The sequence below is a fragment of the Falco cherrug genome, chromosome 1 (assembly GCF_023634085.1).
Source record: "Falco cherrug isolate bFalChe1 chromosome 1, bFalChe1.pri, whole genome shotgun sequence".
In the NCBI taxonomy this organism is placed as follows: domain Eukaryota; kingdom Metazoa; phylum Chordata; class Aves; order Falconiformes; family Falconidae; genus Falco; species Falco cherrug.
Window position 1 is genome coordinate 107,001,644 of NC_073697.1, and position 242,801 is coordinate 107,244,444.

At 46.2% G+C, this 242,801-nt stretch overlaps 16 protein-coding genes, 2 long non-coding RNA genes and 3 other non-coding genes across 26 annotated transcripts; 12 read left to right on the forward strand and 9 right to left on the reverse strand.

Annotated features, from left to right (window-relative positions):
* Positions 1-19,178: 19,178 nt before the first annotated feature.
* On the forward strand, positions 19,179-20,188 carry LOC102049533 (C-C motif chemokine 3-like). The gene is made up of 3 exons (XM_005439925.3): positions 19,179-19,275; positions 19,467-19,581; positions 19,730-20,188. The coding sequence occupies exons 1-3, from the start codon at positions 19,206-19,208 to the stop codon at positions 19,833-19,835; spliced, it is 291 nt and encodes a 96-aa protein (XP_005439982.1). The 5' UTR covers positions 19,179-19,205; the 3' UTR covers positions 19,836-20,188.
* Positions 20,189-21,126: 938 nt separating this feature from the next.
* Positions 21,127-22,343, forward strand: LOC102049358 (C-C motif chemokine 7-like). Its single transcript, XM_005439924.2, has 3 exons — positions 21,127-21,254; positions 21,650-21,767; positions 22,162-22,343. Exons 1-3 carry the CDS (start codon positions 21,176-21,178, stop codon positions 22,256-22,258), a joined length of 294 nt encoding a protein of 97 aa, XP_005439981.2. The 5' UTR covers positions 21,127-21,175; the 3' UTR covers positions 22,259-22,343.
* A 1,278-nt stretch (positions 22,344-23,621) lies between these two features.
* LOC102055941 (C-C motif chemokine 3-like) lies at positions 23,622-24,628 on the reverse strand. Its single transcript, XM_055722445.1, has 3 exons — positions 24,460-24,628; positions 24,115-24,223; positions 23,622-23,985 (listed from the first exon to the last, which is right to left on the reverse strand). The coding sequence occupies exons 1-3, from the start codon at positions 24,530-24,532 to the stop codon at positions 23,892-23,894; spliced, it is 276 nt and encodes a 91-aa protein (XP_055578420.1). The 5' UTR covers positions 24,533-24,628; the 3' UTR covers positions 23,622-23,891.
* A 10,762-nt stretch (positions 24,629-35,390) lies between these two features.
* LOC102055605 (merlin-like) lies at positions 35,391-60,599 on the reverse strand. Of its 2 annotated transcripts, XM_055700836.1 has the most exons (20): positions 60,166-60,599; positions 58,704-58,813; positions 56,795-57,043; positions 55,186-55,303; positions 53,286-53,411; positions 52,798-52,920; positions 49,074-49,157; positions 48,203-48,271; positions 47,929-48,011; positions 46,660-46,735; positions 46,074-46,211; positions 44,255-44,329; positions 43,370-43,483; positions 42,804-42,926; positions 42,022-42,239; positions 41,022-41,124; positions 40,232-40,359; positions 39,481-39,631; positions 38,603-38,812; positions 35,391-37,572 (listed from the first exon to the last, which is right to left on the reverse strand). In XM_055700836.1, the coding sequence occupies exons 3-20, from the start codon at positions 56,800-56,802 to the stop codon at positions 37,537-37,539; spliced, it is 1,983 nt and encodes a 660-aa protein (XP_055556811.1). In that variant the 5' UTR covers positions 56,803-57,043; positions 58,704-58,813; positions 60,166-60,599; the 3' UTR covers positions 35,391-37,536. The 2 variants fall into 2 exon arrangements, with proteins under 2 accessions (XP_055556811.1, XP_055556812.1); XM_055700837.1 differs by lacking the exon at positions 58,704-58,813.
* A 1,115-nt stretch (positions 60,600-61,714) lies between these two features.
* MRPS17 (mitochondrial ribosomal protein S17) lies at positions 61,715-65,066 on the forward strand. Of its 2 annotated transcripts, none has more exons than XM_014280502.3 (3): positions 61,715-61,763; positions 63,135-63,281; positions 64,583-65,066. In XM_014280502.3, exons 2-3 carry the CDS (start codon positions 63,159-63,161, stop codon positions 64,871-64,873), a joined length of 414 nt encoding a protein of 137 aa, XP_014135977.2. In that variant the 5' UTR covers positions 61,715-61,763; positions 63,135-63,158; the 3' UTR covers positions 64,874-65,066. The 2 variants fall into 2 exon arrangements, with proteins under 2 accessions (XP_014135977.2, XP_014135973.2); XM_014280498.3 differs by having other exon boundaries at positions 61,716-61,786.
* Positions 65,067-67,501: 2,435 nt separating this feature from the next.
* On the forward strand, positions 67,502-82,482 carry NIPSNAP2 (nipsnap homolog 2). Its single transcript, XM_055716355.1, has 10 exons — positions 67,502-67,653; positions 71,953-72,092; positions 72,171-72,216; positions 75,010-75,104; positions 77,059-77,129; positions 77,537-77,677; positions 78,107-78,138; positions 79,456-79,550; positions 80,402-80,485; positions 81,287-82,482. Exons 1-10 carry the CDS (start codon positions 67,568-67,570, stop codon positions 81,349-81,351), a joined length of 855 nt encoding a protein of 284 aa, XP_055572330.1. The 5' UTR covers positions 67,502-67,567; the 3' UTR covers positions 81,352-82,482.
* On the reverse strand, positions 69,665-80,395 carry LOC114016031 (uncharacterized). The gene is made up of 3 exons (XR_003560289.2): positions 80,192-80,395; positions 72,527-72,612; positions 69,665-71,107 (listed from the first exon to the last, which is right to left on the reverse strand). It is a non-coding gene; the product is annotated as an uncharacterized LOC114016031 (long non-coding RNA).
* Positions 82,483-86,551: 4,069 nt separating the features above from the next.
* On the reverse strand, positions 86,552-97,774 carry PSPH (phosphoserine phosphatase). The gene is made up of 6 exons (XM_005439788.4): positions 97,562-97,774; positions 91,521-92,682; positions 90,714-90,848; positions 88,954-89,099; positions 88,029-88,177; positions 86,552-86,738 (listed from the first exon to the last, which is right to left on the reverse strand). Exons 2-6 carry the CDS (start codon positions 91,739-91,741, stop codon positions 86,628-86,630), a joined length of 762 nt encoding a protein of 253 aa, XP_005439845.1. The 5' UTR covers positions 91,742-92,682; positions 97,562-97,774; the 3' UTR covers positions 86,552-86,627.
* Positions 97,775-101,711: 3,937 nt separating this feature from the next.
* On the forward strand, positions 101,712-109,435 carry CCT6A (chaperonin containing TCP1 subunit 6A). Its single transcript, XM_055716386.1, has 14 exons — positions 101,712-101,904; positions 102,161-102,224; positions 103,777-103,911; positions 104,517-104,690; positions 104,848-104,951; positions 105,652-105,762; positions 106,285-106,444; positions 106,698-106,780; positions 107,192-107,288; positions 107,693-107,840; positions 108,161-108,294; positions 108,406-108,508; positions 108,824-108,896; positions 109,075-109,435. The coding sequence occupies exons 1-14, from the start codon at positions 101,771-101,773 to the stop codon at positions 109,145-109,147; spliced, it is 1,593 nt and encodes a 530-aa protein (XP_055572361.1). The 5' UTR covers positions 101,712-101,770; the 3' UTR covers positions 109,148-109,435.
* On the forward strand, positions 104,262-104,393 carry LOC114016044 (small nucleolar RNA SNORA22). Its single transcript, XR_003560309.1, has one exon. It is a non-coding gene; the product is annotated as a small nucleolar RNA SNORA22 (small nucleolar RNA).
* LOC114016043 (small nucleolar RNA SNORA15) lies at positions 105,376-105,509 on the forward strand. The gene has a single exon (XR_003560308.1). It is a non-coding gene; the product is annotated as a small nucleolar RNA SNORA15 (small nucleolar RNA).
* A 934-nt stretch (positions 109,436-110,369) lies between the features above and the next one.
* On the forward strand, positions 110,370-115,715 carry SUMF2 (sulfatase modifying factor 2). 2 transcript variants are annotated; one of them, XM_055716401.1, is made up of 9 exons: positions 110,373-110,537; positions 111,354-111,510; positions 112,232-112,346; positions 112,941-112,985; positions 113,194-113,344; positions 113,875-113,930; positions 114,349-114,433; positions 114,963-115,128; positions 115,499-115,715. In XM_055716401.1, exons 1-9 carry the CDS (start codon positions 110,453-110,455, stop codon positions 115,602-115,604), a joined length of 966 nt encoding a protein of 321 aa, XP_055572376.1. In that variant the 5' UTR covers positions 110,373-110,452; the 3' UTR covers positions 115,605-115,715. The 2 variants fall into 2 exon arrangements, with proteins under 2 accessions (XP_055572382.1, XP_055572376.1); XM_055716407.1 differs by lacking the exon at positions 112,232-112,346 and having other exon boundaries at positions 110,370-110,537; positions 112,883-112,985.
* A 773-nt stretch (positions 115,716-116,488) lies between these two features.
* Positions 116,489-124,546, reverse strand: PHKG1 (phosphorylase kinase catalytic subunit gamma 1). The gene is made up of 10 exons (XM_055716394.1): positions 124,379-124,546; positions 121,637-121,770; positions 121,180-121,355; positions 120,816-120,870; positions 120,132-120,197; positions 119,777-119,940; positions 119,099-119,189; positions 118,025-118,178; positions 117,815-117,940; positions 116,489-116,803 (listed from the first exon to the last, which is right to left on the reverse strand). Exons 2-10 carry the CDS (start codon positions 121,717-121,719, stop codon positions 116,552-116,554), a joined length of 1,167 nt encoding a protein of 388 aa, XP_055572369.1. The 5' UTR covers positions 121,720-121,770; positions 124,379-124,546; the 3' UTR covers positions 116,489-116,551.
* A 1,894-nt stretch (positions 124,547-126,440) lies between these two features.
* Positions 126,441-129,012, reverse strand: CHCHD2 (coiled-coil-helix-coiled-coil-helix domain containing 2). Its single transcript, XM_055716414.1, has 4 exons — positions 128,829-129,012; positions 128,075-128,321; positions 127,297-127,456; positions 126,441-126,763 (listed from the first exon to the last, which is right to left on the reverse strand). Exons 1-4 carry the CDS (start codon positions 128,876-128,878, stop codon positions 126,753-126,755), a joined length of 468 nt encoding a protein of 155 aa, XP_055572389.1. The 5' UTR covers positions 128,879-129,012; the 3' UTR covers positions 126,441-126,752.
* A 3,568-nt stretch (positions 129,013-132,580) lies between these two features.
* On the forward strand, positions 132,581-149,655 carry VKORC1L1 (vitamin K epoxide reductase complex subunit 1 like 1). The gene is made up of 3 exons (XM_055716440.1): positions 132,581-132,807; positions 144,680-144,789; positions 145,494-149,655. The coding sequence occupies exons 1-3, from the start codon at positions 132,614-132,616 to the stop codon at positions 145,718-145,720; spliced, it is 531 nt and encodes a 176-aa protein (XP_055572415.1). The 5' UTR covers positions 132,581-132,613; the 3' UTR covers positions 145,721-149,655.
* Positions 149,656-151,919: 2,264 nt separating this feature from the next.
* On the reverse strand, positions 151,920-163,726 carry GUSB (glucuronidase beta). The gene is made up of 12 exons (XM_055716428.1): positions 163,486-163,726; positions 161,628-161,816; positions 160,996-161,177; positions 160,340-160,482; positions 159,638-159,825; positions 158,598-158,750; positions 157,736-157,914; positions 157,176-157,322; positions 155,935-156,019; positions 154,187-154,363; positions 153,418-153,553; positions 151,920-152,146 (listed from the first exon to the last, which is right to left on the reverse strand). Exons 1-12 carry the CDS (start codon positions 163,717-163,719, stop codon positions 151,989-151,991), a joined length of 1,971 nt encoding a protein of 656 aa, XP_055572403.1. The 5' UTR covers positions 163,720-163,726; the 3' UTR covers positions 151,920-151,988.
* Positions 163,727-165,482: 1,756 nt separating this feature from the next.
* LOC114016015 (argininosuccinate lyase-like) lies at positions 165,483-174,777 on the reverse strand. The gene is made up of 17 exons (XM_055700449.1): positions 174,660-174,777; positions 174,500-174,562; positions 172,218-172,412; positions 171,163-171,246; positions 170,780-170,836; positions 170,425-170,522; positions 169,731-169,808; positions 169,245-169,322; positions 169,048-169,100; positions 168,617-168,679; positions 168,284-168,398; positions 167,524-167,608; positions 167,290-167,349; positions 166,928-167,011; positions 166,585-166,665; positions 166,231-166,337; positions 165,483-165,723 (listed from the first exon to the last, which is right to left on the reverse strand). Exons 2-17 carry the CDS (start codon positions 174,509-174,511, stop codon positions 165,573-165,575), a joined length of 1,401 nt encoding a protein of 466 aa, XP_055556424.1. The 5' UTR covers positions 174,512-174,562; positions 174,660-174,777; the 3' UTR covers positions 165,483-165,572.
* A 4,311-nt stretch (positions 174,778-179,088) lies between these two features.
* Positions 179,089-187,712, reverse strand: LOC114018120 (argininosuccinate lyase). Its single transcript, XM_055700457.1, has 17 exons — positions 187,573-187,712; positions 187,410-187,472; positions 185,892-186,086; positions 184,837-184,920; positions 184,454-184,510; positions 184,098-184,195; positions 183,404-183,481; positions 182,918-182,995; positions 182,721-182,773; positions 182,290-182,352; positions 181,957-182,071; positions 181,197-181,281; positions 180,963-181,022; positions 180,601-180,684; positions 180,318-180,398; positions 179,837-179,943; positions 179,089-179,329 (listed from the first exon to the last, which is right to left on the reverse strand). Exons 2-17 carry the CDS (start codon positions 187,419-187,421, stop codon positions 179,179-179,181), a joined length of 1,401 nt encoding a protein of 466 aa, XP_055556432.1. The 5' UTR covers positions 187,422-187,472; positions 187,573-187,712; the 3' UTR covers positions 179,089-179,178.
* On the forward strand, positions 184,481-187,398 carry LOC129735089 (uncharacterized). Of its 2 annotated transcripts, none has more exons than XR_008730555.1 (3): positions 184,481-184,614; positions 186,560-186,632; positions 187,204-187,398. It is a non-coding gene; the product is annotated as an uncharacterized LOC129735089 (long non-coding RNA). The 2 variants fall into 2 exon arrangements; XR_008730557.1 differs by having other exon boundaries at positions 187,278-187,398.
* Positions 187,713-192,033: 4,321 nt separating the features above from the next.
* TRNAG-GCC (transfer RNA glycine (anticodon GCC)) lies at positions 192,034-192,104 on the forward strand. The gene has a single exon. It is a non-coding gene; the product is annotated as a tRNA-Gly (tRNA).
* Positions 192,105-192,143: 39 nt separating this feature from the next.
* On the forward strand, positions 192,144-225,718 carry CRCP (CGRP receptor component). 2 transcript variants are annotated; one of them, XM_055696336.1, is made up of 6 exons: positions 192,144-192,294; positions 195,804-195,840; positions 199,232-199,330; positions 202,521-202,615; positions 216,142-216,199; positions 224,557-225,718. In XM_055696336.1, exons 1-6 carry the CDS (start codon positions 192,287-192,289, stop codon positions 224,698-224,700), a joined length of 441 nt encoding a protein of 146 aa, XP_055552311.1. In that variant the 5' UTR covers positions 192,144-192,286; the 3' UTR covers positions 224,701-225,718. The 2 variants fall into 2 exon arrangements, with proteins under 2 accessions (XP_055552311.1, XP_055552308.1); XM_055696333.1 differs by having other exon boundaries at positions 192,151-192,365.
* Positions 225,719-242,801: the final 17,083 nt, after the last annotated feature.

The following is a 242,801-nucleotide window of genomic DNA, read 5'->3' on the forward strand; positions in this document are numbered from 1 at the left end:
CAAGTCAACATTATAAAAGTTGTTTGGGCTCAGCACAGGGCAATGGGGGAATCAAATGGCCCCATGAGCCAGAAACCTTGTGGACTCAGCAGTTCAGAGGGGAACATCTCATAGACCAGCGGGGATCTTTTTTCCCCTTTCCTTCCAAAAATTTTTACCCCATGGTGAATTTTCTCCATTTTTATTTTTTGCTGTATTTCCAAGGAAAAAAAAAAAAAAAAGAGGCAAACACCAAAACTTGGTCTTCCCTCACAGAGCAGGACCAACGGTGTAAATCCTTGTGGCTGGGTGCCGAGCTGTGCTTCGTGTCCATGTGAGAGCATCCGCTGCACACCGAAACACCCCGTATCAAAACAGAGCATCCCAGCATCCTCACAGAAAATTGATGAACACCACGTTTCTCCAGCACTGGGAATTCAAAGCACCTAATTACAGCAGCTTGTTAGGAGGGGGCGGTTATCTTGGCAGCCAGGGAGGCCAGCAATAGCATTTCTTTTCTTGCTTTGCTGTTTGCTTTTTTTTTTTTTTTTCTGCCCCAAAAATAATAAAAAAAAAAACGTGGAGATTCGGGGGAGGATTTAGCCACTTGGATGAGTTCAAAAGCAGCTCCTCTGAAACTGGCAGTGGGCTGATGGCAGCAGCACTGAGGCCACAAGCACCTGGTGCTGGGTGCTGTTAGATGCAGAGAGCAGGACAGTGAGGACCAGCCCATCATCTTGTTGTTATTTTGGAGGGGTCGAGGAGATTTGCAGCACCTAAATCAAATACCAAACACCCCTGGGGCCAGTGAGGCATTTGCAGATGCTGGGAAACCAAAGGCAACAGGTTCTGCATTAAGCAAAAGCACGTTTTGCATCCTGACCTTGGGATTTCAGTGACGGCCAGCTCCTGACCTGCCAGTTGCCAAAGCCCCCACGGTGCCTGGGGGTCCAGGAGAGCTGACAGGAAAATTCAGAGCACCAGTGGATTCGATGCCCAGGACACAGACCCTACAGCCCCTATGGATATACATCCCTGAGCCGAGGGTGAGCCTTGCCCTGGCCCTGCTCCCTCCCACAAAGCTCATCAGGGTTTGCAGCTGGGTTCTCCTCTGAGCCCGAAGGGAGGGTTGGGTTCTCCTGGGGGCAAGGAGAGATCTTCATCATCTCCAAACAGTTCTGAAGCTACAGCCATTTACTTCTAGACCTGGAGTGGGCTGGAGGGCAGCGAGGACGCGGGGAGGAGGAGGGTGGGTGTCTGCAAGCCCCTGCCTGCAAAGGGACCCCGCTCTTGGAGGAGTTATTGCCACCCTCCATCCAGGCTTCACCAACACCTATACATACGTAAAAAACATAAAAAACCACAGAATCCCTTTTTTTCCAGCCTCGCTCCATGTACTGTGCTGTTTGGGACCTTGCAGGGGTGCAGGCGAGTGCGTGGTGACCATGTCCCCAGGATGGGTCCCCAGGGAGAGACCACCCCGACTCACCTTGCCATCCCCATCTCTGCCCCCTTCCCTGCCTCTCCGGCCAAGACAGAAAGACAGACAGGGAAAAGCACTTAAGATGAGGAGAAAAGCCCATTTGCTCTGGTTTCCCAGTCGTCCCCTCGCTTGGCTCGGCTCAGGCAGTTTGATTTTCCGGAGGCTTTCAGGCCTCCCCAGTCCCTAATCAGATAAGGGGCGGTGGGTGGGGGGGAGGATCCTGGGCTGTGCAGCCCTTAATGGTGCTGCAGGATGAGCTCACTGCCGGGCACAGCGTTCCTGCAGCCCCGGCATGGCCCTGGTGTCTCCTCCATCACACCAAATCCCTCCTGGACAAGCCCCATCCAGTGCATGCTGCATGGGGCAGGGTCCGAGCCACTTTCTCCCCCCACCTCCATCTCCCCAGCCGGGATGCTCTGGGCTTGAGCCAATCCTGGCCAGTTTGGGGGCAATAGGGGGGCTGGGCTGGAGCCAGGTTGATTTGCAGGGTGAAGGGTAAGGTACAAGAACATCCCAGGTGGTCCCAAATCAGGCAAGATGTGTTCAGTGGTGCATACTGACCTGCAGGTCCTGCTGTCCTCCAAGGGCAGAGGGACCTGCCTGCCGGGGGGTGGGGGGCTGTCCCCCGAGCATGGGCTTGGTAAGAGCCAGACTCACCGCTGGCACGAGGCTGAGAACTGGCAGTGGCCAAGCAGGGTGAGATCCCACCAGTTCTCTGAGGCTGGGGTGCTTACCAGGGGGGCATGAACATGGCCAGTTAGATGAGAGCAAAGGTGGATCTAACTGGATCTGGTCGCTGGGACGGTCAGTGGCTATCTGTCCAGCAGCCATCCCTCTGTGTATATGCTCTCCCTGTCCCTCCACCTATCTATCCATCCCTGCATCCATCCCTCTGTGACCTCTCTCTGTTCACCCATGCCTCTACACCCTCTCCCTGCCCATTCACCCCCATCCCTCCATTCCCCACGTATCCCTCTATCCCTCCAACCCTCATCCCTCCACCCCTTCTTCCCTCCCTCCACCCATCCCACACCCCTTCTCTCTGCCTCCTCCCCCACATGCTCCTCATCTCAGGTCCCCTCTCTCCCCATGGCCACTGTGACCTTTCCGGGTGAGGACCCCCGCACTGGCAGCTCCGCATCCCCCGCAGCCGGACCCCTCCGCCACCTGCCCTGGCATGGCGTGGCCACAGACAGGGACCGTTGCCAGCCAAGCGGCGAGAAGCCCCGGCAGTGAGCAGGGCTGCCCTTTCCCCTTGGCTGGACCTGTCACAACAACACTCATCGGGGACAGAGATGGCGGCGGGGGGAGGCGCTGGGAGAAGGGCTGAGAGCAGCTGAGCATCCCGCCGCCTGCCTTGTTTTCGGAGGCACCGCAGTGTGTTGGGCTGGGTTTGCTCCTGGGCATGGGGTGGTGGCACTCCAGGGTCCCACCAGCACAAGTATCTCCTACAGGATACCCATCACACCCCACTGCACCCCAGAAAGCAACCAAGCATCTCCAAAATGTCAGACCCCAGCAGCAAGAGGGGGGTTTCTCCCATGCCCCCTCCACGCCTCCTCTCCCAGGACATGGTTCAACACCAGCACACACCTCCCGGGGGGATCTCCCTCCAGAGATGGCAACTGAGTGCTGGAGCAGCTAATTGCAAGGAAGGAGTCATCAGACACAGCCCTAATTGCCCCCGAGGCTCATGAGCAGCTGTCAGGGCCCCACTGCAGGCAGATGGGGCACCAGCCCACCCTGGCAAGCAGCAAGCTCCCCTGCCCACCACCCTCAGGAGGTGAAACCAGAGCCTGGCTTTTATCCTGGAGCTTGGAGCCCCATCCCCAGTGCCTACCCGGCTGGCATGTCCAGTGGGATAATGACGCAACAGCTGCTAATTCATCTGGGTCAGCCCCAGTGTTGCCTAACGGCCACCCCAGTAATGGCTGGGGTCTGCTGGGGGCACGGGATCCCATCTGGAGCAGGGCCCAGAGAAGCCCTTTCCTTCCTGCCATTAGTAGCTCCCAGCTGGGATTTGGGCTGCTCCCATCCCTCATGGAAGAGAAGAACCCCCTGGAAGACCATTTAGGACTATGAATTTTTCAGGAGCTTCTTAAGCAGGGAACATTTTCCCATCTGGTTTTGTGCAAAGTGCATTAACCCCTTCAGCAGCACCCAAGTGGGGCTGGAGGTGGCAGATCCCAGGTGAGAATGGGCTGCTGTGATTTGGGGGGGGGGGGGGAATGCAGGGGGAAGGCAAGAAGTAGGAGCAGGGGTTGGGTTCATCTCCTTGCTTTGTTCTCTGAGGCTGACAGCAACCTGCTGCCCGCACCAGAAGGACTGTCGTCGTGGCTAGCATGGGCTTGAGCTGGCAGGGAGTGGACAGCAGCATCCCTGGAAGCAGCAGAAATTGGGTCTCATTCAAAACACACCTAAAACCAGCAGGAAAACCCCTCATTTTGCACCTGGGCATTTGCAGGATGCAAAAACCTGGCAGGAAACCCACACAAAAGGCTTTGCCTGCATCCCCCATCACCTGCACTGAGCCTCTGGGGCCACAGGCAATACTGTATCCGATGGGAAGAAGCCACCAGCCAGGGCTGGGAGGCATCAGGGAAAACAACATTTGAACTACATGTATTGCTGGAGTCTGGAATAATTATAGTGCCAGGGTCAAAAGAGCCTCCTTCAACGTCATTTCTCTGTTCAATATGCAGCAGCTGTTTAAAATAAAATAAAGACCCTAGAAAGTCCAGATGGGGAAGGGGAAGGATGGGGAATGGTCAGGAGAGACAGAGGATTTTCCAGCAGGATAGCTGCTGGGCTGTCTTGGGGGCAGGCAGGGAAAGGATCACAATTTTGTGGTAAACGCCAGTGTTTAAGGCTTCTAGCAACAATTTCTATCAGAGTCCAGCAGTTTTTTGAACAAAACACTCTCGACCTTGATGGTATCTGGCCAAAGATGATTCAGTATTTGGCTACAGGTGGTCACATCTCAATTAAAGCCCCTGACGTCCTTGGTGATGTGCCTGATGCATCCTTTACATCAACCCTGCTAACAGGGGTGGATGTGGGGATGTTTTTTTCTGACGTCTTCGGCCCTTTTTGGTCCTTCTCGTGGGGGGGAGAATCTGTCTGATGGATGATCGTGTCCTTTTTCAGCCTCACCTTCCTCTCCCAGAGCCGGGCATGGAGAGCAAGGGTCCCCCGTTCACATGGGGGCTGCCAGCATGAGGGCTGCATTTCCCCAACCTGGGATTATGCTTTGCAAAGTCAAACAGCCCTTGAGGGCTCTGCAAGAGGTGGCCAAAAGGGCTGAGTCCCTGTCACCGACTTGCAGGGTGTCCTTCATCACCTCCCTTCACCTTGCCCCCACTTGCCTCTGCACGCAGGTCAAAATGGTTTTGCATTTCAGGTCATTTCCAGAAGACCACAAAAGGGCAGCAAAGAGGGGGCTGAGCCCTGCCACCATGTCCCGGGGCTGGGGGGTCCCACCACAGCTCTCCACCAGTTCCCCTACCCCCTGGGGCTTTCCCTTCTCCCACTTCCCTGCTTGTTCCCCCCAGCCCTGCTCCCTGCCCTGCCTGAAGGTGAATTTTGGAGGAACAGCACTGGTTTAGGGTTTCTTGAGAGCCAGGACTCCACAAATCACTGGGATTTGTTACAAACCACCCTGATCAACATGTCCCCTCCAAGACACCCCCCCAGGCAACCAGGCTGTTTGATCCCATGGGAAAGCAATTCCCCAGCCTCTTGAAGGGCAGATGCCCAAGTCCCCCTCCATTGTGGGCCACAGGTGGTACGAGGGGCTGAACTCCATTTGCAGGCTTCTCTCTGCCCTTCCCCTGGCATCCTCCAGGGTTTCGGCCCCACTCCCAGCTCTGATTTAATTTTACTACCACAGCATCCTTTTAATGCAGATCTCAGCCCTGAGGAGAGCTGGGCTCATCCTCTGAAGGGTGCCCGTAGGCTGCAGCACAAGGGGACCCCATGCTGGCCCATGGGATGCCGTAGCACTGACGCTGCAGAAATTCCCATCAGGCATTGTCCTAGCACACACAAATCTCTCCCAAAAGAAGCAGGCAGCAAGAAAAATGACTATGCAAGGACTAGGCAAGGGAAGGCAGCGAGTTTCTGCTTGGCTGTGCAGGGAGGGGTCTGCGGTGCACAAACAGCGTCCGTTCCCGTCTCTCCATACCAGTGACATTGAAGAGAGTTGCAAAGTAAATCCATTTTCTTCACCCAGAATGGGCGGGGGGGAAGTAAAGAAGATATTTCCAGCCTTGAAAGATTTATGTTCCCCCTCCAGAAGCTGGCAAGACCAGGCGGGCTCCACGGAGGCGCCCAGTGCTGGCCCCAAGCAGCCCTCCCAGGGCAAGGCGAGGCAGGGATGCTCCCCAGCAGGGGGGTTTCCATGGGAAAAGCCATGTCGGTGGGCGTGTGAACACCTGCCCAACCCTGCCCCATCCATTAGTGATCTTAATTAATTACTCTCCCCTTGCACTACCTGCTCTTAGTCATATGCCTCTGAGACCCCTGCCCAGCAAGGGTTGCAGCTGAGCAGAGGGGCACCCAAACAAGCCCCCCCACCCAGTGCACAGCTGGGATTTGAGTGCTGGGTCCCTGCAGATGTGCTGGTCCTGAGTAAACCCAGAGGAAAATCCTTCCCACCCCCAAAGCGGAGCCCAACGAGGGCAGAAAGGACCCGATAGCCCTGCCAGCCCCCATCCTCCTTACAGACTGTAGCCCCCCAAGACGGGGACCAGCCCAGCCCAAGGTGGGCAAGCACCCCCTAAGGCCCCGTGTCTCTAATAACAATTAAAGGTGGACCCTGATGGATGCTGGCCCTGGGCCCGAGGTTTGCCTCCCTGCCCTGGTGAGCCCTGCTTCCCCCAGGACTGCAGGGCTTGCTGTCTCCCCATCTGCCTCCCCAGAGCTCTCTGGAAAACACGCCGGCGCCGGTGTTATCAGCCCGGCCGCAAGCCAGATCTGCCAGAGTGTTAGTGCCATCCCAGGAGCCCGCCGTCTATTTTTAATCCCACTAAAAAGCAGGCAATTTGTCACTTAAGTCTCCATCCCAGACTCCCACTTACCCAGGCGGGAAGTGAGCGGCAGGTCTGGCAGCATCCCCTGCATGAGCAGCCCCAAAACCTTGCTACAGGGAGGATGCTTTTCCGTTCAGGGTCTGCAGCAGCCCGCTGGTCCCGGTCCATAAGGCTGGGCTGGGAGCCTGGGGCCAGAAATGGACCCTGTCCTAGTCCTTATTCATTCCTTATTCCTTATGCCGTATGCCTTGTGCCTGATGCCTTACACTTTATTTCTTACTTCTTTACTCCTTATTCCCTATTCCTCATTCCTCATTCCTTATTCATTTCCTTATTCCTCCATGATTCCGTCTGACCATAATTTGGGGAGGGGGCAGAAGCAGTAGTTTCCAACCATCCCAAAGCGGATTTCTCCTGTCCCCTTTCTAAAACTGCCAGAAACTTGGGAAAAAATCCCATTTCCCATCACTCCTGCCATCAGCCCATCTCAGAGGGGCAGCGTGGGCCCCCCAAAAGCTGCTGCTTGAACCCTGATGCTCATACCAGGGCTCTGCACTTTATCTGTTGGCAGATAATTTCGTTATTAACAAAATCTCCATATTTAATGGGGGCGGGGGGGTGTTTGCTGGGGGAGTCCCAACTCACATCTCTGAGCCCCACAGCATCACCCAGGTCTCCCCGCCTGCGCCCCACCCCTGTGGGTCCTTTGCATCCCAGTGGGATCCAACAGCTCCAGCACACCAAGACCAAAATCCTGCAGTTTATAAATCAAACACCCCCCCAAACAGCAAACCCAATCTGATCACAGCACAGCCTGCCCAGATGGGCGATGGCAGATAACGGCCCGGTGCCGCAAAAAAGGGAAAGCTCTCCAGGAGGAATATTAAACCTCATGGCAGGGTGGACTAGAGGTTTATCAGCGGCTTTTGATGGTAATAGATTCTTGTAACAACCCAACTTTATTACTGGAAACAATGTGAGGATGCAAAGTGGCTTTAAGGCTTGTTAAAAGCATTTTCTGCCCACTTTAACTCCCTCCTCCCTTCACCAGCACTTCATCTGGGGATGCCAAAGGGTCTGAGTAGGGGATGGGGAGGTGAAGAAATCCTGGCCCAGCCCAGTAAAACCACTGCTTCAGCAGAGTGGGATGCACTGATGAAGGCACATGTCCCCAAGGAGCAGGCGTGCACCCGGGTGGCACAGGGACAGGATAGGTGCGTCCCACCAGGGCAGCCTGCAGACCCTGCCAGCCATGGGGAATACACTCTGACAAATAATTGAATTCCCTTTCCTCTTGACCGAATCTCGGGTTACGTGCTTGACAGGTGATATTTGTACCTCTTTTAGGGAGTAAACTGCAGTGTTAGCGTTAAATCAATGTCTCAGATCAGCCCTCCAGCCATCCCCGAGGGATGCTCCATCCCGAAGCATCCTCAGACTCTCCTCACCCTTGTGGTGGAGGGGGGAAGAGGAGGGTCAAGGGCAGCACTGCAGAGCGGGGCAATAGCCAAAATGCTGGAAAGTGGGGGTGGGGCTAGAAAAAGGGCCAGACAAACCAGGCAAGGGCCAAGCTGGGGCTATGAAAGCAGCGGGCGTGTGGCAGCAGGGTCGCTCCCCCAGCCACACACCTCTCCATGACGGTGCCTGGCTTCTGGCCCTGGGTTTGGGCAGAAACACGAAAGAAACCCCCCCTCTGGGACCGCGAGGTTGGATGCTTTGAACCACCCGCATGGGGTTCTTTTTCTGGTTTTTTGGCCAAAGCTGCTGGAGCTTGACCTTGAACCAGTGTCTCATTTCCCTTTGCCAGCCCAAAACCACCTTTTTTTTAGCAAAATAAAAATAGTAGCCAGATGAGTGCTGTTCTTCTCCAGCACTGGAACCAAAGGCAGCTTTAGTGGCACTCCAAACACCCTGAATCACCTCCACCACCCTGCCACCACCTCAGGCTGACAGCTGAGCTTGAGGGGGGACTTGCTGGTGCCATGTGGGGACACCCACCCCTTGCTGGGGACACCCAGGTGGGAGGGGAGCCTGGGGAGGAAAGCAAACCACCCAGACCCTTCCCATCACCACTGCCCTGCCAAATCCATGCCTTTAATGCTTCAGACACCCTGCTGGGAGCCTAATCATGGTGGGGGTAGCATCAAGGACCCCCTTTGGTGTGTCCCAAGTGGCTCCTTGAGCCACAGGGAGCCATGGTCCAAGTCTGGCTCTGACATAACAGCATCACATAAATAATATTGAATTATTTCCCCGCCATTTCTGGGAATTGCTAGTTCAGGCTCTTAGGCAGCTCGCACTCACAGCTCCTAATCTTATTCACCTGTCATTTACCCTGCAGAGCATGAAGCAGGCAGCCTCTCCAGGCACACAGACATGAGGGTCTCACATTGTTAATAAGAGAGAATAATTATTATTAATCAGGGGTGCTGCAAACTGCGTACCAGGACCCTGCAGATGTGCAGGGTTGGGGTGAAGCAAAGGGGAAAATGGGTCTTTCCACCCCAAAATAGCTCAAGGGAGGAAAAGGAAGGGGAAAAGCAGAAGCCAAACTTTGTTGGGCATGGGGATTAATCTGCTGCCCAGTTTATAAACATCATTCCCCAGATACCCATCTAAGCAACAAATACCTGCCTGGCACCTCGGAGCTGCCGTGTCTCCAGGAGGTAGCACCAGGGGTGAAATGTTCTCACGATCCCCAGGATTCCTGGGCCTGAAAGATAGATCTGGTGACACCAAAAACTTCTTCCAAACTTGATTGAACTTTGCCAAGTTGCTCATCCAAAGTAGATAAGAAGGGAGAAAATCTGAAGGTTGGGTTTTGCATTGGCAGAGAGAGATGCTCTGCCTTGCAATCACTTCTCTTTGAAGTGGCCTTCAGGGATGCTGGAAATATCCTGAAATCCAAGCAACCCCCACCAAAGTGTTTCCTTTCAGCCCCAAAAAAGTTATCATTTAATTAAATCCAAACCAAAATGCTTTGATTAGAGCCCAAAACAGAAGTGTCTTTTTTTTTTTTTTTTTCCTTTTTAAACCTTCCTATTAACAAAAAATCCCAAAGGCCACGGCGGGGGGAGTTCCCACCAGGTTCTAGGCAGAACAGGGATGAAGCAGCATCAGGGATGGATGTGGTACCCAGCTGGCCATCATCCCCTGCAGGCAGATCAAGGCGAGGTCTGTAAGTGAAATCCTATTTGCCACGTTATACATTTCGCTAAATTTCCATTATTTTTTTGCTGAAAAGTTTCTAAAGAAAGACCCAGGTCTTATCACACCCATCCATCTCCCCCCAAGCAGGGTTGGTGACCCTCTGCGGGCAGAGCCCTGCTCACACTGCCGGCAAACCCGGGCTGCAGCTCCATTGAAAATAGCGCAGAGGGTGCTGACACCAATTTTGCAACTTCTCCTGACCTCAACTCCTGTTTTTTTCCTATTGATATGATTTTTTTCCTGGCTCATTTCAAGCCTGAGATCCCCAGATGCTCCCTGACATCTGCTAAAATCCCTGAAACCGGAGCCCAAAGGAGCTCGGAGGCTTCGAAACCACAAATGATGCTATTTTCAGGTCATGATGGGATCAGGAAGGGTTTTCCCTGCCCTGGGCTCGATGCCTCGAAGCAGTGTGTTTGCAGCAGCCCTGGGGGACCAGCAGCATCCTCCAGGTGAGTTTTCCACTGGCTTTTTTATATGGGGGCAGCACGGCCCCATCACGGGCTGTGGCTCATGGCTGTCAGGAGTCACTCCAAACCATGGTGCATGTACCCAACGAACACGGGCTTGCGTTTGCAGGTGGGAGAAAAGCTCCCAAAAAGAGGTTTGTAGGTGAAACCCAAATTGTCCCAAACAGCTGGGCTGGCCCATCCCAGAGGGGACTGGTGGCCGGGGTGCTCTGTGCCTCGTCAGCCAGAGATGCAGAGGCTGGGAGAAAGAGGAGGCACAGGCACCCAGCACGTCTTGCCGTGCCCAGCCCACAGACCTGCCACCTCCTCTGCTTGCCTTCTCATCCTGCTAATTTCAATCACAGAAAACTCCATCTGGGTAAAACAGAAAAACAGCAATTCTTTTTTTTTTTCTTTTTCTTTTTCTTTTTCTTTTTCTTTTTCTTTTTCTTTTTCTTTTTCTTTTTCTTTTTTTTTTTTGTTGCATATTGAGTGTGTAGTGGATGTAAACTATGTTATCTGGATGGCTTGCTGGCTTAGCACAGCCTCCGTTTTACCGTACTAATGACTTTTTACACTCCAGGTAAAATCAGAACAAGACAAGAAGGTTTTAGAAAGCTCATTCTGACAAATTCCTCACTGTAATTACTGGAGCAGAAAGAACTCATCAGCAGTACATGCCGTTGCTCCGGGCGCTAAAAGTCTCGAGTGGTGAATGGCCCAGATATGGAAACTGCAGCCGCCGCATCGCCGCGCGGCACAGGGCTCGGCAGGTCCCCGCGCCGAGGCGGCCAGTGGAGCCCATCACGGCTTCCCCTGCCGACGGGCTCCTCGCCAGACAAGGAGCAATTTTATACATGAGTGATCCAGCATAATCCCTGTACTCCTGGGGCCAGGGACCACCGTGGGGTGACAGCACTGCTGCGGGGGGTGCGGGGGTGTCAGGTCCCATGCTGGTTGGGCTTGGCTTTGTTGGTGATTAAAGACACCGGGTTTGGTTTTGGAAGGCTGGTTTTCTTCTCTGGGTACCCCTTGGGCTCTGCTTTGCTGGGGGAGATGGAGCGTGAGGATCCCCTGTGCCCACTCCCAGCCTGGCTGGCTCCCACTGTTCGCCCAGGCTCCAGCTCTGCCCTGGCTGGTGCAGTGGGGAGAAAAGGCATCAAGGGCTTTTGCTTCAAATACATCCAAAAAAAAAAAGGGGGGGGAAATTAAGCCCCCTCCCCGGTTGGTGGGAAAGCATCTAGCAAAGCAGTTTGCTGGCTGCACGCTACCAGCAGGTGTGAAATACCCCCCAACCCCATTTTGCAGCCTCCACAGCTTCCCAGCATCCACAGCTCAGGAGATGCCAGAGGACCAGGCTGGCCACAAAACCCTGCTTAGGAGAGTAAAGCCACCAGGATGACCAGGGCTGCAAGAGGACATGGCACCATGGCTCTCCAGCCAGCCGGCATGGGCTGTAGGGACCAGAGCTGGCATGGGGAGGGGGGACGAGGCGATGAGGAGCCCTCCCAGCCCCCAGCCCCGAATCCTCACCTCCAAGGCCTGGGCCAGACCAAATGCCCAGACCCAGATCCAGGCACAAGGAAGAGGCTGGGAAGAACTTCTGAGACATTTGGGGGCTGCAAACGTGCCTGTCCCACATTCCCCAGGTCCTGCCTGGATCGCAGCAGACAAGGAAAATCCATCACGCTTGGCTTTTACTGCCCTCTCCAGTCCCCCTCCAGCTAAGGCAGCTCCCAGAGAGGGAAGTAACCTCAAAGCGTGGGAGAGGGGGGCCAAAAGCCCAGGGCTGAGTTGTGATGGGACCCCCCAGCTCTCCCCCCTAGCCCCAGGGATAGTCACGGTCAGCTCTCCCCAGCCTCACCCTCTCCCAGCGCCCACCCCCGTGCCAGGGACCATGGATGAGCCTCCTGCGAGGGGTAGGAGCTGTGTGGTGGGGCTGGGGGCTGCTGAGGTGTGTGTCCCCCCCCCATGGGACAATGGCACACGGAGTGCCCCTCCTGCCTGCCACCCCCCAGCCATTGCAGTCACTTAAAAGGATTAGTCATTAGGGATTAATAGTGGATTAGACAGTTGGGCGCATATGGCTTAGACACTGAGGGCGAAGCATTAGCACATAGCTGAGCAGCATTTGGGGGGGGGGGGGGAGCTGGGGGGGCAAGCAGGCACCTTTCTGCCCCACTGGCTCCAGCCCAGAGGCTTTCACAGGCACCGGGGCAGGAGGGGGATTTCAAACCTAGAGGAGGGTGAGCATGGACTGAAAGTTGGATGGATCCAGGACAGGGGGAGGTCACCTCCGGTGCCCCCCGCCAGGGCCAGCTGCTGTGCTGAGGCCCCACAGACCACCTCAGGCTGAGCAGCCCCCAGCAGCACTGCGCTGCCCAAAAGCCCCCCCAGCTTGGCTCTGAGTGTCCTCTGGGAAAGCTTGGATGCTGACCCACTCCCTGAGGGAGCCCCCAGCTCCACTTGCTGCCCTTGGCAGCCAATTCACAAGAAGGGGGTGGGGGGTGGGGGGGAGTGTGCATGGTGCTGGTGGGCAAGATGCTCTTCCTGGAGCATCCTGAATCTCTGAAAGGACCATTTTTCAGCTTCAGTTGGATGGCTGTTTCAGAAACACAGCGCCTGGGTCATGCACAAGTTATCCTTCCCCTTTCCCACCAAGCCCCACAGCGGGGGGCTAGGAAAGAAGATCCTTTCCTTTGGGGGGGGGTCCTTCCCTTTCTTTGGGGTCCCCGTGCCCTGATCTTGGCATGGAGTTTGGCTGCAGGCAGCGCTGTGCCCCCACCACCACTGCGAGCCCCCACGCACCCACAGAGCGGGGCTGGAGCAAATACAGAGGATGGATCCCTTTGCTCTTAATCTCTCTCTATCTGCTAATTAAATATTGATGGTAGTTAAATATTCATAGAACATTTTGGCTCAGAGTTTTTATCTGTCTTCAGGCATACGTGAGGTCTTTGATGTGTTATTTTTCTGGTCACCCAAGGTCCCAGAAGCCTCCAGACTCGCAAACACTCTTTTGAGGTTTTTTTCCTCCCCCCCACCCCCCTTTCCACGTGTGGCTGGTAGAGGCTTTTGATTCTTTCATTCCCAGCTTCTTTTCCCTCTGTATCTTCTTTCTTATATTTTTTTCCCAGCACGGAGCATCTCATCTCCCCCCGAGGGATGCCAGCCCCAGGAAAGCTGCTCCCCATCCCCTGCACACCAAAGAGGAGGGGGAGCATGGCCAGCAGCAGCGATGGGAGTGCTGTGAGATGTGGGGCTGGGGCTGGTCCCCCTCCACCTTCCTCTTCCAGGCTCCTAGATTTCACCCCAGATGATTCCCATGGGGCTGGGGGTGTCTGAGAGCCTCGTGGTGCCTCCAAAGGGGAAGGACCTGAGGCCATGGGGCTGGCTGAGACCTGCTGCTCTCTGTGCATCTCCATGGGACGGGAGAAGCCCCGGTGGGTGCGTGCCACGGGGGAGCCTTCTCCGTGCCCTGGGAGCCCCCCCCAGGCTGGGGACCCCAAGGTAATGGAGGAGCACCATGGCCCGGCCAGGCCATGCGGTGGGATGGCACCAGCGGCCGTTCCTTGAGCAGCACTGACATCTTGTGCCAAACGGAGGGAAAACAGCAGCCAAAGCTTGGAGGGGTGCAGACCCCCCTCCACTGCTGCGCCTCAGGCTGGCACCCCAAACCCTGCCCCCCCTCCCCGGGATGCCCAGCCCAGCAGAGCCAGGGCAGCCCTCCAGCAGCACCAAAGGGCTCCCACGGGCCAGCACCTCACCTGGCTAGTGGTCCAGCCACTGCCATGAGCCCCAAATGAGCCCCGGGGTCCCAAAAATGGCAAGGGCCAGCAGGACCCAGCCCTCACCCCAGCACCGCACAGCCGCTGCTCATCCCATCACCGGTGCCACATCCAGTGCGTCTCAATTTTAATTTTTCCCACAGCAAACTCAGCAGGAAGGGGGGAAGGAATGTCTTTCCCACAGCCGACCCAGGAAATACTTGCAAACGTATTTCACAGAAATTTCAAAAAGTGGCTGGTGCCAAGGGGAAAGGATGGCTGTGCTGGGGCTGCTGCGTGGCCGTGGTGGTCCCCGCTCCCCCAGCCTGAAGTGGTGCTGGGTGGGAAGGATGCGCAAGGTAGACACTCAAGGCAAGTGAATTAATCATCTGCTGGGTGTCTTTTCCTCCCTGGGCAGGTGGTTTCAGAAAATATGTGTGAAAACTGACAGTGACTAACACTGCGAAAGCAGATTGTAGCTGCTGATAGCTGCAGCCTGGGGAAAACCACCGTGTGGACCTGGGGCTGGGTAGCAGGGGGATTCAGGGTGGGGCAGCAGAGCCCCCCACGTCCCAGTGATGCTGATCCCTGTTGCCCATGGCCACCTCCCCTCATGCCACCAACAGTGCCCAGCCTTGGGTCTTGTGCCTGGAGAAAATCCAGAAAGCCCAGAATGTTCCTAGTGTGAAGTTTTTAATTATTTTTGACTCCAGCTCCTGGGTGCAGTGGATTTTATGAGCATCTTGCTCTTTTGGGGGGTTCTTCTCTTTTTTTTTTCACCATTAAATGCTGCTTCTTGCCTTTTGGGTTGCTGGGAAATCATGAGGCATGTGCAACATGCAGAAATTAAGGTGCAGATAAGGAGGCGAGGCAGACAGTGCTTTGGGTTTATTTTCGTTATAAGCTCTGGGTTTTCAAAGGCCAGGGTTGGGGAGCCGGGGGAAGAGATCACTCAGCTCGAGCAGCCTAGCACTGATCATAATCAAGCAGAGAAGTCTCATGTGAAATCAGCTTTTCGGCCAGGGCTGGTCCTTGTGCAGAGGCAGCCGGGATGCTGGGGCCAAAGCACGGAAATGAGTCAGGCAGCACATGGGGGGATGCAGCATCAGGGGGAGAGTTCAGCCCAGGACAGCTGAGGGACGATCAAATGCCAGGGGACGAGCCGCCCGAACGCACAACACGGGTACCGCAAAGCCCCTTCCCTCGGGTCACATGCTTAGGGACCGTCATCCCGGGGGAAAGCTTTTCACCGTTGGGATCAGCTCTGCCACGAGTGCTGTGAGGCCCCCACCCACCGCTTTGGGCTGAAAACCTTTCCTTTTGGGGCTGCTTTCCCCATTATGGGGCTGGCAGGACATGGGTGACCCGCATCCCACAGCCTGGCAGCTGGGAAAGGGGGGATGCGCCGGCACAGCTGGAGCTGGGAGCAGAGCACAGACTCCAAAATCAAGACAGGGCTCCAAAACCCCGGAGATCCACAACAAAGCCACATGATGCCATTTGTTTTGCTGGGTTCCCAGTTCCAAAAGCTGGTAATCATCGCTGCCAGCCTTTCCCCATGCCCGGGCTGGGTGGCTGAAGGCAAGACAGACTGGTCCAAGCCTGGCAGCGTGTCTGTAGCTTCCTCCAGCAATACCCGCGGCATGCACACCATTGCATGGTTGATGTGTCTGATATCGGGGCTTAGCCATGACTTTCCCGGTGAAATCTCCCCTGGACAAAGATGGCAGCATCCGTTCCATCTTATTTCTGTACATTTGCATGTTCCAACAGCAGGAGATGGGCCCATCCCCACAGCCTCAGGGCAGCCTCAGAGGCTGCACTACCTGCTCCCACCCCAGTGAGCAGCTTTGGGGGTGAGATGCAGATCACTGCTGGGGTTTCCAGCCTTGGACAAAAAAAACCCAAAAAAACCCAACAACAACAACAAAAACCAACAACCTCCACTGCTTTTTGGGGAAGGTGATGGCATCTGGGCAGGAGCCAGCTGGGCCCTGCAGGGGTGTGGGTGGCGTGGGAGGGATGACTATGAGCCACCTCTTCCTGGGGACAGGCGAGGGTAGACCCATCTCACTATAACCCATCATCGCAAGCAGCTGGGGAAGTCCCGGGTAGCCAGCGCTGGGCAAGGACCTTAAAAAAGGAAACAGCACACGCTGGGTGTGCCTTTAGTGGTTGTCTCACCATCAGCCCTGACAAGGTAATGGAAAAGCTGATCCCACCGACGGAGAGATTTTAAAGGGAGAAGAATAAATCAAACAAATCCTTATAGAAAACAGACCTGACCTGGCAAAGCTGCTTTGATCATGTTCGTGGCTTTGGCTGCCCCAGCTGCAGCAGCCATCCTGTCCCGCAGGCGCTGCACTTAGATCTTCCTCCCCCGGGGTTATTGATCAGCTGAAATGAGAAGCACTGCAGCGTCAATAAAGCATCTGCAAACGTGGCTGGCAAAGCAACCCTTACCCAGGGACAAGTGGCATTGCCAGGGGGGCTGAGCACAGGGCATCCCGGTGTGCCTGGCAGCCGGCTCTGGCAGCACCAGCGATGTGGAGCTCTCAGACAGGGCTGGGGCTGAGCACGGAGCGTGATGGAGCAGACACACTCCCAGCAGCAGCAACAGCTTCCCCAGGAGCTGCTTGTGCTTTGCGATGAAGCTGTGGGGAGCAATGCTCACCTGGGGCAGCCATGAGGTGGCTGTGGGGTGGCCAGGGCTGCTGCAGCCACTGCTGTCCCCCAGGGCCGGTGGGATCGGGGCATCTCCACCCTCACCCGCCCAGTGGTGGGAGATTTGGAGCCCCTGCAAATTCTCTTGAGGGGACCATGAAAGTTCAGCCCCCCATGGGGTCCAAAACGCCTTTGCCAGCCCCAAGATTTGCCACCTTCCCCTGCACTTCTTGGCAGCAGGAGCAGGATCTGTCCTGTACGTTTTGCAGGTGCCAACACTTCCCACTCTCACCGTGGGGCTCAGCCTTTCTCCACCCCCACCCCCCCAGTGCTCCCACCACCCCTGGAAATGCTGCCTCATCTCTTCATCCCTCCATGCGTGGGAGGGATGGAGGGATGAGGCAGCATTTCCTGGGGTCCCCCACCTTTAACCCCCATATTTCCGAGAGGGACTTCCCCAGCCGAGGGATTTCCCCAGCCATGGGATCTCCTAGCGAGGAAAATGATAAATGCCAGTGCCAAGAGAGCTCACACCATGGCCTGGGAGAGGGGACAGGCAGAGATGGAGGCTGGTGGCATATCCCCCTTGCCATGTCCTGCAGCCAAGCCCAGAGCCGGAGCTGTGAGCACTGGCCAGAAACAGGGGAAGAAAGGGAGGAAAAAGGTGTTTTTCAGCCCAGCCCATGAGGCCACCCCAGAGCAGAAATTGGATCTGATCTCACAGCAGTGGGTCTGCCCGTGTCCAGTGCCCTTCTCTGTGTCAAACTGGAGGGGCAGATGAGCTGGAGGGGAGTGAAGACCAGTTTCTCCTAAATTCAAGAGCTGCTGGAGCACTTGGTTTTGCCCCTGGCCCCTGTAAGCCCCCATGGACAGCCTTGGTGCTGGTGCCAGGTCTGTGCAACCCAGGAAAGCCCCATCCTGGCTGGTGTGGGGAGGGGGACATTCCTCCTGAGACACAGGCAAGCCCCTAGGACCTGGGGGTGCTCAGGGGCTGCCAGCTCCAGGGTCCCAACCAGGACTAAAAATCCCCCATGTTCCAAAATCCCTTGCCCACAGGATCTGCTTGTCCTGTGGGGCAGATGCGGGGGCTCAGGACAGAGGGATGCTGCAGGTGCTGGGAACGTCATCCCTGGACTTCCACAGCCTGAAGCATCACGTTGCCTGGAAGTCTTTAAAAAGGGCCTTTCCCAGCCCAACAAATCCTCTTTTGTTTTCCTTGTGCTTCTGTTTCATTTTCTTGTTGCAGGGAATATTTTCTACCCTTAGAGGACCACAGTTACCCCAGCTGAGCCAGGAACTCCTCAGTGCATGGGGGTAACAAGGGGGATAAGAGGGAAAGGATGGATCCAGGAAGGGAAAGGCGAGCCAGGCAGCTGTGCTGGACCAGGACCAGAGCCATCTGCTTTCCCCTGCTCCCCAGGGTCTCCCCAAGGAGAGATTAAACGGGAGTTGGGGTGATGACGGAAAGGTGCTCTGCTCCACCAGCCAGGCATGGAAACACAAACCCCCCTGTCCACAGCCACCAGCCCTGGGGCATCACCCAGACCCACTTGCTGCACCCTGCAAATGGCTTTGGGGAACACATGGGGTGACATGCTTAGTCCCACGGTGGAGGTGGGCCCCATTCCCATCAGGGCAGGTCCCTGCCTGGACCAGCCCTCCCCTGTGGCCTCCCCACCCAGGTCCCCACGGCAGGGCTACACTGCAGCCCAGGTGGCCAAAAGGCTGGCAGGGTGCCACCAGTGTCCCCAGTCCCGCACTGGCGGGACGTGACCGCCTGTACATCCAGGCTGCTGGGGATGCGCATCTGCATCTCCCCGCTGCTTCCCACCACCCACCAGCTGCTGGCAGCTGGGATGTGCCCTGGGATTTGCTGGGGCTGGGGGGAGCGGGGGTTTTGGACAGCTGTGGCCAGGCAAAATCAACTTGGGGAAGGCCCAAAGTGCCCTCTGCCTTTCCCAGCTCAGCATGGCCAGGAACGTGAGCTGCAGTTTCAGCACGGGGGGAGGGAAGCAGTGTCATCTACATGGCCTCTCTCAGCCCTAATGGGCCCCGAACACCCCCAAAAATAACACAGAGCCTCACACGTGCCTGATGCAACCAAACAGAAGCTGTTTTTCTGTGGATTTTTTGAGGACGAGGGGCAGTATTTGGCCATTTGTCCCTTGGGATGGGATGCAAAGCGATAGGATGAAAACTGCAGTGCAGGGGGAGAACATGGACTGTCAGGAGTGTGCACTGGGGACCCTGCAGGGTGCTGAGCCTGGCCCTGGTCCCATCCAAGGGAGGTCCCCAGACCCTCTTACCTGCCCTGGGGCTCCTGCCATGGGGGGACAGGAGTGTGGAGCCAAACTTTGGGAGCAACCTGGCCACCAGCTGGTGGCAGGAATGCAGAAAATATTCCAAGCCCCTTCTCGCTTCCCAGGGCTGTGCTGGGAGGCAATGAGTATTGCTCACCCTCTGTGCTTTGGGACATGGCAGAGGACCAAGTTCTTCCCCTATCTACGCAACCACTGGCCCTGGGGGAAGCCAGCCCCTCCGCTCCCCCCCATAAAAGCAGCCTGGGGGCCCTGACCACAGCAGACGGCAGCTCTGCCCCAGTGCCACCGAGCAGCCCTCCAGCATGGTGAAGGTGGCCAGGGTGGTCTGTGCCCTCCTTCTCGCGGCACTGTGTTGCCAGAGCCTGGCTCAGAGTGAGCACTGCCACCCGCTCTGTCCCCGTGGGCTGGGGCATGGGGACGGCCCCCAGGGCCACCAAGATGGGTTTGCTTCATGCATGGTGTGCAGGGGGTCTCCCCTCATAGAGCCCCCGTGCCCACAGTGGGAGGGCTGAGATGGGAGGTGGGGATCTCCAGGCTAAGCGGAGTTTGCGCTGTCCCCCCAGGAGCCCCGGCTGTGCCAGAGAAATGCTGCTTCAACTTCCAGATGAGAAGGATCAAGAGGGACAACATCGTTGCCTGCTACCCCACCAGCCCCGAGTGCCCACACCAGGCTGTGATGTGAGTACCCTAAACCCAGCCCCTCTAGACCCTGTGCCTTGCTTTGGTGGGTCCAACCCTCATCCTCTGTGCCTCCGAGCCCCTCGGAAACTCAACGCTCGGGTACCCATGCCACTACCCTGATAACCCCATCTCTTCTCTACCCCAGCTTCAGGGTGAGGAACGGGAAGGAGATCTGTGCCCAGGCGAGCAGGCCTTGGGTGAAGAGGTACCAGCAGAGCCTCCAAGTCAGCTCCTTCTCCATCCCCAGTTAGCAGGGCTGCCAGAGGCAGCACAGAGAGTCCCCTCCACAGGAGGCAGGACACGGCAAAGGCAACTCCTTTGCAGAGGTGGCTGCAGGGACACCACCTTTGGATACAGCAGCTCATTGAGGACCTCCTCCCCATCACGCTGTCACCATCACCATCTCCCCAAAGGCAAAGGGCCTTTGCCATCCCTGGCATCCCACCAAGAGGGGATGTGCCAACCCTATGGGGTGCTGGGGTCCCGACCCGCTGCCAGCCCCCGCGCTCCCAGCCCAGCGTGCCGGCAGCTGCCCGTGCCCCTCGCAGGCAGCAGCAGCCTGGCGGGGAGGCTGCGCTCGCCGGCCCAGCGGCAGCAGAGGGGTTAAGGGGGAGCAGCGCCACGGGTTATGTTTTGTATAACGCACTGAACAGAATTAAACATGGTCTCACATGTGCAAATATGCGGCTGTGCAAGTGTCTGGGGAGCGGGCAGATGCTGCTGGCAGCTTTCCTGCCCATGTGTTAAACCACTTCTGTAAGGGCTGGGGTCAGTAAGGGGCTGGGAAGAGCCAAAGCCCCAAGGATGTCTCCATGAAGCAGTCCAGGGGAGTGTGGGGCCAAACCATGTCCATGCGGGATGTGGGGAAGCTACGAATGAGAGAGGCAAGAGGTGGGCACAGCCCACCGGGAGAGGGCTTCCCATCCGCCTCATCAGCCATGCTAATGAGCAAAGACCCCTTGGTGCAAAGTCTAGCAGAGCTTCCCCCGAGGGATGCCTGGTCAGGTCCTACTGTCAGCCCACGCTCCCGGGATGCCACAAGGAGATGTGACAGGCACTGCCACTCTGACAGGCACCGTGATGGGCACAGTCACTGCGATGGGCGGCAGCAATGGGTCTCAGGGTGGACTGGGGTGAGCCTGGCCGCCGCTGAGCCACTCGCTTTGGTGCAAAATTGCAAGAGAGGCATTGCAGCCCAGCTGACAACAGGTGGAGAAAATAAACTCAGCGGGGGCTTCTGCTGGCGCAAGCATCATCCTGTGTGGTTTGCTGGCAGCAACAACCAAACCCAATATAGACTGCTGGCCCCGACACATCACCAGTGGTGCAGAGCTGGTGGGTGCTCACCACACTTTCCAGCAGCCCTCAGGTACCACAGGGGCTGGAGGAGCCAGGAGAAGGAATTTCCATTCACTGGTTGCCCTTTATCAATATCTCTGGGCGGTTCTTTCCCCAGGGAGAGTCCAGTGCTGTCATGGAAAGCTTGGCTGGGGGGTATATCACACCGAGGTGCAGGCATAAGAGGCAGGTAGTTCTCAGTGGCCCTGACTCAGTGAGAGCTGCCCGGTGCTGCAGCTGACCAAACCAGGGGATGGACATGAAGGTCTTCTCCTTGGCTGTGCTCACCCTGCTGCTGGCGACGCTCTGGACTGGGAGCCAGGGCATCTCCTGTAAGTACCAGTGCCGAGCCTCTCCCTACAGCTGCCCACTTGGCGTCCCCAGCTCCCTCCCTGGCAGGGGTTTGGGGAGGGATGTGAGAGCTTCGGCTCCTGTTTCTGCCAGGGGTTTGGGGGGCTGAGGGGCAGCACAAGCTGCCCAAGCACAGGGCTGCCCTGTTCTTGTTAAAATAACCCAAAATAGGCTTGGGGATGGTTCATCACCCCAGCTGGGGAGCTCAGTAATAACTCCCCGCAGACAGGGGAACTGGGGGCTCCTGCCCTGGGGCAAAGCAGCACCACAGGGGATGACGGGGGGAGGGGGGGGGGTTGTAGCAGAAGGGAGCAGGAGACTCCCCAGGGGAACACCTACCACCAAGGGAGAGCACCAACCCCTCTCACCTCCCCAGTCCGCAGCTCCTATGGCAAGTGCTGCTACAGGGACATGTTCGTCAAAAAGGAAATCCCTGCCGCCTTCATCAAAGACTACAAGAAGACACCTTCCCACTGCCCCCGCAGGGCTATGCGGTGAGTACCCCCAGCCCCAACCCAGCCTTCCTCCCTGGCACCCCTCTTTCCACCCTTGGCACTCACCCACCTTCCCTCCCAGTTGTCCTGCCTTTGGGGATCCCCCAAAACAAGCCACTCCCAACAAGCAGCACGGATAGGGGAGCCCTACTCTGGCTCATCACACGTACCTCTCTCCTCACTGCTTTATCCAAAATAGCTCCAAAGTCCCCCGTTTCAGCTGCCAGCCAGAAAAATGGGGAGGAAGGCAAGGTTTCTGAGATTGCTAAAAATCAGCACCTTCAGGGAATGCCGGAGGCTGGATGCAGCAGGCTTCCCCAGGCTACTGGGGGAACCCCAGGGCATGGCCGTATCCTGCACCCCCCAGCTAACGCAGCCCCTCTCTCTCCCTCAGTGTCGAGGTGGTGGAGCGGAGGAATGTCTGTGTGGACCCAGAAGAGACCTGGTTCCAGAACTTCCTGCAGCAGGAGTCATCAGGCAGTACCTCCTGAAGCTGCCTTCCCCACGAGCTGTGTTTATTCACATCCTGCAATTATCCCTGTATTCACATCTCATTAATTTATGGAGCTGGCTCCATCCTCTTCCCTGCCATCGCCCCCTCCACACTATCGCACGTACTGTACGCGACGGGTTTAATAAAACACCTTGTTCTGACCTGCCGCTGGAGTGAGATGATGTAAATCCTGCGGGAGAAAACAGGGGTCCCAGCAGGGCTCAGCATCCCCCTGGGGACCCAGGAATTGTGCGGGAGCTCCTGGGAGGGCAGGGGAACCCAAAGGGCCAAGGCCAATGCCCCCCAGCTCCCCACCAGGATGAAGCAGCCCCTGCCCGGGTGTAGGGTTTAAGGATGCCCTGGGCAGCTGCCTGCCTGGTGGGATGAGGATTGAGGCGGGGATAAAGGCAGGCACAGGCGAGCAGTGGGAGACGGGTTGGGTTGGGGGGGGGGGGGGGGGGGGGGGTGCGGTTTGGGGCCTTGGGTTGTTTTTTCCCCAGATGGATCAATAGGTTAAAGAGGGGTGGCTGCAGAAGGAGAGGTGCCAGGAGGTTTAGCACTGGCCTTCAGCCCCTGCCAGGCCCCCAGAGATGGGCACCCATGGGGATGACCCTGCTTGTGCCAGGGGGCTCCAGGTTTCCAGGAATCACCTTGTCCCACGGGGAAAATCTTCCCGCAGCCCCTAGAGCCTGTCCACTCACTGCAGTGGCAACGAAGATGGCAAACAAAGGAAACTGGACCACACCAGACTTGTCACTCGTGTCAATAATTCCCTTAAAGACAAGAAGTTGACACTGCAGATGCTTTCAGGGAGGCTTCCAGGAGCACAGGGGCTTCGCACTCCGGCTGGTCCCCACAGGGGCAGCCAAATGGAATCTGAAAGTTGCAGCCCCGTGGCCGGCGCTTCCCTTTTCTGCGGTTTCCTTGCCTTCTCCAGCTCAGCAAATCTGGGCGATCCGGACATAATTTCCCTGGTATGATGCGCTCATTTTCTTTCCTTGAGACCCTGCGCCCACCCAGCGGCCAGGGACAAAAGGAGGGCATGGCCAGAGGGGCCGAGCATCGTGCAGAGAAGAGCCCCGCAGCCCCCCAGCTCCAGCCCCACTTATTCCCAAATAAGAGCTGGCACTGGCAGCCCCAGGTGAGATGCTGGTGTCACTCTGTGGGGATGTGCTGGGTGGCACTGGAGCTTAACCTGGGCTGGGGGGGGTCAAAGCGCCATGGGAGCTGCCGTGGGGCCGAGGCCACCCCATCCAGAGGAGAGCAGTGAATCCAGGGTGTGGGGAGGGCAAGGGAGCCCCCATGGGTCCCTCCTCCCATGTCATGGCTCCAGCAGAGACTTCAGAGACACCCAAAGGGGCTGATAGCACAAATACTTTATTTCAGCATCAGAACTCCTGATTCTTCATTAACAGACATAAGGATATAGCTGAAATTATACACTTTTTAAAATTATTATATGGATATAATTTAAATTATTTTTGTATTTTCCCTTTTCTTAGCAAAAAATACTTAGTTTAACTTAAATAAGTTAAATAGAATAAATTTTCCTGTTGAAGAAGGGTGCAGTTCACACACTTTTGCGTGCCAGGGGCAGCATCAGGGGCACGGCAGGTGGCAGTCGGGAAGTGTCAGTTCTTCTGCGCCTGGAAGTGACTCAAGTGCGCCTGCACCCAGGGTGCCTGGGGGTCCACACACAGCTCCTTCTTCTTCTTGGTGACCAGGCTGTCAGGAGAAAACCTGTGTTGGGGTGTTTGCCCGGAGCAGCAGGGTGCTGGCACTGGGTCCTGCCAGCAGCAAGCTGGGTGTCTCCAACCACGTCCCGTCCCCCCCTCGGCAGCAGTGGGTACTCACATCACCCCCGGCTGGGTGCAGCTGCTGCTGGTGATGTAGGCAGAGGCGATGAGGCTCCGCGGGACCGGGCGATGCTGGTAGCTGAAGCAGCAGGCGGTGGGGACACCATCTGTGAGGGCAGAGGGACAGACGGACACCATGGTGAGACCCTGGGCTGCAGTACAGGCTCTGGCCCTGCCAGCACTTGGGGCTCCCCAAGGATTTGCCATCTCCCATCTCCCCCCTTGTGTCATATTCCCTGGCGGTGGCACCCCCGGAGACCCCTGGCCCCATGCCTGAGTCCCACGGGGGTCCCCGAGCAATGGCTGGCCCAGCCCCGGGGAGACGCGGCCACGCCGGACTCACCGAGATGCGCCTGGGACGGGGAGCAGGTGGCCACGAGGAGGAGGGCGACCAGGGCGGCTGCGGGGACCTTCATGGTGCTGCGGGGACTGAGGGAGCCAGGAGCGGGGCTGGAGCTGGGGGGCTGCGAGGCTCTTCTCTGCACGATGCTCGGCCCCTCTGGCCATGCCCTCCTTTTATCCCTGGCCGCTGGGCAGGGGCAGGGTTTCAAGGAAAGAAAATGAGCGCATCATACCGGGGAAATTATGTCAGGATCGCCCAGATTTGCTGAGCTGGAGAAGGCAAGGAAACCGCAGAAAAGGGAAGCGCCAGCCACGGGGCTGCGACTTTCAGATTCCATTTGGCTGCCCCCCGGGACCAGCCGGAGTGCAAAGCCCCTCGACACCCACCCTGCTGCTGCTGCAAGGACCCCGCTGGCCACGAGCCAGGCTGGGGCACGGAGCCCCATGGCCAGAGCCCTGACAGCAGCCCCAAGCAGGCAGCCGTGGAGCATCGCCTGCCAGCTCCAGGCAGGGATTTGCTTTGCAATGGCCCCAGCAGCATCACCGCGCTGGGGGGCTGCAGGGCTGCTCTGCGGATGGACAGCCCAGCCCGGCTCAGATGCCAGGGCATGGCCACCCCCAGCCACCGCCGCTCTCGCTGGTACAAAACCGCTGCCAGGAGTCAAATCCCAACTGGTCCCTAGTTTTGCCGCAAATACCACTTCTCACCCTGCTCCACACCAGTCGCAGCTGTTAGCTCTGTAACGATGCATTGCACTGACATTCATCTCCACTGATAGCACTGCTTCTTGGTTGGACACATAGGAAAGATCATGTAGGAGCAAGGTTGTGTTGAGTTAGCATCCCTGTGGGTCTCACATTTGTCCCTTTTTGCTGGTAATATGGTCAAAACCACTATTCTCATGCCAGAAAGGTCACAGAGATGTGGAGGAGCAGATGGCCTGTAAGGACGGGACTCTGTCACCCTACTCCAGCGCTGGAGCAGTGGGGCTCAGGCTGCAGCCTAGCCTGCCACCCTCCCCATCCCCCCGATGAACAGGGATTCTACACCTTTCTAAGGAATTTAGTTTTGGCTGCAGTCTGCAGCCTCTTGGCAGTCAAGTTGTTGCAATTACTGCTTGCCCATTTCTTCTCAAGCAGGATAATTTCATCCAATTTAAGCTCTCTCTACTGGCTTAGCCCCAAAAAAGTAAATACACCCATGTCAGGAGACAGGGCACGATGAGTACGAGCTGGAGGGAGGAGAAGGTTCTGTGGGTGCCCACTGAGGTCAGCTCATTGCAGCCTTGCAGATGAAACCTCGAAGAGATCGTACCATGACTGAAAAGGGGAAGCATTTGCAATTCCAGAGGGTAATTCCCAAATGCCCCCACTGGTGCACACCCAGAAAGAAAGAGCTGCCAAACTTACCACTTCCCTCGTTTGTCTTTTTCTTTTTCCAGCCTTGCCCTGACGCTGCCCTGTGATGCTGCAAAAGTTTTGCTGCTCAGCTCCCAGTTACCATGCAACCCACCCCAGCCTCCCGCAGCCTGCCTCCTGACCTTTGCTCGGGCATGACTAATTCCTGCCAGCCTGGTAGAAGGGAAAATTCTTACTCACTGAGACCCTCAGCAATGGCTGTGCCCATCCTCACTGCACGGCAGGGGTGATGCTCCCCGTTCACGCACAGGCATAAACCTCATGGTGGCTTTTGCCCAGGAAACTTCCCCCTGCCAACAGGTCCCTGTCTGAAGGATGCATCTCCCTGAGCCAGCACTCGTTTGGAAGGAGGTGTAGGATTAGGAGAAAAGGTCATGATTGTTTCTTTTAGAAAAGATGGAGGTGAGAACAGGAGTAAATCATCTCACTGGAGACCTCCAGGAAGGGCTAGGCAGCCCTGATCCGGCCTCAGGGCAGTGGTATGAACGGAAACCATCTCGCCAGCTCTCCAGCTGCCTACTTTCAGCTTTTTCTGTTTAAGCTGTTCTGTGCCTGAGGCTACAAATGAATAAATCCTTTGTAATTAACGGTGACCAAGGTCTTTACCTGGGGCATTTGAGAAGGGCTTGGAGGAGAGGTAGTATGCTGTAAATGTTCCTGCTCCTCAAACATCACTGGATACACAAAAGCAGAAGGAAAAGGCTCAACTCCTCAGAGGACTGAAGATCTGCATGACTTTTTCTGTTCATGCCATGTCAGAGTCATTATGAGGTTTCTCTTAACCTCAAAGCATCCTCTGTGTGCAGAGAATCCCGAGCTCAGGGGTCAGCCCGCAGAAGCCTTTGGGGATTTTATGAACCCCTCTGCCTGTAAACCCTCATGTCTCCCATGAAGACCTGCCCCAGACCCTCACCCTCGAACCACCCCCTTCGGGCACCTTGTCTGCCCTCAGCACAGCCAGTTTTGCTTTGTTTAACCAAGAGGAGTGTGAGGAAGGACACCAGCATGCAACAGGCTGTTAGAAGGAAGGCAACCAGCAACTGCTCCCTGGGTCAACTGTAGAAACAAGATGCTGAGCTACCCAAACCCCAGGGTGGGATACTTCTGGGAAGAGTGGCCCCAAGCCAGGGTTGAACTAGGCTTGGGCAGGAAAACTGAGTCACAGGGCTCACAGCCAGGGATCAGCAATGGCAGTGGGCAACGCTGGCTTGGTGGGAGCCCCTTCGCCTGCCCAAGCAGAGAGAAAAGGAGTGGGATAGGCAAGAGAGTAGCAACGGCAACAACAAATACCAAGATGGTGATAAGGAATATCCCCCGCACAGCAAATATTAGGAACTGAGATCAGCGCATTGACCAGTAAAAGTGTGATGAACCGTAGGCATTGGCTTTAGCAGTACCAGAAGAAAGGTTGTCATCCGGTGGGAACCACAGAACATCTCGCAATTGCAAAGATTATTTCTGATGGAAACAGTGAAAATATTTCCTCTTTGCTGCAGAAATGGTTGGCCAAGCTCTCAGTTCTCCATTTAGATGAGAGCCGGATGGGACTTCTTACTGGACAGTGATGAAATACTTCCATTTTAACTGGAATCAAGGCTATTTCAATGAATTGCACAAAACTGCAGCTCAGCAAAAGTAGAAAGTTTGTGTTTAAACATGTTTAAGGAATTAAATACAAGGAACTGATGTAAAGGGAGAGTGAAGAAATTAAATATTGTTTCAGTTCTTCTACCATGGAAGGCCTCCATAAACAGATTACTTTCTAATCCAGCAGGAAACAAGAGAAATTTGGGTCTCAGGGGTGGACACAGACAGACAGGACACAGGATAGGGAGGAAACATAGGAGACCAGTAAATCCATCTTTACAAATACAAATTTGAAAAACAGAAGAAAATAAAAGCTCATTAGTTAAGAAGGGGACCAGGGGACCAAAGATGCCACCTCTTTTTGGCTTGTCTGCATAGACAAAACAAGAGGTTATGGTTAAGTACTCAACACAATCAAAATTTAGTGCACACAGGTGAGAGAAGGGAAAAGAGAACAAATAAGTAAGGAAGAGGTAGATAAGGCAGGTGTAGTCAAACAAAAAGGCCCCAAAGATCCCTCTAACTTCTGCCTGAACCGGGCTGTGGCCATCTCTGAAGCACTGGTGATTAGCAGGACAAACTCACATGGAGTAGAAAAAGCACCAGAAAGCCAGTGATGAGCAAACATGGCACTTGTCTTGCATAATCAGATGGTTTTGGCACTACCTTGCATGTGCTCTTTAGGAAAACAAAGGAATTAAAGTCTAAACCACACATTATCCCCAGGGGCTGCAAGCATGGTTAAAAGACCAGAGGGGCTATCATTAGTGGCCTGAGGGCAGGCAGCTGGCAGGGCAGGGGGGACAAGTCAAGGCATGGCAACACATGAAGAGCTGCACTGAGAGAGCAGCCAGAAGCAGCAGGAACAGCGTGCAGTCAAAGCAGACCCCCAGATTTGCTCAGTACTGGGGTGAGGACCTTGCCTCTTAGGGCTTCACATTTCAAGAAATAAGTGATAGGAGGAGAGCAAGAAAAGAGCAGCAATAAAGTCCTGCGCCCAGACAGGGCAGCCAGCCGATGTCATGGGATTCATTTAGACTAGGAGAAGAGGAAGGATGACCTCAGCCACTGTAACAGGACAATATTGTGTCTGGTCCCCAAGCCTGCAAAAGCTGGGACACAACTGCCTCAGCCTGCAGGTGCCTTTAGGAAAGCCTCCCCAGCTCCGCAGAGTTTACCCTGTGGATAAATCCCTGCTAGCTGACAGAAGCGGGCTGTATTTCTGACACCAAGTCAGGCCAGAGGGGTGGGCTCTGCATCTCTTTGAGGAGAGACTGCCAGACGTGTGGGTCCCTGCACTTCACAGCACTCAAGGGATCACAGCAGCCCTTCTGCCTTCACCACGCACCAGCATAAGAGAGAAGGAAACCACAGGCAGAAAGTAATGAAAAACTGCCAACACCACGATTCCATGCAAGTGTAGAGAAAACCACATGGCATTATGCAACATCCGTCTGGAAGCGACACTCATCATTGATAAAAATTATGCAAAGGGCTCCCGTGACTAGAGGTTACAAGAAAAACACAGATCAGCCACCAGTCTCACCCTGCAGTGAGCTGTCACTGACCCTTGCATATTGAGAGTAATTCAGCATTCAAAGTGGAATTTCTAAACCAGTCCCCACTGCTAGCTTTTTAAGACAAATTCCTGAATGTCCTTTCCTCCTCAGAGGATCCCGTGCTATGCTATGCACAAAGACCACAGCTCAGGGCAGGGATTTTTCCATAGTCCTGCATCAAAGACAGACCTGTTCTCTCCCCAGCTTGAGTGACTTCTACAGGAGACCAGAAGAGTGGCAAGAGCAAAAATAACCTCTCCGCAGGCAGGACATTGCAGCACGCCTGTGTGCACACATGACAAAAATCCACAAAGGGATTAGTTAGGTCCAACAAAAGCAGGGTAACTTGACTCTGCAGGCACCTGTGTCTGACACCCCTCCAGCCACCCAGCACAGCACCGCCAAACCACAGGGACACCGGGAGCTGGTTACCCCCTCAGTTCCATGTCTGAGCTCAGAGACCACCCCAGGGGATGTATTTCACCCAGTGATGGCTGCAGCCTCAAGTTCTCTCACCTTCTCCCTGACTCCCCATATTGACTCCAAGTCCCCAGCCTCAAGCATCCCTTGGTCCTTAAGGCAAGCAGATACGCTTCTTTAAACAAAACCAGGGAAAGGAAATGTTATGTGAGGGGAGCAAACATTTACATAAGAAAAAGTACCCTGCTTCACCTAAAAGTAAATACATCTCTCTACAAGTAGGAGGATTCAGAGCACAAAGCACAGCGAAACAGCCAGGTTAGAAGCTCACTTGCCAGCTCAGAAGCTCACTTGCCAGCTCACTGACACCTTCTCACCACACTGTGAGCCCAGATTTGCTCTGCCATAGTCTAGCCCCCTCAACACCTCCCCCAGCTCTCGCATTGTGCTTATCCCCCATCCTGCTGTTTGTCTCCTGTGCCTCATGACTTGCACCTGCAGCCCTGTTCTCACACCTGTGCTTAAGAGAACAGCCCTGGGGCTAATTCGCCAGGGCTGGGTTTGGTTTTGCAGGAGCACACGGGCTCTGGTCTCCCAGGTGTACTGACCTACGGCTCTTCTGTGCAAATTGGCAGAGCCACTGGCTCTTGGCCTCTGCAGAGATCTGTGCCTGCCCGCCGGAGCGCATCGTCGGGACTTTAAAAAGAAGTTGTCTGACTGCAAGAAGTGATTTCAGTTTTGAGCTTGCAGACAGCAACTACCATTGCATTGCCTCCTGCACCCAGACAGCAGATTGCACAAGTCCCATTTCCATGAAAACAAGCTAAAAATAAAAAATTATCTAAACTTACATAGCTGGGGTTATCTCATAGCAATTGCTTGTCTGTCTTCTCCACTTTTTGCCCTTGATGAGACCTTCTGGAAGACAGTTTCACATGTTATATGCCTTGTGTCAAAATATTTCTCTCTGGTGCAGAGTTTCTCTCTATAAATGGGTTTAACCACGTAACTGTCCTTTTCTTCTTCTGCATGAAAGGATAAATAATCAATATTGAATGTTTATTTTTAAGCTCCCTTCATCTATTTGCCCCACTCTTCAGTCTTTCATCTCCAAGTCACTAAATGCTTTCATCACCTGGCTCAAAGTCTTCTGTGTTGGCTCTATCCTTCTCCGAGTCAAAATGATCACAGCTGAACATGGCATTCAGAGATCATCCTGCTGGTTTCCACAACACCAGGGTATTTGGATAATTCATTTCTGTCCCATACTTCACACACACCAATATTCTACTTAATCCTTAGACTTGCAGCACCAAAGATCAACTCCAGAACATAAGGAAATGTTAAGTCTCATTTTCTAAAGAAAATGGTATCTAGGGGACGTGAATGTCATCAAAGAGGAATGGAACAGAGACTTCCAAGTTACACGGGCCAAATACTCAGGACCCAAATATCTTTAAAATCTGGCCATAAACTCAAAAACATTACCACAGCTCTTTCTCTTTCCCAAGTAGCTGTAGTTCATTTGACCTTAGACACAGAAGTTAGCATTTCAAATGACTCCTGAGCGAATGTCATCTGCTAGCATGTTGTTCCATCCACTAACTCTGTGACACCCGTCTTCTCCAGCCCTGATTAGTGGAAATAGTTTTGTATTTTGCAGACATATGCCTCCCACTGAACTCCCCTCTCCAGATCCTTGGGCATCACATAAGATATAACATATTTGCAATATATCATACAGTGTGGGTCCTGACGCACACCAACACTAACATAATAGCTTCCTTTTATAAGTTCACAGATCTTTGCGACAAAGGAAATGCAGTAGATCTCACTTGTCTGGGCTCCAGTAAGACATTTGAAATGGTGCCACACAGTAAATTATTAGCTAAGCTAGAGAAGATGTGACTGGCATATGAAATGTGAAGTGGGTAAGGAGTCACCTGAAAGGGGCACGGTAATTGCTTCAGCTGAAAGATGATGTGTTAGATTGAAGGGGGTTTACCAGTACAGTTCCTTGAGTTTCTGCCTCAAAAATTATTCTGCTTAACATTTACATTAATGATCTTGGCACAAAAAGCAGGAGAATGCAAAGAAAACCTGCTGATGAGGCAAAACGGGATGCTATCATCAATCTAGAAGAGCCCAGGATATCACACAGAAAGATTATAATGACCTTGAGGACTGGAGCAATGGAGAAGGGATTTGATTCAGCAGTGCAGACTGCACGATCATGCTGTTGGGGACAAGGGACAGCAGGAGCAGCCGCTCTGGTTTGGGAGGCTGTAAGACGGAAATGTCTGGGGCAGGGGAAGACCCATGCTACAAATCACAAGACCGTGACAAGACCCTGGTGTTACACATCATGAAGAGTCAAATGCAAAGAGCTTGGGTTGAAGGGTTAGGAAAATGAGGGACTGATCTGTGTGAATGCATCAAAGCCAACACCAGGGATAGAAAAGAGGTGCAGTGGACACTGCTGGTATAAGGACATATAGCTAGAAACCAGCTGGGAATACAAATAGATGGGAAATTAGATTTCCACATAAAAGTAGTACGTTTCTCATGCAGGTTTTTGACCAAAGCAGGGCAGATAAAAAAATCACCACCACTCCAATGGATATCAGTCCTACTGTGCAGCCAGCACGCTTGAGAAGCCAGCCAGATTAGAGGCATGCTCTTCCTTCTGATTTTGAACAAGTTTGGTTTACAGGGGCGGTTTAGAGCCCTATTTTAAAAGATGTCACTAACTACAACTTTGTTTTGGAATCAAATGTTCTACAAGGCTGTACAAATACTATCTGCCCAGGTGGATGGCAGCTGCCTGCTCTCATTCTCAGGACAAATGCTAGACTCCCCTGTTCCCCTCCAGGACTGGAGGGGTGGCAGCGGCTTTGGGGGTTTGATACGTGATTAACTGCTTCACTGTGAAACCCCTCTGGCCTGCTGAGCTCAACCACTCAGTCTGGAATCACTGAATAATAACAGCCTTTCCTACAAAATTCCTCCAGATTATCCTTTCTGGACATAACAGCTCCCCTTTCCTGCCCTGAAGGAGCAGGGCTGAGGCAGCCTCTCACAGTGTAGACACTCCTATCTCCTCAACTCCTTGCTGCTTCTGTTCTCCAGGAGTGAATTTAGTTTTGCACTTGCAGCCTTTTACTCTTCACACGCCCTGTATTTACCCATCCCATCTCACTGTCCTTGCTGCCACATCCCAGGAACAGTTACCTTCACTGCAGCGCCAAAGCACATCAGATCTCCTTTAGGATCATCAGGGGTTTAGATTTCTCTCTTTTTGGTTTCCTCTGCATACCTGGCTCTGATCACTTTGTACAAGTCCCCTCAGAGTTTCCCCAGCTGCCTCTGCTGAGTTGAAAGAATTTTGTAACACTATTTTAAATATTCAGGCTTTTTCTATTTACTTCCTCTTTCTCTAGAATCTCCCTTCTGAATTTACTGGCACAAGACTATTTCTGGGCTCAGCTTGTATCCCTTTCCTCTTGCTCCTTTCAACAACCGGACACAGGACTGAGTCACACTGTAGGCAGGATTATTTAATGGTCCCTCCAGATCTCTCGCTTCTATCCCCCACCCGTCTGCAAAGCCCAGCACCCACAGCATCCCCCCAGCCACAAAGCTGTCCCTGGACAGTATCTTCCACTTTTCAGCTGAAGGGGATTGATTTTTTTCCATCTGTAAATTCCCCAGTGAGAGCACAGAGGTTTATGGCCCAGCAGGTAACAAGCTGTCACATCTTGGCTTTCCTTTTAGGACCAAACCTGGAGTAATGGCAACCATTAGCCCTTTACTATCCTTGTAAGAGACAGCTCCTTCCCGCAGGCTCCCCACCCTAACCCTGCTGGGTGTAATTCAGCATGACAAAGCCTTCTCCTCCCAGGACTCCTGATTTAAAGTGCTCTTTGGTGTGAAAACTACTTTCTACCCCAGTCTAAATGCCTCAGTGCAGTCCCAGGGGTGGGCTTCCCCCTGTGCCTCCAAAAAGCTGACCCTATCCCCAAAAATACCTTGCAGGAAGACAGAGGAACCCAAAGTGCAGAGAACCAGAAATAACACCACACAGCCGAGTCTTGCATCTGGGCCTGTCTTTTGTCCATAGAACTGTGTGAAAACAGTTTGACCTGGGGGTTTTGCCACCAAGGACTGACCACAGCTGTCCCCATACCAGGACTGTGTCTCCACCATACTCCCCATCACCCAGAGCAGCAGGCTAGGAGCACAAGTGACAACAGCAGATGAAAGGTGCTAGCCTAGTGCCCCACACACACTCCTAAAGTTTGGGCACAAGTACCAGGGATGCTCTGGGAAGGCCACAAGAAGTTGGCAGCCGCGTCCAGCAACAGAGAACAAACACCTTGGGTACAAGAGAACAGGCTCAGAATGCATGAGGCTCCAGAGAAGTGAGGTGACACCACAAAGAGATGCAGGGACGGCAGCCTGCTTACCAGGAAGAGGAGGAAGAAGCTTGCTTGTGCATAGCTCTGCACCAGCAGTCTGTGAAGGCAGCATGCAAACTCATCTTGCTGCCGGTGACTGGACTCTTTAACAGCAGCAGCGCAGGGAGAAAAAGGTCAAGAGCAGATGACTCGGGGATCAGCCACATGCCCTGTAGTGCCCACCTTCCAGGGCCAGGGGCAACCCGGATGCAGGCTAGGTGAGTACGAACCAGCTGGTCTCTAAGAGCCAGGTCCCTGGAGCAACATGCTGTCTCTAAAGGCCTAAACAGCATTTGCTGGCTCCCACAGCTCAGATCAGGAGCACCCCGCTGAGCAAGAACCAAGCAAGCAGTTTCCCAATCTAAGGTTTTTATGAGGGCAGAGAAAGCCCCTTGGGATTAAAACAAGTGGTTTTTCAGAGAAACATGGAAAACAGGGCTAGGGCGAGTCATCAGCTTCCACACAGAAGATCAGCATTCACTGTGTCACTCCAGGAACAGACTGCTTTGCTCTCTAGGTGATCTATTAGCACTTCCTCACTGCTGCATTATTTTTTTCTTCCATTTTTTGCTGTAGTTTGAGACCAGAACATTGCATCTCCTCCAACAGGAAAACAAAGAATGAATTTGTTCTTTCCTCCTTGCAGTGACCCTTGAGACTGTTCTCAGGCCTCTCCCACCCTCTTTAGACTACCCACCACAATTCCTCCATTCTCTGCAAATTTAACAGGCCTATGCTTGTTTCAAATAGCATTAAGGAATATAACACATAGCACCACCAGACACGCAGGGTCCCACATGCTTCTGGCAGTCATGGATGAAATCCACTCAGGAGGCCTTTTGCACAGTCTGATGACAATGATGTGTCAGAACTATTATAGGATTTTCTTTTTGGTAATATGGGGAGTTAGCTCATACCCATGGGACAAAGTTGTTAATGCAATAATCCCTTCTCAGAGTATAGTGCTTGTATATTTTGAATCCCCATCAAAAATTATGTCAGGTTAAACCGCAGGAAGAGAACGGAAGCAAGTTCAGGCTAGTGTGGGAACATACAAATTGGCAGAGATTTTGCATGGAGCAATGCAGGGTTATCCAAGCCAGGTCTTTCTGAGCCAGTGCAGAGCAGAGCTGTGCAGCATCACAGCATCGCAGCACCATCTGCTGACTACTGCCTGCAGGTCCACAGGTCTTCACCATTATCAGCTGTATGTTGGGCTTCAAGTGTTCAAAAAACGGCAACAGCATCATTAGATAAATACCTCACTCTTTAGGGTGACAAATCTTGCCATTACGGATTAGGACAAGGTATCTATGTTCTCTTCCCTGCTTTGGGGGATACCAGGGCTCACACTTCTCATTCTTCAACTGAAAGACACATCCTCCTCACACATCTGTAGCTGCCTGTTTTAAGAAGTGGTCAATACTGCATGTGACTATGAGCACCAGAAGCACCAACACAGAAATTTTAATTGCCGCAAATATTTATTTAGGCTTTAAGTAAACTGATGCCCAGGTGGCACTTCTCTTCACAGTGCCCTCCCAGCAACAGCATCTGACTCCATCTGTGGTTGTGCAGATATTTCTCCAGCAGATCCCTGCTTCTCTTACCCCAGCTAATCTTTCAAACACCCATACAAGTATGCAGGAAGATAGCGTTGCGCATGAGCAATGCACAGCGAGAATACCTGTGAGCCAGCAGGCTGAGGACAGCTTGGGCAGATAGGCTTCATTTTTAAGCTGGCAGCAGTGTGACCCTGTCCTTTTGTTCACTGTGATACACAGGACCAAGCCCACAGAAATTAACCTGCATTTGGAGCAGTTCTCTTCCTCTATGTCCTAGACCATGATGCAGCTCAGACACAAAAGCAAAAGGAAGCCCCAGCACACGTGACAGAATGAGGGTACAAGCTTAGTTATCTGCAGCAAGATACACACCAAAAAGATGCAACAGGAAAAGAAGAACCAGTGAAATCCCAGCACTCCTCCCCACCCCCAAATCCAAGAATGCCGCATCCAGAATTGTTCTGCACTGTTTTCCTCTAGCACTATTTCCTGTCTCATCACTGTCTAAGTCCTGGTCAGTGCCACCTACATAACCCCTTGGCACCTTGGCTACATCTGCCTTTTCAGTCTGATACCTCTGACAGCTTCTCCATCTCACACACAAGGCTCTTCCCAGACAGATCAGAAACTATCCATGCAATTGCCAACAGCCTGCAAACATCTCATATCAGAGCTGTAAAGAGAATTAATGCACCCCACCCACCCACCTAAGGCAGTAATTTATCTCAAGGCTGAGAAAACAAGACAACCGAACACCACCGCAGATCGCCATTATGTGCATCTTCCTGTGTAAGTGTCATGACTGGTAAAAGTCTGAGAACAGAGCTGGCTACAGATGCTATCCCCCACCGTGCTCTCAGTCTGTCAGAGTTGTGGACAGAGGAGATTTGTGTGTTTGTTCTTAGAACTTGCCTTGTTATTGTTGTAATATTGACCCAACATTCAGTTCAAAGCTGTTACTAGCAAGTAGAAATTGAAGCTTTTTATTGAATGGTGGTTTTTTGAAGCTTGGCTTTTAGAACAACACATTTAACATTAATGTTAATTTTTACATCACATGTCACATGCTCAGCTGTGCTGCTACTGTCGCTACACCTGCATATTATCTGCTTCCCCAGAAGTACTCAGAACAAAGATTTATGGTGAAACAGACATTTAAACACACACAAAACGCAAGTAGGTTTTACTAATGAGGCAGACATTTTGCTGCATGCACCCCTCCATCAGAAACAAGTCCAGCTTTAGCAGATACCGATAGCATCTTTTGTCTTTGTCTAATTTGTAAGCTGTGTTACACAGAACGGGAAACAAGTTAATGTATGCAAAGTTTGCTGGAACAGCAAAAGCAACAGAAAGTGCTTGGCCCTAGTCAGAAGCTGTAGAGAGAACAGAAGCTTTGCATTCCAAACAAAGGATTCCCCCAGGAATGAGAGGTATTTGAAGATGTCCACTCCTACATCTGGAATTAAAAGCTGACATTTCTCATAGAGAAATGCAGATCAATTAAGTGAACTAAGAAATGTTTGGGGAAGCCAAGGAAAAAATATTTGGAAGGCAAACACTAAAATGTTGAGCAACTCTATGGGAGTCTTGTCCTACGGATCGGACCAAAAACATGATCAGTCTATTGTGTAGGTAAACACCAAGTTAATGTACAATATTTTTTTTCCCTCATCCCAAACATCTCCTGGAAACTTGCTGCCTAGCATCCTTTCTACAAGAGTACAGTACCATACTGCTAAGTCAGTAGGTAAAAACACCTGGGGGAAGAAGGTTTAGCGAAGTCTGAAGTGTTTCTTCAAAAGTGCATAAGTAGTAAACAACACTCCTCTGGGTTTGTATGTTTACCATTGTACCCAAAGACACTAGCCCTTTTATACTGGCAGTTTTAGCTCTCCCAGCTTACATTATCTACTTGGAAGCTGAATGACACCGCTCTAACTACAGTAGCATGTCTCTTGTGCTGATGCCTGTCAGCAGAGCTGTGCAAGTGTCCTCATATAGGTGCATTTTGCAGCAGCCAAAAAGATGGCCACCAGGATTTACCAGTCTGGTAAGGAAACAAGAGGCTTCAAATGTAGATCACATCCGAGTCATGCTGCTGAACCTACAGGTAAATCAAATAGGAAAAATTAGTTCTGCCCTGAACTACTTAAAACCAAGTAGCTTGCTTTGGTCCGGTTCTTCCTTTACCTCCAGCTCTGGAGCCCTTTGCAAGATACCCTGCAATAGCTTTTTCTTTCTTCTTGAAACAAGCATATTTGCCTCATCTCTGCTGTTTGGATTAGGTTAGTTTTAAAAGTTGCTTCTGTTACTTGCATTAGAAAAAGCTGCTTCCTCATCTGTTGCTACATTCAGCTGTGTGCCTTCTAGTTCTAAGCACACAACCCTGAAGATTCAGGGCTTGAATGTTACACGAGAGTCTCTAACCAATCCTAAGCACCCTCAGCTTTGTTCATGTAAAACAGCAGCAAATATATCAAGCTTGCTTTATTCCAAATACCTTGCACAATTAGCATTGCCTAGAGAAAGCCGATTTTCTTCCCACTGTTCAAGACCGCATGCCCTTACAGTTCTTCTCAAATGCATACTAGACTCTCCATGGTAGTGAAATTTAAAAGCAGGTTGGTGGGCGTTTTTTCATAAGACCCAGCTCATTAGCTCTTCAGGACTCTTTGACAGGGAATACATCAGCAGAGCACCAAACTGTAGGAAGTCTAGGCATTTATTGGTATCTTACTCCCTGCCCCTTAAAACCAGAAGACAGGCACAGTATGTTTTAAGCTCTCTGTAGCTGGGAGCATATTCTCATTTTCAAAATTGGCTGATAAAAGTAAAATTTAACACAGATCCTCCTGCTGCATACAGGTATCTCAATTTCATTTACCAAGGCTTACAGCTTTGCATTCCAGCTTAGATCATAAGTGAGAAAAAACAGGTGGCCTCAAGTTATAAACTGTCCTGAAGTGTGCCAGCGCAGAGTCCCCAAACTCATGCAACAGCCACGCACTGACTTGTCATCAGAGAGGCTGTGACAGAGCTGGACAGAACAGGTCCTTAAAGCCAACCACTCTTTACCTCTCTGAAACGCACAACTTTTAGTCAACATTTGGAAATTTACTTAGAAATCCGATTACCTTTACAATCTGTTTTCTGGTTCCTGTGCCCACACTGTTGGCAACCAAGGAATCTGCTTGAAAAGATGATTTTTCCACTGGCACTGTGTGTTGAATTTTGTTGGTACAAGGCCAACTGCTTGTAGTATTTAATGAGTAAGCAGGGAAAGGTCTTTGAAGATTTATATCCAATGATTCTCCAGTTTCGAAGGCTTTCATCCATGGTGACGTCTTTAAAAGAAAAGAACACACGGAAATTTAATGCCTTCTCTATATCAACACTCATCAAGCCAAAGAGAACGTCAGAAGCATAGTCAGAAAATAAAGGCCATCTTCCCCTAATAATTTTTCCAAGCCACTCTCCTCTCTGTAAAACTATTGACTCAGAGCCATCTTTGCCACACATGGAACAACCTGGAGAGACAAAGCCAGCCCTATTCTGGCACTGGCTAAGGAAGAGGCTGCCACGTTTATATAAATAACAAGAAACTTACAACAAAAATCTGGGTTTAGTTCCTCACTGCCTTAAAAAAATACACCAAGACAACCACAAAGCACATAAATGAAAATGTTTTGCAAACTATGATGAACCACACTTAAATGTGTTATTAAATTACAGCAATTTAGTTTGCTCTAAGACCTTAAGCCCTTACTATGATTTCATAATCCGTAAAATAAGATGATTATTGTTTGCTTATGGTACGGGTATCCCACCCAGAAAAAACTCGTTAGATTTTGTTTTGACATGAATTTTCCTTGTCTGTGTTCACACTTTTAATATTTTGCTATCAAGGGTACTAAAGCATGTGCCTTGAGCTGAAATACAGCAACTACCTTTGGCACACCCACACTGTTCTCTTTTATGGTCCATGTTGAAAAAAAAAGAGGCAGGTACATACATTTCCTAAGGAGCGATCCAAGGATCCCAGTACTTCATTCCAATGACAGTAAAGCCCAGACTGTTTTTCTTCCAATTTCAAAGCATGAATTTCAGACTTCAGTTCCTTCAGTCGATCTTCAAATTTTCTGCTTTTTTCTAAGTAGTCTAGCCTGTAGTCCACAGATTGGAGATAAAAAGCTTATTGGCATGACACAGCGCAAGAATAGTTATGTATGGAAGGAGGAGAGAGGAAAGTCTTCACTTCATTCTGGTTTTTTGATAGACAAAATTAAGTATGGCACATGTCAGCCTGACTCCCCTGACCCAGTGAGGAGGGGGTTTGCTTCCACCCTTCAGGGTTCACACACGACTTTTTTTTTATCAAGCATTTCCTGCCAGACCAAGAGAGGAAAAACCTCTCGATGTATTAGATCAAAGCAATACTATACTTTAACACTAGAGGGAAACTTCTGTCTGCTAACACACTGTTACTCCAGCAAAGTGTACCCCTGACAATGCCCTCCCAGGACAGAAGGGTTCTGGGACTTGTCATGGTTTGATGCCACCAGAACACTCTTCCTCTAAACAGCTAATCTTACAAAGACATAATCCACACCAGCTCAGTAAAAGGCCTCCAGCCATATGTACAAGTAGGAGGCCATCCTGAGTTATTAACAGGATGAAACTGATTCCCAGAGGTTTTTTTCCTTCCTTTCTGTACTTTCCATGATTAACATTTTCATTTATTTACACCATTAGCATACTGATACCTCTCTCTCTCTATCTCAAAGGACAGTCTCTTGAGGTCAATGTCCTTCAAATCCAGCTTTATGGATCCTTTGTCAAAGTTGACATCTCTGGTGTCAGTTGGGGAGTACTGCGGGTACTTGACCACATGCTGAAGGAGGGAACACAAGCACTGTCAGTAAGATTTGATTTCGGGTTTCTCCCCCCAGCTTCTGCAAAAATGCCATGCTGAGCATTTTATAAGTTACCCATGGATTCTCAGACACACAGACACTCCTGCAGCCCTTCCCTTCTACCTGAGTAGCCCCAGATGAACTGCTGAAGTCCACAACCCACAGATCCAAGGGCAGAGGAGCATCCTGGCTGCAATAATCCTATTTCAGCAAAGAATGGAAACACATCCACAGCAAGACTGGAGCAGGAGAGGGAGCTGGGGCACACAGCCTTAGTACTGCCTTCTTGCTGAAGACAGCTCCTTCTGCTTTGCCTGAAGACACTCATGGGCAATTTACATGCCAGGACAACACAGCACAACCATCACCACAAAGTACTGTCTGAGATGGCAGAGAGAGCATTCATGCCTAATACTGACTAAGTCCCAACATCAGTCCTGTTTTTAACTTTTGTCTTGTCTTTCTCATCCTCACTGCCCTGAACAAATACAACCTCCACCCTATTTAAGCACCAGTTGATCCTATAGGTGTTCACCCCCTAGCTGGATATAGATATGCCACTACTCAACTTGATGTGGGCTATAAAAATGGAATCAAAATCTCTGAAGATTAAGTGGTGGCTAGTAAAGCAGAAACTTACAGGGTAATTAAGCCTCGTTATGTCTAAGAGTTTCTGCTTCGCTTTCCGTTCAGCCTCTCTGGCTTCATGCAGATCTTGTTTCAGATGCTCTGCTTCCTTGGCTCTGTAAGACAAATATCCTGACGTAAATGATTGATTATTTCCACAGTAGAAGCAACACATGGATTTCAGAGCTACACACTTCACTAGCTTCCAGAGAATGACATCCATTACTGTGATTCCTTTACCCAGAGACTTGTGGTAGGATGGTCATGTGGAGAACTAACTGGACACAGCATGACACATGCTTTCAAAGACAATCCTGTACAAACTGGCTGAATTAACATGTTTTTCCTACTCCTGATTTCCTTGGGCTCAGTTACGACCTGCTGATACAGATTCTCCAAGCTGTCAGAAATCCTCCCTGAGGTGGGGAAAGCTGCAACATATCTACTCTTTATTTTGGCAAGCTTTTTGGCAGTATCCTAAAACAATCAGAAGGCCCTTAATAGTAAGGTTAAACATCCCCAGTTAACACTGGTCTGCTCTGCATCTTCAGGCAGCACAGTGTTATGGAACAAGCAAACACTTCTAGAGTAGCTTGTATTCCACACGAGTTTACCTGATTTACACTTCTCAAAGATCTGAAAGGGATACAAGAGATCATCACTTGGCACTAATGAATGAAAACAGCCTCATAACTCACAGGGTATACAGACTGGTAAATTTAGATAGATAGTAGCCAGTGTTCTTTTGATAATGCTAAATAGGAAATGCTTCTGCATTCTGGATCTTTAATACTAAACTTCTCTAAAGCCTTGCATCTAATTATCTGTAAAATCTTTGACCTGCATCACAACCACCGGTACCAGGTGAAACAAGATGCAAGAAGTCTTAGCCATTCTGAAGTGTTGCTTCAGGAACAATCCCTCCTTCCTGGGCTTAGCTTTGAGAAAAGCAGCATTCTTTCGACCCAGGCATCCCAGTAGAGACCACACAACCCCACTGAAGCATATCTAACCTCCGGTCAGACTCCTTCACCAGCTTCACTGCTATCAGCTCTGCCTCTCGCATCTTTTGCTCCATCAGGCGTTTCTCCTCCTTGGTTTTCAGGGCTGTGATCTCCAGCCTCTGTCGCTCTTGCTCAGCTTCTGCAGCATTCTGGGCCAGCAATTTTGCCTCTTCTTCTGCAATCTGAGCTTTCTCAGCCAGCAACTCTGCTGCTTCCTGGGATCGGAGCTAAGAAACAATTTATGTTAGTTACCCTGCCTAGCATCTACAAAATCACCACTGCACACAGTCAGGAAGAGGACATCTTTTCCCAAAAGATCAAGTGATAACAATATTTTTCCTTAAAATAAAAATTATAGTAAACAACTGTAGGGTCTGGTGCTCCTCCTCTGCTTCAGTATTGCCTGACTTCCTGCCTCTCACATTTACAAAGCAAGACGACACATTTGCTTAAGGCTGGAGAAAGACTAACCAAAAATTGAAGCTGGCCCCTTCAGTTGCCAGTGCACCATGCCCCTTTCTGCCAATTTCAGCTCCAAGGTTGCTTGCTTCCTTTCTTCCCTCTTTGCCTGAAGAAATCACTGTGAACCAAATACAGGGAACAAATGGCTCATGGCAAATTGAGATTATGGCAGATCAGAGTTTTCCCAGGTATTCCAGCATGCCCTCTCCACCAGCCGTCAAAAAATCTCCAGCCTTGTATCTCACAGGAACCATAAGAAAAGAAAAAAATGCTTCCAAACCAAGAAAGCCTGTCAAGCACAAGACTATTCAGACTAATGTGCTACTCACCAGCGCCTCATTGGCCTGCCTGGCTTCATCTTCCAGCTGGAAAAGACGCCTTTCCAGCTCTTCTTTGGCTCGCTCAGCTTCTTCTCGGAGTTGCTTCTCCCTGGCCAGCCTTTGATTCTCCATCTGGAAATAGAATGAGCAATACCATGTTGTGGGTTTGCAGCAGAATCTCATCTGGGCCTGAGGCAGCACAGCAAATTAATCTAATGAAGAACGGACTGCTCACTAGCTGGTGGACTGATACTCACCAGAGATGCAATGCTGAAGCTGCTTGCACCCTGCAGCACTCAACCCCTCAAACAGGTAATACTGGCTGTTTCAGACTGCTGGAAGAGCACTTGGATCATTCTGTTATGTACCCCAAATCTTTGCAATCACCTGTTCAGTTTCACAAACATCACTTACATCCTCAGATGCTGTACACACACTACAGCTGTTCCCACATTCAATCCTGCTGCACTTGCTCACCTCCCACACTCACATATTGATGCAATGCATGGACAGCAAGGGCACCAGCTGGAATAATAATCAGTGTTTTTAACAATAGAGAAGCAGAAAGAATTTACCTTTTTTCTAGCTTTTTCTTCCCTGGCTTGTGCTTTCATTTGCTGGATCTCTATTGAGTCCACTTTTCTTCTCCTCATAAATAGGTCATGGTTTCCAATGCACAACTGCAAAATCTGGATAGGAAAAGCAGAGCAAATGCGATCTTGATATACTTGTGCTCCAGCCAGAAGGGCAAAGAGCCCCACACTGACCTCACAGGACAAAAGCTGACAATTCTAACTTCAGCACAAATGCTGGCAGTTGCTTCCCTCCCATGAAAATCAGCACCCAGGGCAGGCTCACGCCCAGGTACGTAATAGTTCAGAAAAGTTCATAACAGGATGAGGAGCTGTCCTTCATGGGCCTCCAGTTCCATTTTCCCAAATATGAACAGGCAACAGATCTAGGCCAAGAGTATACAAGACATAGCTGTGGGAATCATCACCTGTGTTGGCCCCTCCACAAACTCACTGAGAAGTGACCCAGCCCCTGTGGTTGTGCTAGGAAGCAATCAGTGATGATACAATTAGCCAGCTGATTAGGTTTCTTCCTTGTTGCTTCTCCCAGAAAAGGAGAGGCAGTAGCTGATTAAGAACCCACAGCTGCCAGATAGGCAGATGCTGCAGTGGCTTTGTACCTCTCCATACACTACATCCTCCCCTTCCAGTAGCTGGATTTCCCTTTGTGATTTGGGCCTTCCTTCACATCTTGCTTTCCAGCCATCATCTCCCCTGCCCAGAGAGGACAAGTGTATGTACCATGACTTCCCAGACAGAACAATCCTCAGGAAAACACATGCTGAAACACAGTGCTCCCTAGCCTCTCCACAGTTTTTACACACAACATTTGTCACTCAGATATCAATATTACCAAGCTGTTTTAAAGAAAGGAAACAGGACTCTTACCAATTTGTTCACTTTGAGCTGAGAGGAAAAGAACTTGAAGACTTCTGCTTTTTTGTCAAGAGGTTTAATAGTTAACTACACAAGCAAAAGAAAAAAAGAAAGGAAACAGTGAGAAGAAAAACAAAGCTGAAACTATTAATACTAATGCAAACTTTAGCCCATCTCCCCTTCTTTTCAGGGAAGCAGTGATTTATGCCACAAACGTGGGGAGAGTAATGCAAAAATGTTTTGCTCAAAAGAATCAGAACCAGGGTTGCTGTTACACAAGTTCCTCATCTGCTTCTGTAGCAGGCTATGTTAGAAGATAAAGCCTCCTACAGATCCACCCCGGTGCTGGTTTGGATGGCAGTTTTCATAACACCACCACCTGTGCACCGCATACTATACCAGGAACACTGGAACAAGCACTGGTTATCAGGAAACAGAATACATTACTAATCCCCAGAAGCAGTCATTCTTAAAGTCAAGGAGATGTCAAACACCTCTCTGAATACCAATCACTGCAGATGTAAACAAAATGTATCAAGGGCCTGAAGGACTTGTTCTTCTGACCATCAGTCCTGTCTTCTCACATTTTCAGCCCTATCTCCCAAACCGTTTCCAGACAACATGAAGGGCTTTCATGCTTCCAGGTCAGTACACCCTGTTTCACTTTGTAAGCTGTGCTTGATTCAGCTGCATAACAAAGTATGGCTCCATTCTTTAAGATCCTGTTTTCTGTGACTCATGGGTTAGCAGCACTCTATTCCTATACCTCATTTGCAATGCAATGTATAATTTCAGGCCAAGTCACCAAGATCATAATGTCCTACAGCTTGCTTCACCCTGTAGGTAATAACTGGTTGAATGTGTTGCCTTGTGAGGAGCAGGGATGTGAATGTGTCACCAAATACAGTGGAGCTTTAATATAGAGCTGCCGAATTTCCCAGCAATAGGGAGTTAAAGCAGTTTATTCACAGACCAGAAGGGAAGTTTAGTGTTATGCAAGAACCAAAAACTTTTTGGAGGTGGAACTCCTGTAGGCTGCCCTGCCTGAGTTAATGTCTGCACATCTAACTCCGGACAGCAAATCTCATCCTCAGTGTTTTTTCAATAGGCCCACAGAAAATGGAAAAGGCTGTGCTGTCCTTTGGCTGACAAATTCCAAGCATTCCAGTATCAACGTAGTTTTTCTGGTTTCGTTTTTCTGATTATAGCCTTCCATGCAGCCTCATGATTTGCAATGAGACTGAATTTCAGCCCCTTCCCACTGTACTTTCTACAAGTAAAAGATGGACTCTGAAATCACAGTGAAATTGCAATGGCAGGGTTGTGCTGAAGGCTGAAATCATGTACTGACAAACCAGCAGAAATCAGGCAGAAAAACGTGCATATCTCCCTGCATGTCTCCTCCTGTCACAGTGCTTCAGACCTCATCTACAAGGACAGCTTCTGCATGTGAAAATGACATAAAGTTTTATGGATCATCTAATTCCTGCTGAGTTAACCAAAGAAGCTAGTCATGGTGGCATTCATAATATCTATCTTTTTCAGAGATCAACACACTTGTTTTGCAAAGGACAAGCAGCAGGGAAGGAACCAGAACAGAGGGCTCCACAATGCTGGAGAGCTCACAGCAGCCTCTGTCTCCTAGGGGAACCAAGGTTATGCAGCACATCTGAAAGGCAGGTCTGTTATTTTTAGTTTCGTAACAAAGCTCCCTATGATTTTCCCCTTCTCCCCCAAATTATTTAAACAGAGACAGCTTTCAGCCTGTTCCAAGAATCCCAGCCCACACCCATGTCTGTATAAAAAGAATAATATATCAAAGCCATCATACCTCTTTCTCACTATAGGAAATGTTTCTGATAGCACTCCACTCAAACGACTTATTTGGAGAGAACCTGTTATTAATGCTGTAGATATGAATACCTTTGGCATCAACTCCAAGTAGGAGATCTGTATGGTTTTTATTTTGCTAAAAAACAATAGATATCAGTAAATGCCATTTATGGTGACAAACAACCACAGACAAGAACCATACCTATTCTAATGCACTGATATTTATCTGTATTTTTAGGAAATAGATGTTCCCAGAAAATATTACAAATGTTGTCGCTGCTAGCTAATAAAACCAGTCTTCTAGGTTGACTAGAGCAGCTCAAACTTTTAGTCTATTTCTCCTTCCTATTACATACCCAGAGCTACTCAAGACATTTGTCAGATTGTAAAACATTAATCTTTACCGTTTTATTCACCTACTCATTTAGCAGGCAAGTAAACCAAGTCAGGACAATCAGTACACAGCCCACCATCAGCAGAGAAAAGCAGAAGTCAGGAGTCCCAGTTCCAGACTCCCTGGAGGATTTTAAAAGGGCAGTACCATCATCTACAGCTATTGAAAACTGCTAAAATAAAGCACTTACAGCAATTGGAAAATAATTGACACCATACATTTCCAAGTCTTGGGCAATTTTCAGGTAGTTCATCTCAGCTTCATCCCTAAAGAATAAGGCCATGATTACACTTGGACATTCCTTTCCAACCTTTCTCTCTTAGCTGACTACATTTCCCACTTAGAAAAGAACAGACAATCTGGTCCTTTGTATTTTCTCTAATTTTGCCATCTTCCTCTCAACAGGAAAAAGATAATAAAGCCAGCATCTTTACAGATTAAAGACAGTACAGCTGTACCTATTTTGAATCACGTTTAGTGTAATTTTATTAAAAGTCTTATCCTTGCATTAGTTTTGCCACTCCATCATTATTATGTCTTGGAAATCTACCCTACCATTGTTTTCCATGACATGAAGATATTTCCTTCAGGAAATAGTGTTCGTTGAGAAATGAGTACTGAACAAGTTCTAAACAGTTTCAGGCAGAGGCCAAAGAAGGGTGAGAATCTCTCCACCCACAGTTCTTCTCCCTTCAAGATAATGCCTCAATAAGTCTTGAGGAGAACAGTAAAAATAGTGCAGAGGTACCTACAACAGTCAAAGAGAAACTGAACCGAAAGGCTGTCTCTGGGTGCCAACAGCTCCTGCTTTTTGTTTAATTGAGTTTCCAGGCATGCTGAATGTCCACATGGACTACCATCAAAACTCAGTCCTGGAACTATGATGCTGTGTCTTTACTGTTTTGGTTCCTTGATAAGTATGCTGATACTCTTGAGCCATGATTTTCATAAGGTATAAAATATGTTGGATTCATTCTTTTTATTCTAGGGGGAGACTGGTGTGATATGGCTCCAGAAAGGCAGCGGCTGTGTATGGCAGACACACCAGCAACCCCAGATAGATAACAGCCTTAAAAGAAAAGGCTAAACTCTCCGGGCTAACTGCAAATTCAACACAACTCAGACTTTCTGGAGGAATTTCTCTCTGCTAGTATGCATGGACTCTGCTGAGACAGGACTCCTGTTTTAGATACACTAGGTCATGAAGTTCTGCAACAGCCCTCAGCTCCTCTGTTCACTTCAAAGCAAGTCCAGTTTAAAAGCACTTTGAGCCCTACACAAGACTTTTTACCCCACATGAGTGGGTGTTTTTATCCTTGGTTACAGCTTAACCTATTAACATCACAGCATGGAAACCAATTATTTCTTTGCTCGCTCTCTAGAAGCCAAATTTCACTGAAGAGAGCAAATAACCAGTTACTGAAATGTACAGGATTTCCAAAAAATGAAATTTCAATACCTGGCAATACCCCTATGTTCAGCATACCAAGCAGTAATCTTTTCTTCCCACATCTCGGCTGTCAGCTGATACTGCCTGAGGACCTACACAAAAAGGAAGGAGGTTTTTTGTCCTTTGAAGATATAAATATATGTGCTGCCTCTCTCAAGCAATCACAGCTCATTTTGCCAAGTTCAGGGCAAACTGTTTCTAATGCTCTGGTTAATCCCACAGCAATATCCATGTTGCAAAGAGTATACTCAAAGATTTGGTTTTATACAGAATAAAGACTTACCCTTTTGGGTAAAAGTTCATCATGGGCTAGAAAGCCTGGCTCATGAAAGCTTGGATCATAGTCACCATACTGTCCCAAGAAAAGAAAAGAAACTTCAGTTTTTTGGATGCAGAACACTAAAGAACTTGTTTCTGTAGTTTGATGCGATTGCTTGAGACAGATTTTGTTCTGGTTCTCCTGCATACAGAGTAACACATAACAGACAGGCTCCCCTCATCTGAACTGTCCATGGAAGTTACTTCCAGCCTTTGTGCTATGCACATGGCTCCAATACAGCCAACTACGGCAGCCTATAACCATCAGCCCTCAGCAACCCCAGGTATGAAGGAATCTCCCATGACTTCATACCCTCCTCCAAACTACAGGCTACATTCAGGTGTGTAAGCTCCCCTACTCCTATAGCCTACTGCATATAGGCTGGGCTGCTGCAGAGGGCCAGCCCTACTCAGAATTTGTGTTCACCTCCTGCCATTGTGTAAGTTTGGCTCTCAGTGGCAAAGTGAACTGTGTTCTGGGAGATATTAAAATACATCATGTCCTTCCATTGTGAGCTCTGGTATCAGCACCTGCTGTATCCAGGGACTTTTTTTTAAAACAACAGGAAATAATTCTAGCTGGAAGAAAGATTACATTAAAATGTTAGGTCCAAAGAAATTCCCTACATTGCAGAAGTATAATATATAAGCATAGAATATAACAACAAAATCCTTGGAATAATATCTAACGCCTATTTTTCTAGCTGCACCTGTACTCCCAGGATGATCTACTTTAATAGCAAATTTTAACACTGCTGTGTTTTGCATGCCACCATGTATATGTGTTGGTTAAAAAGAAAAAAATAAATAAAAAGAGAGCATTTCTATACACAAACCTTGGCCTGAACAGCATAAGAAGCCAGTAAAACTGTTGCTTCTGGAGAACAATAGATTTCCTCATCCAGTATTTGTTTCTTAACCTAAATCAAGAGAAAAGGGGAGTAAGTTAAAGAAGCTTTAAGTCAGGACTTATATCAGGCTCGAAATGAAATTAGGCATGCCTGGACTATAACTTGGCACCAAACCACCTTTATGAGTTAACAGCAACAATAAAATGGCATTCAGAAACACAGGAAGCCTTTACTTAGCATTACATTTAATGAAAAAAAACCAACCACAAACAACTTTTGAAAGGTAAAGTGTCTTAATTTTAAGTTCACAGAAATGCCAATTGGCTACCTCACACATTTATATAAAGGAGTTCTGAAAAAGAATCTGCTACAAAACATTAATTTTATTGTCTGCACTTCACTCCTTTTAACAGCTCTTTATCTTCCTGCTCTTGAAAAGTTAACTTTACATGTAAATCATCAAATTTTAAGTTGGAAGGGACCTCTGGAGGTCACCTGGTCAAAGCAGGTCCAACCAGACCATACAGCTCAGGGCTGTCCAGATGACTGATCTTGCCAAGGACAGAGACATACTGAAAATTGTAATAGCACATTCTAAAGCTTTCCAGAAAGAGAGAATAAAGGAGACCCCACAAAGAGAAGCTAATAGGGCACTTATTCAGCTACAGTGGTCCAAGCACAACAAAAACATAAGGGCTTAAAAATAAAAGCTCAGTATAAATGGTAAAGCATTTTAACATACTTTTTGTTTTAATAATCTATGGTGCTACCAAGATCAGAGGTGTAATAGTTTGTAAGATCTCGCTTGGTTTTAAACTAGTTGTGTAATTTTTACTTGAAAACTTAAGGAGGGAACAGGAAATTAATCTTCACAAATCTTCTTCTCAGGTGTAATGTACTTAGCCTACTAACAAGCACAAGACAAGAAAATTTTGCATTATCCACAGTCTTAAACATTTCCAAAAAGAAAAATTACTGGAGATAGCACTGGGCTATCTTTAGAAATACACTTTGGCACTGTACGTACTATGAACTGAAATGAACCACCATGAAAGTTTTTCTTTTAAATTTAGCCTCTGGTGAGCACAATATATGAACCTGAGTTATAGTACAGGGAAAATTCTTTCTGAGCTGTTAAAATGGAAAGAATGAAAAGACTGAAAAGACTTTTCTTCCAAATTGGAAAGCTCCAGCTTTCATACTCCATGGTGCAAATCATGTGTTTTAGAATTCAGAACAACTTAAGACAGATCCCCCATAAGTTCTGGGTTTTTTTTTCTGATCAGTTCTTACAAGAACATTTTGTTGTGCTACTTTATGAAGGAGTAAATTACCTAATCTATAAAAAGACAAGATTTAGCTTTAGTCATTTGCATTTATTCACACATTTTGCGAAAAGTTGTTATGCCACATTAATTTGTAAAGGTCTGAATAGTCAGTAGAGCTGAAGTCTGTAGGCATCCAGATGTCTGTACATGTTTTCCCTATTAGCATCCAGGTGTGATCTTAAATTCTTATAGTCAGGAAACTTTGCAAGTTCAAATTTGTTTCAGTCTTGTTTTTCTACTTTGGAATGAGAAGAATTTGTTAATTGCATATCTGCTAGTCAAGGCAGGTTCAAGGAGAGAAGTGAAAAAAAAATCAGGATTAAAAGACGAGGAAAAGACTTCTGCCCCTCTCATTCCTTTCCAAAATTAGCTTCAGAAACAAATTGCCAAGCGGTTAAGGGTTCTGGATGAAGTTTAGTTAGTATATTAACCCTCAGAACAGCATTTTCCCATTACTTCATTAATACATACTCCTCAGGGAACAAGGGTATTTACTGTGTTTATTTACAGATGCAGACTGAATTTATGCCATACACCCAGTCTACATGCACAGACACATAGTGCTGAAAGCTACCAGAACACAGCAACACCAGAACGTTGGCTGTAACTTGCAGAGGACTCTACAGCAACTCAGGAGAGAAGCTGGATGTCACACCTACTGGAACAAACAGCTGACCAACAAGTGATCATTCCAAACTCAATGCCTGTATACCTACTGCTGCAGCTTCGGCGCACAGCATGAGTTTTCCTGGTTGATGCATCTTTATTTAGATAACTAAGCACTGCACTCCAAAATTTGGCCCTTTATCTACTTTTCAATGTACCTAAAAGAACCCTAACAATTTCTGGAACAAAAAAAAAGTGGCAAATAAAGCTGTCTCTGCAAAGCTACTACCATCAATACACATGGGTTTTATTACTTTTACTGGTTTCCATCTCATGGAAATTTTAAAATCGGTAAGAATCACCGTGGCATACAGACCAAGCTGTCCATGCAGCTAACATCTCTGCTTTTGAGCACAGTACTTCTGTCCTGCAGCTCCTCAGTAGCTGCCCCTATGGCAGAGCTCAAATGGGCTCTGTTCCCTATAATGAAGATTTGCCAGGGCTGGGATATTTTCTGCTACCCTGAGTAGTAGGCACCCGCTTCAATGTGGTAGGGAAGACAACAAATTGGCTAATTTGACTGCAAGAAGTCAGCTTGTACAAGTCTGGACATTTCAGAAGAAATACCAAGGGAACAGCACTTCTCATCACAGGCTATCAGACAATATGATGATGCCTCCAGACTTTGTCTTTAAAAGGATCACTGTGGTGAACCTCCTGTTTGCTGTGTACACTGCTCCACTCCTTTTCAAACTTGCTAGATGTACAAACCTGTATTTCAGAATGGCTATCAAATTCTATGATCTTTTTCCCTACAATCCAAAAATGAAGATTTAAGAAGGACAGATTAGGGAGTTATTGTTTTCTAGTGACTGTGCCTTCTACAGTCACACACAACAAGATCTCCCAGTAACCACCTGGACTATTTTTAGGAACTCACAAATTTTAGTTTCAGGGATAGGCTGCAGTTACAGGTCTTGTTCCATCTGCAGCTGATCGGAGTGAAAAAGCTTATTGTCCCCAACTGCTTATCACCATTCCTTCCCTCTTCTCCACCTTCACAGCAGCCACCATTAATTGCTTGTGTAGTCACTCCCCCACACAGTGCATACATCTAATAACAGGTGTCTTATTCTGCTCATTTTGAAAGAATTAGGTTAAGGAATGGTTACACAAGAGGATACACCAGCAAGTCTGAGATGAAGATGACAAGGAGCTGTTGGGACTCTCTTCATCCAACTTGGCTGCAGCCAGAGCAGGCCAGATGACAGTTCAAGATAACTTCTTGAAACTGACAAAAATGATGGCTTCACTTTATGCTTCTCAGCACTGACCAGTTGGGGCAAAAGCCTCAGTTCTTCAAGCAGTGCCAGCCTTCCATGGATTTTTAACACATACTGTAGGAGCAAAACAAGTCTGGAATATGTAGACATGGAATTAACACCCAAACTGCCAGGTGTAGAAGTAATTTTACATGAAACTACATGTCTCAGCAATTTGACTCCCATTCCTAGCACAAACAGTAACTGAGAAGCCATCAAGAGAACAAAAATCTGCAGAAGGCAAACAACAGTCAGCTTACCAGTACACAAAACCACAGCAGTCAGGAGAAGTGTTTGTATTTCATAAAAAAAGATGAGATCTTTACAAAGACACCAATACAGCTGAAGCCAGCAGAATCATTCTGAGACTAACAGCGGCCAACAAGATCAAAGACAATACAAGAGGACTGGGGTAAATACAGAAGGAATTAATGGTTAAAAAATGTTCCTGACCTGAAGGAAGAATAAATGCTGAGTAATTTCCTGTAACAGTTCCTCTTCTACCTTCTCTGGGTAGAATTTAGCCAAAAAGTGAAAGCTAATGGGATCTTCTTTGGGGATTTCTTGATCTAAAACCTGTTCACAGATGAAATAAAATCAGCACCAAAAATGGTACGCAACTGTCTCAAAATAATACTCCAGAGAAAAATCAGAAAGCAGCTAAGAACCCACTTAAAGCAGCCTTTCTGTATTTCAGAAGGAAGGGCAATGCTGAGCTTTAATCTAATAGCCATCAGTGCATATAGTTGTGACTGGTATGTGATACTTTAGGTCAAACATGATAGAAGCAATCAGACCAAATAACACAATGAACTTTAGTCTAAAAAATTATAATCTAAAATTATGAGTCATCCCATAACACATTCCTTTAGCTCCTGTGCTTAAAAATAGTAGACCTTTTTACAAGTAGAAAATTGCTACACTTATTTTGTTTCCTATACCTTTTTGTCCATCTTTAACCAGGTGCACATTCCTTTTATTGTGTACTGCAAGCCAAAGAACCAAGTCTCCCTTAAACCAAGTGCTCGGCACACCAGGTCAAACAAGTCCTTTCCCTTCCACTTCATCTAAAAGAAAAAAAAGAAAATTAAGAACAGGTATGTCTTGAATGAATTTGCTACATTTTAGTCAAACTAGGCTACCATTTGCCTTTCTCCTATGAACTCTTATTTCAGCACTAGCTTTGCAATGAAATATGCCTACTGCTGTCTCCAGCAAACATGCAATAGTTACACTGTTTACCTCCTCTTCCTCTCCTCCAGAGAAAGATTCACAGAGCAGCTGCAGTCATTTAACCACAGCATCAAGCACTTCATGAGCACAGGGAATGAGGATTGCACTATTGATTTCCTAAGATACAGCAAGGCTGTATTAATAATTTATAAAAATCTTATTCAATAGTTATATAAATTGGAGAGACTGAGAGAAGGCCAGGGGAAATCAAAGGAGTATCACGGCAGAGTGCAGAAGTGCCAAACAATGAAAATAAATCCATCGTTCACATACCTCAGCTATTTCAGTGGCACCAAGCCAAGCCTTTATGCTACTCTGATTTAAATGAACAGGAGCCTGTCTTTAGAGTAATTTAGTAGCCTGGCTCCATAGAGAGCAACCTTTGATTAAAGGTCCCAAAATTCACACACGTATGATATATCCTTTTTTCATTGAAGAGGCTGTACATCAGTTTCTTTTTTTTGGCTAAATGTTAAAAAGATTTCATCAAATTGCATGGGTCAGCCGCTAAAAACTTAATGGCAAAAAAAACTTTTAGGCAATATTTGGATGGAAATCAGAAAATCATCCCAGCAAAAGAGCAGTGTTTGGGGAGAAGGGAGATCTAGCAAAGGAATACATTAAGCTGGTGTTAACAAGGACTCTGATCTTTAAATCAGATTTTCCAAATCCTTTATTTTGACAAATCAGCCTGCAAGTATTCTAGATCAGTAAATCACAGAAGTGCACTGCTTGTGACTAATCTATTCTGTCTATGAGGCACCTAATAAATTAAATACTAAATGCCCCCCAAAACATCCAAGTCTCATTAGACTCGCCAATCTGATTGGACTTCGGTTTTCTAACTCCTCTTGAAATAACTGTACATCTTTTTTTGCTTTTCCTGGATGAGTAGGAATTAATCAGGCACAGTTCTGTCTTCCCAGCAGTGCAGTCCAATTCATTTAGCAATTGATCACTTGCTGTATTTGCTTTCTTCCATATTTTTTCTGCAGTCATGATTTCCCTATCCAATTTACTAGATAGCAGTAACCAACAGAAGACAAGCAAGTTTTTTCATTTCATCATTTTTCTCTTCTGCCCAGAGATACAAAACAGAGATACAACAGTAAGAGGCAAACTGCAGCTTACAAATGGCAGATTTGAAGAGAATGTCCCAGATCAACTGAGCACTAAAGTATAATTTGAGAAATTATTTTATAAGCAACACCTTAGGACCAGTTCTGACCAGACTTCTTTACCCAGGCTGGCAGCATCTTAAGGAGTTATGCCATTTATGAAAAAAAAAAACGAAACAGTTTTGTGGAGAAGTAGGTATACTTACCGACAAGCCCTGCATCATGTGCTGGAACACTTACAAAGCAAGCAGGCCTACTGCTAATTTAGCTGTGTCAGTCAAATGGATTTAATGAAAACAGCTTCAAACTCTGAACGGTCAAATTTTTTTAACAGAAGAATGCATCTGAGACTAAGTAATACATTGTTTATAAAAATAACAGACCAGTTTTAAGACCATCCATGAATTTATAAACTGAGCTCTTCAAATTTGTGTCTTGCTAATACAAAGATCAGTCTCCATCTTTCTAGCATTCTGCTGAGGACTCTTACCTCACAGCTGAACTCCATTTCAGCATCCACCGTTACAATTTTGACTTTAAAAGTCTTTGGTTGTTTCTTCTTCAGGCCTCGAATGGACATATTTTTTAGTTTATGAGGATAGCCACACCTGAAATCAAACATGTGTTACATTTAGAGCTTGAAATTGAGTAACATTTTCTTGGCTAGATTCCAAAGCAGGATGAGTCCAAACTTGCAAAATAAAGTCACTTTTAAACGTGCATTTTTGTGGCCAAGAGAATAAGGATGTTGATACAAAAAATTTAGTTTGGCCTTTAAATTTAGTTTGTTCCTTAAAACAAATGGCTACAAAACAGCCTTACTATCTTTCCTCGGACCTCAGCAAACACTGGGTTCCTGTAGTACTAGGAAGAACATCATTCAGACCTTACATTGCAAGATCCAGGGGCCTGCCTCTCAGTACAGCTGAGGACATCTAGGGAAGCTCCAATCCAGCCCTTGTGCTCCACACAATCACCCACATCCATGCAATTCAGCAGTCTCTTGCAACAAAACTCTGCAATGGATGAATGTTTACAGTTTCCTAAAAGTAATACCTGGCTTTTGAATAATGCCAACAGAAATATGACATGCCTCGTATCTTTTACATATTCAAGCAAAAGTCTGTTTCTCAAAGGTCTCTGCAGCATGTACCAACACCAAAAGCATCAGTGGAAGCTCTGCTTATAAAACACAGTGGAATGCCACATCACACAGCAAAATCTCAGGATATCAAATCCAACTCAATTCTTTTCTACCAGTTATGGCTCCTTGAGCAACTAACCTATTGAGTTTCTTTACAGCATGAGATCTTAACTCCAAGATGATACAAATGCCAAGAATACATGCAGTGAAATTACACCGAATTTCCCACGTGCTCTTGGGCATTCTAAACTCACAATGATAAAAGTTATTTAGAAAAGAAATTTTCCCAGTGGAGTTCTTGTGAAACATTTAATTTTACAGAAACCTACAGAAAATTCCTTCACAAATCTTCTACTCTAAATACAGCTGACTGCATGCCATCAAGAAAATTGATGAGACATGCTAGTTCACAGCCACAAGGGTTTTGTGAACGCCATTCAAACCGAATGTTGAAAGTTGGGGTTAAATGATAGTGTGAATCTGCACTATGCAGTTCTCTGATGTTTATTTCTGAGCACAGGACATCAGCCTGTAAAGTTATTTTCCTTTTACTTTACAAAATTAACAGCTCAAACTTGTACAACCTAGTTAGTGTCTGTGAACTATATAGGTCAAGAAGAGACCGAGGCATTCTTGGTTTCCTACAGTATAAGACTATTACAGTGTGGCAGACTTCCAATCTCTCCTTAAGGAATTCCAAAATAAAGTTCTAGTCTAAACTGAAAAGTTCCATTTGCCTGTATCTTCCAGGATTTTATAAAATATCTTGTCCCTTTATTTGCTTCTGCTGAGCTCTAAATCGGTTTGCAAATTACTGATTTTTTTCCATCTACTTTGCACATGCCCCTCATCCAGAAATTTCAAGTAGTATTTAGCTACTTGAGGTAAATGTATACGGAAGTTTTTCTTTTCAAATTGTAGGGAAGTTGAGGCAAAGAACAGATGAGTTAGTTACCAAATCATATGGACATCAGTGGCAGAGTTGAAAACAAGTACTTGAGGCAACTCCAAGTGGGGAAGAAAAGCTCAGGAGGAAATTTATCTTTCTGACACCACTGAGATCAGCTGAGTCCTTCTCTCTCTCCAGTTGGCTCTTGTAAAGCTTCTGCTGAAGTCTTGTTCAGTTTGAGGCAACACACTTCAGGAAAGATAACAGGCTAACTGGAAAGAATCCAAAGGAGAGCTCAAAGGGCTAGAAAATAATCTGTGGCAAAATGAAAGTATGGGTTAGTACAGAGAAGGGACAAGTGTGGCGAAACATTATTATGCCTGCTCTTCATAACCACAATGGTCAGAACAAGAAGTAATGAACTTAAATTGCAGACCGGTTACACTCTAAGAAAAAAATCACTAACAATAAGAATATTATGATGCTGGAAAAGCACAGGGTGGAATTTCTGTTTTTCTGAACTTCTATGCAAAACGGTGTACAGTATCTGCTCCTTCCTCAAGGCTAGAGGGAACTACACGCCCTCAAAGCACGCTCCCCAAACTGGCCCTTCTGCTGGTACCTGCCACCAGCCCTAGGAAAGGCCAGTTCACACTACCAACAACAAGTGCAAGCCATAGTAGGCATATCCAGAGCCCAAATCCCATCACCCCCAGGCACCACCTCATCCTCAGGGAAGACTTTAAAGAGGAGTGAAAAACAGATCTTGCCAGAGTGAGCTTCCTTTATAATTCAGGCAACACCTCACTGCACTCCGAGTAGAGCTCAAGTCCTTTCTGCTTAGCATAGAAAAGTGTTCTCAATTAAGGGGAAAGGAATCTCTAAAAACCAAAACCAACCATAGTACTGTGGTGTAATACAACCACAGTAATATTGACAAGGAAAGCATCATGTGAAGGCATCCAAAACAGCAGTAATTATTCCAGTATTTTTTTTATTTCTAATCTGCAAGCTGCAACACAGCTAACAGCAAAATTATATTTTTGTGTTGCATTCCAAAGGTCTTTCCTGTCCAGTTTTCTTCAAAACCAGAGATTTACTGTAAATAATTGTACCATTGGACACAGCTGTTAAAGCATGAAAAGTACAAACTACTATACAATGCTGGAAACAACCCCTTCTATTAGTTCTAGAAGAAACGCCAATGGCTGAAGACAACGGAGAAAAAAGCTTCATAATTCATTTTTAATATGTAATTTGAAACAGCCAATTGAATTAAACAGGAACTTGGAATTAGGGCCAGTTCAGAACATTCTCAAAGAGTTTCATATGGAAAATGCTGAACAGATAAAATTCAACAACTGCAGAAGAATGTACTAATTTTCTCAAAATATGACAAAAATACCAGAGCGCTTAATTTTGACTTTGAAGTTTGTTCTTTTTTCTTGTATAACCTGGTTGAAATGACAATATAGTTTATTCAACATTTCCAATAGCATTTTTTTCCTTTCCAGAATTTTTATTCCACGGAAAAGTACATTCTGACTCAGTGAAGAGACATTTTTGAATATCAAATTTTCCCAAGAAATGTAAACTGCATTTTAATCAATAGCACTGGTAAAGAAATAGAAAAGGTTTTAATACTGAATAGCATAAATGCATGTCAGATACTGACAACATAAGCAAAAGCACTTAACAGTCAAGTTTTTAGAAAAATAACTTTTTCAAATAAGAGAAATCTTGCCGAATAAGACAATCTGGGTTTGCAATCTTTCATTTAAACGCAAAAGCAACCCACTCTCCAGATCCCTGCTAATCACATTTAACTGTGAATCATGTGCAACGTGTTTAAAGATAAGAGTTTCTGTCATGAGGTCCAGTGATTTATTTCAGCAGTTGCCACTGCTGTTGTGGATCTAACCTAAAGACCCAGAAGTAGCAAAATGTGATAGATCAGAGCATGTCATAACCTTACCAACTAACACACTAATGCAAAATAGGGTGGGGTGATGAAAGATTCCTGTCCAGTCAGACTCTCAGAACAGATAGTTCAGAAGTTGCGAATGTCCACAGCTTCACCTGCACCTTCGGAAAATTAACAGAAAGATGATAAAAATTTTGCTTGATGAGGGCAACAGAAATTGTGATGAGGAATATAATCTGCAGGAACTAAACAGTCCTGATTCTGCCTTTCAGTGTGTTCATGTCCATCATGAAAGAACCAACATCCAGCAGCTCTGACTGGATTGCAGTCTTCTCCCTTCTTGACAATGAGAAACTAGTGCCTGAGCAAAACGTGGGGGTGCAAGGGAAACCAGCAACAGCAAGCAATAGCAAGAAGAACTGGCAAGGCGACTCTTGCAAGGACTGATGCTTATCTATATCACAGCACTAGATTGGCCATCATGTTACACTACTGCACAGCACATTTTATCCAAATGGGAGATAACCCATATACCAGCCACTTACGGTATTAACTGAAAATTTCAAAGAGAAAAAATATTAAATCAGCATTTCCCAAAAAAAGCTCAATAAATCAACCAGAATTTAGTACATTAGACAAAGAGAAATATCTCAAGCAACAAGTTTCAACTAACCTTCCCAAGGGTGAGAGTACAATTTACTTTTGGTTTAGCATTTCGAAGGTAAAGGGTAGTTTGCAGGGCTCTCTCCACAGGATAAAGATTTCCCTTCACACAGCACTTGCTTTCAGTGACAACTGTGCATGATCTATTACCATCCAATCACACTTTGGTCAGCTACACTCAAGTGAAAAAGCATCTGTTTTCACACACAAAAAAACAGTAGCACTTTTTAAGGTGAGACTTCCCGAGTCTCAACAGCTGACAGGCTAGGAATTAATAGCAATTGTGACACTGCTCGCTTATACCCCCCCGCCAGAAAAAGTCTGCCCTTAAGGATCAGCACATGCACAGGAGCAGAAACTGTACCATCTACTAGCAAAGTCCTTACAAGAGCTGGAAACATAAAACCCTCAGGAGCACAGTGTAGTTTAAAGAAGCAAGGTTTGGGAAGTACTTTGTGAGCCACCAACAGAAGATGCTTGAAGCATCAACTGCAGATGTACATTAACATAGATACTACTACAATTTGAAAGTCCCCTGTCATTGCTGAAATACATACTGCAACTCTTAATCACAAATTCCCCTGACTCATTATGCTTCTCCTGGTTCCTGAATTTCTATACTTAAGCTCAGAAATTAATGCAAGCAATGTGAATGTTAACAATACAGGAAAGCATTGTGGGCTTTTTACAGTTGTTGACTCACACTTCTGCCTGTGCTCCCTGCCCTGCCCAAGTAACAATTTAAGCAAAGAATTCACTGTTTTAAAATGGGTCAGCAATACAAAGGTTTTTCTTACCTCTCAATGTAAAAAGAAGCTATCTAAAGTCACCAGACGGAATCAAGACTTACCTCACAGATCATTTTCCAAATGAATAAGAAAAAAATAATTCTTTTTAATGCAAAATTCCGTATTTTCCAGCAGACATCAATATCCAGCCCTCACAAGTTCTGCCACTGAAAATAAAATCCAAGAACAACTTTTATACTTGATCCCCTTTCCTTTGTTTCCTATGAACTGCAGCATGTTAGCGCCCTCTGAAAAATCAAAGAATTGCTTTCCCAGGTGATATGTAAGGCTCTTAACTATTTCCTGCCTGTGCCAGCAAGACTCCTCCCAACTTCTCTCCACTTTAATTCAAACAGCAAGGCACTAAAATAAGAGAAGCCCATGAATCTTGACTTGGGTATCTGTATGAGCAGATGGACTTCCAAATAACTCCTTTGATAGCATCTGACCAAACTATCCCAACAGTGTCTCCAGCCATACAAGGAATAGCCTGTTCTCACCATACCCAGCCACCTTAAAAAGGGAAGCTGCACAGTGATGTCCCATTAAGTAAACACAATCCCCTACCTGCCCTCTTCCTGTGGTGAGAGATGATGGGACAATAATGCCTACAGAGAACAAGCCTGAAAAGTGGGCAGCAGCCAAAATACTTGGCAACAAGAAAAAAAATGAACACATATAAATTATAAATAAAAAATAAAAATAATAATAAAAACCCCATCATCAGCCTGAAGTCACCACAAGAACAGAGACCACAAGCTCAATGAGCTGCCAGGAGCACACTACCCCAAGGGCAATGGCATAGTCAAGGCTTTTTGTCATTATTCCATTTGCAAGTTGGGCATTTGGGGTTTTCCACACCCCCCCCAATTGTCCATTTTTTATACAGATTTACAGAAAATTCAATTTCTACCACGATGTGGACAAGCAAGGACAACAGGCCAGCTCTCCCTTTGTGCATGTTACAATTATCCCAGGTCTACATGGAAATGCCTACAAGATTTGCCTCATTTACCTAACTTTGCAGCAGATCAAAGAGTGCACCAATTTGCGTGCAGACCTCCGTGCCATGCAGCCACAGAAGAGCCCACTGCAGTCAGCACCATCCCCTGAAACACGGTGTAAAATGGCACCTCAGCCACCACCCCTGCCACCTCACCTCCTCACAGCACCTGCAGAATGTGGCCTGCTGCGGGCTCTTTCCAGCCTGACAGCACAACACCGCTGCGAAACGTGGCACCCTAGCAGGCCTTTACACCAAAAATCAGGCTGGATCCAGCTGTGCAAGCCCATAGGGACTAGGGGTCTCCCCACAGGCAGGGGCTCCCTGAGGAGATGAGGTCCACACCCACAGCCAGCACCTGACTGCAGGCCCAGGTAGAGCCCCCTGCCGCCCACAGTCTGGGAAAAGCAGAAAAACCTCATCTCCATCAGTTTTAGCCTCCTACTACGCGCTAAGGCAGCCTCACAGGCAACTCACACGAAGCACCCACCACAACCACCCCCCCCGCCTGCATCTAAGGAGAGCGCGGCTGCTGCCTGCGCCTTTAAACCTGCCGGGAGGCTCCGCCCTCCCCGCCGCTGGCCCCGCCCCGCTGCCGCGCGGCTCTTCCGGCTGCCGCCCCGCCCCTTCCGCCCCCGTTTCGTTAAGGCCCCTGAGGTGCGGTGGTGGTGTTGCTGACGGTGAGGGGGGCCAGGCGGCGGGATGGTGGGGCTTGGGGTCTGCCTGGAGTTGCGGTCTGGGTGGTGGTGGAGGTTCTGAGCTGAGACCCGGTGCTCGCGGGGCAGGGCTTTGCCCCTCAGCTCTCTTGGCGGGCAGGTTGTTGAGGCTGGGCCTGGTGCGGAGGGCTGTGGAGACGTGGAGGGCGGGCGGAAGCCTTCGGATCTGTTCGACCTTACTGGCTTTATCCTTTTAGTCGCTGGGGGAGACGTCCAGCCTAGCTGTCTGGCTCTTATCTTTCTGGTAGCTCCCTTGTGCTTGGTGGGTTTTGCCTATTCTGTACACTCTCGTCTCTCCCTGACGTGGGCCCTGTGTGGATGTTGGTGCTCGGTGTGTTTTACCGGAGGGACTCTTGTACTGACTTCCTTCTCCAGCCTTGTGGCTCACACAGCCGAGTCAAGGGTGGTAAAAGCAACCCCAGACATTGCTGCTTGAAGCATTTCATCCTGTGGATGTGTCTCTGCATCCCTAAACTTCTGTTTCGATGTGTTGCAACATCAAAGCAAGTGTCATTTAGCCTTATGAGATGAAGAAGCCTTAGGAGACTTCAACAGGTGTGTTTAACAGTACATAGGTGGGTAGGAGAGGAAAAGATTATTAATTTTAATGTTGGTTCAAGTCTTCTAATGTTTAGCTATCTATTTTGCCCATGATTCTTGCAAGAGTGGTGTAAAAAGCTTTCCCTAATTAAACAAAGCAAATGAGGTGGTGGAGTATAATTACTTACAGGAAAGAGCTAACTCAAAAGTGATCACGCTTACTGTGGGTTACCCAACTGTTTGATATGTCATTCATCCTTTGAGAAGCTTATTACTACTCTTGGGTTTCATCAGCTCAGCTAATAATGAGATACAGAGAAGTAAATTACTTTCTGAACAAAAGTTAGAGGCCCCTCCCTGTTTGGATTAACTCTGGTTATATACAGACCTGATTAACAGGTCTCCAGCAAAAACAGGTGCTGGAGTGAGTTAAATTCATAGTAACTCCCACAGCTAGTTATTTCTGTATTGTATGTGTGACGATAGGTATGATTCAAAGAAACTTTGTGGGATAAGGTCTCATCCTTGCACTATTATGTCCATTTTTACTGCCATCCTGAAGTAACTTTTCCTGGTAATGGGAGCGTGTTAGTTTAAAACAAGGCTGAGGCAGTGCAGTATATGGAATTTTGAACTACTTGTTTCTACCCTGTATTTCCAACAAAATGACCTGATTAAGCTGTTAGTCTGAAATGGAAATCATTATTTTGGTATTGATCAGAAACCGGTTATGTTTTTTGTTAAAATAACATATCTGCTTCCTTGTTGCCAGGCACTGGATGACCATAACTAAACAATGTCTGTACCACGTGGAGCTGTCCATGCAAAATGGATAGTAGGGAAAGTAATAGGAACCAAAATGCAGAAAACTGCTAAAGTGAGAGTGACAAGGCTTGTGCTAGATCCTTACCTACTAAAGGTAAAAGCTGGTTAATGGTTTGTCCTGCATGGTAACTTTTGTACTGTGTGGAGGAATGTTTTATTGATTTGGTTCTTAGAATTTTTGATAGCTTTTTATAATGCAAATTCTTAAGGAACTTGCATAACAATTAGGCTGTGGGGGTGACTGTCAAGAAGATGAAAAGCAGTGTGTTGTGAGGACACTTACTTACAAATTATCTGCTAAATGTGTTTCTTTGAAGTGCTTTGTTAATGCACTTATTTGATCTCAGTTGAGAAGGTAAGTTTTTGTTGTTTCACACTTAGATTTCATTTTTCATATTGATTTGTAATATTTTTGCTTTGGAGACTTGACATATTAGTCACTTCTACAGTGAATTTTGTAGCAGTTTTCCTGTATGCATAATTGTACGTGTTCTTAGTATTTGTGATCTGCTGTACAAGCTCTGTATTTATCACTTCTTGTCAATGTATTTCAACCAGGAAGGTTAAAAGTAGTATTTTTTTCCATTTTTAGATAGGGAAACTGGTATATGTGGGTGAAATAGCTTGCCTTTTGTGACCAGAAGGTTAAGGATAGTGTTAGGATTAGATAATGGGTCTTGTGGATTCCAGTCCAATATCTTATCCGTAAAAGATCCTGTTAATTCTTTCTCAAAAGAAAGATTCTGATTTCTGCAGTTCAATAAGAATAAATACTGGATTTTTATATAAAAGAAAATTGAGCGAGAAAACTCTCAAATGGAAAACTTCAAAGTACTGATTTCAGGGCTGATGAACTTTAGACATAATAGGATGAATAAGAACTAAAATCAGTTCTTGAAGTGTGGACTGCACAGGAAAGTCATGCAGCTTGGAAGAGCCAAGGCTGCTGTCTTGCTCAAGCAGTGTTGATGAGGAGGAAAGGAAAGGCTAACACAGCAGAACTAGAGAGCAGAGAGGCCAGTGGCAAGTGGTGGTGCTAGGAAGGGGAATCTGTTAAGTGATGAGCTTGTTATTTTTTCCTGTATCCAAGTGTTCGCTATGAACAGCTCTTTGTACTTGGCTCTTTCTTCCCCATCTCCTTTTCTGCAGGCTCAGCTGGCAACAGCATCCTGATGAGGGAGATTGTCAGGGAATGGTCTTGCTGTGCTTTCTTTGGAAAGACAGTAGAGTGCACAGTTGCATTTCTCTTCATGATCCAAACTGAGTATTGTTAAAAAAAATACATTAGAGTTGACTTCTCCTTCATAAAATTTAGTTTGGTTTATATTAACTATACATTTGCCAGTTGCTTAATTTTGAAATCTAATGCCAAGGTTTCTTTTTTTCTTTCTGCAGTTCTTTAACAAACGAAAAACCTATTTTGCCCATGATCCATTGCAGCAGTGTGTTGTTGGAGACATTGTTCTTCTGAAAGCTTTGCCTGAGCGAAGGAGCAAACATGTGAAGCATGAACTGGCTGAAATTGTTTTCAAGGTTGGAAATGTTATAGATCCAATAACAGGAAAGCCCTGTGCAGGAACCAGATTCCTTGAAAATCTGTCAGATTCGGAAAATCTGACAGAGGCAGATACTACCTATCTAAGTGAAAAACTTCAGGAACTTAAAGTTCATTCAACAGACAAATAGTCGGCGAAAATACTTCAACAGAGAGCTTTCCAGCTTGTCCCTGTCAGGAATGTTTGTGGCCCTGCTGTTGTATGTTAAATGTTTCAGTGAAAGCTGTAGTAAAAAAAAAATAGTAAATGTAGTTGCTTATAAGAACAGATGTTACAGATTGATAGGCACCTCAAATCATTAAATGAAAACACAGGAAATGTGAGCTTAGTGTTAACACTTCATTTTGCTGCATGTAGTTTGGCCCCAAGCCTTGACAGTTTGAAAAGCCAGCTGCTCACTTGGAGTGACTCTTCTGTATTGAGAAACAAGAATAACCGTATAATGCTTAAGTTTGGGAGGGTCATTATATTATTTGATTGTTCTGTATTTCAGACAGTGGTTTGTAGGATTAGTTAAGAAAATGCTATTAAACCTTTTGAAAGGAAGTGCAGAATTTTACAACTAGCTACCTGCATGTGTCCTTATTTCCTCTTCCAGTTGTTCGCACCATACTGCACTGTCGTCTTAACTTCTGAAAACTTTATTAAAAACACAACCACTTGCCTTTATAATGGCACTAAGGTGAGAATAAAAACTCTGGGTAGCTTAGTGTGTGTTGTAGTTTAACCTATCCAAAGCAAGTATTTAGTTCTGGGAGAGATTGGTCTCTTTGAACTGCCAGCAAGAAATAGAAGCTGATGAGAGTACAAAGCAAAAAAAATAAAGGTGGTTAGATTTGGTCTCCTCAGAAAAGCTAATCAAAACAACATATTTTTGGAAGAGTACTGGTACTGGTTTGCTGCATACTTTAATACAAAACTAGAAGGCTGTATCAGTTAATGATTAAAGATCACTTTATCCTGCTGCAGCTCTGGGGATCTTGTGTCCTGTCTTCCAGGGCATAAAGCAAACTAAGAGTGCAGCTGTTATAGCAGCCCTGTGTTGCTGACTTTTCAGTCAGATCTAAAGGGACATCTGCCTCAAAACCCAGTGCTGTGGGGACAGCATTCCATGTCCCTGTATGGAGGGGAGAATGGTATATTGAAGTTATGAGAAACACTTGATGTGCCTACCTGTCATTGGTGTTTAAGATCAGAAGCTAAAAAAGGATGTATCTGGACAGAGTTCCTCTGACCTAAAACATCTTACTTCAAGGAAGTGAGCCATCCTACATTAGTAAGCTATCAGTTGGGTTCTCTGCCATTATAAGTAGTGTAACTTATTTGCCCTTTAACTTCACCTGCACAAAATCCGTTTCAGCTTCCTGTAAACTGCTAACAAAGTCTGACTGAACTCAGCAAATTATTTGGATCAGGAAGAATGAGAAATTTAAACTTTAAACTTCCGTGCTTCAAACAAAAAGTACAGCTCTTTGAATGCTAGTCCTCAAGTACTGTCCTGCACATCGGATCAAGGCACCTTGGTTCAAATGTCTCTGTGTAAATAATGTGAAAGTGGTCTCAGACTTTGAGGAAGTGTCTTAAACTTACGGCTGTGGGTTATTTTTGTTCATGTGTGTGTTGAAGTGGTTAAGGTTTATGTAAATTACTTTGTGGCTGGCCAGTCATTGAAGTGGAAGGAAACCTGGGCTCTGACTCCTGTTCCAGTGAATGTAGAATGTGACACTCCATCCCTAGCAGAGATTGAGAGAAATCACACCGAGGCTAGCACGTGGCCCTGGGCTGTAGGCAATAGACTTAAATTTTACCCAAGCAGGCAGTAAAGAAGCTTGACCAACAGTACTTGAGATATGAGTGTTCTAATAACTAGACATGTAATGTAAGAAGTAGAAAAAGTTTCCTGTTTGGTGAATGAGTTGCATCTGCATCTAATGGGGGGAGTCAATAGTCTTTCCCTGTATTTCCTGTGGTTTGTCTTGAGTAGCTGTGCAAATTTCTTGTTTATCACAATGCTTTTTTTTCAGTTTAAAAGTAGCCTCCGAGAGGGTCGCTGGAGAGCTCAGCATGCTGTCAGATCAAAGTGTGATTAAATATACATAGTCTGAAGTGTAACTTGTTCTGGAAAGAATGATGACAATTGCAGGTTAAACTGGTTTTTAAAGAGGCGCCACAAACATTGTACTTCACTGATGTTAAAGCACGTTGCAGGTGCTAGCCTCTGCTGCCTTCTCACACAGTGCTGATAGAAAAAAAAAAAATCATAAAATGCAATGGAAACTGCAATGATGCAATATGAATTTTATAGAATTTAGAATTCTGTATAGAAATATAGAATGTAGACAGGTAAGGCTTGCTCGTAACTTTTCTGTGTTCATTAGCTAGCTGCTTTCAGAACTGGCCTTTAACTATTAGCCTAATGAGAAATTTATTCATAAATTCAAGTTATTTAAAGATTTGGTGCTAGCACGCACCACCAGTTTGGCAGAATTGGACAGCTCACGAAGAAAACCTCACGGCCAGGTGTGGGCGGGGCGGGGCCTTGCAGGAGAACACACACACCTTCGCAGGTGACTCTCGGTGCTTTCCCAGGCGACCCCCAAACCCGGGGCTGGGTCACCCCCGAAACACAGCAGCCCGAAGTGTGAAGGGGCGCCCCGGCCGGGGGCAGCCGCGCATGCGCCCCGGCGCGGGCCCCGGGGGTGTGGCCTGAGGCCGCCCCCCCTCCCCCCAGGCGGTGCGCCCCTCGCGTCCGGCGGCGGCGCTGCAGCGCTCAGCTTACCCCCCCCCCCCCTCCCCGGCCCAGGAAGGAGGCGGCCGGAGCAAGATGGCGGCGCGAGTGCTGCTGCGGTGGAGCCTGGCGGGAGCCAGCGCCGTACCGCGTCTCCCGCCCGGCGGCGGCCTGGCCCTCAGGTGAGCCCTGAGGGGGTGAGGCGGGCGGGAGAGGGCCGCCGAGGGAGGCTGGAGACGGAGCCGGCGCCGCCCGCGCTTCCCCTCGTCCCGCCGCCTAGGCTCACCCCCCACCCCACCCCCCCTCCTTTTACTGACTGGAAATGGCGCCCACTCGCCCGGACAGCTGACGGGCCGGGCCCGCGGCCCTGCCGTAGGGCGGGGAGTGCGCCCCTCTCGGGGTGTCCCTCAAGGTCATGGGCCACAAGGCCAGCCCCTTCCCTTCCCTCCTGCAAGGCCGCCCCTGGGTGGGGGCGATGGCCGCGCCGCCCCCCGGCCTGCCCCGCCGGGGCCGGGTGCCCCCCAGCCGCCTGCCCCCCGGGCTCAGGCCGCACGGCCCCCCCACCGCGCAGGGGGGGGCACGGCCACCCTGCCCGCCTGTATTGCTGGGGGCGGGGTGTATGGAGGCTCTGCACCCACATATCCCCTCAGGGTCACAGCCTATAGCTGCCCCGCATCCCAGTTCCACCAAGCAACAGGGTGCGTGGCCACCCCTCCTCCCGTGCCCTCTGGTGTCGGGGGGCATGGCTGCTGGGTGCGCAGGGTGCCAGGCTGCGCCCCGGCCCGAGGTCCCTGTGCCCCCACCCCAGGCATCTCCCTGTCATCACCATGCACAGCTACACATGGGCTCCGGCATGTCCGTGCACCCCTTGGCTATCGGGGCACATGTGCTCATGCTTCTTTTAGGAGCTGGGGGGCTTGTGCACATACATACAGCCCCCAGGTGTCAGGGTACAGGCACAGGCACATCCATCAAGTTTAGGGGTGCAGGCATTTGCACGCCCCCGTGTTTGATGTCTGAAGGGTCAGGCACATGCGCAGCTGTTGGGTGGCAAGAGTGTACACACACACACAGACACACACACCCCCCCACCCACCCACCTCTCAGGGCACAGATGTGCACATGTGTGTCTTGGGTGTAGAAAGCAGACACGCATGCTCCCTGGGTGCTGGAGACACAGACACGTCCGAACTGGGAAAGATACACATGTTTTTTTCCTCCCTTCCTTGGATTCATGGAAAGCTGCTCTCTCAAGCGTCAGAATGGGCAGCTAAGGCATCACTTATGGTGCAAGGATGGTGCAAGACTAAGGCATCGCTGCAAACAACTGTTTAAAGCAGGAATGGGGAGAGTTGTGGAGACTGTTGTCAGATTTTATGTGCATGTTTTAGGTTGTGGGTTTTTTTTTTTTTATTTCAAATAAACATAGTTTAGACCACAGATCAAAACCTGTCAATTATAGACAAGTTCTTTTTCTTTCTTTTCCAGGCAGACATGGGTTACTACAAACTCTAAATATTTGACCTGATGTCTCCCACCCAGTTTATATTTTGTGCTAAAGCATAAGCTGAATGGGTTAGAAGTGTTTTCACCATCATTTTTAATCCAATAAAAGCAAGCTATGCAGTGTAATCCTTTTGTGTTCATAGTCCAGTCTTTGTAGCAAGAAAGCTAAGCCTATAGTTTACATTTCTAGGATAAGAACTTGCTAGCAAAGTCAATCAGTGCCTTAAAAGATTGAATGAAAACTCTCTTTAATCAGTATTGTTCCTGGAAAAAAAATTGTGAAAGTGTGATGGTAATTCCATATAGTGTGTCTGTATTCATTCTATGTGCATATTCACATTTTCATTAGTGATATTTGGATTTTGGAATAATTTGGATCTGATACCTGTTATACTTGGAGCATGTATTATAATGTTGTGGGGCATAATGTTAAGAAGTTAGTTAAAAGTAGATCTTTTGGATGATGGATTAGTTTTGAAGTAATTTGTGGTTGGTGCTCCTAACTGGCAGTCCAAATACATGAATTTAGTCTCTACGCTTCCAGAGCTAATCTTGGGTATGTATTGCCCACACAAGTGAACCAGTAACCAGCTCAGAGCTCCTTGATTTGTGGGTGTATAGAATGACACCAGTAGTGTATGACTTCTCTGAGGATATGGATTAAAAATAAAGCCCTAGGATCTCAGGTTGGGTGCACTTCAGCGGTTACCATTCTTTATTACAAGTGTATGTTGAGATGGATAGTCATGATTTGTTAGTCCTTGTTCATGAGGAACTTTACAATTGCTGGGTACAAGATTTTACATAAATGTAAAGTATTACTCATTTTACTGTATTGAAAATTAAATATACCTCTAGTTTCGGAGCAGTTTAACAATCAAGTCACAAGACTGTCCTAATGAGCAAAGGAATTTGCTTTTCAGTATTGTCTCCATAACTTCAGCTTACTCTTGCTGCTGATAGAGCTGGTTCACAAAAAAAGCATCATGATCATTTGTCTCTCTCATCTTCAAAATTTGCTGCAAGCAGTAATCCTTTTAGAAGAATGTTCTAAGTATTAGTTTACCAACTCCATTTAATGAAGGGGAAGAAATGGTCATATTTACATATCTGAGTTGAAAAAATGAGCGCTGCAAAACTGGGGCTGAGTTCTGTCTTGTAGAGCCAGTGAGCATTAGTGCTTACTTTAAGGGAGCTTTTTGAAACAGCTTGGATTTATTAGGTGAGATTTACCCCCTATCATCTGGGACAGTTTGTGCTTCTGTGGCACCTGATACAGGTGTGACATCACAACTGCAGTCACCTGTGCATCACCTCCTCTGGCTGAGATCAGAGATATGTCTGCTCCAGGCAACTTCGTACCCTCTGTTCTAGCAACAGCCTTATCGTGGAATGCCCTTTTCAGTGCTTGTACTCAGGAACAGCTGCTTAGCTTTCAGCACGGCAACATGGCTGTGTGTTCACCTAGGGCCAAAGAAGGCATCATTTTCAATACTCTGATAAGATATTTACTAATTAGTTCTTAACACTGACGGTCATCTCAGCTGCAGTTGTTCTTCTGGTTGTTATTGTTTCTCTACTATGAAATACTTTTCCTTTCCTCTACCCTGTTTCCACAGGGTGAACCAGTTCGTTATGTTATCGTCAGACATTGGGACTAAAAGATTGATTGTTAAAAAACACTGCTAGTGCGAACTACTTTTGTGTAATACTGGCAGACGTGTTCATGGAAGATATTATTCCCAAAGGAGGTTGAGATTTTCTTTCCCCATTTTTTTTCCTTGAATGCTTGTCACAAACTTTAATATCTGGAAGACAGCTTTATAGCTGAGGATTGATAGCTGTCTGCTGGATCTCTAGTCAGTAATTAAGGGTGAAAAGCTGACTTCTGAGGCAGGAAGAGGTTTAAATTTCCAATGCCCCATTTTTAGTATGTCAGAGAAATATTTTAGTACTTCAGCAGAAACCCCGTATCAAAAAGAAGCCAATTGAAGGAAGTGCTTCTTAAGAGAAAGAAGAAAAAACATTTAAGCTTGGGGTCCCCTGTCACACATTCTAGAGAATCAGTTAAATACATCAGCTTTCTTGTCCTTCTGCACAATTTTTGGTGATTGAGAGGTCTTCTGTCAGCTGGAAAAGAGAAGAATGATTCCTTTAACACATCATTTTTAAAAAGCACAGTTATCAATTGTAATGTTTTGTGTGCTCTGGTGTAAAGAGAAGCAGTATTATTTTGGAAGTGCACTTGCAGAAACTGCATGAAGATTAGATAGATGGTAAAATTCTTATCTTTCAAAGAAAGGGAAATGGTGAATGTTGGACAAAAAATGTGGATCTGTACCCCGTGTAGTACAGTTGCCGGAATTTGGACTTGAAATATTTGCAGGCTGTTTGTTTCCTTCCACTCATAATTTTTCCCAAATTAGACTTTTGTTGTATTTTTTCCTCTTGAAAGATGTGCTGTTAAACTTCTCCTGTTTTAGAGTTCTATTTAAGCAACGCAGGAACATATGGCAGTTACTTTCCTATTTACGCTGCACAGATTTTTCCTTATGCACGCTTTTTGTTCTTTTTCACTAGTCTGTGTACATCAGAACAGACCTAGCCTTGACCTAGCCTCATCAAAGACACTTGATGAAAAAGAAGATAAATAGGCAGCAAAAGCAGCCATACACTCATTCTCTGCCATGTGCACAAAGAATTGAATATTGTAAATATCCAATAAAGGATACTGTATGGTTAACTGTTAAACTCTGTATCTAGTAAAATGATTTGTGAGAGGGTGAATCTCAGTGGGGAAAGAACTCTTATACCTTGCTAGGAGGTGGCTCAGGGGAAAGTTTTAGTAACAGACGTATATGTAACTGTGTGTTATGATACCGTTTGCATTAAACTTGATTGCGCCTATCTTCCCTCCATTGTGGGCATTTTCAAGACACGCTCAGTGACAGTATAATGTACTTGTTAATGTGTAGGGGGCTGGTATCTTCAGCTAGCAGACCTCGTGAAGACAGTTGGTTAAAATCGCTATTTGTTCGCAAAGTCGATCCAAGGAAAGATGCTCACTCCAACCTTCTAGCCAAAAGAGAGACCAGCAGTCTGTATAAACTACAGAGTGAGTGATATTTTTATATTTAACATTACCATTTCTTTATTCTATTCCTGCATTTCTCACGTAATGTTGTTGTTTCAGTTCACAATGTAAAACCAGAATGTCTAGATGCCTACAACAAGCTTTGGTAAGTGTGCCTATTATGTTTTCACATTTTAGACATGTTGATTCGGTCACAAGCTGTTCTGAAAATTGGCAAATAACGTAATTATTTAGAGGGGAGGTGGAAAAAATTCTGGTTTTACTTTCAGGGTATGGTGTTAAATAGAACATACTATTCTTGTAGAGAGATGGCAAAAGATATGTCACTCAGTTCACCCCCTGCCTTCCCTCTTGGAGGTGTCATTCTTCTAAGCTGCTGATTAGGGTGATGCCTGTTGTGAAAACATCAGTGACGTTTGTTGGAACAGCCTCCCCCCTTCCCTTAGTTGTCTTACAATTGCTGGTCTGTGCGGGTAGATCCAGTACGCTAGCATGTCCCGCTCCAGCTGCCATGGAGGAATGTGTTCAGGGTGGTTATTGTCTGCATACAGGAAGGAAAGGGAGAGATCACCAGTAAGTAAAACTACATGCCAATATTAAATTGAAGTATAACTCTGAAGAGATTTTAAAAACCCGGGGTTGACTTCTCTGTATCCTTCTACAAAAGTAATGTTACTGATACCTACTCTTAAAGAGCTATGCAAATCCTTGGAAAGGATCTTTGCAAAGGGAGCACTGTTAGAGGTTTTCCAAAAAGTTACAGCTTTATAAAATGTATGAATTAGTAACTTTCTAAATTTGCTACTTTAAGGATGAAATTGCAGGAATGTTAGTCCTGTTCTGCCTATGTAATCCTCTGGAGCCAGAACAGCTGCCTTTTCAAGAACTGTATGTTTAAATTTGGAAATGTAGTGAGCCTCACATGTTTTAAAATGGCAGTGCTTTCTCACTGACAGTGATCATCTTGTCAGTTAAATAAAACATTCATAGCGTAACGATACCCTACTACAACCAATATTTTAAGTGTGGTATATTGGTGAGAACACCAGCTGGGTTGGCGGGTGGGTATGAAGTTCACAGCTCCCAGTTCATGTCCTCAGCTGTGCTACTGATTGGCTGTACAGCCATGAATGGGTCATCCAGCACCTTTGTGCCTTCAAGTGTTCAGTTTTGAAATGGGGCTAGATAACCCAAAACTGGTTTCCTGGCTATACAAACACAGAAATTCACTAGAATAATGTTCAATCATAAAGAAGCACAATTAGCATTCAACCAGCTTTCTGTTTAAAAGCTTAATATAAACATGTCCAATTATACAAGACAGGGAACCACTTCTCAGTGTTATCTCATGAGCTACCTAAACGTTGAGTGAAAGCAGCGGCTTTTATTTTAAAGGAGAGAGACAATAGCAAAAAAAGAAACTGCTGACAGCAATCAGATGGCATATGTGTGGTTAAATGTATCATTTTCAAACCAAAGCAGACTTAAGTTTTCCAGGGGAGGTGAAAACTTAAGAATGGAGTAATAAAAAAACCTAAGCCTCTCTGAACTTTCTTTCTTCCTCTCCCTAAATGAAAGATGAACAGGTTAATTCCTTATTCTGTATCAGATCAAAGTAAGGATTAGTCATCGTATATTAATAAAGAAATAATGTAATGAAGACAATAATGACAGTATTTCATGACTCACTGTGGTTAATGACACCTTCTGAAGAATTAGGAACAGGTATTTTTAAAAAAGAAAAAAGATGGTCTTCATAAGGTATTCTGTGGGCATTTTTTTCTATAATTTGCAGCAAAATCTATTTTAGAGTTGAATAATTTAACATTTCTGTTTAAAGCTGCCTTTCTAGGATGTCATTATGCTTTGGAAAATGGAACTGATGGTGAAACATCCTTGAAAACATCCTTGGAGAGTCATTCTATCATATTATTTACAATAGTGAGAAATCTTGAGGCACAAATTGGTAATAAGATTTGCTCAAGGTTGTCTAGAAAGTCAGTGGCAGAATCAAGAAGAAAACTTACCTAATGACTCTCAGCCCAAGACCAACCAACTTCCTATTATATGGTATTGTGCAGAGACTCATTGCCTATGAGCTAAACTGAGTAACAAGGGGTAATTACTCAGGGAAAAATATTAAAAAGTGAAGTTCAACCAGACTGATTGACTTATTCATCAAGTACAGTGCAAGGAAAGCTGTCTTAACCGAGTCAGCAATCGGTAAAACTTCATTTCCTAGTGCTAATGTAGGCCATTTTTCAAAATTTTTTTATAAAGTTTGAAAAAATGTTAGAAATACTGGAAATAGTCAAACAAATTTTTTGTTGGAGGTATTTTTAAGGCAGTTTAGCTGTATGCTCTAATGGGTAAGTTGTATCAAAGTAAGATCATTTTCTGAAATGGTAGAAAGCAGTAAGGCTGCATGCTATGAGGTACAGTCATTGTCTGATCTATCAAAATACTTGGTTTTATTCATTCAGCTCAACAGAATTAATAGCATTGTAACATGTACAGAAGACTGACCTTTCCTATTTTTGTGTATTTTGCCTCCCTTGATAAAAAGCTTTTCCTAAAGCAAATCACCCATGTAGTTAGGTTACGTTTTCTATAAGGGAGACATCCCAATATTTATTTTCCTAATGTGTTGGATAACCTTTTCAGGGATAGACATAATTTATTGCACCTAAAGAATTCTACCATGCTGTGTATTTGTCATACAGTCATAAGAAATGGTAACACATGCCTTAATTTTTCGTAGTAGTGTCGCTATCTTTCCCCTGTATAGCAGATTTTTGTATTTCAGCTTTCTCTTCTGAAAAGTAGAGCTTGTGAATTTTCATACCATAATGATAAACGTGTGGTGATTTGTTATACATATCAACTGTAGCCTCCCTGGAGGAAATGCAACATAGTGTCTGTATTCCTTGTTTTCAAGTCAAGAGGTGCTGCCAAAGATTCATGAAGAAAAACACTACCCATGTGCACTGGTGGGGACTTGGAACACGTGGTACGGAGAGCAAGATCAGGCTGGTAGGAGATAGAAGTACAACAGAATGTAAAACCATACAAGTGAAACGTGTGCTTGGCAGGTTTCTTCTCTTTAAATCATCTCTGTTGACAGTAAACCTTTAGCAATGTACACAGTGAGGGTGTGTGTGCATCAATTATCAGTAGTCATATTAACATTTACAGTGTTTGCTTTTTGTCTTGTGGAGTTTGGCAGTAAAACATTAATTCCTAAAATCTGTCCTATTGTTACTACACCTTCATGTTTTCTAGGTGGTAGATTTAACAGTTTGGGGAAATGCTTGTAAAATGTGGTCCTGTAATATTTTGTGGGCACAGATCCTATTCCTACATATTTGGTGTAAAGGCAAAGGCTTACAAAGACAGAGTTTATTTTGCATTGGCCAGTATAAAAGCTTTACTCAGACTCTCATACTGTAATGAAATGCAAATTATTCACGCCATCTGAAGAAATGTTGCATTGTAAACTCAATAAGCTGGGCCTTTACTGAAGGAAAGAAATATATTTCTGTTCATATTCATATAAGGGTACTGCCTAACTATGCAGATTGAAAATATATTGGAACTAGGAATTACTGAAGAGCTGTACAGAGGTTACTACACAGTCTAGTGCCGAGAGAAAACCTGAAAAATTGCCAGGGCTCTGGGAAATTGAGGGAATGGGAAGCCACAAATACAGTGGTGTACTGATATTTGTCACATAGCTCCATTGTGAGAGCTGTGATAGCTACTATCAGTGTCATTGCTTCATTACTGAAAATTATACTCACATACACATTAATTTTTCCTGCATTCACACCATATTGCAGTATTGACACTGAATAAATGCAAAGCAGTAACAGTAGATAAACCAAACAGTGTCTGAGAAACAATTCTAAAAGTTGAAGAGAAATTGGAGAATGAAGACAATGGAAGTGAGAATACCTTAGCCAAGTCTCATTGCTTGTGAAACATATTAACACAGACTGTATCTGTAATTGCATCTATAGCCTGCCTTGAAAATGCTGTTGCAACAGTTCTAGCAGTGCGATAAAGCAGATTATGGGGGTTTGACTTGTTCAGTACTTGTGCCCGTGCTGAGTTAATGGCTCATCAGTTAGAGGCTGTATCAAATTTGCCCTGGAGAAACGACAGCAGAAGCTGTGGTTGAATCTGCTATCATAGTGAAGTGCCTTAAATTAGTCTCTAGTTCGCTGTCCTGAAAAAGGCACAGGACTGCTTTAGAGGAGAGAAAACAGCTTTTGTGATTCTTTGAAGTGAAATATTGTTGCCTTGCTATATTAAGTGCTTGTAAATAAATCTTGTTATGATTTATTAAAGGGATTTATTATGATTCATTAAAGAGGGAATGCTTTGAAAAAATGCAGTTGTAGATACCTGTTCTGAAATTGTTTTTATGGGGAAAATCCTAACAAATGTAACAATTCTAGCATGTTCCGATATCTTACGCTTTTTTTAATGTAATGTTTACCTCAAAAGTAACATTTGCATCATTTTTCCTGTCTTACAGAAAGTGTGCTGCTCTTTGTGCTTGAGTAATTTACTGAATTAAAAAGTCTACCCCTCTATTGCTCTTAGATGAAATTGGTATAAACCACATTTTTTTAATTAAGTCATACTCTTAGATTGAATCTCGGTTTTAACTACAGTCATGCAGTCATCACATCTTACTAGCACGGCAACAAAAAGTCCATTCAGGAATTTCCCTGTTAGCTTCAAAGTAGATTGCAAAATTTTCCAAGAGAAGAACCCTTTTTAAAAAGCTGATGATTCCATTATTCTTAAAATGTTCAAATGTGTAGTGCTTTCTTTAATGAAAATCTATTTTTAAACCTGTTACCCGATTTCTATTTTTGTATAATTCTGTAGTGTGAGGAGCATTTTATACTGTGATATTCCATAAGATTTAGCACTGGTCTGTGACATCCCTGAAAAAACTTCCTTTTTTCTGTTTCAGTTCATCTGTGGAGATACGAGGGAGGCTATCCAGCTCTCAATGAGGTCATGAGCAAACTCCGTCAAAATAAGGTAGAATGCATTGGTTTTGTTAGAACTGGTTATTTTACTGAGAAGAGAACAGAGAATAGTGAGAGCAAAAAACTGCACATTTGAATATCTGCTTTTACTTCAATATCTCATTGCTTCCTGTACAAACTTTGAAACCTCTTTGGAAAAGGGTTTATTCTCGTATTCAGAAATACTGAGCTTCAATACCTGAATACTTTTGAAACATTTACACTTGGGACTGTGTAAATATGCCACTTGAATTTTTCAAATATGGCAGGAGAATTTAGATGCCTTTACAATTAAAAGGATTACAATGTCCCGAAACCCCAAGATAGCATTAAAAAAGAAAGTCTAAGCCACCATATGGTATAATGCTTTTGTTGTTGAAACATAATACAAAGTTTGACAGTGATCACATTGGTTTTTAGGAATTCACAGAGTTTCGCAAAGAAAGAGGTAACATGCTTCTCTCGCGCAAGAACCAACTCTTGTTGGAGTTCAGTTTCTGGAATGAACCTGTTCCCAGAGAGGGGCCTAATATTTATGAATTGAGATCCTATCAACTTAGAGTAAGTTTAAATTTTTCTTTTTGTTTTTTTTTTTTTAGCTCTATGCTGTTGTAAAATGTTCAAAGCATGTATATGCAATGTAGATGGAAAACAGACCTCATCTTAAAAATCTGGTTCTTATAAACGCTGATGTCTGAATCATTGTTGCTCTCAAAGTGTGGGGTCCAAAATGAAGGCAGGCTCCAACAAGATACTAATACCTGCAGGGCTGAAAACCCTGTTTTCATTTGAAGGAAACTTCAGGCAAATGACTGAGAAGTAATACAGTAGGTAAACGGAGTAATTACAGATTATTGTAATATGCTTATCACTTGCAGGAAGTTACTTTGTTAATACGTAGTGTTTTCCATACATAAATGTTGTGAAAACTGCCCAAGTAATCTAACTTTCCTTAAACTACAGTTGTAACAGTCTGTTTTATTTTTGTAGCCCGGAACAATGATTGAGTGGGGAAATTACTGGTAAGTGTTGCTTTAGCACTTGCATTCTCTTATTTGAGAGATGTATGTTTAAAAACCATAAAGTAGAGGTGGCAGAACGGTCCCAAAGCATTTCAATCACCAAGTTAATGGCCTGCTTCTGTACTTACGCAACTTTGCTCTTTGTAAAACTATACAAATGTAAAAAAAATTGGAAAATAGTTCTTTGACCCTTAATTTATCCTTTGAGGAAAGAAAGAGGAATTCTGTGTGCAAACAACATTGTGGCCTCTGTGGTTTGGCTTTCCTTCACATAACGCTCTCTGTTTGCTGTCCTGTATCAGAAACCATTTACATTGAGCAGAAAGAACTGCTTAGTGAAGGGTGGCAGTTAACTCCTTGAGACTATGTTGATCTTTCACAACTTCCCCAAGACCAGTAGAAGCTGACTTAGTTTAAATGGGTTAAATCTTGGGTCTTTTAATCTTTAAAAGTCAAGTTGCTTCTTGAAAAGCTATTGGGCAGCACATTTGTATTTTAATACATAGTTTAAAATAATTTGAAACAGTCTTCTTTTTAGTGCATGCTTCTGATTTTGTCTTATTTAAAGCCAGTGTAAGTTTCTTGCAATTTACATTCACTGTCCTTGCAGTTCTAATGGTTGATAGTTCAAAAATTTGGAGTATTTTCAATTATTTTGAGAAAGATGAGGACTCGGATTTTTAGACAGGTCATTGTCATTGATACGATTTATTTAATCACAGTAATTTGAATATAGTAAATCAAATTTAGAATTTTTATAAAATAGGCATATCTATAGTGGTAGCCAGTTTGTTTTGGCAGATTCAGCAGATTTATAGTTAAGAGCAACATTGGTTTTATTTACACAGCAAATGATGGAGTGTTGCATAGGACAGCTGCATAGCAAAGGTCTGTGTGAATAAGAAAGTTGTATTCCACTGCCGCAAAATCTGTGGTTAATGAGTGTGGCAACGACAATCTAGTTGAAACTCAAGGACTTAGTTTTAGAACAACCTGCTATAAAAATGGTGTGCCACTTTGCACTGTTCCAGCAATTATCTTTGTGCTGAATCTTTTGTTGGAGAGTGATTAATGCAGTCTAGTGAAACTGTAGCACTCCAATTTTAACTCATTCTAACAAGATACATAGGTGTATTTTAATTACTTAGTGCTGAAAATCAGTGTATTGCAGATTTTTTTCTTATTTTTAATTGCTGAATTGTACTGCAAATGCAAATGGCGTATCTTTCGGCTTCCTTTCAACTCTGTTTTCCTTTCAATTGTCACTTATTTCCTACCAGATCTGTCATTTTTAATGTCTGCTGTGCTCTTCTGTAGGGCTCGTGCAATTCGTTTCCGACAGGATAATAATGAAGCAGTTGGAGGATTTTTCTCACAAATTGGACAGCTGTATATGGTTCATCACCTTTGGGGTAAATTTATGTTCTCTGCTTTTTTCTCACTAACTCAGCCCCTAACAGACTGCTGATGTTGCCCAGGACACAAGGTTTTTACAAAAGGCAAAGGGAATGTCTTAAAAAGGGTTTGGGTTTTTTTTGTTTCACATCAACAGTGTTGATTTTCTTAATTTTTAGTGTAGGTGACTATTCTTCAAACAAGCAAGCATAAGTGAACATTTCATGTTTTGTTCTGTTTACATCAAAGTTCCTCATAGCCCTTTCTTACTAGGCATTGCTTGTTTGCTTTCAGTAACATAAGCATGCCAAGCCATGTCCTGCCATCTCTTTTCTCCATCCCCATTCATTCTGAAGTCAGATTTTTACAGTTTAGTTTCAAGCTTCACATATACCACACCTACAAAAAGGAAAGTCGAGCATTTGTTTACATTACTGCATCATGGTGGTTTGGATTTCTCTTCGTGTTAGTCTCCACAAATGCTTAGCTGCTTTTCACACATTAGGATTGTTTCTGCTTGAAGAAACTGTCTAATACTTATTTTAGAAAATATGAAGTATTATCTTAATATCTTGACAATTCAGAGTATTAATATTCCAGCATTAGGTATCTGACAGCATTTATGTAGAACTGCACCCATTTCCATTATCTGTCTTACCTGTGAGACATTCTCTGTCTTCCCCAGTTCCTTCTGTTAGCGTTGGTTTGGGAGCTTTTCCTTTTTACGGAGAAGATCTTCTGACTTCTTTCCTTCCCAGTGTTTTCATCCTCCTAATAACACACTAGAATACTTTCAAGGGAGTTATTCATGTGTAGAAGGGAAAGGAGTTAACTTCTAAGCTTTGTGCTTGCTGTTTTCCCTCGCCAGCTTACAAAGATCTCCAAACCAGAGAAGATATAAGGAATGCTGCGTGGCATAAACCTGGCTGGGATGAACTAGTCTATTACACAGGTAACCTATTAACTTGGTTGGAATGCTGGAGGTAGACTTTTGTGCATGCCATCATTTTTGTTCTTCAGTACTTTCAATGTTCAGTATTGTTCCATGATAAAAAGTTTTGCATCTCTGGTGTGCGTGCACCTGTGTGTCAGTTTTTCTACTGTAATGGAAAGAAGGGGCATTTTACTAAGCCATAAGGTGAATTTTGATTGTACAAACTCGGTAAAGTTGCCTAATTTCTAAAAAATTGCTACATTAACAGTACATTTTTGTACAAGCATCTCTCCTGTAGAAGAACAGATTTGTGTAAATGCTTAAGTTTGTGTCCAAAAAATCTAGTGAGCCAATAGTGAGATTTATAATAAATTATTGCCTCTGATATTTCATGAAATATGGGAGCCTTGTTAAATGCATTCCTTTGAAAAGGGAATTTAGACTTTGGAACTAGAAGCCAGGAGATCTTTGAGATCAAAGATAGCTTTCATAACAAAAGTCACAGAAGTATGCTAAGCATGTCAGATTTTGCTTCCATAGGGTACATTTCAAAGGAAGGATACCAGAAAAATGTAAGATAACTTTCATTATGGTGAAACGGAAATACTTGTCTTCAAAGGAGCAGGCAAATTACATTAAAAAATCACTTGTTCTCAACACTGCTATGCCTCAGTTACAGGAATGTTGGCGGTTACTGATGACTTGGCATGCACTAGCTAGGAGAGTAATGTGAAGACAATAATATCTGTTCAAAACGAGTGTGCAGAACTGCTCATGATCTCTGTTAGTGAAATTAAACCCTGTCTCAATTTTTTTCAGTGCCCCTTATTCAGGAAATGGAGTCCAGAATCATGATACCATTGAAGATTTCTCCGCTTCAGTAAAGTCACTGATTTACTTGTGCCTACATAGATAAAGTGACAAGTATTTGTCTTAAATTAATTTATGGTATACACTGTATATCATAGTCTGAAATATAAAAGTACTGTATTGAGCTTATAAAAGAGACCTCTTTTCTTCAGAATCTAATGACCTTTTGCTCTTGGGATTGTACCAGGAAAAAAAGAGAGATAGGACTCTAGTTAAAAGGTTGGTTAATTGAAATGAGTACAAAGACATCTGTGAGTTCCTCTGCGAGACAGCTGCTCAGGTTAAACGTGGCATACAGTATTTAATACCTTCTGCTACACAGGCGATGCCCAGTGTTCAGTAACAGCAGCAGGATGGAGCATTGCAGTTGCGGTGGCCTTCGTGTAGCATCAGGTGTTAAAAACAAACGTGGGAGTTCTGAAATGAGAAGCTGCAAAGCCCTCGGGCAGCTCTGAAATACACCTAGCTGTTCTAGCAGGCCTGAAATCAGTAAGTAGCTCTAAATTTGCAAATAGGCAGTCATTAATTGAGGATAATACTGTTTGTCAGGTGAGAGGTTATGGACAGAGAGTAGGGCATTCTGTTTTGCAAGGACTCTGAAGCCTGTTGTAACTAGTCGCGCATTTGTGTAGATCCCTACACCTGAAATTAAGTTTGTGAAGTGTGACCTATGGTTTTCAAAGAGATACTGACAAGACATCTGAACATTCTGCAGGGGATCAAGTTTGGTTCAAGACATTTGTTTCTACAAATAACTTGGAAGTCTAGGAAAAGGGGTTTAATTTAATAAGCAGTCATGACTTCAGACATATGCTTGGTCAGGTGTTTCACTACTTGTACAGTAGGTACTTAATGAATTGATGTGTGAAACTGGCGCATGTTGAGTCAATAGGATTGGCATAAAGCGGTGTACCATTATGTCCAGTTCTATTTTGGTTTCACTTTTAGACTAGAATGTATCAACACTTTTGGTGTCTGCAATGATGTGAACATCCTGTAAGTGAAATAATATCCTCTCTTTAAAGTGGCTACAAGAATCAGTGTAACATACAGAATGTACAAATCAGTTACTGAATGTCCAGTTTGTACATTTTAACGAGTTTTCAGGAAGAACATATGAGTCAATAAAATCCTTTTAATTTTCACATTTTACTGGCACCTTATATGTATTGCACCACCTGGGGTTTATCTCATCTTCCAGTGTTTATTATGGAAAATTTGAATAATTGCATAGATATTTCAGCTTAGTCAGCCAGTGTCACTTGTCTGTGTCAGGGACAGCATTGCCCAGTATTCTGCTCTCCCTCTCCAAAATGAATTTACAGTATCTCCATTACATCCCATTTTGCTAAGTGGTCAGAAGTGCTGTGGTGATAAATACAAAATATTTTTCCTTTTGATTTTTCTCCACAAATTACGCTTAATTTTTCAGGTCTGATCTCTTCTTTTCTTCTCATGTGAAATATGCTGCACTCTCGCCTTTGATTGCATTTCATCTTGAACAAAGTCAATATTTGATGTGATTCTTGTCTGGTTTTATATTTTCTTCCTGTTGTCAACTGATCACGGGATTTTACTGAGTAAAATACTGCACTATATTAGCTTAAAGTTCTCAGCTTGGCTTACTCAGCGGGCCATGTACGTTGTTTCAGCTGTTCCTTCTTGGAAATCAGTCACAAACAGCACTGTCATCTGGGGCTGTCATTTTTGCAGACCTTTGGGACTACTGTTTAGCTGCAAAAGTTAAAAAAGGATGACAGTATCAGCTTCCAGTCCTTGTTATTCCTCCTAGTATCCTCCCATATTTCTTGTAACTTACCCCTTGTCACCAGCAATCTCTGTCAGAGACAAAAGGCGAAAAACATTTTTGGAGTTAGAGGATTTTGGGGGTTCTTATGCCCGTACCTGCAGCCGGGAGCACTAGGAATTAAATTCAGTCCAGCAGAGCTCTTGTCTAAGGACGACAAAGTTCTGCATGCATAAGAAATCTAAGGAATAACTGGATGTTCTGCGAGGTGACATCATACAGCACAAGTCTCTTCAGTCTTTACACACTACCTAAGATCTGAATTCCCACTAGCGTTGTTGTAATGTATTATGAATGTCTCCTGTCATTCTGAGCTTCAAACTCAGGCTCTGGCTGTCATCAGAGAGAGATTAGTTCCTGTTAGTTACAGAGAACTGTGTGAACTCACCGGACATAGCGCAGCAGGTAAATAAGCAATGACAATCTTTTCTTGCTTCCCTTTGCCTGAGCCCTTCCTGAAGTTAGTTTTCCCCTGTTATGAACACTGTTGGCGATTTTCCCTCTTAATTTCATGGCCAAGTCTGCCTTCATCCTCTGACTAGCAGTACTTCAGCATCTCTTACAGCAGAATTTGTAGAGTTCCAAACTGGTCACTTCCCAGTGGCTGGAAAGTGAACGATGCCTGGAAGGGTCTCTGGTAATTACCAATTCTTGTTCCACTGTAACGAAGACACAATCAAAACTCAAGTTTGGTAGTCCTTTAGCCTTCCTAGAAAAGACTGCAAACTGTTCTTTAAAGAAGTCCCCTCATGCAAATTGAATATAGAAGTTAAAGTGATCCTGCCTCACTGAATAATCGTATTAAAATAAAAGGTTTGATGTGAAGCGGTGTGCCTCCCCACGCTCCTGGTCGGGAGACCGAGCTGAAGGCCAGGTATTACTTTGCCTGACACGTGCTACTCTCCACACTTTGCTCTACTGTGATGTGTGATATGTTCAGGTGAATCAGTAGCTTGGTTGTAACATGGAAATTTCCTTGGTGCTGCTTTGTTCCCTCCTATTTTTTCCCAGTATTTTACAGACGAAAGAGCTTAGCCACTCACTAAGTAAAGTAATCCTTTTGGTACCTCCTGGGCTAGAGGTCAGGCTTGATATTTGCCCACTGGAAGGGGGGTGATATGTGGTGTTTTTTTTTTCAAACCGGTCAGACCTAAAGAGCTCTTGTGAAATCATTGGCACGACGCTGTGTTTCCATAGCGCTCAAACTGGCAGAAGACACTGCTGTGAATGTTAACATCTCCGTGGGACCGAGCCTCCCGTGCGGGCCTCTGGCTGTGGCATTGGGGAATTTACGTATGCTGGAAGTGAGGCATGGCACGGCGTTGGTAGGATCAGGGCCTGTAGCTAGAGATGATTAGCTGGATTGTGGATTTTATATTTTTTTAGTGGCCTTTTAATTCACTAGCAAACTGCAGCAAACACACACAAACAGCAGAATCGCAGAGGAACACAACAAGAGCAGAAGGAGTTTATGCTTGTCCTTCTCGTGCCGTCTTGACTAAACAAAAGCATGATTGTATATGAGCTGCCCTCGGAGCTGGCTGAGATTTTTCTCAGGAAGAACTTGAAAGCGATCATCTTCAATACTCCCAGACGGGTTCTGGTGAGCAGCCTGCCAGCTATTGTCTGTCTCGGCTTCTGTGAAGTTTTTTAAACCCTGTATATGATATTCAGTATAGCTGTTTATATGTCTGCCTTTCTCTAAAAAGCCATCCGAAGTTTGTTTCTGGATTTGTTTTCTTTTAACCCTTCTACTTCCCTCGTATTTAAGTGTTCTGTTGTAACTTCAGGCAACTATTGCCTCAGGTTTTTTGCCAGAAGTGTTAAGACGGTGTCACCGAGTGCTGCCAGTCACCCTCGCTGGGGCTTTGTTAATGCCTCTTGCTCCTATATCCTTTCTGATGGTGTCACAGAATGGGCAGAACCAGTTATTTGTTTTAATTCTTGGTGATGCTTAAACAATTGGACAGGAGCTCTCTCACTGCACCTTGATTTAATGTTACTATATTAAGGAAATCTGGCGCAAGTGATGAAAAACTGTGATGCTCCTGTGTGATTATCAGTGCGAGATTTGGAAGGCAGGCACATCGCTCATTTCTCTTCCTATCTATGAAATACGTGGTGAGGTGAAAGAGAATTAGCACACAGCCTAATCTTCCGTTTCCAGAAAAATACCGGGACTGACTATTCCTAAGTACCCAGAAGATAAGAGCCTGCGTAGATTTTTTTTCCAAGACAAATCATGTCATTTTTTGTGTGGTGGTGTTACGTGGATGGAAGGAAGTGGCAGATGTGACATACATTTTAACGTTAGTAAAGCTTTTCACATTACCAGAGGTGATGCTTGTAAGTCAGGGAAATAACAGTACCGCGATGTGTCAGCAGAGCTGGTTAAAAAGACGCTCGGTTGAGTTGTCGGGAACTTGCTGACAAAAACGCAGCATGTATCAAGTGTCTTCTGTGTAAAGGCCCGCTTGGATCAGACGCTGCAGCCACACTAAACAAATCCTTACGGAACTGGGATTCCTTCGCTGAAGCTCGGAGAAGTACTAGGACAGGTTAGATTTATTTCTAGCACAGTTTGAGGGTGGTTGATCCACACTTGAGGCAGAGAGTAAGTTTCGCAGTATTTTTTTAATTGGTAGACTGGGGTTTTTTAAAGGTTGTAGGTTGATGGGGGTGGATTGTTCAGTAATTGTAACACTTAAGTAAACAGTGTGACTGCTTTACAAAATCACCATTTGGGAATTTAGTTTAAAGTATTTTAATGAAGTATGGGAACCACTGTATGAATCACCTTAAAATAGGCTTCTTGGACACAGATGAATATTGCATGTATCTCAGGTCTGCGTGCATCTCGTGTCTTTCAGACTGCGGGTTGGGTAACAGTGGTGTTGAGTAACAGGTGACATCTGGGGTTCTCCTATAGCCTTATTTTAATGAAATCACTGATACTTCGTAGTATCTCCTACCGATCTGTTCACTGTTTAACCTAGTCCTGAGATTCCTTGGAATGGAAAGTACTTACACTGTTTATCTTTTAGACTACATTATTGATAATTATTATTATTACTGATTAGACAAACTTCTCATTTGTGGCCCCCTTCCTTTGCCACCCAAAATAAATAGAGGTATGCACTTCAATGACTCTGAAATAATAGACGTGCGCTATTGACCAGGGGCCAATCCATTAATGTAGTTTTAACTTACTGCTAATTGTCTACTTTTTGTCTTCACTTGTGAGTGAATAATAACTGACTTCTTCCACCTTGGGAAAGACGCTTAAAAAATCTTACCGTTTTCATTACAAAAAAATTGAGAGGAATGGTGCTATTTGCAACACAAGTTTCAGGCCAGACAGGAAGGCACCCAACACCCAGAATCTATTAAAAAATCCAGAACACAACTTTGCAAACAAATAAATGTTTAATTGCATTGTATAATGGGTATATAGTTGTTAAATATATTACTTTACTGTATAATTTATCGTTCTTCCAGTTCCTTTAGCAGTTCATCAAAGTGAGTAATGTACCATTTAGCTTTCTCCTTTACTTGCTTTCTGATTACATTTCCTCCGAATCCAATGAAGCAGTCCTGCCAAAACAGAATGAATGGGCACATACGTTATTGCAGTCCCATGTAAGGAATGGAGCTTCTCAGCAATGAAGTTTGGATTTAAGACTGGATTTTTAAATTATGGTATTCCTCCCTGGCTCTTCCCCTGTTTTACTTTGCATGTTAAATTTTTCAACTTCATTAACAATTCTTTTTGCACCACTTTGGTTATCAGAGTTTTCAGGAAGTTGTCTCTCAGTGCCTCGTTAACTTCAAGATAGTTCAGATCTGAGATTTCTCTGAAAATCGGAGGTAAATGTGATGCAACATAGGGCCTTACGATTCAAGAACGAGTTAACATCCGAATGGCATGCAGCATCTCACAATTATCCCTATACTGTTTATCTTAACTCTGTTTACGTCATTTGATAGATACCCAAAAGTAAACATTAACCATATCTTCAATCATTAACCAGGAGCAATCATCATTTCTACATCTTAGAAAACCATCTGCAGTGAAAGTGCAGTGTTTAAAATTTCCACGGCTGCTTTTTTGCCTTTAGGTGGAAAGCATTAAGCAAATGCTAAGCTGCTTGGGTCATGCACATGTTTAACAGTAAAGGACCAGCCATCATAACTCACGTCAGCTGTAGCTGTCAGAGTTTGTTCCTGGGCATTTCCAGGCGCTGGGACATCTGTCCCTCAGATTGGTGACGGAGGTGTATTAGGGTGCTTTTATGTAGAGAAAGGTGCTGAAGGGGAGAAGGAATTAAGATCTCTCCTCTGTGAAATGACCGTTTATAGAAGTTGTCTTTCTCTTCATGTATTATTTCACCCTGTCAGGGCTGGTACCTTCAAAGGTATCATCACTGCACAGTGAGATGGACCCTCCTGCTCGGCCACTATCAGGTGAACGTGCACCAGATCTGTGCCAGACCTTCACACTAAGCACCATTACCCAGTGTTCAGAATCAGGCTCTTGGTCGGGTAAGACCTCTGCACAGAAGCAAGCGCTTACTGTGGTGATGTAAAGGGCAGATGTGATAATATATATCAGCTTGATTTGTGACAGGTTCCTAGACTGTCACAGTCCTGCTAGACCCAGCCAGCACCCTGGCTTAGAGGTTGACACCCTTACGGAGATTGTCTGAACTGAGAGAAATCAACCATGGCATTTCCAGGCTGAAACTACCTGCGCAGATCTCTTTCAGGCTGTGGGAAATGCTAAAGATCTCCCCTGAAGTCCTATAAAGAATTCAAACCGCACTTTTTTTGCCCCCAAAGGATTTGCTCAAAGGGAATTTAGAATTCCAGTTCTTGAATACTTACAGCAGGGGGACAGGCTTCCATGTCTGTAGCTCCATCTCCAATCATAACGACTTTCTTAAAGTGGAACTGTTCCTTCAGGTGAGTAATAACCTTTCCTTTCCCCCCTGATTCAGCTGTTGGTTGTGTTTCATCAAATCCTGCATATTCTCCTAGAACACAGTGGAAGGACAAAGTTAGACACAGAGCATATTTTTCTGTAAATGAAGAAAGATACATGCCTATGGTATTTACTTCAGAAAGCAGCTAATTACATTCAGTCTTGTATGCCTTACAATATCAGCATCCCAAAAACGTAATCAGAAGGCAAGTGTGAAAACTAGGATTTTACCCAAGTCTTCAGGGGGGTATTTTCCAAGACCTGAAATGCTAAGACAAAACCAGAAACCCTGTGTGGGTAGTGTTACAAATCCATTCCCAGTCACTCTTTTTACACCAGAATGATGACATTTCAAAAGCAGCATCCAGTATGATGTATAGACAGTGTATGGAACACTGAGTAACCTCACTAACTACAGTTCTGCTTGATTGCACTAGCTTAAAGTCCAGAGCAGCTCTGCTGAAGTGCATCGGTCTCCATACATACATCAAAGTCAAAGAAGTTTGCTGCTGAAAGCAGGTAAGCGTAATAAACTCTTTTAACTTGAAGGACAAGAGAAAACACAACTCTGCTGTTGGAAACTGTCATATGTTTTACCTTTGGCACAGCTTGCAATTAAAAAGTAACCACAGCTCTATTTCATATGGCTGGAAAGTGACCTGCACTCATGTTTTTGGTAAAGTCTTGTGATTTTCCTACTTGGAGCTAGCTGGATTGGTAACGAGGTCGTGTAGCCTGGACAGTATCTGTAAGCCCAGTATCTGTGACAGTTTGAACTAAAAAAGTGGCACTGATTAGCAGAGAAAAGAGGCTTAAGGGGAATCTCACCGTTAAAGTAAAACTTCAGCCTATTGGCAAAGACGTTTGCTGTTGGAATGTTCAGCTGCAAGGCCACGTGCTCCACAATGCTCTGAAACCCCCCGGACACCAGGAAGACCTGGACACCTCGTTGGTGAAGCCTGCTTACCAGCTCCCTGAGAAGAAAGAGCATCACTGAGTGTGAGTGCCTGGCAGCACCGAGGGATTCTGCTATAAATATATCTTTCCTAAACAAGGCTGCCCCGTACTTTGTGATATTCCAGTTTAGGCAGGATGTGTGCTGCTTTCCAGCTCCATCCATTTCTGCTGCCCAAAGATTTTCCTTCCTTCCCTGACAAGTTTGTGCATCCACCTTGCTTGAAAAGAGCTGAACAAAACCATCGTGTCTAGAGACAAACAGGTGTTTAGTTGCTCAGAAGCAAGCACTCCCTAGAAATGTTTTCTTTACACTTTCATACTGTTTGCATTAGTTCCCTCGAACAAGTGAGAGCAGATCCAGTTCATATTTTTTCTGAAGTAGAACAACAGCAAGAAGGTTAATCTATAATGCAGAAAAAAGTAGGAAATGTGAGGGAGAAAAAGCCACTGTGCCAAAATGAAAAGTGGGCTGAAAAGTGTGCAAAGTGCAAACATTTTCTAACTCAGAGTTGGTTCCCTGGACGCTGGACATCAATGCCATATTTAGAAGAGGGCACCAGCGACAGAAAAGGAATCAAAAGTTTTCAGAGCCAGTTAATGTCAATGGGGCTTGAAGGCAGTTAAAAGTTTTACAGGATTTGGCTCTAGAAGCCGGAAGATCAGCATGCAGCAGTGCTGAGCAGCAGAAGTGGTAGCAGTAACAGCAGAAATGCTAAATACTGAAAAGCAAAGTGGAGGCTTAAAGCAGGCTACACAGAAAAGGAGGAAGAAAGGGAAGGAATGAAAAGGAGGAAGAAAAAGGAAGGAATGAAAGGGAAAGTCATGTGATTCTAAACAAGGAAACAATGTTCTCTTTGTAGTTACATCTAGCTATGCCTTCTACAGAAAAAGCTGAGCATGTGCTTCATTTCAAGGAGAAAATACAAACACAGTATCATCTAAAACTACTGTATGTGCTAAAAATATTTTAGACTTGGAGCTATGTCCAGATTTTGAAGTAAAGAAGTTTGTTTCAATTGTTTGAAACAATTTCAGTAGGAAAAAACCCCACCTTTTCAGTTTAAATATTTAGTGCTTATTCCAAACCCAAAGAATAGATACATATATACCTATTTCCCCTTTGTGATTTTTTAATACTTCTTTTAGGGACTTCTGTGCAGAATGAGTAGCTCTGAACAATGGATCCCCTAAGCTGAGTCCAGGGTGTGACTGCACACAGAAGTGTAACAAAGAGGTAACAGAATTGCAAGAAGAGACCAAGCCAGTAGTTCACACCAGGTATTAAATCTTCCCCCAATTCCATCACCCATCAAAAACCAGATGTGATTGAACCAATTAGTCTTCATGCCCCTTTAATCCTCAGGCCAGAAATTGAGCTTGCCAGCCAAAATACCAGCAAATACCTAAGACTGTTTTATTTTTACATGGGTGCTTAGCCATTTGACGTGGTCTCAGGCCGTTATAAGCTCCTGGTATAAGCTTTATACACAAACACCACAGAAATGGAGCAGCAAGGCAATCTAAACCACCTCTGTGGTCTTACAGCCTCACTAATGTCATAGAATTTTGTTGATTTATGTCATATGCTTTTGGAAGACTTTTTTTGTTACATCATTTGAAAATCTTCTTACCTGATTCCTGGTGTTAGCTGAGGTGGGTTGTCAGATATTAATTTCTGCACTTGCTCATAGGAGGGACGTATGAGACCTAGTCGTGCCGTTAAAGCTGCTTTGAATGTCACAGTGCCACCCATAGCTCTGCGGGTCCTAAACGATGATCCAGAGAAAGCAGACTGGTGACGCTTAACAAGTTGAGGCTTCTCCCAAGAACAGTTAAGTTACAGAAGGACAACAACCAACAAGGTAAGAGACGTTCTAGGTTATACTGTATCTATGCACTGAAAGGATTGGTGGCAACCACTAGTAGAAGATTCTCCACAGGCTGGAGCTCTTGTGAGAACCAGTGAGGCAAAGGAAAACTGCTTCATGCCCTCTGTGAGTGCACCGGAGCCACTGGCACCGTATTCCTAAACCGTGGCACAGGTGCCGTTCCCTGAAATCAATAGAACTTCTGCTACAAGCTTCAATGGAAACATCAGCCTCAGAGAAGCGTTAAAAGTTGTCCCTTCTCCTCCGTCTCATAATAAGGTTTGTGCTTAGCCAGGTTTAATGATGAGGGCTGAATTTAAGTCTACTGAAGAAGTTAACATTAGAAAGTTTATGTCAGTATTGTTTTGTTGAGTAGCTCCATAATTCCAGAAAAAGGAAGTTAATTCGTTATGCATTAATTCCACTTACTATTCCTAAAACCCTTTTTAAACTAGCAATCTCCTATGAGAGTTGAATTAATCCTTATTTTAAATTCCTTGTCACAGATTAGCCTTATCCACCCTTATTTTTTACTACTATTCCTACGAAGTAAAGAGCAAATATACATACATCTCTGCAACGGCATCTCCAACTCCACAGAACTTTGCAAGCTCGTCAATGCCTTCTTCCCTGATGACTGTACTGTCCACATCAAAGCATACTGCATCAGCATTGCGGAAGATTTCTTTCATCTCCAAGAGGGACGCCATCCTTTTAGGAACCTTCTTACTGTGAGGGGACAAGATAAAGTCTTTCTCTGAGTGACAGTACTGCACCGTATCTTGAGCCATTGGTGCAACTGATCTGGTTCTTGCGAGTAGGGACGAGCACAGCCTGGTAGCCAGCTTTTATCAAAGAGGGAGCGGCGGTGGTGGTCTGGCTCGGTTGCTGATTTGCTCTCTGCTGTTGCTGCCTACTGATGTTCAATTTACGTTACAGGTGGGCTGTGGAGCTTTGGTCAGTTGCTGATTTGCTCTCTGCAGGCTCGGCCCATTGATGTTCACATGGGGTTCAAGGTTGTAATACTTGGCATTTGCTGAACCATCAGACTGCCAACTGCTGTGTGGGACTTGCAGTCCTCTGTCTCATCTTGCCCTCACCGCTCAAATGGATCTTGATTTCTCATCAGACCCAGTCTAGTGTGTCAAATTAGTTGCTCCAGGAGACAGCCCTTAAGGTATTTGCTTGATCGCCGTAGACATAACGATCTTAAACCTATCAGTGAGTGGCTGTCCCTAAATCATGAAGGTTTAGATCCTTTTCTATGTCCTGATTAATACAAAGTAAATATTTTCATCATCTATGAATGCACAGATTTGGGCATTAGCACTGGGAATTAAGTCTTTTATAAAATCCATTAAAGTCTTGGGCTTTGAGAACTTCACTCAACCCATCACATCATGATACAACTTCTTCCATAACAATGCCTGACAAAAGTTTAATTTCTTCCCTTTTATATCTGTCCACTTAAGTATGTTGAGCACTTCTCCTGTAGATCAGAAGCACGAGGTGTTAATCAAGTATTTACCCTACTCATCTTCTGCTTCACCCTTTCATAAGGGAATTCAGTGTGGACTTTACTATTTGTCAATCTGTACACTTAGACAGACTTTCTATCTATCCCACTTCCCAGATCTTTAGAAAAGTTTTTGTTTGGTTGTCTCTAATCTCTTTAGACATCTCTCCGGACACGTCTTGTGTAATTGATCTGGGTAGCAGATTCTGTCTTTTTCTGGGATAGGGGAAAAAATATCATCAAACAGCATGTTATATACCTTCATTATGTTATATACCTTTATCTTTTGTTTTCCTCTCACTAAGCTCATTTATTTTCCTCCTATATATCGTGGATTTTGATTGTCTTCCACACGCAAGTTCCCCCAAAACATGTATTTTTTTCTCTTTTTGGACAAACTGTGCACCCCCCCAATATATCCAGTGACGATGGAGAAGGTGATGGTTATGTACCTCGCTGTGGAACAGTACCGGAGCTGATCAGCACTGACGTAGCTCACTGCCAGACAGGAGCCATCAGGGACCACATGCAGTAAGCACCCATGCTGTTTCCTGGGGTGCCTGCTGTGTGCCCATAGTTCATGGTCAAAGCAGGAACAGGAACCTTCGGTTTTATTCCCATGACTAGTAACCATATGGTGAATACTGAGATTAAGAAGTTTTTATGAAAAAATGCCATAATCACTGAAAAAAATGCATAGCACACATAGTCATCTTTTTTTCTGCTAATAAATGAGAATACTCCAGTCCTTCATTGAAAGGTAAAAGTTTGTATAAATGAAGCCACCAAACCTAAGTGGTGAAACCTTTTGTGAACAGCTAAGAGCCATATTTGTAAGAGATAATCTCTGTTTAACAAACAGGTAGATATGAAATAGCAAGAAACAGAGCAAGCAAGTCACATGAAAGGCAATTCTAACCCAAGGCAGCCATGAAACAGTACTGTTTGAGTCGGTTGTTCTAGTTATTCTTGAGCTTTTTTGCATGAACACACTACTATAGTAGCCAAAGTGGGTTCATGGCTTTTGCACAAGGTCGAGAAAATGACACAGTAGCTTCCTCAGTGCTCATCTGCGTCACAGGTGTGAGCGAGAATGGGCAAGCAGGTATCCCCCAGCCCATGCTTCCCTCCTATGTGTTTGGTTTGTGTGGGAAGGTAGGACAGAGCCTGGACTCAGCCTCCCCCGTGTGCTGGAAAGCACAGTGAGTGGGTGTGCAGTAAAGAGGAAAAATTCCAGAAAAGGGCTTTTACAAACTCCAGCTCTGGGAAGGGCAGAAACAGGGGCTGAACCATACTTTGACAAGTCTCTGCTCTTGGTGCATCAGAGCTGTTCCATGCACAGACATATTGTAAAATTCTGGACTAGACTTAGAAACACCACCAAAGAATTATTTGCTGCAGTCAGCACGTGGTTTTTATATTTTTCTGTAAAGACTGCACTGTACATGTAAACAATACAGTTGCATGCCATCAGCACAGCACGTAAGAGAAACCTCTCTCTCTTCAGTGGCCACAGACATAAAAACCTCTGAGAGAGACTGGTTCTGAGCTAAGACTTGGCAGTGGGTAGACAGGTGACACGTGAATTCCAAGTTTACTTTGCGTTAGCCTTGACTTGACATTGGCTTCACAACACTATGTTTGTATTTTCAGTGGAAGATTTTGATTTTTCTGAGCAGGAGGGCTTTGACTTTAGGGCAGCCCTTGATAGCCATTGCTAGATGTATTTGTGCAGTGGAATTAAAAAAACCCACATCCACTAACATTTTTTAACTGGCAGAGCATTAATTTTTTCCAGCCTCCTGGAAGATCTAGAAAGCCCACCAAAAATTCAGCCATGGGTTTGGTGCCAATTTTAAAGATTTGCTCTACTGGGCAAACTTGTTGCATCACTGTGGTGTGACATTTGCGTCACATTGTTCCAACACTGATTCCTTATTATGCAAAGCCATCACATTGCCTCATGCTACCCTGAGTCTGCACTGCAACATTACCACATTATGACGCAATGTCACTGTGTGGGGACACCACGCTGTGATGTGACTTCTTGGTGAGAACCTGAAATGTGTTTTTGGATACATGTCTTCAAAATTTTAATCTCTGAGGAAAATGTTATTGCTAGAAATGCACGTTGGGAGCAGGAAGGAAGAGACATTAACTTTTCCTTCTCTCAGGTATCCATATTTCCTATATTCCTTTCCCTTCTGAATGCCTCTAACAGTGATGATACCACCCCTGTGGTGGACTTTGCACTTTGATGGACAAATAAGACAAATTAGAGGAAGAATTATGGATACCAGTTGTGGAGCCATGCTTGGCATTAACCCAGTCCTCTCTTTGTTCCATGCAGTAACTCTTCCAAAAGAGTTTCAAGACATGGTTTATAGTGCCTAAAAATGACAAGCTGGAAGGGAAGAACTGTGTTATGAAATGCAGAAACCATCAGTAGTTCCTGATCTCCCTTGGCCTGTGATCTGCTAAAATCTTTCCACTTTCTGCTATAGCTGGGCACCGAGTCTTGGAAACCAGATCTGGTTTTGGCTAATGTGTCACCACACATGTTGGAGAACTTGTGAAGAATTGTAAAGTAGGAAAACTCATACAGAAGCAAAGAGGAGAACCTATGAAGGAAGCTTCAGCTATTGCAAGGAGTCTTGCTGGTGGGAAAAGTGAATTTCAGGAGTTAAAGTTGGTTCACTTGGAGTAAAATAAGGTTTTTCTGCCCTTGTTGGCAGAGTTCCAAGGGTCAGCATCAGCTCCAGAGGCTGGCAAATGCCATTCCAAATGGTAACGTGCCAATTTTAGTAATTTGTGAAGTGTTTTTTTCCCAGCCCTAAGCGTAAATGAGAACATAAGGCAAGGCTATTACTGACTGAGCAGTGGGCAACAGGAGTGTGGGAAAATAAAAGCAGGAGAGGTTCTGCTCCTTCCCTTGTTTTCAAAGTTTTCGCTGGGCCATCCTAGCATGGCATCCATGAGGAAGCTGCCTGGAATCCACCTCCAGGTAAGCGTGCATAGCAAATCAGGACAGGCACAGCAGCTTGTCCACATGTAGGCGTCACTTGGAAACATGACAAAAAAGTCTGAAGCTGTGTAAAACCTTTCTATGGACAAATCTCTTAACAGCTGTAGTGAGGGAGCAGCAATTTTTTATTCCATAGTGGTATAGGCCTCTACAGTTGGCAGAGATTAATTACCCTGAAATACAGGGCATCTGATTGCTTAAATGTATCAATGTTTTAATGAGATGGTAAGAAAGAAGACATTTCCACAAATAGTGAGTTCTGTCTCCATAGGAAAAACATGAGTAGAAAATCTTTTGACTTTTCTGCCATTGAGTTTCAGGTAGGTAATCTATTCCTATAGATAGGTAATCTATTCCTCTCATTTGCATGCTGGAAAAGTCCAAGCAACAAACGTTTCAACATGTCTGATAATAAAATATTGTGGTGGAAAGCTGAAAAGAAGAAAATGGGGAAGAGAAGAAACAATGGGCAAAGACATGACTAGAGAAAATCTAAGAAAAGACTGACAGAGGGAGAGAATTAGGGTGAAACTTGAGATAAAGATGGAGAAAAATGAAATGACAAGTGGAATTCCCATGAGATCTCCTTGCTTCCAAACTATGAAGTACTTCATTAGGACATTTGGGGGGGAAATGGCATTTCCACAAGAAATAGCCCCATTTGTTAACACAGAGGGTAGAGTCACAGAAGCAAGCACAGGAATTATGTAAGACCACATGTCAAAGGAAAACAACTGAAATCTTTTTTGTTTGCTGACCCTTCAAAGAAGGGCACTTGCTGCACTGTGAAAAACTGAAACATCCGCAGTATCTGCTACATATAATGCAAAAGGAACAAGGAGATGGTACTCAGAACTCCAGGTGTTCTGAGGCTGGTATATTTTGATGAGATCTTGACATGATCTCAAAATCCTCATTGTGACTAGACTTCACTTGTTATCGTATTTCAGCTTTCAGAAGTGCTGCCACGCTGCTACTTCACATTATGTTCGCATTCACTGAAGTGAGAAAATTAAGATTAAGTGAATCTTAATGGAATATTACCTAAAATATCTTTTTTAAACAGATTACTTGGGAATATCCTAGTTTGCAAACAGTTTCTGGTGTTTTGATTTTTATTCACTTCTCTGTTTAACAAGGTGAGAGTGACCACTTCACTGAGATACATTCCTGCAGCAGAATAATATTGAACATGCAGTGAGCTTAACAGAAATGCAACAACATCAAGCTATTTCTGTTGCATTGCTGCTTGGAGTAAGGGATTTGGAGAAAATAGTTCTTGAAACTTTTCTCAGGACCGGTTCCCACTACAGGAGAAGATAAGAATGTTCACAGGAACGTTTCCATGGTATTAAACAAACCACTTAATCCTCATTGTTTCTAGTCCTGTGTCTGTAAAATGGGAGTAATATAGTGATACAGCTTTTCTGTGCTGAGGCTTAATTCTCAGTATTACTGTGTTTTGAAAGCTTTAGAGGAAAGAGGATACATTTAAGCAGATTAGTTATATTTAAGCAAATTGTGACTGTTTATATCCCTGCAAGTTCAACCCATCCATCTATAATTGTGAGTTTCTGTGGTTTTCAATGTGAGAACAGAAAGATTCAGTCCAACTCACTAAGTTTGCTTCACACTTCCTGGTTTTCTGTTCAGTTTTTAAAGGTAGTAACACAAACCTGTATTCAAATCAAGAGATGAATTGTTTGCATTTATACATGAATATCTGAACAGCAGTGCCTAACAGTGAATTTATTTAAGCGCCTCTTAAAAAGTAGTTGAAAAGGGGTAGCAGGATGGATGTTGACATACACCTCCCAGCTCTCCAATCCCCTCTTGCCTGTCCTGACAAAATGATGATCCCCCCCCACACATGATTGCATCATTCATTCATGCTGCTGTTATAAAACAGGCACCACACTGCTGCTGCATCTTGCAGGGCAGCACACACTCACAGCCCCAGCAGAAGATACTCTGCATTTCCTAGGCTAGAAAAATACAGTGTTATGGATCTGATACGCCAAACGCCAACCCCTTCCAAACTGAGAGAAAAAAACATTCCCGGTGACTTACAGTATTGCACTGGCCGTGGCTGTTGCTGCTGCTGCAAACCTCTTGGCTGCACAAGAAAAGAAGGGATCAGCTGAGACCTTCAGTCACATAAATACAACGGCATGGGCTGATCTGGAAGAAAGCCGCATTTTGGAAATCACTCTTTTATAATCTGCTGAGTAAGCCAGCCTGGATGTTTTTTTTTAAATGGTTGCACACATGTAACCAGAGAAGTCCAGCTGTTCACTGACAGGCGTAGGGAAGAGAGGTGTAACCTTGCTGCGTCGGGGGAGGAGCCGCTGGCCCAGCTTGGGGCGCTCCCAGCTCGAGTAGGCACGGCTTGGCAGGGAGCGGGCCCGCACCAGGCCGGGGGGCTCCTGCTCGCCCGGCAGCCAGCCTGTGCCACGGGCATGGAGCGCAGGACGGGTCCCGGCAAACTTGCCTCACTTCACACAGAGCGCCGGCACAGGAGGGCGAGGGCCAAGAGCCGCCCAGGGGGCTCTGACAAGCAGCAAGCAGGAGTTTCTCCTGGTGAAATCAGAGGCGAGGCAGGGATGCTGTTTTCTTTCACTGTGGATGAGATGAAAAGTTTTTGTGAGTTAAGATTGCAATATTGCATTTTGCCTTAAACTTAGTGCATCGGTGCGTGCGATGTTACACCAAAAATCAAATCAAAATTCATCAAAAGCTCTGAAGGCAAAATTTAAACTTCTGCTTATGATAAGGCTCTGTTTTGTTTCCCCAAATGCAATGTTGTCAAAAGCAACATGAAAATTGCAGAACTTGTCTTGCTCACGTTTTGGCATCCCACAGAAGAGCTTCCCTCAGATATTACTGTGGACACTGGTTAGGAGACTGCCAACCTGAACTGTGAAGCCTGTTGTTTGGTTCAAGGTCAAGAAAGGCTGATTTAGCTGGGTTAGCATCTTTCATTTGCTTGTGATAGGAGTCTTAAACTGCTGCCTGTCTTGAAAGACTGTTCTGCACCACTGGCTGCACCAGTCACATTCCATGCATGATTGGTTTTGCCATTCTGGCAGTATTACCCCTCAAAATCACATGCATTAATTAAAATCAATAGCCTTGTGTGCCTCTCCTCCCGTGCATGCCTTGAAGTTTTTTCAGAAGTTCTCAGTACATGACCATTTGTCAACATGAGCATCTATCAGTAACTTCTTACGTCAGGAAAAGATAGTACCAAGCCCTTTTGCTGCAAAACTGCTGATGTGGTTCACTGTTTGTTGGTTTTATCATGGCAGGGCAGTATGTTTTTAAAACAGATTTAGAAATAATTTCTGTGAATAAGGTTAAATGAAAACAGATCTTGATAAAGATGAAAGACAACTGCTTTTACTGAGAATCTCAGAGTTTTTTTGCCAAGATAAGCAGTGCATGATTTTACTAAGAGAATTGCTGCTGAATATTTCATGAAGGATACTTACTCCCTTTATTTGGCTTAGTTTAATGGATAAATTGGTTTTAATTTAGGTAAATATTTTTATTCTAATCTGGTGTAATTTGTTGTAAATCTACTGATTTCAAAGGACAACTTTGGCCTAGTAAGCATCTGGCCCTGTAGTTTTACTATGCATTAAAAACAAATATGCAGAACAGTTCAGCAACTACAGCTAAGACTGAAAAATGAAGAAAAGCTTGTCCTGATATCTGAAAAATGTGGCAAAATGGGGATTTAATGTGAAAATGCTAATAAGAAATGTTACTGTACCATAAAATAACTATCCTCAGACATGTGTTCCAGCAAAGAAACAAGAGAGGTCTGCCTGGAAGCTTAAAGAGGATGTTCAGGAGTGAAAAGCACAGCTCACATGGATACATGACTATTGATATAAGCACAGCACTAAAGTCTTGTACATGACAACAAAACTTCTCCATTTGTACAAAAAACAAGAGACCACCTACATGAAGGGCTAGAGTATCTTTGAAAATGGCTTTCTGTGTCGTCCTCCCCCTCAACCCCATCCAAAATTCAAACTACATCTTCCCAGAACAACTGCTTTGTTTTCCTACAGTAATAATTCCTCTCACAAACCTGAATCAGCGTCAGCAGCTAGCCCCATGCATCGCAGGTGTTCAGGATGGGTAATTCCTGCCTTTCCACGGGAGTCGCAGAACAGCAACAAGGAAAACATAAAATGCAACGTGCCTGCTGGTATGCTTACGGGTTTGACAAGGCTGCCCTCTACTGTGAACAGCACCGAGAGAGGACCAAGGCAAAAAAATTACAAACCAGAGAAGCAAGAACAGCAAACTATTTTTGTGTGACCTGGGGGCTACAGAATCCAGGAGAGAGCTGGGGATTCAGGTGTTTGAACCGGCCATTGCATCTAGGCACTTCAAATGTTAGCACTGCGGCCTTTCGGGGCTGGGTTGGTGTGGTTTGTTTTGTTAGGGTTTCAGCAGGCCGGTAGCATCCCAACAACAGTGAAGACTAAACATTAACAGAGTTCCAGAGTCAACTATGAAATGCCAACTGTAATTTCCTGCATTCTGCAATGTTTAATGTTTATTTCTAATGATTACAGTACCAGAACAGAAAGCCCAACCACTGTACTAAAGAGGCAGCATTACAGTACTTCGCAAGACATATGCACTGCTCAGTTAAACAAAAGGGCTCCAAACTGGTGTTATGTTCAAACACCAACTCCATCTAAAACATTTCAAAACCATAAGCCCATGTATATTAGCAGCTGACCCCTCCAGACCAAGTCAGACTAACGGACCATGCATGGGAGTCCTCCTGCACAGCATGGCGTTTTGCCCAGAAACCTGAGATCCTCACCCAAAGCAGATTCCCAGCAGGTGCCACTGCCTACAGCCAAAACTGGCAAGGCTGAGTCTGCCCTGACACTTGACACTCAGTGTTTCACCCAAGCTCCTCCAAAAACGCCTGTGCAACAAAATTGTACCCAACAGCAGGCTTAGACTTGCTGCTCAGCACTACTACTACTACTACGGTGGGTTGCCGAAGGCAGGGCTGCATCCAGAGCTCCCTCCTGGAAAAAGTGGGATGGAGTGGGAAAGGTTTACCCTGCGCCATTTTCATGCCTGGTGGATTAGCACTGGCGAATGCTGTCTTTCTTCTTTGTACCAAACGGGCTGCAGGAACACCAAATACCACTTGGCCTGGATCTCCCAGGCACACCTCTGCAGCCACAGGCCGTTATTATTCTGGGGGCAGGCACCCTCCTTTGGAAACTCTTTAAGTAACAAGAGGGTTGTCTCATGCCCAGTATTGCCAGTTGCTCAGATGTAGCAGATGGGTGTTTGGGGGTACAAGCCCAGATGGGGCAATGTGGGAGCCAAACTTGGTGCAGTGTGCCAGCAGTGTGTGTAAGGAACCATGGCAGAAACAATCTTCTCAGGCTTCTCTAAAGGGAAATTCCTCCATTTCAGAGCCCAAAGCCACCAAGATGCAAACGTTTCGTAGCCTGAAGGCCTGGGCCACATAGCCCAAAGACTTCCAGCACCCATCAAGGTTGTCTTTAACTTCCAAGGATAGTTCTGGGTTTCTTCCTCACGGGAACCCTCCGTGTGGCCTCGGGAGAGATTGTCCCAGTGCTCTGGAAGCCTTTTGAAGGGTTCGGGCCCAGGCAGGCCCTGGGCATGCAGGGCTGCACTGTGGTGGCTGTGCAGGCCCTGCCAGCCCATGGAGCAGCTTCTGCATTAAAACCGACTTCTGCTTAACCTCACCTCTGAATTTTTACCATGAAACCCTATGATTATTAATCCGGTCTGCTTAACTATTAATTCTATCGATCTAATGTTAAATCATCGGGTTTAATTATTTATTCTCACCGTTCTGCGAACCTGCCGGGGGGGGTGTCTGTCACATCGAGTGGGTGGGATTAAGGACCGAGCGACCCTGCCCGTTCAAAGGCCTCGTTCACTCACGTACCGCCCGGCCCCTCCGGCAGCCGCCTCCCCTCAGGCGGGCGCGCTCCCGCTGCCCACCGCCCGCCCCCACAGGCGCCAGCGCCATCCAATCGCTGCGCCCCAACGGTGCCCCCGCCGCGGGGCGGGAGCGGGCCGCCGGAGCGACAGGCGCCGCAGCCAATGGGAAGGCGAGCGGCGCGCCAGCGGGTCAATAGGCGTGCGCGCACCGCCGAGTGTTCTAGAAGGGGCGGGTGGAGAGGGGTAGTAGGCCCCGCCCCCCGGCTCGTCCCGCCCGGCGCGGCGCGGCCTGGCCCAGCGCGGAGCGGTGCGGCGGCAATGGCGGTGAAGGCGCTCAACCCCAAGGCGGAGGTAGCCCGTGCCCAGGCCGCGCTGGCGGTGAACATCAGCGCGGCCCGCGGGCTGCAGGACGTGCTGCGGACCAACCTGGGCCCCAAGGGCACCATGAAGATGTGAGGGAACCCCCCGCGCCTCCCCTCGGGGTCGGGGGGTGGGGCAGGCGCTTCAGTGCGCGGGCGGCCGTTACGGCCTGAGGAGACGCGCGAGGCGGGGGGGGCGCTCCGGGGGGCCGCCATGCGGCTGGGAACAAAGGCGGAGGCCGCCCGGCCGGGTGGGGCTGGCTGGGTGGGGAGGGAGCGGTGCGGGCCTAGGGCCGGCCACACGTGGCGGGGCCCGGGGGCCTGCTCACCCGCCTGGTGTCGCCCGCAGGCTGGTGTCGGGGGCGGGGGACATCAAGCTGACCAAAGATGGCAACGTGCTGCTGCAGGAAATGGTGAGCTGGTTCGTGCCCTGGCGGGGGTGGGCGCCTTGGGGGGCCGCGGGGGGGGGGGTTAGGGGGGCAGGAGTCTGCTGGCATGGCCTTGGAGTGCCTGAGGCTGAGGGACAGCCACGTCCCCTGCTGCCCCCACCCTGTGTTTCTGGGGTATTTGCCACAGTGCGTTGAGAGCACAATGCCCCTTGAGAGAGGGAGGTAGAGGAGTGCAGCTCGTAGATGGTGACTGAAGTTCGTGTGCTAATTTAGCAAATTACAAGGAAACGTGGGCTGTTGAAACAGTGATATTGGTGCTTCTGTCGCTTTCCGTTTTGCTTACAGAAAGCATACCTCCATATTTGCGTTGTACTGGAGCAGGCCTAAGAGCAGAGTTCCCCATGGGTGCATGGCTTGGGAAGTGTTTAAATCTGAGTGATGCTCACACCGCCTTCCCACCAAGTCTGGGGTTGTATCCCAGTATCCCCACTGTAGGGGTGACCATTACACGAGGGGGGTGGTACCGTCCCAACGCTTGCCACCATGGGGTCTTGTGCTGGGGGTCGGTAGCACGGCTGGGCCCACCGTGGGCCCTGGATCCTAGGGCTGTCTGACTGAAGTGTGTCCCCAGCCCCTGGCTGGACATGGCCTGTTGGCACATGTGGAGTTACTACACTCCACTAGGTGTTGTAATTCAGCATAAGGTATTGAAGTTAATATACACAGTGATCTGGGCAGACAGGAAAAAAAAATCATTAAATCTGTTCTTTCACACTAGACATAGTACTTCAAAGGAAATAATGATAAAAAGCTGAACGACAGTATAAATGGTTCCATCGGATTTTATCTCCCTCTAGTGCATTTACTAAGGATTGACCTTTTCAAATGCGAATACTGCTCTGTAGGTTCAGAGGCTTCAGCCTGTGTTGAAATACTCTTCAATCAGCTGTTGGAGATGCTAAGTGATGCATGTGTTCTTTATATTAAAAGGCTGACTTCTGTAAGTAAGCCCCGTGTGGTGGTTGTGAAGTTCAGCGAGGCAGGCATGATGCTTATAGCTAAAACACCACGTGTACTGCTTAGCAGAGGAACTGGCAAGGAACAGACTAATTGAATGTTCTTTAGTTTTGTAAGAATGAGTAAAATAAATTGCCAAAGGAATAGTGAACCAGTTAGGGGTCTGATAGCACTGATAATGCAGAGATTCTTAAATTAGTGCTAAACACGTAAGTTTCAGTACCAGCAGCAGTCTTGTTGTGATGCTGCGTCCTTTGCCTAAAGGAGAAAAGAGCTCTGTCAAGTTCATGAGTTGAGGACTAGTTTGGGTGTTAGTGCTTAACTTTCTTCTATATAGATGCATAATTGGAGGGGGGAAATGGTGTTACATGGATTAGTTAATTCAACTTTCTGTGGAAGTGATTGTTGGAGTTAATTGGTGTTATTTGTTGAAAGCTGCTGAATTGACCTGAATCATGAAAACATCACTGGTTCTTAAATACTTTGTTTAGCAGATTTCAGATTGCTTGCTTCCTGTACCGGTACAGTAAGACTTACTGCTCAGCTTATTTTTGTTTAGCAAATACAACACCCCACAGCCTCCTTGATAGCAAAAGTAGCAACAGCACAAGATGACATCACTGGAGATGGTACCACTTCAAATGTCTTGATCATTGGAGAACTCCTAAAGCAGGCAGACCTCTATATTTCTGAGGTATGTGAACAAGTTAAAAGCTTCATCTGAGACCATTCAGCTTGTTTTGTTTAATGCTTAATACTCAAAAGTCAAACATGAAAATGATCATAAATTTTTGCTTAAAATGAATACATCACAAAACTTGTAAAATGGGGAAAAGCTGGAGAAGAGGATTTAAAGACTTGTTCAAAATTAAAACCACTTGTTGTGGATACGGTAGCTATTAGTAGGGTTTTGTCTGATACCTCCTGTTAACTTCTGTCTGTTTTGTGTGAGGCGAAATGCTTCTTTTACTTGCATGTTAACAAGGAGATCCTCCATGGTAGTAGGTATTTTGGATATTGTAAATTGCAGAATAGGCATTCCTGTTGCACAGTGAACACCCAAGTGTGCTTTGTAGTTCCCTTGGTTTCAGTTCTGTGCTAGAATAATCTGTGCTTTTCCTCTGCATTGGAAGGATGTGCATTCCTTTTATATGTATTCAGAAGGACAGTACATTTTCTTGTCTCCGTAGGATGCATATTTCCTATGTTTTGATGTTACACAAAATGTTGAAACCAGAAGTTCTGCTTGTGAAAAAAGTACTGTTTTGTCTAATGATTTCCCTTCTTTCCTTGCATTAGGGTTTGCACCCTAGAATAGTAGCAGAAGGATTTGAGATTGCAAAGGAAAAAGCACTCGAAGTTTTGGAGCAGGTCAAAATAACCAAGGAAATGGACAGGGAGACCCTTATAGATGTTGCCAGAACATCCCTCCGTACTAAAGTTCACGCCGAGCTTGCTGACATCCTAACAGAGGTCAGTGTGTGTGTCTGTTCTGCCTCTGTGTGAAGAGGTCCAGGTTTCAAAGTGCTGCAATTGTTACTTGAGTGAAGGGTAAACAGAAAGATAGGAACTTGCACTTTGGAAGACTAATGGTCAATTGGGGCCTTTTTTTCCCCCTCCTCTATTCTAGGCTGTAGTAGATTCTGTTCTGACAGTCAGAAAACCAGATGAGCCTATTGACCTCCACATGGTAGAGATTATGGAGATGAAGCACAAATCAGAAACTGACACAACGTAAGTAATGAGTATCCTTGAGCTTCAATTTAATGGTTCCTGACGTTTGAGTAGTCCGTGGAGTTTTGTTTTATTTTTAGAACTTGGGTGTCCTAAAGCTACCACTGGAAAATTTGTTAGGGAAGGGGTGAAAGAAAGTCAGAAATACAGTTTTCAGCCATAAATTGTCTAGAAAGCAGAAGTTTCGCAGTCATTGAACTGAATTCTTTGAGAAGAGATTTTTGAGTAGCAGAGCAATGCTGACTTAGACTTTACATAACAATGTTCAATAAATACTGTTTTTCTTAATAATAGTGTCTGTGGTTTGATTATGCTTTAGGCTTGTGTCTCTGTTCCCTACAAGTGAAAAACAGGATGTGATAAATGGAAACTGGATTGTAGTCATGTAGTTGGATATTCCATAGGCTTTATATTTAGCTCTGTGGCATGGATGAATTCTGCGCTAGCTTTCCTCAGTAGCTAATGCAGTCAGACACTATGCCAGAATAAATTCCTTTTTCACACTGGTTGGTGTGCTTTCTATATGAGAATGGGCATGCCCTTGGAAGTGGGATACATAATGGTTTTTTGCTCCCAAGTGCACAGGCAGTTTGTGTTGGATTGGTTGCACTGTTGGTTCTCTGACTAGTCTGGACTTCCATGAAACGCATTATCTTCTGTTTGTGGATGTTGACACACCAAACGTTTTTTGTTCTTTCAGGCTGATCAGGGGGCTGGTTTTGGATCATGGTGCTCGTCATCCAGACATGAAGAAAAGAGTGGAAGATGCTTATGTTCTTACTTGCAATGTATCTCTAGAATATGAGAAAACGTAAGTACACAGCAACAAAGTGAGGAGCAGAGAATGCTCCCATCTTAAAAGACTTTTATTTAAGGTGAGCTTAAATAAGAGCTCCAAGGATTGCACAGTCTTCTAGAGCAAGGCAGGTAGTGTAGAAGGTGGAATAGAAGCGGTGATGCTCCTGTTTTTTTGGAAAATGGAAGCTGGTGGCTGAGAAAATCTTTCTGAGGGGCCGAGGATCGCAGTGGCTTTTGTTTTGTCTTGTTGAAGAAAGGCTGGAAGTCCTTTCTTGGACATAGTTTTATATTCTAGAGTGAACACATAACTGTACCTAAGAGCTCGCTCAGTTTCCAGTGCATGCCTTGTTTCTTGCAATGGAAAATCTGTGAACTAGGGAGCAGGATCAACTATATGTTGCATGCTGATTTGGCTGGGGTGGGGGACAACGACTGTTTTGTTTTCTTCAGAATGTTGCTGAAAGGCTTGATGCTTATGCTTAAGTTTATTTCTACAGCAAAGAGGATAACTTTTTGTATTTTGTTTCTCCTTCAGAGAGGTGAGCTCTGGATTCTTCTACAAAAGTGCTGAAGAGAGAGAGAAGCTAGTGAAAGCAGAAAGAAAGTTCATTGAAGACAGAGTGAACAAAATCATAGACTTGAAAAGAAGAGTGTGTAGCGATTCAGATAAAGGATTTATTGTGATCAACCAAAAGGTGAGGTGAAGGGTATAACTAACTAGAAAAATTATTTGAGATGCTGGCTTTCCTGGCAAGCCACCTGGAGTTCGACTCGCTTTGTGCAGTTCTTTAGACAGAAGTAGCTAAACTTATGCATATATTTCAAAATACATCTGCCTACAGTTCTTACTTGAGATCTTCTTTGAGCCCTGAGGAAGAACTTACTAGTACAGAGAGAAGGTGGTCTTAGCTTTTTTTTTACCCTGATGGTCACTTTATTTGTTTCTAGGGAATTGATCCGTTTTCCTTGGATGCACTTGCGAAAGAAGGAATAGTTGCTTTGCGAAGAGCTAAAAGGAGGAACATGGAAAGGTCAGTTACTGGGGAGAGAAGAGGGTAAGATAACTTGTTCTTCCAAAGTCAAGCCATGAGTCAAGTCTGGCTTGAGTCCACCTTTAAGGACTTGCACTGGAAAGTCCACTTCAATCTCTCCAGCTCTCACTGGTGTAACTTAAGGTAGTTTGTACAAACTGTAGCAATGTCAGTTGAGCACACTGGGTGATGTAGGAATTTGAACTATGTATATGCTTCGCATGCAGTCACCTTAGAGGAGACCTATTCTTGCAAGTTTCATTTTTGTGCAGAGCTCTTTCATGAACAGAAACAAACTGTTCCAAGCCAGCAAGTATGGCCTTCTGCACGCTGAGACACTGTTGTGGTGTTAGTGACTTCAGATGTTACTTAATGCAAAGCAAGTGCTGAGCTGTACATGTTCTCTCTCAGATTAACCCTTGCCTGTGGCGGTACTGCCATGAACTCTGTGGAAGATCTCACTCCTGACTGCCTGGGACATGCAGGCCTTGTCTATGAGTATACACTGGTAAGTACAACTCGGCTTTCGGCTGAAGGCAGGTTAAACATGCCTCGCTTGATGCCAGCTTTTCCTTTGATGTGCCTGTGGGTTTCTTAAGTATTTCAAGAGCTATACTGGAGCGTGAATAAAGGCTGGTGGCATCTCACATCCCATTGTCCCCTTCTGTGTGAACACCTACCTGGATATTGCTCTTGTCATAGTGTATTTGCCCATTATTTCCATATCATGCTTTTTAATATCTGTAAAATTGAGAAAATGGAAAGAAAGTTATGTTGCTTCTCGTAGCTTCTTGAAATGCTGTTAGTGCAGAACTGAATCTGAAACTGGCTGTTCAATTTTTAATTTTTAATTACGTGTATATGTTGACTAAGGAAAGGTATGATGTAAATTCATAACTTTGTTTTTTATAGGGCGAAGAGAAATACACCTTCATTGAGAAATGTGACAACCCCCGCTCTGTTACCCTGTTGATCAGGGGACCAAACAAGCATACGCTCACGCAGATCAAGGATGCAGTAAGAGATGGTCTGCGTGCCGTTAAAAACGCTATTGAGGATGGTAAGTCCCACCTTTGTTTAGTAACATCAAGGATCTTCTGTTGAAACTAGTCTCAAAACGTGTGAATTTTGTATTGGCTCCCTTGGTATCCAATGCAGTCTGGCACTGAGCTAGGTGCATTTCAGTGTGAAGTGCTTTTAGTTACTCTTCCTACACCTTGTATTTTACAAGCAGTTGGCAACTGTGTTGAGCAGTTAGGTGATCAGATACAAGCTGTCTTTCTGAGGATGAGGGAAGAGACCAAACTACACTAAAAATTAACTGTTTAAATTGAAATAGGTGCTTATTGTGAAGTCTCAGTATCGAATTTTCCCTTGCAGGATGCGTGGTTCCAGGAGCAGGTGCACTAGAGGTGGCAGTAGCTAATGCTCTTGTTAAGCATAAACCTAACGTAAAAGGAAGAGCCCAGCTTGGAGTTCAAGCTTTTGCTGATGCGCTGCTCATCATTCCAAAGGTATAATGACCTCCTGAGTAAAGTGGCTTTAAAGCCTGCGGAGGCCCATTGCTTTTCCTGCTGGAGGTCTCTTTTAACTAACAACATGAAATTATGTCTGTTCTGTCAAAGGTTCTTGCTCAGAACTCCGGTTACGATCCCCAGGAAACACTAGTGAAGGTTCAGACGGAACATGCCGAATCAGGGCAGCTCACTGGGGTTGATCTGAACACTGGTAAGAACTTTCTAAATTAATGGCATGGCGCTTTGTAAGAAACTTGTCATGGTTCGGCTCAATGGAGAATAAAGTTGTTGTGCGTGCTGAAAGCTATATGTCGTCTTTTAATAAAGAGCAGTGCAGAATGCCTTGGCAGGTGTCCTGTTGGGCTGTTGTGGCATGCTCTAGTACTTAAATGTTTTAAGTTTTTGTGAAGATAAAGGCCACGGTAGTGGTGTGTTAGATGCAGCAGTAATATCAGATATCGGAGAGTGGAAAGTGTTACTTTTATGTGGACTGGTTATTTAAAGTCTGTTTAACTTTCTTTGGTAGGTGAGCCAATGGTAGCTGCAGCAGCTGGAATCTGGGATAATTACAATGTCAAGAAGCAACTGCTTCATTCATGGTAAATATTCCGGTATTTTCACTTTAAAAAGTGGTGGGTGTCTGATCGTTGAAATGGATAGAATATTGTGGAATGGAGGGGTCCCGTGTAGAGGAAGCTGTCTAGAGAGGCAGAAATGAAGCTGAGTCTGAACTATGTCAAAACTGCTGTTCTAACACCACTTACTTAATATTTCTAGCACAGTGATCGCTAGCAACATTCTTCTGGTGGATGAAATCATGCGAGCTGGAATGTCCTCTCTTAAAGGCTGAGGTGGATCAGCTATTGTCGTTGGTGGTCGGCTCTGGCAGTGCCCTGTGAGATGTCTTCAGGGAATCCACCCCAAGGTGCTTTCCTTAGCTGGAATGGATTCTCCCAGTGATGGAGGTTACTTTGCTGTAACGAGCAGCCCCTTTTTGGTAAATGTGGTCACTCAAAATACTAGCAATTCATTCACATATTTGGCTCTAAAAATCAGTTATTTATTTTTGATTTCACTGGAGCATACAACTGAAGTTGCTTTCCTTTTTACCCAATAAACTGTTATGTTCTGTGCTTTACATGTGTCCGTTACTTAAAACTTTACCTCCCTTGGGCCAAGGTTTTGAAGGTTCTGCAATCCATTTGTAGTGTTGTAGCTGCTTACGAATTAAGCTGGGTGAGTTTACCTACTGCAGAGTGGTTTCAGCTGTTGCATGTTGTCATCCTTGTAACTGGCACATTTTTAATGATGCTGCTGTGGACTTGTAACTTGGGGACAACTCACAATGCAGCCGATCTAGGCAGAGCTGTGGCTGTGGGTCAAGCCCGTGTGGAGTGGTGGTGGGGCTTGTGGCAGGGGAGCTGGTTCCCTCTCGCCCTTTTAACCTGATTTAATGTGATTTGGGTTTCAGCAGGCAAGAGTCTCCTTCCCTGGTCACAGGTGGCTGGCTAAGTGGCTACAAAATAACCTTTTTATTATTTTCTTAAAAGAGAGCCCTTCAGCTGTGAGACCTTGCCTCAGGTCGCTGGGGGCTTGGTTGCCCCTGCAGTGGGCACTTACCCAGCCTTCACCTGTCCTGGTTTAGCTTTGCACCTGCCCTGTTCCCCACGGAGCCACGGCTGACCAACCAGTCTGCGTTGAGTAATTTTACACCAAGGGGGAAAGAGTCGTTTACAGCCCAGGGGGGCTGAGGGGGCCGCTGTGTAAGGGAGGGAGCAAACCTGGGCCCCCGTTAAGGGGAGCAAACGGGGGCTCCTGGGTGTGCCTGCCGGGGCTCTGGGACCCGTTAGAACACTGAGATAAGCGCGAGGCTTAACGCAGTGCCGCCTGCTGCCCGCGCCTCTGGGAGTTTCCGGGAAATGCCCCGCGGGCTGCCTGGGTGCCAAGGGCTTCCCAGGCCCCCGCCTCGGCACGGACTGCGAAAGTCTCTAATTAATTAGCCCTGAACCCCCGCGAGCGGCGCTGCCCCTCCGTGCCCACGCGAGGTGCTCCCAGCAGGAAGCGCTTCCGCCCGTCCGCAGCTGCTTCCGGGTCGGGGCGGCGCCTTCCGGCGGGGAGCGGCCCGTCTGAGGCCGGCGGCGCTGCATGCCCTGGCATGGCGGCCGCGGCGGTGGTGGGGCTGGCGCTGCTGGCCTGCTGCGGACCGCTGCGGGGGGGCCGCGGGGGGGAGGCCCCAGCGGGTGAGGCCTGCGGGGGGGAGGGCCCCGTGGGTGAGGGCCCTGTGGGTGAAGGCCCCGTGGGTGGGCCTACATGGGTGAAGGGCCCGTGGGTGAGGTGGGTGAGGCCCCTGTGGGTGAAGGCCCCGTGGGCGAGGCCTCTGTGCATGGGCCTACATGGGTGAAGGCCCCCGTGGGTGAGGCCTACATGGGTGTAGGGCCCCGTGGATGGGCCTACATGGGTGAAGGGCCCGTGGGTGAGGCCCCCGTGGATGGGCCTACATGGGTGAGGGGCCCCGTGGGTGAAGGCCCCGTGGATGTGCCTACGTGGGTGAGGGGCCCCGTGGGTGAAGGCCCCGTGGATGTGCCTACGTGGGTGAGGGGCCCTGTGGGTGATGGGCCCCCCTGGGTGAAGGCCCCCCTAGGTGAGGGGCCCCGTGGATGGGCCTACATGGGTGAAGGTCCCCATGGATGGGCCTACATGGGTGAGTAGGCCCTCGTGGGTGAGGCCTACATGGGTGAAGGTCCCCGTGGGTGAGGCCTGCATGGGTGAAGGGCCCGTGGATGGACCTACATGGGTGAAGACCCCTGTGGGTGAGGCCCCCATGGGGCAGCACCCACTAGCCCTCCCACAGGATCCCCATTTCTCCTCCCCGCATGGGGCCCCTCTGGAGCTGCAGCAAACCGTCAGCTGGCAGCCCTGCCGTGCTGCCTCGCCTGGCTGGAGCCCTGCTTTTCCCAAGGGAGACACTGAAAATGTGACAGGATGTTATAAACCTTGTTATCCAACAAAAACACGGACCCAACAGTGAAAGGCCTCACAGTTTTCTTACCTTTCAGCACCTGGGGAGGATGACAGCATGGTGCGGCTGCCAGGTGGGACCTTTCAGATGGGATCTGGCTCCCCAGAGAAGAGGAATGAAGAGGGGCCCGTCAGGGAGGTGACGGTGAAGCCATTTGCTGTTGACAAATACCCTGTCACCAACAGAGATTTCAGGTAAGCGCAGAGGTTTGGCACTGCTGCCTCGCAGGGGCTCGGGGAGCACCAGAGTGTGGGTGCTGGGTCTTGGGCTGGCTCCCGTGGCCCGAAAGCCAAGGCTTGGGTGCTCCCAGCCCTTTCATTAAAACAAAAAAAAAGCTTGTCAGTAATAAATCATCTCTGTGGGTGCAAGCTGAAGCAATTTACCAGCATAGCTTGCAAATTTTTCCCTTTTTATCTTTTTTTTTTTTTCCTCCTTTTTTTTTTCCTCCTTTCCCCCCTCCCCTTTTTCTCCTTTTCCCCTGTCCTTTTCATCTTTCCCCCCTGCAGCTTAGGCAATGGGGAAACAAATGGGACAGAAGCAGGGTGAGATTATTTGGTACATGGCATTTTTTTGCGTTTTGGGGATGTGTAACTAACGGCAGCCATAGGCTTTAGTGGCTTTGAAGGGATTTTTGATCTGTGCAATTGTCACATTTCATGGTAGATGAGAGCGCAGGGTGAGTTTACCTGCATAGGTAACGTAAAAACATTAGATCTGTGAACAGATGCAAATCAGACAGTTTTATCTGTTAAACCTACGACTGGAGCTGTGCTGGGAGGAGACGGGACTCTCCCACATGGGGTGTTTTTTTAGGTTTTGTATGTTTTGCCTTGCTCTGAACTTGGTGTGTGTGCAGACTGCTATATTTGGTGGTGTGACTCTTGAAGATGCCTGAGCATGTTATATTTATGCCAGGGAGTTTGTTAGAGAAAAGAAATACAAAACAGAAGCCGAAGCGTTTGGCTGGAGTTTTGTCTTTGAGGATTTCGTGTCTGAAGAGCTGAAAAAAAAAGTCACCCGAAAACTGGAGGTAAATCTAAATCCCACGGGGATGAGTTTCAGTGATGATGATGCAATGGTATTTCTGATCACATCCCTGTTTGACCTCTCTGTTTTAATTAAAGAAAAAAAAGTAGGAGGGGAGACCCTTGCTGGTATTGCTTTCCACTGAGTAACAGCTACCTCTCAGCGCAGAGCCTGGCCATTCTCAGTGAGTTTTCTTTAGTCTTGGGTTGTTTTGCTTTTGAAACTAACAGCAGGGTTGAGCCTGGGTTGATTTATGGTGCTCCTCTGCTTACATCTTCTCCAAACACTGCTAGGCTGGACTCACGAGATGCTCCAGTGAGCAGGGAGAGAGCAAAGTACGTTTCAAAGTACTTTATTAATCAAACCTTAAAATAGAAAAACTAAAGAGCATGGGCTTCTTGATCTGTTTTCACTTTTAAAAGCAGACGCCTCTACTCTGTTGGAAAGCACTATCAAAATGCCCATGATAACCCAGCTGAAACGGCAGTGTTTAACATTTCCAGACTAACAAGCGCTCTTTTTTACCCACGCTTGCTGTAGGATGGTGTTGGAGGGGTGTCACCAGTTTGGCTTTAATCTGGTGTCGTTTCTTTCCCAGTCTGCCCCTTGGTGGCTGCCCATTGAGAAGGCTTTTTGGCGACAGGTGAGTAAAAACCCGATGTGGCGAGTCCTCTCCATGCTGGCAGCATGCACATTAGTGTGTGCTGAGCCTGATCAACCAAAAATGGGGAAAAAAATAGCATCCCTGATCGCTGTACATTCCCTGCCTTGGTCGGTTCTATCCTTTATTCCCTTTTTAATTGAAAAGTTTATAAAATCAATTACAGTCTGTTTGATGCAATTCTTTCCAGCCCGCAGGCCCTGGCTCCACCATAAAGGACAGGCTGGATTACCCCGTGCTGCACGTCAGCTGGAATGACGCACGGGCGTTCTGCGCCTGGAAAGGGAAGAGGCTCCTGGCGGAGGAGGAGTGGGAGTTTGCTGCCAGGGGAGGACTGGAGCGTATGTACCACAAGCTCTGACCTTTTTTCCAAACCAAGGCATTGAGTAACGTTAGTTCTACCAGATCCAAACTTTCATCCAGCGCTGTTTTCAGAGGTTAATCTGGGGGGCTGAACCACTTTTTTGGCCTGGGAGTTGTATTAATAATCATAATTTAGGAAGGAGTGGCTTATCTGTGGTCTTAATGTGTCCTCCTAAGCAAAGCATTTCTGCCAGCTAAAAACATCATTTCTTGGGTTTGGGGCAAGGAGTGACCCACACATTGATGGTGGCATAAAGCAGCTGATGGGATCACTGCAGGACTCCCTGGCCTGACCGATGGTTTGTGAAGGGAAGCTGTTGCCAATTCCCTTCTCTCCTCTCCTCCTTGGCAGTGTCCGTAGGGATTAGACCGACAAGCCTCATTCATAGAACCCTCTCTGTGTCCCGAGCTGAGCAGAAAAGGACAGTCATAAAAGCCTGGTTAAAAATACACAAGTGCAGAGGCTGGAGTGACATGGGGGTAACGAGTGTTTTTTTCTCCTTGGCAGAAAGGATGTATCCCTGGGGAAACAAGTTTCAGGCAAACCGTACAAATCTGTGGCAGGTAAGATCCTAAAAGTCATCCCATTTACACTGAGCTCTTCTGAGAGCGCTGTTTAACTTGACCACAGAGTGTGCCTGGCTGCCCAAGCAGGCGGCCGTGGTTGTGGGAAGCAACGCAGGGTACCAAAATTCTGCACCCTTAGAGGGAGCAGCCTCAGCCCAGCTTCCCACGGAAACCAGGATTTCAGTGCTTCCAAGAATTCATACGTAACCAAAAATTCACATGTAAATTTGTTTGGAAAGGGAGTTTGGGAAGAACTGTAGATGGTTGATCTCCTCCCTCGGCCAGAAGGGCTGCATAGTTAATTTGCAGTGGAGAGTTATTTCCATTATTTGGGTGTAACACAGTCCTGTGAAGAGCAGGACTTCGTGTCATCGCCATGGTGACCCTTTGCTCGGAGTCATCTTTCTTCTCACAGGGCAATTTCCCAAGGGTTGACACAGCTGAAGACGGTTATCACGGTGTCTCGCCAGTGGCAGCGTTCCCTCCTCAGAACAGCTATGGTACGGAGCAGGCATCCCCACCCTGGTTTGGGAGATGGCATCGCATTCCTAAATTAACACTAATTATAAAATCCTGCAGCTGTGGCAGCGTTTCAGATATGATGTGGGATCACGTCAGCATCTCGATACGATAACTGAGCCCAGCAAAAGCATTGGTGGTTGTTACTGAAGTTGCCTGACGTGCACCTGGTGCGCTTCGATGCACCAAACCACCCCCTGCTCTGAATCAGAAGTCGGTTATCTTGCACTTCAGTGTGATTTACCCGACAGTCCCGAGCATATTGTTTTGAGGGCAGTGGATGCCATGCCCTCATGCAGGTGGGAAACGATGAGGTGTGTTAAAAGGTCCACTTGTAAACTGGGCTCAGTTGGAAATACAGTGAAGAGCTTCTGGTTCCCAGTCTCACCATTAAACCATGCTCTTGCAGCAGTGCTTTGAGCGTTGCGCCCCCTCCCACACACCAAAGTGCTTTTGCAGCCCTTGTAAATGTGCTCTTTCAATCCTGATGCAAACCCATGTGTGTCTCAGGGCTCTACGACCTGCTGGGCAACACCTGGGAGTGGACCGCATCGGAGTACCTGACTCCGGGGCTGTCATCAAGGCAGCGCGCTCAGAACATGCAGGTCCTGAGAGGTGCCTCGTGGATTGACACTGCAGACGGGTCTGCAAATCATAAAGCTTGTGTTACAACCAGGTAGGTCTGGGCAATGCCCAGGCGCTGTTTCGCAGTGTTTTCTTCTGCCTTGGGTTTATTTGGAAGGGGGTTTTAAAATTAAAAGACATTGGTTCGTTCCTACTCTATTTTTCTGAGAAGCAGTTTGGAAAACATACTACAGGTACTGCTAAAAATCTTCCTGCTACAAATACGTTCCAAATTGCTTCTCAAATCGTATATTTTCCACCAAGTATTTAGAATTAAATGCTTTTCTTGAAGGTATTCAAGGGAAGTGGAAGGCATTTCTTGTCTGTTATAGAGGGTTACATTAAAGGATGTCAGCGTTAACTAGGAAGGATCGCTAATTTTGGGTCTTTTTTTTTTTTTTTTTCCCCCCCTCCCCTGTGAGAATGGGGAACACGCCAGACTCGGCATCCGACAACCTCAGCTTCCGCTGCGCTGTCGACATCCCGCCTGCCACAGCCGAAAAAAGCCGGACCAAACCCGAGCTGTGAGCAGCTCACATGAGAGGACCTGAAGGCATTTTCTCCTGTGGAGATGAACCCCCAGCAGTCACTGTCATTAAAGCCAGACAGTTTTTTAAATTAAAATACTTTCAGCTAAAACTCCTTTCCGTGCTAGGGCATGTGGGCAGGAGCAGCGATTGGGAATGGCAGGCAGGGTGGGGTGTCTTTAATGTCCTTTTGATGCGGTAGATACTACAGCTCTCCTTTTGTGTCCATTTTAAATAAGCAGAGGGGTGAGTGTGGCACCGGGCCAGAGCTGCTCTGACCCCAGCCAAAGCCAGCAAACACCCGCAGCCCCGCCATGAGTGCCAGCATGGGGCTGCCATGAGGGGCAGCTGCCCGGGGGGAAATGATGGGGGCACGTCCCTATAAGGGGGACTTGTACATCGGTCCCCATCTCCTCGGGAAGTCCCAGCTTTGTACCACCTGCTGAGCCTTCCCAGAAGTGAAACAAGGCCCCTTTACCGACCCTTGAGCAGTGGCAAAATGATGTGTGTGCTCTTTTCCAAGTGCATAGGTGACACTAACAGTGACCCGCCTCTCCCAGGTGTTGCAACCAGCACAAAGGCCCTACAAACCAGCTGGGCATGAGCTCTGCCACCAAAACCTGGCTGGAGCAGCAGCCCCAAGCAAAGGGGTGGGTGAGGACTTTGCTCTGGGCACTGCTCATCCCTCCTCCACCAGTGACTGCCCCAAAGGGTCCCGCTCTGGTGCTGGGCTCACCCGGGACAGAGCCTTCCCTGTCGGGAGCTGCAGCTGTTGCGAGGTGGCTTCTGCCAACCACTCCCTTGCAGCGGGGCAAATCACAACTGTCTGCTGGGTTTGTGTTTGCACCTGACCTAAGGCCAGCGAAAGAAAAGAAAAATCACCAGTAGGTTTTCAAAGATTTTACTCGCCTTAAATCTGAGAAAACTCATCAGCTTACGCAGCAGTGATCAAAACAGCCCTTCCTCTGCTGCCAGGGTCAGCAAAATAGCCTTGCAGGTGTTCTCGAAGAGGGCAGCTCTGTTCTGCGCCTCCCCCTTCTTCACCCAGTGCCGGTAGGTCCTGAAGGCACAGGCGTCAATCAGCTTGCGGACAGGCTTCAGGGCGTACGGGTCTCGCACCACCAGCTCCCTGGTGACAGACTTGGCCAGCCGGTACTGGTAGTAAATCCGGACGGATGCCAGGACGGTCAGGCAGATCACCTGCGGCACGGGGGGAACAGGCTGGAATTCGTGGCCAGTGCTACAGTGGGACCAGATCAGCCCCAACGCACCCCACGCAGCTGCTGTCGGGGTGGAGGAGTCAGGAGGCAGCCCGGCTACTGGCATGGGTATTTAGTCCCGTGTAAGCAGTATGAGCCTTTTCCAAGTGTGCCCTTAACATCAAAACTGCGGGTCAGTCCTAAATGTGTCACCTAATGCCACTTGGGGTCTCTCTGTGCTGCCCTAACAACTGGCTATAGGGAAGGGAAAGGATTCCCCTATCAACTTTTGCATCATCTGATGCACCCATGTGATGTCAACCTCATCGATTTCCCCTTAGAAGTGATCTTTTTCTTTTTTCATAAAATCACAGAAGGGTTTGGGTTGGAAAGGACCTTAAGGACCACCTAGTCACAAACCCCTGCCACAGGCAAGGGACACCTTCCACCAACCCGGGCTGCTCCCAGCCCCATCCAGCCTGGCCCTGAACAATTCCAGGGATGGGGCACCCACATCTGCTCTGAGCAACCTGTGCCAGCGCCTCGCCACCCTTACAGTCAAGAACTTCTTCCTAATATCTAATCTAAATCTGCCCTCTGTCAGCTTAAAGCCATCACCCCTTGTCCTATGCCTGCATGCCCTTGTAAAAAGCCCCTCTCGTTTTCTTGTCGGCCCCTTTAGGTACTGGCAGGCTGCTGTAAGGTCTCCCCAGAGCCTTCTCTTCTCCTGACAGAACCACCTCAAGTCTTTTAATTTTTTTTTAGTGGGGTGGGAGGCAGGTTTTTCCCTTATTTAATTCCCTTCAGTGAAAAAGCCCTTGGGAAGTACCAGAAAGTAAGCACAACGGCACTCGGAGAAGGATCTCTACCCAGGCTGCCGCATCCTGCCGAAGCCCAGGTCCATCAGCCTTGCTAAACACCCAGTTTCTCTCAGCTCCAATGGGAAACCCATCCCACCGCTCGGCTCCCAGGCTCACGGTTGGGGCGCTGAGACACTCCACGCAAACCTCACCTTGAATTTCCGGAAGGGGCTGAAGTGCCGGACCTCCTCCACATCGTACTGCTGGAAGAAGGGGTGGGCCAGCGCCTCGCCAGCTGTGTACCGCTGCCGTGGGTCCACCACCAGAAACCGGGAGATCTGCAGGAGGGTGCCAGCTCAACCTGGGGTATCCCAGGTGTCTGCTAACCCCTTCCCAGCTTTCCCCCATCCCTAAGCACCTACCAAATCCTTGACGGTGTCCGAGCGGTCATCCCACTCTGGGGAACCGAATTGGTAATCCCCATTCATGATCATCCGTAGCATCAGCATCTGCTTGCGGTGCCAGAAGGGCGGCGAGCCGGCCAGCAGGGTGTACATGATCACCCCGGTGCTCCACCTGCGGGCAGCCCAGCCACACTCTCCAGCCCCAGCTGGCACCCGGCGGGCACCCGGCCGGATCTGCACCCCAGGGGTGGCTGGGTGCCTCCCCTAGACCGCGACATACTGGCCTACACATGGCTTTGCCTCTCTGGAAAACCAGGAGGAAACTGCCCTACAGGGTGTCTGATGAGGGAGGCTGAGCTCGCTGCTGAGGCTCATTAGCCCTGATGGATAATGAGGAGCAAGGGCTGGGGTTGGTGTTTTTGGGTTGAGCTGATGCAGAGCTGCTCCTGGGGTGCTGCAGGAAGGAGCTGTGAGTTGGAGGTATTTGCCTTTTTTTGTTTTTCTTGGGCTTTTTTAGGGGAAGGTGGGATACGGTGGTGCCAGTGAGGGTGGGTGTTCTGGGACTGTCTCAGCTTCAGACCTGAGCTCTGGGACTGTCTCAGCTTCAGACCTGAGCCTGAAGCCACCAGAGATGGTGGCAAAGTCCCTGCAGGGTTCTGACAGGCTTTCCTGAGCTGGCTGCTCTCTCAGGGCTGCCTTGGGTTCATGTCTTACTACTGAGTATATTTTAAAACCTCAGTCTCGGAGCTGATTTTTACAAACAGAAAGTGTTGCTTTCCCCCCCTCCCAGACAGGGCAAAGCAGGGAAACAGGGCTGTCCCTAGGCTGCTTTTCCCCCAGCTCTGTGCCAGAGCCCCCAGGTCACCAGGACAGCCCCTCCCAGCCCCTGAGGTTGTTTTTCAGCAATAAAATTCCTTCCTGGCACCTTCTCTGGGGGAGCAGTGGCTGGACTTTTCCAACGTGTGTTTGGTCATTTAATTCCTTTCAAACACTCAAGTGGGTCCCCCCATACGCACAGCTCTGTGTGTGCTCAAACTGCGTGTTTTGGGAGCAGCCTGAGGGGCAAGGTGGGAAGGCAGGTGTCACACTCACATGTCGACCTCCTTCCCGTAGCCTTGGTGCTCATCATCCATGGAGCACTGCAGGATCTCGGGGGCCAGGTAGCCAGGCGTGCCGCAGATCTCTGCAAAGACAGGGCAAAGCATCCCCCTGAGCCACCCTAGAGGACTTGCGCCATCCCTGCCCTTCCCCTCAAGCAGTCGCTGAGGGGGGACCTGGATCCCTTTGCAGTGCTGGTGCCTGCAGGGAGTAACTGCAACTTGCGTGCATCTCGCTGGTGACCTTCCTTGGTGAATTATAGTGGCCAAAAAGTGAGCGAAGATAGCGATGCGGATGCTGGTGGGAGGGGATGCCCGTGGCTCTTGGCAGGGTAGGAGTTGGGAAAAACCCTCAGTGTTTGTCAGTGAATGGATGGGGTGATGAGGATCAACCGGAGGGAAAAAAAAGTGGAAAGAATAGGATGGTTTCCCTAATGGGAAGCAACTTCTCTGTGGCAAGGAGCGTGGTGTGGAGGCTGTGCACAGGCAGAGTTGGGCTTGTGTGTGAGCCGGAGGCTACCCCAAGCCGACAGGCACCGATCTGCACCCACAGCAGCCAGACCAGCCCCAAGGAGACAGTGGGGTTGGAGAGTCTGCCGATCGCCGTGCACGCTGCGGCAATGGGGTGACCACAGGCCAGCCCAGCATCACCCTCACCTTGCCATCCTCCTACCTTTGAGCTTCTCGTTCTCATGCAGCTGGCAGGAGAAGCCAAAATCTGTCAGCTTAATGTTCATGTCATCATCCAGGAGGATGTTCTCTGGCTTCAGGTCTCGGTGGACAATGTTGATGGAGTGGAGGTACTCGATCACTTCCAGCAGCGCACGCATGATTTTCCTGGGGATGGGTGACAGCATCACTCCTAGCCCGAATGCCCACTGGCACCACAGTCCCGGAGATGGGGACAGGGACCACGCAGCTCAGGCTGCTATTTTTCCCATGAGTGCCATGCTGGCTGCAAGGACGTCCTTTGAACCCATGCTGCTTTTGCAAGGTGATTTTTTTCAACCATCTGCATCTGGCCTTACCTGGTTTCCTTCTCGCTCAAAGTGACTTTCTCGGTGAGGTAGTCAAAGAGCTCCCCTCTCTTCATCCTGCATGTGGGAGGAAAAACAGAGGCAGGCAGCCACTGAGCTGCAACAGCAAACCAGCCCCAAGCCCCTGGGGAGGACTGCCCAGGGTTGCTGCCTCTTAACAGCCCAGGGCACCCGTTGCTCAAAATAACAAGCCAACTTTTTAATAATAAGGGGTAAAAAATGCCTATGTATTGCTGCAAAATACCAGGTGAGAGGAGGAAAGGCTGTCCCCAGAGAGAGCATGTTTCAGATGGGACAGGGCTCTCCTGATGCCATCCCCCTCTGCTGATACCATCGTGCTGCCCCGGCGTCAGCAGTCGTGGCGTCATGCACACCCTGGTCCTGCCGAGCATATAAATAACCCGCTGGGACGCAGGATGGCTCCCACCAAAGGTTAAAGGGAAACCTGAGCAGTGCTGAGCCGCTGACGGAGGGGAAACGCTGCTGGCAGCAAGGCTGTGACGAGCTGGCTCGCAGCAATCCAGGCTTGTTTCTACCTTAAGCAAGAGCTGGTTGTCCCCCTACTTGGCCCTGTCTGAGCCATAAAAAGCTGGGGTGAGTGGTGGGCGGCCATCTGCAGGGCAGGGAACGGGCTTGGGGAGATGATGCTGGGGTGATGGACAAGCTGGTACTTACAGGTCAAACACCAAGAAGAAGAAGGTGCTGGATTCATAGCTGTCCTTCAGCTGGACTGCAATAAAACATGGGGGCTGTGAGCACAGCATATAGCATGTTCCTGTCTATTCATGGGCCAAAAATTGCTGATCTAATTGCATTAATGAGGAGTTGATCTTCACCAGTGTTTGGTTGGGTGACACCTGGGCACTGCTGGCATGCGCATGGAGGTAGAGCAAATGATGCTCCAAGCAGGTGCCCTGTGCCACATTAGGACCATCGGAGGGCTGATCCTCCAGGGATTTCACCCCAAAACCCCTTCCTGGGGACACCCAGAAGAATAAATGGAGCAGAAAATGCCCTGATGCTCAAGAGCCTGACTTACTGACGTTGGGGTGGCCTGATACTTTCCGGAGAATGTCAATCTCTTTAGTGGTGGCTTCTCGCAGTTCCTGCACCTCCTTGGGGGATATGTTACCTGCCGTGATGTCGATAATCTTCACGGCATACTCTTGCTGGGTGGTTTTGTGAATGCACCGACGGACGACGCTGCTCACCCCCCTGCCAGGGACAACACAGACAAGGTGGGACTCGCCATTTCCCCCCCCCCAGCCCACCTTCACAGCCATGCCATCAGCACCTGGGCTGGCTGGTGTTTTCATGCACCAGTGGGTCTGGCTGTTGGTTTAGGAGAGAAGATTTTGAGCTGATGCAAAGTGTTGCTCCATGCTATTTTTAACCCCATGCTGCTATGGGCCCTGGTCATATCAGTTTCCCAGGGACACTGTTCCTATTGGGTACTGGAGTACGTGAAATCACAGTTTGTTACAAACAAGCTTTACCTGCCCAAAACCTCCTTAGGCTCATATTTTTCATAAAACTCCTTGGATGAGTTCCAGTCTGGTAGGTCGTCTTCCTTGGTCATCTCTGGCTCCTATCTGGCAGCGCCCTGGGCTTGTCTGCTGGCAGAAAGGGGCTGCAAGAAGAAAAAGCGAGTATGGGCGCTCGCTGCACCCGGGGCAGGGACCCTCAGTCCCTTCCAGAGGAGAAAACATTGAGGAGGAGGATCCTGGACCGCACATCAAAGGGGCTATTGTGCTGGTTGGAAAAGCAAAGCTTTGCCCTCAGGACCCTGTGGAGATCCCCTTGAGAACAGCAGACATCCCACTGGATGCCCTGTAGCCTGGCTGTCCCCGGGAGCAGAAGCAAGCTGGCTGGGGCCGAGGCTTTGGGAAGCACCGCAGCGCCTCAAAACCTCGTCCCTTCCTGCAGAGCACCCACATCCAGCACACAGGGCACCATCCTCCAGCTCCTACCGTGTGCTGAGGGCTACGTCACCTTCTCCTGGTTCTTCCCACTTGGGAAAGCAACTGAATTAATTTTTTTGAGACGCCGCTGGGAGGGCTCGGTCAGGGAGAGCGCTGGGGGCGGGGGGGCAGTGGCTGAGCTGCGCCCTAAGCTCACGAAGGCACACAGCAGCAAGGCGATGCTGGCACAGCATGCCCAAAGGTAGGAGCACCCTCCAGAACCATCGCCCCACGCCACCACCACCCAACGGCCCCTCCAAAGCACTGAAACCTGCCTTGCCTTTTTTTTTTTTTTTTTCCTCTTCTTCTGCTTTTTTTCCTGATTATTTTTAAGACAACAAAGTTGTCTGGAACAGTCTGGCTGAGGATAGGAGGAAAAAAAGGAAAAGGAGAAGCACTAAGGTGGGAAAACAAGCGGTGCGGGGGGCTTGGCAGGTCAGGGTGCAGGCAGGGAGCCGGGTGCCTGGGGACAGCCGGTGCTGTGGGGTCAGCCAGGGCCGAGCCAGCCTCAGGACAACAGCTGAGCGAGCTTCCTTGGCCACACGGGTACAGCTGCCAGCAGCCTCCAGAACTCCTGAAGGGTGTTTGTCCCATTGCTTTTCTCCTTTTCTTGTGTTTGTTGGTTTGGGTTTTCTTGGCATGTGCTGCCACTGCTGGAAGAGGAGCAGCGTGACGGTATTTTGAAAGGGGGGTGGTGGGAATAATTAGTACTCCTGAACCCTAATTTTCCCCAGCATTTCCCTGTGAGCCCTGCAAACGGGACATCCTCAGCTAGTTCCCATGCCCGGCGTTGCTGAAATCTTGATTCTGTAGGTCCAGCTGCTCTGCAAACATACAGAGACCAAGCAGTTACCATGGAAAGCAGCTCTTAAAAGACTGGGCAGCAAAATTGTCGCTTTGGGGTGACAGTTTGTTGCTGGAGAGGGACAGTAGGTGGGCAGGAGAGCCCCGATACTGTGGTTTGCCTTTGCCCTTCTCTCCAAGGTGGCAATTGCTCTGCCAGGCAGGCTGGCATCTCTGTGTGCGTTTAAATCTTATTATCAATGCGCATCTCCCCTGATCTGGTTATGAGCGCTCGTGCTGTATTTCGGGTGCCTGCCTGCCTGCTGCTGGGGGGATGTCTAACAAGGGCTGGAGCATCTCCAAACGGCCATGAGTTTAATTTAATTTAATTTATAAAACTTTAGCTGCTGGAAACTATGCCAAACCAAGGCAGGGCTGAAGTTATAAATGAGAAGCAGGATCAGGTAGTAGGGAAAATAATTCCAAGGTGGGGAAGAACGGGCAACTTTGATTTTTATTTTTTTTTTCTGGGTTTGTTAGGGTTTTTTTTCTTTAAATCAAAGTCCTGGGGGCTGGTGTTGCAGGGAAGGGCTGGAGGCTGCGGAGCATCCCCAGGAGGAGCTGGGGGCCTGTGTGCCCACTTCTGGGAGCAAAGAGCCCAGGAGCTGGCTGAAACCATCCCGCCACTGCGCAAGCAGCCGAGGGCACTGACCGGATTTGTTATCAGAGCTGTATGGGCGCTGTGAGGGGGTGAGGTGGGGAAAGGGGGCGAGGGGGGGAAGGGGGTCGGGGGGAAAAGGGGGCAAGGGGGGGGAAAGGGGGAAAAGGGGGGGTTGGGGGGGGAAGAAGGGTTCGGGGGGAAACGGGGTGGGGGGGGAAAGGGGGGGAGAAGGGGGTCCGGGGTGTGGGGGGGGGGAAGGGGGGGAGAGGGGGTGTCGGGGGGGTGTGTGGGGGGAAGAAGGGTTCAGGGGAAACGGGGGTGGGGGGAAGGGGGGGTCGGAGGGAGCAGGGGGGGCCGGAGGAAACGGGGTGGGGGGGTGAAGAGGGGTCAGGAGAAGGGGGAAAGGGCGTCGGGAGAAAGAGGGGGGAGGAAAGAGGTCGGGTAAAGGCAGTGGGGGGAGGGAAGGGGGTCGGGGGAAGGGGGCCGGGGGCTCTGTCCTGAGGCAGAGCAGCAGCAGCGAGAAGGCCGGGCCCCGCAGCGTGCGGGGGGTCTCCCTCGGTAACTACCCAACAACGCGCAAATGGTCCCCGGGTCCGTCCCGCAGGCTCCAGCCGCTCGGCGCTCAGGCCAGCACGGGGGGGCCGCCGCCAACACCCCCACCGCCCCCGGCCCCGCGCAGCCCCGGCGAAGCCCCCCCGTCCCCCCGCGGAGCCCCCGGGGCGCTGGGCCGGGGCCGGGGGTGCGAGGTGCCCGGCAGCGCCCACCCCTCGCGCGCCGCCCGCCCCTCAGGCACCGCCCGCCCGGGCCGGGCCCCGCCAGCGCCGGGGCCTCACCTGGCTGCGGGGCGCCGCGTCCTGGGGCCGAGGCCTGGGCGCTGCCAGCTGCCGCCGCGGCTGCCCGGACTAAAATAAAGCGCGACGCGAGCTGGCAGCCGCGGCGGGCGGGCGGCGGGGTCGCTGCGGTGGGGGGGGCCCGCGCCCCCGCCCCGGGCAGGGCCGGCCACGGGAGCCGCCGGCGGCCGCGCTGGGGAGCGGAAGAGCCGCGCGGCCGGGCGGGGGGGGGGCGACACTTCCTCCGCCGCCGTTAACCCTTCCCTGCGCGGGGCGGCCGGCGCGGCGGGGGGGGCTCGTCCCGACCCCCCGTGGCCGGGTCCCTCCTCCCGCTTCGCCCGCCCGGGTGCCGCCGCTGCGAGTGCGTGTCGGCCCGGGGGGCCGCGGCCCCGGCCCGCACCGCGGTTCTGGCTTTCCGCAGCCCAGGCTGAGCCTCGCCAGCCAAAGCTTTGCGCTTGCAGATTATCGTAAAGATTTTACCGGCTCTTTCGATATTCTGTGTTCGTGTAACGGTTCGTTATAAGAGCATTTTGATTTTAAGGAGTTAACCTCCGTGTTAGAATTACGTTAGCACTAATTGCTACTTTCTTTTTAACTACGTACTAATTGCTGTGCTGCTTGTTATCCGAAGCTGTTATTTGAAGTCCCTATGCTATAGACCGTAATACCCTTAGTCCTTACTCTCCAGACCATAACCTGAGCACCCAGGTTCTATTGTGTATAGATGAGTTACGGGACAGCTTGGCAAGGCTGCCAACTTGGCAACAAAACTTACTTTTAAGGTGTCCTGAAGTGAACTTCCTTCATTATTAACACTAAAAATCACACCCACAGGTCAAGAAGACCCTTGCCCAGGTGAAGACCATTCCCCTGCGCACGCCTAGTAACAGAAAAGGATGACACAGCAAATACTACAATTATATGCAAATTACTAAGCAATCATTGTAACTGGGAGTGTACAACCTTGTACTTTTTAACAAAAAATTGTAATTTTGTGTATAAATGTATCGGTGCTTGGTTTGTGGAAATGCCACCGAGCACCCAGCGCTGCAATAAAGGAGCACCTGCTTCTTAATACTCCATTGGTGTTAAGAGGTTTGATTCCCGATTTCAGTGACAGTGCCACCAGGAAAGGCGGGTTTGTCCCCGTCCCCCATTCCCTTTCCCCATTTTGAACAGTCATTTGGCTCTTTGCACTTCCAGGAACCGCGGGTCAGAGCTGAAAGCCTTTAGGAACAGAATTCCCAACAGCATGAAAGTAAGTTTAGGAAAACCAGGTCATGCTTTGAAGATATGTTCACGAGGAATTTGTCTTGTGCAAGGTTACTGCAGGGCTGAAGTGCAGGAGCGTTTACTCCCCAGACTCCAGGGAATTCAGTGAGGAACGAGCTGCCTGCTCCCTCTGATGGAAGAGACAAGGGTTTGCATCAATAAATGCTTTATAAATAATTATTTTATTCTTTTTCCTTCGCATAGCGGCAGTTGTCACTTGCTCAAGCCAGGTGGGAGAAGGTCACACCACCCACAGTCAGCTGGATCATTTTCTCATGCTGCAGTCCACTGCTATCACAAGATAAGAGGAAGAAAAAAACCTCCAGCTTCTGCTTGTTACTGGGAACTGCGAGTCTGATGCAAGACTGGATTATCTTGTAAGCGCACAGCTGCTTGATAGTGCACCAGCTTGCTCAGGCAGTGGCCTGCCACCGCAACCCTCTCTGAGCAGAGGGAGGATAATTCTCAGAACCTCCTGAATGTGAATATAGAGCCTGTTTTTAGAAGTACAACAGGAGTCTGCTGGGGAACGGAGACCCACCGCATACAAAACAAGGCAGGTGCAGCCCTCCTCATCACTACGCGTTTTAGTCAGCAGAAGGTGCTTGTGGGGCTCAAATGCCCAAGCAGATGCCTGGCAAGCACAGCAAACTGCTGAGCTGCGAGTGCTACTGAACCACTGCAGCACAAGCCCATCAGACACCACTGCTGGCAGCACAGCTGGCAAGCCAACAGAAGCGTGCCAAAATCAGTTCTCGCCTGCCCCACCTTCAGACTCAAAAGTCCACTAAAGCAAGGTACTAGAGAGAGTTTATTTATAGACCATATCACTTACATTCAACACAACAATCAGCAAATGGGTTAGCCCAAATTAGTTTGTTCCACTTTGCTGTTTTATCTTCCATTTTGTGCTAAATTAATTTGTAGCTGTAAGTTGCATCACATCTGTAGCGGCTATGGCAGAAATCAAGCCATGATGAGGACGATAGTGTGAATATACGAACTAACAAGGTAGCAGACAGCTTTAGACTTTATTACTGAAGCTTCATTTTCATTCATAGGTCAGTTCTCCTAAGATGGTCTTCAGCAACCTTGTTCTGAAGGCTTAGGCTAAACCTGAAAGGCAAGAAGTCATCAGTTAATCGCAGCACATTTTGAATCTCTGAGCAGTAAGTGGTCTTCCTTGCTATAAAGGAGATTTAGGTTAGGGTGTTCCCTCCCCCCCTCGTCTATTTTCTGGGATGTGTTGAACTGCAGACTTCAGCAGTGCACCTGGGCACTGGTGTTCAGCAGTCTCCTTTCTCCCAGGTCAGGATGGTTTGCCTGTCATGCCAAGCAAGTGCTTGCTACAGGCTGATTCCCCAGGCACGCTGCCACCACGGTCCCAAATTGTCAGCTTCAGTCCACACACCAGCCCAAAAGCTCCAGGAATTCATCCTCTCTCCACCCCATCACCTCCAGCTACACATACAGGACTGAAACAGGAAGCCAAACACAACAGCAGCTTGCTTTAACTGGCTGCAGCATACATGCTCTGTATCAATCCCCATTCTTTACCAGATGGACTGGAAAAAAACCAGGACATCATTCCCACGATAGTTTTGCTGATTAGCTCATTTAGTAGTTGCATAGAAGCACTGTCTACTTACCATTAGCAAACCTGCACTGCTTCAGTACTTCACTGAAGCCCTCGCAGAGCTTGAGGTCAGTCTGGTTCTGCGCACACTCCAGGAATTGTTTCATTTCATACTGGCAAGGAGCAAACTGCTGCTGCTGCTGCTGGTAGGCAGGCTGAGCTGCCTGGGGCTCCTGAAATGGCAGACACCTCCCTAAGTGCCCTTTCAACACCTCCAGCCTATGAAGCCAAACCACCCCAGTACTGCTTGCTGGGTATTTCTTCCCGGCGTTCTAGTCAAAATATTGTTACTTTTTAAATGGAAAACAAATAATGGGCTGAAGTACAAAGTAAGTTTACAGCAGTGGCATGGCACATTCTGAACAGTTTTGTGAGTTACAAACAGGTGGGTAACTTTGGGTACACTCAGGTAACACTGGATAGCATCTGGGCAAGGTAACGGCATTATCTTAACATCTGAGCAGCACAAAAAGGTCTTGCAATAGGTCTTACCATCATTAGACTTGGAACAGAGGAGCCCTGCCCGAATCAAAGGAATACTACAGTAGAAAATAACACTGATACCCTACCACAAGCACGTATCACTCATGCATCCCTTTGAACTACTTTTAAGATACTCATGGTGATTACGGTAAGTTACCTTGGAGGTATGAGTCTCTAGTTACCTCAGTTTGGCCAGCTGCGACTTGGGTGGCCCTTTATGTCTACAGCAGCTACCTCAGCCTATACATAACTGACCTGCCAAATTAAATGCGCCTCATTAGCTGGTGTCCAGTTATGCTTTCTCTTACCTGGTAAGTAATATCAGGCCTGGCAGCTTCAGAGCTGTTTCCTCCACCAAATCCTCCTGTAAGCGCATGACCTATGGTATGGCCTACAGCAGAGCCTACAGCAACTCCAGCAGCGGTTGTAGCCATCTGTGCCATCAGACCAGGCTGCTTCGGTGCTGGAGCAGCCACAGCAGAAGCCGGTGCTGCTGCTGGGACAGGTGCCCGAGCAGCAGGTGCTGGTGCTGCAGCTCGCATTTGTGGCGCCCGACTGCAAGGACAGAAAGAGAAAGCTCACACCCCCGCTCCGAGCTTGCAGTGGGCACAGGCCGCCTGGATGCGGGGGGTAAGCACTTGCAGTTCCCCCTTGCTGCACCTTGTGCACCGAAGGCAAGAACTTAATGTTCTGGCGAGTGATTTCTGCGCCGCAGGGTCAGGTTTAGAGGCTTATTTTTGGCTGCTGTAAAGGCCAGCCGCACCCACACCCCAAAGGGCTGCGGGGCTTGGCGGAAGGAGAGATATAACGCGAGAGGGGCTGGCGGAACAAGGCCTTAAGGCGCAGGCACGGCGTGGCCAGGCCCTGCCGCCGAGCGAGCGCTGAGATCCACCTCCATCCCCCCAGAGGACCGAACCCCGCTCCGCTAACCGAGCTCGCAGCGCCCCAACCCCCCTCACCGCCACCCCCACCCCGCTGCGTGCCCCGGTCCCGACATGGCGGACGGGCCTCGGCCGCCCGCGGCCTGGGCGGGGAGGCGGGAAGGGGCCCGGCGGCCCTCACCTGGCGGGGGGCGCCACGCGGGACGTGCGGCTCCGGCCGCCCCTCGGCATGGCTGCGGCGAGCTGCGCGGAGGCGAGGGAGCTGCGGGAAGGAGGAAGAGGAGGAGGCAGAGGAGCGGGAAGAAGCACCCGGCCCCAAACACCCGCCGCCGCCTCTGAAGGTCACCCGCCGCGCGCGCTTGCGTCACTGCCGCCACGCCGCGCGGGGGGCGGGGCTGGCGCCGGCCCCGCCCCTTCCCCCGCCGCCTGAGGCACCGCCCCGCCACGGCCGCTCCTCCGGGCAGCAAGGAACGCTTAGCCCGGTGCAGCGCGGGCCGGCCCGGTGCCGATAGCGCTCTCCGGGGGAGCCCGGTGCGAGGGGCCGCCAAGGAGACCCCAGGAGGCCCTCAGCCGGCCCTCAGCCCTCCGCCGAGTGTCACCCGAAGGGCCGCGGGTGGCCACCAGCCGCCCGGAGCGCGGCGGGGGCGCCGCTGCCCCCTCAGCCCCCTGCGCACGGCTGGCCCGAGGCCATAGGGCTTGCGGTTTAGCCTTATAAATTATTCTGAGGAAATGTGGGTTTTAAAATTCGTTAAACACAGCAGCTCTAACGCGGGGTACATCATGACAGTGCCATGATCACCAGTCGCCCCAGCAAGGCTTGGCGCTGTCTCAGATGTCCTTGGGGATCTGCAGGCCTGAATCCCAGTTTGGAACGTGGTTGCATTTATTTAAAAAACAAACAAAAAAGGCTGGGAGGTTTGGAGACAGATGGTGAAAGACAGCTGGAAAAGACTGGTATTGCATAGCCTAGGTAGGGGAACACAACAGAAATGGCAAATAAAAGGCAGGTTGTCTACCGTGTAGTCGTGATACTAGACCCAGACCTGTCAAAATAAAGTGAACAGCACTGCACTTTGTTAAATGGAGGGAGTTCTTTAGGCAAGACCCAAATGATTTTTGGAATCTGCTGTGAGTTCTGGACCTTAGCAGAGCTTTAGAAAAGAATGAATCATTTCACGAGGATCAGGAGAAAGACAGAAGTTCTGTCGTGTACCTTGGACTATAATTAAAACATAGTCCCTAGAGTTTGCTGTCTAAGTCCAGGTATACCAGAGGTAAAACTGGTATACAGTTTGACAAAACCCCAAAGCCAGAGCTGCTGAGGAAGCAGCCAAAATGGAGAGAGGCCAAAACTGAGAGACCCAGGGAGGAGATGCGTGCAGAGACGAGCTCCTGCAGCAACGCCAACAGTCTGACCTTAGGTGGGTGCTTGTGTTCTGAACATGAGATATTGTTTGTATTTATCTCCTAATAATCTTGACATTAACAGCAACTGCTTTTCTGACTGAAGCTGTGATTTTGGATTACCGTTGCTATATAAATTCACAATGTTAACGCTTCCTTCATCAGACAATGGTTACACACGAGATGTCTTAAACAGCTGCCTCCCTTACAACTGAATAAACCATGAACAAGCAATTTTTTGTTACAATGATGGCTTTATGGTGAAGCGGTAATGTTGGAAGGTGGCAATCACATTTTGTGGAGGAATGTGTGTGTGTGTGTGTACTCTAAGAATAGGAAGTTAGATGCTTGCTTCTAATGGGAAATGAAGTTGTTAGAAATCTCCCTTTCTGTTGAGCCTAGTTTGAGAGTTCATTAACTAATTAGATCTGATCCTGTGTATGTTAGTTATCTGGACTCTTAATTTTTTTTCATGGAAAAAAACAAACAACTTGTGTGCTATGTTAACTCAGTAAGTAGGAATCAGATTTCAGCAGAATAGTTTTACCTCTGGTATACCTGGACTTAGGCAGCAAACTCTAGGGACTATATTTTAATTATAGTCCAAGGTACACGACAGAACTTCTGTCTTTCTCCTGATCCTCATGAAATGATTTGTTCTTTTCTAAAGCTCTGCTAAGGTCCAGAGCTCACAGCAGATTCCAAATCCGTGAAGCATTCTGAGTTCTGCACTCCAGACAGACAGACAGTAATTCACTTCAGATTTGGCACTTTCTCTCCTGCGGCTGGCCCAGGATGCCCACGGTAGCTTGCAGGGTAAGGCAGGACTGTGCAGAGCTGGCCGGGCAGGGCTGAGCTCAGCCCTGCTCCTCCGTCCGCTGCTGCCAGCCTGGGCGATGCTGCCAGGGCCCGACGTCCCGTGGTGTCCGTTCAGTGTGCAAAAAGGGAAAGCTTTGGCTAGACCTCATCTTGAGGGCGAAGCTATAAACCGATGAGATAGGGTGATTGTTTTCCCTGTGGCTTTAGGACGTCGGTTATTTTTTTGATTGCCCCCTTCTATCTTTCTATCTCCACTCCTTTCCCATTGTCCCTCTCCCCTTGTTCCCGCTGGCAGCTGAAGGCATAGCGTAGAAAGCAGGGGATTTTTAATTTAGTTTATACGCTAGCTAGAGTTCAAACAACTCATTTCTTAATGAATGTTTGAAAACTATTCATTAAAAAGTGTTGAGAAAATTTCCCTTTTTTTGCTGGCAGGGGGATTCTCGTTGCTTGAAGTCATTTTGCACCGCGTCGCTCTGAATTTGTTTTGTTTTGCAGAACAATGAAGGCACGGACGGGAGAACTGGCGGGCTGAATGCTGCCATTGTGTGCTGTCCTCCTGCCTTCCTTGGGAAAACTTGCAGAGTTTCGTTTCGTACTGACTCGCTCTCACATCTGCTAATGCCCAGCGATAAAGTGTGTGGAAGGAAACGGGGAAGGGGATCAAGCAGGTGGTGGCTGTCCTCAAAAGAAAGCAATAATGGTGGTTGTGGTGGGCGTTTGCAGTAAGCAAAGGTGTTTTGTTGTCAGCTGCTAGATAACTTTTGTGTTGGCAAACTAAAACTTAAACTTAAACTACAGCCAGACAGGTATCGATGCTGCTTTTGACAGAAACCAGAGACGTATGGAAGAAAGAAGACCCAGCTCTGATTGCCTTTGGTCGTACCCGTCTGATTCAGACTAGCGCTACAGACTTGCAGGTCTGCCAGCTATATTTAGAGGTGTGATACGAATGTGATCCTAGATCTGCAAAACAGGTGACAAAATTCCGTTGCTCAAGCGCAAAGCGTATTCTTCCAGAGGTGAGGCTGAGCGAGGCTTGAGGGAATCCATCGGCAGCTGCTGCAGAGCCAGACTATGGTGCGCACCATTAAAAACAAACTTTGAATGCACTTTTTGTATCACTTGTCCCAATTACATGTCCCAGAAAGTCTCTGGGTAAACTTTGGGAATGTTAACAGGCCCTCAGCAAGGGACCTCTGCACAGGAGGCACCGGGTGGGCTTCGTGTGCCTGCAGGCTCTGGAGGTTTGGCTCATTTTCTACAAAATCATGGAAAAAAACCTGGAGTGCTCACGGGGGCACCTGCCTGAGGCCAGCGCCGCCTCAGCGACTGCCAAGGGACACATCAGCCCTGAGGGTCACGTCAGCCGTGACTGGTTTCTCAGCGCTCCCTGGAACAGTCCAGATCTGAAGGGGAAAGAGGGGGGGAAAAACCTAATTTTCGTGCTGACATCAGTGAGGGCGGGGGGGGAATGACACACACACAGCCCGGGCCGTGCGCCGTGCGGTGCCGCCCGATGGCCGCCAGGCGGCGCCATGACCGCCCGCCGCGCCACGCCCCCCCCGCCCCGGCCTGACGTGACGTCGTCGCGGAGCGCCACGTCCGGCGCGGCCGGCGGGGCGGGGAGGGGCGGGGCAGGAGGGGCGCGCCCGCCCAGCGAGCCAATGGGGTGTGGGCGCGCGTGCGCGGCTGGCCGGCGCCGGGCGCGCGTCGCGGGCTGAGGCGGAGGGAGGGGGTAAGATGGCGGCGCCCGTCCTGCTGCGAGTGTCGGTGCCGCGCTGGGAGCGGGTGGCCCGCTCCGCCGTGTGCGCGGCCGGCATCCTGCTGTCCCTCTACGCCTGCCACCTGGAGCGGGAGAAGGGCCGCGACCTCCACTACCAGGCCTTGTGCGACCTCAGCGAGCGGGTCCGCTGCTCCGCCGCCATCACCTCCAGGTGAGGCGGGGATGGGACCCGCTGCCGCCGCCTCAGGCCGCCGCGGGGAGAGGGGGCTGCGGGCGCGGGGAGCGCCGTCTCCGGTACCTCGGGGGCGAAGGCGGGGGCTGCTGGGGGGCCGGGCCGGCCCTGTGAGGGGGGTGGGGGCTGCGGGCCGGGGCCGGGCCGGGGCTGGGGGCCGCAGGCGGGGGGAGCTGCGGGGCTCCCGGTTTAGGCAGCCCCTTCCCGGGGGGGTTGGTGTGGGAACGGCTTTTTGCCGGCATCGCTGCGGGGTGGAGGGTGAGGCACCCGCAATTTCTGTGTTGTAATCGGCGCAATTAGCGAGCGGCAGGCGGCTCGGCGTCAAATACCTGGTGGGGTAAAACGCTGCGGGTGTGATTCGTGGTTGAGGCCAACACAAACATGTGCGGCTGGAGGTGATTGGCTTTGGGTTGCTTTAATCGGAGTATCTGAATTGCATTTTTATTGTAATGTCACCTGGCAGCACGGAAGATTGCTTTCGTGACACAGAGGAAGCGCTTGATTCAAAAGACGTTTGTATGCCTCAGCAGCAAAAGCCCAGTCCAAATCCTGATCTATTTTACAGGCTCCCTGTCAGTAATTACTTTAGGGATTGTTTTCTAAAGGCCAGTGGTTCTTATTTCTGTTAGAGTCGATGTATAAATTTTAATTTGCTGCTGGCTTGACTTCTCACGTAACTGAAAGATGATAATGAAAAGATTTAACGTGCTGAATAGTTGCAAGTGCTACCAGTGTAAGACTGGTACAGGAAATACTTCGGGATGTAATTTGGCCAAGAAACTCCTAAATCCATATTCTCAAGTATTTAAACTAAAGAAATAACATGATTTGTCCAGCAATCTCAAAACTGTTATATATCTATGTATATGGGGGGGGGGGGGGAAGAGGCATAGCAAGTAAGGAGCTGGGAAGGGGGGATGGGTTTGGTTCTTCCACAGATGCGTGTATTAAATGCTTCCTTTTTTTAAATGAGAATTTTGTTATGATGTTAGTGCCTTCAGCTGAATGAGTACTTGTGGTTTTTTTTCATTTTGCCTCTCTGTGTCCTGCATAAAAGCTGTCACAGTTTGTATAAAGGTACCTGCTGTATTATCCTAAGGAGCCAATGGGCGAGAATGTGCCCATACTCTGTCAAAGAGGGAGGTGGTTAAATTGTTTAGGGTAAAACATACAGGGAACTCTTTATTGTTCAAATCACTTCCATTGTGTCAGAAGTGGGATTGTGGTATGTTACAGAGAGATGTGGGAGGTCTCAAAGGAGCCTCTTGTGATTGAGCGAGGGCTTTAACTCTGCCCTTCTGTCTGTCATCAGGTAATCTTTAGTTTGTGAAGGTGCTTGGTCATGTCTCTACTTGAGAAGTGACCTGAAATGAGAAGTTTCAGTCTAAACAGGAAGAAGGCTTCTATAAGCTTGCCAGATAACTTAAACTTGTAAACTAAAGCTATGCATAGGCTACTGAGATTAAACTATGTATCATCAGTAATCTGAATTTTACCACAGCTATAGAGATAAAAAGAGTATCAGAGATTTAAGCACCTAAGTAAGTGCTCCATAGTAGTCTGTTCTTGCATAGAAGTGGCCCATCATTAGCTTTTTATTGTTATTGCAAATGCTGCTATGGAGACAGGGAATTTGAATTAATAGTTTTAATGCATGTTTACTAAATGCTTTGAAGAGGTAAAGTAATTCCAATTATGTATTTGGGTATTTGTAATTATGGAATAATGCTTGGTAATTATAGTGTTCATTGATTATGCTGCAGCTGAAATGTTGAGTATGCCATAGTAAGACCTGTAAATACTTTACTGTAGGAATTCTGTGTAATATGATACAGTTAGGGATAAAGTCAACTAAAGTCTCCCTAGCACTTGCTAGGAGAATCATGCTTAAAGACTGAAGTATTGCAAATGTCAGGATAGCTTGTGATAATTAGAGCAGGTGGTAAAGAGAGTTTGTGGAAAAGGAGTGTGCAAGTTCTGTTCAGTCAGACCATATTTGGAGAAGAATGTGCTTTCAACGCTGTACAGGACACAGACGAAAAAGGAGTATTGCTTTAAAACTAAGACAAGAGGGCAACCTAAACTTTAAGTAAGAATAACATTGAAAGAAATTAGTCTTATTTTCCATGGTGCTACAGCTCCCCATCCATCGGTCATTCTCCCCCTGCTCCCCGCCGCAGCCCCACAATTGAATATTCCTTGTTACCATGTCACCAGTTTCCCTGAAACTTGATTTCTAAAAGGAACCTTTAACTACAATTTAGATTTCACCAGGATAGTAGAGCTTCAAATGTCTTTTTCCAGTGTTTTCACATGTAATACAGATTTAGCTTTCATAAGTTTCTTTTCTCATTGAACTATTACACTGGCAATCACAACTATTTGATTAGCTGATTAGCAGAGGTAACTCTACAGAGTTAAAAAAGTGACAGACTTATTTGTGGCTTTTTCTGGCTTCCTGAGTGTTCATTTGTTTGTGTGCCATTTTATTTAAGCTAGACTTGCCGATGCAGCTTGGAATCTAAGAGGCTTCACATTTTAGGTGTTTACTGTAACAGTGGACTGAACTTTACGAAGCACATCATGGTGTTGGGATTATTTTTAAGTGTATAGAATGACTGGAATAAACTAGTGTTTACCTCCCTGAGCTGAGTTACTTTGGAACGGAGTTCTGGTCTTTGGGCAAGACTTCCCCCCCCCCCCCCCATAAGATTGTTAGTATTTATTGCTATTAAGCCAAATCTGGTATTGGCACAACAGTGAGAAAGAAATGTTGTAAAGATTACCAGCATGCAGAGGGAGGAGCATAGAAAATCTTCTATCAGAGACTGAGTCATCCAGAAGATTATGCTGGAGACATACCTTCCCTAGTATCCCTTATTCAAAATAGTAATGGTCAGCATATTTCAAGCTTTTATTGTGGTGAAAAATTGTGATGTAGTTTAAAAAGAAAAACTACTAAGGACTGTATAGTAAGGGAAAGTATTAGGGAAATACCTAACGTTTTCATTTGGCAGTTGATGTAGATGTTTTAAATGAATTGCTGTCTTACATTTGAGAGTAAGTGGCAAGAATGGTTTTATTTGTAATTAAACTAGCTAATAGCAGTTCCTGAAAAATATTTTTGGTTTCAGAAAGGGAATTAAACTTATAGACAAGTTTCAAGTAACATGCGTAGTGGTATGGCTTGAAATAAAATGTGACATTTAAGTAGTAATGCAGAGACCCAGAGATTTTTGCTTTGTTCTTTTGCATGCCCTGGGAGATTTTCGGGTCTTCTGATGTGTTTCTGCTTTCTGTCTTGATTGATTTAAAGTTCCTGCAGAGCAGGCTAGTGAATGGCTCTTTTTGAAGGAAGTTTTGTAGCCTGGCATGTGTTCATGCTGTGATAGCTTTCATACAGACTTAAGATAGCTGTCAGGATTGGCCAAAGGGCACACATCACTGTATCTTTAGCAATAGTTGCAGCTGCGTAAGTGAAGAGGTTTGGAAATAGTCAATATTGATCTAGGTTAACATCTTTAGCTGAGTTACTGAGGAAGTTCTAGAGTCAAAATAGGATTTTAAGAATCTGTGTTCATCTGCGTATAACTTGATAGGTGACATATTTTAGGGATTCCCTGTTCTGAACTTTATGCTAGTGTGCAAGGTCTTGGATTGTCATCTTGAATTTGAGCCACTCTGAAAGGCCAGTTCTAAAAAGCTCTAATATGCATGTCTGCCTTCTGTCTTCTAGTGGATGCACCAAAATAATTATCTGGTAGTTCTTAAAAGTGTATATCTGTAAAATTTTGCATGTGTTGTGGACAGATCTGTACAGGCATGCAGTTGTCTTACTGGATTTACCAAGCATGGCCTGTGACAGCTGTAGCGTTGCTGTATTGTTCTGCTTACCTTCATAAATCATTTTAAGCAGTGGGTTTAGGTGTGTGTAAATGTGATGTTTGAATCGCTTAGTCTTGTGACATAGTACTTCAGTGCTGTGTTGTGTGAGTATAATTATGCTGGTGTAGAGCTTGTTCCTCTGCAGAGTGGGCGTGTGATTGTGCTATAAGATACTGCAGTTAAAACTTTGACCGGTGCTGGTTTTTTGGTGAAGGGCACCTTGCTAGCACTGTTGTTCTGGTGCATCTTTGCAGAGTGCAGGCTGGAACAGAGATCAAGTTGACAAGAACAACCCCATTATCTAAGGCAGTCGGACATGGAAGAAAATTCCTCTGACCTTCTCCCTAACTTGAGGTTTATATTGCAGGTTCTCATTCAGTTCTGTTGTGGGGCAGCTCCTGTAAACTTGATGTCTGTCAAGTTTGCTCAGTTCCAGGTTAAGAACATTATATAGCAGTTATCTTTCATATTAATGGTAAATTCCTGATGTCCCAGCATTATTTTTTTTTTTTTATTGCTGTACCTGCAAGCAAACATTCAGGTATGTTTGAGGTTGACAGCTGCAACTGTTAGTGACTGATGCAAGGTGAGAAATGGTAAAAGTAGCTTTATGTGAGTAGTGGGGAAAAGTCTTGTCTAGTCCCTTCTTGTGAACCAGTACACAGAAATGAGGCCCGTGTGCTTCTTTGAAATGTTACTAGTTTTTCAAGTCTTTGCTCTTCTTCTCTAGGCAGTAGTAGCTTTAACCTGAGGCAAGTTAGCTGTTTTTGTTAGGCATCTTCGATTCTGTACAGAAGAATGTAGAATTTTGATTACACTGCTGAAGGGCAGTATGTGGAGCTGATGGTAGTCATCCAACAGGAATTATATTTGTGGTTCTTAGCCTGCCAAAAGAGTTTACACGAAAACGTTGCCTCCTGAGACTCTGCTGTTACCTGTCCTGTAGTTTAAAATTGGTTGTTGTTCATTTCTGAAGATTGCAAACTGTTAGATAGCAGGTGTAACGGCGCTTCAGTTATTCCATAGCAAGGATTTATTGGTTTTGGTGTCCGAGGGAAGGTTTGAAGAGCTCTAGTTTGTTGATTGGGCAAGGGGAAATCCAGTGTAGACAGAATCCATCTAGTAGGTCAAGCACTTTTGCTTCGTCAGGATTTGGAGTGCTGCAGGTTCAAGATGATGGTGAGTTGGCGTAGCTGTAGCCAGGCGAGCATGATACAAGTTTTACAGCTAAGGATACTGAGCCAAAAAAGCACGAACAACTCAAGGCCAAGATAGGTTGTGTTATTCTGCTTTTTCAGTCTGGTTTCTAGGGAAAATTCTGCCTTTGTGTTGTGTATTAATAATTTATTTTTTAACTGTTCATTTTTTAATGGGAAAATTTAACCAAGGATACAAGTTAGTAAAGTTTTTCTTAGAAATGGACTCAGTGCCAAAGGAGAGGGGAGAGAGGCTCAAAGTAATACCTCTGCTGAAGGGGAAAAAAAAATCCTTCTGTGTGAGCTAAGGTTATCTGTCCCATGTGGTCTGCCAGCCCGACCAGGCAGCATGTGGGCAGATAGGACTCAGAACTGATAGATCATGGCTTGATTGGGGAGGCAGGGTGCAGAGGCCGGAGGGTGTGAGCTGGGAGGGACCTGGAGGTTATTCCCAGTGCTGGGGAAGGCAGGCATTCCGGGAACACTTGTAGAAAACCAGCTTGATTACTTCTAAAGCAAGTTGTTCCTAAAAGCAGCAGTAGATGATATTTAAGTGATTTTTTTTTTTTTTTTCCTCATCTTTTTCACAGATAATTAATAACTTAATACTTCAGGCTGATGTAATACGGAGGGACTAGGGCACATCTTCTATAAAATACAGCAGTACCCTAGCTACGTGGAGTCTTTATTTTTTTTTCCAGCCTTACAGTGTATACACTAGCACATGTATTTTTAGTTTTCATAAATATATTATTACTGGCTTGACTGGAATTTGCAGTAGGGCTGCGAGATATTTTGCCTGATGCAAAGTAAATTTCACAAAGTGCCTATAGCTCGAATTTGGGCTTCATCTATGATAGCTTAATAAAAGAGATTATGTAGGAGTGCAGTGCTGTTGGCTTGTAGCTTGAATAACCAGTATTTCTGTAAAAGCTGATATAAAATAAATAAACACTCTCTGCTCGAGATTTTGCAGATCTAGACACTGAGATTTTTTTTGGACTGTTTCTGAGGTGGAGCTGGAGGATGCATATATTTACCAATGGGAAAATTTAATCTTCCTTTCTCATGGTTTCTAATTGAAGGCTTTTACTTGATTTATTAAAACAGTGACAGTGGCCTAAATGACCTTGTAACCATGAACTAGGTTTAACCCAAAATCCTCTAGTGAAGCTATAAAGAAGCTGCAACAAAAGTTCCTTAACATTGCTAAGTATTAACATGCTCCAGATCTTTTTGACCTTTATATGAGCTTTTCAGTGAAGGCGATGTGTGAGCATAGGCCAGGTTTCGTCCCCTCCTGAGAAGTTCCATTCTGTACTGTAACTTATCTCAGAAGTCAGATGATATTTAAGGAAATGTGCTTATCACTTGTCAAGTGTAGGCTTTTTTTTTTTTTTTTAGAAAATGGTATTTATTGTTTCCTCATGGTTACAAAGTGGCAAATGGTGCTTGCTGTTGATAACAAAATAATGCATATGGGATGAAAAGTAACCCTGAAATGAGGGGCTTTAATCTGTACTACTCAGAAAACAAAACTTGAGTTCTTTTCTTGCAGTTCTCTGAAAATAGAAACTCTTACGCTGCTCACCCTTTTCATTGCAGCAAACCTAAAAATTGAGAGAGAAATGTGTTGGAAAACCTGCTGCTGCACAAATGCAGTGTGTTCTCTGATTTTGAATCATTCATGCCATTTAATAATCTGGTCTCCTGAAGGATTTGATAGCATTTTCAACTAGACATTTAGGAGTCCTGAATGTGAACTGGAAAGTGTAGAATCACAGAAGGGTTTGGGTTGGAAGGGACATTAAAGATCACCTAGTCCTAACCCCCTGCCACGGGCAGGGACCCCTTCCACCAGCCCAGGTTGCTCAAAGCCCCGTCCAGCCTGGCCTTGGGCACTGTCAGGGATGGAGCATCTGCAACTTCTCTGGGCAGTCTGTGCCAGTGCTTCACCACCCTCACAGTAAAGAATTTGTTCCTAATACATAATTAAATCTGCTCTCTTTCAGTTTAAAGCCATTTCCCCTTGTCCTGTTGCTAAAGGCCCTTGTAAAAAGCCCCTCCCCAGCTCTCTTGTAGCCCCCCTTTAGGTACTGGAAGGATGTGTGTGCTTAGTTGAAGGCATCTGCTACTTGCTGATGTCAGGGGCGTGCTAAAGCTAGCTGGGCTTGAGCTGATTTGGTATGGTTGTTTTCATGTTAAAATGAACATACAGTAGGTAGTTCTTCTCTTGACATGAGAACTAAGGATTGCCAAGTGAAATTGAGGTGATGCAGTTCTGGCATTCGGCACTGGAGCATGTTGTGGGGGTACGAAGTACATGTTCAGAAAACATCGAGGTACATTGAGGAAGGCTTCAAGGTAGGCTACGGAGCATGGTGGTCCAGGTGAAATCCCAGTTCAGAAGTTTTCTCAAGCTGATTCTTAACTTAATGATGATTGAGGTCAAGGAGACCATCTTGGGGAATGATCTCTTTGTAAAAACCCTTAAAAACATCTCCTGCAGGAACTGTTGGAATTGGGATGCTTGGCTAGAAAAAGGAGTGTAGCATTTCTTACAGAGAGTAGATGAGATAATAATCTGACTCCTTGGCTAAATACATACTTCTTGTTTGTTTGACTTGCTGTGTTTGGCAGGCTTAGAATGCTGTTGCTTTTTGAGCTAGTACTGATAACTCTTACAGCTTTTAACTTGTTAAACATGGAGGTTGTTTACTTGTCCTTTAAAATGACTGAGATACTAGTGTACTGCATGAGGTTGTCTTGGTTGCCTTTCTGCCAGCAGTATTGTCTCTGCTAAATGCGTTCATAATTGTGCAAAAGAGCTAATGATTTAACAGTATAAATTTTATTGGAGGCGTGTCTCTTGTGGATCAAAATGACCTCAGTTCTTGTCTTCCTGTTAAGAAGTGTCAAGTGCATGCAAATACTGGTTTAAACTTCTAAAAATGCAATACTTCTGAGCTTTGTTAAATATCACAAACCAAAAGGGACGCTTTAGAGGGTGGATGATAATTTTCAGTACCTCCTTTTGATAAAAGGGAATGTACGTTGGGCTAAAAGTCACTGTAGTATTCAATTTTAGATGTTAAGGAACTACGTGAACAATTCTAAACACTTTGTCTTGGATTGCTCGATTCACTATTCTGAAAACTTTTTCAAAGAACACGCAAAGTTGTACCTGCAAATGACAAGTAGAGAGGGGAATTTGAGTTACTTGAAACATACAGGAAGATGCCTTAAAGATTTATTTTAAAACTTCCTTGAGGTTAGTTCAGATTGCCTTTTTTTTTTTTTTTTTTTTTTGCCTTTTCAATAGGAGTGAAACTCGGGTGTGGCAAAAGTAGGCTTGCACATGTGTTTGTCAGAGTGCTCTGAATCATGCAGGGTGACTCCAGCATGACTCACAACAGAACACTTGACTGCTTCGGGGATGGGGAGCCACCAGTCGGTCCTAGGAAAAAAGTTGGTAATGTTGGACTGTGCTTTTATCCTGCTGTGCAAGCAACTTTTTGATTAGTGCAGTTCATTTTACTTAGTGTTCTGTATCCGAAGAGTTGGTTCAAGTTAACAACAGTTGTTGTAAATTATAAGAAAAGCAAGTTCCTGAAGAACTTTCGAGTACTTCATAGTCCTTTTTACTGATGTTTTATTTCTTAAGAGTTTATCCTATTATTAGGACGGCAGTCTTTCTTCTTGCTATTTGTTTGCCGTGTTTTTAAAGTTACTGTAACTCAGGTGTGATTTCCATGGTTTTGGTCTGAGAAGGAAGATTATCATCCTCAAGTCTTTTCCCTTCCTCCAATTTCTTGCAAAAGTACTTGGCTCATTGTGCTTTTTAGTGGGTTTTGGGACCTCCTTGATAGAATTAGGAGATAATTTAGCCTCTTCAGTAGAGAAATTAGATGGAAATAGAAATATACAAAGTCTAAATATTTTGCTTTTCAGTTTGATGCAGAAAACTTCCTCACACTTCAAACCCTATAAGGCTGGAAAAAGTGCTTCCTCTTAAACCGCAGGCTTCTTAGCTGTCCTGGGGTGTGTGGAATAAGGTGTGAGATCGGAGCTGTGTTCATTGGACTGAAATTTAATACTTGACGTCCTTAAAGCTGCTACAAGGCCAACAAGATACTTAATGAACTGTTGCATGTGGAAAAAGCTTTCACCGTGCTCTGACCTTCTTGCAGCTATGAACAGATCGCTTGGGGATACTGACTGCCGGGAAGGGCTTGAACTCATTATCTTTCCATTAACGACATTTTATTCACTTTTAGAATAACTGTAGGGTCAGATTCTGATTCTGTCTGTAGTATAAAGTTTCTGATGTTGTAAGCTTGAGTTCACTGTCAAACTTGATGGGATCACATGAGCATCCAGCTAGGGCAGGGAGCAGGTAGGAATTCAGCATCCTGCAGGTACTTTGGGCTGAGCTGATGTTGACCCACAGTACTGGGCACGCTTTGAGTTGCACTGTTTAGTGCCTTAGTAAGGGAAGCTTGAGCACGTTCAAATAGTTTAAAGTTGCCATATGAAGAACTCTCACTTGGAGACTAGAACAAGAAATTGCACCTGTGGATAGTAGGCTGAAGCATCTGTAAGTGTGGTAATAGAAGGAAATAAAAATGGACTATTAAACATAAAATGGTGATACCTTTAATATATTTGTCTGGCTCTTCAACGCTGCATTGGCTGGACAATGTGAGACTATTGTTCCATGTGCCATGCCCATCTTATCAAAGTAAGGCTAAAAAATAAACAGTTCTAGCTTAAAATCCAGATAACATTCAGTGTGTGGGAGGAAAGTCTCATCATAGCTGAAATTCTTTGGAACGTGGAGTATTTCTTTATAATGGTTGCTTATGTGTTGTTGTAAGGTGTTTAGTCTTTTTTTTTTTTTTTAATCCCTCCCTCTTGGAAGCGTGGCTCCCTTGGCTGTGAAGTGCTGCACTCACATCTCTGCAGCTGCTTTTCCAGATTGTTGGTAGCCATCCTTGATGCTACTTTGCCTGCGAACTGTATGCCAAGTGGGACTGTTTGCCTTCATATATACTGCAGGGAGGATGTCTCACCAGCCTTGTCCCCCACAGTTTGCACAGCCCCATTGCGCTGGGATGGCGGCAGGGAGCAAGGCAGTATAGCACTGCTCCTCCCAGCAATTAACTTGTGTCTTTCTGACCCTTCACAGCTCTGGGGTGCAAGGCGTTGTCCCCATGGTAAAGCTGGTCTTCTCTACTGGCTTGAAACTTTGTATTTGCACCCTCGTTTCACTTCAGTCATATATGAAATGTGAGAGCAAACTAGTTGACAGTATGTTTGTGTGTTTTATTGTTTATGCAGTAAACACGCTTTTTAGGAACTGGTGCCCAATTCTCTGCTCAGTTTCTTGGAGAGAAGAGCGCAAGACTTAGGCGTAATAGTTAATTGCTGACAATTACGAAGCTTGAATTAAAATGATTAATATGTTTTGAAAATACTGCACAAATGGCTGTGAGATTATGAAGTATTTTGGAGATGGTATTAAATTGTACTTACCATGGTACCTTTCTTGTGGGAGGAAACTGCTTGTAACGTGGTGGTAGCCTTTCCCTGGTCTCAAGATGTATGGTGAAGTCTATCAGCAACGTTCCCGAAGTGTACAGAGGGAAAATCTGTCCTGTGTCTTGGTTTAGTAGAACCATTGCCTCTGGTACAACGAGCTATTTGGAAACTGCGCTTCTCTTGGCATAAATGTAGCATGCTAGCATCTTCTGCTGCAACGGTAGTGAGGAATTGCACTTTTTTTTACGTAGATCTGTGACAGTTAACCTGATAATGTGAATGTAGCCTTACATTTATGTAGTACTTGACTTAATGCTTCAAAGACGTGCTAGGAAAATATCCTAACGCTCTCTTGTAAGTGAATTAAGCTGCCTCTTGAAGTAGTGTTAACGTCTCATATTTTCAAATGACACTAATAAATGTGGTCCTCACTTTGCTTTTACAGATAATGGTATGGTCTGCCTTAGGGCATCAAATGAATGGTTTCTAGCACAAACACATCTGCTAATTTAATCTTTTATCCCCCTTATTTTGCAGCAGCAGTTTTGTAAGGCTTGTGCTGCTTTCTAGCATCACTAAAAAGTCGGAAGTTCTTTTGTGGTGAAGGTGCTAGTTCCAAATGTCACGCTGTGCAAGGGCTCGAACAAACGCAGTCTGTGAATCTTGTTATGGTACCATCCCTAGCTTGCCTGTTTGACAGATCTGGGTTCCTCCTAAGGCGTTAGACGGGTCAGGAGCAGGCAGAGTGCAAACATACGTTGTCATTTGCTTGCTCTGATGCCAGTGAGGTAAGTGCTGGCAGAGGGTAACAACTAGTTACTAAGTTGCACCATTTTCCCCCTGCTGTATAGTGAGCATGTGTCCATGCGGTGGAGAGAACTGCTCAAGCTATCATTGGAGGGAGAAGTGTTTATTTGACAAAAGAGCTTTAAACTACAACCACAGGAAGCAGACATGGCACTTGGTGAAGCTGCAGCGGTGTGAACTTGGTACTTTCTGGTGTGTTGAATCACTTGAATCGGTAATGTGTGGGATAAAGTTGTACCTATGCACCCCCTGTTGTAAACTGCTTGGTTTTCCAAGATAACCTTGAACTTCAGATAGGACTGCAGTGGCCGTGTCAGAATATATGTGTGTATCTTTTCCCCCCTCAACAGTGATGAATGGAAAATACTGATGTACAGCAAGAGGTGCCCAAATACAAGTTAATTAGTTTCACTGTTTTACAGATGGGGTCGAGGATTCGGTCTGTTGGGTTCCATCTTTGGGAAGGACAGTGCAATAAATCAGTCAAACAGTGTTTTTGGACTTGTGTTTTATATACTACAAATGCTACTTGGTAAGTATAAATTCAGTTTAGAGCCTAAAGTATGTAAGAAGTCTGTGGTGATGAAAGTGGAGTGCATTATATACTGTGCAATCTGTAAGAGACCAAATGCATGTGATTTTAATATTTTTTTTTTTTTTAAGAACCAGTCTAGTGATACATCTGTCCAAAGGGCTTAAACCCCCAACTGATAACGAGCAATTGCATTTTCTCCTGCTGTGCTATTAATATAAGCATCAATACAGTTGCTGCATTTGTATTTTCACTTAAATATATTTAGCATTGGATTGTGTGATAGAAAAGATAGGAAATAAAAATGGAATTTATGAGTTTGGCAGGAGTAATAGAGATAGCAGGCAAAAAAGTACATGAAGTTTAATGTATATGTATATCTTTGTAACTATATGGTCTGCCATAAAGCTGTTAATACTGACAGACATAACCTGACCAACCTGTAACTTTCCCATAACTCAGGAATACAGAAGATGGTTAATACTACACACACTCTTATCAAAGGACTGTCGTACAGAACCTAGAAGCTCCCCTTCAAATAGCGATTTGTCAGCCATCTTGAACTCATGGTATTTTAAACAGACTTTTATGTAATACAAACTTGCTGAGTAGCCTTCAGTTTGAATTAGAGTGCTTAGGCTTTTTGCTTTGTGTGCAAGGGGGGAATGAGAGCAGCGGTAGTAACTTTCTCTCTCTTGTTGCAGGTATGACAGCAAGTGCAGTAGCAGCTCTAATCCTCATGACATCCTCCATAGTGTCTGTAGTAGGGTCATTGTACTTGGCATACATTCTGTACTTCGTGCTGAAGGAATTTTGCATTGTCTGCGTCATCACATATTTGCTGAACTTCATTCTCTTTATCATCAACTACAAACGTCTAGTTTATTTGAACGAGGCCTGGAAACGGCAACTTCAACCCAAACAGGAATAACGCCTGTTTGAACTTTTGACTGACAGTCTGAAGACCCAACTTCCATTAAATTTATTTTGCAGTAATTTTTTATTCTCCATATCAGACACTTTCCCCAAGAATCATAACTGAATTTTTAATTATAAATTTGAAGGGGCCCCAGATAATTTTTTTTTTCTGGTGTGTGTGCTAATCTTCAATTTAAATGTGGTTATGAAAGAAAGCTCTAATACAATGAAAGACAAGCTTTAACTTTACTTTGGAGGAGTTTTAGCCACAGCAAAACCTAGACACTCTCCCTCTTCCCCCTCTACTTGTGAAGTGGGTAACACTTGCTATAAAATACCCTGTATATAAATTCAGGTATAACAAGATGTGATCATAACATTAAATATTCTAGACTAGCATTACTATATTTAATGTTGCCATGTTTACAGTATGTGTATTACTTTTTTTTTTTTTTTTTTTTTTTTTTTAGCTGATGGACTTAGATTTGACTAGGAGTTATACTGTAAATAAAATCAGAAATATTGGTTTCATCCCTGGAGAACTCACTGTACAATCAGTTTTCTTAGCATAGGAGCTGTTAGAGTGTTCAGCTAATAGTCATCTGACGTGATGGAAGAAGTGACCTCTATAGAGAACGCCAAGTTGCTGCACTCACTGTTAGTGCTTTCACAAGAATGATGGTTGGGGTTTGTTCCATTTTTCTTTTTTTTTTTTCTTTTTTTTTTTTCCTTTTTTTTCCTTGTCTCCAGTAATGAAAATGGAATTAAAGCCGAAACCTGATGTTCATTAAACCACAACTTCATTGATTTCTGTACAGAATGAAAACAGCTTAATGTGGTTAATAGAAAGCTGCCACTGGGATACTATATGCAGACTGGGGGACTGGTGTATCAAAAAGTGTTCTTTGAAAGACTTAACTTCCATGCAGAGCTGTTTTGTTTTTAAACTGTGGTCAGCCAGCCAGTGTTACTAATGTTTGATGTTGTATGAATGCTGCAGTATAGAATTGCAATTTGCAGTTGAAACCGCCAACTGAGTGGGATAACCAAGCAGTGTGCTGAAGAAGCAGTGACTTAATTGATCTTCATCAGGATCTTTGGTTTGCGCTATATTGGGAAGTGAACTTTAGACCTGACACACGTAAGATCTTTTGGAAGGGCAATCTGTTTAGTGGGATAAGTAAGCAAATGTGCTTCTGAAAATGAAATGTGATACCATGCTATCATAGCTCTTTCTAATAACTAATTGGGAAAAAAAAACTTAAACTGCAGATTTAAACAAAGGAACAAAATTGTAAATGTTGTTTCTGCACTCAGTATTCTAAGGCTGAATGTTAAAAGTGCCTTCTGTCTTAAAATCTTAAACCAAATACTTTGTTTTGAACTTGGCAGGCAGAAGTGTCCTTGCTTTAAGAATGAACAAAGAAACAAAATTCCCCGCAAACTTGCTGGGGATAGGAGAGTATTAAGAGATCTGTTTTAGTTTTTAGACTGAGAAGTGGTAGCAGTATTGTTTCACTTATCTTAAAACAGTGTGACAGAAGGTTGATGATGTGATTTGGAAAAGTAAAATACTTCTGTTTCAGACTCTGTGACACCAAAATGTATAGGTTCAGCTATTTTCTGTAATTGGTGCTGTGCTGCTTTTTGCCCTTGTCAGCTTCTAAATATGAAGAATTCCAACTGCATACCCATTTATTTAAAGAGTTAAACTAATTTTGGGTTTTTTTCCTTAAACATGAATGTCAGAGAGACACTTACGTTGTATGGCTATGTGGATTATTATAAACACTAGGTTGCTGAGGATGAACTTGACTGTGAAACATGCAGTGTTTTGTAGAGACAATAGAAATTTTAGATTGACTTCACAAAATAGTATTTAAATTACTACTGAAGTAATTTTCTGGTTTGTATCAAGGATGTAGGTGGAAACGGCTTTTATGTATAGAGTTCTGTGGTATGAGTAACATCTGTTGCATGTAACACTAAATTACTTGTCCCTCTTGTCTAATGGTTTTAGACAACAATTCATTAAATGCGTTTTGTATTGACCAGAGTATAGTTAAAGCTTGTCTTGATGTTTAGTTCTGTCTCTCAAATGCCTTGAACTTTGATATGAGGGGAGTGAATGATGTTAAACTGGTCCCTCAAGGCTTTACTTTGTTCTTTTACAAGCCTTGAGGCAATATCACTGTTTAATGTCTTGTATAGATTTATTTTGATGCATTCCTGTGATCTACACTAAGGCATCTTTTTCATCCAAGGAAGAGATGAAAACGTGCTGCCTGAAATAGTTATAGTCTCAGTGCTAATATCTCAGAACAAGCAGCAACGGAGACAAGTATAATCGATGATTACTTGGTCCAATTTCTGGGTGTAGCGTACACCACAGAAAAGGAAGAAAAGCCCCATCAGCTGAAAGTATAGGTGTTGACTAACTTCACTGTGTCTTGTGCTTGTCTGTGTGGGCATAGTCTGTTAATTCAGTTTGTTTAGTAAAGTTGTTTAGGGCCAGATTTTCAGCAGTCGTGTCTGCAGTCCTTGTTTGTGTGCACATAGGGATCAAATGGATATTGAGTTTGGTCTCTGGAAGAATTTGCAGCTACACTTTGTGCACGAACTTGCAAACCTGATCCTTAATTGTGAACTCTCTTGTCTCGTGTGCTTTTCTTGCAGTTACTTTTTACTGGAAGTGATTTGCTAGAAACGGCCCTAAGTCTTCTATTTTCTCTCTTGTGCTTCAGAAATGCAGTTGGCCTGAATAAAGGGCAAAATAATCTTAGCAGTAGAAATTTGGACTTTTTTGCTTCCAGTTCTTTGACTCTTTCCTTGTTGCTCCCAATGATAGAAGCAGTGTATTTCTTCCAGTGAAATGGCTCAGGTTACAGTTAGTAATGTGATGGAAATCAGGCAAGTGCTTCACGCAGTGGCCCCCCTGCCTGTCCCCAGCCAAAGCACGTGTGGTGGCAAATACGTGGTTGATATTAATTTGACCCTTACAAATCCCAAGGCGCATTCTGAGAAATCTTGAGGATACAGGAATATGGGTAAAAGCTAGTAAATAATATCTGGTCTGGCAGTGGGACAGGGGGGCGTTACACAGATTGTGGTTTCAACACTCAAGAGAACGGAGTGGGGAAAAAATTGTCAGATACAAACAAGTGGTTCTGAATTTGGGCTTTTCCTCCCCTTCCCCTGCTTCCTCAGCTCTCAGAAGTTCGTAGGGAGGGGCAGATTGGAAAGGCAAAAGAACCTTATCCCAAAACCTGCTTAGGAATTAAACATTCCTGAAATCCTCTTACTGTAAGGTACTTGCTACTCTTAAGGCCAACAAAGCATTCGAGTCTTGTTTCGGAAATGAATGTTCTTGGAAGTTTCTTACTGTAAAGTGTTTGCAATGCTAAGGCCAACGAAACATTCCCTACCACCTCTGATACCTAGAGTGACAGCGAATCTCTTGTGAGGAGGTTTCTGCACACTGTGTAAGCGTTTGTCTTCTGCTGTACAGTCTCTCAGTTGTTCACAGGTGGGCGAGGCGCTTTCAGGCAGCACTCGATGCTCCGAAGTTACGTGAAGTCAAAGAGAGATCTAATTGCTTTGGTTCTGCCAATGTCGTTCAAATATGATCTAGACAAAACCGGTCCAGAAAAGATTAAGTATTCTGTTACCATAAAACTGTATTAAGCATGGCCTAAATATTAGGTGTTTGTTCTGTATAGTATGTTCCATCAACTATTTATTACTAGTGCTTTAAACTCCAAATTAAACATCCATGTAAATGGAGTCATCAGGCAGATGTTCCTTTTATCAGTATAGGTTGAGAGATTCTCTATTGGAGGTTTAGGATACAATTTTGCTAACAGGTAAAACCAGTGTAAATATGTACGAATTCTATTTGTTGCACATAACTTTTTGGTATAAAAAATAAATGTAGAAATTACCTGTGGACGTCTTGCTGCAATCATTCTTATGCTGCATTCATGCAGTCCAAACGTAAGAGCTTGAATTAACCCAATCAGAGGCCTTTTTGGACTCAGTCTGAGCCTTAGAAACTGTTTTTAAAGTCAGTACTGTAATTCTGTTTCTAGAGATGTACTAAGTTGTGATTATTTTTTTTTCAAGGACATTGTGCGTTAGCAGTAGAACGGTTAAAGCACTCGGGTCCCCAGAGATACCAGTGTATAGAATTTCTGCAGCTTCATCATGTCTTGCTGAACGTTATGTGCACATGGGTGTGTAAAGGTGGAGCAGCATTGATTTGAGGCTTTAACTGTTTACAGTTCTTTAAGAAACATGCAAAAAATCCTGTTAAGTATGTTATTTGTATCACTTCCTGCTTTCCTTGGTTCTATAGGTCTGCTTTAACTCCACTCTGACAAGATCACAAAGTATCTGGAGACTGCTGTATGTTTTCCTGGATTTGGGGAGGAGGGAGGGAGGGGGCTGTTGGGGAAGGGTTGGACAGGCGGCTGGGGTTTACCGTGGCACTGAGCTTTGAGAACAAGCAGGAACTAAGCCTCTGCGATGTCTGCTTGCCACACGTGTGGATATTAAACTTTGCATCTGTTGGACTGAATGAAAGTAATGGCTTTCTCTTCTGCAGCCTCAAGCCCTGTCCGTTACTGTAGGCATCTGAGCCCTGGTTTGTAATGAGTTAACGATGTCAGATCTGTAGCTGTATTTTGATGTGGCAGCCGTTGGCGTGCCATGTCTGTTGAAATGGGAAGAAAATGATTTTTTTAAAAAAAAAATTTACATTTAGAGATTGAGAAGTTGAAATTACTTTCAAACACTTGTAGTGGGCTTAAATATGGTACTGGCTTTTATACCATGGTACGCGTGAGCAAGTGTCTTTTTACTGTGGATAGATTTTTATATTCTGGGTTTTTAGTTACGTAGACCTAACATGGTACACAGAATATTGATAGTATGTTTCTTCTTTTCCCTTAAAGACTCAAGAAAATTGTTTTGAAGTTTGCGGTAAACATGTATGTCCTTATGCTGCATGTGGCAGTGTGGAAGGTGGTGTTGGTTTCTAATGTACCACACCTAAAGGAAGGAGGATTTGGCCACCACACAATGTAAGAGCAAATCTTTACTGCGAGGTGTTTTGGTCACTTTCTTGAGACACTAGCAGAAGAGCCAGTTGTGGGAAAAATAGTCACAGCAACAGTTTCACAGAGTATCTGTGAATTGGAATAATAAAAATACCTTATTGCACCAACTTCCAAAAGTCAGTAGGCAGCCTCTGACGTTGTCATTCTGCTACGAGTGATGCTGCTTTTGGGACAGCCCTGGGATGCTGCAATACGATGTTTGCAGACTTAGTGTTGAGCTCTTCTATGAGTGTTGGCATAATCTATTACAGTCTAAAGCCTGGCCTTTAGAGTCTTCTTAAGACTGGTGTGCAGCCTGAAAGGGATGCTACTCACTACATTACTGTCTAAATTAGTGTGTACACATCACCCTATCCCAGAATGCTTCAGGCCAGTATCAAGAGGGTTTAGAACAAACTTCCCCTCTAGAATACTATTCCTGTAGCACACAGCGACAGTTTAATATGAAGGAAGCCCTTCCATGCTGGAAGGTAAAACCGCATGTAAAGCGGCATTCTGATACTGTGAGTAAAATAAAAACAGTTTTAAACAAAGCTCAGTTGGGGTAGTACCTATCTATCCAACATATTCCACCTTGCTGCTGTAGTATGCATTCCATACTGTAACACTGGAGTATGTTGGGTATCCTTACAGAAGTTGTGGGTCATACACTTCCTGGATGCTGTGAATTCTTAGGATTTCTCAGCCAGCCACATACATTCTGTCCAGCAAGAGAAGCTATATAAATTGTGCTTTTTGGTGTTCCTGTGGACAATTTGCTGTGATCTGAGTAGTGTTAACTGGTAGGGGAGTATAACTGGAAAACCTCGAAGGGATGTGATGTTCGTTTAGAGTAACTTAGATTATTATCAGTTTTCAGCATTGATTTGTATCATGTAACACTTTTAATTTTTTTGCCATAAACGGATACCTCAGTCAGAATCTCTAACTAACTTCAGCTCCTTGAAACTGAATATTCATTTTACTACCTGGAAACAGGAAGCCTACAGCCATGGCTAAGCACAGGAAGCTAGTGTTTCTGATCTGCTTCGTATCATAGTAACCACTTCAGGTGGACTAGAAATTGCATTAGACTTGCAAGACTTGAGTCAGGCATAAATGTTACTTAAACAGAAATTTAATGAACAAGTTCTGCATAGTACCCAGCCACTACACCTTTTGATCTCACTTTAGAAAGAGAGCGTGGGATTTTATTATAGGAGGAAGACAGCTTGATTCATTCGCAATCTTCCAGTATCTTTCTCTAAGAACAAATGCAGCTGATTTGGGCTGTCGTTGGCGGGTAAATATTCCTTTCTTGTTTCCCAAAACACGCGTGGTCCCTGTAGAGAAGTTATAAAATAAAGCAAGTATATATAAAATGCTCTTATACCCCCTGCTGTGAGCTGTTACAGTGTATGTACTAAATCAGGTTAGGTGGAAGAGACCTATGCACTTTCTTCTACACAGTCAGGTACAACAGGGAACTTTGCAGATTTAACTTGCGTCATCTTGGCAAGATTAATTGATGTAACTGAGCAATATAGCTGCAAATCATTGTATTTACAACTGGTAAGTCGATGACAGTTCAGGTGTGCCCATTAACTTGATCAGTATTATATGTACAGAAGATATTCCTTCTGCCATTAGTTCCACCTTGAAATTAGATGGTGAAAATGTTGATTACTATTTGACTGTACTGTCCTTTAGTGGTGTCTGTATCCTTTTTGCCTATTTTAGTTTTCATAGGAAACTAGAAAAGATAATCACAACATGCAGAGAAACTGGAACTGTGTATGTGCATGTGAACTTGTCTACAGTTTTTTCCATCCTGCCATTTGAAACTGATACTACTTTTCTGACTGCTTCTCTGCAGTGACTCAGCTTTCTAATTCCTATATTGGTGCTCTACAGATTATTCTTAATGGTGTTCCTCTGCCTGAAATTAACACTGACTGTTCACCACCCTAACTCTCTGCAGGTGGCACATGCGTAACTGGTTCCTTACTAGGTCTCCTGAGTTGTAGTTCTTTAATTCCTGTGTGACTGTCTGCACTGTAGATTAAGTAATGCCCCATACTTGGCGAATGCACTTACATTTATTAATAGTGGATGGAGTGTCATGATAGACAGTTGTCTACCAGTGTGGCATCTGGTCCTCTATTGCTAAACCTCTACCAAGTTAATAATACATTGTTTAAGGTGCTCTGTTACTAAGGGCAGTTGTAGATGAAATATGAAGCAAGTGAGACATCCTTAACAGCTGACTGAAGCTCTGAATTGAGGATGACCAAGAAATAGAAGTAATCTGGGTCTGCTCACAAGCTTCCCTTGCATTCTGCCCTAGCGTGTGGTCTTGTGCTCTGGGTGGTGTCTTTGCAGGTGGGACATCTAGGAGCTCAAGCTGGAGGGAGAGGATGCATTAAGTATGGGCAGGAGCTTCCCTCTTGGCTCTGGTCGTGCTGGACTTTCTCACAGAAACCAGCTGTGCTCTACCTTGCTAAGCAGAGGGCCCTGTTGTTCTACCCTACAGCACGATATCCTTTGTGTATCATAAACCATGTCAAACTCGCAGGGAGGATGGGAAGTTGTTTAGAATATAAATATAGCTTACCTTGAGTAGTCATGAAATCAGCAAAATTCCATATGAGCTCCCCAATCACATACTCTTTCCTCTTTTTGTCAAAAACAGAATGGTACTCCCTTAGCATGGCTTTCTGATACTCCTCGCTGAACATAAGAGGTGGATCCTACAGCCAGGAAAAAGAGGTGGCCTTGAATGAAGGTGACAGTTAAGCTCAGCAAAGGCTCCATGTGTTAACTTTCTGTTTGCTGGGGACCTGCTTCCTGAACACGAGCTTTGCGACTGCTTGGTCTTTTCATTGCCGCTGCATTAACAATGGCTGTTTAGTGTCAATTAGCAAGTACTGACATCGCAAGGGGAAACACACATGAAATACAAACATAATGCCATGTATACTGGGGGAGAAGTTGGTGGTTTTGCTTGGTGATGGTGCTTTGTCACGTTGGGTACAGGAGTGCTGTGCCCTTCTGTGCAGGATAGCATCATGAAATGAACGTCCAGTCTCCAGTGTCGTTATCTACCAATTCAGCATTTGCTACAAATGCCAAAGTACAGATTTCAGAGTGCTCAGTGCTTTTAGTCAAAGCGAAAACTCTGTTTAGAATCTAACCTTCATTAGTCAGTGGCAAAGCTCGTTGATTTCGGTGGAGCAGGATTCCAGTCCTGGAGTCTTCTGGACACAAGCTAATGCATCTCAAAACTAGTCAGGCTCAGCGGTACCCATCCCTTCTCATGAAACTTTGCTGACCCTGTAAGAAAAGCAGTGCTTTTTTCCATCTAGGGCATCTATAACACTTACGCTGTGAAGTCCAGGAACTGAGTCTGCTCCATATTCGCTCTGGATAATGGGTTTTTGGTAGGTTTTATACCAGTTTTCAAACTGTGTTGTGAGTTGCAGTGGAATAACTTCCAGGTGGCCTGCGTCATGATACCAGGAGAAGTAGCTATTTACGCAAATTACATCCACATAAGGAGCCTACAGAAAAACAGGTTGACAGTGTTTTGTCACAGAGCTCAACCTAGAAAACCTTCATTCACGGAGCTAAATCCTCCTTTTGGGTAATTTCATGGAATCCAATTTTATTACACATAGAATAAAGTCTTTTCCGCCCATCACTCAAACCCTCCCAACATGACCTCTTGGCCAGAAGAAAAGCAGGATAAATTTAATAATCTAATAGCGTATTAATTTGGCCTTTTTCTTACAGACTTAGGAAGTCACAGCAAAGAATTAAGACAAGATCAACCCATTTCATCCTCAAGTTTGTTAGAAGTTTTTGAGTTTCCAAGATGTCTCTGGCTTGCTGGTACATTTAAGTGTACTTTTTGAGTATTGGAATGTGATTATCAAGTTAGTGGTCAAATATTTTGACTAGCAACTAAATTTGTGCATCAATGGTGCAATACTAAGACTAAGCATTCTGCAAGTTATATGCCATTTCTACCACATGGACAGTATGATAAAAGGGCACAAAGCCCGCTAAAGATAAAGTGATGTTGTATGTAACTTGTTCAATGTTCTCTTAACATGTTTTGTAATAAAAGAAAAAAAGTTAATATCGCATCAGTGTATGAGATCTGTTCTTTGGTTTTGTTTTCCTGTGTCTCCTTAAGCTAGTTAGAATACGTTTGTGGGGACGGGATGTCAGAATCAGTGTGCGTGTGCCTGATGCACCAGCACCAGCCAAGAGCAGATCCCTGCTGGACTCCTTCAGAACTGAGCCCACCAGGGTTTTTTTTCCTAGGGTGGGGAGGAACAGACCTTTCTGTTTCAAAGGGCCGTTCCTGCTAATTGTAGGAGAGCTTGAAAGAACTACAACGTGTAACCTGTACTGGGGCCACAGGGTAGTAGTATGTATCTACAAACTTACCTGCTAGAAGTGTTTATTTGTACAGTAGTGACAAGTATAAAGCCATGCTGAAAAATTAAAAATTACATAGGAACTACAAATTTATGTGTTAAAGATCCCTGGTTCATGCTATGGCCAGCTTCAGCACAGACAGCCAAGAAAAGTGCCTTTTGGCTATTTATACAGCTCTAGGACTTAATTGCGAAGCTAGAAGTGCTTTTAGATTATTCAGTGTTAACAGACATCTGCCAAAGACGATCTAGAGCAGTTTAAAGCAGGAATTAAAGCAAAGCTTCCTTCAGACTTCCCCAAGGGCTGTTGCCATTTTAAAGAGGTTTAAGCCTTGGTTTAATTGCAGGTGAAAATCCTGAGTGTTGGTAAACACAATCAATCAATGTAATAGCTAAGCATGACAATGTTAACAGAGTCCAGGGGTCTGATCCTGCCTACTTCGTGCAAGACAAAGAACTGTTCTCTCTTGCAGATACTTCTTTTTCAGCTGGACTACAACTACAGGATAAGGTGTTTTGTACTAAAACCAAAAAATGCAAGTTTTCTTCTTCCTTTCCCTGTTAAATATATCCAGTAAACTTGGGGAGGTAGAGGGGAAAGGACTGTAAAACAAATGACAAGAAGAGGAAATTTAATGTGTGGATTTTTTTTTTTAGAAAAGGAAAAGGCTAGAAAATAAACTTACACCACGATCAAGAGCGTAATTGGCATCTGTCACAAAGGTTACTGGTCTGGAGGGATCAAGAGCTTTAGTGTGAGCTATCACTGTCCTGTTTGTAAACAGTAAAGCAAGAGTTCAACAGATGGAGAAGCACAGCCCCATTTCCCCAAACTCTGTCTACCCCCAAAAGACAGCTGGAGCTGTTCTTGATTTAGCAGACAGTATTTTTAATAAAATACTGCAGGACACTTGGCGATAATCTGCTATAAAGTGCCTGCAATTCGAGCCAGTTCTGTAGGAGAGTAAGTATCATGGCAAAGAGACTACCCGTCACAAAGCTGGTTGCTATCCCACCTGAAAAAAGACCAGAGTGGAAGTATGGAAGTCTGTTGGTGCCAGCAACTTGGAACTTGGAGAAGGGACAGGGAGTTTGAATACAAAAATGTAGGAAGGGTAATGGGAAGTTTCTGAACAATTCTTGGGATGTGTTCCTGCAAAAGCACAAGGCCCTAGCCCTACGCTACAGCAGGCAGAGCAGTCAAAGGTTGGCTGCTTTTGAGGAAACCTTGACTGAAGGAGGTGAGGCAGAATGGGAGGATCAAGCTCTGCTGCTACCTCGACATGGCAGGAGGGTGGTAGATCATTCTGAAGAATGAAACTTCATAGTTGCTTCTTAATGCAGCTACAGGGGTGTCTAGGAGCAGTCTCCTACCCCATTACAGAGATGGCTCTTGGCTATCCAGAGCTTGAATCTCTCAAAATAAAATCAAGGGGTCTATAGGGACTCGAAACTGCCTTTAAGTGGGGTGTCACAATCCCCTGCAGAACAAACAACTAGCACTAACTGAAGAACATTTTCTTCAGAATTAAAGGTCAATTATTGTACAGCTTTGGTATAATTATAAAAAAAATTAGCACTCTTCGCTTGGTAACAGGGAATATCCTGTTTCCATCAGGATAATTTCCATCAAGCTTTTGCCTGACTGTTAGGTCAAGAAGAAATACTCAGACCAAATGCACTTCTACTAATTTTGCAGAGCCTTACTGGTTCAAAAACAACAGTTTGAAACTGTTGTGCGGTTCCAAGCATCAGTTCAACACACGCAGCGGTTACACTTTTAGTTTGCATCTGTGGGTACTGTTTCAGGGTTCCCCAAAAATGCTTGCCCTCTCTTTACTACTTCTCTGTGCCATCCCAAAAGAAGAAGATACATCATCTCGCCAAGATTCAAGCCTCAGCTCTCTGTACAAGCAAATGCACTTACTTAAAGTAGTAAGCTGCTGGGGGCAGCTCTGATGCCGGCTCGTTGGCTACCGACCACATCACAACTGACGGCCTGTTCTTATCTCTGCGGATCAGCTCCTCCATCACAACAAGATGATGCTGCAAGGACTTGTTCCCAAAGCTCTCCCTTAAAGATGGAAAGAAGCAAGACCTGGTGAGGTGAAGGTATAAAATCCATCCCCCTTTGCCTTTCCCAGTGAAACTCAAGGGAGTTTATACAGTTATACACAGGGGTGTGGAAGTACAGCTGAGCCTTGATACTGAATATGGCTTCTGCCCTATTTCCCCAAAGCCTGCTGCACAGTTCAGGGCCGTGGTTTGGGCTCATTAACGGAGCCAGACCAAATGACGCTGATGTCCATGTGGCAAAGCGCCCCCGGGTTGCCCAACCTCTGCTGGCACACGTGGCGCAATGGGCTGATTTCTAAACAGAGCAAAGTGCTTCCATTATCAGGGCAGCAGGCGCTGCGGGCCGGGAGGGGGGTGCTTTCCAAGCAGCTCAGGGAGGAACAAGGAAATGAGGGGAAGAAGGGGTCTTACGACATTTTAATGCCCACGCCGGGGCACTCGTCAATCACCACGATGCCGTAGGCATCGCACAGGTCCATGATCTCCTCGGCGTAGGGGTAGTGGCTGGTGCGGAAGGAGTTTGCCCCCAGCCAGCGCAGCAGGTTGAAGTCCTTCACAACCAGGGGCCAGTCCAGGCCTTTGCCACGGATCTGAGGGGGGCAGAGAGAAATGGCACCCAGTCACACTGCGGGCCCCTCACGCCTCGGCCGGCACCGCTGCTGCCTGAGCGTGCCAGCCCAGGGCACCCCTTCTGGCTGACAGCAGCACCCCTCCGGGCGGTGCTGTGCCTTTCCGAGGGGCGCTGGCAGGCCAGGAGCCTGGTGCTACGGGGCAGCGGGGGAATGGCGGCGGGGGGGGACGGCGGAGAGCAGCACTGCCGCCTGGGGGCTGCCCGGGCCGCCCGCTCCCGCCCTCTCGCGGGCTGAGGCGGGAAGCGGCGCGCGGCGGGCGCTGAGGCGGGAAGCGGCGCGCGGCGGGCAGGGCGGGAGGCTCTGGCGGGCTGCGGGGGTCAGACCCGCCGGCCGGGGGCTTCGCTCCCAGCCTTTCCCAGGGTGGGGAATGCCAGAGCCGCTCCTTCTGACTGGAAACCAAGGCTGGGAGAGCGTTTAGTGTCACCAGCGCACCGCGGGCTCGCCCGTGTGCCCCGAGAGGGATGTTATGGCTGTGGCAGGAGTGGGCATGGCATCCCCTTAATGCTAGTACAACTTCACCCCAGCCCTCCCGCCCAGCAGATGGGTGTGAGGTAAACGGCTCCTTTGAGCAGAGCAGGGAGGCGAGAGTGGGTGAAGCAAGGTGCCACGGGGCACCCACACCACAAGTGCTGCACACTTACGTCTGCATCCTCATGCTTGTTGACACCATGGAAGTAGAAGGGCCTGCCGTTGATGAGGAACTGCGTGCTGGTGACATGGACAGTGCGGATGCCGACCGGGAGCGTGTAAACATCCTCCAGCAAAGCCCCGTTTGCCTGTGCCTGCATTTTCACCTGGATTTCCAAGAGGGACATGCAAGTGACATGCTGGGCTTCACAAGGGCACCCCATCCTCCCCCCCGGTCTGCAAGGGCTATCTTGACTTCCCATCCATTTTCCCACCCTGCCCTGGCACATGGCCTGCTCCTCACTGCTGCTTCAGCTGCCTCTTGTGGCCCTCAGGGAAGGAGCAGAGTCTGACTAAACAGAAATCCAAGCTGGGGAAGTTGAAGGATGAAGAATGAACCCTGGATGACCCTTCTGGGGCTTGTTCACCCCAAGAGCTTCACCTTCTTTCCTCCTTACTCATCTGGACCATTTCACCCCTGCAGGCAAGGCAGTGGTACACCTCTTCTGCACTGCACCTTGATACCAGGCAATGACTGAAATGTCATCTTCTCACAGGAGGCACGTACCTGAGCCTCTGGAAACTCACAGCAGCTCATGTGCCCTAATTTCTACATCTAAATGTCACTACTCACCCTCAACTCACACAGAGTCTTCCAGGCTCATGCTACTGAAGCTGAACTCTCGTCTTGCAGAGTGACAAGAAAGCTCATTGCATGGCAAAGCACAGTGGCTTGTTCCTCAGCTTTCACAGTATCTCCTCCCCTGTACTGCCTGAAGCAGCCCTTTTGCAAAGGATGGATGGGGCACTAAATGCAAAGGGCAAGCATCTCAGCACACACGTGTGCTCCTCCTTCTCACTGACAGACCTTTCAGTTTAGCACCCAGAAAGCTGGCAAAGTTTGATTTGATTACCACGTAATTAGCAATGCCACTCTGGTCACGTGAGTAGGATCCATGGGAGAAGATGAGTATGGAAGATGGGACATATGGCAGTTCCTTAACGGTATTAGATAGAGGGAATGCACACAGGAAGGAAGAACTGTCCCTGTTACCTCTAAGAAGTAGCGGTATCCAGGATTCTCATGCATCAGGTAAGGCCACCAGAGATTTGGGTTCAGGACTTTTAGCTCTCCAGCTGGCCCATCGCCTGTAGCAACCACTTTCCCCTCTTGGTCATGTAAATTCAGGGACAAGGAATAGAGGGTGCTGCCAACAACTGACACCTGATATTGCACCATTGCTGGTTGAAAGGCAACAAAAAAACAATCAGATACTGCCATGAAAGGAAAACTACATGCACCAAATGTTGAAGGGTTTTCACATACAGCAGCATTAAAAAATGAGGGAGATATAGAGTGGCATAAATTGAATGTAAGAAGCCTTACATTCTCTCTGTCTCTAAGTCCACAAGTTTCCAGCAAGATTTGTAGATCACGCAACTCTGTTACTTAGAGATAATCCTGCTATAAGCGGCAGGAAAACTGCTGCTACTGAGAAATTCTACCTCAAGAAACACCTGATCATCCTTTCACTTGTCTCTTGCAAGTCTCTTGCAAGTAATTATTTTCTTCTTACTGCTTGTGAACTCTTTAGCATATTCGCGCAGCTGCTGAGCTATGCAATAGACCAGCTCAGGTTCAAAAGAAAGCCACTATGAAACAAATTCAATCAGATTTTTGCAGGAAATTTTCTCAGCTGCCCTTGTCATCTCCATTTGGAGCCTGAGGTAGCTGCTGTAGTTGTTCTGGACCTACCAACACTCTCTGATGAAGTAGTTGTCACAGTAATATCATCTATGTAGACGGAAGGGGTGGTATAAAGCACAACCGGGCGATGGATTCCAGCATAGTTAAAGAAATCAAACCTGATGTTCTGTACAAAATAGTTCTTGGGATACCTGAGTGAGCAAGACAGAAGAAATGGCTGCATTATGTTTCATTACACGAGAACTGAAGGCAGCATATGGATGTTAGCAGTTAAAAATAGTCATATAATAATAGATGGTAGCTGGTAAAATAGACTATACAACAGAACGAATCTATCTTTCGGTAGTGCTACTACTGCTACACTGAATGGGACTACCAGTCAGCAAACATCTAATGCACTGGATGGGTTTGATCCTTCAGGATAGCTGGTACTTGCAGTCACCAGCTAAATTCAAACTTATCAAATCTGCCATTGATTCAACATGGAAAATCACTTAATCTCAGTTCCCTGCATATAAAACAGATGCAGGTTCCTCCTAACACCAAAGCTTAAACTCCTCCCTGCTTGACTGATGAATTTCAGCATAAATACAATCCCACGCTTTTGTCAGTTGCTTGGAGGTTCTTATGAACCAGCAGTTGAATAAATTCCCATTCCCTCATCCCTGGGATAAGCTCAGCAGTACAGTGCTTTAGCAACTCACCTTGTTTTGTCATTCATGTACTGAATTGACCCTGGAGGCAGAGTATGGGGTGTCAGCGTGTTGTTGAGTGCGACAGTGATGCGGCAGGGGACCCCTGGGCTGCCCTGGATGATGCTACTTACATCTGCTTCAAAAGGAAGGTGGCCGCCTTCATGCTCCACAACTTGCACCCCGTTGACCCACTGCAAAAGAAGACACCCGTGAGCCCAAGAAGCAGGGTTATTGCCATTTTGTGGCAAGCATAGCAGGGAGAAGGGAAGGAGCCCAGCAAAAGGCAGCTGAGATTCCCAGTAACACTGAACCTTGTTCTAGGCTCTTACTCCTCAAGGGATCAATCTAGCAGCCCTTCCTTTGCTGGGAGCTAGGTCTGGGTCACATACAAGCAAGCATCACTGAAAGATACGGTTTTGGGCAGATCCTGTAGCAAGCAAATGTGTTAGTTACTAGTCCTGATATCGGAGGATCAGACAAGAGAGACCTGGGAAATACGGCCAAGTTCTGGGCTGAAGGAAAACGGACAATAGCAAACTGATATAAAATCTAGGCAGGGATTATTTGCTGAACAAGCCATGAGACAGATTTCAGTGCAGCATGATTTTGGAAACGCAGGGACAATTTCCTGTGCAACGTACCACAATGGAGTAGTAATGGGCACTACCAAATCGGAGCACCACTCTAGTGTTGAGGTCATCCTGAAGCCAGCGGAGAGGAAGCAGGACCTCTTTCTCATACCAAACCCAGCCGATGTAGTTCTCCAGGCTGGGGTCTTGAGTGATATCGTTGAAACTGGCAGGCACCGGCATGTCAATCACAGGGCCAGTCTGGCAGGAATAGCACAGAAAAGGAGGGAACAGGTAATATAGAAACAAGAAATTTTACTGTCTTGGCTATCCAGCCTACACTGCTGGAGGTGTCCCCTTCCACTGACAGCCTTACAATCCCTTTGCCAAGTGGAAATACTTGGCAAAAACCTGTTTAGAAGCTGGTGTGGTCTGTCACAGGCCCTATATGAGTCCTAATTAGTACTGGGCCCAGAAACCTGCCTGTTCCTACAGGAAGAAGCTGCTCTTACCTTTTCCCCTCCCAATGTATAACGAAATGCTTTCATTAATGGCTCTGGTACTGCAAAATCAGAGAAGTGAGAGTAAAAAAAGGAATGTCCAGGTCATTGTTTCAGCCTGGGACTTCCCACAAAGTGTAGTTTTCCCTGCACAGCTGTAGCTGTTGGGTGAGCCATGCTGGTGGTGCGGTGTCAGCTCACTGGCGCAGGGTGCTGCTTGTCAGGCTAAGGGCTGGAGTAGAAGGGTGGCAAGAGGCACAGATACTTTGGGCCAGATGCCCCAGGGAAGGTCTGTGGAGACTCTGTGGGATGAGTCCAGCCTTTCTCACTCCCTGGAAGCAACATAGATTCTTTAGGATTACAGCAGAGTCAATTCACTTGCTTATTTTTAATATATGGGTTATATGCAGGCAATGTTACACCTTTAACACTGAAGTAAGCGGATGCTATTGCAAAACAGAGCTGTTCATTTTTAGCACCTGCTGCGCTCATGATGTTGCATAAACGAGTGCTGCAGCAGCTTCCCCTTTCCTAAGGAAGCCTTTCCACGGAGAGCGGAACAAGGAAGGTCTGGTCACCCAGGGGTGGGTATCATGTGTGCGGCTGACTCAGCACTGAACTGTACCAGCACTGCAGAGAAACTCAGTGCTCTAATCAGGCATCAGAAAATCCTAGCAGGAAAATCTTTGGATGGTGAAGTGGATTTTTTAGTATCTGATACAGGAAAACCTTGGACTGGGATGGCCATAATGTGTGTCTCCTTTAGGGAGAGTCTCTGGGGTCTAAAGCAGGTTGAGCATGCAGGTCTAAGCCTCCCCTTAGGGAGCATAGTTCAGGATTCCTCTCCTCTGGCTGTCTCTTTCAACAAAACTTCTAGCAGCATAGTGTCTTTCAGCTCTTCTCTCCTTCCACAGTTTGGAAACAAATTGGCCAAAGCGCTAAAATAGAAATTATGCAGGACACGTACATTTTATGCATAGAAGACATAACTTCTGTTTTGAGGTAATGGTGTTAATTTCATAACGGATTTCAGTCACACGAGTTTATCTGCGCTCAGCTACTCTGGAACAAATAATTCAAGCCTGCCCTCTCCCGGCACGTTCCTATTTATTCCGTGCCGCCGAGGATAGGTGCGCGTTGTGCAAGGCCAGCCCCGCTTTTGCAGCACAGGGATTTCTACGGCATCTCAAGGTGGCTCAAATGCTTCCGGGCTCCCGAGCAGAAGCGGGATAACGGGAGGCAGCCGCTCCTTAAAAAGCCCCCGCAGAGAAACCCCTGCACGGCGACGAGCCCCCGCTCCGCAAGCCGGCTGGGCGAAGGCGTTCCCGGGAGAGGAGGGACGCCCGGTCCAGGGGGGCCCTTCCCGGGAGAAGAGCCCCCCACCGCTCAGCCCCGGGGCAGGGGCAGCCCCCGCCCGCGCCCCGCCGTACCTGCCGGAGCGGCTGCCGGTACCAGCGCTGCATGAAGCCAGCGTCCCTGCTCGCCGAGAAGTCGGCGCGGAAGCTCCAGAGGCCGCCGAGCTCCTTCCGCTCGCGGGAGGGGGTCTCCCGGGGGTACAGCATGCCGCCCGCCGCGACCGGGGCCGGGGCCGCCGCCAGCAGCAGCAGCAGCAGCCGCCAGCCCGCCGCCCCGCCGCCTGACGCCCGCGCCGCCATCTTGGTCATGGGCAGTGCCCGGCCGCGGGGCGGTACGGGGGGGCGGGTAACGGGGGGCGGGCCCGCCCCGGAGCGGCCGCGGCACGGCCCGGGCGGGGCCCGATGCTGCCACAAGGGGCGGCTGGTGGCGCCAGGCAAAGCCATCGGTAGCCTGGCGTACACACGCTGGTAGGCGTTGGGCTGTGTCCAGGATCGCTGGGTTTCCAGAGGCGGTGTGCGTGTGCTTTTTGTTTGTTTATTTATTTACTTGCTTTCTTACCTTTATTTATTTTCAGAGTCACTTGTGGAAGCGGAAGGGCAAGAAGTTATTGGAAGTGGCAAAGATCAGCACTGATAACCAGGTGGCATCTTGGGGACAGGCAGGAGGGTGATCTCTGCATTAGAAAATCACCTCTGCGCTCGTCTGTGAAGCGTGGTAACATTTCCTACTCAGAGTATGTCCTTCAGAACTTCGTTAGGAATAAAGCAGGACAGAGAAAAGCATCACAAGGGCAAGGGAGGAAAGAGATGCTATCCCATTGATTTTAATATTATAGTACATTGATTAGTAGCCTATGTTTGTTTCGTGGATGAGAACAGTGCCTCCATGCACAGTAAGCAGCAGTCATGCTGATTCAATTATGCAACAGCTGAGTTTATTGCAGATCAATGAAAGGCACGGTGACACATTGGAGTATTGGAAAGGTGGTTAATAAAATGGGGAGTACCAGTGATGATGAACTATTTATTTAAGCAAGAGATTGAGATGTGATCTCAATCTGCTAAAGCCACCTTCTTTTTACAATCATCTGGGCCCTGTGTTACTCCGCAATGACCCCCAAGATGCTGAACGGTGGCAGCTGGGAACAAGCCAAAGTCTAGTCAGCTGAGCTGTAGGAAGGTACTGATTAGGAATGAGAAAACAGGGAGAAAGCTTATGTGAGGAAAGAAAAGAACTAAGAACTGGGGAGGAGGAGATAATCCCTTGGTGTTAGCTGTTTCTCTCGCCTCTCCACCTGAATTGAATGTACATAACTGATTTCTCTGCCACAGCTAAGTTAGCTGGAAGATGAGACAAATGTACTAAACCAAAGAAACATGTCAGTAAGCAGCAGGGGACGCAGGAGCTTCCTGGCACTTCATTCCTCCGTTAAGACTTTTCCTGGTCTTTGTTCTGATTTTACTTCTGTAAGGACAGAAGGGAAGATGGCAAGTTATTTTTGTAAGAGGCAACAGCAATGCAATACTAGGGATGTGTTTTTTTAAAGCACTCTGCACCACCTAGCTTGGAGGCAAATTGGCGCCTATGTCATGCAGAGGAAGGAGCTGGAGCAGAGGTCATGCAACCCTGTGCTTCAGTGTAAACCAGAGCCAAAGGTTTTGTGATGGGCTGGGAGGATGTGTGGGTTGACCTGCTGGCCAAGACCTGCTTAAGGCTATGCAAATTCCAATGTCAGGTAAGGAGAAGGCTTTTTTCGTTTGCCAAAAGGCAGGCAGGGAAACATAATCCTAGGAGGAGGGCAGTGAGAGCTGGAGATGTGGCATGCATGGCAGATGTTGTTCTAAGTGTCTCACTTTGTAGATACAGACAAGCCTCTCTAAACATGTGCTGACATTCCTGCTGCTCTCTACCTCCCAGCTCCCAAGAGCTTGGACACCCCATAACGCAGCTCCACTGCCAGGGAGGGCGGAGCCCCCATCCTTTCACACCAGTGAACATTTTCCCAAGCCTCATCAGGGCTGAGGAAGCCCAGCACAATGTTGTCCCTAAGAAGAAAGACGCAAGACAGGAGTTTCAGTGAACTACATACACCCCAGTGTTTATTAACTCCAGATTAGTGTGATAGGCACAATGCTGCATCCATGGGATCTCTCCCCACACTCTAAGCTTGTTCCTTCAGCCTCTTCAGCAGCTCCCTCAGCTGCTCGATCTGGGCAGTCACGCTGCTCTTGGCGGTACCACCCATGGCCGTGTACTGCTCCACACTGTTGACTACGTTGAAGACCTGGGCAACGTCGCTGCCAAACAGGGGGCTGGGGAGGCAAAGAGAAGAGGTGTCAGTGGGGAGCTTCGGGTGCTGCCGCCTAGCTTTACATGCTCGCTGCCTGCAGAGAGGGTGCATGAGTGGGGATGGAGCCTTTTTCCAAGGGGAAAGGCATCCTGCAACCCTGCCTCTGCACTTCTAGTGCCTGCCAGGAGCTGTCTGCGGCAGAGCACAGAGTCATCTCCAAGGGGAGCCTGAGGAAGTTTGGAGCCAAACTTCTGGAGAGCTGGTGCCTCCAGGTCAGGGCATGAGTTCCTTCCAGTCGCTCCCAATAGCTGCTGCCCATGCCCCGCTGGGGCTGAGTGGTAGTGATGTTCAATCCCCTTTCAGTGCTTGCAGGCCCAGCAGTAGCAGCACTGTCATTCAGGCCAGGAGGATTCTGGGGTGCTGTCTGGCCCGGGCATTTTGGGGAAGGGCACCACAAGGAGGCCTGTGCAAAGGGAGGCTGATACCTGCCTGTTGAGGGAAGTCATGGCAAAATAACAGTGATACGAACCTGATGCTCTTCAGGTCATCCAGGCTGAGATTGTTGATGGTCATGCCTTTAGACTCGGCGAGGTGGACGGCCTTCCCAGAGGCAATGTGGGCTTGTCTGAATGGCATCTGCAGTGAGAAGCAGAGGCCGCAGTCAGTGACCAGGCAACTGGGGTGTTTTTCAAAGGAAAAAATGGATGTGCTCTCTTTTTTGGTTGGCTTGTTTTCACTTAGGGTAATGCCATGTGAATCCAGGTTTGTTGACCCAGACTGATCATCACCTGGGGACAGAACAGAAGGCCTCATCTCAGGCCCTCGCTGAGCAGTATTCCGTATCCAAGGAAATCACAGCTCCCAGTCTCCCACTGATACTTACTCCTTTACGAACCAAGTAGAGCGCCAGGTCAGTAGCCAGCATGTCAGGGCTCAATGCCTTCTCCATGTTCTCCTTGTTGATCTGCAGAAAGGAAAGTCAAAGGGGGACATTATCATCAGCTCCACCTTGGGGACATGTTAAATGATCACAGAGAGGGGACTTATCTTGAAGGGACCTGGCTCTAAAAGGTCTGACCCTCTGAACCCCTAAGCAGCTGAAATGGGGCCATAATGAGCAGTATGGGTGAGGCCTCACCTTAGGACCAGTCCAGAGCTCTTTTACCCGTGCCACTCACAGAATGTGTGCCCCAACCCTATTCAATAGTGGGAGGCTGGAGCTTTACCTGCAGGGTAGAAATCACTCCCGTGGCAACCTGGAGCACAGCATTCAGGGTGTCCACAACATCAAAGACAGCCTCCTTGTCCTCCTACATTAGCACAGGGATGGAAACTGCTGTGAGTCAACCTGATGCAGCCCAAAAGCCCAACAGCCCAAGCAGCCCAGCCAGCAGAGCAGGCTGGTCATCCCAGGGGGCTCCTGCTGTGCCTGGGGTGTCAACTGCAGCGTGCTGCCCCTCAGCCCCTTTCTCAGCATCCTGCACACAAGCAGGGTCTGTGCAGGGAAACGTAGTGGCAAGACTGCTCAAGAGCAGAACAGAGCTGTGTCTGCTGCGAGACATGATGTGAAAACTGACATCTGTTTTACCTGCAGATCCTTGTTGTAGGTGCTTGGAAGTCCTTTGAGGACCATGAGAATGGCAGCCAACTGCAGAGAGAAACGGGAGAGGCACTTCGTTACAGGAGAAGAAGAACATTGCCCCCGTGGAGGTGAAGAGCCGAGACTGGGCACGTTTCTTTACACAGAGGCATGAAGAAGGAACAGTCTTCAGCCATGGTATGAGCAGTTTCCCCATCCCGCTTCTTTCTTTAGCGGGCTCACCCGTCCAAACACTCGTCCAGCTTTGCTACGGATCAGTTCCAGGCTATCAGGATTCTTCTTCTGAGGCATCAGGCTGCTGCCAGTGCTGAAAGAAAGGTGTGTGGAGTGTAACGGTGAGCAGGACCCCAGTCCCTACAGACACAGGTCATGCAACATGCTGGCCCAGCCCTCCAAAAGCCAAGCGCAGGTCCCCCTTTCCTGGACATGGCTGCAGAGCGTAGGAAAGCAGTGAACTGGGTGTGCTGAGTTTCTCAGGTCTCCCTTAGCAATTTGCTTTGCAGTCTTGTCTGGAGGTACCACGCAGTCCCAGCTCTCAAAGAGGAAGCAAAAATGCGGCTTCCCCCCAGGCAGCTCCATAGACGGTGTCAGCAGGCCAGCTTAAGTGTTGCTGTGACCTCAGAGAGGGAGGGCTGTGGCTGTGCCACCCTGAGAGATGAGTCGTCTGTTGGCATTGCAAGCCTGGCTAGTCAAGGAAGGGCTTTGGCAGGCATTCCCAGCCGAGGAGGAAGTTCCCTCTGCCAGCAGCTGCTGGGGAGGAGCGTCTGCTGAATGCAGACTTGACTGAGTTACCAGAATCAGAAATAAGTGATCATTACTGAGGGAGTGTTCACCCTACAGCTGCCTTTCTGCCAACCTTTTAATGCTGTGTCAGCCTTCTGCAGCTGGGAGACCCCAGCCACAGTCTCATTCTCCTAGGACTGGGATAGCTGAGGAGGAGAGGCTGAGGGAAGGGCTGTCTGCCCAGAGAGAAGAGATTTACCTATAAGCATCAGAGAGGGTCAGAAAGCCAAACTCGCTGGTACTGTAGATGATGAGATCTTCAGCCATCTTGCTAAGGTGGATCATCAGCAGGGTGGCAACAGAGAGGAATTCCACTGCAGAGAAGGCAGGAAACGAGAAGGTGAAAAATTTTCTTGTTTGCTTGACAACACAGAGATCTCTGACTGAAGTTTAAACACGAGCAGATTTTCTGTATAATTACTTCCTAGTGAGGGATTTCAGTCCCCTTGTTAATGGAGGTTAACTGGGAAGGTCTCAGACTCAAGCCTGCTTCTGAAATACCAGTGGGACAAAATGACTGAGTTGTGCTTACCCACAAAGTCTCTCTCGCTAACAGCGTCCATGCTGTTCAGGCTGATGGAAGCAAAGTCCAGCTCTGTAAGGAAGGTGATGGACACAGGAGGTCAGGCTTGGAGTGTCTGGAGCTTGAATGCATCAGGCTGCCCCAGAATGCAGGTGACTGTGAGCCCTTGAGTAGTCCAAGGAATACAGATGTACTTAAGGGCTACACTGCCTGGGGTCTTTGTTATTAGCCCAGGCAGCCAGTGAGCAGCTGACGTGGCTTTTCCTGCTCAGACATCATAGGCATTGCCCTGTCTCATTGCAGCAAAAAGCCTGATGAAAGAAAGGCTTTTGCTCCAGACAGTGTGTTCCGGTGCCATTGGGAGCCATGTATCAATGCTTCCCTCCCTCCCAGATATTAGAAGTAGCCCTATGCCACTCAGTACATAGGGAGACATTTACCACTACGCAGAAGTTCTCTATCAATTTCCAGTGGGTTGCCAGCCAGTGCACCGCTGCCAGGGAAAAAAGAAACTGAAGTCAATCAATATAATCTGCATATCCCAACCAAAACTGAGTTCTACGAAGCCAGGAGGGCTACTCTGAAGATTTTGCAGAGCAAAGAAAGGCCCAGTAATTACAAAACCAGTGGACTTTACCTTCCCAAAGGCAAGACATTGATCCTCTTCTTCATCTCTCCCAGGCGCTCAGAATCACGGGTCAGAGCAACAGCATGGCTAGGAAAGGACATGACAGATGAAGCACACGAAGTCAGAAAATGTCACTTTCCTTCCCCAGAAGTGTGCTGCCATGCCTAGAGCCTGGGATCGCCTCTTGAACAGAAGAGGCTCGAAATGGAGCCTAGGCACTAAGGCCCTTTGAAGTGGAACAGCTGGTATCCATACAAGATTCTCCACCCATTAGCTAAGGTATAACTGTGGCCAAAGGTTGGAACATACAGGGCGTCAGCCTCCACTGCCCACCCAGTGCTTGGGAGTGCCTGTTCCAGTTGGCAGGGTCACCTCTGGTTTGCCACCACCCCCGGCTGCCCCTCAGAAGATGATGCTCCCTCTTGTAGGCTCCAGCTGAGCAGGGCCCTGAGGGTGGAGAAGGCTTCCTCCAGCCAAGAGTGAAAGGTTGGTTACCTGAGCAAGAACTGGCTCCATCTGATGGGCTGAGCTTTCTGCAGGTGGGTGTAGCCAGGCAAGATAACATCAATTTCTCTGCATGTGAAAGGAGAGAAGGAGGTGAGCAGCAGCTGCCAAGACAGAGGGCAATGGCAGGAACACTCCCGGGTTTCCTGGCAAGGTCGCAAGGAGAATATCTTTGGCCTGTGGTGTTTGGAAGTTGCTCTTGCTCTTCCTCTCCCTTTCACCTTTCCACCTAAGCACACTGGGTTTAGGCCTCGCGATCTTCCAGTGTGGGTGTCTGCCCTAGGCCTCCCTGGAAAACTGCCTGGTACAGTAATCCCTCTGTGGCAGGCAAGGATTCCCCGCTCCACCACCGTTGGGGAGCGTGGTTTGGGAGGAGGAGAGCTACAGGGAGTTAGCAGAGCTTTCCTCAGACAGAGCAACTTGAAACACGCTCAAGTTCCCCACTCCTTCAGATGGATTTGGTGTTGGGCAGACCTCCAACCTCAGCTCCTTTGCCAGAATGGACTGGGGGAAGAGGCAGGTCTCTGATGTGGACTGTGGAGGAGCCCCGTGCTACCACACACCGCCTGCCTGTACCTTCCTCCACAGGAGACTGCTGCTGCCCTGATTGCTGCTAGTGAAAGAGCAAGGCCAGAAGTCTCCTGCCCCAGCAAGGCCAAGGCCATGGATTTGCAAAAGGACTTACATGGCAGCGCGTTCCACCAGGGTCTTAATGAGTTGCAGGAGGTGAGTGGAGATGACAGAGAGGGAATTCTTCATGAATAGCTTCAAGTCAGTCACAACCTGTATGTGGTTGGCCACAGTTAGACAAAGCAGAGTGTGACATGCATAGCGACTGGCCACTTTTACTGCAAGGTAAACCCCTTCTTGTGCTGTGTGATGGGAAGGTGCATCTTCCTCTCCTCATTTGGTCGCTGTGATGTGGTACTGTCACTAAACCTTGCTCTCCAGGAAGAGAGCCAAAGCCCATTCTGATCTGAGGTCTCCTGAAGTGAGAGGGGAGGAGTACAAAGGAGACAAAAGAACGATTGTGTACCCACCTGATCATTCCTGCTTCTTCCAGTGTGCAGCTTTCCAGCTATGTCTCCGATCAGCTCCTGAGGACAAGAGGAGGATTTCTATCGGTGTCTATATTCTAAGCAGGAGACTCCACACAAGCAGACCTGCTCCCTGCCTGGAAGGGACTCAGCTGCAGGATGCTGTGAGTAGCCATGGGATCTCTTCTGGGGAAGGGCAAGTTTGGGTTCTGTGCTTGTACAGTGCCTCTTCCACTCAAGGGGTCTTGGAGACACTTGATTGTGCACCTGGGGTTTTGGTGCCACAAGGTCCAGAGGCATTTCACAGTGGGGCAGAGGCACATGCACTTAATGTCAGGCAAATCTAGCTGCAGAGGAACGGGAAGAAGAGGTTAGAGGGCCCAAACCTTTAGTCTGCGTTCGTTGGCAGTGTGGATATCCTCATCGGTTTGGGTCACCACAAAGACTCCTTTCGACCATTCCTCAGAGATCTACAAAGATCAGCAGAAACACCGGTCAGCCACTACAGTTACCCTGCTGGGGGCGGGGGTGGAGCTGTAAATGTCCCCAGCAAATACAACTTCTGCCATCCCAATGGAAGTTAAAATGTTAAGTCTCACACAAGCTCTGGCATTCCTGTTCTTTCAGGCCAAGGCTGGCTGCTTGGCTCTGTCCTGATAATCTATACTGCACTTGATGGGATTCATCTCTCTGCCCATGGTGATCCTGCAATGTTATGGCTATAGGAGGATTTAAGCATTGCAACCAAAAAGTGAGCTGACATGTCAGTGATTGCTTTAGCATTGTCCATCAAGGTTTTCCTATACAAGCATTGTATGGAGTCACCATTGTCCGTGGTGGGTGAGCAAGAACAACGGATATTTTTAAAAAGTGCTTAGCTGCTGACTTCTCTTCACCCCTATACAATGCTGTGCATTGCTTCCTACTAACTCGGGCAGCCAGACTCTAAAGGACCCCAAGTGCCAGCAGAAAAAGAATATTTCTAATTCATGCTGAAACGATTCCTGGTGCATGTTCAGTCTGAAGAGGATGGATGGGCAGGTCACCCTGAGCACGCTGACCGAGGCACCAGCACTGCCATAACAAGCATTGACAATGTGCTCATCAGGGCTCCAGGCTCTCACTGGGGCTTGTCAGCTGGTTCACATCCTGCTCTTGGGCTTTGGTACCTTTAGCCGGATGCGATTTGCGTATCAATCCCCTGCCCAGAATGTTTCCAACAGTACCAAGTGCAATACACATGGGCCTGTCATGCCTATGATCTAGGACAGCATTCCCTTCCAGGAAAGCACCTGGGCACATGCCTAGCTCTAAGGAGTGGGATGTGGGGACATTGAAAGCTGGTTTTTAGCACAGCCGCTGAGGGAGGCTACTACAGATGCTGTCAGATAAGGAGCCATTCATTCCAGCACACGTGACAGTTTGTGAAGGAAATAAATACCTTTTCCAGGCCACTCAGGATCTTCTCCAGCTCAGTTTTAGATAGGATCCCAGCCTTCTCCAAGGCTTTGGCATAAGCCATGCTCCCCTGGATATCAACTTCAGACAGTCTCTGATCATAGCTAATGGAAGCATTGAGCATCTCCATGACTGGATCTGTGCTTCCACTGAATCTTCCTCCCCAAAGTTTATCCCCCTGAGAGAGAGAAGAAGCAAAATTAAAAAGTCCTACTAACCTCAGTTAAGGTCCTATGCATTATGTGATGTCCAACGATCTGTCTTATCCAATTTAGAGGCCATGCTCAGCCATGTCCTTTCATTGTTGCAGCACCAACCAGAAAAGCCCTGGACTTCAGGACCTTTGGCAAGTAGTTGCAGAGGTGGATATCACATCACTGTCACTAGCATTTAGCCCTTGAGCGGTGAGGTCTGTCTCAGGAATCCTCCAAGATATTTTTCCTCTGCAGGGATTCCTTGAAATTAATATATCAGGGCATATCATGCAAGACCAGCATGCTGAGGCAGTTGTAGGTCAACAACCCTTTTATAGCCTTTTAAAGTGGAGGGAAAGGCAAAGCAGTCAGTAAGGAATATAGTGAAGGCTAGTATCCTCCAAGTCCTTTTTGTGCTGTTGAGCTAACAAAGAGATTTTTCTTTGATTGACAAAGAGCTGTGGGCCAGCATAAGCTACATCCTCTACAACACTCCTGTAAGTATGAAGTGTTAGAAGTTACCATCTGAAGCATCTCTGGAGTCCATGATGTGCTTGCAAACTTTGGCATAAAATATTAGTGTAAAATTGGTTAGGGTGCAGACTGCAGGAAGTGAGGTGTGGGTAACTTCCAGCATCAGGAATGTTCAGGAAAAATAAATCAACAAAAAGGTTTAAAAGAGAAACAAAAGTTGTTTTTCCACCCAAACGAAGTTTCATGTAGTAACCTTACACACTTGTATGTGTCATCTACCTGCTTCCCTGGGTGACCAGAGACAGGTACTCAGTTCCAGCTATGCATCACAGCAGGGGGGTTCTGAGCTTTTCTCACCAGTGATGCAGCAACTGAATGGAGTCACTAGTAAGGGCCTCATATCTCACTCGATCACAAGCTTTTTGCTTGCCCAGGTAGGACACTCCCTTAAGTCCTAACTCTGGCAAGCTTGCACTGAGATGGATAGGAATTTTGCTTGTGTAGAGACCTTACAGCTTATCCCAGATTTCAAAACAACTCTCCAGTGCTAGTAGGCGCAAAAAAGAAACAGGAGGACATTTAAAGGAAGGGCCTAAATACAATTGCCATTTTAGAGCCGATTAGTAATAATTATCTACTTGATTTTATAAACACTCATATCAAGCCGCTTCTCATGCTGTACGCTATAGCTACCATGGACAGCAAGAAGCTGGCGGGACAGTTGCAAACTAATCTGTGCCAGGGCTTTATCAGTCAAACAAAGCACTGTTGAGTAACTTCAGGAACTCTTTCCCTAGTGACTGTCTCCACGTCTGTGCCGATCCCTGCTGAAACAATGTGCCTGAGAGGACAGCAGGAGAGAGCCTACAGAGCTAAGGCTGTAGGCATGTGGTTTTTGATATCTTTAAGGCAGCTTTGTCAGAAAGCTGAGGGAAGAGAGGTGGGAATCAGAATTGAAAAAGAAAAGTGTTAGAGGTCCTCTGTGTGCATCTGGTGCCCACAGGAGCATGGCATACGGATTAATGGTCAGTACCAGAGCCTAAGCACTTGAACAGGGAACAAGGTATATCCTAGGCATCTAGTTATAACTTCAGCATTATGGGTTTCCATCCAAGTAAGTAGGTCAGCAGAAACATTGCAACACATACATTTGCAATCAAGAAATCAAAACTGAAAGATTAACGCTAGCTAGCTCCAGGAGACTGGTTAGAGAAGTAGCTAGTACAGTCTGACAGCCGATGGACGCTGGTCTGTAACCCAGAGCAGAGGAGACCAGGGCTGCAGTAGCTATTTGGAAGGGAAAAAAAGTGACTCGCTACAATGATGAGTCCAGCCTCACCTACTGGGCACAGAAACTGAAAAAGCAGCTTTTGTTACAGAGAAGCGTTTACACAAGCTGCTGTGAAGTACCTCCTGCCCAAACACAAGTCATCAGAAATGAACTGCATCGGTTACGAGGCTTTCCCAGGCAGAGGGAAGGACCTGAAGGCAACGCCAGGCTGCTCGGCCCAGGACTTGGACTTCAAGTGAGCTGAGCTCGCATCTGCCGGAGCACCCCCCGAGCCGCCCCCTCCGGAGAAGCAAAGTTCACCCTCACCTCGGCTGCCATTTCGGACGACGTTTTGCTCGTTTGGGCAGCGATCCCGGCAACTGGTGCAACCTGCGGAACAGCGAGGTGAGGTGAGGTGAGGCTCTGCCCCGGTGCCGGAGGGGGTCCCCGATGCCGGAGGGGGTCCCCGCCGCCCGGCCCCGCTCACCTGCTCCGCAGCGCAGCCCCGGCTAGTCGCTCGCTGCTCCCCGGCCCCGCCGCCCCGCTTTTACACGCCCCGGCGCGGGGCTGGCGGCTCGTCCCGCCCCGGCGGGGCGGGGTGTCCCCGGGGCCGGCCCCGATCCGGTCCACACTCCCCTCGTAGCACACAGCAGCACGGGGGTGTTCCTGCTTTGCCTGAGGCAGTGTGCTACTACGGCGTGGTTTTTCCCCTGTGCGCTGCCGGAGGCCTTTGAGGGAGTGCAGGAAGTGCATCCCAGTGTTCTTGGCCCCTCTTGGGTTTTGCTGCCCTTTAACCAGCCCTGTTGTCACAGAACCGTAGGATAATTCAGGTAGGAAGGGACCTAGTCCAGCTGTCTTTCCTATCTTCTCTGTCCTACTCTTCATCCCCTTTTTGAGTTACAGATGACGTCTAGGGCATAGTGGGGCTGCATGATGAGTGCCTGCTGCTTTCAGTAGCAGAGAGGACATAGGCAGAGGAGCATCAGGCTATGTCTGGCTACCCAGCCTGAATGAGCAAGTGCTTTTTGCAGCTGGATTTCCAGTGTGCTGCCTTCAGTATCTGTCCAGAACAAGGCTCAATCTCTGTATCTGGATTCATTGTTGACTATTAACTCACTGCTTCTCAAACATTTCCACTCGTGGTGATTTTTTCTGGGGTGATGACCCTGTTCCCTTACAGACTTCCAGGCTTGCAGATGCACAGAGCATCATGCTGTCTACACTGAGAAAACCTCTTTGAACCATTTTGTTACCAGGTTCCTTCCTCTTCTGAAGCCCCTCATTTTTAATCCTTCTCTTGTCGTGTTCATCTTTTATGAATGTCTTTGTCCTTATTCTGAACTTTGACAGGAGGTTGCTGAGGATCTGGAAAAATAGTAAGCACTAGATTTACACCCAGAATGAATCCTATACAGGGAGAGGCTTTACTGTGTTGTGTTTGTGACATGGGCTCAAGACTGGCCATGTGGAACATGCATAACCCATTCAAAGACTGTTCTCCCTTTAGAGACCAGTTGTGACCCACAGGACTAGAAAATGGAAGATGGGATCTCTGTGGCACTTTCAGAGTTGCCCTGTATCTACTTTGCTATCTGTGTTTTCATGCCATTAACCCCATGCATGTGTGATAATGACCGCTTTGATTTCTAAATATGACCCGTATTTAAACAGTTACGTGGTTCAATATACCAGTGAACACTCCAGTTTACATTCCATTAGTTCCAGGCATCTTTGTAGTTTTTTCCACTTACTTTTATGTGCATTTCTCTGTAACGTGAGGAATAGAAATGGTTGAAGAATAACAATGAAGTTGATTTGAGTTGCCCCTGGCAAAGAGGAGTCCAATCTAGATGAATATGTTTGGATATTGCTGTCTCAAATTCATCTGTTGTGCCTGCAGGGGACGTTGCAGTCATGCAGTGCATCTGTTCTCACAGCTCTCTTGTGATGCCAGAGAAATGTTATTAGCTCAGCACCTTCAGTAGAGAACTGGGGGACAAAAAGACCAGGCACAGCAATTTGTTTAGGAGGCAAAATATTCAGCAGGACTCTTCCAGAGCATAAAAGCAGGTTAGAGATCTTTTCCTTGGGGGGACCCAGAGAAGAGTTCACTGCTTTTTGTAACATTTCAAGAGCTCTTCTGCAGGTCTGTTATCTGCTGGGGTGTCAGATCAGTTCCATAGCCATCTGCTGGGAGTTTCAGTAGTTCATGATCAGCCTACATGAATTCCTGGCTCAGGTGCCTTCGTGTGGTCTGTAGTGGAGCAGGGATGTAAGATTAAGTCCAGAGTAGTGTCCAAGCCACTGATCCTTCTGCCTATACAGATCTTCCTGTGGTAAGGGACAGGACTTTAAAAACTGAAATCACAATGAGTCATAGTAGGATGATGGTGAAAGTCTGGAGATACTGTGGACCACACACTCCTGTAATGTCTGTGGAGCTTTGCAGACCTCCAAAGGCCCCTTGCAATCTAAATTATTTCACAGTTCTAAGAAGAGGGTGAATGGGTGGGAAGTACCAGTGATTATGAACTACTTGTTTAAATAGGAGACTGAGATGTGATAATCTGCTAAGATTTCCTTTTTTTCTTTTTAGTTTGGCAGGGCCCTGTGTCACTTAGCACTGGCCACGAGAAACAATGCCAGACATTTGCTGCTGGGAGTAAGAGAAAAATCTCTTCCGCTGAGGCCTCTGAAGGTACTGAGCAGGAGCTAGAAGACACAAATGGGGAAAAAGAGGGGAGTGGCACAGATCAAGAAAGCTTATGGGAGGAAAAACAACTGTGAGGTGGAGATGGGGAGATATCCCTTCTTCTGACTCTGTAGGTATTAGGTATTGGTGTCACCTCTCCCTTTCTTGTTCCTTTGCTCCATCAGCTAAGGATGCATAAGTAATTTCCTGGCCACAGCTAACCTATCTGGAGAGTGAGACACAAGCACCAAAACAGAAATACAGCGGGAAGTCACAGAGCAAACACAAAGGAGCCTTATGGAGTGGTGGTTGAAATGGGTTGAAATGTACATACCAGGAGAATAGATCAGGTTTAGGGCCAGAATAAGGGGAGACTAAGGGTTGGAGGAAGAGTTGAAGAAAGGGAAGTTTTCTGTAGCTGGTTCTTCTCCCAATGTTTAAAGCACAAATGCTACAAAAGTAGGATGAAAGCACTTTGTGTCTCCTGGGGGTGCTTTGTTAATGGCAGGGGATTTAACTTGTGGCACTTTGTATTGTGTGTTGCAGCCCTTAACCTAAACATGGTGAGGTAATGATTGCATTACTGCCATTTCCTATGTGTGTTACAGAGTTTTGCAGTACTGAATCAATAACTTGTTGCTGCATCATCATGGAGGGCAGGGTGCTGAGCAAAACACCAGCTTTAACATGCTGTGACAGAAAATAAATTGTCCATGACAAAACTAGTGCTACTGTGCTGTGGGTGTCAGGTTCAAACTGGCTTAGTGTTTAATGAAAATCGCCCCACTTTCCCAGTAGACAACTGTTCTTTCTCTACCTTTTGAATCAAGTAGCAGGCATATTCCTTCCAGAAATCACTCCAGAACAATAGTGTGGAATAATGTTCCAAGTGTTTGTTTAGTGAAATGTTTTCCCCCTGTGAAAGACACAAGATTGCTGCATTCTCATTTCCCAAGTAAGGCTTTTCCTGGTCTTCATTCTGCTTATATTTTTGTAAGGACAGAAGGAAGACGGTAGATTTATAAGAGGCAGCCAGCCATGCCAGTCGCTTTCCAAGCATTCTGCCCCAGCTAGCTTGGCCTGGGTCACAGAAAGGAAAACCCTTGGGCATGCAACCCCTGTGATTTGGAGGAGGCCAAAGCCAAAGGTGGTTTTATGATGGGCTGGAATGACCTGTGGGCTGACCTGCTGACCACGTCCTGCCTAAGACTATGCAAGTTTCAGTGCCAGGTGGTGAGGAGACTTCTTTTGGCCACTTAATCCCCCCTGCCAGAAGGCAAGCAGGCAAGCATACTCCTGTGAGGAGGGCAGCAATAGCTGGAGATGTGGCATGTGTTGCAAATGTACCAGGAGCACTTTGTGCACACCCACAAGCCTCCCTCAGCACATTGTGTAGCTTGCTCTGGCACTGCTGGATCCAGCCTTGTGCTGCATAGACTCATAGAAGGCTTCATGTTGGAAAAGACCCTTAAGATTATCAAGTACAACCATAAGGCTAACACTGCCAAGCTGAACACTAAAACATGTCCCTAAGCACCACATCTACACATCTTTTAAATAGCTCCTGGGAGGGCAATTCAACCACTTCCCTGGGCAACCTGTTCCAATGCTTGACAACCCTTTTGGTGAAGACATTTTTCCTAATATCCAACTTGCAACTTGGTGCAACTTGAGGCCATTTCCTCGTCCTATCACTTGTTATCTGGGAGAAGAGACTGACACCCACCTTGGTACAACCTTCTTTCAGGTAGCTGTAAAGAGTGAGAAGGTCTTCTCTGAGACTCCTTTTCTCCAGGCTAAAAATCCCCCAGTTCCCTCAGATGCTCTTGTAAAGACCTGTGCTCCAGACCCTTCCCCAGTTTGGTTGCACTTCTTTGAATGCACTCCAGCACCTCAATGTCTTTCTTGGAGTGGGGGGCCCAAAACCAAACACAGTATTCAAGGTGCGGCCTCACCAATGTCACGTACCAAGAGGTGATCAATTCCCCAGTCCACCAGCTTCCCCTCTAAAAGACAAATTTTCTGGTCTCCTGTTGTAGACAGACACTCCTTCTGCTCTCTACCTCCCAGCTCCCAAGAGCTTGGACACCCCATAACGCAGCTCCACTGCCAGGGAGGGCGGAGCCCCCATCCTTTCACACCAGTGAACATTTTCCCAAGCCTCATCAGGGCTGAGGAAGCCCAGCACAATGTTGTCCCTAAGAAGAAAGACGCAAGACAGGAGTTTCAGTGAACTACATACACCCCAGTGTTTATTAACTCCAGATTAGTGTGATAGGCACAATGCTGCATCCATGGGATCTCTCCCCACACTCTAAGCTTGTTCCTTCAGCCTCTTCAGCAGCTCCCTCAGCTGCTCGATCTGGGCAGTCACGCTGCTCTTGGCGGTACCACCCATGGCCGTGTACTGCTCCACACTGTTGACTACGTTGAAGACCTGGGCAACGTCGCTGCCAAACAGGGGGCTGGGGAGGCAAAGAGAAGAGGTGTCAGTGGGGAGCTTCGGGTGCTGCCGCCTAGCTTTACATGCTCGCTGCCTGCAGAGAGGGTGCATGAGTGGGGATGGAGCCTTTTTCCAAGGGGAAAGGCATCCTGCAACCCTACCTCTGCACTTCTAGTGCCTGCCAGGAGCTGTCTGCGGCAGAGCACAGAGTCATCTCCAAGGGGAGCCTGAGGAAGTTTGGAGCCAAACTTCTGGAGGGCTGGTGCCTCCAGGTCAGGGCATGAGTTCCTTCCAGTCGCTCCCAATAGCTGCTGCCCATGCCCCGCTGGGGCTGAGTGGTAGTGATGTTCAATCCCCCTTCAGTGCTTGCAGGCCCAGCAGTAGCAGCACTGTCATTCAGGCCAGGAGGATTCTGGGGTGCTGTCTGGCCCGGGCATTTTGGGGAAGGGCACCACAAGGAGGCCTGTGCAAAGGGAGGCTGATACCTGCCTGTTGAGGGAAGTCATGGCAAAATAACAGTGATACGAACCTGATGCTCTTCAGGTCATCCAGGCTGAGATTGTTGATGGTCATGCCTTTAGACTCGGCGAGGTGGACGGCCTTCCCAGAGGCAACGTGGGCTTGTCTGAATGGCATCTGCAGTGAGAAGCAGAGGCCGCAGTCAGTGACCAGGCAACTGGGGTGTTTTTCAAAGGAAAAAATGGATGTGCTCTCTTTTTTGGTTGGCTTGTTTTCACTTAGGACAATACAGTCTGAATCCGGGTTTTCTGGGATGTGAAGAGGGGAGACTTTAGGAGGTAAAACTCCACCTGTAAATTACTATCAAGTCCACCCGGCAGCAGTTCCACTACTTGGGATACATGTAAAGAATGGGTTTCCAGCTTTCGGGTTTGTTGACCCGGACTGATCATCACCTGGGGACAGAACAGAAGGCCTCATCTCAGGCCCTCGCTGAGCAGTATTCTGTATCCAAGGAAATACACAGCTCCCAGTCTCCCACTGATACTTACTCCTTTATGTACCAAGTAGAGTGCCAGATCTGATGACAGGATCTCAGGGCTCAGTGCCTTCTCCATGTTCTCCTTGTTGATCTGCAGAAAGGAGGATCAAAGGGGGACATTATCATCAGTTCCACCTTGGGGACACATTAGCTGACATTGGGAACCATAATAAGCAGTGTGGGTGAGGCAGTGAGGAGCCCCCACCTTAGGACCAGTCCAGAGCTCTTTTACCCGTGCCACTCACAGAATGTGTGCCCCAACCCTATTCAATAGTGGGAGGCTGGAGCTTTACCTGCAGGGTAGAAATCACTCCCGTGGCAACCTGGAGCACAGCATTCAGGGTGTCCACAACATCAAAGACAGCCTCCTTGTCCTCCTACATTAGCACAGGGATGGAAACTGCTGTGAGTCAACCTGATGCAGCCCAAAAGCCCAACAGCCCAAGCAGCCCAGCCAGCAGAGCAGGCTGGTCATCCCAGGGGGCTCCTGCTGTGCCTGGGGTGTCAACTGCAGCGTGCTGCCCCTCAGCCCCTTTCTCAGCATCCTGCACACAAGCAGGGTCTGTGCAGGGAAACGTAGTGGCAAGACTGCTCAAGAGCAGAACAGAGCTGTGTCTGCTGCGAGACATGATGTGAAAACTGACATCTGTTTTACCTGCAGATCCTTGTTGTAGGTGCTTGGAAGTCCTTTGAGGACCATGAGAATGGCAGCCAACTGCAGAGAGAAACGGGAGAGGCACTTCGTTACAGGAGAAGAAGAACATTGCCCCCGTGGAGGTGAAGAGCCGAGACTGGGCACGTTTCTTTACACAGAGGCATGAAGAAGGAACAGTCTTCAGCCATGGTATGAGCAGTTTCCCCATCCCGCTTCTTTCTTTAGCGGGCTCACCCGTCCAAACACTCGTCCAGCTTTGCTGCGGATCAGTTCCAGGCTATCAGGATTCTTCTTCTGAGGCATCAGGCTGCTGCCAGTGCTGAAAGAAAGGTGTGTGGAGTGTAACGGTGAGCAGGACCCCAGTCCCTACAGACACAGGTCATGCAACATGCTGGCCCAGCCCTCCAAAAGCCAAGCGCAGGTCCCCCTTTCCTGGACATGGCTGCAGAGCGTAGGAAAGCAGTGAACTGGGTGTGCTGAGTTTCTCAGGTCTCCCTTAGCAATTTGCTTTGCAGTCTTGTCTGGAGGTACCACGCAGTCCCAGCTCTCAAAGAGGAAGCAAAAATGCGGCTTCCCCCCAGGCAGCTCCATAGACGGTGTCAGCAGGCCAGCTTAAGTGTTGCTGTGACCTCAGAGAGGGAGGGCTGTGGCTGTGCCACCCTGAGAGATGAGGAGTCTGTTGGCATTGCAAGCCTGGCTAGTCAAGGAAGGGCTTTGGCAGGCATTCCCAGCCGAGGAGGAAGTTCCCTCTGCCAGCAGCTGCTGGGGAGGAGCGTCTGCTGAATGCAGACTTGACTGAGTTACCAGAATCAGAAATAAGTGATCATTACTGAGGGAGTGTTCACCCTACAGCTGCCTTTCTGCCAACCTTTTAATGCTGTGTCAGCCTTCTGCAGCTGGGAGACCCCAGCCACAGTCTCATTCTCCTAGGACTGGGATAGCTGAGGAGGAGAGGCTGAGGGAAGGGCTGTCTGCCCAGAGAGAAGAGATTTACCTATAAGCATCAGAGAGGGTCAGAAAGCCAAACTCGCTGGTACTGTAGATGATGAGATCTTCAGCCATCTTGCTAAGGTGGATCATCAGCAGGGTGGCAACAGAGAGGAATTCCACTGCAGAGAAGGCAGGAAACGAGAAGGTGAAAAATTTTCTTGTTTGCTTGACAACACAGAGATCTCTGACTGAAGTTTAAACACGAGCAGATTTTCTGTATAATTACTTCCTAGTGAGGGATTTCAGTCCCCTTGTTAATGGAGGTTAACTGGGAAGGTCTCAGACTCAAGCCTGCTTCTGAAATACCAGTGGGACAAAATGACTGAGTTGTGCTTACCCACAAAGTCTCTCTCGCTAACAGCGTCCATGCTGTTCAGGCTGATGGAAGCAAAGTCCAGCTCTGTAAGGAAGGTGATGGACACAGGAGGTCAGGCTTGGAGTGTCTGGAGCTTGAATGCATCAGGCTGCCCCAGAATGCAGGTGACTGTGAGCCCTTGAGTAGTCCAAGGAATACAGATGTACTTAAGGGCTACACTGCCTGGGGTCTTTGTTATTAGCCCAGGCAGCCAGTGAGCAGCTGATGTGGCTTTTCCTGCTCAGACATCATAGGCATTGCCCTGTCTCATTGCAGCAAAAAGCCTGATGAAAGAAAGGCTTTTGCTCCAGACAGTGTGTTCCGGTGCCATTGGGAGCCATGTATCAATGCTTCCCTCCCTCCCAGATATTAGAAGTAGCCCTATGCCACTCAGTACATAGGGAGACATTTACCACTACGCAGAAGTTCTCTATCAATTTCCAGTGGGTTGCCAGCCAGTGCACCGCTGCCAGGGAAAAAAGAAACTGAAGTCAATCAATATAATCTGCATATCCCAACCAAAACTGAGTTCTACGAAGCCAGGAGGGCTACTCTGAAGATTTTGCAGAGCAAAGAAAGGCCCAGTAATTACAAAACCAGTGGACTTTACCTTCCCAAAGGCAAGACATTGATCCTCTTCTTCATCTCTCCCAGGCGCTCAGAATCACGGGTCAGAGCAACAGCATGGCTAGGAAAGGACATGACAGATGAAGCACACGAAGTCAGAAAATGTCACTTTCCTTCCCCAGAAGTGTGCTGCCATGCCTAGAGCCTGGGATCGCCTCTTGAACAGAAGAGGCTCGAAATGGAGCCTAGGCACTAAGGCCCTTTGAAGTGGAACAGCTGGTATCCATACAAGATTCTCCACCCATTAGCTAAGGTATAACTGTGGCCAAAGGTTGGAACATACAGGGCGTCAGCCTCCGCTGCCCACCCAGTGCTTGGGAGTGCCTGTTCCAGTTGGCAGGGTCACCTCTGGTTTGCCACCACCCCCGGCTGCCCCTCAGAAGATGATGCTCCCTCTTGTAGGCTCCAGCTGAGCAGGGCCCTGAGGGTGGAGAAGGCTTCCTCCAGCCAAGAGTGAAAGGTTGGTTACCTGAGCAAGAACTGGCTCCATCTGATGGGCTGAGCTTTCTGCAGGTGGGTGTAGCCAGGCAAGATAACATCAATTTCTCTGCATGTGAAAGGAGAGAAGGAGGTGAGCAGCAGCTGCCAAGACAGAGGGCAATGGCAGGAACACTCCCGGGTTTCCTGGCAAGGTCGCAAGGAGAATATCTTTGGCCTGTGGTGTTTGGAAGTTGCTCTTGCTCTTCCTCTCCCTTTCACCTTTCCACCTAAGCACACTGGGTTTAGGCCTCGCGATCTTCCAGTGTGGGTGTCTGCCCTAGGCCTCCCTGGAAAATTGCCTGGTACAGTAATCCCTCTGTGGCAGGCAAGGATTCCCCGCTCCACCACCGTTGGGGAGCGTGGTTTGGGAGGAGGAGAGCTACAGGGAGTTAGCAGAGCTTTCCTCAGACAGAGCAACTTGAAACACGCTCAAGTTCCCCACTCCTTCAGATGGATTTGGTGTTGGGCAGACCTCCAACCTCAGCTCCTTTGCCAGAATGGACTGGGGGAAGAGGCAGGTCTCTGATGTGGACTGTGGAGGAGCCCCGTGCTACCACACACCGCCTGCCTGTACCTTCCTCCACAGGAGACTGCTGCTGCCCTGATTGCTGCTAGTGAAAGAGCAAGGCCAGAAGTCTCCTGCCCCAGCAAGGCCAAGGCCGTGGATTTGCAAAAGGACTTACATGGCAGCGCGTTCCACCAGGGTCTTAATGAGTTGCAGGAGGTGAGTGGAGATGACAGAGAGGGAATTCTTCATGAAGAGCTTCAAGTCAGTCACAACCTGTATGTGGTTGGCCACAGTTAGACAAAGCAGAGTGTGACATGCATAGCGACTGGCCACTTTTACTGCAAGGTAAACCCCTTCTTGTGCTGTGTGATGGGAAGGTGCATCTTCCTCTCCTCATTTGGTCGCTGTGATGTGGTACTGTCACTAAACCTTGCTCTCCAGGAAGAGAGCCAAAGCCCATTCTTATCTGAGGTCTCCTGAAGTGAGAGGGGGAGGAGTACAAAGGAGACAAAAGAACGATTGTGTACCCACCTGATCATTCCTGCTTCTTCCAGTGTGCAGCTTTCCAGCTATGTCTCCGATCAGCTCCTGAGGACAAGAGGAGGATTTCTATCGGTGTCTATATTCTAAGCAGGAGACTCCACACAAGCAGACCTGCTCCCTGCCTGGAAGGGACTCAGCTGCAGGATGCTGTGAGTAGCCATGGGATCTCTTCTGGGGAAGGGCAAGTTTGGGTTCTGTGCTTGTACAGTGCCTCTTCCACTCAAGGGGTCTTGGAGACACTTGATTGTGCACCTGGGGTTTTGGTGCCACAAGGTCCAGAGGCATTTCACAGTGGGGCAGAGGCACATGCACTCAATGTCAGGCAAATCTAGCTGCAGAGGAACGGGAAGAAGAGGTTAGAGGGCCCAAACCTTTAGTCTGCGTTCGTTGGCAGTGTGGATATCCTCATCGGTTTGGGTCACCACAAAGACTCCTTTCGACCATTCCTCAGAGATCTACAAAGATCAGCAGAAACACCGGTCAGCCACTACAGTTACCCTGCTGGGGGCGGGGGTGGAGCTGTAAATGTCCCCAGCAAATACAACTTCTGCCATCCCAATGGAAGTTAAAATGTTAAGTCTCACACAAGCTCTGGCATTCCTGTTCTTTCAGGCCAAGGCTGGCTGCTTGGCTCTGTCCTGATAATCTATACTGCACTTGATGGGATTCATCTCTCTGCCCATGGTGATCCTGCAATGTTATGGCTATAGGAGGATTTAAGCATTGCAACCAAAAAGTGAGCTGACATGTCAGTGATTGCTTTAGCATTGTCCATCAAGGTTTTCCTATACAAGCATTGTATGGAGTCACCATTGTCCATGGTGGGTGAGCAAGAACAACGGATATTTTTAAAAAGTGCTTAGCTGCTGACTTCTCTTCACCCCTATACAATGCTGTGCATTGCTTCCTACTAACTCGGGCAGCCAGACTCTAAAGGACCCCAAGTGCCAGCAGAAAAAGAATATTTCTAATTCATGCTGAAACGATTCCTGGTGCATGTTCAGTCTGAAGAGGATGGATGGGCAGGTCACCCTGAGCACGCTGACCGAGGCACCAGCACTGCCATAACAAGCATTGACAATGTGCTCATCAGGGCTCCAGGCTCTCACTGGGGCTTGTCAGCTGGTTCACATCCTGCTCTTGGGCTTTGGTACCTTTAGCCGGATGCGATTTGCGTATCAATCCCCTGCCCAGAATGTTTCCAACAGTACCAAGTGCAATACACGTGGGCCTGTCATGCCTATGATCTAGGACAGCATTCCCTTCCAGGAAAGCACCTGGGCACATGCCTAGCTCTAAGGAGTGGGATGTGGGGACATTGAAAGCTGGTTTTTAGCACAGCCGCTGAGGGAGGCTACTACAGATGCTGTCAGATAAGGAACCATTCATTCCAGCACACGTGACAGTTTGTGAAGGAAATAAATACCTTTTCCAGGCCACTCAGGATCTTCTCCAGCTCAGTTTTAGATAGGATCCCAGCCTTCTCCAAGGCTTTGGCATAAGCCATGCTCCCCTGGATATCAACTTCAGACAGTCTCTGATCATAGCTAATGGAAGCGCTGAGCATCTCCATGACTGGATCTGTGCTTCCGACAAACCTTCCTCCCAGCATTTTATCCCCCTATAAGTAATGAAGAGTCACGTTTGAAAGGCTTACCGATATATCCCCTAAAAACCAGATAATGTCCTTCCCACTCCTTGTCCATGTAAAACTGCAGACGTACTCAGGAATGTTTTTTTCAGTGTGTACTGTTGACCGGAAAAGCCCTAGACTTCAGAACCTTTGGCAGGTAGTTTTAGGGGTGGATATCACATCACTGTCACTAGCATTTAGCCCTTGAGCGGTGAGGTCTGTCTCAGGAATCCTCCAAGATATTTTACCTTTGAGGGCTCTGCAGGGATTGTGTCCTGTCTGTGGAAATGATTATCAGGGCAAGAAAGACCAGCATGGATCTCTCTTTTGAGGCAGCTGCTGATCACTGGCTCTTTGATAAGTCTCCTGATAGGGGAGAAAAGTAAGGGAATCAGGGTTGTAGTGAAAGCTAGTATCTACTTTTACTTGAAATAATAATTTTTAAAACCCTCATCTTTTAGGGAGACTATAAGAACATATTCAGCTGACAAAGAGCTGTGGGCCAGCGCTAGCCACATCCTCTACAATGCTCCTGTAAGTACGAAGTGTTAGAAGTTACAGTTTGAAGCATCTCTGGAGTCGATGACGTGCTTGCAAGCTTTGGCATAAAATTAGCATAAAACTGGTTAAGGTACAACTGCAGGAAGGGAGGTCTGGGTACCTTTCCGTATTACAAATGTTCGTGTAAAATGGAAGGGAAGAAAAAAACCCCACGGCCCCAAAGACCCCCCAGAAGGGCTGGGAGGCAGCGCCGCCGGGCCACCCGCTTGGCTACCATGGACAGCGGCCGGCCCGGCCGGGCGCGCCCGGGAACCCCAGCACCCCCCGGCCCCGGCCATGGGAACCGGCGTGCTGGGGAGAGCCTGCCCGGCTCGGGGTGCAGGCATGGGGTGCTGGGCGTCGAGCTTGGAAGGAGGTTGGTCAGTAGGAGCTTCGGGGAGAGAAATCATGGTGAAAAAGCCAAGCTTTGCAGCTCCTCGCTGGGAAACTGGTCCCCTGGGGTGGATGGCAGAGGTGCTGGGGTGTGAGCGGCCGGTGCGGGGGGGCGGGGCTTGGATGGGGAGCGGGATCTAAGTGTATCTTCACTGCTGTGGCTTTTCGGCAGAATCAGACAGAGGTGGGTCGTCGGAACTATTGCAGCAAATACCTTTGCTGTCCCCTTCTCCACTTACAACCCAGGAAAACAAATCAAGTAGAGAAGCACCCGAATGAGTGTGGCAGGTTGCAGCGCTGGGGTTATCACGCTGTTGAGCTCGCGTTTACCAGAACACCCCGAGACCACCCCACCGGAGAAGCAAAGTTCACCCTCACCTCGGCTGCCATTTCGGACGACGTTTTGCTTGTTTGGGCAGCGATCCCGGCAACTGGTGCAACCTGCGGAACAGCGAGGTGAGGTGAGGTGAGGCTCTGCCCCGTGCCGGAGGGGGTCCCCGGTGCCGGAGGGGGTCCCCGCCGCCCGGCCGGCCCCGCTCACCTGCTCCGCAGCGCAGCCCCGGCTGGTCGCTCGCTGCTCCCCGGCCCCGCCGCCCCGCTTTTACACGCCCCGGCGCGGGGCTGGCGGCTCGTCCCGCCCCGGCGGGGCGGGGTGTCCCCGGGGCCGGCCCCGATCCGGTCCCCCCCTTCAGCCCCCTTCGCCCTTCCCACCCCTCTCCGGCCCCTGCTCGCCCAGCGCACGATTAGCGAGTCAGGGAGAGAAGTTTCTTTGGCGGCAGGGTCGCTGCAAGGAGGAGGGTCGGGAGAGATGCTCTAATCTTGCTTGTAAGTGAAGTTATTGGTGTAGCTGTAGGCAGTGTTCCTGCAGTGCCGGAGGGTCTTGTGTGTGGACAGGTCAGCTCCGTTTCTGGGAATATCCCTGTACTGAAGGAGCCGCATCACTCTGTCATACCCCTCTAATGAGCAGTTGTTGATACGAAGGTAATTGATATGATGGCTGGATCATTATTGCCCCATCCCCATTGCCACCCCAACAAACACAAGAACAAAAAGAGATGAGAATTAGTTTCTCTTTCCCGTTTCTGTGTGGATGAGACTTTTCATCCCACTTGTAAGGACACTGTGGCTCCAGCTTCGGGACTTCCCGGCTGTCACCCATTGCATGGAGTTACTCTTGCCAAGAGGCTCCTGTGAGCCTCAGACTGTGGCTGTGGGGTGTGAGGTTGTGCACTGCAGCCTTGGCAAATAGCCGATATCTTAGACTCATCAAACCCTAAATATCATGGAAGTAAAGAACCTATTTAAATTACAAGAGAGCTTTGGGAGCAGCAACCTGGAAAACCAAGGCTCAGCACCAATTTCTCATTAACTCCTCAGACACAGCACTTTTCTGCAGCCACTCCACGGAAAGCTGAATGCGAGAACACTTGCCTTACCAAGTGTACTAATACAGTATAATATTTTTCCATCTGCATGGTCCAAACCTTTCACAGAGCTCAGGAAACATTACAACCTTCTTGTCCACATTTTAGTGGGTTATTTTCTTCCCTTTAACTGACCCTCTTGTTCTTTTCTACTGTTCTTTCAGTTCTGCAACTTATATACTTTTCCTTTCTTGCACCAGGACATTCACACTAGAAATCAGTGCTTGATCATTTTGTGATTATGATCCTTCCTACTGTGAAATCCCTGATTTTTACTGCTTTTCTTGTCTTGTTCACCCTTTAGGAGTGTCTTTATCCTTACTTTGGGCTTTGAGAGGAGATTGCTGATGTGTTAGGAAAATAGTAAGCACTGAATTTATGACTGGAGTGAATCTATGTCTATAAGATCTTATTAATTTATGTCTGATATTACATGCGGCAAGGACATGTGCTTTCATGTGGGATCTGTCAGCAGTAACACTGTGTGTTTAGCAAACTTCATAAGGATTAGTTTTCTTTTAGTGCACAAACCCTGTCCCAGTTTATATCTAGGAGACAATTAATTCTCCCTTTTCCCATTTTCATATGAAACAGGCAACAACTATCCTTTCTATATAATAAGCTAGTGTAGAATATAGAGTGATATTTTTATAATAAACATGGAAGTGAAACTGTAAATCCAAGCAGAAGTCATTAATGTGAAAATGAACATTGAAGAAATAGGATCTCTTGAAGATGCTTGGATGTGGAAAGCTGAACTTTTTTGAGGGGAAAACAGTGAAACAGCATTGCAAAACAGGTTTTCTAATGCACACAAATATATTCTTATTACTATCTTCTCTACTTGTTCTGTTTTACATGGCTCTCCTTCTCCTATCGTCTTCTTTCAGTATTTTATTTGTTTAGTGAAATACAAAGATTAACCCCCAAAATCCCCATCCCACAGTTAAATACCAAGGAATGTCTGAGAGAGAGGTCTTCCATTTATTTTCCCTTCTGGTGCGGGGAATGGCACATCGTTCATACATTAATATTCCCGGTCACACCCTTTTCTAAGCTGACATGCAATGAAATAGTACTAGAAAGTAAATTGCCCATTTTGAAGGATGGAGAAGGTTAATTAAATATATTTTGATGTCCTCAGAGATTTGAACTTTATTTTTTGCTTGCTCTTATCATCAGTCACATCCTTACTATTTATTTTAGAGTGTATTTTTTTTTGAAAGAGTGCAACACTTGGGCAGTGCAGCTCTGAGGGAGTGCTTTAGTGTTTTCTAGAAATACACTTTTCATAATAGGGCTTATTTTCATAACTGAGTCCGGTGAAGAAAAATGGTAGCATAAACTGCTACAGTGCACCTTTTTTGAAAACACTGCTTTTTAACTGTGATTTTGGTTTAGAAAAAGAAAAAAGTTCTGTGGGCTGAAAGTGCTAGTCAAATGCACTGTCAGCTAGACTGATGTGAAGCAGTGCTGACATTTTTTGTTAAAAAAACTCCCAACTTTGTTTAATGAATTTTGAATGTAAAAGAAAAAAAGACACCATACGGTGATCAGCGAAATGCTGAATACAGTAAACATCTTTCATGACAAAGAATACAAATACCCTGCAGATCTGCTTTCAATAGCAATTATTAGGCCCCCTGCTTTCAATAGTTAATACCGAGGCCCCTCTCTCACCAAGCCTTAGTGGTAACAATCACAAGCCAATGCTTAAAATGTTGACATGCTAAGCACATTTAGAAAAACCTATGTCTGCATTCCCTATGGATGGTGTAGCATAACTGTCTAACACCTAAAGTGCAGCAATTAAAAACTGTTAGTGAAGGGAGCCAATCACCTCATCTCCTGAAAAGTTGTATGTAAGGGTAATGAGTTCTCTCTTAGATATTCTTCTCTCTTGCGTGATGTCAGTGGACCTGTAGCTGGTCCATATATGTATTTACACCCTCACAGGCTATATGTCTCCATTGGAAAATACTTAGGAAGAACATTAGAAGAAAAATTGCAAGCTGTTGAGAGAGGCATTATACTTGTTCATCCCAGCTGCTGGTATCAGGCATCATCATCATGGGTTGTAAAAGATGTATCAGCAAAGGTCTGGAATGAAATTTTTGAGAAATAGTGAAAATAAAGATCATAAAGTGCTGTTGGGGGGAGATATAAAGAGGAGATGCGAAGGAGTAATAAAATTAATATGCTGAAGCTTCTGAACCCATATCTAAAGAGAGTGATGAGAGGCAGGCAAGGATTAGTAGATTTCTGGAACAAAACTCTGAAATGTGACAGTGTGGAAATACCGTATTTTCAAATGGGAGCTGACATCCTTTCCCTTCTTTTTTTCCCTTTAACCTTGCTGGGAGCTGGTGTACAGGCAGTTTCATGTGCAGGGTTTGAAACATGGCAGAGAAGTTACAGAGCATTTACTGTGCCGGTTTTGGCCAACTTACAAGGTCAGTTAATCCTGGCATGAAAAAGGAGAGCATCCATTGCATCCTATCCACTGAGTCAGACCAAAGGCTTTCAGTCTGCAGTTTGAAGACCTTTCTCCTGGCTCTTTTTCTGTAGGACTCATGACAAATGATTCTGGAGTATAAATGAATTTGTATCTGTCCTACAATCTGTATGTGATGGGTTCCACATGTCCACTGAAACTTTTCTAGGGGTTTTCAACTGAAAAGGTCTGGAAAAGCTTTGCAGTTGGCTTCTAAACTTCGCCTAACACTTAGGTATCTGATGACGATGGTTCCTGGAGAGCTGGGAGTTCTTTCTTGCCCACTGTCCTGGCATGAAGACTGATCCTGAAGTGCTGCAGTTTGCTCACGTTATTCAGAGTTGACTTAGGATTTGCAATACTTCAAGGAGAAGCAAAGTCCCAAAAGTGGGAGTGGACGTTCCTCTGGCTTGAGCCTGGAAAGGAAAGCAGCTGGTGGATTTTGTGCTAGTATTGCAGGGTGGAGGTTGTGAGCTCAAGTCTGACCTGTTTGGTTCCCTTGATTGATCTTAGAACAGCCCTGCTGCAAATGAGCAAGTCTATGTGTATGGGACTCCTTAGGGAGTGAGTGGTGGTGGTTTTGCATATAAACTTTTGCCTGAAAGTTAATGGCCAAATCAAGTAATTAATGTTTCCTGGGCTCTCGGTTTCTGAGCCAAATTTCCTTGCTGTAGCTGATAGGATTTTCAGCTATTTGCACTCAATGAAGCATCTTCAGATTTCATCAGAATGAAAAGGGCTCTCGCAAAACTTAACAGCACATAGATTCATAGGAAAGAATCACAGCGATGGTAGGAAAAGATATATGATGGTGATGAACTTGGTAAGATGATGTACAGGTGCTTTAAAAGGCAATAGAATTATAAAACTAGTTCAGCCTTACAGTATTCTGTTTGCAGATGACTACAGCTTTGATTTTCGAGGACCTCTACGATACTATTTTCCCCTTGTCATACTTAACAGTGGCTAATTGTCAGAATCGGAGCAGGGTTGCAGAACACACGGTATCCCACGGAAACTTTCTCGTACTTTTCTGCCCACAGTGGTTACAACTCAGGGGGCGGGGGAGATGGTGTCAGGTCCAGCATTGGTGGTTCAGTGGTAGAATTCTCGCCTGCCACGCGGGAGGCCCGGGTTCGATTCCCGGCCAATGCAACTGTTTTGTTTTTTTTTTTTTAATCACTACGCTGCGTTTCTCCTTCCTTTTCCGCTTCCGTCCCGGCCGCCGAAACCTCCTTCAGCTCAGCCCGGCTTCCCCCGCGCTCCCCTCGCCGTGGCCGGGCGGGCCGTTGGTGGCGGCCGGTGAGGGGGAGCCCCCCAGCGAGGCGGCGGACAAGATGGAGGTGTAAGGAGCGGCGGCAGCGGGGGCTCCAGGGCCGGGGGGGGCTGGGGCACATCGATGTGCGCCTGCCCGTGGTGTGCGTGCGGCTGCATGTGTATGGCCCGGCCTGCGGGGGGGTATATCTATATGGCCCTGCCTGCCGTATGTTGCTGGAGGGGTAGATATATGGCCCTGCTGCCGTGTGTGCCTGGGGGGCGTTATAAATATATGGGCCTGCCTGACATATGTGCTTGGGGAGGTATATCTGTATGGGCCTGCCTGCCGTGTGTGCTGGGGGGGAGGTATATCTGTGTGTGGGGTGTATTGGGCCTTTAACACCCTTACAACCAGCAATGTGTTCAGGCATTCTGATGAGAAACTGGGGGCTTTGTTTGTTTGCTTTAAAAATCCTGCTGAAGCATCTGTTTGTTTGGGCAAAACAACCTTTTTGGCTCTGCCTCCCCATCTCCCCTGCCCTCCTGTCTCCTCCTGCTCCCTCCTCTGACCTGCCCTGGGAGAGGGGACATGAATCCTCCACTGCAGCTCCTGGAGAGAGCTATTCCTGTGAGCATCAGGTAGACAACTTGGAGTTGTAGGAGCTGAATATGTTGGAGAAGGAGAAAACCTAACAGGTGTGCGCCAGCAATTGCAAACACAAGAGGTGACTCAAAATTTTGGCTAGCTGATAACTGGGGGCAGTTACAGCAGCCAGCCTCCAGCCTGCTGTCCTGGGCAGCAAGGGTTTTTGCCTTCCTATGCTGACAGCACTGTACGTGTTTCTGTCTTGTTAGCGTCACTTGGGCACAAAACAATAGGATTTGACCTATTTTCAAGCTTAGAAACTCATGAGTTCTGTGGAGCTCGCTACATTGTGTAGTTATAGATGTGTACGTGGAACTGGTTTCTAATGAATGGGGTCATGGAGGATGCAAGTCCCTTGGGATGTATGTTGGCATCCACCATAAGTCAGCAGAGCTACTGCAGTTCATATTATGCATGGATTCTTTATTATCATTAAATTTTCCATACTATTACAATTAAATCTTCCATTCCTAAAAATCAAAAGTAGATAACAAGAAACATTCATTGAAATACCGGTTTGTATTACATTAGCTTTAACTTGAGTAGCAGCCTGCAGGGAGAAGACCTGTTCTTGCTGTTGTACACTGAAAAATGCTGTGAAACATGCACAGGTTGAAACTTGCTGTTGCATGTGAGGAAGGATGGGACTTGCCCTGCTGAGAAAGATGCTTTTTATACCATTACTAGCAAGGCTGTAATGCACCATTAATAGTAAGGCTGTGACATTGCTTACACATCCACTTGTTTTTTCTTTCTTCCTTGAGTAGCCAAACTTATTTTACTGGTGCTACCTCTTTTAGTACCAATAGGAAGGTGCATCAGAGGTAGGACACCTGGGGCTGAAGTCCTGAGCTGTGGGTGAGTGTCCCTTGCATTGGAATGGAACAACTTAGTCCATTTTGCACTTGAATTACTGTTGGAATTTGATCTTCCTCATTTTTTGCCTCCTGCCTGATGGCCTTCATAGAGGGAAGCTCTGCCAGCTAGGAAAACCTCTCTTAAGTTCTTACCATGTTACTAGAGAAAAACACCCTCCAGAAAACATTGTGGTTTAAATATGCAATGTATTTTAAGAAGTAGATTTAAAAACATGAAGTGCATGAAGTGTTAGTGATATTTTTAGAGGTCTAATGCCATATACTAAGATATTTTTTGATGTATGCAGAAAACCCTTCTCAATATTCTGGTTTGGACTAAAATTGGGGCAAATATTACCTATTTAAAGACTTTTAAAAGTGTTTATACATTTGGTGTTAACATGACATTTTTTTCCTTTCTGCTTAAGACTTAATCTCATAAAAATGAAGCATACTGTTCAGTTGAATATTTAAAAGTAGACTTTAGAATTCATTATTTATAACTTACTGTTTTCTGAATGCAAAGTTGATAGTTGTTTTATGAGACTTAGGACTGAAGAAAATTGTACTTCTACTTAATTAGTTCTGCAGAATTTTTTGAAACTGGCCTTGTTTATCAGTTTATGATTCTGCTATTTCACCACAAGAAGAATTGTTGAAGATTTGAGGCTGACTCACTCATGCTCCATGGTTCAGAAAAATAATTCTTTTTTCTTTTAACAGCAAAGTGGTTTTGAATTAAAAAGGAAGCAATTGTCTTAAATTATTTAACTTCAGATAGATTTCACAGACTCATTTGCACAGTAATGTATATACTCTATATGACCCTTTCACTTCTTTAACTGAGTAATTCCATATATAATTTTTCTATGGCATAATTATTCCTAACAAAGAGTGTCTTTGATCCATAGGGATTTCTGTAGCGATAGGCTGAATGCAAACATTCTGAAGAATTGCATTTACCTAACAACAAAAGCTATATGGTTTGTAAAACATGAATGAAAACTAATGCGTGCGTGAGCTCACTTGCTGAAGTTTCACTCGAGTCAGCGAAATGGAAGTTGAAGTTCATCTCAGCGTATTTTAGAAGGTCCTTTTCATTTAAAAACAATGATAGAACCTGTGGAAGTTTGTGGATGCATTTAACTTGTTTGAAAGTGATGAACGTGACAGTTCTATTCAAACAGTTGATGGTGCTTAACAATACATTGTACCTTTTTTTCTTTTTTTTTTCATAAGCTGCTGTGCAGACCTGAGAAAGGCCTTTTTTTCCTTTTGTATGGAAACTTTCTGTTGTTGTGGCTACTGACTGCTCAGCAGAATGTGTTGTTCAGGGAATATAGGATGTTCTGCGTCAGGTTTTCTCACTTCTTTTAATTTACAAATATAAAATTACAATATCCAGAAGTAATAGAGGCACGATTAGTCTAAATATGTACTTGACTCAGTGCATTCAGCCTTCCAGCAATAGATAAGAATTCTTGCATAATTGGGCCAGAGTTAGTGGGGAATTGTTTGGCTGGTGGAAAATGGGAAGCTCTCAGCCTTGCCCTGCTAATAAAGGAGTAGGCACATAAAGATTCAAAGAATAAATAAAGAAGAAATGTAATAACGTTGTTGGTTTTTTTAAACTCTGTACAGTATGTGTAAATATAGTGCCATACCTATATGCACACATATGTACATGGTACTAAATTAGTCACTGTATTTTCTCTTTCCATGCTCTTGAGCTCTTGACTAATAAATAAATAGTGTGTATAATCTGATTTATTTTTCCTGTCAGTCTTTGTTCAAATAGAACTAGAGACCTTGTTTTTTTTTTTCAAGGAAGTAGCAAGGCTATTTGGTTTTAGTGCAAAATAAACTGTATTATATTTATGTAATAATTCTACTAACAATATGGAAAAATATTTTTCAGCGGTGGCAATAGCTTGGTAATTGTACAGTCACCAAAACCAGATTTCTTGGGTGTTTTGGGCTTTTTTAACTTTATGAAAATAATGTCTGTTCTTTTAGAGTCTGTGCAACTCAGCAGAGGAAAACTTTAAACAGTTTCATTTGAACACAAATAATTGTGTTTTTTTTTCCTTGCAGGAAAGATGCAAATGCTGCATTGCTAAGTAACTTTGAGGTAAGTTTATCTGCATCTTAGTTTTAAACCAGCAATTTAAAGCTGTGATCAGTCACTTGTATACTCCTTTGGAAGCTGAAAATTGCCAGTGGCAATCAGCAAGACCTGTAAGATATCCCCCCTGCCCCCCGCATTTCATTTGTTTTTAAGAAAAAAAGCTTTTTGCAAAAGATCTGGAAATGTTTGTGCTGGTGTTGGGTCCTGTATTGTTATTTGCTTGGTCTCAGATCTATAAAATCAGATATAAATACGTTTTTCAAATAGATGAGGAGCAGATCTTTAGAATGTTGGTAACTTCAGCCTTGTGGTATTTACACTGTGCTGTGCGGTTAGTTTGCCGACTCTTCTTGTGTATGGTGGCTTCTCATTTAGAATTTGATTTTACACATCCTTAAACACTTATGTATTTGGGTAGGTGCACTGGATTCACTGGTGCTTTGACATATTGTGCATCTGATCCCAGATCGGGAACGTTGACACCTGTGTAACTGAGCAGCAATGTCAAAGTGCTCTTTTTTTAAAATTTATTTTATTTTATCTTATGACAAGCCAATATATCATACCACCAGGTGGGTATGATATATTGATATGTATACTGATTGTATATATACAGATCTATATACTGATGCATATATACAGATATATATATACTGATTGCTGTGGTCTATTTAATATTGCAAATAAGAACTCTTGCAGAAAGTGTCAAAAGTTTTTCACGGGTGGCTGCTGTTAGAATCAGTGTTTCATATTTAACTTGAACCTTGTGATATGCAGTACCATCCAAGAACCTGTAACTCACTAATGCATAGTTATATTAAAGCCAGTGCTACTGGAAATGCAGTCTTACACCCCTGAATGCTTGACAGTATTTTTTTCAAGATCTTGTGGTGTTTCCAAAGCAGGTTAGATTAAAGTAAGGGTGAGGCACTTTGCTGATCTGAGGTGTGTTACTCAGGATAAACACTCCTAGAAGCCAGTGATGAACCTTAGTCTGGAGTCAGGAGGAAGCTACGGTGCCCTGTCATAACAAACAATGAATACATATAATAAATAAAATATCTTATTTTCTAGTAGATAAGTTCTGAATCATTTTCCTCTCTCCTGAGTACAGGTGTTTTTTGTTTAGTGAGGTAGAAAGAAATGTAGTGTTCTTGTTGGTTTAACTGCAGCCAGGTAATGGAAACATTTCAGTGCTGTGTTCATGAGTGTAATTTTTGAACAACCGAAGTGCTTTGTTTATATTATTGTACTGCTGAAGCTTGAAAGTTGCACAGCTGTTTTCATTCTATTCTGAAATAAATCTTGAAATGTTTTATCTTGAGCTGCATCTCTCTGCACACAGCAGAGCAACCAGCTGGTGACTGTTAGAAGGGCTTTAATGAGATACTTGGAAAGAACTGTTGTTGCTTAAGAAACAGATTATATATTATGTCAGCTAAATTAGTATTGAGTGTCTGTTAAAAACGTGTACTGTTGCAGTAAAGAAAATAGCAAGTGTTTCAGAGGTTATTTATTGCAAAATCATCTCTGCCTCCATCTTCATTTGCTGGGATATTGTTGGAATGTAGGTGTTCCTGCCTGCTGAGTTTCAAGTCATGTCAGCCATGGAACGTAAAATCTCTTAAGTGTCCTAAAGGTATAGTCCAGAATAAGGAGAAATGCAGCATCCATTCTTTGTGCTCTTCAGTCAGAACTTCAGCTTAGTTTTTGTTGGTGAATATACTATTGTGTTGAAACAGAGCAAAAGGAAGTAGAAAATGAAGTTACTGATTAGCGTGATTATTTCTCATTTCCGTTTCACAGCACAGTTGTCGTGCACGCAGCTTTTCCATCCTGTGCAGGAAGGGATTTGCCCCGTCTGCAGCTATAGGCTTTTGGGGCACGGCTTTTCACTGCTCTTCAAAGTACTTATTCCCATGAGACTGCCAGTACCTTTGTTTGCCCCTCTTTTCTGTTGCTATTTGACTGGCGTAGCTAACGTTCTTTTTATCAAGGTAATGTTTTGTACAGAAAGTGGTGTTTGAAAGGAGTATTCAGGACTGACGTGTTGTATGTTCCATGCCTACATTTCTTCTGTGAATTTGAGGTTGTCATGTTGTGTTTTGTTGTCACCAGCTACATTTTCTTCAAATATTTATTAGGTAAAAGTTTATAGCTTGAGTTTTGGCTTTCAGGTCAGGGTTGACAGGTGTTCCTTTTTCATAAGGATGCAGTACGCAGTAATTGCAGGACTTGTAGCTCATTATGTTCTTATTTCTCACTGGCTAGAAATGTTTGTATTCTTATTCCTATGGACTTGTCGGTTCATAATGCCATTGGATCTGGATCTTGAGTGAAGCTAGTTAAAAAAAATTGGGGATAAATAGTAAGAAGTGGTCTGGTTTTTGCTGTGGGTATTGGCTTTGGATATACTGTAAAGCCTGAAGCAAAACATCTGAAGAAACTTCAACCTAAAATGATTTAATATGGGAATAAAAGAGTAATTGTGATGTTGTCTCAACATTCTGCTGCATATCTAGCTATGATGAATGAGGATGTTGCAGTGTTGCAAGAGATTTGACAAAGCACAGTTGCAAAAATCAAGACATCTTCCTTGCCTTCAGACTTACCCTCTGGATCTTGCTCCTACGTTAACGTTCACTGCATCATAAATGTGAAGACAACTTTATTACATTCTTTTCAGGAATTTCTGCTTGTGTTACATTGTTGTGATGAAATAGGGAGCTAATTTAATCTTTGTGGCTTAACCTACGGTTACACCATGCTGGTCACTGTAACATTTACTATTATGAGCAACTCCACTGGAATTTACAATGGGATCACTAATCTCAGGAGCATCTATAGGTCAAGCCTGTATTTAGTTGGTTCCTGGCAGTGTGGCAGTTGTAGAGTTTACTTTTTTTTTTGTAGATGATGTAAAATTGCATCTCCGTGAGACAGGACTTATATCCATGTTAATATTATAGGTACATCTGTTGTAACAAATCCAGTGGGACCATAAACTGCTGTGACATTTTGCTTCAAGCATCACTGATACTTAAATGGGAGCTCTGTGCCAGTGCAGCAGGGTATGACCCAACTGTGCTCAGGATATGAGGTAAACAAGTAGGATAGATTCATCCTGTCAACTTCTCCTTTGGGGCTCCTGAATAACATTTAACAAGTACCAAAGATCTGTTGTACATGGTCACAATTTTTTTTAAAAAAAATTTACATACCTATTCATCATTCTGGTGCCAAAACATTTTTCATTTCAATTGCTGGTGCATTCGTCAAAGAAGCCACACTTTTTTGTTGTTTGATTGATGGGATTTTGCGTTGTTCATTTATGTCTTCCTCCTGTCATATGTTAAGGTAAAATAAATGATCTAAAACATTTTTTTTTCCTCAGGTGTTCCAGTTACTTACTGATCTTAAGCAGCAGCGCAAAGAGAGTGGAAAAAACAAGCAGAGCTCTGGTCAGCAGAATCTGAACACAATCATGTATGAAGTGAGTAGCGCTGCGAAATTAGCCCAGTCTGGGGTAGTTCATGCCCTTAGGTCTGGATATTAATCATGTTATATCAAATTTCCCTTATTAAAACCCACAGTAAAATAACCTTATTTGCCACTTTTCTGTGGTCAGCCTGTTCAGGTTGTTGTAATGGCACTGTCAGGGCAGAGGCCTGCACCTGCTCTTGTTAAAATCTATCCCCAAAAGAATATCACCCCTACCCCCCTGTTAAGTGTTTAGTTTGGGGGGGAGGTTTATTCCAAATATTCTATCCTTTTAATACTCAGGGCAGAACTTGTTATCATCTGATGAATTGGTGATACCGTGTAATTCATGATTTCAAAGCTGAGACACACATCACATATGCTGGTGTTTTATTAATGGAATTAAACTAATAACTTCCAACTAAAATAGATATTTTTTTTTGTCAAAAGAATAACAAAATCACATGTACATACAGCAACATCAGTTGGATGCCACATTGGTAATAAATGTTTAATCTATAGCTAGGAAGAACTTTTAAAATCATATAATACAAACATTAACATTTGAAATACCTCAAATTAGCAACTTTATAACAGACTTGCAGTATGACCTATTGTGTCTGTGTCAAGAGACTTGCATGAGTAGCACCACAGTTGGCAGCAGGTTGAAAGCAGTTTGCCTTGCTTGCACGAGTAATCCCATTGAGCAGTGAAACTGCTCATGTGAATAAGATTTGGCCTAGGCTTTGTTTTTGTTTTAGTTCTGGCTTTGTTTGAAAAGGTATAGAGTAGTAATTCCTAAGCCTCATATTCAACAAAATAGGGGCTTACAAAAAAATCTAATTTAAATCTTCATGGAGACTAATGGTCTCTTCCTGTACCTCTCTGAAACAGATGAGAAAGATCCTGTAAATACATTTTGTCAGAATGCACCTTAAATCTTTAATTGCCTTGTTACATTACTGCACATTAAATACCTATAGAATGCTCATTTTTGTGCATGGGGTGAAGCTGGTGTAAACTCTAGGTATATTTTCTTTATATTTGACTGAAAGAAAACCAGAATTTGGTCTTATGGGATTGTCTTTGCATAGATCTTCATGAGTGCAGGCTTGTGTCCATTGTTACTGAAATAACTAGACAAACCTTGCTAAACTGGAGCTATTTGTTACTGTATATCTGGTATTTTAATTGATTTGAAATTGCCAAAAAAGACTAATCTAGAAAACAAATTACTTCTATTAAATAATTTTGTTATATGACAATATGATGATTTTGTTCCAGTCGCTGTTGGTGGATAACAACTTCATTTTATCTGAAAAGGTCAGAAAGGGCTTACAGAAAGGAGGGTTTTCTAACACCTTACTGTGCTTTTAAATACATTTCTCAGTAGTCCAATGAAGCTGGTCCTTAAGAATACCAGTGTTTCATATTTTGTGGACTCTCTATCTGTTAAGTAGGATGAATTACCCTGTATTGTTGAAGTCTGTTTTCCTTTAGTAGCATTTTAAAATGATAACAGATTTTAATGGAAATACACTGGAAATAACATTTGCATGTTTTTGTGTTTGTCATACTGATCTTGTAGCTCGTTTTTCCCTAGTATCTGTTATTTTCTGCTCTGTGAATACTGATTCAGCTTTTTTTGGCTTCTGACTTTTCAAATATAAATATTCAGTTTAAAGGTTTTCTGAGAAAGAAACTAGAATAGTAACATAGAATTTTATGGTTTTGTATTATTATTGACACTCTGTGCATGTGGTATCCTACCATGTGTATCTCTGTATTTGCAATCCAGTTAGTGCGTCATCAGTCAGTTGAATTGATACTTTTAAGCTTTATGTCTAATTAATGCAGTATCAACAGATGAATATTTTCTTCCTTAATTCAAAACAAGCATTGGCAATACTCTTAAATCCTTCAGTTGCTGATGCACACAATGCAAGGATTTCCTTGACTTTTCCATGATGCCCATTATTTCCAACTCTTCATTTTGGGGTCTAATCCAAGCAACGTTCGGGAAGATTCTAAGCTAGTTCCAGTGAAAAGACAGCTGTGAACTGGAATTTGTGTGGGTTTTTTATCAACAGTTTTTTTATTTTACTCAGGTCAAATTACATTATGTATTTTCTGTCTGCTAGGTATCATGTTGTTTTAAATAAAAGCAAGCAGATGTAACATCTGCAAAAGTTAGCTGAGGTTGGTAGACGTTAGATGTGAAAAATGAAGGGAAAAAAATTGTCTCAAGTCAGAGAAACATTTCTAGTACTAGAGTATTTTGCAGATTTTTATGACAACCCACCTAACCTGCTTCTATGAGCATTGCCAAATAAGCATATAGAGGATGAAAGCAACCATGGATTGGGAGCTTAATGAGTTATTTATGGGTTGGCAGTGAGAGTATCCTGGCACTGAGCACATGAAAACTTGGCAGAAGGTAACATGGTTTTAAGGGTGAGGAGTATTCAACTTTTCTGAAGGGTTACTGTTTTTAAAAAAACAAAATAACTACCAATAAAAAATAACCACCACCGAAAAAACCCCCAAATGCCGTATTTTAGTACCTCTTTAAACTAGCTTTGAATCTGTAAACGTTTGTTTTAGAAGGAAATCTGAGTGATACTATTCAGCTGTAAGTATGTCTTAGCATCACCTGGGATTATTTCAAACCAGGAAAGCAAATGTCTTTCACAGACAGCAGGTGGTTTTTAGTAGAGCGTGCTAAAACCCACTCCTTTCCTGTGCTCTTCAACTGGTGATGTTGAGCTTTGAACAGATCAGATAAATGGCCATCCGAGGCCACAGAGGGAATAGTCAAAGCTGTAATTCTCACCTGGGTGTGTAATGAGCTGGCTGGGTCATGTCTTTATGGAATGAACTCACTGGGGCTTTCTGGATAAGTACTAACGTAATTTCTATTACATAAAGTTGTAGTTACATATTGCTTGGTTTTTAGTTCCTCAGCAAGTATCAGTATAGTCTTACTGAAGATGGAAAAATGTAAGTGATTTGCATCACTTATGACAGCACTTCCCACTGTTAAAAAAAACCAAACCCACACTAAAAAGCCAAACCTGAATTGCCTTTTCCAGTTCTTCTCAGTGATACTGAGGAGACTTTTCAAAATCAGCTTGTTTCATACACAGCTGGTAAAGCAGATAGTCACTGTGAAATAATGTATAATTTCTTTCTATCCATTGCAGACGCTGAAGTACATTTCAAAAACACCCTGTAGATACCAGAGTCCTGAGACTGTGAGAGATTTCCTCGTGGCAATGAAAGGCCATAAGCTAACCAAGTAAGTAGAGATACGCCTTTGAATGATAAACTCATGGCAATGTTGAAAAACAGATCCCCTTGTACACAGTCTGATAATCTGTCTGGTTTTGATTAATGTATATTAAGTATTTTATGTCATTATTTAATTACTCATCCAAACATCTTTTCCTTCACTCGTTAACGCCTACATGGATGACTATTTCCTTGAGTGGGCCTGTATTTACTAATATCTCGAACAGACTCTTGTCAGTATGTTGGTTTTTAGCGTGACTGCACACAGTCCAAGCACAAAGTAGAGTTCATAAAAAGTTTTCTGAGGCAGGAGTTGTAGGTTGTAAATGGGTTTTGAACACAGTAAGACAATGGGGGGGAAAAAACCGCCAAAAAAACCCTGAACACAACCCCAGTTTATTATCAGTCTTATTTTTGTGAACTTCCTTAAGCAAAAATGCATTAATTCCTAAGAGGCGAAAAAGATTACTCTATTGCAGGGAGGTAATAAGTAAGTAAAATCTTAATATAGACGTTTGAGGGAGAATTTTATTCTGAAGTGAAGTTTTATGTGAATCCGTGAATGCCAGCTGCTCAGGGGTGATCACCTCTCAGGGTTATGCTTTCTCATTGGTGTTTAGCAAGCTAAGATGTTCATCTTCTCTTTCTGTACTGTTTGTCCACTGATATTTACATCTAGTAGAATTTCTGAGATGTACATTTCAGTTACCTAAATATTGTGTCAGTGAATACCCCATACCACCCCCCTGTGCAGTTTCTAGGCAAGCTGAACATACAGTTCATTCTTCTTCTTTGAAGTCCTGCATAGAAAATAAAAGATTTCCTTCATGGTTACAAGAAGACTCAAAAGGCATTTTTCTCTTTGGCAGTGGTGTGAGTGCCTGGTCACAGTGCTTGAAACACATAATCCTCTCAAACCTCTCTCAAGTGTGAGTGAAGCCGGTTGTCAGTAGTCAGACCCAAAAGAAACAGAATCACTTGGTTACTTGATTGGATAGCTCTAATCAGACACCTGATTTTTTTAAAGCAGAAAGAACGAAGATTTAGTTGCTTCTAAATGACTCGTTCTTCACCACGAAGGAGTAGTTTATGTGCTGTAGAGATACTGACTGCATTTTTCTTCCCTGCTGGAAGGACTCCCAAGGAGTTCATGCTCTGGGAAGGAGCCTTTTACTAATAATTGGGTTGTGCCACAAAAAGAAATGCAAAGTGAGAGCATCTGGAGAGTCCAGTGCCACAAGGCAAGTTTTTTACTCTATCCAAATTCTAGTAGTTGAGTAGAAAGCAGATTGTCAGCTATTTTGTTGACTTCCAGTGTCCCCTCTACAAAGAATTATGCTCACATCCAGTGTTATCAGCAGCTCTGATCAGTGTTGCTGTCATTACAGACACAGGGGTGCTAGTGCTTGGAAGCTTTGTCATGGGTATTGCAACTTTGCTTGTAGTGCTTTCTTTTGTAGACCTAAAGTTACCAGGTCAGTATGTCACTGTTTAGTCCTCCCATAGCTCGTTTTATATAGCAGGACACTAATTTATGTAGTGGGCAAGATACCTTAATTATTTTCTGACATGGAGGTGTTAAAGCATGAAGAGAATACTCTTGTTTACTTGTAAAGAGCTGATAGTATGGAAATTGAAGCGAGCGTCTTAAAAAATGGTTTGCTGCCAATTTTAAGAAGCGAGCATCTTTCATTTCTGTTATTGTGAAACAGTTATCCTGTTTGAAGTGAAAAAAGCTTGTTCAGTCTGTACAGGGCAGCAGGTTAGGAAAGCACCAGAAGAGTACTGTATCACAGCAAAAAGCCAGCAGAGTTAAAGAGGCAGAATAGGATTTTTCAGAAGTAACTGAATAAGTTAGGTGTAAGAGTCCCATTAAAAGTCAAAGAGGTTTTTTTTTTTGTTTTAAAGCCCATTTCTAAACGCCTTTCTGTTAGAATTTAAGCTGGACCTCAGGGTTAACTCTTAGAAAAAGGCAGGGGAGCTCTGTTACCACATTAGATACCCTGACCGCGTATGCTCCCCCTTATGTGGGGTCTCCAAGACTGAAGTACTAAACAATTTTTGGTCATAACGCAGAAGATTCTAGCTACAAAATCTGTCTCCCATAGTACCTAGCTGTTTTGTAGAAGATCTACCCAAATATTTGCCTTCCCATGCCTGCTTGTTCTGTGAGCTTGACTCTAGCACTGCTGCAAAGGTTGAAATAGTTACAAGCTTTAAATGAGCTTTTTGACTTTTATTTTTTCCGGATGCTAGGAAGGTGCCTTTGGTTTTAGGCATCATCCTCTCTATCCCTTTTCTCTGAACCTGTCTGTAAGATAAGCAAGAGAATGATTCCCAAGTCCTTTCCTTCTGCATGATGGCAAAAGGACAAGAGTGAAGAGCCAGCCACTGGTTTAGGTTACAAGTATACCACATTTATGGCTTATCAGAACTCAGATTGGACTGTGATACCATAGCTTCCTGAGCGTCCTGTACAACTTCTACTTTGTTAATATCTTTGTCATCTGGTAAAGAACTTGCCAGCTCTGCATTTCCACGTACTTTACAAAATAAGAAACGGCATTGTTTTGTGTGATCCTGGCACTTTTTCTTTCCTCTGATCTTTTCCATTCAGACACTTGAAGCTCAAAGTATCAGAGCCCATCTGGCAGCCTCTTCACACCAAACACAGAAAGCATATGGTGTGCAGTTCCTGTATAATGCACTTGATGTTAAACTGCTTAAAATAGTAATGCCTCTAAGGAAATTTTGAACTACCCTTTGGTTCATAACCAAGATCGTTTCAACACTGCTCTGTTGTTAAATAAATTAAAAACTAAAGGCTTTAATAATTTCCATTCAGTGGGATGGAGGTGGTATTTGTATAAAAGACTTCACTAGAGATTTCGTTCCAGTTATCTGGTAGAGAGCTTTCTTCCCCTTTGAGAGGAAAGAACCTGCAATGTTTGCTCTCCAGGACCTATTTACGTGATCCTGTGTAACGACCTTTCCGCCCATGAAGAGTAATGAACTCCAGAGTCTGTCTTTGCTGCTTGCTTTCTGGGTAAGGCATTCAGAGATGGGCCGTTTCCCTTAATCTCTTAGCTGGTCATATGCTGTCTCTGCTGGCAACAAATTTAAGATATATCTCTGTTGGTGTCTATCCTCAGTGAGTGTGTAGCAGCATTTTCTGTCTTCCTGTTACAAAAGGAATAGAGAATCTGGTTAAAAGGCATAACTGGTCAGAAAAATCTGGAGGACTGCTTCCTCCGCTAGTTAAATTCCTTGTTAGGACTGCCTCTAATCAAGGAGAAAACAATCAAGCGGTGCTGTTAACTAGGCTCAGCAACTTCTTTTCTCATACAGCTTCAGGGCTTTGAATACAGGGAGGATTTGCAGCTCTGTGTGGAGGTGGGGAGTGTGATGAGCTGACTTTCCTGCTCGGCATGTTATTGCAGCGCTCAAGCACAAGGTTGTGCTAGTGTATGTGAGAACGTCAGGGTAGTGACGAACACGAGCCACCAGCCAGAGAAGCACCAGGAACCGAGGCACATGCTTTTGAAGAACAGAGCTTTTAATCAAGTGAATTCTCGTTTTTCCTGCCCTCCTTCCACAAACCCGCAATACTAGCCATGCAGAATGCATTGCTCACATCAGGCTGCATGTGATGTCCTGAAAGGTTCTGGCTCCAGTTAGAGAGCTGATAACATGGTGCTGGCAAGTGGTGCAGTTCCTGTAAAATCACTTCAAGTCTTGTCTTTTCTGTTATTGCTAATATTTGCCGCTCAAAATACCAGGTTAACAGACCAGCATATTTTTTCTGCTGATAGCCATCCATTTTGTGATGGAGGGTTTTTTCAGTGTTGCTGGCAGGAAAAAAATTATTTTTCCTAAAAGACAAATTTTAAAAATAAGTACTGACACGTACAAACAAACCTTTCAGAGTCATTTCATATAGCTGCTTTGCTAAATGGAGCAAATTCAAAGACATCTAAACATGTATTTTACTGATATAGTTAGTAAAGTATGGTAAACTTTAACAGGTTTTTTCCTTGTTATCAGTTATTTTGGTAAAATTGAAATTGTAGAACTGAGATTTTATTTTTGTTCTAAATTAAAAGCGCTGAACTGACATCATAGTGAATTTTATTATTACCTTGTTGAGGCCTCAAGCTTTGGCTAACACTGCAGTACAGTAAGCCATGTTGTACTTGGAAATACAGTATGCCACTAGCAGCTAATTTTCCAGTTTTAGTTGCTGGAATGGCATCATATTTTGTAAGGTATAGTAAATGGGTTTGCATGAAAAGAACGTCTATTAAGCTTGCACTCTGTAATTACAGTTAAATGAAAACTGTCTCTCCTTCTGCTTCTTCCTGTTACTGATAACCTGTCTTAGATCTAATCAAATTTGCAATCACTGCATATTGTAATAATTTTTAAAATTGGACATAAGCATTACCCTTTTTGTCATTAAATCCACACATTCAAGGAAGTTGAACATTGAGTGTGTACTTTTAGAAAGTATTTTCCCTCATTACTGCCAAAAACTACAACAAATATAAACCTTCACAATATTGAAGGCTGAATGATTTGCTTTGTAATTTTTGTCTCCTCCAGAGTTTTCAAAATTTCAACACCAAAGTCAGAATGATGCTAGCTTAACAATAGCATCATTTATAGTCTTTAAAAAGACTATTGTGTTTCCCTCTGAATTTATTGGAAATTAACTCTTTAATCTGCAGCAATGGTGCTCAGTTTTTTTGCATTCAGATACCAGTCCTTGGATTTCATCCTGGACAAACGTGCTGGCATTGAAGTACAGTGGTAACCCCTGCAGAAAATACAGCCTGGTATGTTTGCGCAGACCGTGTGCTGGCTGCTCCTGTGATTTCACAGCCCACAGCTCAGCGCTGCTCATCCCCAAGCCAGATCCTCTGAGCTTGATTTAGACATTTCACATGAGTTGCTGTGGTTGACTTGAGACCATAGGATCTGACTCAAGTATTTTCAGCTAGGAATAAAATACAAGGTTATGTATACTGCTGTTACTTTTTTGGTTTTCCTAGCGACTGAAAACCCTACATTCCTGAGCATAAATTTGCCTCTGCAGTCTCACAGATGTTTTAGGGTTTTTTTTTAGCTCTGTGTGCTTTGTCTTGGCACTGACACTGTTCTCTTCTTGCCCATGCTTATAGATCTCTTACTAGAAAAACAAAACAAAACATGCATGCATATATATTTACAGTCTAGGAGTTTAGTTAATACTGAAAATGACAGGTAAAAGAAACTTTATAAGACTTTAAGATAGAGTTTTTAGAAAATAAAATTAAATTAAAAAAAAGAAAAATTAAAAAGAAAAATATCTTTCTTACAGCGCTGGGTGCATGGGGGATCACTTCACCTATCATGCACACCTAGTTCTACTCACAATACATATTTATACAATAACATTGGTTAGTTCTGCCCAAAGTCTACACCTACTAACTAATTATTGGTTAGTTGCTTTCTCACCTCAGTGTAAAGGTACTGGTTCATTTTAAATTCACTACGCATTTTCCCCTAGCGGGGGATCCGTCCTGTTGGGGGGGGGCATTTCAGTAGGAGGTCATGAATCTCCCACTACCACAATTATTTTACCCCCGTGACCTCGACTCTTATCGGCTGACATGTCCTGCCAAGTGTCCATCTGTTATTTTTCTTCCTTTATCTTCCATGTGCTGTTTGTTCTTGCTTCTCCTAGCAGACAACCTTGACAAATCATCATTATCTTTCTTATTTTATCCTTTTCGTCCTTTAACAAGGTTATAAATCTACTAAGTAACTACTGACTTCAGCAAATCATCAGTAAACTATATAACAAGGCCTAAGTCTTAGCACCTAGATCGCTTGTAACATCATTAGCTTTAACCCTTGAGGCATCATAGTAACTAAAAAATGGGCATTACCAAGACACATAGTAGGTGGTTTTGGTTAAAATATAAATGCTGCAAGTATTTGGCTCACTACTCACGGAATATGACACGTTTTGTCTTAATTTACACAACAGTATGTAGCTTTTTATTATTTTTTAGATTCTGTGGATGTATTATGCACTGTAGCAGTGTGCTGTCTGTTCTGTCTACCCAGATATGCAGCGTGATCTTGAACACAAGACAGTGCTGTGCTTTTTTTTTTTTTTTTGTCTTCCAGGAGAACATTTATTTTGATTGTGAAGGATTATACTATTGTAATCCTACATCCTCACCTCCTAACAATATACACTCTCTGCACAAACGCAGACCTCAGACCCATTTTCGTCTCCCATAACTGTAGACATTTTTGTCTCCCACAGCCTGAGCTTTTATCTGTCCCAAGGCCCACTCCACATCTTTGCCCTCAGCTGGAAATGCTGATTTTGGCTCTAGCTGAGTCTTAGCTACTGCTGGATGTGGCCTAGAAGCAGAGAGGCACTGCTCAGCCTCACAGCAGGAATTGCCATGTCGGGATTTCTTACTAGGCAGGTCCTCTAAGAGTCTGCGTAACGGATGATTAACTCTGATTAGTGGAATCTTGCTTGTATGTGAGAAAATAGCTTTCAGCCATCACTCATCACTCATGTATTCTTCTCTTGAATGAGCAGTTTTCGTGTTCCAAGCAGTGTTACTAAAATCCAGGCAGTCCAGAGAAAATACAAATACTTTTTTGGGGGCAATTAAGCTGGAAATATTCTTCACTTTCAGTTTAGAGAGTGGGACAGTTATCCTTTTTATTTAATGAGCATGAGTATAAACATGCATACTGTAGAAAGTGTAAAGATGGGTTCATCTGAGCCAGAAAAAGTTCATTTTATTTTTTAGATGTAATGGAGCATGAACTAAATCCAGGCTTATCATGCCTGTGCCCACGCAAAATACTGCTGTCAGCGCTGATACTGATGCACGTTCAGGCTTGCAGCGTTTCCATTCCTTAAAGCTTATTTCTGATGGAATTGTTGGTATTCAGGTTCTGACTTGTGTATGTGCTAGCAAGAAATCCCAGGTACACGGAGACTGATGGTAACAGTCAGGTTTTGGTATCGGCGTTAGAAGAAGTCGGTGCGGTGGGTACTGAGCTCCAGCTGGCACTGCTTGCAGTGCTACTGCTAGTGTCGAGGGCTGAGCAATCCCGTTTTCTGTTGCAATGTTGAACTTCAGAGGCATTTTGTGATTGTTTGCTTCAAGGGGATGCCAAGAGTAGTAACCTTCTGGTTGCTCCGTTTGTTACGAGTGGGAAGGTCAGAAATTGCGTGGAGATCTGAGACCAAAGCATCAAAAGGGTCCCCTGAGCTGATCTGGGCTCACGTGCTTGGAGCGCGTGTCTATATTCTGTACCTACAGCAGGAAGAGCTGCTAATGTGGACCTCCCACGTAAGCAGAGGTAGCTGTTCATGTCTTGCACATTTACATGTTTGGTATTTCTTAAATAACCTTAGCAGCTGGGTATTTATTAAACAGAAGAGAAAAGATAAAATGTTACTGCAGGAGGAGCACATCTACCCATACTAGTACCCAGTGTACCCACGCTAGTATCAACATGTTTGTCTAGATGTCTTCAATTACAGTCTATTTATCTCTTTGCCATCTTGCAATGTTTTGCCAAATGAAAATAACTTACATCTTGGTTATCAGAATGATGTTTAGGTTGATCAGCAAATAACTGGCTAGGTACCAATTTTCAGTTACTGAATAGTTGGTCATTTCTCTGGCTCTTTGGGTTAAATTGCTATGTAAATAAAACAAATACGTTGCTTAAATCATAATTATATAATGTTAACTCATCTAAAGTTTCTTATTTTTTAGTGTTAGTTAGTGTTCCTAATTTCTAAAACCCTGTAACACTACACAAGCACCTTCAGATGAAATGGAGCTTTTGGTTTTTTGCACCCTGCTGATAATTCCCTTTCGATAGTCATTTTTCCAGTAGGGAGTCTTGCAGATCAGTAACAGGCATGATTTTTTTCAGATAACACATTGTAATGACTTACTTGCAAATTATCTCTCATTCTTCTGTACACATTTTAAAAACTGCAAATATTCTGAATGGTATCACCTTTGCTGAAATTACGCTTTTGAAATCCATTTCTCCTAACTAAAACTTCTGTCTATTCTCTCCTGAGTTATGGTGATATTAATGACTTACAAGCAAGAAGTCTTTGAGAGGTGATCCTTTCTATCGTGTCATGTATTACTTGTCTGCAGGAAACATGAACAGTTTCACTAATTGATTTAGTCATGATGTATAATTGGTTTTAATTTATTTCTGTTGTTACCTGCTCTGCTGGTAATCTTTGTGATAAAGATGGTGGAGCTCTACGTGTTTTAAAATAGCTCTAGACAATAGGATTTGCATTCTTTAGCACAGGCATGATGATGGCTTTGGCTGTTTGATCCTGTTTATTTGGCTCTAAAGTTGTTGGCAACAAATTTCAAAGGTATTACTTTGGAAAGCAAGAATAGGAGAAAATTTGTCTTACGTGTTCTTTTGTAAAAGTCAAGTAATATGTTTTGTCTGGAGATATGATGGAGCTGTAGGATTGGATTGGGATATGTCTTGCTCCAAAAGTGAAGGAGGACTTGTTTGAAAAGGCTCTGATCTCAGAAGTGGCAGGTGAGAGTGCAGTGAGAAGCTTGTATAAAGAATAAATTGATGAAACAGTGAACGTAACAGTCGATCTTTGTAAGCAGGGCTTTGGGAGGAGGGGGAAGTGTTTTACAAGTAGATATTCTCGTAGCTCTCCTGTAAGAGCTGAAAATGTTGTCTCCATTTTAGATGTCTGGAAACTGAGGCACAGACACGTGCTTGGCCAGGGACCATAAAGCAAGGAACACTGAAAGCCAGGAGCAGAGCGCCAGCTGCTGTGCCTCTGTGAAGTGCTCCAGGCACTGCACCAGGCGGTTTTCTAGCTCTTGAGGAAAAAGCACTATATCTCAGACATTCGTTCAGATGAATCGGCCAGATTTTTGTACACTGAAGATGTTATTAATATTCTTTACCCAGCTCTGTTAGGACTTCTGATTTTATGGCAGTGATGTCTTTTACAATTTTACAAAGGTGGCTTTTTTTCTCCCATTGATTCCTTAAGTGACCTGCTCTCAATTTTAGTTCTGGTCTGAAGGATTTCAGTACTTGTCTCCCGTCAATATTAAGGTTCTATTTCTGTCCTTTCATTATTTATGATAGTAGTAAATGGCAGCAGTTATAAATACCTTATATTGCTGACAATAAAGCAGCCAACAGTGATGCTTGCAGTTCAGTGTTAAATTCAGCCATGCTCTTGTTGTAAATAGCAAGCTGCCAAATAGATAGAAGTGATTAGCATGGGAAAACAAAGGAGGTGTATTCACTGCTTCCCACCACTGGAAACATATTTGGCTTTCATCCCTGATTCTCCAAAACCAAAGCAATCTAATAAATCTGGCTAACCAAGCTAATTCTGATTCCTTTGTGTCGTCTGTAAAATCACATTATTCAGAATTTAAGACCAAACCCTGTGCTGCCAAGGGGTTGTTAATAGGAGAGGGAGGAATAATGTAAACAGTTATTTGCAGGAGGGAAGAGAGAACATAGTCGCTACAGTGGGCATTGCCTTTAAATACTGATTTTTACCAGAATTGGCACAAAGGACCTTCTCCCCAGCATCCTCCTGTATTTTTGCAGCCTGGATGACCTTTCAGTTCATGAATGCAAGGACGGGTCCTTTCCAGGGTGCTACAAAATCCCCAAGAGGAAGGAGGAGAACTGGAGAGGGGCCACGACCACACAGTCCTTCTCAGCATTAATTTGTGGAGTCTTCAAAGAATATAGGATCATCTGGTGCCATGTGCTGTCTTAAGGGCCTTTCATCTCCTCCCATGCCACATCTCTTCCCTACTCTTATACCTCCAAACCCCAGTGCCTTTAAAGCACTCACCGCTTAATTGTTCCCCCTCAACCTTGCCATTTTTGAAATTAGGGATACTGATCCTTACTGCTTTGTACAAGACACGTAAATAAGCGTTGGGCAAACTCAAAGAACTAATTTGATAATTGGTGATTCTTAGTAAAACCTTTGAAACTGCTGTTAAAGTATTTACTTTCAGAATCTGTTCAGGTGCGTTTTCTTTAATGACTTAGGTTGATGGTCTTGCTTGGAAGGGCAAATGCTGATGTGCAGGTAGAAATGTATTCTTGTTCTTAACTGTGAAATCTGAAAATGCTGTGAATCTGCCACATTTGTTGGCATTTATCCAGGTGCCAAATGTCACTTCATTGCAAGCTTTTTCTGAAGACTGAAAAAAATACTTCAATGTGGTTCTGTAGAAATAGGAAAGAAGATTAAAAGGATAGGGGTGGTACCCAAAGTGTTCGAGCTCATTGTTAAACAGACATTTTGAACAGTTCTGTGGCTGATTAAAATGAAAGGGTTTTTTTCTCCTTTATAAAGTTCTAATTCCTTATCCTTTCTCCAATTTTGAAATTTAGTGAGCGAAAAAATAGGTACATTTGTAAAGTAAATGTAAATTCAAGATGTGGAATTGTGTATGCTTTTTAGTGGTAAGTCAATATTCAGGAGGATTTCTTGGGGCTTTCTGTTGTGAATTTTTAGTATTTCATAAATGTTGCATTTTAAAATGGCAAGCTTTTGTTTTGAAGCTGAAAGTAATGATTAAAATTATTTTCCAGCATTCTATGAAAATAATGGCAGAATGGCTCTAGGACTAGGTGGAACAATTGAAAACTTTGCTTTTTCATAGGATTTTGGTTGTGTTACCAGCAGGTTGGATCTAAAACCAACAGTCAGCATGTCATCTCATCAGAGCTGTTTTCTGTTCTTATGGGCTGTGAATACACGTCACAAAACCCTCTGGTTTAATAAAGCCTGATGTGTGGTATCAGTAGAGCAGTTGTCTTCGCTGAGCCATGGTATCCCATAGCCCTGTCCCCATCACCATGTCAATTGCCATCCTGGAGATTTTAGCTAAAGAGGGTCTGTTAGATCATCCAGTCTGTGCTAACACAGGGTTTTTCCTTCAGGAGACATCAGCCAGGAAAATTTTAGGCTAGTGCTGCTCGTTCCGTGTGTTCAGTGGATAACTGAAAGGCTTTATTTTTATTCTTTGGGTGTTAGCTGCATGCCTTCTTAAGGATTAAATTCAGTCTCTTGACACCTACATGTGCATGCACGTACACACCAGAGCGATGCATGGCTTGTCAAAGGCTTCTCCTGAGGAGCGTGAGCACCTTGGTCTTTGAACGCGTACCAGGGCACGTAGACGGATGATAAAGTACTGAAGTGCCTGACAACGTTACAAGCTGTTAGCTGGTCTTGGATTTCAAGGGCAGCCAGTGTCAGAGGCCGTTTGAGATGAGCCAGTATATCTGAAGCATTTCCAGATGCGTAGACGTTGACCTGTCAGTTGTAAATGCCTGCACAGGAGAGATCTGTGCTCCCTGGAGAGCTGTAAGGCTTCCTTCCTAAACCACCCACAGGTCCAGTAAACCAGAGGAAAACTCTTCTGAATCCGTTTAAATATGCATTCAGGTTGCCCTTTAAATCATAATAAATTCCAAGCTTTAGTTCTACAAAATTGTAGTTCATTACAGTATCACAGGCTGGAAGATCATGCATGTTAATTCTCACTTTAATGCATGAATGTGCACAATAAAGAGATGCTGCATAAACATAGATGGCTGCTCGGAGAGGATTCCTTCCCCCCCCCAAAAAAGAAAAGAAATGCATGTTCAAGTTCCTTTACTCATTGTATCTATTCTTACTCTACTCTAATTGTATTTTTTATTATAAAAGTGCATTTGCTACTGTTTCGTACACCCTTTTAAACATCTGTTGTATTATGATGCTTTTCTATTCTGAAACACAAAGATCAGCTCAGATGATGAGCTACTATTAGCTGCTATTGTGTAGTCAATGTTAGTGTTTTGAGCTTCTGAAATTAATGAAATATGCATTACTGGCATATGACAGATGTTTTTTGCTTTGTTTTTATAATTATTTGCATTTAAATACAGTGTAAAATTAATAATTTTTGCCTGCAGAGCTATTGTCTAAATGTTGTGGTTTGAATTTAATGAACGTACTTGTTTGATCACCTCTTACATTTCAAAAACTGCTCTTTTTTTCCCCATGATTTTTTTTTCCCCTTATACCCATTTTTTTTTCCATTTAATGATCAAAGTGTTTAAATGGACATTTGTCAGATTTCTTCATGAGAAAGTAAGCTCTTGGGTTAAAATTAATCCAGAAAAACAGTGAGGCTGGGTGAGGTTGTGATGGTTCTGAATGTATCAGGAATTTTGCCACTGGCTTCAGTGATGCTAAACTGTCTCTCTGAATATTCAGGTGTTTTAAGTACCAAAGACAGACAAGTTCTAGTGACTTCTCCCCCTTGTAGACAGAGGAAAATGGAATTTAAACTATTTAAAATACAGATGTAACATGGCTCGTATCTAAAATCACAACAAAATAAGTTAATATTGATTGAATCGGTGTTGTGCTAAAGGCACAGGGCTGCACATCTGAATGCATAGAATCACTTTTTGTCTGGACACTTTCTGCGTGGACAGGTAATCAGAAGTGTTTGAATTATTGTAAATTAGTAAATTACTACTTGTCTCTCAAACCACAGTAAGTGACCATAGTTTTACAACTCAGGCACTGATTGAGAGGAGGGAGGGGGGCTTTGGCATTTTTGTTATCTTAGTGCTTGTGGTCATGTCAATGTTTTTGGGACTGTGCAGTGAATCAAGTGAATTAAAAAAAAAAACCAACCAAAAAGGCAACAATTACAATAAAAACCCCAGCCAACAGAGAAAAGAGGTTGGTTATCTTCACAGTCCAGCTCAGTCCCCCACCTGGTTTGCTGCTTGGTGCCTAACAGTTGTAGAAACACAATGGAGAGGTAGATTTGCATGGGAACAGAGATAATAATGTATTTTTGCCCAAAGATCCATGCATAAACTATGGCCTCAGCCCAGCTGTAATAATGTATGAAAAAAACCATTTACTTCAGCTGTGTGGGTTGCAGAGAGTACATGTGAGAAGTGGTTTCAAGCTGATTTATTTTTTTTTAACTGTGCATTTGCAATGGGCTAAAAGAATACCCGAGTTACTGCCATTTGGCTGATGGACTGTAACTTCTTAGGTATGATAATTGTTCTGGTGGTTGTGTGTTCATAGCAAGAGAGCCTGTGATCTTTGAGTTGTTTAGCATTTCTGTATGATGTTTAACAAAGCAACAGTGCATGTTAATTTATGCTTGTACAGTAATGATCTAAGGGTCTTTACTTGGTCTTGCCACCTTAGACTAGATGTGGCAACAGCAGTATGTCTAAAACACACAAGACAGTCCTGTATTTAAAAATACCCAAATTATCATGGTGATTAAACCGCACTGCAAACCCAGTCAGAATTATTCTCAGCAGTGGTGTTTTGTCCCTAAGTTACCAGGAATGTATTTGCATCTTACCCATCATTTGAGGGGACCCTCAAATTATACAATAATGCAAATTGTTTTACTCTTTGCTTTTAAACAGGGCAGAAAAGCTCCAGTTGCTTAACCACCGACCTGTGACAGCAGTTGAAATACAGCTGGTGAGTAACAATGCTCCTGACTGTCCAAAGCTTAAATGAAAGCAGCTTTAACCTTGAAGATCAATTGAATAATGACTTTCTCATGGTCAGTGGCTGAATGTATCCCTTTATGCACATCTTTACATTCATGGTTTCAAATCCACTTTGCTTCCTCTCTGAGACCTCCGTAGAGACGTGACCATCCTTCTCTTGGACAGACTCTCCACCTCTGTTTGGTTCAGTGTCACATATTGAAAATATCTGATGCAGTCATTAAAGGTTAGTTACAGTATTGCAACTAAGAATATATTTAACCAGAACCTTTTTGCTGGTGCTCTGTAATAGAGTACTTCACTTTCTGACAGCTGTGATGACATGACTTATGTTACAGTGAAACCAGAAGTGCTAAAAAGGAATGAGTAATGACTGATAAGGAATTCTGATCAGTGGTGCGGAATGAGAAATGGATATAAACAGACTTCCTGATGGAAAGTAGCCATTGTCAATCTGTTAAGCATAATTCTGATGTAAAGAGGGGTGTAAAGAGGGGTTGTCACTAAATAGAAATAGATGGTTATATTCTCAGAAGGATCTCCTTAGGCATACAAAATCCTGTGGTAATAAAGAGGTTATTGTAATAAGGATATTATTTTAATAAAGATCTCTTACATTAAGAACATCTGTTTACAATCTTATCCTGAAACCAAACTGTGTAGCAACAGGATCAAATTTTGCTGCAGAAAGGGAAGGATTAAAGAGGTACCAGTAGGGCTATTTTTCTTTCATAGCCCAGGAGTAGGCATTATCATGCTGAAGGCATCTCATAAAAGAATGCTTCTAGCTGAGAAATTAATACTGTGTTTTGTGATTGAAGAGATTGGTGGGGGTCATCAACCCAACCAAGAGCATTAAGGCCTCATGAGTTTTGCTTAGGAAGTTAGTCATCCGTGGTGATGTAGAGCCTGTCTCATGCCTTTGTTAGCTTCACATGGTTAGGCACAGATTCGTTATATTCCCGTATGGGCCAAATATGGTATTTTCCCCCTTTTCTTCTTTAAATACAATAATCTTTTGCTGCTTTCAGGTGACTGCATGGTTTTGTCTGTCCTTTCCCTCCTCCCCTCATTATCCTACCTAGTTCCTCATTATCTTACCTATCCATAAACTATTGAAAATAGTTTTGCTTCTGTGTCGTGTTTGAAGTCCAGGAGGCAAGTATAAGAAATCAAGCCTTTATTAGAAGTCAGGTTTCTGTAGAATGGCTTACTTCAGGTACTGCAAGGTTTGTACTGCCAAAGTTCGATAGAACTCACTGCTAAAACTTAGAGAGTACAGATACGAGGTTTGAGTTCAGTGTCAGTCTGATATGTAACTCTTCTCGAATGACAACTTGTGAAAATTGTAGTATTCATCCATTTGGGGAACAGTCCAAATTTGTGTCATCATGGGCAGTATTGAGGATGCAGTTACTTCTGTTCCATTGCAATACCTCTGTCGTTCCCAGGCCAAATTTCTCCAAAACTACTATTACAGTAATATAATTTGACTGGATTGTTAACAGTGTATTAAATTAAGCCTCTCCAAAATTGCGGTACATTTACTCTTTCATCAAGGCACATCAAAGTCTTTTGACCTCAGTAACTGCTGGTAAACTGCTGTCCATTTTTGTTAGTGAAATGCAGAGGCTGGGAGCCATGGCAGGGAAATTATTTTGCAGTTCAATCGCTGCCTTCAATAATTTTGGAGTTTGGTGATGACAGAGGAAGGAGATGGTAGCAGTGCAGCGTCTTTGAACCCCCAAAACCTCTGTCTTTTGTGAGCATCTTTGAGTATAAAATAATGCAGAGCAGTGGAGGCTACCAGCGTTTTCTTCTTTGATGTCGGCAAGGAGATTACTGCGCACAGATTGCATGCAGGCAGGTCAGTTCCCTGCAGCTGATGGATGAGAGACAGCCTACAGAGAAGTGAACGCTAGGTCTGAAATTGCCTTGATTCTCTTTTCATTGAACTTGCCCCTGCCACTTAAAAGCTTTGAGTCACTCCTGGGATTGAATCAGAAGGAAGTGAGGATGAAAACTTCTGGCCACTTCATGTAATGTAGCCAAAAAATCAAAAAGCTTTAAAACAAAATGCAAGCAATATCTGCGTCTCTCACTTGCTCAAATAGTTTCCATGTCTCAAACTTTTACTTGGTGCTGCCTGTCCATGGAATGGAATCAAGTTTACCTGCAAGACTTTTAATAGCTGATGTAAGAGGTTAATTACATTTACTACTGCTTGTTGCTTTTTTGCCTTTCCAGCCTTTTGGTTTTTTACTTTTCCTCTATAAAATTCCCTGTCTTTAGTTGTATGCAAGCAATAAATCAGTTTTGATGAAATGATAGTAAAGCTAAAAAGCAAATTTACGTTGTGATCTTTTGATCTTAAGTTCTTTTGTAAGTCTTTATGCATAAATTGCTGTAATTGTTCATATTTGTCTTTTCTGGACAGTGTGCCAGGATTTATTTTCAAACAACAATAGCAACAAAAGGAGCATGAAATTGTAATTCATATCCCACAGGGGAAAACACTGTACACATTGCTGCTGTCTTGACCTCCTGTTTTAATCTTTAACATATGTTGTTCCTGGCTCAGTGGTTCACAAAGGAGGAAAAAAAAGACAGCGATATTGATCTAACCGTGACGGTGGTGCAGCTTTACTTAACGCTGAACAGTGATGGGTTTGAAGATTAAGCGTCATCTTTTCTAATGAACAAATTGCTCTACATTCTTCTCTCTGAATAGAAAAGTAGATTTTAATTCTGTGCTTTTTAAAACCAGATTTCCATCTCGGAGAGCTTTGTGCCTCGTGATCTGTGCTCTGCATAACTGGTCTGGCAGATAGTCTCTCATTATGGAATAGAAGATAATAACTTAAAGTATTCCTTTGGAAAAGATGTTAGAGAATTTAAACATTTTATTTTCTCAGCAATATATTTTGCATAGTTGGTTGGTTATCTCTGAGGGACATTAATCCAATGATTCAGTCTTTCACTTTATTTCTTTTTTATGTGCTTTTTTCCTACTAGGATGTTGGTGCTGAACGATTTCAAATTACTGCTCAAAGGAGGAGATAGCAGTCATTGTCTCATATGTACCTCCTATACTGGAGTTAAATTATGTGGTTGCTAGCTTTGGAAGTGATCAGAACCCGTATTTCCTTTTTCACTGTAGTTTACTGATTATTTTTTAATAGCATTCTTAGCTGATGATTAAAATAAACAATAGCTTTTAACCCACACGTTATTTTGTTCTGTGACACTGAGGTTTGTTACCCATCAAATACTGCTTATCCTTGAGACAGTTTCTCAGTTCTTTCAGAACTTTTTAGGGTTCTTCAGGGTGGCTTTATTGATCCTTCAACATTTGCAGTGTATTGTGCCTGAGGAGGCTACATGAAATAATCATTAGGACTGAAAGCTTAAAAGAAGCACAGTGAGGATTAATGAAGTCTCTTATACTTTGCTTTTCCTTGGGTAAGCAGAAAAGATGTTATGGTTATAGTTAGGGAAAGCATGTTCCCAAAAGGTTTGTCCTTGTTTCACAGAGTAAAAAAAAAAAATCTTGAAAAGTATGAATGTGTTTATTTATGTCTGTGTTCATATTTTGTGCATACATGTCTCCATGGCACTATGAACATACAGATTTGTACGTTTGTTTTATGACTAAACACTTTAATCCTTGAAATCATCTTGATAGGCTAGCTGTTATTTTCTGATTTACCTTCTTGATAAACAAAATCTTTTAACAGCTTCTGAAAATTACTTTCTGCCATGAGAATTTATCAGCAGGTTTTAATGTGACTTAATGTAATTCTGTTATTATGTTCCAATTCAGTAATTACGTTTTTTTTGTTCCTTTGAGAGATGCATACACAGCGCTCAATTTAAAAAAGCTACTGTTAAAATGTGCAGCTGGGAAAGGCTGCATGGTAGTAAAATATTCCACATACACATTGGTTTAATAAGCACAGCTCTGGTTCCCAGTAGCGGTTACGTTTCCGAGCAAGGCATCTGCCAGTGTTTAATTCTGCAGTTGGCGAGTGATGCGTCTTCACTGTCTTGTAGCAAGATTCAGTGGTGGATGCTGGGTGCATGTTTCATTTTGCTCTGTTGGAAAGCCCACACATTGCTGTATCTAGAGAGACAGAACAGAGCTGGCATCCTTTTCTTGATGTATTCTTCATTTAGTAAATGCCTAATTTTAAGCTTCAAGTCCAATTAAGTTGGTTGGACCTGTTGAGTGCTTGAAATTAAGTCAAGACATAAGCTGTGTCTTAACAGTTACAAGGTGCTTAAGCAGGTGAAAATTTTTTTATTAGACTTCTAAGTAAAGGTAGCATTGCTCTCAAAGGTGAGCAGTACTGTGGCTTCAGCTGCCTCCTGAATATTTTGTATATATTCCACAGTTCTGAAGATCTGGCTGTGTTTATCAATATGTTTATCAAAACATTTATCAATAAAGTAAGAAGCAGCTTTAGGTACTCAGGCTTGAAAAGTATATAGTAGCTGCAGGGGGAACATGCCGCCTCTTTTTTCTTTTTCTTCTTTTTTTTTTTTAGCTGTAAGAATTTTCTGCTAATTAAGTTATCAAATGAAGTTTTCCTTCTTTCCTTGATTTCTTCTTTGGTCATCTTGTAAATTATATTGTTTAGAGCGTTAGTTGAGGAGGGAAACTAAATGTGAAAATGGCTATATTGCTCACTGTATGAATATATTGCAGTGAGAGTTTAATAACTGTTACTAGTTGGTGTGAAATAGAAGGTATTACTGAGGCCTGACTTGACTGAGTTGATCTTGACCATGTAGTTGCATTTCACAGGGAATACATACTGTGCACATGTATGAATGACATGGATATGCTGTAATGTTTGCTACAAAACCACCGTAGTTGTCTTGGGATAGTATAGACCTGAGTGCTGAAAAGCAGAAACAGGTTGGGAAATACAGCATAGCTGCCATGGCTTACTGCCGCCTTCTCGTGTTCAAGAAAATCCTTGCTCTCAGCCCTGAGAAGGAGAAATGCTTGTTTAGCTGCACGTGGGGGTGCTTTTTATCTATAAATTGTTTTACTGTAACATTGTCCAATTCTGTTACTTGCACAAATCCACAAATACTGGAAATACACAGTTCGGCAGAGCTTTCATTGATGACACCCTATGCTTTGCACATGGCATCATCTGTGAGGAGAATCTATTTCCATTTGGTGCAAGTGGCATTGCCAACATAAACATCTTATGTCATATGCTTATTAAAAACATTTGCAGTTTTGTTTTCTTAGTATAAACTTGACATTCCTGACTGCTTACGGTTTGAGTCTGTTGCTTGAGCAGTTCCAGCCAGTTGCAGGGTAGAGGTTAGCAAGGCATTTTGAGAGATATCTTTTCATATATCAGTAAAATTCTTGTGGGAAAAGTAGGTACTTGAGTACAGTTATTTCTTTCTGCCTTTTAGGCTTTTTCTTACACATAATTTCCCTTCTGAGCATCGTAACGTTATTTCCTAGTACTATCAGTAGCAGAGGTATCTTATAGTTGTAAATCAGAAGACCGAACATTTGTTGAATCTAGAATAAAGTCTCAGTGACTTGGTTTCCCTTGATATTTTTCCTTTAGGACAGTTTCATTTGTCTCTTTGAGTCAACACGCTCTCTGTGCGTAATTTCTGAATTTTTCCTTTGACATGCTGCTTCCTAATGGCTTATGTTTCCTTAAGTCCCTGCTCAGGCTGTTTCCATGAAGAGCGGGAAAAAAATTGATTTTTACAGCTTATGCTTTTGATCCTTTGAACTCTTCAATAATATCACAGCAAAATTGTGCTGAAACGTCAACTTGAATAATAAGCTGTCCATCCTGCCAAATGTAGATTGTTGTTGTTGTTTTATGGGTCGTTCCTAGTGTGAGAGCTGGCAGTGAGGACGCGTGGCTCAGAGGCACTGAGAGGTGAGCTTGATGAATTTTTCTGCAGTAGTTTAAGGAATTAACAGTTCCCTCTGGCAGGGACTAAGTCTGTGAACAGAAGGGAATTTGGAGCTACATTACCCACTCCTCAGTGCACTTAGCTGGCATCTTTTTTAAAGATGCTTTTCTCAACAGCATAATGAGACGTCAGTTAGAGCCCCAAAGCATCTGAAACATGAGAGACTCTTTTCTTTCACCAACTTTCTGGTAAAGTGTTATTTCTTAAACTGCCAAAACAATCCCCAGAGCTCCTCTGTCAGTGTCCCGTGTTGTATCTGCAGTTTGTCACTCTTGCAGGCTTCCGTGTTCCGCCGGTACAGGTGACATCGAGGTTGTTGTTCACATTGGACAGTGCCTCGTTTGGCACTGCAGAGCACGAAGAAGCAGTGATCGCCGCTGCATGCCTTTGTGCAGAAGCTGAGAAGAATTGATGCTGATCTAGAAATCACTATTACCTGTTTAGGTTCTGATCAAATCCTCGTGTTTAACTCTGGCTACCTGGAGCAAGCTTCTAAAGGATAAAGTGTTTGAAGAAGGAAGGGAAAGGAGATGTATAAGGAGGGATAAAATTTAAATGGGGAAGAGGGGTGGACTTTGTGTGACCCAATAAATCAAATCTAAACTAGGCAAGGTGCCATTTTTCTGAAGATTGGAAAGCGTGGGATGTAATGAATGCAGGAGACATTGGCCACTAAGAGATACATCATTCTGCCTTAAGCAGTACTGCCTGTCCAAAGGATGCAGGCTTTTTCTTTGTATGGGTCCTGCTGCTATGGGGCTGTCACCTTTAAAATTAAATACAACAGTAATTAATAACACTAGAATCCAGTTCCAAAACCAGGCTGATAATGCTCTACAAACCTTAGTAGCATAGGTCTTCTGAAAGTAATGGCTTTGTCAGCAGTATTGGCCACAAAGAGTGCATGTATGCGCTGTAACATACTTGATTGTTTAATGTTGATGCTCCAAGGTATGCTAGGCAAGCTGCTGAGATGATCACCTCCGAAACGCAGCCTAGCAGGCAATTTTCTGATACCACTGCAGTAGCTACAGCCGTTGCTTACATGGAAGGGTAGCGTTAGGAGGATTTTTGGTACATTTTAACACATCGTGTATAGTGAAGCAGCTGGCGGTAATGAGAGCCAGGGCTGTTTTTCAAGCCAGAGTCCTACAGTAGTTGTTGAACTAACGGTACTTGGAAAGCCACTCCACAGAGAATTTCATCCTTTGATTGAGACAGACCCTAGAAACAGTCATATTGCAAATGGATATTCACTGTCTGCCTTTTGCTACACAAGTGGATTCTAGTGTTCTTGCTTTCCTTTTGTCAAGGATCTGCGGAGAATGGCTGATGAAAGATGATCAGATTGTGCAAAGAGGGCTCATAGGACATTGGGGAGAAAAAAAAGTTAATTGAATATACCACTCTGCCTTTTAGAAGGCGAGATGCATCTGAATAGCTGTCAGTTTGTAGCTAGGACTGATTAAACCTGCATTGACTTGGAACCATAATTAATATAAATCACCGCTCTTCAAAGGACAGTTTGAAGGACTTTGTATTAAAAAAAAAAATAATCTCAAACCCCGCGATCCTAATTGGTTTCATTTGCGTTTGAAGAGTTATTTTGGCTTGCCTTTCTAGTCCTCTGACAAGCTTTTCCTTTTAACAGCTGCCTATAAATTAGGGCAGTTGTTTTTTACTGGTAGCAGTGATACAAGGGTTCCCACAGCTCCACAGGGAGAGTAGGTCCCTAATTAATCTTAGGGAATTTTATTGTTGATTCGTGACAGCATGTTTTGTGTTGCTCAGAGCTTTTATATGCCTTTATATTCAGGAATCTTACCAATCTAAGCAACTTCCAATAAAGCATAGCTGCTGTAGGATTGGGTGGTTTCTTTTATGGCCTGATTACTTATAGTCTAGGTGCTGGCTGAGATGCTGAGGTTCAGGTAACCACTCTCGGGTTATCTCATTTCAGTTCTAACGTGAAAGCACAGGACCTTAAGAAAATAGGTCTGGATGGTAGGTCTGCACATGAAATGGTAGATGAAATGAAATGCCTGGCTGGAGATGCTGATGTGTACGCTGAGAGAGGCTTTAGGAAAAAACAGGGAGAAAAGCCTGTTCTGACTGTGGTGTTTTCGTTGTAAAGAAAGCGGGGTCTCATTGTGGAATGCCAATTGTAGCAGTTAACAATGGAGCTCTTCTTTCTTTTTTTAAATATTGCAAGAGTTCCACTTTGTAAAATATTTTTGTAATGAGCTCAGACTATGTCTTGCATCCATTGAGAACAGTATTTCCCAATTAGTTGAGTCCTTCTGTCTGGAGCTGAGGAAGGAAGTGATTAATGATTACGGTAGATTGTTTTTTGACCTGCAGATGGTAGAAGAAAGCGAGGAAAGGCTAACAGAAGAGCAGATTGAGTCACTTCTCCAGACAGTCACCAGTATTCTTCCAGGGGATCCAGAGGAACAACAGAGAGACTCGGCAATGGCAACTGAAGACAAAGGCGACCAAGCATAGGAGGCATCTGGACCAAAGCTGGTGACTATTTCAGCAGAAGAGAATCAGCTCTTTTTTTTTTTTTTGCTGGTTTTTACTTGATACCGGTTTAATCTTGTATTGGACATCATTGTGAAATATGTTACAATTGTTATTACTGAGAGGTGATGAGGCAACCAATTGTTTACAAGAAAGCGTGGAAAAGGATGCAATTGTTTTGGCATTTTGTCATGAACAGGGATGGCAGTAACTGAGTTGGTAGTGTAGCAGTCTGAGAAATTACGGGGCACAGAATCTGAAGCTTTTTTATTTTTTCCATTAGCCATGTAACAGCTGTACATTTGAATAGGCTTATATACAGCTGGCAATGTTTTAATTATCACAGCAGTACTATAATTATAATTGCTTTCATATGCTTTTGAATTGCCCAACTGGTTTTCAGAATACGGTCTGCAATACAAAGCCAACTTTTGGAGCATTTTGTGAAAAGGGCTGTTTTCAGTGATCGAAACAGAGAGTAATGTCCCCAAAGTACTTGGTTCCTGGCCAGGTCGGTGGTTGGCATCATGGAAGGGAGAGGACCTGTCGGCAGGGTCACCGTTCTCGAGGTTGCTTGGCGGTCCATACTCGATAAAAGAGAGATCCAGATAATCAGCATCAACATCTTGCCACTGAAATCAGTGAGTTGGGCCAGTTTGCAGCACTTGAGGCTCTGGACTCGGATTTTAAGGCTCTTGGTAATATAAACAGAAGAGCATTTAGGCGTGAGGTGTATATTTTTCCTTTGAACGTCTGTTCCAATATTTACATGTAGACGAGTCACAGTCATGTGAACATGCTGTCGACCGTGGAATAAATGAATGAGTCAGCACCGAAGTGAAGTCCTGATCTGGTTTAGAAGAATGAGAATCAGTCCTGGTTGAAGCAGAAGTTTCTGTGTACTGAGCTTTTGCCTGATTAAAGATTTCAGGATCAAGTGTTTGATGTTGAAAGCATTGATGATTATAATAAATCATTTATCTGTGTGTGTTTATGTATATATACACACATGAAGTCATGAGTTACACATGGCACTGGTTTTATACTATGCTTGCAGACCATTCTTTCATAAATATTATAATGTACTGGAAACAGAAATAAAGTTTGCAGTACATCCTGGGAATTTTGTGACTCACAGACAAGATGCAAGACCTTGAACCAGAATACTGACTTCTTCCCCCCACACACTTCTGTCATGGTTTTATTTTGTGTTTTTATGCAAAGAATTTACGCTTTCTAAGCTTTAGTTGTGCCATATATGAAAGGGAGTGATAACTTCCAGTGTCTGGGGGATTTATGATATGCATTTTCATGGGATTTTAAGCCTCTTTGATGTTTGAAGAGGAAAGGAAATTAATGGAAAATTTATTTGTTGCCTCTCAAAGATAATCTATCTTAAATGCATTCCAAGGCTGGAGACTAAAGGTACGTTTTGACTGGGTAAGCGCGGTATTAGAAGGGGGAAGTCCTTGATATATTTTTCTCTCTAAATGTGCAACAAAACAAAAGAGATAAGTAGATCCTATCATGGAGTGACATGCAATTAATTTTGAAATTAGCGTTTTTACTCTTGGCAGTCACTGGTATTGTTTGACATGCTGTGGCCTTGGGCTGCAAGCATTTACATTTTTATCTGTCTTTTTCTAAAATTAAGTTACTGAAGCATGTTCTAAATTTACGAAAAGCAGATGGAACCAGATCGCAAATACCTTCAGCCAGCAAGAATATTTTAACAGATCTCTGAAGTTGGGTGTTCCATCTTGGGAGCTGCCGATTTGTTATTGCACTGGATTTTTGCCAGCATCCATGTTGTCTTCTGTTTTGTAAGTATTGTAGAAGATTCAAGAACTCGTTCACTTGCTATTATATTTAACCATTTTATAAAAATTGGTTCCGGGTGGATACATATATTAAACTTGTACAAATGCATGGGTAGCTTGTTTAGTCTCAGTTAAGATAGCTAAACTATAATTGCCCCCAAAATGCAGTTCTAAGTAACATTTGAAGGGATCTGGGATTTTGACGTCTGCATTATGTCAAGAAATCATTTTTAAATCTGCTGCCTGAGTAAATCTCTGATGGTGTAAGTACAGGTGAGGAATTCCTCTGGCTCCGAGAGCAGGTTTCGCGTTCTGTTGTTTACTCTTGGGTGTGTTCTTCGGAAACCTGACTCAGGAATGGTTTATGGAAAGCAAATATCACCTTGCTTATGTGATACCATTTTTTCCAGTGTCCTTTATATTGCATAAACGATCTGCCTGTCTCCCAAGGCTGCTTTCTGTTATCTTAACTGGGCGGTTACCTAACCCAGTTAATGTGCTCTGCTGGTTCTTTTGAAGGAGAGAAGATGGCATGAGGAGAGCTGTCCTCTGATGTGTCGGGGGCACCAGAAAGCGTACGTGCGTATTGGACACTTCAAACTTGGTTTTGCCTGAAGGTTTGGAGAAGAAAAGGCCGGAGTATTTGGCATTTCCTGAATATTTAAGAAGTGCATATTGTTTTTACCTCTCTCATTTCTTAAGTGTTTCTCACTTACATTCTGCATTGCTCTTGGGGTCTTGGCAGAGTGACAGCTCTGCTTAGGGCGGCTCTTGTGCTCTTGGCGCTGCTCCAGGAGAAAGGGGAAGCAAGCTGCCAGAACTCCTCTGCTCTTCTGATACTTTGAAATACCCGGGGTTTCTCTTTTCATAAATTCAAGCCCAGGAAAGCCAATCTTTTCTGGGATTGTTTGGCAGTCCTTGCTGGAGAAGTTTTATTAGAAGAAGCTTTGTTTTATGGAGGAGAAGGAGCTGCTGCTCCTACCTGGCTGTGCTCTGGTGCTGGGAAAGGGAAAGAGATAACTGGAAAGAGAGACGGCCACAGGGAATTTTGTAGAAGATGCAGGAAATCCCTACCGATGAGCTGAGCAGCATTGGTGGTGGTCGTGCCATGGCAGGATGGTAGGACATTGAAACGGTATTCAAGCTGAATGCTTTCGGTGTGCTGAAGGGGTTAAAGAACATTTACAGAGTGTCTTGAAGTTTAGAAATGTGCACACAAATGTTTTTTAAAAGGTTCTGTCATAACCAGTTCTGTAGATAACTACTTACTAAAATCTCTACCCGTCGTGGACAAGCTGTTGCTTTTGGAGTCAAACCAAACCGGGCTGATTGACACCGGCTGAGAATTGTGCCCTAAAATAATTAACTGGTCGCATCACGACAGGGCGTCAGGGGTGGGTGCCTGCAGCTGCTGTGGGCCTAGCAGACCCCTGCCGCGTGAGGGATGATCAAACTGGACGTATTTTTGAAACTGTCATACCTTAGAAGAAAAAGTGGAGAAATGCAACAAGAATGCGGTGAGGTGTGGCAGACGGCAGTCAGCCCCTGTCCTGGAGCAAATTCCTGCTGGTCCCAGACCTGGCTGGGAGCCGCTCAGGGAGCGGGATGCGGTGCTGGCTGCCTAGTTCATACTTTGCTCTCCATCCCGTTGGAAATACCGGTTCTCCCAACTGAGAGTTAAAAGGGGACGGAGCTGGGTGACCCTGCCTGAGCTGGGGGACTTGGACCAGGTAATCTCCAGAGCTCCTGGCCAGCCTCAGTGTTCCTGTCAGGCTGCTTTCCCTTCCTCCCCCTATGGACTCGGGATGTTTTCGTTTGCTTTCGTTTAATGAGAGGCAAAGGCCACTCTCATTAAGAGCTGAGGTGCAGCAGGCTGGGGGGGCTACTTCCTTGTCCCCCTCCCAGCGTGGCCCCTGTGCAGGCAGGTGCTGGGGGCTCGGGCGCGCTGCAAATACTTTTCTTTCTGGGATGTTGGCAGAGAAGGGGACAGTCTTGCAAGGGTGGCAGCAGGATTTTGTGTAGCGCCTGCGGTTTTGGCAATTGCTTGAGCTGGAGCTGGGGGGTTACGACGTTGCCCTGCCTTAGCAGTGTGTCCAGCACATTGCAGCTGTGACAGCGAGTTCAGTCTGTTCCAAAAGAGGCTCCTCTGGTATGAAGGATGCGGCCAGGATGCTGCTGGGATAGGATGGTGTTACAGTGTGATTCTAATGACACTTTTCTCTTGAGTTTTGCTTACTGTTACTCCATGAGCTACATTAATCTGTCGTTCCTCTCCACTGCCTTAAATTTGGCCCAAAATATAGAACGGTTCACTCTAGCCGTGCTCAGCCCCTCTGAGTCAAACCACGGGTGAATTAACCCAGCCCAGGCCGGGGCTCTGCTGGGTGCTGCTTTTGAAACACATTTTTCTGTATTGCGTTTTCCATGACTAAACTTTTTATTGCTTCTACCTCCCTGGGTTGGCAGCATTTTGCCCCAGCAATGTGCAAGCAGCATGTTACGTATCTCAGAAAATCCTTTGCTTCCCAGGCTTGGAATCTGCCTTCCTGTGTTTGGACACAGGCTTTGAAAGCATCGATCTCAACTGCGAGGTGCTGTTGGACTGACTTCTGAAACACTTTGGCAGTGGGAAGGGGAGCCAAGGGAGCCTGTGTGCAGCTCGGTCTGACCAGGATGGGGTTGTTCCCACTTTTCTCTCTTTGTTTTCCATCTGCTACCCATAACCAGCCGGTTCCTGGTACCAGCTCCCGGCGTGAAGGGGGTGCCAGGCTGTTTCAGAAGATGTACTGCAGAAGACGACCTTCCGTGCCTGAAAGCTGTGTTTGGGGTTTTTTTTTTTGTTTGGGGGTTGGTTGTTTTTCTGTGCAATTGTACCAGTTGGTCTAAATTACAGCATCTCACCCCATGAGCTTTGCCTTGCCGATAAGAACATCCGTGGTTGTGAAATGTTCCTGGTCATTGAGAAGGACTCATGGAATTCTCTCAGTTAACTCCTCTCCAGCGCAGGCAGGCGATGCTCCCAAGTTAACCACCCGGCAGGCAGCAGCAGCTGCCTCTTCGTGCTCTGACCCACAAAACCAAAGCCTTACATTTAAATCTGACAAATGTTGTCCTTGTAGGGTGACACAGTGACAAGGCAGGCACTAGTGCCACCTCCTGTTCCCGAAGGTTAGTTCTTTGGCCTTAGAGATTTATTTTCTGTAGATGTGGAGCACAGAGGTGGCAGATGTGGTGCTGTTGGTCCCGGCAGCGGGAATGGCCCGTGGGTGCCTGCGTGGAGCTGTGCTGGGCAGCGAGGTGCAGGAGGGGACGGGGCTGCATGGCAGGGTCCGTGTTTGCCACCCCGAGGGCTCTCTGTTGCTTCCCCAACAGCACCAGCCAGCGCAAGGGGTTGCACGGTGCCTTTGGAGCTGGGCTCGCTCAGCAAATGCCAGCTCTGCCACTGGGGTGTGCCTCAGGGAAGTTGTTTATCTTCTCTCTCTGCTTTGGTTTCTTCTTTGAAATGTTTTTTTTTCCCCCCTAAGCCCCCATGGTGAGTGACCTGCTGGGCACGGGCAGGGCTGTCGCTGCCAGGGAGGCTGAGCCAGGAGCACTGCTTGTTTAACATTTCTGTGCATCCCGACAGATCCAGGAGGCTTTTGGACAGAGCAGTAGGAGCTGGTGAGCAGGCTGCAGCCCTCAGCCTGCCCCGTCTTTTGAGGCCAGCGTGTGGGTGCCCACAGCTGCTGTGACCGTGGTCCCCTCCCGTAGACATGCAGGTGCCCAGCGGGGGTTGTCCCCTTCCCGTGGCGATCCCAGTGTGACTGTGTACTTGCATATCTGCGGTGAACACCCGGAGGTTGCTCATTCAAGGGAGTCGAGTTAGGAATTGTGTAGGGTGAGGAGTTGCCAGACATCGCAGCCTGGGAATGACCCCACCACGAAGGCATGTCCTGCATGCGCTGCGCATCATTCCCATCGCTCGTGTGGAGGTAACGGGGGCTGAGCTGTGTGATGAAATAACTGGCTAATGAAAACATCTGTGCTCTTGGACTGGGCTCGGGATCAAGTCTGAGGATGGGGCTGAGCCATGAAGCCAAAGGAAAGCATTCCCTTGCGTGTGGGCTGCCGAGCACCGGCGTGCTGGCCTTGCGGAGCTGGTGGCCATGTCCCCTTCAGCGGGGGGGAAGTCACGCTTCCCGGAAAAGCAGTTCCTTTAATTCATTTAACGGCAATCAGAGGGTCACATTTATGCAGGAAACCTAAATTACACAGGTTCCTCTTGTGTTTAAAAGGCAACTGTGGGAGCAGATCCTGAGCTGGCAGACAAGGATGTTGCTCTCCCAACCTCGGTGGCGTGACAGCAACGTGTAGGAGCATCCTGTGACTTAAGGAAGACGTGGAGAGGGCAGCGCTTGGTGTTACCCCAGCAAGAGAGTTTGCCAAGGGTGACTTGGGGACACCAAAACCAGCCTTTCTGCCCCAGCAAGCTGCTGGTGTCGGTAGGGAAGACCCCGTTCCTGTCCTGAAATGATTGCCATGGTAGAGCTGATGTTGGGGAGCTGGGCAGGGACATGGGAAGAGCGGGGCAGGGAGCGGGCAACTGGGAAGCCACCAAGAGATGAATGAGCAAGCGGTGAGTGCCAAGGAGAGCGTTGTACCTCTTCCTTGCATGTGAAAGCGATGCCTTCAACGGGCAACGAGATCCTGCCCTAAAGACACTGGTTTGTCACCACCAGCTTGATAACCCAACGCTCCTGCTGCCGCACTGTGAGATCAGGGATCGGGATTCCTGTTCCCAGGGGAGATCCTGTAAAATGGGAGGGGGTTTGGGTCAAGGCAGGCAGGGAACTGGTTGTCCTTGGGATGTTAAAGCTCTTTAAAATATTTCAACAGCAGCTTGGATGCGTCCAACACCTTCCCACCCCCAGACGAGCCCAGGGAATTCTCTAACAAAGCCCAAAGTACCCTTTAAAACCGTGAGTGATATTTTATAACCTTCCTGGAGAGAGGAAGGTCACGTTAGCCCTCTTTTACTGAAAGGCAGCAATGGAGGCACGGTTTGGGATCTGGCCAACATCCTGGAGGGAGTCGATGGCGGCGTTGTTTAGGTTGGAGCTGCTGAAGACGTTGACAGAGAAAATATTTTCTGTTCCCACAAAAAGAAATCCTGCTGCAAAGTTTTTTATTGAGCAAAAAGAAATGCTTGTGCTGAGAAGATCAGAGCTGCAGCCAAAGCACAACTGAAATGCAGCAAGCACTTAGGAGACATCTGTTAAGCCCCAAAAACTTGCTTGCCACGAGCATGAGTCTCCCTGCACACGTTGCTTAAATTAATTTCCCTCTGCATTAAGGATCTTTATTTTATTAACTTCAGTGTTTATAGAAACAACCATCAAAGGTAGCTTGAGATGCCGTTAAAACTTTAAAGATAATTAAAATAAAGCCAGCCTGAGAACCAGCCAAATGGGGTGAGAGAACTGAAAAGAGATGTGAAAAGCCAAAAAATCATTGGGAAGAACTCGATGCAAATAGCGAAGCTGGGAAGGGAGCTGCAGGGTGGGCTCGGGGATGCTGCACGGTCCCACCGCAGCTGGGTGCCCGGTGGGACCTGGTTGGTACAGAGCATCCTCTGACCAGCATCTCTGCCACATCCAGCCTGGGGAGGCAGGTGGGTGATGTGTGACAGGGGTGGCTGCTGGCGAGGCAGTGCCTGGGTGTGGGAGGGTGGCACTGGTGCCATCAGTCACGCTGGGTGAGCTCCGGCGCCAAGCACAGGGGTTCACTGCACCACTGCGGTTTAAAGCCCTTGTTTGTGCATCCCACGCCTTGTCCTCCTTCTAATGGGCAGCTTCACCGCCTGACCCTCTGCGTGCAATTAGTGCTTGGTCCTGCTGCTGCCCTGCTGAGCTGCAAGGGGAAAGCTGGCACGAATCACCCGGCCCTGTTCTTCTATGGGGCCAGGCAGAAACTTCATTGTTCGTTAAAACAAAACAAAACAAAAAAACCAACCCTGCACCAAACCCAGCTGTTTTCTTGAAAAGCCATCCACCTCTCGCTCCAAAAAGCTGTGGCTGGGCTGTCCCGTCACTTCCCAGCTGGCCGCGGCTGCAGGATGGTGATGTCTTGACGTGAGCTGGGGCTGTGGAGTGGGACTTCAACCTGGGGTGTCAGCACAGGGGCGATGGGGATGAGCTGAGCCCATTGGTCGCAGCTGGAAACGAGTAACCGGGCGTCTTTGCCGCTGCTGCCGCGTGTCAGGGAGCTGGTACATTCGTGTTTCTGCAGCTGGGCCATTCCTCCCGCAGGGTTTGCTTTGTGCACCAGCTGGCTTTTTCCTCTTAAAAGACATACACATCAGCTGCTGCTCCTGGAGCTCGGGGCATTATTGCAGTTCCTCTGGAGCATTTGCTGCACTGTGCTCTCCTGGTGGAGGAGGATTTCTCACCGGGCTCAGTCCTGGCTTCACCGTCTGACCCCTGCAGTGCTTGTGTGAAATGAAGGGTAAAGGTTTGCTTTGCCCAGAGATTTGCTGGCCCAGAGGTTCCCGTGCTGGGGTCGGGGTGCCGATGGGGTCAGGCATCCCCTGAGTGGGCAATGCCTCAGTTACCCCATCCGGCACCCCGGCAGTCAGCTCTGCTCTGGCTCTGCCCATCCACAGCCCCTGTGCCACCCACGGGCCCCCCCCGAGGTAAGCCATCCCCTTCGCCCCATGCGCTCGCTCCTCTGCACCAGCATCAGGGCGGCAGAGCCAGCCTGGCTCCCTGGTCTCACCCCACACCGGTTCCTAGGGCTCCTCCGTCCCGGGATGTTGGTTTTGGGGGAGCAAATCCCTTTTGTTATGGACCAGATGCTGTCGAGAAAAAGGCATCCCAAAACAGAAAGTCTGAGCTGCCGAAATTATCCAGCTCAGCAGTGAGCACGTGGAGGGGTGCTCTCCCAGCTCTTCCCACATTTTATAGATACATATATTTTTATATATGGTGAATGTTAATCCCTGGAGACGTGCTAAAGGCTTTAAAAATGTGCTCTGTTGGACCAGAGATACTTATTTTTGCCAGGTGTAGAAGGACCTTCAAGCTTTTTGCTCCCTGTGCTGCCTCTCAAGGAGGGAGGGTATCAGCCGAGGGAAACTGGGTTCTTCTGTGGGCAGCTGTGGTTCAAGCCTCTGCTCTTGTACTGGGCTGAGGGGGCTCATTCCCTGATTTTAATTGCACAGAAAGCAGGGTGGGGGGTGGGGAATCATGCAGGATGAGCACCTTGATGCCTCTGCAAGTGGCATCCTGGTCCCCATCCTGATGTCCTGGCCACCTGGTGTCTTTTGTCCCATGGGAAAAGTGGTTGGTGCCACTGCAATGGGGCTTGCCTTCCTGGGGGCTTGGTGGAGCCCTGTTCCCCCAGCCCGGCTCTGGCCAGCCCCTTCCCAGCCTCATCAGCTGCAGCATTAAATTTCAATCCACTGCGTGTCATTTCAAGACACAGTTGGGTTTGATACTCTTCAAATCCATCTGCAGAGGTGTGTGTGTTGGTGGGTTTTTTTCCCTTTTGTATCATTCACTGCTTTCCTTAGCAAGCGCTGTGGCGAGGCTTCCTCAGGGCGCAGCAGCCGGAGGGTGGCCGGGACAGGGGGGAAAGGAAGCACCAAAACCTCCCACCCTCAACCCAGTGGGATCCAGCCGCTTCCTCCCCGCAGGTTCCCTGCTCCATCGCCCAGCAAAGCCCAGAACACCCCGTGCTGCTGCTCCCGGCTGCCTGCGCTGCAGCATCCCTGAGTGGGCCGGGAGGTGGGAACAGACTGCTCCGGGCCAACTTCAACATTTTCCCTGTTCCTGTGAGACGTCCTGTCCCCAGGCGTGGGCTCAGTGGAAAGTTGCCTCTTTCCCAGCCCTGTGGGGCTGCTCCGAGTGGGACAGGACCCCCTGCCCACGTGTCACCGCCTCCATGTGAGACCCCAGCTGTTGAAGCAACCAGAGAAGGCGGCTTGGATGCTGTGGGTGTTGCACTGGCAATGGCCCTGAAATGCTCCTCGTGCTCTAGAAGCCCCCCCAGAAGGGTATCCGGGTGTAACTCCCCCCGCGGGGTGCTGGGGCTGTCCCATCCATGCTGGCTGCCTGCAGCGGGATCGTGGCTGCCCCAGCTTGGAAGCCACCAGGTTTTGTGGGATGAGGTGGGATGACCAGCACACCAGTGCCCAGCGTTGTCCTGGGGGTTGTGCCTTGCCCTGCCTGGGCTCCCGCGCAGGGTCCATGTGCTTCAACTGGCCGAGGCTTTGCGCTGCAGACGTTGGTGCCGCAGCAGGAGTGGCTCGGGCAGGGGTCTGTCACCCCAGGTTGAGCAGTTGTGGCTTGTTTGGGTATTTCCTGCGTGGACAGATACGGAAGCAGCTCAGAGGGTGGCTCCAGTCCCCAGCTGGAGCTGCTGGAGTGGCCATGGGCAGGAATGCCCTGGGCAAGGACTGCAGTGGCGTCAGCCCCGTGTGGGGCAGGTTCTGCGCCAGCCCTGCCTGCAGTCCTGAGCAACTTCACCGCCCGCAGCATCCCACTGGGTTTCATCGGAGCAAGGGAGAGCGAGGTCCCACCACAGGCTCCGGCTCATCTCTAGTGCCCAACACACTGGGAAAGCCTGCGAGTCACCCCAAAACTGAGGAGTGACCCTACAAACACAGCTTCTCCATGATTTAACCTCCAAATGTTGCTGCTCCCTCTGTGGGCTCTGGGTTTTGAGGTTTCCTCAGCCTTTTTCCCAGCTTTTCTGCAGCTAGCTCCATGAGCAAGCCTTGGCTCCAGTGCCAGCGGAGCTGGTCGGGTCAGGCCGGGATTCAAGGCTCCCAGGAAAACCATAAATATTGCGAGGCTGGGGATGCAGCAGGGAGCTGGCAGGAGGGGAGGGAAAGACGGAGGGAGGCGGTGGATTCTGCATTTTTTGCTGGGGCCTCAGCCGAGCCCAATAGTTAATCATTAAAATATGCTTATATGTAACTAATCTCCACAGGACAATGAACTGAGAAATTATTTAAGGCAATTTAAATGGGTCAGTGTAGTCGCTATAATGAGTGCGCTTTGGGCCAGTGGGAGCTCCTATAAAAGCGGGTGGGGAAGAAATAGCAGCGGGTGGGAAGAGATCACCGAAGACCCAACGTGTGTCCTGAGCCGCCTCCTGACGTGCGGAGATCCTCCTGCTCTGCCCGAAACCAGGCTCCTGCTCCGGGCCGAGCCCTTCTTCGGCTACGGGTGATCCCTTGGGCGGTCTGGCTGGGGTGGGAAGGACGGGGTCTGCCCGGAGCCGGCACTCGCTGCCACCCCGTGCCGCTGATGGGGACCAGAATCGCCTCTTTCGGTCTAAAAAGGTGCAAGTCAGTGGCTGTGTGAGTTGGGGGTGGCACCGCTCGGGCTGGGGGGCAGCGGGATGCTCTTCCACGAGGCGGGTCAGACCCAGGGCAGCGGCTGTGTTTGGTGAAACCCCATTTGGGCTTGCGGGTTTGGAAACGCTATGGTGTCGGCAGTGCTACCGCGGTGTTATCCCACAGGGACACGTGGCACCGAGCGGGTGCCGCTGCTGGGGCTTTGCAGCAGCTCTGCAAGGGGAATGGAGCGGGGGACGGGAATGGAAATGCATTTTAGCGGACTTCGATCAGCCTGTGAGAGGGGTGATACAAGCCTGGCTACGGTTAGGGTTGTATCTGCTTGTATGTCAGATACGAGCTGACCCTGACAGCTGTCTCAAGTCCTGTCCTGCAAGCTCGGCGCTTGGCTCCCAGCCTTCTCACCAGCACGTTTCGGCTTTATCCCCGGTTTTATTTGCAGCCCCACGGGACTGATGCACCAGCACCGTGGGGGCGTGCAGCTGAGACCCTGCAGCGTAGCACTGACCATGGCTGGGGTGAGAATATACCTGCTGGAGGGAGAAGTGACACCGAGCTTTCTGCCGGCCTTGTCACCTGCCTTAAAATACCCCAAAGAGGTGTTAAGTGCAGTTATTTGTAGCTCCATGTACAGACGTTGACTCCTGTGGCGATGCACACTGCTGCCCTTGCTGCCAGCCCTTAAACAAGCAGCAAATCCCAACATCTCTAGCCACCAGTTTCATCCTGCTACTTGCTTTTTCTCGGGTCTTTTAGTTTAATAGTATTTAATCCGTCTTTTTTTTTTTTTTTACTTTTCTGTCTTTTGTCCAATTTTAGGTCATATACAGTTGATTTATACAATATTCCACATTACACGAAATCAGCTTTCATCTCCCTTTTCCCTGCTTGCAAATAAGCAAACGGGTGCGAGGACTTTCGGAGGTAATCGTCACTGCGCTGGCCAGCTGCTCTCCGATCCAGAAAATAAAGAGCACGGCCTGTTTCCTGTTAGATGTTGCTGGTCGCATTGATTTACATTGTTTGTCTCATGTTTTATGGCTTCCAAGCTGATGTTGCGTTAAGCTGGCTGGAGTTTAGGCAAGAAATCAAATGCAGGCACTGGCAGGCTGCCGCAGGCGCGTTCGTGAGGGCTGATCGCATAGTCACATTTTCTTAGTCACCGGAGGAGAAATAGCAGCGCTGCCTTGCCTGTGTCCTGGCGGGTTTGCATCCCTGCTGCGCTGGTAAAAGGCGCTTTTGGGAAGTTTGGAAATTTTTGGCAATTCAACCCGGGGGGCAATGCAGGTGGCGGAGGGGGCGCTGGAGCCGGCGTTTGGTGGCTGTGGGCCATCTCCCGTCTTTATCTTGACCCTTGAGCTTTTCTTTTCTTTTCTTTTCTTTTCTTTTCTTTTCTTTTCTTTTCTTTTCTTTTCTTTTCTTTTCTTTTCTTTTCTTTTCTTTTCTTTTCTTTTCTTTTCTTTTCTTTTCTTTTCCTTTTCTTTTCTTTTTTTTTCATCTTATATCATTCCCTGTCCTGTTGAGGAGGGGAATGAGAATGCAGCAGGGTGGGTGCCCGGTAGGCCACCCCAGCCAGCCCACCGAATCCACGGACTGGGGCAGAAATTCATGTATATATTTATATATGTGTGTGTGTGCCCAGAACCATAGGATATCTGAAGCGGGAAGAGATCCAGAGGGATTGCTGAGTCCATCTCCCTGCTCCTTGCAGGACTACCTAAAACCAAACTGTATGCCTCAGAGCATCATCCAGACACTCCTTGAACTCTGCCAGGCTCGGTGCCAGCACCGCTTCCCCGGGGAGCCTGTCCCAGCGTATCCATGTGCATGATACGTATATATATAATATATATATACATATATTTAAGTGTTTTAGGCAAAGCAGAATGAATTTCTCCTGTCCTTGCCCCCAGGGCTTGGGGTGCAGATGAACTGTGCTGTGTGCTGCTGCGAGGGGGCAGTGGGGGGATGCGGGGTGGAGGATGCGGGGGGCAGCAGAGGGGATGCAGGGGGCAGTGGAGGGGATGCAAGAGGCAGCAGCGGGGTGCGAGGGGCAGTGGGGGGGGATGCGAGGGGCACGCTGTGGGTCCGGACCCCGAGGGTTTGCTGCCCTCACCCTCGCTGCCTCTCAGCAAGTCTCTGCGCTGAGCTGCGGCTGTGTTGGTAAAAACCACCCAGCCCAAAGCCCAGAGCTTTCCATCCGCCTGGGGTTAGTCGGCGGCTGTCTGCAGAGCGAGGCAGGGATTCCTGCCCGGAGGAACCCGACGGATTTGGAATCCAAAGCCCTGATCTAAGGGCAAAAGCCTCTTGCCAGCCACACGAGTGAAGAGTTTCTTATTTCATTTTACAAGCGTCAGCAGCGCTTAGGCTAGGGAGCGCTGCCTTTTCTGCACTGTTTCTGGCAGGGAAAGCCTGTTTTTTTGTTTTGTTTTTTTCCTTAGGAAAACGAGAAATAGAATACTCCTATAGAATTGAATGCGAGAGAATGTGCCGAAGCTAATCTTAGGGAATACACCTACAGGAGAGAGCGGATCCCTACGGCAATAGGTCGAACGGCATTTAGCGTTGGCTGTGGATCGGCTGTTCACGTGCGTGTGTTTGGGAAAAGCGGAGCAGTCGTGCCGGGGGTGTTGGGGGCAGGAGAGTCCTGGGTTTGCTGTTCCTCTTCCCTCTCTCCATCAGGCTCTGGCACATGGATGGCTGCTCTCTTTTATCGATGTAAAAGTGCCATTGTAGGAAGGTGGGCTCATGATTTGCCTCTGCCAGTGCAATTTTGGTTTTCTTAAGGGAAAAAACAAGATTGCATCTTTTTGTGCCCCAGGTTTTTCATATCAAGGGGCAGAGCTTCGGTAGAGTCTCTTCGGTGCATTTTGTCTTTCTCTGTACTGCTTTTTAAATTTAACATCTGTTTTCTAGTTGAGGGGGATATTACCTGGCAGTTAGAGCTGGGGACAGGGGGAAAGGAGGTCTGGATTTTGCGTCTACAATGAATTTATAGTTTGGTCTGGGCCATTTTTGGTGGGTGCAGATTTCAGCTGTCTTCGTTCCCTCCGGCTCCCTGCTTGGCTCCCACTGCTCCCATCACCTCTCCGGTGATAGTGCCACCTCTGTTTCCAGTGAGGGCTGTTCCCCTCCCTGTAGCAAACCCAGCTGCATCTCGGCGAGCTCGGAGAGAGCGTTGGGTGCTGTGCTCCCATCCGAAAAAAAGAAAAAAAAAAAGATTGATGGAACCCAAAGCAGAGGAGGCTCTGCCGAAGGCACTGCGCCTCCCTCCCCTGTTCACCGTCCTCCCAGACTTTGGCCAGGGGGCTCAGGCTTCACCCGTTCCACAACATGCCTCACTCAAGACCTGCAGGTACAGCTTTGGAAATAAAAAATGGGTCTAAATCGGGGGTTTTCCCACGACAGCCTGGGCTGAGCTGCTCAGCCACTGCAAACAGGGAGAACCACTGCCAGGGCAGGGCGCTGGATCCACGGAATGGGCCTGTCCCCAAAAGCAATGGGATTTTATTAAATTTTTTTTTTTCTTAGCATGTTGCATTACCATCCTCATCTCCCCCCAGAAAAGGTGCTGAACCACAGTTGCCGAAGCGGGACTTGCTGGTGGCGAGCCTGCAAGCAGCAGGGCTGCACGGCCGCCCCGTGGAGGGAGAATTAAGGATTAAATCGATTTCTTTTAGATGACAAATCAAGCTCAGCCATAAAGGAGGTAGGGGGTGATGAAAACACTGGAAGTCTGGAACAAGAAACACAAGGAACCACATCAGGGCTGGGATTTCAATTCTGTCTTGTCTCATCTTTAATAGTGTGAATTTTAACACCGCTTGTAAGAAACTCAAAGGAAACGGCTTCACCGCGTGTGACTTCATTAGCAGCATTTGTGGGGCTCCTGCACAGCTTCAGGTTAATTTACAAACTGTTTACACTCCTATAGCTCCTTGCCAGCTGGCCAGCTAACGAAGGGATGAGCGACGCACCCGCCGAGCGTTCACCCTGCGCCTGGCGGAGATGCTGCCGTGTTTAGGCAACGGGACGGTTTTGTTTTCCGAGCTGCTGTGGTTGTAGGAGCCAAGTCCTGCAGGACCAGCCAGGCTGGCATCCCGCTCTGGAGAAACCCGGTGCCTGTAGCCAACAGCACGAGCAGGGTGTGCGGCCGAGGCCATGTCACTGCTGTCTCACTGCCACCGTCACAGCCAGAGATCTGAAAGCTTTGATCCGGTGCAAGCAGAGCTCGGTGTCTTTGGCACTAGGGTTTTTTGGGTGGTTTTGTTTGGGTTTGGTTCTTTTTTTATTTTTTTCCTTTTGGAAGCTGAGGTTTGTGAGCTGCTCTTTCACCTCCTTGTGCTGTTTTCCAGACACAGATGAGATAATTTCTTGTATTGTTGACATCACATATAAGCTAACGGCTATTGAACTCATTAAGTGGCCACCACACATGCTACTGCTTTACAAACTCAGGGCTTAATCCTGCAAACCGCTGGGCATCGTCATTTAAACTTCATGGGACAAGTCCCACAAGAAATAGCTTATCCCTCTTCTGTCCATGGTTGGCACGCTGCCGCCAGTGCTTTCCCGGGCAGACGCCGGTGGATGTGACAAACGAACGTGCTGCAGCCGGGCTGTGCCCATGCAACAGGGCTCTGCAGAGCATCGCTCCTCACTGGGGGTGACAGCCCGGTGCTCCCTGCCCCCCCGCCAGCCATGCAGGGCACATGGCAACAGCTTAGCCAGTCTCTGTAAGATTGGAAATTTTTTAAATTTTTTTTTTTTTTTTTAGGGAAACCTAAAGAAGGGGAAAGAATTAGGCAATGGCTTGTTCTCAGATGTTCCCGTGCCGGAGACGAGCACTCCGCCTGCACACGTCCGTCGTGCCACATAGGCAGCTGTCTGCAAGCCAAGAACACGGGAAGATGCCTATAAACATAAAAGAGGAGAGTATTCACTCCTGCACTGTGACTGGAAAAACAGCTACTTCTATATTTATTGGATGGCTAGGACGCCTACCAGCTGGAAAATCCCGAGGACTCTGCACCTCCAGAGGCTCCTACAGCTGGGGAAAAAAAATCTCCCCATGAAATAAAAAAATCTGATGGCTAAAACGCCTCGCCTCCAAGACCAGGGATGGGACTGCACAGAGATATTCCTAGCCCCATGATTATTTCTCCAGGCACGTGGAATGATCGGTTCTCAGCTGTCCCTTTTAGAAAGCAGAAGACACAAGATCAGACAGAGAGGGGGAAATATGGAGCTATTTATCACAAAGACCTGCTTTATGGGGTCAGAGCAGAAACCCCCTTGTTCCTCCCTGAGCCACAAGGTCGGGTTCCACCCACCTGAAGAGAAGCTGGTGTTCTCCTGGCTTTGATAATCTCCATTTAAATCCTGAAATGGTGCTTGCAGCAGCAAAGCCAGCCCGGCTTGGCGATGGAGCGTGGCCCTGCTGGGATTAGGGAAATAAGGGGTAAAAGCTGGGGCTGGAGCTGCACAGAGGTGGGCTTCTAGGGGCCGCAGCACCCGGGTAGTTTAAGCCGGGGCTCAGCAAAGGTGCCCAGCCCCCCAGCCTGGACCTCCAGCATGGTCTGAGCAGTGCAAAGCGTGGTTGTGAGGGAACCAGCTCTGAAGTGTCATGCTTTGCCCTCCCACGGGATGCCGGGCAGTGGGGAGCGAGCTGAGCTTTTATTTTTTCATGCTGATGCCTTTTGTGGCAGGTAGAGGCAGCTGTGTAATGGGATGGGGGAGAGTGGGTTGGGAGAGCGGGATGAGCCTGTGCCCTGCGAGAGCGAGAGGGATCGCTGCAAGTGAACCTGGGGAAAGCCGGAGGGAGAGCAGTGATGCTTCAGGTTATGCACCAGGATGATGCTGTGTGTCCAGGTTCGGTGTATCCCTGTGCTGGCAGCTGAGACTTTTTGCAGGCGAACACGAAGAATGTTCTTTCTGGTTCCACGGTGATTCCCACAGCTTGGTTTTACTGGCGTTGGTCAGCAACTTGTGTGGCTACTGAAAATGCCCGTTGGTGCCCCAGCCCATCGGTGCATGCACCACGTCTGCTCCAGCATCCCCTGGGGCAAACTTTGCATGCCAACGCGATCAATAAGTGAGGCAGCCAGGCCAGAAAAATAATATCAGTAGCAGAGAAAAGCAATAAAACCGAGCGCGCCTCTGGGAAACAGAGACAGACGTTAGCATCCTTCCAAGTTAAACAGCATCCTCGCTGGGTTTGCAGCTGACAGGTTTGCTCTGCTCGTAAGACAGGCTGCATTAAGCACAAGGCGCGATTCCGGGTGCAGAAACATCTATTCAGCAGAAAACATCTTTTCCTCCTGCTCTGAGGGGATGCAGAGGAATGTCATCGGCTTAATGTCTTGTGGGGCCTGTTTGCTGTAAGCTCAGAGGCTTGTGAACACCATCCTTGGACGTTCTCCTTCTCCAGGAATTGTAAGTCTTCCTTGAATGTCCAGGCTGGGTTTTTTTTGGCTGTGTCTGCGCTCACAGACGCCGCTGGGATCCATCGTGGTGTCTGGGTGCCAGCTGCCCCCATTGCTCCCCAACCTGCTGTGACATGCGGCCAGGAGCAAGGCATCCCTGTCCCCTGCCCCTGCTTTGGGAATCTGGACTAACCCTCAGCTCCAGATGAATTTTGGGCATCTCAGAGGCTGGGATGGGGAGAGGGATGCTGCCCCACGGTACTCCCCTGGCCAAGGCACCCACTGAGGGCTTGAAGTCCGTGCAGGTGTAACCGCTGGCAGTTTACTTTGCAGGTGAGATGTTACATCCATCCTTTTTCCCCCAGCCAGAGGGCAGTTTGTTCGTACTCATAAAGGCAGAGATAACGAGATAACAGGTTGATTTAAGCGTGTTGTTGACACAGAGCCAACCAAGCACTTAAGCGGGGTTGCTTGGGTGGCTGGGGGAAGGGTGCCCAG

Bases quoted from the DNA above. Each gene is read 5' to 3' on its own strand.
- LOC102049533 (XM_005439925.3), top strand. From the start codon at position 19,206: ATGGTGAAGGTGGCCAGGGTGGTCTGTGCCCTCCTTCTCGCGGCACTG. The intron at 19,276-19,466 runs GTGAGCACTGCC...CTGTCCCCCCAG, and splicing joins TTGCCAGAGCCTGGCTCAGA to GAGCCCCGGCTGTGCCAGAG. The intron at 19,582-19,729 runs GTGAGTACCCTA...TCTCTACCCCAG, and splicing joins TGCCCACACCAGGCTGTGAT to CTTCAGGGTGAGGAACGGGA.
- LOC102049358 (XM_005439924.2), top strand. From the start codon at position 21,176: ATGGACATGAAGGTCTTCTCCTTGGCTGTGCTCACCCTGCTGCTGGCG. The intron at 21,255-21,649 runs GTAAGTACCAGT...TCACCTCCCCAG, and splicing joins TGGGAGCCAGGGCATCTCCT to TCCGCAGCTCCTATGGCAAG. The intron at 21,768-22,161 runs GTGAGTACCCCC...TCTCTCCCTCAG, and splicing joins TGCCCCCGCAGGGCTATGCG to TGTCGAGGTGGTGGAGCGGA.
- LOC102055941 (XM_055722445.1), bottom strand. From the start codon at position 24,532: ATGAAGGTCCCCGCAGCCGCCCTGGTCGCCCTCCTCCTCGTGGCCACC. The intron at 24,224-24,459 runs GTGAGTCCGGCG...CTGCCCTCACAG, and splicing joins CCCGTCCCAGGCGCATCTCG to ATGGTGTCCCCACCGCCTGC. The intron at 23,986-24,114 runs GTGAGTACCCAC...TTCTCCTGACAG, and splicing joins TGCACCCAGCCGGGGGTGAT to CCTGGTCACCAAGAAGAAGA.
- LOC102055605 (XM_055700837.1), bottom strand. The intron at 52,921-53,285 runs GTATAGGAAACA...ATCTGTGAACAG, and splicing joins GGTTAAAGATGGACAAAAAG to GTTTTAGATCAAGAAATCCC. The intron at 49,158-52,797 runs GTCAGGAACATT...CTCTTGATTTAG, and splicing joins AGCATTTATTCTTCCTTCAG to GTTAAGAAACAAATACTGGA.
- MRPS17 (XM_014280502.3), top strand. From the start codon at position 63,159: ATGTCTGTACCACGTGGAGCTGTCCATGCAAAATGGATAGTAGGGAAA. The intron at 63,282-64,582 runs GTAAAAGCTGGT...TTCTTTCTGCAG, and splicing joins TAGATCCTTACCTACTAAAG to TTCTTTAACAAACGAAAAAC.
- NIPSNAP2 (XM_055716355.1), top strand. From the start codon at position 67,568: ATGGCGGCGCGAGTGCTGCTGCGGTGGAGCCTGGCGGGAGCCAGCGCC. The intron at 72,093-72,170 runs GTGAGTGATATT...TTGTTGTTTCAG, and splicing joins CAGTCTGTATAAACTACAGA to TTCACAATGTAAAACCAGAA. The intron at 72,217-75,009 runs GTAAGTGTGCCT...CTTGTTTTCAAG, and splicing joins GATGCCTACAACAAGCTTTG to TCAAGAGGTGCTGCCAAAGA.
- PSPH (XM_005439788.4), bottom strand. From the start codon at position 91,741: ATGGCTCAAGATACGGTGCAGTACTGTCACTCAGAGAAAGACTTTATC. The intron at 90,849-91,520 runs GTATGTATATTT...ATCATCGTTTAG, and splicing joins GGAGATGCCGTTGCAGAGAT to GACCCGCAGAGCTATGGGTG. The intron at 88,178-88,953 runs GTGAGATTCCCC...ACTGTGTTCTAG, and splicing joins GCTGAAGTTTTACTTTAACG to GAGAATATGCAGGATTTGAT.
- CCT6A (XM_055716386.1), top strand. From the start codon at position 101,771: ATGGCGGTGAAGGCGCTCAACCCCAAGGCGGAGGTAGCCCGTGCCCAG. The intron at 101,905-102,160 runs GTGAGGGAACCC...TGTCGCCCGCAG, and splicing joins CCCAAGGGCACCATGAAGAT to GCTGGTGTCGGGGGCGGGGG. The intron at 106,445-106,697 runs GTGAGGTGAAGG...ATTTGTTTCTAG, and splicing joins TTATTGTGATCAACCAAAAG to GGAATTGATCCGTTTTCCTT.
- SUMF2 (XM_055716401.1), top strand. From the start codon at position 110,453: ATGGCGGCCGCGGCGGTGGTGGGGCTGGCGCTGCTGGCCTGCTGCGGA. The intron at 111,511-112,231 runs GTAAGCGCAGAG...TATTTATGCCAG, and splicing joins GTCACCAACAGAGATTTCAG to GGAGTTTGTTAGAGAAAAGA. The intron at 114,434-114,962 runs GTACGGAGCAGG...TGTGTGTCTCAG, and splicing joins CCCTCCTCAGAACAGCTATG to GGCTCTACGACCTGCTGGGC.
- PHKG1 (XM_055716394.1), bottom strand. From the start codon at position 121,719: ATGACCAAGGAAGACGACCTACCAGACTGGAACTCATCCAAGGAGTTT. The intron at 121,356-121,636 runs GTAAAGCTTGTT...TGTCCCTGGCAG, and splicing joins CCTAAGGAGGTTTTGGGCAG to GGGGGTGAGCAGCGTCGTCC. The intron at 120,198-120,815 runs GTAAGTACCAGC...TCCCACATGCAG, and splicing joins TTCTTCTTGGTGTTTGACCT to GATGAAGAGAGGGGAGCTCT.
- CHCHD2 (XM_055716414.1), bottom strand. From the start codon at position 128,878: ATGCCGAGGGGCGGCCGGAGCCGCACGTCCCGCGTGGCGCCCCCCGCC. The intron at 128,322-128,828 runs GTGAGGGCCGCC...CTGTCCTTGCAG, and splicing joins CGCGTGGCGCCCCCCGCCAG to TCGGGCGCCACAAATGCGAG. The intron at 127,457-128,074 runs GTAAGAGAAAGC...CTGCCATTTCAG, and splicing joins GGCCTGATATTACTTACCAG to GAGCCCCAGGCAGCTCAGCC.
- VKORC1L1 (XM_055716440.1), top strand. From the start codon at position 132,614: ATGGCGGCGCCCGTCCTGCTGCGAGTGTCGGTGCCGCGCTGGGAGCGG. The intron at 132,808-144,679 runs GTGAGGCGGGGA...ACTGTTTTACAG, and splicing joins TCCGCCGCCATCACCTCCAG to ATGGGGTCGAGGATTCGGTC. The intron at 144,790-145,493 runs GTAAGTATAAAT...CTCTTGTTGCAG, and splicing joins TATACTACAAATGCTACTTG to GTATGACAGCAAGTGCAGTA.
- GUSB (XM_055716428.1), bottom strand. From the start codon at position 163,719: ATGACCAAGATGGCGGCGCGGGCGTCAGGCGGCGGGGCGGCGGGCTGG. The intron at 161,817-163,485 runs GTACGGCGGGGC...TATTCCTGCCAG, and splicing joins ACCGGCAGCCGCTCCGGCAG to ACTGGCCCTGTGATTGACAT. The intron at 153,554-154,186 runs GTAAGTGTTATA...TCCTGGCTGTAG, and splicing joins CAGTTCCTGGACTTCACAGC to GATCCACCTCTTATGTTCAG.
- LOC114016015 (XM_055700449.1), bottom strand. The intron at 170,837-171,162 runs GTTTGGGCCCTC...TCTTGTCCTCAG, and splicing joins CCAACGAACGCAGACTAAAG to GAGCTGATCGGAGACATAGC. The intron at 168,680-169,047 runs GTAAATGTCTCC...CCTTCCTTACAG, and splicing joins TAGAGAACTTCTGCGTAGTG to AGCTGGACTTTGCTTCCATC.
- LOC114018120 (XM_055700457.1), bottom strand. The intron at 183,482-184,097 runs GTAAGTCCTTTT...TTTCACATGCAG, and splicing joins CTGGTGGAACGCGCTGCCAT to AGAAATTGATGTTATCTTGC. The intron at 180,685-180,962 runs GTAAAACAGATG...GTGCTAATGTAG, and splicing joins CCTACAACAAGGATCTGCAG to GAGGACAAGGAGGCTGTCTT.
- CRCP (XM_055696333.1), top strand. The intron at 202,616-216,141 runs GTAAGTAGAGAT...GCTTTTAAACAG, and splicing joins AAAGGCCATAAGCTAACCAA to GGCAGAAAAGCTCCAGTTGC. The intron at 216,200-224,556 runs GTGAGTAACAAT...TTTGACCTGCAG, and splicing joins CAGCAGTTGAAATACAGCTG to ATGGTAGAAGAAAGCGAGGA.